Source organism: Crocuta crocuta, unplaced genomic scaffold, assembly GCF_008692635.1.
Source record: "Crocuta crocuta isolate KB4526 unplaced genomic scaffold, BGI_CrCroc_1.0 scaffold64, whole genome shotgun sequence".
NCBI classification, from domain to species: Eukaryota; Metazoa; Chordata; class Mammalia; order Carnivora; family Hyaenidae; genus Crocuta; species Crocuta crocuta.
This window is the reverse complement of record NW_027530640.1, coordinates 5597709-5829446: the sequence shown is the minus strand read 5'-3', so window position 1 is coordinate 5829446 and position 231738 is coordinate 5597709. Positions and strand designations below refer to the sequence as shown.

The following is a 231738-nucleotide window of genomic DNA, read 5'->3' as shown; positions in this document are numbered from 1 at the left end:
GCCTAAGGGTTTGCGGTGGGGATGGGCAGTAGTAGCGTGTGTGTGGGCAGGGGCGGGAATCAATCTTTCAGTTTTGGAGAATGATGATCTTGAAAAGCCTATAGCATATCCAAGTGCAGTAGTTGGTGTTCAGAGCAGAGTTTCGGACTGGAAAGAAGATAGATCAAGATAGATCATTCGTTCTTTCACAAATAGTTATTGAAAACCTACTCTGTGCCAGATCCTATTTTAAGTCCTATTCTAGGCTCTGGAGACATTTGTGAAAATACCTACAAAGCTACTCCTGTCCTCATCTGTAAGAGAGACAGGTGATAAACAAGTCAGCAATCATGAGTGCGAAGTCTTTAGCTCTCCAGATGGACACAGTGTACAACTGCTTTTTTTTTCTTCTTAGGTTGTTTTTAATATTGGGAATATTGCAAAAGCCAGAAAGGTAGTCGGGGGATTTAGGAGCTCCTCCTCCTCCTTACTGGTAGCAGTCAGGTATCCCCTTCCCTATGCGGGCCAGAATTCTAGCGCAACCAAATGGTAGCATTGCGCAGGCGCAGACTGATTCCGGCGTCCTAGGAGACGGACTCGGAAAGCCTCCGCGCAGGCGTAATTCAGGAGGCCGAGGGAGCTTGAGGCCCGGGGGATGGGGCGGGGCGATCCCACAGTGCGCTTGCGCACAGCCTGTCCTCGCCCGAGGAGCCGCAGTCTCGAGAGCGCCAAGGCGGTATTTCGGTAATCTCTGACAAACCTCTCCCGCGAACCCGGCGCCGTTGGACTGCGCCCAGGGCGGGGACGTCGGCCGGGCACAGGAGGCAGACACGATGCCGGTGAGGAGACTCGCTCNGCTCCGCGGGCCCGAGCGGTTGGGGAGCCAGGCGGTGGGCTCCGGGCCCGAGAGGCTGTTGCCGGTCCTGGGAGGGGCCCCGGGCAGGCCCTGCAGCCTTCGCGTGCGCTGCATCCCGCAGGGCCTGCGCTGCTTGACATAAAGGCACAGCGCCTGAGGATGCGCTCTCGCTCCCATCCCTGCAAAACTGAGTAGGGCGCCTGGGAGCGGCCGCGGGGGGTCGGCTTTGGATGCTCCACACCTGGTGGGCTCTGTACGCCAAGGAGCCCAGCTCCGGAAGGGAGCGAAACGAGAGCTACCTGCTCTTACTCCAGCCCTTGACTCGAGCTGTCAGCCCTTTCGTCGTGCTTTAGCTTACAGTCCAGAATGTAACCGTAGGTGTCTTTGTGTGTGAGGCCGAGGGTGGGTTGTGGTATGTTTGTCTTGGAGGATTTCACAGAAGGTTATCGTACATTAAATAGGGGGCGTCCTAAGTCCAATATAGGGCCGGGGAGAACACATACAGCTTTGGTTGCTTTTCTTCTGGTTTCGAGGCCTCGGACAATTACTTAATATTTCTGGGTTTTAATTCCCACATAATTAAACTTTTCCTCATGGGGTTTTAGCAGGATGAAATGAGGTGATGCACAACGGAATTGAAGGACAGTGCTTGACATTTAGCATTAAATGCTCATTATTTGTTCCGTGGTGTTGCTTTCAAGTTACTTATCAGTTCATCCAGTAAATACTGGGTATCAATCACATGTTAGGCACTGGAGGTAAAATATTGAGCAAAACCAGCCAGGTTCTTGAGCTTGGGAAGATAGAAGCTTGCCTTAATGGGCAGAGGTGAAAATCATGTTGGTAGAGACAAGACGCTTAACAATAATGAAGCGTCTTCATTATTAATGGGTGGCGTATAATAGAAAGTAGCTTCTGGTGAATTGTCCAGTGTTCCCATGTAGAAACGCTGGCCTAAAGATGTCAGATCACCTTTTTTTCTTTAAAAAAATTTTTAAAAACGTTTGTTTATTTTTGAGAAAGAGGGAAAGAGCAGGAGCCGGGGAGAAGCAGAGAGAGAGGGAGACACAGAATCCAAAGCAGGCTCCAGGCTCCGAGCTGTCAGCTCCGAGCAGGTCGCAGGGCTCAAACCCAGGAACCACGATATCATGACCTGAGTCAAAGTCGAAAACTTAACTGACTGAGCCACCCAAATCATCTTTTTTTTTCCCCCCAAGAGAATCTAGAAATTGTTCCTTTTGTGAAATTTCTCCATTTTTGAATTTTAGCAACTAATTAAAAAATATCTTTAAATGCTGAGCCAAACAAAAAGTATTTGTGGGCTGAATTTAGTCCCTTGAGTCCCAGTTTGCAACCTCTGGTGTAGACAAACAGGACAATCAAACATGAAGCAAAGCAAAGTAGAGTTGAAACTGGTTGTAGAAGAGGGAGAGAGTAGGGTGCTCTCAGGGCCTGTACCAGGATTTGACCTAGTTAGGGAAGTCTTTCCAAGTGAAGTGGCTGTTTTGCTGAGATGGGAGACTAAGTGGAGGTGAGAGTGAGGAATGTTCTAGGCAGAAGGAACAGCACATGGAAACGCTTGTGGTAAGAAGGAGCATGGTGACAGAAAAGGCTTAAAAAAAAACCCAGCGTGTGGCTGTGGCTAAGAAAGCCAAGCAGGGTAACTTGTGAAAAGAGTCTAGACCAGTAGACACGGGCCAGAGCCATGGCTTACAGATCTTCCAGGCCACTTTAAGGATTGTAATTTTCATGCTGATGTCGGTGGGAACCATTGCAGAGTTTTCACTAAGGGAGTGACATGATTAACTTTGTGTTGAAGCTGACTGCCCTGTAGGGAACAGACTGTAGGAGAACCTCACTAGATGCAGGTGTACGGTTTTGGAGCCTTATAATGCAGGGTAGGATACTGGTGACCTAGACTAACGAGGTGAAAGTAGAGAAGGGGAGAAGTATATTGCCTTGATACTGTTCAACTAAACGATTGAACTTTACTTTTTCTAATTGAAGAATAAATGACATAGAATAATTTCACCTGTACCACATGATTTCCTATTTGTTTCCTTGTGAAATAATCCCCCCAGTAAGGGTAGTTACCACCCATCGCTGTATAGAGTTACATTTTTTTTTCCTTAGGAGACATATCAAGATACAGTCTTTTAGCAACTTTCAAATGTGTATTTTCAAATATGTATTATTGACTCTTGTCACCATGCCATATATTATTTATGCATGACTCATGTATTTTATAACTGAAAGTTTGTACCTTTTGATCCCTTTTACCATTTTGTCCACCTCAGTCTGTACCCTGCTCCCCTCTGGCAATTACTATTTTCCGTATCTGTGAGTTTTGTTTTGTTTGTTCATTTGTTTTGATTTGTTTTTCTTAGATTCCATGTATAAGTGAAATCATACAATATTTGTCTATGTTAAGGATTATATTTTAACATAGAGTCTTAATCATAAAAGTTCAAAAATTGGAACTTTACAGGTACAGATGTTCATAAGGTTAGAGGCATACTAAAACATTTCTCTGCCATTGGATTTTCTTTTTTGTGTTTTATTTAATGTTTTCTTCTATAGAGAAGATAGACTACATATAGTCACATGATGAAAAAAAATTTTTACTAATGCATTGTAGAAAATAAAAGTGTCAGGGGAACACGGAACCTACTACTATACTCTTGATTAAAGTTGTTAACCAGGTTCACATGTATTTTCCTACAGGCAGGAAACTCAGAGGAAGTCAGGGACTTTTATGCAGAAAGACAGTCCATAACATACTGGTTCATTTTCTGCTTGAATAGCATTTATTTACTATAAATGTTAATTAGATTTTCTCTCCCTTCATTTGTATTGTAAAAAAAGATTTGCCTTTTATATTTTTTAATAAGTTTTTTCTTTATATCTGTAAGGTCTTTAGTTGCATTTAACACATACTTGTGGAGTGCTTGATATGTGGAAGGTACTAAGATGCCAAGTAGCCTTTTTAAAATTTTAAATTTAATTTGCTGAAGGTAAAGGTAAACATTCATTTCATTATTTGTGAATATTTTCTCTACTAGATCAATAAATCAGAGAAGCCTGAAAGCTGTGATAATGTGAAGGTGGTGGTTAGGTGCCGGCCCCTCAACGAGAGAGAGAAATCAATGTGCTATAAACAAGCTGTCAGTGTGGATGAGATGAGGGGAACTATTACTGTACATAAGACTGATTCTTCCAATGAACCTCCAAAGACATTTACTTTTGATACTGTGTTTGGACCAGAGAGTAAACAACTCGATGTTTATAACTTAACTGCAAGACCTATTATTGATTCTGTTCTTGAAGGCTACAATGGTGAGTATAGAGTTTACTTTTTTTTGAACAACTTTATTGACATATTAATACCCTATAAATCCACCCCTTGTAATCCTACAGTTTGATGAGTTACAGTAAATACATACCGTTGTGAAACTATCACCACAATCCAGTTTTATGTCCCCCCCCAAATTTCCTCATGTGCCTTTGCAGTTTCCCCTCCAGGCAGCCATTCACCTGCTTTTGTCTATAGTTCTGTCCTTCCTTGAAATTTCATACAAATCAAATCATACACTATCTCACCTTTATTATCTGTTTTCTTTCACTTGTATAGTGTTGTATATATCGGTACTTTGTTCCTTTTCAGTGCTGAATTGTATTCCATTTTATGAATGTACCTCCTTATATGATCTTTGACGGAAACCTGGATTGTTCCAGTGTTTTGGCTATTATAAATAGTCCTGCTAGGAACGTTGTTTATTAAGTCTTTGTGCAGACAAATTTTAAAATTTCTCTTGGGTGGATACCTTGAAGTGGAATTTCTGGGTCACATGGTTAATGTATATTTGTTTTTGAAGAAATTGCCAAACTGTGTTCCAGAGTAGTGACTATTAATTTTTTTTTCCTCATGAGCATGGTATGAGGGTTCTAGTTTCTTCACAATCTCACCAACATTTAGATTATCAGTCTTTTTAATTATAGCTGTTGTAGAGAATCTGTGGTGGTATCTCATTGTTTTAACTTGTATTTCTCTGTAACTAACAGTGTTGAGCATCTATTCATATACTTATTTTTTAAATGTTTATTTTTGAGGGGGTGGAGCAGAGGGAGAGGGGGAATCCCAAGCAAGCTCCATGCTGTCAGTGCTGGGCTGGATCTCATGAACCGTGGGATCATGACCTGAGTTGAAATCAAGAGTCAGATGCTTAACTGACTGAGTCACCTGGGGAACCCTGTGGGAAGGTTTTTAACGATTCTGTAATAATATATGCATATTCAAATTACCTATTTTCTTGTAGTGAGCTCTGGTAGTTTATCTTTCGTAGAATTTGTTGGCAACAAGTTGTTTATGGCAATCCTCTATTCTTTTTTTAAATGTTTTTTTTTTTTATTTCTGAGAGAGAGAAATAGCATGAGCAGGGGAGGAGCAGAGAGAGAGGGAGACACAGAATCTGAAAGTCTCCAGGCTTTCAGCTAGCTGTCAGCACAGAGCCTGATGTGGGGCTCCAACCCACAAACCGTGAGATCATGACCTGAGCTGATGTCGGACGCTTAACTGACTGAGCCACCCAGGCACCCCACTCTATTATTCTTATGTTAGAATGTGGTGTGATCTTTGTCATAAGTGATATTTGTATATGGTATATGATACATTGTAATTTGTGTCTTCTCTTTTTCCTGTGATTAGCCTGGGGGGAGGTTTAACAATTTTATTGATTTTATCAAAGAACTGGCTTTTGGTTTTATTAATTTTCCTTTATTATTTTTTTCCATTTTCTATCTTGTGAATTTCTACTTTGATCTTTATTTTTTTCTCCTACTTTATTCCTTTTTTCTGCTTCGTTATGGTGGAAGTTAAGATCATTGTTTTGAGACCTGTGTTCGTTTCTAATATAGAGGATTAAATGCTATGAATTACCCCCTAACTACTGCTTTATTAGCTTTGTATCTATTTTGACAAATGTGTTTTCATTTTCATGCAGTGCAAGAACTTTCTTCCTTCCCTTTGATTTCTTCTTTGATCCTTGGGTTATTTAGAAATGTGTTAAGGGGCGCCTGGGTGGCTCAGTCGGTTAAGTGTCTGACTTCGGCTCAGGGCGTGATCTCATGGTTCATGGGTTCGAGCCCCATGTTGGTCTCTGTTCTGCCAACTGGGAGCCTGGAGCCTTTGAATTCTGTGTCTCCCTCTCTCTCTCTGTCCTACCCTGTTTGTGCTCTGTCTCTGTCTCTCAAAAATAAATAAATATTAAAAATACTTAAAAAAGTTAAAAAATGTTAATTTCCAGATATTTTGAGATTTTCCAGAGATCTGTTACTGGTGTCTAGTTTGATTCCATTTTAGTCAGAGAACATACTATGTAAAACTTGAATCTTTTGAAATTAGGGACATGTAGTATAACCCTGAATGAAGTTTATTATTAAATGTTCGTATAGTCTTGAAAAGAATGTGTATTTTGCTGCTGTTGGGTGGAGTATTCTATAAATGTTCATTTCATTACATCTGTTTGTTTGATAGTGTCATTCAGATTTTCTATATACATAATTATTTTCTACTTGGTGTGTCAGTTATTGAGAGAGGGGTATCGAATTCTCTTACTTTGTTTTTGTATTTACCTTTTCCTTTGAGTTCTGTCACTTTTTACTTAATGAATTTTGAAGTATATCTTCTTTCATTCTGCTTTTAACCTATTTGTATTTTTTTATTGAAAGTACATTTCTAGTAGGTAGCTATACTGGAAGTCACTAAGATTACATGTTTGCAGATTGCTAGGAGAAGTCAAGGGACTCAGCATATGGTTGTACTTACAGCTTTGGCTTATTAGAGCAAAACAGACACACATACATGAGAAAGAAGGAAACAAAAGGAAAGGAAAAAAGGAAGAAAGAAAAGAAAGTAAGGAAGAAAGAAAGCAAAAAAACAGCAAAGGGAAAAGGTGTCTGGGTTGATGTATGGAAGAAACTAGGTACAGACTTCCAAGAGTCCTCTCCTAATAGGCACACAAGATGTGCTTAATTGTTCTACCATTGAATGTGACAGTACTTGTGAAGTGTTGCCTGTCAGGGAAGCTCTGTAAGAGACACAGTGCCCAAAGTTTTTATTGGAGCCTACTCATGTGGGCACCCTCAGCCAAACACTTGCCAAGATCCCAGGCTCTCAGGAGAAGGAAAGCAGGTGTTTAGCACAAACCACCTTGTTTATACAAACAGGTTAGGCACAGTGAGCTACTCTTACCAGATGGGGTGATGAGAACCCTTCTTAAATCCAAATTCCCCAATTCCCAAAGGCCAACGTTGAAAGCAGGCCTCTCAAAGGATAGCAGTCCCAGATCTGTTGTTAGTCTTTTCTGCCCAGCACGTATAGTTGGTAGTGTTTGTTTTTTTGTTTGTTTTTTTAAACTCAGTCTTCCTAACTCTCCTTCTTCATTGGGGGTATTGAGACCATTTATATCTTTTTGTTTTCTCTTTGTACTCTTTTCCTTTGTTAATACATTCCTTTGTATTATTTTTATTATTCCATTCTTCTCTATTGACATATAGCAATACGTCTTTGCTTTATTTTAGTGGTTGCATTAAACTTTATAGTATAAATCTTTAATATATCCCACTTTACCTTCACGTGATATTATGCTACTTTATAGTAAGAAATTTTGTAGCACTGTACTTCCAGTTGTCTCCCAAGTATTGTGCTCCTGTTTACTTCTACATGTTATACACTCCAAACCACCTTATTATTTTTGCCTAAACCATCAGTTATTTTTTTAAAGAGATTTAAATAATAGGGAAAAAATGTATATTTATTTATGTAGTTACTATTTTTGGTACTCTTTATTCCTTTAGGTAGTATATTTCCATCTAGTCATTCTTTCTGCATTGAAAAACTTCCTTAAATATTTCTTAGAGTGCAAGTCTACTGGTGATGAATACTTTCAGATTTTGTAGTCTAAAAAGTATTTATTTTGCCTTTGTTTTTGAAAGAAATTTTCACCGAGTATAGGATTCTAGGTTGATAGTTTCTTCTTTTAATGCTTGAAAAATACTCCTCTCCCTGTCCTCTCTTTTGCATTTTTACCTCCTGGAATTCTGCTTTCCTTCTTATCTTGGTTCTTCTTTACGTAACATGTTTCTCTGGGTGCTTTTAAGATCTTCTCTATCATTGATTTTGAGGAATTTGATTATAATGTGCCTTGTTGTATTTTTCTTTATGTTCCTGTGCTTACTACTCATCAAGCTTTTTGGATCTGTGAATTTGTAGTTTTTGTCAAATTTGGAAAAATTTCAGTCATTGTTTCTAAAAATATTTTTCTTGTCCCCACCCTCTTCTTCAGGGTCTGCAGTGACATGTATATAAGGCTGCTTGAAATTGTCCCATAGCTCAATGATGCTGGTTTTCTTTTTTCTGTTTTTTTCCCTCTGTGTTATATTTTTTATGGTTTCTGTTGATAAGTCTTCAGGTTTTATTCTGCAGTGTTGAATCTACTGTTAACCTTATCTCTTGCATTTTGCATCTCACACGTTGTAGTTTTCATTTCTAGAAGTTTGATTTGGGTCTTTGTTGTATCTTTGATCCATGTTCTTTCAAATTTCCATCCAAGATTTCCACCTAACTTTTTAACATATAGGATATAGTGTTGACTGATTGATGGATTTCTTCATTATGGGTTGTATCTTTTTTGCAAGCTTGGCAAATTTTGGTTGGATGCCAGGGTACTGCGAGTTTTACCTTGACTCTTGAATGTTTTTATTTTTATAAATATTGATGAGCTTTGTTCTGAGTTGTAGTTACTTGAAAATGGTTTGATTGTTTCAGATCTTTTAAGATCTTTAGTTAGGCCTGGAACAGCGCTCAGTCTAAGATTATTTGTCTAAGAGTGAGGCAAGACCTTTTTGTACCTAATGTCCTGTGAATCACGAAGCGTTCCTGTCTGGCTGGTGTAAACAGGTACTGTTTCTGGCCTGTGTGAATGCCAGGGACTCTTCCTTCCAAATGATTTCCCATCCCCCACATTTCGATAGTTTCCTCATGCTCAGCTGAGTACTTAAGGAAGACCTGCAGACCCCTGGAATCTGCAGTTTTGTGTGCAGTGTTGTCCTGTCTGCCACTGAGTCCTACAGACTATAGCTGTGTTGGGCTCTCTTGACTCTGGGTCCTTCTGGACTCAGGGAATCCGCTCATCACTTCTTGGGTTCCCCGTCCTGGTCTGTGGCTCTGATTCTCTCACAAGGCAGGAAGCTGGGCAGTCATAGGGCCCACCTTACCTGTTTGTCAGTTTTCAGGGGTCACGGCCTTTTCTTGACCGAGGTCCATTGTCTTGAAAACTGTTGTTTTGTATATTTTGTCTGCTTTTTGTTTCAGTTGGGAGGATGAATCTGGTCCTTCTTACTCTGTCTTTGTTGGAAGCCGAAGTGTCACAAGTTTAATTTTGAAAAAATAGAACTGTGTGTTTTAAAAAAATAAACTTTGTATTTTTTGTAGTCTGTAAATGTCGGGACTTTTCACCAATTTTTCACCTATAATGATGCTGACTGAAAATTGTTGATAGTAACATAGAAAAACATTTGGAAGAAGGACCAAAATCAGGAATGCTGTAACATAGAATGTTACATTATTCAAATGTGGAAAGGTAAATACATAATTTCGACCATTTAAAACTTTAAAAAAATTAATAAACTTTGTTTTTTAAACAATTTTAGTTTAAAGCAAAATTGAAAAAGAGTACAGAGATTTCCCATATATTCTTTGTCCTCAAACGTATACAAAGTCCCCCACTCTCAACATCCTACACTACAGCGGTACATTTGTTACAGTTGATGAACATACACTGACTCGTCATTGTCATTTAAAGTCCATAGTTTATGGGGCGCCTGGGTGGCTTAGTCGGTTAAGCGTCCGACTTTCGCTTAGGTCATGATCTCGTGGTTCGTGGGTTTGAGCCCTGCGTCGGGCTCTGTGCTGACTGCCAGCTCAGATCCTGGAGCCTGTTTCAGAGTCTGTATCTCCCTCTCTCTCTGACCCTCCCCTGCTCGCGCTGTCTTTCTCTCTCTCTCCTAGAAATAAATTAAAAAAATATATTAATAAAAAAAAATAAAGTCCATAGTTTACATTAGGGTTCACTCTTGTTGTACATTGTTTGGGCTTTGACAAAAATATAATGACGTGTGCCTGCTATTATAATATCATAAATCATAGTTTCATTCTGTGCTCTGCTTGTTTATCCTTCCTTCCCCTACTAAGCCTGGCAAACACTAATCTTTTCACTGTCTCCTTTTAGTTTCACCTTTTCTAAAAGGTCATATGGTTAGAGTCATGTAGTATGTAACCTTTCAGTTTGGCTTCTTTCACTTAGTTAATAGGCTCTGAAGTTTTGCCCAGGTCTTTCCATGGCTTGATGGCTTATATCTTTTTTTGTGCTGATAATAGATAATACTCTGTTGTGTGGATGTACCACATTTTATTTATCTCCTCACCTACCTACTGAGGGACATCTTAGTTGCGTCCCAGTTTTTGCCAGTTAGGATTATGCACGGATATAAACATCCATGTGCAGATTTTTTGTAGGCCTTCTATTTTTAAGATGTAGTCAGGAAATAGGGAGATTAGGTAAAATTTCAGGTCATTTTTAGTTTTTAAAAAGTAGGGTTTTAAGAGAAGTTCATATGAAGGAAATGCTAGCATTAGGTTTCTTAAGTTGGGTATAAAAAACTAGGAATTTGCAATCTCTCCTCTGAAAATGAGATGTGACTCTTTTATTCTAAGGCATTTCTGGTCCTCCTTTGTCAGCTCTAAAATTATAGATTAATATCCTTTTTAAATTAGTAATCTTCATATATTTAATGCATTCACAGAAGTTGCATTAGGAATTAATTTTGAATTCAAAACATTTCTGGCCCTTACATACTTCTTAAAAATATGAGTTCTGGAGCCAAATGGACTGTGTTCAGATCTTCTTTCTGCCACTTACTATGACATTGAACAAATAATTCAACCTCTGTAAGCCTTTGATTCCTCGACTAAAGCGTGGGAATAGAAACAGTGCCCAGCTTTTAGGATTGAGGGAAAATTCAGTAAGGATGCATGTAAAGTCCATGCTGAGCTCGTAGCAGATGATCTGTAAATGATAACAGTTGTGTCAGTTATCAAGTGCAGTTTGTAAGTTCATAATATTTTTAGCTCTTTTGAATGCAATAATGCATTCTTTATGGCAGAGTTTGCGATATTCAGTGAGTTAGAAAAAATTAAGACTTTTTCTGATGTGTAAAAGATGGCTTCTGTTGTGATTATTACGATCATTGTCACAGAAAGTCTGGAAATGATGACATAAGAGGTTAACTGCATAAAGTGGTAGTTGAAAAGCCTTTGTCATTTAGGCTGTGACTTCAAGTGCTGTGTTCTCACACTGAGCTGTCTACTGTGGAAATCGCACACATTCCTAGGGCTTCGCTGAGCAAATACATCTCATCCCTCCACTTTCCTGCTTGACATATGCATTTATTTGGGTGTGTCACGGGCACTTAAAGCTCAGTGTGCCCCGAAATGAATTCATGGTCTTTCCATTCAAACTGTCATTTTTTCTAGTGGTGTTTACTATCTCAGTGTACATCATAGCCATACATTCCTTTGTTCAAGCCAGAAATTTGAAAGTCGTCCTGGCTTCCTTGCCTGGTTAGTTACTTCCCAGGTGCTCTCGATTCTGTTACATGTCTCTGAAATCCTTCCACCTTTCTCATTCCCTTCCGTCATCAGCTCCAGCTCTCTGGTTTCTTCACAAATCTCCCTTTGCCTTCTTCCAATTCTGTGTACACGGTGTAGCTGTAGTGATCCTGATTCACTCCTAATTGCAAAATCGTTCTTAGGCTTCGCCTTGGTTTTATGCTCCATTTTAATATCCTTAGTATAGTCTTTGTGGCCCTGTGTGATTAGTCTCCTGCTGATGCCTTTAGCTCTGTCTACATCCGTCTTCATTTTCCATCTCTGTTTCCTTCATTTTAATCTCATTTCATTTCCTCAAAACCTCTCTTTTCTTTCTTGCCTCTTGCTATCCACTGTGTTGCTGTCTCTTACTCCTATTTCACATTGCATCTTCAACCTTAGATTTTCTGGAATGTCTTTCCTGACCCCCCATCTCCCCACATTTCCTCTTGCATCAGTTCTCCTGCCTACGCTGTATCCCTTTACTCTCATCTAGAGTTATGTTTCTCAGTCCTAGCACTCATCCTCCTATAAATATTTGACCAAAATCTCCTTCCCAAGATTATATACACTGTAAGATGAAGGATTGTGTTTGTCACTGTGTCCCTGGTGCCTAGCACAATACCACACTCTGGTGTGTGGTGAGTAGTTGTTGAATGAATGAATTTAGGTGTTTAGAAAGTTTAAATTGTATCTATAATTACCTATAGTAATTGTATTGTCACCTTTTTTTTTTGGCTGCCCTATTCCTTACAGCTTTTACTTAAAAAATACATATTTTTAAAGTAATGAATTTACTTTAGGATTAAGAAGAAAGAAAATACCATTTACTTTTACTCTACCAGACATCATGCTGGTTTCTTGGAGTAGATTGTTTCACTTGGTTCTTACTATTAATGTCAGGGGTAATTATCCTCGTTTTACCAATGAGGAGACAGTCTCTTGGTAGATTGCTGTGTAAGGTCAGATGGCTACCCACTGGCAGATAGGCGAATTCACACTAAGGTCTCTCCATTCTAGAACCTGTATTCTTTTGTTCCTGCAATTGTACTGCCTTCTCCAACTTAATGTTTACATTAAGTAATTAACGTACACATTATAATAAATTTCTTATGCTTAGCCATGATGTAAGATTTCACATGTAGGGTTTGAAATACTTTTTATTAATAATTAGGAATATATCATTGACTTTAGGGCTGTAACAGTGCTTGGCTTCTGTGGCTCAGAGTACATATTGTAATTGTTGATGATAAAAGTGAAATTTGTACTTGAGTAAATTTTAAATCCAAGGAAGAAATTGCATCACAGTGTCAAAGGAATTATTTTTAAGAGCTATTTTTTTGTAGCATTAGACTCTAAAAGTGATTGATTCTCTTCATCATTTTCAGGGACTATTTTTGCATATGGACAAACGGGAACAGGCAAAACTTTTACCATGGAAGGCGTTCGAGCTGTTCCTGAACTTAGAGGAATCATTCCAAATTCATTTGCTCACATATTTGGTCATATTGCAAAAGCAGAGGGTGACACAAGGTAAAAGAGAATTCTTTTATTTTCTAATATTCGGAAGTACAAACACAGGAAAGGCATATAGGCACATATCTTATAAACACATATGAAAACAGTTCTTAGAAATATTTTCCTGTTTTTTATGTTTTTTAAAATGATGTTTTATTTATAGATTTTTGGTTCGAGTGTCTTACTTGGAAATATATAATGAAGAAGTTCGTGACCTTTTGGGCAAGGACCAGACACAGAGGTTAGAGGTAAGGATAACTGGAATTGAAGTGCTTTCTAAAGCAGTAGATTGTTTACTAAATTAAAATTCCTTTTGTACAAAAGATACTTTTAATAGTTTACTTATTTTTTGACCTGGTAATATCACAATTCAAAATTTTAAATGTGAAAATTTACGGATTGAAAATTTGTTGCTACTCCGTTTTCTCCCCACCCTAAGATAACCACTGTCAGTATTTCTTCATTGTTCCTTTATGTAAATACAAACACAGTTTTACTTCTGCTCTGTAAGTAGCTCTACCCATGCATTGATCTGCACTTTTTTTTTTAAAAATAAAAATCCTTATTCAGGTAAGTGTAGAGTCACATGCGTTTTTAAGAAGGAATATGGAAAGATTACCCATTACTTAGAAGTACCTTTCACACCGTTTTCCACAGTGGTCATATCTTACAGAGCTGTAGTACGGTTTCACAGCCATGATATTGACGTTGCTACAATCTACAGATTTTACTCAAGTGCTCCAGTTTTTCTTGTACTCATTTGTACTTTGTATTATTTTATCACATGTTTATGTGATCTATCCACTACCACTGTAAAGGTACTAAGTAGTTGTATCATAAAGATGCCCTCATATTGCCCTTTTATGACCATATCCACTTCTCTCCTGACTACATTCCTCTGTCCCCTTCCCTAACCCCTGACAATCCCTAATCTGCTTTCCAATTCTAAAATTTTATCTTTTCAAAAACGTTATATAAATAGAGCCATGTAATATGTAACTTTTGTGTTTGGCGTTTTTCACTTGGCATAACTCCTCTAAGGTTTATCCAAGTTGTTTCATGTATTGATAGTTTATTACTTTTTATGGCTGAGTAGTAATGTACAATGTATATATGTAAAGTTTAGCCATTCACCTGTTGAAGAACATCTAGGCAGTTTATAGTTTCTGGCTGTTATTAATAAAGCATCGATGAACATTTGTACACAGATTTTTTTAAGTTTATTTATTTTGAGAAAAGAGAATATGTGTGTGAGCATGGGAGAGGCAGAGAGAGAGCGAGAGAGAGAGAATCCTAAACAGGCCCTGCGCCATTAGCCTAGAGCCCAATGTGGAGTTCAGATCCACATACTGTGAGATCATGACCTGAGCCTAAACCAAGAGTTGGATGCTTAACTTCCTAGGCCACCCAGGTGCCCCTTCACACAGATTTTTATGTGAATGTAAGTTTTCATTTTCTGGTATGAATGCTAAGAGTACTTCACAGTTTACTTTAAGTCAGAAATTTTTAAAGTGTCAAAAAAGAAGAAAAAGAAGGAGCACTTGGGTGGCTTAGTTGGTTTGAATGTCCGACTCTTGATTTCAGCTCAGGTCGTGATCTCACAGTTTGTGAGATCGAGCCCTGTGTCTGGATATGTGCTGAGAACATGGAGCCTGTTTGAGAGTCTCTCTCTCTCCCTCTCTTTGCCCCTCCTTTGCTCGCCCTCTCTGTCTCTCTGTTTGTCTCAATATAAATAAATGAACCTAAAAAGGAAAAAAAGGTCAACAGTAATGTGACTTTAAAAAAAAGGAAAAAGGAAAGAATAGAGGGGAAGGGAGGGAAAGAATAAAGTATTAAAAGTGTCAAAAATAAAGATATTAATTATAGATGTAATAAAAAAAAGTACTAGTAGTTTTAAGTGTTTCTTTTACCTAAAGGAAAAAGTAAAATAGCTGATTGAGACCTAGTTTGTACATGTTGGGATAATAGATTGTCATGAAAGACTATGTTCATGATGAATTTCAGAAAAGGGAAGTGTGAAATTACATGCATAAATATTAGAGAATCACAAAATCTGTGAATAGGTACATAATAAGGTTCTTAAGAGTTTAGCTGATTCATATTCATTGTTTTTTTTTTAATGGAGATATAATTCAAAGAGGATAATACTCACCCTTTTAAAGGATACATTTTAGCAGTTCTTAGGATATTCACAAAATTAAACAACACTCATTACCTAATTGTGGAACGTTTTCCTTACCCCCAAAAGAAATGCCGTACCTCTTAGATGTCACTCCCAACCCCCTCCCCAATTCCCTGTCCCAGGCACCCACTAATCTACTTTCTGTCTCTATAGATTTGCTTGTGCAGGATATATAATATAAAAGAATAATACAATATGTGGTCTTTTGTGACTAGCTTCTTTCATTCAGAATCATTTTTCATGGTTCATCCATGTTGTAGCATGTGTCAGTACTTAATTTTTTTGTCTTTGCTGAATAGCACTCCATTGTATGGATATACTGCATTTTGTTGACCTCTTCATCAGTTGATCATTTGGGTTGTTTCTACTTTTGTGTATGATGAATAATGCTGTTATAAACATATCTACACTTGTACAAGTTTTTGTGTGAATATGTGTTTTAGGTTCTCTTGGCTGTGTACCTTTGAGTACAGTTGCTGAGTCCTGTGGTAACTGTATCTTTAACCATCTGAGGAACTGCCAGACTGTTATCCACAGTGGCTGTACTATTTTACATTCTCACCACCAGTGGGTGAAGCTTCTAATCTGTCCATATCCTTGTCAGTGCTTGTCTCTTCATTTAGCCATCTTAGTGGGTATAAAGTGGTATCTCCTGTGGGCATGATTTCTATGTCTGTGGTGGCCAGTGATGTTGAACATCTTTTCCCATGCTTATTAGCCATTTGAGTACCTTCTTTGGAGAAATGTCTGTTCACGTCCTTTGCCTGCTTTTAATTGGGTTATTTGTCCTTTGTTATTCGGTTATAATATTTCTTCATATATTCTAGATAGAAGTCCCTTAACAGTATATGATTTCTACAACTTCCCCCCCATTTATGGGTCATCTTTTCATTTTCTTGATGGTTTCCTTTGAAACGTATAAATTTTTAATTTTGATCATATTTTGATTTATCCATATTTAGTTTTGTTGCTTGTACTTTTGATGTTGTATCTAAGAAGCCATTGTTTTATCCAAGGTCATGAAGATGTATGCCTTTGTTTTCTTCTAAGAGTTGTATAGTTGTAGCTCTTATATTTAGGTCTTTGATCCATTTTCAGTTAATTTTTGTATATGGTGTGAGGAAGAGGGCCAACTTCATTACTGTGCATGTGGACAGCCACTTGTTGCGACACTGTTTATTGAAAAGCCTATTTTTATTCCTCATTGCATTTTGTATTGACTGAACCAATGGATTGTGACAGTCTTTGCATATCAGTATAGGAAAGCCTCCTTATTCTTCTTTTTTCTTTTGTCCTTTTTAAAAGCTGCATACTATTCTTTTTCTTTTTTCTTTTGTCCTTTTTAAAAGCTGCATACTATTCTTTTTCTTTTCTTTTTTCTTTTGTCCCTTTTATTTTTATTTTTTTTAATTAAAATTTTTTTAAATTTATTTCTGAGAGAGAGAGAGAGGCAGTGTGAGCACAGGAGGGTCAGAGAGAGAGGGAGACACAGAATCTGAAACAGGCTCCAGGCTCTGAGCTGGCTGTCATCACAGAGCCCAACATGGGGCTCGAACCCATGAACCGTGAGATCATGACCTCAGCAAAGTCGGACACTTAACCCACTGAGCCATCCAGGCACCCCTCTTTTATCCATTTATCTGTTGATAAATGCCCAGTTATAATATAAATGAGAATAAAAGTACTGAAATAATAAAATAATATTTCATTATATAAATGCTTAGATGTGACCACACTCAATAACATAATGAAATAGAGGCATACGTAAACGTCATGAATGCAATCGCTACAAATGCACACTGTTATAAGCATGTTATATTGGTGACCTAAACACCTTGATGGGAGGGCCTTGGTGGTTCCATCAGTTAAGTGTCCAACTCTTGATCTCAGCTCCGGTCTTGATATCAGGATCATGAGTTCAGGTCCTTTGTCAGGCCCTGTGTCGGACTCCCACTGAGTGTGAAGCCTTCTAAAAACAACAACAACAAACAACAACAAAAATCAACAGGGGTGTCTGGGTGGCTCAGTTGGTTAAGTGTCCTTAGTGTCTGACTCCTGTAAGATCAGATCCTGATCTTACAGTTTGTGGGATTGAGCCCCACATTGGGCTCTGCACTGACTGTGGAACCTGTTTGGGATTCCTTTTCTCTCTGTCTCTGTCTCCCAAAATAAAAAAACTTAAAAAAAATTTTTTTAACTCCCCCTCCAAGTAACAAAAACATGTGTCTCTATGTCACATTTTGGTAATTACTACAATATCTCAGAGCTTTTCATTATTATCATATTTGTTATAACCTTTGATCAGTGATTTTTGAATTTACTATTATAATTCTTTTGGTGTGCCATGAACCATGCCCACATAAAACAGCAAACTGAATAAATGTTGTATGTGTTCTGACTCCTCCACTGGCCATTCCCCATCTCTTTTCTTCTCCTTCTGGGCTCTCTATTCTCTGACACATACCAGTATTGAAATTAGGCTAAGTTACCGTATAGCAGCCTTTTAAGTGTTCAGGTGAAAGGAAGAGTCACACATCTCTTTAAATCAAAAGCTAGAAATGATTAAGCTTAGTGAGGAAAATCTGTCGAAAGCCAAGATGAGGTGGAGAATCAGGCTTCCTGAGCCGAACAGCAAATTTCGTCTGTAAAAGGAAAGTTCTTGAAGGAAGTCAAAGTGCTACTCTGGTGAACACATGAATAAGAAAGCACACAGCCTTATTGCTGAAGTTTTAGTGGTTTGGATACAAGATCATAGTAGCCATATCATTCTCTTAAACCAAAGCCTAATCTGGGGAAAGCCCTAACTTTCTTTAATTCTTTGAAGGCTGAGAGAGGTCAGGAGGCTGTAGAAGAAGTCTGAAGATAGCAGAGAGAGCAGAAGTTGGTTTGTGAGGTTTAAGGAAGGAAGCCATTTCCATAACATGAAAGTGCTAGCTGAAGTAGCATGTACTAATAGAGAAGCTATAGCAGGTTATCCAGGAGACTTTGCTAAGATAATTCATGAAGGTGGCTACCATAAACAACAGATTTCAGTGTAGATGACAACTTCTGTTTGAAGAAGAGGCTATCTAGGACTTTCATAGATAGAGAGGTGAAGTCAGTGCCTGGTATCAAAGCTTCGAAAGACACACTGACTCTCTTGTTAGGGGCTAATGCAACTGATACTCTTAAGTTGAAGCCACTGCTCATTTAAAATTCTGAAGACTCCTAGGGCCCTGAAGAATTATGCTAAATATACTCTATCTTTCCTTTATAAACAGAATGACAAGGCCTGGATGACAGCATGTCTGTTTTATAACATGATTTACTGAATATATCTTTTTTAAATGTTTATTTTGCAAGATGGAGAGTATGAGTGGGGGTGGGAGCAGAGGGGGAGAGAGAGAGAGAGAGAGAAAGAATATATCCCAGGTAGGCTCCATGCTGTCCATGCAGAGCCTGACATGGGGCTTGATCTCACAAACTTTAAGATCATGACGTGAGCTGAAATCTAGAGTCGGATGCTCAACCAACTGAGCCACCTAGTTGCCCCAGTTTACTGAATATTTTAAGTCCACTGTTGAGACATGCTGAGAAACCTCAACATCATGACCTCAGCTGAGAGTTGGACTAACTAATGTTCAACCAACTGAGCCACCCAGGCATCCCATGAAATTTTTCTTAATTAAGGTTTATACACACTTTTTTTAGGCATAATGTTATTGCACACTTAATAAATTATAGTATAAATATAATTTTATATATACTAGGAAACCAAAAAATTCATTTGACCTGGTTTGTTTCAGTATTGGCTTTATTGTGGTCTGCAGCCCAACCCGTAGTAGCTGTGAAGTGTGCCTGTGTTTTGTTCACTTGCGGAGGTCACTTCTAGGGCCTAACAAAGTGAGTTTCAGCTTTCTAACACTGTATTTTAGGTAAACCTGTCCTAAATAGGCCTTCAAATTTGATGAAAGTTCTCATAAGATTACTCATAGAAAGGTAATGTTTTTATATAGATGCTATAGATCTGATTATTTCACTCCATTGTTTGCAATCCTCCAGTGGCTTCAAGTTGCTGTTAAGATAAAGACCAATAATTGTGCTCTGTCTTATCTCCGCCTACTTCTGTAGCCAGGTATCCCGCCTGTTTCTCCCTGGCTTCCTACTCTTTTCAGCCAGTCTGGCTTTTTTGTTTTTCTTACTTATCCTGAGTGCTTACTTTTTTCCCATTTCAGGATCCCATCACATACTGTTTTCTTGCTACCCTAACCTGGATTGGCTGCCTCTTATTTCATCAAGTTTTAACTTAAACATCATCTTGGGGAAACTCTCTGTTTTAGTTTTGCTATAATGCATTCTCATACTATCTTGTACTTTTTTGCTTCATGACATTATACCAATGGTTATACCAAGTGTTATTTTTCATTTGTATGTTTTTTCCATAGGTTGTCACCTGTGCAAGTGTAGATAGAGATTATGATTACCTTGTCCATGACTATATCATCACTGTTTAGCAGAGTGCCCACTGCATTGTAGATGTTTGATAAATAACTGTGGACGATTATGGATATGTGCACAAAATCTTATGGTCATTTCTTTCTTTTGTTTATTTTTTTTAGGTTAAAGAAAGACCTGATGTGGGGGTTTATATCAAAGATTTATCAGCTTATGTGGTAAATAATGCTGACGATATGGATAGAATTATGACTCTAGGCCACAAAAATCGTAAGTGATAGTGTATAATTGTGATTGAACATTTATGTGTTGAGTAGGCTTTTATTTATAAGAATGATTTTTTAAAAATCCTCACAGTGGACTCTGAAGGTTCTAAATTCCTGTTTTATGATTGAGGAAACAGACTTAGTAAGTAATTTGTCTAAGGTTATATACTACTCAGTAAGTGGCAGAGTGAGTATTTGAACCTGACTGTTAATCAGCATTAACCAAGTTCTTTTAAAAAAATTTTTTTTTTATAGTTTATTTATTTTTAAGACAGAGACAGAGTATAATTGGGGGAAGGGCAGAGAGAGAGGGATACGCAGAATCCAAAACAGGCTCCAGGCTCTGAGCTGCCAGAACAGAACCCGATGCGGGGCTCAAGCTCAAAAATCGCAAGATCATGACCTGAGCCGAAGTTGGATGCTTAACCCACTGAGCCCCCCAGGCACCTCTAACCAAGCTCATTACTGCCTCCCTTTTCTTGTCTAAAGAATAAAAAACTTCACTGTTTAAGCACACACTGCCTCAGGCCTAGAACTGGTAGTGCTGCTAGCAGCAATTAGACATCAGAGATTAAAAAAGTAAGAACATAGGAAGTAAACATTTTTTTACAGGTTTTTTTGACTAGACTATAAATCTAGCAAGCTCAAAGAAATTGAAGAAGATTTAAAAAATCAGTTGTGTTCTTATAAACCATGTAATAGAAACAGACCAAATGATAACAGGAAAATGAGCAAAGAATATATATGAATATGTTATTCACAGAAGAACTATACATAGCAACCAGCATATGAAAGTATGTTCACCATGACAAGTAATCAGGAAAATGTGTATTAGATCAGCAGAAGGAGATATTTTACCCGTTCTTTTGGATGAAGGATCTCCAGGTTCATGAAGCTCTGAAGATATGGGCACTGGTGATGGGAGTGTAAAGTGCTCCAGCCTTTCTGAAGGGCAGTGTAACAGTATCTGTTGATATTTTTAGAGTACATTCCTTTTGACCCAGAGTTTCTAACACTTATCTACCTACCTACCTACCTACCTACCTACCTACCTACCTACCACCTACCTGCCTACCTATGTTGATATATAGGTAGAAAAATATTTTTTTTAATATTTAAGTAATTTCTATACTCCGAAGGAAGCTCGAACTCACAGCCCTGAGATTGAGTTGTAGGCTTTTTTAGGCACGTGTAGAGGTCCAGGCACCTCTAGAAAAATACTTTTAGACATAAACAAAATGCTGTATTGCAAATTATTTGTAATAGCACAAGTTTGATGTAGTCCAAATAGCTATCAGTAAAACATTGGCTGTATAAATTATGGTACAGAATGACTATGGACCATAATGAAGTTATAAACAACAACAAAAAAAAGAGTTAAATCTACATGTAGAGACCTGAAAGATTTTCAAGGTATATCATTAAGTGAAAAGAAAGCAAATCACAGAATAGTATGTGCTACAACATCCCATTTATAAATGTAAAAAAGCCAAATTGTTAAACAGCTGTGTATTTGGGCTGTGTGTGTGTGTGTGTGTGTGTGTGTGTTTATGTATGTGTGTATCGACTTGTGTGTGTGTTAAATACAAAACGAAAGAATATTTAATAGTGGTTCCCTTTAGAGGAGAGGAAGTAAGATTGGACAAAAGGGATATACGGAGCCTTTACTTTATGTTTTTAGATGTCTCTATTTTCAAAATTTTTTATACCAGGAATATGATCATGTATTGCTTATTCTGTAAAAAAAATTTTTTGACTTAAGATTCCATTCGCAGTAGTGATCAAAACTACCCACTAAGAATTGAGAATTGGGGTGCCTGGGTGGCTCAGTGATTAAACATCTGACTCCTCATTTTGGATCTGGTCATGATCTTGCAGTTTGTGAGTTCAAACGCCATGCCAGGCTCTGTACTGATGGTGTGGAGCCTGTTTGGGATTCTTTGTCTCCCTCTCCTACTGCCCCTCCCCAGCTCATACTTTCTCCCTGTCTCTCTCAAAAATAAATCATCTTTTAAAAAACAAAAACAGAGGGGCACCTGGGTGGCTTAGTCGCTTAAGCGTCTGACTTCAGCTAAGGTCATGATCTCATGGTTCGTGGGTTCAAGCCCCGCGTCGGTCTCTGTGCTGACGGCTAGCTCAGAGCCTGGAGCCTATTTCAGGTTCTGTGACTCCCTCTCTCTCTGACCCTCCCCTGTTCATGCTGTCTCTCTCTCTCTCTCAGAAATAAATAAAACATAAAAAAAACAAAACAAAACAAAACAAAAACAGAAAACAAAACAAAAAAAAAGAACTGGGAATTAATTTAATTTGGTATGTGAGTTCTAATGGGAGAAATAAAATGAAATGAAGACATTTTAACACCTAAGATAGCAGAGAGGAAAATACTCTTAATTAATAGATTGAATCCAAGAATTAGATATTTAGTATACATATCCAAATAGAAAAGTTGTAACATAAAAATAGTAATTTTATCATACTGAAATAGTGTAAAATAACTATCCAGAGGGCAATAGCAGAGGGAGGAAATGTGACAGTAAAAGCTGTTATTCTAAATAGATGAAAAATTGATAAAAGTATAAAATTAGTTCCCATTTTGTGTAGGAGGTCATAGTCCAGAAATAGTTAATTTTACACGTAAGAAAATAAGTCCTTTCATTTCATGAATGCGTGACCTGCTTCGCAACTAAAATGCACATTTAAGATAGTCTGTTACATTTGCATTGCGGACACTCTTGTGAATTGGCTGATATTTCTGTTGAGCAGTGTTTTTCAGCCATTAAACAATAAACAATAATCATTTTCCTTAAAAATATTTCTTTTTGAATAGTTAATCCATACATATGTTCTAAAATTCAAAAGGCACAAAAGTAAACACGGAAAAACAAGTCTTTCTTGTGCCTTTCTCATACCTAGTTCCCGCCCCTGGTGGCAACCTCCATTACTTTTCCTTTGTACCCTTCCTGATAGTCTCTGAATGTCCATGTGCAGTTTTACAGAAAGTGCTTGTTCTTTTCTGTAAAGTGCTTCTCCTTTTCTCAGGAGTCAAATAATAGTAGTATTTATTCACTTAAGGGTGTTATTTCAGAAATCATTATCACACGGTAGACCTTTTAAAATAAAGTATTTCACTGGATGGATCTACATAATGTATTTACCCAATATTTTATTTATGGATTTTTGTGTTGTTTTTACTCTTGCTGTTATGAGCAAAAGTATAGTAAATATTCTTATATATATGAGTTTATATATACATACAGTCATATTTATAGGAGAAGTTTTCCTTGCCATCTTGAAAAACATAAATATTTAATTTTTTTCTTTTTTTACAAAGTTTATTTATTTTGAGAGAGACCAAGACAGCATGAGGCGCGGGGGGGGGGAGGGGGGCAGGCAGTGCGCAGAGAGAGGGGGAGAGAAAGAGAGAATTCCAAGTATTCCATGTAGGTTCCATATTGCCAGCTGTGAGTGCACATGGGGCTCTAAGTCACAAAACTGAGATCATGATCTGAGCCAAAACCAAGAGTTGGACACTTAACTGACTAAACCAGCTGGGCGCCCCTAATTTTTTCCTTATTCTAAAATAAATATTTTGACAAAAATTAAAGGTATGGAATTTTCTTTGTTTTATTTTCATATGTGATATGTCAGTAGGTTGGAGCATTGAGTCAACTTGACTGCTGCAAGCAGTTTTCTCCTTACGGATTATAACAGTGTAGCTTATCTTTTGCATTGCTTTGTTTTCATAACTGGACATAAAGAAAAGTCACAGTCATAAATAACATGCTGTACTTAGGTTGCAAAAAAAATAGATACCAAAAATTTAATACCAGTTTTTTACATGTTTCCTCTCACCCAAATTGAAAAATACTGGAAAGTGTGCTTTGATAATCGCATAGCTATAAAACTCTTCCAACCCTTTGATCCAGTAGTTCCAGTTTGAAAAATAAATCCCATAGACATAATCCTTAAGAGAAAGAAAGGTATGTGATCAAAGATGCTCATATTGGTGTTCTTTATGAGGACCTAAAATGGGAAACAATCCAAATATCTCTCAGGGAATAGCAAAGTTAAATTTAGTAAAATTGGCAGGTTGTTTTTGCATAGAAATATAGGAGATAATGTTAAGTGGAAAAAACCAGAAGATAAAATAATACTCTGGAAAGATGTATGTATATTACTACTTATCAGATGCTATGAAGTGGTGTCAGATCAGTTTTTGAAAGATTAAAAAAAAGGTTTTAATAGTGGTGTTACTCTTTTTTTAATATTTATTTTATTTATTTTGAGAGAAAGCACGCAAGCGAGCAGGGAATGGGCAGAGAGAGAGGGAATCCCATGCTGTCAATGCAGAGCCCAGAATGGGGCTCAAACTCATGAACTGCAAGATCATGACCAGAGCTGAAATCCAGAGCCGGATGCTTAAAGTGACTGAGCCACCCAGAGTACAGGGTGGATCAAAGGGTCAGAAGAGTTTTATAGCTACGTGATTATCAAGGCACGTTGCAGCAGTATTTACTTTTTAAAAATATTTAATACTCGGGGCGCCTGGGTGGCTTGGTCGGTTAAGCGTCCGACTTTCGCTTAGGTCATGATCTCGTGGTTCGTGGGTTCGAGCCCCGCGTCGGGCTCTGTGCTGACAGCTAGCTCAGAGCCTGGAGCCTGTTTCAGAGTCAGTATCTCCCTCTTTCTCTGACCCTCCCGTGCTCACGCTGTCTCTCTCTCTCCTAGAAATAAATAAAAATATTAAAAAAAAAAATTTAATACTCCCTGGTGCTAAACTTTTTAAGAATTTCCTTCCTTTCTTCAAGGTTCTGTTGGCGCTACTAACATGAATGAACACAGTTCACGTTCCCATGCCATCTTTACAATTACTATAGAATGCAGCGAAAAAGGCGTTGATGGTAACATGCATGTCAGAATGGGGAAGCTCCACCTTGTAGACCTTGCTGTAAGTAACAGGATACTACTTAAGGAGTAACCCTTGTAGTTTTACATTTTATAAGTGAATAAAAATTCAGGAGAAAAATGTGTGATTTACATATAGTTTTTAAGTTGTTTACTTGTGTATGTGTTTAACTTATTATTTATTATGGAATATTTCAAATGTATACAGAAGTAGTTAGAATAGTAGAATGACCTCCCTTGTACCCATGACCCAACTTCAGCTATTACCAGTTCATGGTCAGTTGTGTTTCATTTTTGCCTTTAGCCACGTTTTCCCTTCCTGTATTATTATTATTATTTTTAAATGTTTTATTTATTTCTGAGAGAGAGAGACAGCGTGAACAGGGGAGGGTCAGAGAGAGAGGGAGACACAGAATCCAAAACAGGCTCCAGGCTCTGAGCTGGCAGCACAGGGCCCGACATGGGGCTCGAACCCACAAACCGTGAGATCATGACCTGAGCCGAAGTCGGACACTTAACCGACTGAGCCACCCAGGCGCCCCGCCTTCCTGTATTGTTTTGAAGCAAATTCCAGATATCACATCAGATTTTTTCAGTGTCAAATTTTGTTTTAAATTGTCAGAGGCATATTCTGTATTTTTAATTTTTGCTTTATTTCTATCTTTGTTTGTTGCTAGGGTTCAGAAAGGCAGGCAAAAACTGGAGCTACTGGACAGCGCCTAAAGGAAGCCACAAAAATCAATCTTTCGCTTTCCACCCTTGGTAATGTAATTTCTGCCTTGGTTGATGGAAAAAGCACTCATGTTCCTTATCGCAACTCTAAATTGACTCGTCTTCTTCAAGATTCCTTAGGAGGAAATTCAAAAACCATGATGGTAAGACTTCATTGTGGAATAGTTAACGTCAGCCAAATTTCAGATTCCTATTTATGTATTGGCATGACTTTTTAAAAACTATTGATATTTCACTTTTTTGATTGTGGAAGAACACCTTGTATGCTAACCCATTTAATGGTGTTTGGAAATCGGTGTGGTTGATGCTTTCTTGTTCCAGAAGGCCAGAGAGGAACTATCTATGTTTCAGAAATTCTTTCTGATATATTTGTAATAGTAGTATTAATTTTGACTGCATCAGGGGTAAAGTGTTTTGTATTCCTGATTCAACAGTGTGCAAATATTGGGCCAGCAGACTACAATTATGATGAAACTATTAGTACATTACGGTATGCTAACCGTGCTAAGAATATTAAAAATAAAGCTAGAATCAATGAAGATCCAAAGGATGCTTTGCTTCGTCAGTTTCAGAAAGAAATAGAAGAACTGAAAAAAAAGCTTGAAGAAGGTAACTTTTTCTTAAAATATTAATGTTAATGTTGGCTAAAAATATGTTGTTTAACCACTAAGTGTTCAAATAAAAAAATCACTTATTATGTAATATTTGTGCATGTAATTTTTAAAAATTGATTTAATTTAAACCTCCATCTCAGTCCCCAGGACCTTTTTACAGATTTCATTTGACCACTTACTCCATAATGAATTTTTTTGTCTCCATATAAGAGTGAGTTACTATATATGTATTTAGGTGAAAATGACCCAGAGTTGTTGTGAAAGGTATTGGGCACTATTGTTGAAAGTAAAGAAAGCTATGAGAGAGTCATGGGTAAACCAACTTTAAGTAAAAATTCATTGTTTGGCTTTGAAAATGCTTTCATGCTTAATTTGAACATGAGATTCTATTTGAGGAATCCTTTTCTAACAAGGTGTAAAAAGTTAGAAAGTTTGAAGGCCTTGTTCATGAGAGTGAGAAATTTACCAGCTGTCATCAAGTGCTCAGTGACTCTATACTTCATGCTAAGAACAGATGGTGAAGGGCTGCTTTGCATAGCAGATAAACAGAGGGCTTTAGAATAGCTTTTTTATAGTTTATGGGGAAACTGGATACGTCAGATGTGAATTCCAACATCACAGATGTTTGGAAAGGGTACTGATTCAATAAATTTGAGTAAGATTATTGAGGAAAAGAAGTTAATTGAGTTGCCTCTTAGATAATGAAATTTGGAATTTTAAATATGACCACTAGGTGGTATTTATAGTCAATATGTTTTAAAGATTTAAGTTTCTTAGATTTGTTAATGTTCATTTCATTCTTTATTTTGCCGCCTTTATTTTTTTACATTTTTTCAATGTGGCAAAATTCACATCATGTAATATTTACCATTTTAACTGTTTTTATTATGTTAGCCTTGTTCTGCAACCATTACTACTGTCCTTCCCTAAAACTTTTTTTAAAATGTTTTTGAAATCTATTTCTGAGAGAGAGAGTATGAGCAGGGGAGGGTCAGAGAGAGAGGGAGACACAGAATCTGAAGCAGCCTCCAGGCTCTGAACTAGAAGTCGGACACTTAACCGACTAAGCCACCCAGGCACCTCTTAATCATCCCCAAATGAAACTCTGTACCATTAAACATTTACTGTCCATCCCCCTTCTGCCTCAGCCCCTGGTAACCCCTATTCTCTCTAGGAATTTGACTATTCTAGATAAGTCAAATAAGTAGAATCATATAATATATGTGCTTTTGTGTCTGGCTTATTTTACTTAGCATGAAGTCCTCAAGGTTCAGTGATGTCACAGCATGTGTCAGAATTCCCTTCCTGTTTAAGGCTGAATGATATTCATTCTTTGTATATGCCACATTTTGTTTCTTCGTGCATCTGTTGAACTGCACTTGGGTTGCTTCTGCTCTGTGACCACTGTGAATAATCGTGCTATGAATGTGGGGGTACAGATACATGTTTGAGTTCTTGCATTCACTTCTTTTGGGTATATACCCAGAAGTGGAATTGTTGGATCATGTGATAATGCTGACTTTATTTTATTATTATTATTATTTTTAATGTTTTATTTATTCCTAGGAGAGAGAGAGAGAGACAGCGTGAGCAGGGGAAGGTCAGAGAGAGAGGGAGTCACGACTGAAACAGGTTCCAGGCTCTGAGCTGGAGTCAGCACAGAGCCCGACACGGGCCCGAACCCACGAACCACGAGATCATGACCTAAGCGAAAGTCGGACGCTTAATCGACTAAGCCACCCAGGCGCCCCAATGCTGACTTTATTTTTAAAACGTTTCATTTCATTGATGCTTATGACATTTGTTTTTATAATCCAGTTAAGAGTGTTATGGTTAATACAGTTGGTCATATAGATCATAAAAAGGTAGGGGAAAACATTAAAAGAATGATTTTTTGAAATTTTATAGACTTATGGAAAATTTAGATGTATAGTGAGTTACTATATAGCTATTATACAACTTCCTCTAATGTTAACATACTATATGTTTATAGTACAGTTGTTGGAACCAGGAAACTTACAATGATACAGACTTAGTAACTTATCTGTGGATCTGATTCAGATGTTGAGATTTTCCTCACAAAATGCCGTTTTTCTTCAGTTCATAATGTAGCCTAGGATCACATGTTGCATTTAGTTGTCAGGACTTTTTATTCTCCTCCTGTATCTAGTTCCTCATCTTTCTTTGTCTTTCATGGTCTTCACACTGTAAAGGTCATTACATTTGTAGAATGTTCTGCAGTTTGGGTTGTCTGTAGTTCTCTCATAACTATTCTGCAAGGAATCTTCACTATAAATTTTATCATTTAATTTTTTCCTTTGGTCTTAAGGTATGCCTTGTGGGAACGTACTCTGAAAAATTATGACGAGATTTTGTTTCTCATCATACTTTTCTGCACTAATTTTAATACCCATCAGGGGTTCTTGCTTGTAGCAGGAACTCTGTGGCATTTGCTCAGTGGTGACTTTCTCTTCTCCTCATTCCTTCGAACATTTAATGTTTGGCGTTCTCCTCTGAGGGGGAATAGTCCTTCTCCCCCACTGGTTTATGTATTCAATTATTTATTTATGTCAGTATGACTCAATGGATAGTTTGTCTGTTATAATACAATAATATCATTATTTGTTTTATTGCTCAAATTACTTTAACTTCGGCCATAGCCATCCCTTTAGGGTAGTTACTACATCCTTTCAACGTGCTCCCATCACTTTTTTGGTTTTTGGTTTTGAGCAGTTACTTATTTCTGGCACCACACGTGTTTTTGGCTCATTTTATGTTTTCCCTACCCTGGCCTTAAAACCATCTGTTTGTTCCTGGTTCCTGTCACTGGAGAATGGTATTTAGAAATCGAGATTTGGATGTTAGGTGCCCTCACTGCTACAAGGTTGTCATTGTTACTAGGCCTAAAGAAAATGTTTTTAGTGAATTCTTTCTCCCAGTACACTGACTTCCATTATTTACTGTTGTTCAGGTATTACCATTTGTGATTAGTGTGTATTTTTCTCCCCAAATTACCTTTGTTTTTTTAGACATTTCTTACATGGACAGTGTTATTTTTAAATAACTACTGTGGAGGTAATGTAGTACTGCTCTGACTTAATATTAGTTTATTCCCTTTTAGTTGATTTTTTTGTTTTTCATGTTAAGTCATACTTGGGCTGCCTGGCTGCCTTATTTGGAAGAGGATGGGACTCTTGATTTCAGGGTTGTGAGTTAGAGGCCCACGTGGGGTGTAGAGATTACTTAAAAAATACAACCTTAAAAAAAAGTTATTATACTTTCTGTACAAATACCCCCTTCTTCTTTTGAAATATTTCTTGTGGTATATTCCTAAAAGTGGAATCACTGTGTTAGATGACAGTTTTATGGTTCTTAAAAAAATATGCAGTTGAATGAATTATTTAACACCTTAAACAGAAAACCAATGAGAATATGGTCTCCCAAAGTGATCACTTTTTTAAAAAAACAGAAATAATAACTTTAATGTAAAATTTTTATGTATACTTAGAAAATAGTTTGTAAGCTAATCATTTGACATTTGAAGTAGATCAGAATTTAACTTCTCTTTAGGAACTTTAAAATAAAGCCGCTAGGGGAGCCTGGGTGGCTCAGTCAGTTTTAAGCATCCGACTTGAGCTCAGGTCATGATCTCACGGTTCGTGGGTTCGAGCCCCGCGTTGGGCTCTTTGCTGACAGCTAGCTCAGAGCCTGAAGCCTGTTTCAGATTCCGTGTCTCCCTGTCTCTCTGACCCTCCCCTGCTCACGCTGTCTCTCTCTCTCTCAGAAAAAAATGTTTAAATACTTATAAAATAAAATAAAATAAAATAAAGCCTTTATGTACATTATATCTATTCCTGAGGTTAGCATATGTGATATACTGTTGAGGAATATTAAATTACAATTTTTGTTTAGGGCACCAAAAACTTAAGAAAATGATACAGGTCATAGCCTACCTAGTATAGAATATAAATCATTTTGTAAAATTTCTGTTCAGGGGAAGAAATATCAGGCTCTGATATCAGTGGATCAGAGGAGGAGGATGATGAAGAGGGTGAGGTTGGAGAAGATGGAGAGAAGAGGAAAAAAAGAAGGGGTAAGTTCTTTTTAGTGTTCTAAAAATTAACTGAGATTGCCGCCTACATATGATTTCACATTCCTAATGCAATTGAGTGGATGCCTTTTCTTTTGCCATTTTTAGTTATGGTAGCAATTCAAACAAGAAATATGCCATATACGTGGTTAACTTTGCCTTATTTTTTTTCTCTAGTGCTGATCTATTTACAGCTGAATCAGAATACCATATGTTCTGTCTTTTTACAATCTAGAATTGTAAAAATCTGTGATAGTGGTTATACCATGTTAAGATTTCATTCAGGTTTGATTTTATGTGGGAACTTTGATCTTTGTTAGGAACCTAAATTTTTTTTTTTTTTTAAGGAAGTCAGGATAATGTGGAGTTTTTCTCAAGCATGATTAGGCTTTAAAAAAATCACTGAATTTTTTAAATGATAACTTTGTATGAGGATTTTATGTTTTAATTTAATACTCTGTATAATGTACTTTCATTCTTACGCTTTTTTTGGGGTATTTGTTGCCAAGGGTGAAGTAAGCTTGTGTTTATTGTGATAAAGATAAAGATAACAGGCAAAAGAGAGAGAGGTATTATAATGACAGACTTTTCAAGCCTTTGTGCTCTGAGTGTTTGTTTGAGAACTCTCTTCCATTAATGTGGACCATTAATGTGTGGATCATTGTTTTCAAGCTGGTGCATATTTTGCTTGTCTTATTAAAATGATCTTGCTGAAAATAAACCCAGAAGTCCCAAATTTTAAAACGAAAGGTCCTATAACTTCCAAAGACAGGAAGAACATGATTTAGAGCAAGAGTTGACCAATGATAAGTCTGCTGGCCAAATCTGGCCTGCCACCTGTTTTTGTAAGTAAAATTTTATTAAACAGCCATGCTCATTTGTTTACATATGGTATGGCTGCTTTCACATGATTCTGGATTGCCCACAAAGCCTCAGGCATTTATTGTCTTTCCCTTAAGAAAATGTTTGCCCACCCCTGATTTACATAAATGGTTTTGTGTTCTTACCTATTTTTTCACAGACTTTTCATAGCTAATGCAGATAATAGATCCGTTAATAATAAAATTAAAAAGTAGAAATAGAAAGAAATGCCATTGCTTAATAAGTTAAAATATTTAATGTAAGATAGTTTATTACCTTGTAAGGTAGGCTTCCAGATTTTAAAAATTTCAGTGAGCCTTTCACAGTTTTGCCATGGAACCTTAAACATACATAATTATATCCAATTACTTGATGTTTTAGTGGAGAAAGAGTGCAGTTAGAGACAAAGCTGTCTATAATGAAAGATAATTGATCATTTCTGTAGTTTTAATTGTGCACAACTTTAAATTTAGAGTTTTCAAACTCACTTCTGGTAATTTATCAGCTAAATAGTTTAAAAAGACTTCAGTGTCACCAGCCGACTTACTTTTTATTCATGTCATTCCAACCCATTGAATTGCTGTTTTCAGTGGATAGTGGGATTTGCCCAGAGTAGGTGCTAAAAGAAATAGTTTCTAATTGCCCCGTCTGGCTTTGTAATTAGAGAATATCGGATAATCTACCAAGACTGGTTTTAAGGGAAAGTAAGTTTTGGTCCTTTAATACAAAGCTTGATCGTTCTTTAAAATTCTGTCTCTGGAACTGAATTTTCCTCTGTGTATGTGTTCATTTTCTTGTTTGCTCTTTCTTTGGTTCCCGTTGGGCTCATTTCTTTGTCTTCCAGGCAGTAGCAGCAGCAGTAGTTCAGACTCCACATGTTCTGTCATAGAGAAACCTCTGGATAAGTCCTTGCCTAGTGAGTGGTAGCTCTTAAATTACGTCACAGAGCTTTGGCTTTTCCATAACCCGTGGGCTTCATTTGAGAAATGCTGCACTGCTCCCCGTCATTACTTAAAGAATACGTGTTGGACTTCTCAGTAGAACAAAGCATGTGATGATTTTTCCCCTTCGCCATTGCTTCCAGTTACCCCTAATTGTTAAAACATGTGCTGACGCTTATGTTTGAGACAATGGAAGAGAGATTCATGCTTTTGCTATTGAGATAATGTAAAGAGAGCTAGTAAGCTGTATAAAAGAACAATTCTTAAAAGGTTCCTTTTTAGGCTTCATCATCAATTTCTACTCCTAGTCTGTATCAGGGACATGCAGTAACAAATCTTGAATTTCTTAAAGTACAAATTTTATTTGGCAATATGCCACCGCCCATTATAACATGTCTTATAGGTATAAAGATTTATGCTTTGGTGTCCTATTCTTAAGGGTAGCTTAAGATTGAAAGCTCCCGAACAAAGAAAACTATACTGTTTGAAGCAAGTAAAGATATATTGGGTAGTATTTCAAATGGCCACTTTTCTCTGTTTCTAAACTACCTGATTGATTTTAAGAAATTTTCTAAGGTATGGTTAGAGACTTCAGATCCACAAGAAATTGTTTCTGCAGGATCTGTCTAGACTTCTTTTCAATTCTAAAGGCTTTTTCTTAAACCTTAATTTCTTAAGTTGAAAAGTATTGTCACTTTTATTTATATTTTTAGAAGAAAAGGGAATTGATATTTTCTTGTACTAGATTGCAGCTTACTGCCTTTTAAAGCATTATCTGTATACTCACCTTTCCAGAACTAATAACAAAAACATTTGGTTATTCTTAGGCATTTAGCTTTCTAGAGGAAGAATTCCAAGAATATTAAGAATTGTTTTCTCTCTTGATAACTCTTACATTTTAACAAAACAATTAACTTCATAGGATAATTTATAGAATATAAGAAATTGCTTTAGAAACCATACAGAGGTATTATTTCTTATTATAAACTGTCAGGTCTGAAAAAATATCTGAGTGGAGCAAATTTAATTTTCTGTTTTAAAATTTTTCTTAATCTTTAAAGAGAAGTCACATGAAATTATGTTATGAATGAGTTGTACTTTGTTCAGAGTTCATGCAGTTTTAGTTACTACTTGTGTACCTAGCACGTAACATTAAGTTTTTTGTTGTGATGTGGGTGTGTTGGTGCATTGGAAAAATGATTTTCCCAGCATGCGGTTGCTGTGTGTAACCTGTATGTACCTTTCCTTTTAAAGATATGAATGGCCTTTTTTTTAAGGTGTTCTTTGCTTGAATCATCAATTGATCATTTATTTCAATGGAATCATAATTGCCCTTAACAATCTACTAATGGATTGAATGCAAGTTTGTTATTATACAGGTGTACTTCACTTTATGCAATTAATGTGTTTTTCTTCTGAAAAATTTGCTTATAAATCAAATTGGAAAATCACATCCATTGGGAGAACTTACTGTCCTTAACATTTCTTCGTTAAATCCTTCTGTTAATTGAACTATCACTACAAATTACTATAATCCAATTCATCTCTTAGTTAATTGGGGTTTTTGTGTTGGATTTTCTTAAAGGGGAGACACACCTGTATTGGATCTTTATATTAGAACATTGAATTGGGAAATTTTGGAAACGGACAATGCAAATTTTGCTACTTTCAACTAATTTTTTAAATTGGCATAGTTTTCTCTTTTGTCCTTTTAGATTACTTCCTAGATCTTAGCAGGTTCCCAATTCCATGTGTATCGCTGGTGTAACCACATGGTGCTGAACTCTTATATTTTCAGGAGTGTGGGAGTCATTGTGTGAGCTCTTGAGATTGATTTGTAGTGTAATCTTAGTCTAAATCTTATTTGCTTAAATTATATCTCCGATTGTGTTGAATATACTTTTCTTTTTACATAAAATTGCTCTCTTTAAGTTTTGATAATGATTTATTTCTGTATTTATACCATAAATAAATGCTATTGTGCATTTTTCTTTGTTTTACAAAGGAAATAATGTTTTTCTTTTTTTCCTCTTCATCTCTGTGCATATGCTTCCTGTCTACGATTTGCTTACTACTTCTTACTGAAAGATCAAGCAGGTTGGTGTGATTGATTTGCACTCCACAAATGGTACAATTCTTTAAACTATAAAGAACTTTGTTATTTAACTACATTACATTTTTAAAATTTAATACTTTTTTTCCCAAGGTAAGTATCTGTCTTTTGTATTAAGAAAAATCTTTCAAATTTAGTTTTCAACTTTTAGTTTTTTTGAAAAAACTTAATTTTTCCTAAATTAAAAAAATTATTTCAGTTTTTATTCAGGAAGATATTAGGAACAGTCTTGTTTCTAAATGATCTTTTCAGAGGACTAATTCAGAAGTGTTAGCTAGACAGTCACACACACTGGATGCTCTAGACCTCATCACCACAATAGACAAAAGTCAGTATAACACCAGAACCAGATAACAGAATATTTTTTCCCAAGTTTTTAAAGACCCCTTAAGCCAAACTTCGGTAATGCAAATATAAATGATTTTCATATTCAAGTATTTACTTAAAGTAAGAAATCCCACATCTGGTTACTTACATCCATCGATGCTTATGTAATGAGAATGAAATTAATTCAGCTGACTCTTCCTGAAATTCTTCCCTTTAATTTCATCTTGACAGTTTTGGTTAGAACACATGGCAAAGGGCAATTAAAAATATTATTCCCTGTTTAGCTTAATTATATATTATATGACATCACCAAGTTTTTAAGATGTATTTACCTGAAATTTTGTGCTGGAATCTATCATGCAGTATTAGAAGAAGGGTTTTTGGGTGGTTTAGTTAAGATTTTTTAAAATTCTTTTTAAAAAATCAGCATAAGAGTGACTTTTAGTGATGTCACGATTTTAAAAGTGCTTTGTTAGGAGAGTTGGAACATATTCACTTTTAGCCTAAAATATTATTTGGAGAGAAATACAGTGATTTATCTGAATAATCCTGGCTAGAATATTATTTAACTTAAATGTTAGACTTTTGAAACTGAACTGAATTCTATATGCGTGGTCATCTTTAATGAAGATGTTGTAAGAGCACAGTAAGATTTTTGCTGAGAAAGCATCAGTTTGAGAAATCCTACCTGAATGGTTTTGAATAACCAATACAATTCAGGCCTGGTAGTAATTCATCAATAGGTTGTGTTTTTGCATTTCTACATATATCTTTTTATTTTACTGCCTCTTAATGGGGTTGGAAACTAGATGTTTTTAATTGTTAACCAAACAGAACAACCCTGAAACCTAAAAATCAATGTGCATATGTTTATCAGATTATTTCCATTATGCTGTTAGTATCCATGTCTTCATACAGTTGTTTTTTTTTTTTTTTTTTTGTCTTAACATAGTGGCCATTTTTTCTTTAAATATTTGTAATTCTGAGATGGAAAGTAAGTTATAATTTCTTAATGTGTGCCCTTGTTTTATTTTTTTAAAAGATTTTATTTTTAAATAACCTCTACGCCTGATGTGGGGCTTGAACCGAAAACCCCAAGATAAAGAGTTTTATGCTTTACCCACTGAGCCAACCAGGCACCCTCTGTATGCAGTTACTTTATACCTGAACTTCAGCCTTTCCCCTCACATTTCTAAGAAATAGTACTACCGATTAGAAATCCTGTCTAGGAGTTCATTGAGAGTAGGAATTAGATGGCTTTTTAAAATTATTTTTTTAACAGCATAATTCAGAACATTTAGTACAGCTGGCTGTGCCAAAGAAGCCAACCTACTTAGGTCTACATCCTGACTTTTGGAATGCAATGAATCACACCACACCAAAGCATGAATTTGGATCAGTACTCTTATTTTTACTCTTTTATTTAACTTACTTGTTTTATGGCTTAAGTTTGCTTTAGACTTTTATTTCTGTAGAAATAGAGGGAAATATATTTTAAACCCTTGGGTTTTTAATATAATTTTATCTTAAAGATTTAATGTCTGTGAATGATTTTCTCATCTCATGTTTCCTGAAAATGTGTATTCAGATAAATATCTGCATTATCATTACTTTTCAGTTCTCTTTCCTTGTTAGCAGGAGGGGTTAGCTTTTGGGTGGAGACATTAACAATTTATAAACTCTTCTGGTTTACAATCTTCTGTGGTCCTTTGGTAAGGAAGTTAAGAGTGACAAAAGCTTTCAGGAGAGCCTCTCACCAATTCTACGAAAAGTATGATCGTTTTTCCAAAGGAAAGTATGTTTCAAAGAAATTGTATTACCAGAAATGAATTTGATTCAGTTTCATAACCAGTTTGATAACCTGGTCTTTTATTTGTTCTTTTTGATGTTTCATTTTAATTTCATCATTTTGAAATTCATTCGATAAACTTTCATCGAACACCTATTATATGTATGTGAAATGCTCTAGTTGGGCATTGTAGTCTAAATAATCAACTGGAAGCTGCATTTCCAGCTTTATTATTTGATAGTATTTCTATTTCTATTTGATACTTGACATATTTAAACTGGCTCTGAGAGATTTAGGCTCCTGAGTTTGACATAATAATGAGCTATTTTAATTGTTCATTTAACATGATGATAGATCATGGTAGCTCAACAACTGTAAAATGCCTAGTTAATTATAATGTAACCATTAAATAGTATAGGATTTCTTCCTTTAAGGTGTACTATGAAATGAAATAGTTTCAAGTAATTTTATTAAACATAAATTTTAGAAAAATTTTATGACTATATGTGACTTTTATTTATTCATTGATTTTAATCAATTTTGGGAAGCCACTTTATTTTGTACCTTGTTATCAGAGAAAAGTAACTAAATAACCCTGCTGCTTTTTTAAACATATATCTTATTTGAGGACACATAGATCTTTGAGTTTTTTTTTTTTTTTTGGCTTTCCTGTTAATCTTTCTTTTTTCCTACTTACCTGTTTTTGCTTCTCTTTTGCACACTTTTGTTCTTAGTTATCATCGCACAATTACACAGCAATTTGTTTAGCAGTTAGTTAAAAAGTTATTCCCAGAACATAATAAATAGAAATAAAATATATTAATTATTTGGTTTCCTCAAAATTGTATTTGATTTTGTATTATTGAGGAATGTGTCTTTTGTAATTGAAGAGAATTTATACAAGCCTGAAAAATTGGCCCTACAGTGATTGTTGCAAATAAATGACTCATATAGGTAAAAAGAAAGTGTCCCCAGATAAGATGGTTGAAATGCAAGCAAAAATTGATGAGGAGAGAAAAGCACTTGAAACAAAGCTTGACATGGAAGAAGAAGAAAGAAACAAAGCTAGAGCTGAATTAGAGAAACGGGAAAAAGATCTACTTAAGGCCCAGTGAGTATTACTGAATTGAGAGAGACTCGTGATTTAAATTTCTGGTATTTTTCATAGCATATATAAGCAAGAAAATTGAATAGTAATTAAAAGCTTGATTTTTGTCTTCAGAATAGCTTTTTAAGATAGAAGGTTTTGTTTTATTTCCAAAAATTGCATCTGTTTTTCTTATTTCATCTTTGTGTAGGAGGAAAAATTAGCAGTGAAGTTGGATGTTATAGATTAAATCATAAGTTAATTAATACTACACTGTGATATGATTTGCTAGATGTGTTATATAATTATATCCCTATTTTGAAATTTTGTATCCAACTTCTTGTTAAATTTTGGCAATAGTAGATAATTGATAGATAATTAAGTATTCTCCTTTTTAATCAACAGACAAGAACATCAGTCTTTGCTGGAGAAATTATCTGCACTGGAGAAGAAGGTAATTGTTGGTGGCGTTGATTTGTTGGCAAAAGCTGAAGAACAAGAGAAACTTCTTGAAGAATCTAATATGGAACTGGAAGAACGGAGGAAAAGAGCAGAGCAACTTCGTAGAGAACTTGAGGAAAAAGAGGTGATGTAACTTTTTGTTTTGGTTGACATTTTGCCTTGGTATTTAACTCTTCTAGTGTAAAGCTATATATCCATAATCTGTCAGTAAGTAAGTATAGTGGACACACAATGTTACACTAGTTTCAGATGTACAACATAGTGATTTAGGTTCTCTCTATGTTAATCTGTACTCACCGCAAGTGTCGCTGCCATGTGTCCACATATAATTCTCTTACAGTATCATTGACTGTATTCCCTATGCAGAGTCTTTCATCTCCATGACTCACTCATTCCATAAGTGATGGTCTGTACCTCCCACTCCCTGCTTCATCCATTTTGCCTCTCTCCCCGACCCCAAACCCAACCATCAGTTTGTTCTCTTTTTGTTTATATCTTTGTTCATTTGTTTTGTCTTTTAGATAGCACATAGGAGTGAAATCATGTGGTATTTGTCTTATATCTATAATCCTAATAAAATTTTAAAGCAGATCTGTGAATTGCTTTGAAAGATAATAGTTGCTAAACATTTTTCATTTGTTAAATAATGAAATTTGTGTTTGACGAAGAAAATGATTCTGTCTGAAGTTTATCAGTTTTTGTCGTAGCAAGAACGCTTGGATATTGAAGAAAAATACACCAGCTTGCAAGAGGAAGCCCAGGGAAAAACCAAGAAATTAAAGAAAGTGTGGACTATGCTGATGGCTGCCAAATCAGAGGTTGGTCTCCTAGAAATTACCTACAAATGTAGCTCTGAATTTTAAAAAAAGTTCTTTGAGGAAGTATGATTAAAAATCCTAAAGAGGTTATAATGTATGCTTACAGTTTTAAAGAAATGACATTTTCTCCTTTGTGTGCAGTTTCACATTTTAGCTGTTAAGCTGCATTGTGTATTTCTAACATTAACTATTAATGTGGAAATAGGGGCACCTGGGTGACTCAGTTGGTTAATAAGCATCTTACTTCAGCTGAGGTCATGATCTAGCTGTTCCTTAGTTCAAGCCCCGCATGGGGCTCTATGCTGACAGCTCAGAGCCTGGAGCCTGCTTCAGATTCTGTGTCTCCTTTACTCTCTCTGCCTCTCCCCCATTCACACTCTGTCTTGATCTCTCTCTCTCTCTCTCTCAAAAATAAACAAACGTTAGAAAAGAAAAAAGAATAAGGTAGAAATAGATAGTGAGGGGTAGTGTCATTCTGTGAATTATTTTTGTGAAAGAACTGATTAAGCTTTTACAAGGTTTCTTAGACCAGTGCCTAAATCAGATAAAATTCTTTTTTGGGGGGCGCGGGTCGCCTGGGCGGTTCAGTCAGTTAAGTGTCCGACTTCGGCTCAGGTCATGATCTCATGGTTTGTGGGTTCGAGGCCCACATCGGGCTCTGTGCTGACAGCTCAGAGCCTGGAGCCTGCTTCAGATTCTGTGTCTCCCTCTCTCTCTGACCCTTCCTGCTCACACTCACTTTCCCTCTCTCTCACTAATAAATAAAAACATTAAAAATTTTTTTAAAAACTTTTTTTTAAAACCTTGTTTGCCCTTCATATTTTTATTGATTTTCTGGTAGATGGCTGATCTCCAACAGGAGCATCAGAGGGAAATTGAAGGCCTCCTGGAAAATATTCGACAACTTAGCCGGGAGCTTCGACTTCAGATGCTTATTATTGATAATTTTATACCTCAAGATTATCAGGTAAGAGGGAAGTTCTCTGACTAGATATTATATCACTTGGCTGGGGTGCAGAAATAGGACTATAATTCTAATTTAATTGATGGTAAATATTTCAGTTGTTGACGGTAAAATTTACTTGAACTAATGCCATCACATTTCACTTCAGCTGTTATCTTTTCTTGATACATAAAGTCTCTGAGTATGTTAGTACCTATCTAAGAATGTCTCAGCCCTTTGGAGGAACCCAGACTTATGGAATTGCATTTCTGTTTATTCATTCAATATATTTGATCCTGTAAGTAGAATAAATGGAACTCCTTTGCTAATTTTTCTCCCTGCTTATGGATACTAATTGTGTGCATGTGTGTGCACATGTTGGGGGGGGGAGGCATAATGTGTATATGGTAAAATACACATAACATGAAATTTACCTTTTTAGACTATTTTTAGGAATACAGTTCGGTGACATTAAGTACATTTACAGTGTTTTGCACTCATCACTGCCATCCATTGCCAGGTGTATGCTGATTCTTAATTCTAGTATAATTTTAAAATGTCAGCCTCTCTATACCCAAAATTTCCATTTTTCTGATACATTTTAGTGTACCTTAACATACTGATTTTTCAAAAATCTATTTTGAGTCTTTGTATAGCTTAAATAACTCTTTCTGAAGATAAGCCTTAATATGTTTTTCCTTTGGACCTCAGGTTGACAAAATTTTTGGTTCATGGTACATTCTCCTTATATTGGTCCTTGGTTGACCTGCTTTTATTTAGTTGGTTAGTTTTGTTTGTTTGTTTGTTTTGGCTTTTTTTGATTATTTATTTTGTAGTGAACTTGACATGCATAACAAAAGCTGTTATCAGGACAGTAACCTACTTCTGACCAAATAGTTTCCCTCTCCCCTCTGCCATCCCTTTGGCTCTTCCAACTCAAAGTAGTCATCATCCTGAATCCCATGTTCTTCATTTCCTTGCTTTTTATTTTTATATGGTTTAATTGTATTTACATATATTCCTTCAAAGTATGTATTTTCAAATTTATCAAAAAGTTACGCAGTATATAATGTTTTGAGGCAACTTTTTACTTAATATATTAAGATTTTAGTCTTGTGAGCTTTTTTCCAGTATTTCAAATGTTATTAAATATTAAAAGTAGACCATCTTTGGCTCTTAAAAGGAAATGATTGAAAACTATGTCCATTGGAATGAAGACATCGGAGAATGGCAGCTGGTGAGTATTACCTTCATTCCCTCATGAAGTACTTAAGGGAGTTCATCCTGTGGCTTGGGGACTGCGCTGGCTCTGAGGAGACCACGATGGTCCAGGGAATGAATCAGATGAGAATCCACTAGAGTGGATAATTTTCTCATTAACTGTATTATAACATTCAGACTGTTCAGTGGAAGTGGTGTCATTTGGGGCTTCATAGGACTGTCTGACTTCTAGATTCCTTTCTTTTCCAGTGTTCAAATTACATTTTACAATTGTAACATCAGTATATCTCTTAGTAATTTGCATTATTCCCAATATTAATTGCTAATTAAGATAATTTTCCTCCCTCCTCTTTTTTTTCTTTTTTGAGAAATGTGTTGCCTATACAGGAAATAACATGAGGAAGCAGACTCCAGCTCCTGATAAAAAAGAGAAAGACGTAAGAGTGCTTTTTTGTTGTTGTAACTGCAGTTTCTTTATAGGATCTGGGTCACTCATCTTTGTTATCAATATGATATAAAGAAATCAGCTCTGCTGAAAAATAGGCCTGTCTCTTGGGAAGAGAAGCCCTAGGAGGGGCGATAGAGGACATTTCTGCTCCCCTCAGTCGTGAGGGCAGGCTTTCCCTTTGCACCACCCAAGAGGCATGGCGGCTTCTTCAGAGCCTCTTCCCCACCTCTCCAGGCCATGTGGGGATAGTTGGAGACCAGAGTGCCTCTGTCTCCTTCTCAGAGCTGGTCCTGGACTTAGGCCAACAAGAGGAAGTAGCAGCTGTAGGGAAAACAATAATGATTTTCCTTTCCTCTGAAGATAATTTATAGGGTCCTTATTTACCACCAGTGGGGAATGTGTTTGAGATGAGTGGCATTCAAAGAGGATACCCTTAGACATTTATTTGCTCTTCTGCAGTTTTTTTCTAGGAGTTTATTCAGCATTTTAAATCTTCTCCCCACATATGGTTTAAATCCTTCCTATAAGAGTGTCTTGTGTTTGCTCCCTTTACTTAGCCCTTTGAAGTGGACCTTTCCCACGTGTACCTTGCCTACACTGAGGAGAGCCTCCGGCAGTCCCTGATGAAGTTAGAGAGGCCGCGGACGTCGAAGGGGAAAGCAAGGCCAAAGACGGGGCGAAGGTAAGGACTTCTCTTTCAGTACTGTAAGACAAAAGCACTGAGATATTCTAAGTAGATACGTTTAGAGGAGATTTAGTTAACATAATAAATGTTTTAGCTATATTAAAAAGCTGCATTTTAGATGTACTTATATAAATATTAGAGTCCTTATGTAGTTATGATTTGAGTAAGTTAAAAACTAAAGAATCAAATCAAGTCTTCCAACTTCTTTGGCCCTTCTAAGTACTAGAGTTTATTTTTTAACACACGTTGTTCTATCCAAATGTATTAGAAGTTATCTGCTACCTATTTTAATTCCTTAATTTTTATAATAATTCTTCTAGTGAGATGCTAATTAATTTGCCTGATTCAACTCCAAGGTCTTATATTTGCTGGCTTGCTTTTCTGTTATAAACGTTGCCCCAAGAACCTTGATCTTCTCAGTTGCTAGTTAAAGAAAACTTTTCTGACGATTTTTCCTTCTCCTTTGAGTTTTGGCTTTGACTGTTGAGTAGTCTATATGTATCATAACATAACCCCCCAGGGAGATCAGGGCTGGCACTTCTTTCTTCTCTCTCTTTCCTTCATCAGGTACTATTCAGCTTCTTTAAACTGATTGTAACACTTGGAGTTCCTGAAATGATAGGAAATAATAAGCTTATTTTCCCCCTACTTTGAGTATGTAGACTTTTGAGTTTTAAGTCAGATGAAGTTGTAAGGTTTTAATATTTTTGTGTTATATAACATCATAGACATAACTTAATATCTATAAATTTGGTATATGTGACTCGAGGAGGAATCAAGGAGGAATTTTTACATTTCTTAGCATTCAGGTGCCGGTTGTTAAAAACTTTTCATATATCAACAGAAGCCATGTATGTAATATTCGTAGTGATTGAAGAAAGATCCCATTACATGTTTTCATTTTTCCGTTTTTAATAGAGATATTTTCCTCTTGACTCTGCAGAGAATAAGAAAAATTACAACACAGGTGTGATGATAAATGATTTAATGTATAAAAAATTAATTTGAGCCAACATTAGATGACCCAAACCTATCATTCTCTGTGTATCAGAATTAGCCTTTTGTATTAAGAAAACAATAGATGACCCCAAACATAGACAAATATACACAGTAAATGGTTTGTTGATATTGTATTATATTACCTGATAATGTTCAATGTGATGTTCCTCTAAATTAGAAATGCATAGTTCAGTGTGCTAAGCAAAATTCCAGTGAACACCATACATTACTGTAGTATTTCTGTCAGTCTGTACACATGCTTCTCTAAGGTGTTTCATATGATTTGTGTCTCTTTTTTTCACTGAATGAACCTGTACCTTCAGCATGCCCCAGAACAGGTAATCAAGGGGCTCAGGTCTGGCAAACATACAGCCCACTTGGCCCTGGCCTATCTAGTCCTATTTCAGAAGTTTTCATCGACTCAATTCCTTACATTCTGATTGGTAGGGTGGAGTGCCAGGCTCTTGTACCTACTTCAGGTGATCTTCCTCTGGCCTAAAATGGTGGGCATTAATTGATCTCTTAACATGTCAAACATGTCAAACCTTGGCTTGTTTCTAGACCACTCTGTATTACCTGCTATATAATGTATAATGCTATATAATGTAAAGTGTTTGCATTCAGTCTTTTAGGAAAACATTCATTTTTTCTTTTTCTCTTCTCCAAACAGAAAGCGTTCTGCAAAACCTGAAACTGTAATTGATTCTTTACTTCAGTAAACATTACAGACTTAAAGTCACAATAAAAATTAGTGATATTCTCATGCCTGGACAAAATCTTTAATTAAAACACTGAAGACTGTTGTGTAATTTCAAATAATGGAAACTGTAAATTATGGAGTAAGACTGGAACTAATAACTTGCCTCATAAGTCTTAGTCAATATATATATTAATGTCATATTAAAATTGTACAACTGGTAATTGTTCAGATTCTCATATTACACTCTAGTTTATACTGTGCAGGGAACTCGAGGGAGCAGCTCATACTCTAGAGAGTTGCAGTTTAAATGTATACATAAATCTGTTCGTGATTTAACTACTGTATAATTAGGTGACTGGATAGGCAAGATAGAAAAAAATATATACGTCCTGTTTTGCACACAGAAAGTAGCGTATCTCGTCCTACGTTGTGCTGTCCTATGTGAATGTATGGGCTGCATATCTAAGAAATTATTTGATCCTAACACCCACCTAGCCTAATTAAAAATCTGCTAATTTTTATACTAAAATTCACTGCATTTTAAGTATGAGACAACTTACGTTTTTGATCTTTGGAAAATTTTATAATTCATCAGTCACACTTGAGAAGTATACATGTTTAAAACGCAAACGTTGGAAATACGTTTCTTCTGGACCTCTCTTGACCTTTTTATGCCACTCTGACTTCAATTGAAATACACTTTTTTTGTTCTACTTTCATGTTCTCTTGAAGCATTGAGTTTGTACGTAGATATAAAAGAGTCACAGTTGCCGAAAATTAAGAAGCTAAATACTGATCATTCATCTTTGCCCATATATGTGTATTTTCTAAAATTCACTTTGAAATATAAGTAATGGATGCTTTTCTGCATCTCAGGTCTAAATTGTGGTAGGAATTGCTCTGTATCTCCCAAATGAGAAAGCTCTCCATTTTCCACAAAATGCAATCAAAGCAAGATATATGTATATCTTTTAATTCTTTGACTTTAAAACATTTGTTTTGGTTTTATTCATATTTTATAAAAAGGCAATATTCCTCCCTGAATTTCTTTTATTCACAAATCCCACTTAAACCATGTTCCTCTAAAAATAAAAAGTTTTTACTTTTATAGTAAAATAAGTTATAATAGAATTGTTCTCATGGTGACTGCTTACAAACTTTTAATTTTTTTGTAAGTTATGCTACTCCTAAGCCACTTAACACATCTTTTATGAGTTTTAAAATTATATGACCAGCCCTAAAGTCCATTGGTTGCAAGTTTGAGACTTCATAAATTAGTATTTATTAAGTCAACAGTACTTTAGTAAGTTTGGTTAAATATTGGTTTGTAGTTAAAAAGCTGCCTATAGATTGGGGTGAGTGTATAGGTGGCATGATTGTGAGGTGGTAGTAAAAATGCATCCCTAAATTTAAAGTTCATTCCAAAGGTGGTGTACCAAATGTCCTGTGTATGGTGACTATTTTATAGGTAATAAGAACTGCATTTAACTGGCAGCATTTTGTTTGTAACGTGTAAGATAGTTAGGAGGTTATGACTTTACGCTCTGTGGGGCATCGTCCAGGTACTGTGAAGACTAGAGGTGAATGTATGTCTTGTAAAAGCTCTGTGTGCGCAGAATGTCTTGGCAGTTGTAGATGCACATTTCATGGTTAGTAAATACTCCAGAGAAATCTTAATTTTACCAGTAGGATCAAAAAGATGCATACTTCTTTCTAAAAGTCCACGTTTCTAGCCTTTAACCATCCAGTTAATTTTTTATTGTTTTTATTTGAGTAGCATTGACGCACAGTGTTACCTTAGTTTCACGTGTGCAGCATAGTGATTCCGCCGCTTGGTTATGCTGTGCTCACAGCAAGCATAGCTCCCATCTGTCATCGTAAGACTCTGTGACAGGCTATTACAGTATCGTTCACTATATTCCCTTTGGTGTGGGGAAGGAACAACTTTTGCATTAAGCTTTAAAACATAGAAAATGGAAGCCAGTGTGTTAGATTTATTTTTCTATTCCACTTCTGCTGCAATATCAAAAATCTGTAAAAAGTCAAAACATTGAGGAATTTACAAAACAGGCCATGTTAGCAGTTTGTTTTTTTTTAAACATTAACATCAGAACTGATTATACCAGATGTACCTTATATAATTACTCTATGAAATACCAAAATAAGATATTCAAGTCAGGCTTGAATATCCATATGAAAACATAGGATACTGACTTTAGAGCTATTCATTTAGCTCTGATCATAGCAATTCTGTGGTTTCTTCACATGTACTGTGTCTTTGTCCATAAAATGAAATATTTTGTAACTTCAGTGTTAATTTCGTGAAAGGATATAGATGAAGATACTTCCTCATTATTTGAAACAAATAGCCAATTTTATGAGCGTCACATATAAATAGGTTATTGAAGGGGTATTTTTTCTTTAATTTAAAAAAGTAATATTTATTTATTAAAAGGAGCCTTGATAGAATGTTAATTGCAATATGTTCTTTAATAAACCCTGTTTTAAAACCTTAATTATATATACTCATTATTAGGATATTAAAATATAATAATATCCCCCCATTTTTGTTTAGATTCTTATAAAATATAAGATTAATGAAGATATGGGGGGTGGCCTGCATCTGTGTGTTTTTCTGGAAAGGAGAATCTATTTGACAAGGTATATCATCTTGGAAAAGGGGACCTTTTTTCGCAGCAAGAAATTTAAGATTACTTTGGGGGAGGGGAGTGGTTCTACTTGATCTGTAACATGTTTTTAAATTTATGATTATGGTTTTTGGGTTGTTGTCATTTTTAGTCTTTTAAAAATATCTTCCCCCTTAACTCTTACATAAAGGGAAGTCCCTCTCTTTCCTACAAGGCTGTGAATTAAGGAATGGGTAGAGTTTACATTTAAGCATGCCAGTGCCTGCCCGATTTCTTAATGTATACATTTGTTTCCTTTTTAGTTATTTTTTGTTTTTAAATGCTAGAAGAAAATATAGATCTTCCTAGTGCCTTTGAACTTACACTGTAGTTTGATTAATTTTAAACCATTTAATAACTTCAGTAGCACTACTACAATACCGTATACTCGCCAAAATTGCAAAATCTTCCAGTGAGTTTGTTGCATTAATTTCAAAAGCCACACTTTAATTGTATTTTATGTATAAATTGTATTTGTTGAAGTTGTATATATTGATATTGTATGTATACATGCAGCATGGTTAAGTTAGAAATAAAACTCTTGACCTAATACTCATAGTTGTGGTCTGCTTTTTTCCTCAACTACCTTTGTGGGTCTTTGTGCTTGGCTTCTCAATTTTATACAGTTTACAGAGGCCTGTGTCATTTCACACCCAAATATTTTTTTACTGTTTGTTTATTTATTTAGAGACAGCAAAAGATTTGTGTGAGTAGGGTAGGGGCAGAGAGAGAGAGAATCCCAAGCAGGCTCTATGCTGTCATCAGAGCCCAATGAGGGGCGCTGTTGTGAGATTGTTATGTGAGCTGAAATCACTACTCGGAGGCTAAACTGACTGAGCCACACAAGCCCCCCTCACACCCAAAATGGTTAAAAAAAATTTTTTTTTAATGTTTATTTATTTACTTAAAAATAGAGGTGCCTGGGTGGCTCAGTCGGTTGGGTGTCCGACTTTGGTTCATATCTGATCTCACTGTTGGTGAGTTCAAGCCCCGCATCAGGCTCTGTGCTGACACTCGACTGAGCCACCCAGGTTACCCAAATGTTTATTTTTTTTGAGAGAGAGAAAGAACACAATCAGGGAAGAGCAGAAAGAGAGAGGGGCAGAGAATCTGAAGCAGGCTCCAGGCTCTGAGCTGTCAGCACAGACCTCAGTGTGGGGCTCGAACCCACGAACTGTGAGATCATGACCTGAACCAAAGTCTGATGCTTAACCTACTGAGCCACCCAGGCGCCCCACCAAAGGAATTTTTAGACAATGATGGAAATGCATCACACTCCAAGACCCAGGTGCCCCCTTACATACCGAAAACTTGTAATGTTGTGAGCCTTTAAACAGAAATCCTCATGAAACAGAAACCTGGGGGAGAGGTTTTAAAATGTTTCTTCTAATTGATAAAATTTATTTTCACCAAAAATAGTTTTATCTAAATTTTGTTACCCTTCTCACTAGATATTTGAGAATAGAAACTTAAAAAAGCAAGTATGAAAAATGTATCTCACTAAAAGGTAAAAGACATTTCTTAGTGGTAAGGTATCATGATTTCTTTCAATATCTTTTAATGAGCTTTATATATGTGCAAAACAAAACATTGCTTGGATTATTGTTAATTGTGTGTTCTTTTAACAAACAGTTATTGATTACCGGGCACCGTGCAAAGCTGCCTTGAGAAATTCACAGGCAGCAGGCCTGAGAAGTTTGGATTTGTCAGCCAGTCTCAGAGGACTTGATGTGCTTTTGCATAGGAAAGGAGAGTCCTCTGGCCCTTTGAGGCTTGCTCTCTTCCTTTTCCTAGCTGCTAACTTAGTTCAAACGTGAGAATAAGATTAAAGGCCCATGTTGACCTAAGCAAAGTAATAAATAGTGCCGCCTTCGCATCCTCTGCCCAACCTCCCCAGTTGAGTTTCCGAGCCAAGCAATACCACTCTGACCAAGCAATACCACTACAGTGTGCCCTCACAAACCCTTTTACTGCATATATTGTCAGGATGCTGCTGAGGACATTACCCTCCTGAAGACCCTTGAGAAATCTCTTTTCAAAGCCAAGTACAAAAACAAAACAAAAAAAAATTGAGCCAACGACCAGCCTAGGGGACCATAGTTACCCTGTGCCTGCGGGAACAGTTCACAGAGTTCGGAAGCCACAGCCCAAACCTACAGCAAGCTGGAGGAGCCTCTAAGCATATTGGTTACAACAGGAGCTGAGTGTCTCATTCTTAGGCTCTTTCATTTGCAAAGCAAATCAGGTCTTCAGTCCTCCTTCGGAAGTTGAACAAATGTGTGGGAAAATGATTATGAAGAGGCTACTTCAAAAAGAACCTGTTTCCTCTCAGCATTTATCTTGGGCTTCCTGTGACCCAATCTTCAATGTACTTTTATCAATGTTATCAGAACATCACTTTGTCTTACCCAAACACGTTTATGGGTCTGACTAAAGAATATGACAGATCACACGTTCTTCCACACCTGCTCCCCTCCCCCTCCCCTTTTCAGAGGGCTGGGGAAATTTTAGTTTTTAATCAAAGGCTTTATTTCTCCAGTGGTACAAAGGAATTGAACTGGGACTTTACAACTGAATAAAATACTTCTCGGAGTTGATACGAATCTCAGTGAGAGGATATTGCCCAACCCAACCTAAAAGTACCAGAGTCATTACAGAAATACTATGGTGGCCTTGATTTCTACTCCATCATGAATTGTGCCACTGCGTCACTGGTGTCTTCTGTATTTACTGTGTGCCTACGCTGTACTGAGCAGGTCTTTGTGATGCTCACAGCCTCCCTCCGGAGGGACAGGTGACCATGGAAATGAGAAGGAGCGTGCGGCACGTTGAGTGCTGTAGTTACGGAGCATGACTGGCTAGGTGCCAGGCCCTGTGTTCTTCCCTGGCAACCAGGATGGTACCTGGTACCAAACAGTCAGAAAAGCCGTCTTCCCCGAGAAAGTGCTGTTGGAGATGTTGTAACACATAGGGAAAGGCATCCGGGGCAGCAGGAGTGACACACGGATCTGGATGCCACGTGTGCTGGTAGGGTGTTTGATCAGAAGGCAAAAGGCACAGGGACAGAAGAGCCTGAAAAGGAAAGCGATAGGTCAGGCAGGACTCTATTGTGAAGGAGTTGTCTGTAAGGAATGGGAAGCCACACGGGGATTTTAAGTGGGTCACTCAAATCATTTGTGTCTTAGAGACACAACTTCTGGAAAGATTGTGAAGGATTAGATAAACGGGAGCTGGGAGAGCAGATGGGACGCATGCCCGGGCCCTGAAGGCCGACCTGGTCCTGAGCCGCAGGAGCCGAGCCCTCCGTCTTCTCTGCTGGCTCCCTGGGTCTCTTTATTCACATCGCCTGGCAGGTACCCAGGCGAGCAGCCAGCACACACACGAAATAAGTAAATGATTGTGTTTGGCTTAACACTGGCTAAGAGGAAATGAGGAACAGACAGGTGCACCTAAGACGAAGTTGGCAGGAAGGATGGATCAGAAGAGCTGCACTGTGGAGCGCTGAGTGCTCAGGGCAAACCCAGTTTGGGAAATGCTGGGCCTGACAGCTAACTAGATTTTAGTTCTCCACTTGAGCTTAAAAATTGAACCAAGAAATCAGCTCCAGGACCAGACATAGCCCTTGCTTTCAGTGGAAGCTGGTAGGAACAGAGAGGCTAACCTCACGTGCTGATAGGCCAGCTCTACTCCATGAGAAAGCCACGCACCCCGCTGTGCACTGAAATTCCCCGTTCTCGTTCAAGGTCTCGGATGATTTGGGCACCCTGAGAGCCCCCTCCCCCACGACCTGCGGAGGAGGGGGAGAAAGTCAGGGCAGGCTTACTGGCATGGACAAGCCAATAAGGAACAAGAGAGCTCCTAGTTCATTTCTAACCGTGGTTGGTTCAAGGATGTTTCTTTTCTTTCATTCATTTATTCACTAAGTATTTCTTACCTACTAATGCCAGCTAGAGATATATAATATATACATAGGCAACAAGCGGAGGTGGGTGCTGGCAGGGAGGGAGAGGTGCAGACTTTGTTGTCAGAGTTGCACAGTCCACATAGAGAGGCACGTCCTCTGAAGCCTGGGCTGTGGCAAAGTTTCTAAATGAGTGTGTTTAAATGACAGCCATCTCACCTTTCACTTCATCCTCATTTCTTCACTCATTCTTTTTATGTGTGTCCTCCTCAGTTCATGTTCTCTTGCTCTCCTGGTAAACTCACAGGCTGAGTATTGGGTATTTCCATCCAGAGCCCAGAACCACCCGTAAATAAAAATGTTAGTTACCTCTTAACCATCAAAACTCCGCTTCTGACAGACCTGAGTGGAGCCTGCCTGTCCTTCATTTGGCCCCGTCTAAGTCTTTCTTCCCAACAACCTTTCCTTTCACCGTCCTGGCCTCATACACAAATACAACCCACAACTCATATCCTGTGGCAGACTACAGCTCACATTAGCCATTGAATGCAAATGAGTCTCAATCAAAGAAGAAAGGAAACTAGTTTTCAGCGTGGCCTTAGAAGGCTCCATGACTCTCTTAGTTACTTGTTGCCCTTGGCATGCTGGTATTTTATGTGGGCAGGGTGAAACTGGCTGTGGTCAGGGTGAGACTTCAAGCTTTTGATTTGTTCCCTTATTTTGAAAGGGTTAAAAAGATGTTGCATGTTTGGGTATAATTTTAGTACTAGTATTAATTTTTGTCACATACGTGCAAGCCAGGGTGACACGAGAGCGCTCATTCACTGCTACTTAGATCCATATTCTTGCAGACAGCATGTCTTCAAAAGGCAAGTTTCAACACCTTGCCACTGCTTTTGTTTGTCTTTCCTTTTAATTAAAAAATTAAAAAAAATTTTTTGATGTTTATCTATTTAGGGAGAGAGAGCACCTGAGTACGGAGGGGCAGAGAGAGAGAGAGAGAGAGAGAGAGGGTAAGAGAAAATCCCAAGCAGGCTCCATGCTGTCAGTGCAGAGCCTGATGCAGGGCTTGAACTCGCAGACTGAGATCATGACCTGAGCTGAAAACAGGAGTCATGTTCAATTGACTGAGCCACCCAGGCACCCTTTCCCTTTTAATTTTTTAAAAAGTAACTGCTGTATTAAGATATACTCATATGCTAGAAGTATACTCATATACTATAAAATTCATTTTTTTAAAGTATACCACTTGAGTGGTTTTTAATATTTTCACAGTTTTGCAACTGTCAGCACTCTCTGAGAACATTTTCATCTCCTGTAAGAGAAGCCTGTGTCTGTTAACACTCACTCTCTCTTCTTCCATCCCCCCAGTGCCTGGAAACCAGTCTTCTGCTTTTTGCCTCTGTCGATTTGCCTCTTACTTGACTGAGCTACCCAGGCACCCCTCTGTGGATTTGCCTCTTCTGGATGTTTCATATAAATGGAATTATAACTTACGTTGCTTTTTGTGTCTGGCTTCTTTGACTCAGCCTAGTGTTTGCAAGGTTCTTTCATACTGTAGCATGTATCAGTGCTTCATTTCTGTGTAATGCCAAGTAGTATTTTGTTGCAGAGGTATACCACACTTTGGCTATTCTCTCCTCAGTTAACTGACATTTGGGTTATTTGTGTTTTCTTGCTGTTATGAATAATGCTGTTATGAACATGGATGTAGAGGTTTTTGTGTGGACCTAAGTTTTCACTTCTCTCGGGTAGATAGACAGCTAGGATGAAAATTGCTGGGGCATATAGGAACTGCATGTACTTTTGAGAAACCGTCACACTGTTTTCCAAAGTGGCTGAACCACGTCCCACTCACGCTGGTAATAATGAGGGTTCCAACTCTTCCATGTCTTTGCCAGCATTTGTCTTTGTCTTTTAATTTTAGTTCTTTAATTTTTAAAAAACATTTTATTGGGGTGCCTGAGTGCCTCAGTCGGTTAAGCATCCGACTTTGGCTGTGAGTTTAAACCCCCTCCCTGCTGACAATGCGGAGCCTGCTTGGGATTCTCGGTCTTTGTTTCTCTCCCTGCCCCTTACGTGTGTGTGCGCTCGCTCTCTGTCTCTCTCTCTCTCTCAAATTTAATGAATGAATAAGTTTGGGAAGATCAAAAAATAAAATAAAACCATAAAAACATTGTATCATTTATGCACATGATCATGGCCTTAACACGGAAAGCCAGCAGTCTTGTGTCTTGCGTTCACTGACCTTTATTCCAAGCCCCATTGCCAGCAAACCACCTTCCTTTATTGGTTTTTAGTTTTTATTGTGGCTACTAGCATAATTCCAAAGATTTTCACTCACTGTGGGCTTTTCCCACTTTTTAGTACAAAAACTTACAAACATGCATAAGGGCAGAGTAGCATAGTCACCTCCCCTGTCCCCACCTCCAGCCACACCAGTCATCAGCTAATGACCACTCTTGCCAACTATTTTTTAATTTTCCAACGTTAGATATTCTGTGTTGATTTCCGTATTGAAAAGTAAGGGTTTACCGCATTTACACTGCCTCTTCCAGTTGTTTATAATTTTTAGAAAAATGTATTTATTTTTGAGAGAGAGGGAGCAAGTGAGCAGGGGAGAGGCAGAGAGAGGGAGACACAAATCTGAAGCAGGTCCCAGGCCCCGAGCTGTCAGCACAGAACCTGACACGGGGCTTGAACCCACAAACTGTGAGATCATGACTTGAGCCAAAGTCGGATACTTAACCGACTGAGCCACCCAGGCGCCCCCCTACATTTTTGATAGTAAATAATTTTTAAATCTTATGTTACCTTTGCGGTTTTGAATACTTAAATCTCTTGTTTTTGTTCCATCCTTCTCAGTGCTGTTCAACTCATCCCTTCCACCAGTGAGCTGGGGTTGCTAGTGCCTCATCTCTCTTTCCTTCTGCTTTTACCTCTCAACCATTTTCAGCTGTTCCTTTTACATTGTCAGGTTGATAGCATTCACAGCTTGCTGTAAAATTACAATTAACTCGGCTGTTTTTTGTCTCTTGGTTGGACCTAAGATTTGAAAGCCTTACATTATCAAAGGGGTTTATATTGTCAGGACTTTATATATCGTCCTGCTGCAGATCCGTGTGTTGTGCTAGAGTTCCAGCATAGACTCAGAGGGCCAGCCATGTGCAGGTAGGAGACAAACGTTCTAAACATCCAGTTAACACTTTTTCAATTCAGAATTAGTTGCTAGTTAGTAAGACTCAGGGACCCACTCGGCAAGCTCTCTTACTTGTCCTTTACATCTTCTGGGGCCTTGAATTCTTTAATGCTTTGGTGCATTACATCCCCATCTGGAGAGGGAAACAAATGGTGTTTCCACTTTGATGCCCACACCAATTTTAGACTCTTGGTGAATTGGTTTCCCCAAAAGTTGTCAAGTAAATATAGCCGATGCCATTAAAGTGACACCATGCTGTCGGGTTCTACATATACTTTATTTTATGAATTATAAATATATAAATATTTTTAAAATAAAGCAGTTAAAAAACTCATAAATTACAATATTCGGCCTCAGTGCTTTGAGTATATCTTTTGCACGATCGCTTTTAGCCTTTCCAACAGGTCTTTCAGTGTACACTTCTTGACTTCATTCACAGCACAGGTCTGCAAAAGAAACATTTCATTAGCTTGTAACTTCATTAGCTAAGTAATTGAGTCTCTCTTTCCTGCCTGTCTGCTGAGACAGCCTGCTGTGGCCTGGCCACTCGAACAATCGTTTCTAACCAGGACCTCCCCGCCCCTCAGTCTTGTTTGACGGGGAGTCTCTCTCTGCCACTAGGCCAGCACGGGCTTCTGCGCATGCTGATAAACTAGCAGGGTTGCTGTACTGTCACTCACTGTCTGCCTCTGAGGGGTGCCGCAGGCCCTGCGGAGGTGTGTGTCCCAGCTCCGCGCTGCTTCGGGGCGTAACGTGAGGTCGAGCCTCAGACCTGCCTTCCTGGGCCTGTGCACGGCCACCTGGCCTGCTGAGACAGAGAGCCACTCCGTTCTCTCTCCTGCCCGCAAACAGCCCCCCTCCAGCTGGGCAGCACCGCTGGTGGAGAGGACCCCGGTCCGCTCCCCAGGCCGCCGCTCCAGTTTGGATCTCAGCTCCACTCTACCAATGTATTAATTACGTTGCTTAGGACGAACTACTTCATTTATAAAAGCTTCAGTGTTTTCCCTTATTAAAATGGGGACAATTGTGCCTATTTCATGAGATAATTCAGAGGACCAAGAGAGAGAATGAGTGTAGTGTCAGCTCCCTATTCCTTTACCTTAGCTTAAAACTCAGGGGACAGACCCAGTAAGGGGATGAATGTCCCCAGTTCCTCCATTTGGCCCTAGTTGACGCCTACTCTTGACTCTTCCTCTTTTGCACACCATCAGTTCTCTCCCCCCCTCCCCATCATGCCCCCTGGTGTATTAACATGCTGCATATATGCCCCACCTCAAAAGAATTTGCCTGAATCCATGCCTGCCTTTCAGCTCTTGTTCCACTTCTCTGCAGTCTAATAGCAAAACACCTCAAAAGAGTTTTCTGTCCTCAGTGCCCCTTGCTTTCCACTCCTGCCCACCACCATTCTCCATGGAGCCCGCTCTCGTCAGGCTTTCACTGCTGAATCTCCATTGATATCAGCATCCCCACAGCCCTCCATCAGGCCAGATCCACTGGCCATTCTCCTCTTCGTCTGACTTGGCCTTCTGGTACATTTAACACACTTGATCCCTCCCTTCTCATTAAAAGAGTTTATTCGCTTGCTGTCTGGGACAGCACGCAGTCTTTGATTTCACTCTTAAATCACTGGCCTCTTCTCAGCCCCTTCTGTGGAACCTCTTCCTCCTGATGTCTATATGTGAGAGTGCTTCTGGGCTCAGTCCAACAGTCTCAGCATCTCCGCTTAGTTATCCAGGTGGTGCCTCACACTTAGTATTTAGAAATTGAATTCCTGATCTTGCATTCAGCCCCCAGCCCTGCTGCACTCAGTCTTCAAAATCTGTAAACAACAGCAGCTATCTGCCAAAGGGCTCAGGCCAGGAACTAAGAGGCCAGCTTTTAGTCATTCCTTCATCCCTCACGATGGGTCTCCTTGCTCTGTTTTTAGCTGTATTCCAAAGCTCACAATCTGTATGACTCTCACCCAGTCGAAACCACTGTTCCCTCCAACCTGGATTAGTGGGATGGCCTCCTGGTAGGCCTCCTGCTTCTGTGCTTAGTCCTGTTCAGTTTATTTACCACACAGCAGTCAGAGTGATCATTTAAATCACATAAATTACACTGGAGTCTCTGCTCAAAACCCTGTGAGTACGTCCTGCCATACGTGGGGTAGAACCCAAAGGCCATGTGTGATCTATTGAAATCCCACTTGCTCAGTGTGATCCAGCCACACTGGCTTTCCTGCTGATCTTTGAACATGCGAACCTCATTTCTATCTCAGGAGCTTTGCACAACTATTTCCTCTGCCTGGAATGTTCTATCCCCGGTTAGTCATGTGGCCTGCTCCCTCACTTAATTTAAATATTCAGATGATGTCATCAGCTGTTAAATCAGCCCTCTTTCTCGTGACCCTTCTATTCTTTATGCCTACGTTTTTCTTCATAGCACATATCACTACTGGACATAGTATTACATGTTAGTTTGCTTTTTTGACTCGCCCACTAGAACGTTCTGTGAGAGCAGGCACTGTACATCCCGAGTGCCTAGAACAGCCCCTTGCACTCACAGAGCCTCCAGAAATACTTGCTGAGTGAATCAATGGGTTGATTAATCAAGGTTACTACAACTGTGAGGGAGGAACATTTAGAAGTGAGACTGCCATCCATCAGGAGCTAAGCTGTTGGGCCCCCTGCAGCTCACCCTGTTTGCCATGCTCCAGAGGTTCTTGTCGAGTCCTCTGAGGAATCTGGTCGAGCAGTTGGGGTGTGTATAGGTCTGCCGGAGCACAGTTGTGGCTCTGCAGAAGATTTCCTGATCACTTGTGTTCTAGAAGGATAAATGCCACAGTTAGCCATGTGCTAGCTCTGTTTTGACCATGGGGGATCGAGTTTTCCTTGTGTTTGCTTCTTTCCAGGAGGACAAGTGGAGAAAGTGAGTTATCAGGTACTCAAGAATTCCTACCATGTGACTGAAGTCTGCCAGTCACAGCAAACATCCTCTCCCACTTACCTACAAATGCAGCAACCTTCTCTTTTCCCTCAGATGCTTTTGCCGAGAAGGTCCCTGAGTAAAGTCACCCAGCTAAGTAGATGACAGAGGAGGGATTTGAATGCAGGGTCATCTGTCTACAGCCCACATCTCTTTCTCTCTCCCATGTGTGCTGGTCTGTAGGTGTCTATGTGAGCCTGTAGTCAGATTCTGCTCTGTCTCATTGCTCTAAGGTTTTAAAGTCCAGGCTTCCTTCCCCGGAGATCCTACATGCTTGTTGAATAAATGAGTGCCTGTCCCGTGGCCTGGTGCTTTGGGTAGCACTCTCCACTTGACTCTCCCCACAGGAGATGGCAGTGTGTGCAAAGCTTGGGGTCCATGTGAGGACAGCAGCCATTTGTCCATACAGCTAGAGGGGTGTGCCAGGGTTGGGGTAGGTGTGAGATCAGCGGAAACTTCTGGGAGAGGGTGCCATTGAGCTGGGCTGTGGACACAGCTTCTGTAAGAGGCCTTTGGCCTGGGATGTGCAGTGTGAGAACCTCAGTGGGATGCTGGCAGCCCTAACGTTTGTCTGGTTATATGGCTCCTCCTAGGGATGTTGGGGCCTTAGAAGAGGGAATGTCCAGGTGGGAAAACAGTTCATTTTGGGAACCTGGGAAAGAGATTGTGAGTCAGTCTGAATCAGGCCCCGTGCGTCCTCCCACTTTGCTTTGAAGAACAAAAGCGCAGAGCGTGGAGAGCGGTCTTAGCTTGGGCCTGATCCAGCTCAGATAAAGCTATCTCTAGCCTCTGCGAGGACATGCTCTGTTGGGCCCTTGCCACGCAAAGTGTGGCCCATGAAACAGCGGCATGGGCGTTGCCTCGGAGCTTGTTAGAAATGCAGAATCTCAAGCCCGCCCTGTAGACCCACTGGATCACAAGGTCCATTGACAAAATCTCCAGGGGATTTATATGACAAGTTCTGTCTGGGCAGTTTTTTAATAAGTTCTGCATATTTTTTTCTGATTATTAAGGTAATATGTGTCTACGATAAGGGTAATATATACTCAGCAAAATTAAATTCGCTCATTATCCTACCAGCCAGAGAGAGGTCACTGTTGATGATTTGATAAATATCTTACCGTTTAAAAAATTTTTGTATTAAAAAAATTTTTTAATGTTCGTTTTTGAGGGAGAGAGAGAGAGTGAGTGTGCACACATGCAAGCAGGGGAGGGGCAGAGAGAGGGAGACAGAGGATCCAAAGTGGGCTCTGAGCTGACAGCAGAGAGCCTGATGTAGGATTTGAACCTGCAAACCATGAGATTATGACCTGAGCTGAAGCTGGACTCTTAGCCAACTGAATCACCTAAGTGCCCCTAAATTCTTTTTGAAGTTTATTTATTTGAGAGAGGGGGAGGGAGAGAGGAAGGGAGAGAAAGAGAATGCAAGCAGGGAAAGGGCAGAGAAAGGGAGAGACAGAATCCCAAGGAGGCTCTGCGTGCAGAGTCTGATGTGGGGCTCGATCCCACAAACCATGAGATCATGACCCAAGCCTAAATCAAGAACTGGAGGCTTAACCGATTGAGGTGCCCAGGTGCCCCTTTAAAAATATTTTTTTGAAAAATGGGGACCAAATATTGATACTGTTTTGTAGCCTTTTTACACACTAGATGGTATAAACCTGAAGTCATTCAGTAGTGTGCAAGTCCATGGGGTTGAGAACTAACTGCATGGAGCCCCTGGCATCTTTGTGCCATAATTGGCTAATACCCTGTCATTGCGGCCTTTTGCTTCCATAAAATAAAGTGGCAGTGAGTCATTTGTGTAAATATTTATGTTCATCTCTTATTTCTTTAGGCTAAATTCTAGAAGTGTATTTCATAATTTAGGGTTTTTCTGAGAAGACCCAGACCCGGTCTGAGGCACTAGAATCCCAGGCTACAGAAGCTTCCCCTTTGCCCCGTGGGCCTTCATGGCCTGTAGGCAAGGCCTTTGGAAGGACACGTACTTAATGAACCAGACAGGAGCCCTCCTGGTCTCTGATTCTAGGTGGAAATTTAAGAGCAGTACCAGTGTCTCTGGGCTCTGAGAGTCCAGAAACATCCCCTACACCTCCATGTCTTTGGAGGCTTAGTGGGTGAGCAGACGTGGTGAAGGCACGGGAAAGGCAGACCCCGGCTGTGCTGCTGGAGAGACCAGTGAGGTTCAGGAAGACCAAGAAGACAATAGCCCCTTTGCTTATTCTTTCATCAAAACGGGGTGAAAACTTGTCTGAAACTTTGGCTTGGAGCCTAGAAATTAAGCTCTCTCGGGGTGCCTGGGTGACAGTCAGTTAAGCATCTGACTTTGGTTCAGGCCTATGAGTTGGAGCCCCGCATCAGCCTCTCTGTTGACAGCCCAGAGCCTGGAGCCTGCTTCAGATTCTGTGTCTCCCTCCCTCTCTCTGCCCCTCCCCTATTGTGCTCTCTCCCTCTATCTCCAAAAATAAACATTAAAAAAATTTTAAAAAAAACTTAAAAAAAATTAACCCCCTCAGTTTTGAGTATATGGCCTTATATATAACTCCCTCTACACACATTCTTCAAAGGACTTTCTAAAGGTCACTAGGACAAAATAGGAATTGAGAAGAGTTTGAATCTCATGGAAAAACTTTAAGAGCACTAATTCTAAAGGTTGCAGTTGCACCGGTATCGCAGCTATAGGATGCTCTCCCTGCTTGTCTAGCTTTTGCTGCCTGTGCGTGTCCCGCTGAGTGCAGGGGCCGGACGTGGACAGCCTGGTGGGCTTGCAATTTAGGGCTGCTCAAGGAAAGGAGCCTCGACAGGGGCCTAGGCCTGTGCTGGAAAGAAGTCCGACCCTCATGGATACTCACTGGGAGTATCAGCAAATGGTAGAGCACGTTCCAGACTTTCTCCTGTGGCAGAGACACAGATTTCTCACGTGGTCCTTGGCCCCCTTCATTCAGGGCTATAAAAATCTAGTCTCCTTTGTGTTATAGTGTAATGTGTACTCATCATCTCCACTTCTGTCCAAGTGCTACGTGTGAAAAGTCTTTTACTTAAAAAAAAAAAAAAAATAGAGGGGCTGGGTTTGAGGGTTGGCATAGAGTTCTCTGAGGAATCGTGGACCTGAGTTCTCTTTGGAAAGTAGGAAGTACCTCCAGCTAATGGTCCACCTAAGAAATCCATCATAGACCAGCCAGCTTGGCTTGTCCTCCATTTTGATCTATCTCAGACCAGCTTGATTTCATAGCTACCTGGGTAGGCATTGCCTGTGAAGTCCAGGATTTATAGCAGCACTCTCTCTCCATCCACTGCTGGCAGCAGGATCCCACCCACCTTGGAGATAATAGAATTCTTGAACATCCCCCAAAGAAAGAAAACTAATACACGGGATTTGGGAAAGATGTCCTTCTTTGGCAACACAAAGAAAATAACAGCCTTTCCTTATTCTGTAATGTCTTAATGAAGAAGCAAGCAGTGCTGCATTTTTGAGGAAAAGAAAAGAACGGAACGGTGAAGATTGTTAATGCCAGAGGGGTAGAAGCAGTTTGAAGAAGGCAGGTAGGAGTGAAGGCGGACAGCAGGGCCTTGTTTTAGTAGATGCGCCCCAGTGCGGTGAGGGGAGCATGTGGTAGCTGGTGGAGAGGAAGGCCAAGAACAGCAGGATAGTGGCGTGTCCTGGCCTGCGCCCCAGCTGGGGTGAGGACGGGCATGGTCTTCTAGAGATGGCCTGGAGTGGGCATGCCCATGGGCATGAGGTCAAAGAGGGTTGGATCATTTCCAGCCCCTGGCCCATCCTTAGAATTACTGCTCCTTTATAACCAGTTTTTGCCTTTAACCAAGAGTTACATCATTTTCTAGTAACATGTTCCACTAACTCAAGAATTGGATTCCAGCCAACTGTCAAAATCACTTTCATATCTTCCAGTGTGGAAACTGAGGCACAAAGAGACAGGGAGACTGGCCACAGGCCACACAGCTAGTTAATGGCAAAACTGTGGCTAAAGTGACAGGCTGTGTCACTTGCAGACCCTCAGCACTTTGGGGCCCAGCCCTTGACTTTGAGGGAACCCTCAGCAGCACGCTGCCATCTGGAGAACCCAGAGCAGAGCCCAGTGGACTCTGGGCTCTTTCTATAGATATAATGTTGATAGAGGATATTTATGTATTATAGAATTCTGTGTACGTGTAAACTCGCTAAGTCCTTCCAGCCTCCTTCCTGATGGAGAGTCTGAAATGGGATGAGATTCTAAAGGAAAAATTACATAATATATGTATAATATATTATGTACATATGATTACAGAATATATTATGCATATATGATTACATAATAATACATTATGCACCAATATTATATAATTATATTATAGTATTGTATATTTTTATGTATCAGACTCTTGGACTAATGTTTAATGAAATGAGATAGTCCAGACAAAGTCTGAAGACCAGTATTCCTCACGAAGAAGGACAGGTCTTTCCTCTGCCCCGGGTGCTGGGGTGCAGCTATGCCCCACCTGCACGGCCGCCCTCCTGGCCAACTGATCCCCTCTGGTCCGCGTGGAAAGCAGGCGGTTAGGAGACCACTGGTAACTTGAAGCTTCGGGTTTTTCATTCTCAGTCTTGTGTTTCCATGAAAACAGGAACTGATGTGCACAAAGCTATTGACATGGCTGTAGTCATATGTTTGTCAGAGAAAATGCACTATCAGCTGTCAAATCTGTCTCCTCCCACTAAAGATGAGGGGCGGGGGTGAGACGGCACAAGAGGCGGAAAGGCGAAATGCCCAGGCAGCCATCGCCAGCGATGTGTGGGACCCCGTGCGGCCGGGCGGTTCTGGACTGGGCCCGAAGGGCCTTGGCAGAGGACGGAGCAGCTGAGGGGCTCCGGACAGCCACCCCCGGACCTGGTGGGCTGCTCGGTGACCAGACTGTGGAAAAGGAGGGGCTCTGGCGATAACCTCCTCTGTTGCCATAGGAAGTCTCTTAGACAAAATGAAAGCTCCCTCAACCTGTAATCTCCATATCTCTTTTTGTGAGGGTATTTGGTTTTTCAGAAATGCATGGGCCGGAAAAACTCTCTCCTTCAACAAGCCTTTACTGAGTGCCCCCTATATTCCAGGTACTAGGCTTCAGTGTAAGAGGAAAAGAAAGAACTTGTCCTTGACCAGGATCTGACTTAGGATGACAAAAATCCAAGCTTCCTATTACATATCTTGTAAATCAAGTAAAACCAGAAACACCAAAACATGCTTGAGAGTAAAGAACAGAATTCTCATTCTTTAAAAACATCTTAACAACTTAGAGGAAATTTGGGCCGTTCACTTTCTGTGTAAGAGAAGTTTCTTGTTCAAACCAGAAACGCGCAGCCTTCCTTTCCCAAGTCACTCATCTGCCAAAGCAGACCCTGTGATATCTCTTACCTTTGGGGCAGCCAAGACGTCCATGACGGTCAGCTCCATACACGAGTCCTGGCCCCAACAGGAACGAGAGAGAGCAAGAGACAGAGTCACTTCCGACAGTACAGAGTGATCCTTACTGGGCAGCTCACCCTCCCTCCATCCAAGTAAACTTGCTACCATCCCTCAGGACCACAAAGCTCCTGCAGAGAAATCTCCGCACAACTCCCTGTCTGTCACCAAACACCGACTTCTCTGGAAGTCATGATGTTCTTCTCATAGTCTCAGAAATACCCACGGCATCACCAGAACATCTGGAGAGATGGTGCCAGATAGCTTACTCACGTTTCTCGCTGTGAGGATGTTCAACGTTTTGATGATCTCTCTCAACCTGATATTGAAGTTCTGGCCGTGGACGAAGGTGCTGGTAAATGCTAGTAAGCAGACCAGAGTTGGAATCAGTTGGGAGGTGAGATCCATTAATAGATCTCTATTTGCAGTGACAATCTGAGACAAATTCGTTTACTAAGAGAGAGTAACAATGCAATTCTGACGAAGATATCTCTATATATAGATTTAAAATTGCTGAAACTGAGGGAAAATGAGGGAAATTGGAAATTTTCGTTACCCCAGGTTGTCATTCGTTTGGGGCCAATCAGCACCTCTCTTCCAGGAGAAAAAATACCTCACAGAAACAGGTAAAATGTTCCTGTGAAATCATACCAATAGGAAAATGAAACCTTTTTTTAAAATTAACTACAAAGTATCAGCATAGGAAATTACACCATAATTTGCTCTTTAGATTAATCTTATCAGCTTGGGGTTGCTGCTGGCTTTTTGTTTGCACAGAAGGAAGAGGCCACAGGTGTCCGAATTTGTTTTAGTGCAGTCCTCCTGGGGAAAGATAGAGTAATATCAAGAAAGTTAGACTTGAATAGTATTTCAACCTGGCTTCTTCCAAGTATGGGTGGCATCTTGGAAACTCTCCTCTTGTGGAAAAGCTGATCTGGGGTTCTTTCTCTGGGTACAAGGAAAGTAATGGGCAAAGGCTCTCTCCTGTCTCGGCACTCAGGCATGCCATTCCACCGGGTTTAGGACTTTGGCAAAAGATGAGTGACACTGGGTGGGGCTTAGTCTGGATCACATCCGGTCCAGGTCTTTAGCACTTAGGAACCCCTTCACAAAACAGGTCTTGTCTCGAGTTTCCAGGAATGACCACTTTGTAAATGGAACTTAAATACATCCTCAGCTTATCAGGAAACAGAACGAGTGTTCCTGGGTTACAAGTTGGTTGTCTTTGTCAATACCCTACAACGTCTCCTGCTGCCTTAGTCTAATCACCGTGGCCCTGATGAGGTCCGAGCACCCCCACTGTTCACTCAGGGGGAGCAGGACTCCTGCGCCCTGGTGCGCCACTGCTCCTTCCTCCCGAGGCTTGCCTTGTCCTCCCATCCACTGCCTTTCCCTGCTGTCTGGCCTTCCTCTCCCTACTGATTTCCTCAGGTCCCACAGAAAAGAATACTGCTGAGTTGCCCCTGAGCTTTGGGTCTTTTCACAGGGCCTGGCGCTCTGTGAAGGAGAGGACCCAAACAAGTGTATGAGAAAAGTCCTTCGACCATATTTTGGATCCTTCCACTGGACTGCAGTGGGTTTGCCACACTCCATGCAGTGACTTCTGATACCAACTACACAGAGTTGGGTTACGCTTCCCGAGTTAAGGGCATAGCCTCCACAAGGCTGCTTTCCCATCAGACCCCAGCTGCAAACTTCAAGGGTTGCCAGTCCACCATCACTTATTGCCGTTTGGCTATAAATTCAAAAGTTCCCTCTACCTTTTCAGGTTCTGTAATTTGGTAGAATGACCCACAGAGCTCAGGAAAGCACCACGTAGTAGGCGATAGCTGTGTTACAAAAAAGGGATACAAGTAACACCCAGCCAAACAAACAGACACAGAGGGTAAGTTCTAGGAAGGTTCCAAACGAAGCTTCTTTTGTTTTCTCCCCATCGGGTCCAAACGTGCCACCTCCCCAGCACCTTAGTGTATGACAGCGTGCAGATTACTGCCGACCAGGGCGATTCACCTGAACTTTGCTGTCCAGAATATAATGGCGGTGTTGTTCTGTAAGTGTGATTGATTGGATCATTGGCCCCTCCTCCAGCCCCTCCCTGGAGGCTTGGCCAATACCACTATGGCCTCAAGGTGCTGCTGGTCCCCACCCTGAGTTGCCTAATTAGCATAAATTATTAAGGCCCCTACACTCTTATGCCTTGGGAAGTCCCAGGGATTTAGGGGCTCCTTCTCAAGAGCTGGTTACAAAGACCAACCAAATTCTTTATTTCATGGTTTTAGAAGTTACCTCCCAAGAGCTAGGACAAAGGCCAGATCTCTCTGGGTAAGTTTTTTTGTTGCTGTTGCTTTTGAATTTTTTTTTTTTAAATGTTTTATTTATTTCTAGGAGAAAGAGAGAGAGAGAGAGAGACAGCGTGAGCAGGGGAGGGTCAGAGAGAGAGGGAGTCACAGACTGAAACAGGCTCCAGGCTCTGAGCTGGCAGTCAGCACAGAGCCCGACGCGGGGCTCGAACCCACGAACCGCGAGATCATGACCTAAGCGAAAGTCGGACACTTAACCGACTAAGCCACCCAGGCGCCCCGCTTTTGAATTTTTGAATAGGTTTCCCCCCACCAGTTTTATTGCGATATAATTGACACATAGCACTGTGGTAGGTCTAAGGCGTACAGCATAATGATTTAACTTACATATATATTGTGAAATGATTACCATATTAAGTTTGGTTAACACCCATCATCTCATTTATGTACAACAAAAAAAGAAAAAATGTTTTTTCCATTGTGATGGGAACTCTTAGGATTTACTCTCTTAACAATTTAATGAGATTCCATACAGCAGTGTTAACTACAGTCATCATGTTGTACATTACATCCACTGTACTTACTTATTTTATAACTGGAAGTTTGTTTTGATCACTGTCATCCACTTCACCCTCCCTCTACCCCCTTACCTATGGTGACTACAAATCTGATCTCTCTTACTATGATTAAGAGTGTTTGTTTTTTTTGTTTTGTTTTGTTTTGGTAAGATTCCACATATAAGTAAGATCATACAGTATTGTCTTTCTCTAACATTTTACTTAGCATAATACCTTCATGTACCTTCTTGGTACATTCATGTTGTCACAGATGGTGGGATTTCCTTTTTATGGCCAAGTAATATTCTTGTGTGTGTGTGTGTGTGTGTGTGTGTGTGTGTGTGTGTATACAAACACACCACAAATTATCTATTTATCCATCAGTGGAGACTTAGGATATTTCCATCGTGACATATTATAAATAATGCTGCTGTGAACATAAGGATTCATATATATTCATCAACATAGCATTTTCATTTCCTTTGGATGTATTTCCAGAAGCAGAATGAGTGGATCATATGGTATTTGTATTTTTAATGTTTTGAGGATTTTCCATACTGTCTTCCATAGCGGCTGTACCAGTTTGCATTCCCAGAAACAGTGCAAGAGGGTTCCCTTCTGTCCACATCCTCGCCAACACTTGTTGTTTCTTGCCTTTTTGATAATAATCTTTCTTTTTTTTTTAATGTTTTATTTATTTTTAGGAGAGAGAGAGAGACAGCATGAGCAGGGGAAGGTCAGAGAGAGAGGGAGTCACAGACTCTGAAACAGGCTCCAGGCTCTGGGCTGGCAGTCAGCACAGAGCCCGACGCGGGGCTCGAACCCACGAACCACGAGATCATGACCTAAGCGAAAGTCGGACGCTTAACCGACTAAGCCACCCAGGTGCCCCATGATAATAATCTTTCTAACAGGTGTGAGGTGGCATCTCATTGTGGCTTTGATTTGAATTTCCCTGATGATGAGTGATGATGAGTACCTTCTCATGCATCTGTTGGCCATTCATATATCTTGTTTGGAAAAATGTCCATTTAGGTTCTTTGCTCATTTTTTATTGGGTTATTTGAGTTTTTTGCTAGGGCAAGTTAGGTCTTTACTACAGAGTTGGGGAGAGTGACTAAGAAGGGTAGAGTTCCTTCCATTACAGATGGAGCCTTCAAACCCAGATCCACTATTATTTGGAATAAATGGTGTATACTCCTTTTTTGAGAAAAGGTGCAAATTAAAGCAATAAGTTAAAACTTGGACGTCCTGGAGGAGAGTCCAGGGTACAGAGCACACATCTAAGAGCCTCAGGGCTGTGGGAGAGCTGGAGAGAAGGGGAGGTCCGCAGGGTACAAAAGCTGTCTGTGTATTTGGTGGTGGGGGTGGTGGGTTTTTTGAGTGCATGCCTTTGCTGAGGCCCACACCTCAGGTTTCAGGCTCTGGGGGCAAAGATGTAAATCAAAAGAGATGTATAATATGAGAACTAGTATCTCAGAAGCAGAATAAATCTTTTTTTTTTTTTTTTGGTTTTGTTTTGTTTCAGTCGTTGGATAAATAAATCCAGGGATAGGAGGGTGAACTTTGCAGAACATCAAGAAGTGACCAGAAGGTCCCCTTGAAGAATAGGAGAAAAGGAGCTGTTCTCCCTGCAGTGTGGCACATGGCACTGTGCATGTGGCTGGCTGGACAGAGGCCTGGAACATGGGGCCTGCCCATCAGGGACAAGGACAGCTACCACCCGCCAGGAGCCTCTTCCAGCCTTCAGGAATCACAGACGGTGATTATACAAGGCAGGCAGGCACCTAAGCTCAGAGAGAAGTTGAGGACTCTGCTAGGTTCTGGCTGTGTCAGGCATAGACCCCCCTTCCCTTCACCCTGCGTCAGCACTGAGAACCAGCCCTGGCTTCCATGTGGCCTCAGAACTGTCCTTTCGGGCCCTAGAATGTAACAGTTTTGAACGCTAGGTTTTGGAGTCCAGCAGACAAGCCACTTGTTCACTCTGTGACCATGGACAGGTCACTAATTCTGTCTGGGTCTCAGTTCCCTCACTTGTGGAGTGGGAATAATGTGGCTCCTGCTCATAAGATCCTTGTAAGGCGTGAGAGAGGTTCTAGGCAGAGAGCTCGGCACTTATCACTCTACAATGTGCGGCTGTTTCCGGCAGCCACCTTAGCACGTGGCAGGCCAGGCCGCCATCACGGCTGGCTGCTCTGCTTTCTCAGCCTCCTCCGTAAAGTGGGTGCGATCGTGGTACCTCCTTCATGTGGCTCTTGTGAGGAATAAATAAGTTGTTTTTAAGTAGTCAGAATGGTGCCCAGTACCTAGTAAGTGCTCTGTCAGTGACTGTATTTTTATTATTGTTACTAACCGTATCTTTGATTGATCCCATGACTGTGGTACTTCATCTACCAGGCAAACCCCAGTCTGGACAGGGCCACTGGAAGTTTTGTTGCTGGACGCTACCCCACATGCGTCCCTCCTGGATGTGTCCCCTTTTTAGTCTTTGAGGCCTTATCCTTGTTTGCGGGGGTGGGGGATGGGGGCGGAGGGTCAGCGTTAATTGACACATTGCAGCCCTCATCCTTAGGTGTCTAGAGTTGGCTCAGGAAGTAGGTACCCCTGGGCACCTTAGGCAGAGAGCACTCAGTGCAGGGAAGTAGGTGTTGATGAACATGGGGGTAGTGGGGAGGAGCAGGCTCCTGGTTGGGCCCAGAAACCTAGAGAAAGGACTCACAGGAAGGCATGGAGTTGATGCTCCATTCTGGGGCCCCCAGGGCTGCCGCCTCTGCTCTGTCCCAGCACCGCCAACACTGCTGCAGCAGAGATCCTCACCTCTGCACCACCAGCCCCAGGCACAGGAAGGGGGCATCGGTCACAGCTCCCTGGAGAACAGGGGCAGGTGGGGGTGCGCAGAGCAGCCCAGTTCCCAGGCCCCGGCTGAGGAGTCCTGCCACACCAGCCATCCCCAGGACCCCGTCCTACCCTGAGCCCTGCATGCATCTTCTCCCGTCCTCTTGGGTCAGTTGTGTGACACCACACAGAGAGAAGAGCCCTTTCCAGGACCTCCTCACAGGCTTATTCATGACGAAATGGAAGGCTCCTCCAGCGGAGTGCTAGCTAGCAGACACTGGAATAAGTAGGCCTTAGCGGGGGTTCGGGGACAGTACTCGGAGGGCCAGGTGCTCCCTGGCGCCCTGCAGGAACCCAGTGAGCCAGCAACCTGGAGGGGAGCCTTCGGGAGGACTGCAGTCAGCCGTCACTGTGAGCTCAGAGCCGGTAGCTGCCGTGGATCAAGACGTGTGGCTCACGGCTCACGGCTCACGGATTGCGTGGGGCGGCAGGAGCCGCGGCTCTGGTCCCAGTAGTGCCCAGCCGCGAAGGCCGTGTTTCCTGCAGTCAGCGGGGCCTGGTGCTTCAAGTCCCCGCTCGGCCCCTTGTTCTCCGGGTGACCTCGGGAAAGTTTCCCTGCCCACGCTTCTCTGTAGAACCGAGCTAATAATAGGACTGTGGGAAGATGATATGTGGTAATCAGTACGGTGTTCGGTGTGGTGCGGGGCATGTAGGAAGTCTCTAAACGCCAACTTTCATTATCATCATTGTCATCATCTTAGCACTTGGAATGGGCTGAATATGGGGGTGAGGAAGAGCGAGGAGTCACAGAGAACCCCAGGTTTCTGGGATGGGAGCTGTTTTTGGCAGAGACGGCAATTTCAGAGGGAAGAGGGGACCCTGAGCAGGGGAGAGTCTGGGCTCTCGACACAGAAGGTGAGGAAGCCCAAGGGGAAGAATGGCTCAGGAAGAGACAGAACAAGAAATGACTGTGACATTCCGGTGCTGCTGGAAGAAGGGAAGGAGGGAGAGGAGGCAGGCAGCCCCGGGGGACTGAGAGGGAATCTAGGCATCAGAGCATCTTGGAGAAGCTGGTGGTCAGCGGCATCAGATGTACTCCATGGGTGGGCAAGATAAGGCAGAAGTGTTTCCACTGGATTTAGTGGTCGGAGATAATCAGTGACATCAGTGAGAGAGCTTCTGGAGTGCCGTGGGGGCAGGTGCATGATGGAGAGGAGGCCTCATGAAATGGAAACAGTGGTGTGGATACATTTGAGAGGGCAGGCTCTGCTGGNAGAGGCAGGTGGAGGGGGAGGAGGGGCAGAGAGAGAGAGGGAGAGAGAATCCCAAGCAGGCTCTGTGCTCATAGCACAGAGCCAGACAACCGCTCGGGTTCATCTCACAAACTCTGAGATCATGACCTGAGCCTAAGTCAAGAGTTGGATGCTTAACCGACTGAGCCACCCAGTACTCACAGCTCAGAGCCTGGAGCCTGCTTCGGATTCTGTGTTTCCATATCTCTCTGCCCCTTCCGCACTCATATTCTGTCTCTCTTTCTCTCTCTCAAAAATAAACAAACATGTAAAAATATTTTTTTTATATGGGGACACACTTGAGCACAAGCCTCCCCAGGTCATTACATGACAACTCAGTCCTTCAAGGTGTTCACGTCACAGTAACCTTCTGTGCCCACATTCAGTCTAGCAGCCTCTGCCTTGGAACTATATCAGACTGAAGGGTGTGCTGGTTTGGACACTTGAAATTTCCCATGACAAAGGAGTTTTAAGACTTCTATGGTTAAAAAAATTATATATTTACTATTTATGTATTACCTAATATCCATATATTTATAATCTCAGATGTCATAATGTTTATATAAATGATGTATAAGTGTCTATCATGTAGATGATACACACATCTCTAGAACCTGACCACATCCACTCCTCCACCATCATATCATGTCCCATGTGGTTCTCCACAGGGTGCCTTAACTGGCCACCCTACTCCCGTCCTTGTCCCCACATTGCGTTCTTCACACACAGCCTTCACACGGAGTGCTTCTGTTATGCAGGAGCCAGATTGTGTCGCCTCATCCCACCAGAGCAAAGCCATCCTGCCCTCAGAGCCCTGACTGCCGATCCCCCTTGCTCCTGCCCTTGGCCTCTGCTCCCCACACGCTGATTCTGGGAGGAGCATTCTTGCTCAAGACGTCAGCACCTGCCCTCCCCTCTCCCTGGGCGTTTTCCTCAGTTACGTGAATGGTTTCCTCCCTGCCTCGCTTTGTTCACATCTGCATCCTGACCTCCCTTCACAGCAAGGCAGCTGCCCGCCAGCACACTCACCACCGCCTGCACAGTCTGTGTTCTTTTGTTGAGTGGACTCTGTCCCCCCACTAGAAGTAACCTTATTTTGTTCATCTTGGATCCCCAGCATCTAGAACAGCCAGTAAAGTTCTCAGTAGATGATGAATGAATGAATGGAGCTCCATTTCGCAGAAGTGACAGCTGAGACTGGGCTTGAGTAACAGCAAGGGAAGTTAGGGGCATAGCTGGGTCTTATTTGGGCCCTATAGTCTCTGCCCCAGCTCCTGGGGAGGGCAGGGGAATGGCATTTTGAGCAAAGTTACAAGGAGGACCCGTCACAGGGAGGGAAATAGTGGGAGGAGGGTGCATTCTGGCTTCTCGAATGGAGGTGAAGTAGCTCCATAGGCTCCTGGCTTCTCTTTTGTTTGAGAAGCAGGTGGAAGGGTCTTTTCCTGAGAGAGGAAAGCTGGCTGAGAATTCTGCAGAACCCGGGGCGTCAATGTCACTTCAGCCTCAGAGCGGGACTGGTGACCCACCTTTCCCATCTCATCCCCCACATGTCCCCCTGCACCAGCCTGGTGGCCAGGGCTGGGTGAAGACCCCCAAGAATTGTGTGCCTTCCTCTCTCGCTGGCAACACGGGATCTGACAGGCCCCGTGGGGGGTGTGGTGCGGGACCCCTGCAGGTGCCGGCTCTGTTCCTGAGATGGCCAGCTCCCCCGCTGCCCTTAGAATTGAACCCAGGGCCCCGACGGTCCTGTCTAGGGAGTGCTGCTGGCCCCTTCCCGACCTCTCTTGGACCAGACACCCTTTTCATGTTGTTTTGTTTTAGTTCTTTTTTTTCTTAGTTAAATTTGTCTTTGTCCTTCAGCGGGGAATGAATAAATGCTCATTAAAGAAAACGTGGGGAGACAGATGAGAAGAAAAAGGAGACACTAAATGAGAAATTGCTTTTCTAATGGGGTGTCACTGCGGCTCCTTGTGGCTTAGGGCCATGGGCTCAGCAGGGGGGCGCAGACCCTCTGGTCTGCAGGGGCCTCCACAGCCGACTGTGGCCCTCGCCACATGCTTGCTTGGTTGTCCGAGTAATGCAGAGAGCGGAACTGACGAAGGTTGCTATATTTAATGTTGATGTTTGCGTCACGGTGACCACACAGCAGCGTCCGCCGGTGTGGTGCACGGGCTGGGGGCGTTTCTGAAGGACGCGTTGAGAGAACCACTTTCCACTAGGCATTGTGCAGGGGAACAAAGGAGAGGGCGCAACAGAAAGTGAGGTCGTAGGTAGAAAATCGCTTCTGGGATTTCAAATGGCTTCGTCATGGGGCCCTCCCTTGCTGCTGAGAAATCAGTTGATCTGGGAAAGTTCGTTGCAAACCCTTTACTCTGTTGCTTTTGGGTGGAGCTGAGAAACGAATGAAGATAATGAGGCTTTATGACTTTTATTTCTCAGTGTAGGAGTGGGCAGCATGTGTGTGGGAGGGGTGACCGTGGATATAGACCCCAGTTCCAACACCGGCTTGGGCCTCTGGAAAAGCCAGATGACTGGCCAGTGAGTCCCAGGCCAGACGGCCAGCCTGGAACATGGTCAGCCTGGACTCGGCCAGACCAGCTTAGAAGGGAGTCAGCTCAAGGGAGGAACGAGTTGTGGTTTTGCAAAAAACTGACCAGCTAAATTAAGATAATACGCAACAGGCACTTTCCTGTTGATAATAATGAAAAAGCCACAGGCTGATGGATGTGATAATCCCTAGCCTTCAAGCTGCTAGGTCACAAGGAAACAAGATGAAAGCACTTGTCCTCCTGAGGCCTGAGAAGTTCAGAGGGCCAGCCTCAGAGAAGCCCCAGCAGCGACTTGAAGTGTTTTCTGACACCTCATCTGAGCAGCAAACAGAGGTGTTGGAGCCGAGTTCACCGGAAACTCGAGTGTGTCTCACTTCTCACTTGAGCCCCAGCCCCTCTTCCAGTGAAACCTCCGGGGCCTGGGGTTTGTGGAGTGCAAAGGGGCTCCCCGCCCTGGGCCCCATGACCAGCGTCTCCCTCCCACTCAGCAAGCACTATCTCTTCCGGACCCCCCTTCTCTCTGGGACCTGCTCAGGGTTTGCCTCTCGCGTGGAAGAAGTGAGACCATATGGTTAGAGAAACTCCCAGCAAATACCCCAGGCTTAGTCCCCAGGTAGTGGTGCTCCCAGCCACAATAGCTGACACATACCCTTTTCTCCTCTTTCATCTTTTTCTTTCTCTCTCATTCCTGGCTGGGCCCTCCTCCCTTTTGCCACCTGCACTGGCTTTGTTCTGTGGCTCTGGGAGGCCCATCATTCCTGGAAGGGCCTGAGCCCCTCTGGCTGACTTGCACACATCGGTGAACACAGGTTCCTTGTCTTGGGACAGTCTCAGTGCCTCAGGCAGGGAGCTATGGGTACCTGCAGATGTGGCGCGCTGTGGACCCCTAGTGGTGGGACCCTGGTGGCCTTGCTGGTGTTGTACACCCTCCTGACTACCACTTGGAGTAAATAGATCCTTAGGAAATCCTAAGAGAACTTGCCCCAGACTGGCCTCGCTTCCAGTCTTTATTTATTTTTTTTTTTTAAATGTTTTATTTATTTCTAGGAGAGAGAGAGAGAGAGAGAGACAGCGTGAGCAGGGGAGGGTCAGAGAGAGAGGGAGTCACAGACTGAAACAGGCTCCAGGCTCTGAGCTGGCAGTCAGCACAGAGCCTGACGCGGGGCTCGAACCCACGAACCGTGAGATCATGACCTAAGCGAAAGTCGGACGCCCAACCGGCTAAGCCATCCAGGCGCCCCTCCAGTCTTTATTCTTGAAAGATTCACGTGGAATTTCACCTGAAGACTTTCCATCTTCCTTCGGTCGGACAGGCCAACACTCTGGCTGGGCAGAGGATGTGGGTCAAAGGTGATGCTACCAGAGACTGGATCCCTAATAAGTTTTGTATTAAAATAAAATCAATCTTCCATAAATATCCTCTGGCTCAAAACTCTTGAACCTCTGGATGGAGAGGAATTGTGGAGATCTTACCTTCTACTCCCACCCCCGAGTTGCCTGCCTTCCTGGTAGAGCCTTCCTCTCCAGAACCCTCCATTGCTTAAAGACTTCTTGCTGGTGCTAAACCTTGAGTGCATGTGCTGTCTGGGTCATTGCCAGCCCAGAGGGCCGGAGGAGTGCAGGCCGTGAGCAGTCCTCAGCAAATGTAGCGGGACGCAGCAGATTCCGAGACCTTGTGGGACCATGGAGATGATCCAGTCCCTGCTCCGGACAGCCCGTGGGCCACTCAGCTCCGGTGCCCCCTCCACAGGTCTTCCCTCGGTTCTCAATGGGTGCAAGGGGTCCGCTCTGTTTTTAGTGGTTCCTGGGGCTGCCCCCGTGGTTGTCTGCCCCTGGACAGGTCCCGCCACGGGACCTTCTGTTGCCTGAGTTGTGCACAGCGTCACCTCTCACTGCTCCCAGATGGCTGCCTCCACTGGTTTCTGAGCACTGCTGTGGATGTTCCCACAGGGCGTGGGCCTTCCCAGGGAGGGTCCCTGCCCACCACCCAGTGTTGGAGGTTGGTCTGTGAGGACCCACCACTCACTGCAAAAGCATCCCCTCCTTCTGGGCACCTCTCAGAGATTCACGGTATAAACCGCTCCTGCGGAGCATGAGCGTTAGCTGTGGCTTGCTGAGGGCTCTGCTTCTGGCACATGTAGTGACAGCCTGGTCCAAGGGAGAGGCAGGAAGACCTGGCTGGGGCCACAGTCTGACCAGGCGCCTGGTACCTGGCATCTCCACTCGTCACTCCATAGTTCATGGGCCATAAATCGCTTGTTCACAGATGTGGTGAGTATGCATTAATGAGGACACCTGTCCAGGGATTGACTGTCCTCTCCCCAGAAAGTGAGCTTACCATCAGGGGAGGTGCCCAAATAGGTCATTGCCAGTATCATAAAGATCGTACATTTAGGCCAGATGATGTTTGGACTGAGGAAGGCAAGGTAGTTTAGCGTCTGGGCTTTGGAGTTGGAGTGTGTTCTGGCTTCTAATTCTGGCTTTGCTCCTCAGCAGGTGTGTGACCTTGGGCATGCTACCTTCTCCTCCCTGAGCCTCAGAGAGGTTGTGGGGCAGACACCAGAGGTTGTGTGGGTGGTGTACACACATACTGGCCACTCATCATCACTGGGATTGTAAGATGACTTCTGAGTCAACTGCTCCTCCTCCTCCTCCGATGTCCTCCATGAACCCTGATGTCCTGGCCCAGGCTTCCTCTGCCTCCCTGTGGATGGCAGGTGGGGGGAAGTCCTTCAGGCCAGCCTGCACCCCTGGGGGATCCCTTACTTCCCTTCAGCCCAGATCCTGTCCCCAACCGCCCCCCCCCCCACTCCCACTGACCTGCCTGAGAAGAACATAGGCCATGGTCCCCAAAGGCCAAAGTAAAGGACAAACAACATCAGGTGTCTTGTCACTGTCTTTATTTCTGGCTTCCTTTGACACAGTCAGTGAAACAACACATTCATTGACCCCTCCCCACAGTCCACACACACCAGATGCAGCCTCCTAGGCTGTTCTTCTATATATTATTAACTCTTTGATAACATTTTATTTCTTAACTTTAAATACAGGGAAAAACAATAAATTACTTCTTGGCTGAGGGCCAGCTGCTGGGTGGAAGAGAAGAGAAGTTACTCCAGCCCTCTCTCCTGTCCCCTGGGTGGGCCCCAGGACCCCATTGAGGTAGCAGAAGTTTGCACACAGTGCTTATTCCCAGGGACTCCTAACGCCCAAGTCGCTGGGGCCCCAGCTCCAAGTTCTGGCGGCAACAGCCCCTCCCTGTCCCCAGCACAGACAAACACATTTGTTTAAATAACACACAGTAATAAATAAGGCCAAGAAGAGATGTGCCTGAGCCGCCGTTTGCCTTAGCTGTCCCCGTGTACAGCAGATCCCCCTCCTATGTGTCTGCCAAGGTGGCGCCCTTGGTGTAATGCTGCCGTTGGCTCTAAGGAGGGGGCAGTTGTGAGAGGCAGCGCTCCCACCCCGCCCCCGGATGTTCACAGAACTCAGAGCCCAGGTGGAGGAGGGCCCTGCGCACCAAGGCAAGGGGCAGCTGGGGTCGGCTAGGCGAGGTCAGGCAGCATGGGCTGAGGTCTAAGCTAAGGAAATCGTGCCCCCCTCCCATCCCCCCGTCTCCCCAAGAAATTTGAAACATCTGAAAGAAAAATGAATCTATAACTTAAATGGTCAGGTCCGCCTCTGCAAATAGCAATGCTAGGTTTTCATCTTTCATTCGAAATTTCCGTGGCGAAAGTTTCTCCTTAAATGGTTGAGCAGGTTTTTTACCAACTGGATCACTTCAATTTTGGTGTCTCGGCTGAGCTCACTGGAAATCTGCTGCAGGATGAAGAGGCCAGCGCATTAGTGGGACTCCAGAACAAAGATGCCCAGCATCCGCCAGGGGCTTTCCAGGAACTGGCTTATTTAATCCTCACAAAAGCCCCATGAGGTGGGTACTGTTGGTGCTCACATTTCACCAGTTCGGAAACTGAAGCTCAGGTAGGAGTCGGAAGCCCTCAAGACCGGGTCTTGGAAATCCCAGAGGCCATGTTCCTGTTGCCACCGTGGCCACCTCCCCTTCCCCCCAGGGTGGACGCTTGCCTCAGATGCTCAGCCAGGTTCCCCCAGAAGCTCCTAGGGTGAGCCCAGGGCTGGCAGGAGTGGGTGCAGGGTTGTGGGGTATGGTTAGGGGGCCTTACCCTTGCTGAGGGCTTCTGAGAGCACAAGCCTTTCAGCATCCTCTGGGTCTTCTGGATGGCAGTGCAGTCAGAGACGTTGATGAGAGATTCTAGGGCTGCACAGTACTGCTGGAAGAGGAACACGGGGGTGTCAGGCCCTGCTGGGACGCAACCCCAGCCAAATGGCTCAGGCAGCACCTTCACTGACGTTACATGGAGGTAGGTTCAGGTGGTGGGGGTGGCCCAAACTGTGCTTGCATGGGACCCTTAAGCCTTGCAAGTGAGGCTCAGGAGAGACACACAAAAGACCTGCAGCCTCAGCCACCTCCCTCCCAGCGTCCCTGGGGTCCTTACCACGCCGGCTGTTAGGTTGACGCTCCACACCATGCTGCCATTGCAGAGGGATGCCTGAGGGAGTAAAAAGACAGTGAGCAAAATCACAGGCTAGGTCTCCGCAGCAGTCAGGCCCCGCAGGCGATCTGGCGTAGCACAGTGGCAGCCCTGGGACCCCACAGTGTTCCTGAGCTTACTTTCCTGCTCTGCATACTGAGGGAGACCCATTGTACAGGGTTTGGGGGCTGAGAGAGAAAAATCTGAGTGACACAGCCTTGAGTGAAGCTTCCATAGCCAGGGCAGCCATCCGTGAGGGAGGGGAGGCCAGGTCAGTCAGATGGGAGGCTGTGGGTGTTAGTGTATAAAACTGTACCTGTTGGGGCCTCTGGGTGGCTCAGTCGGTTAAGCATCTGACTTCGGCTCAGGTCATGATCTTGTGGTTTGTGAGTTCGAGCCCCGTGTCAGGCTTTGTGCTGACAGCTCAGAGCCTAGAGCCTGCTTCAGATTCTGTGTGTGTGTGTCTCTCTCTGCCCTCTTCCACTCATGCTCTGTCTCTCTCTCAAAAATAAACATTAATAAAAAGAATTTTTTTTAACCCTGTCTTCTGAATCCGAGGACACTGCAGTTTGGAGTATGGGCACCCGGTGTAAGCCAGGCCTGGTTTGAATCTGACTTTTGTCAACCTTAATGCAGCCTTAGTAAAATAGGGTCATCGCACCTGTCTCTTGAGGTGGTTGGCAGTGATGAAATGAGATGAAAAGCACCTAGCACCAGGCTCAGCACACAGTCACTGCTCAAAGCGTGAGCCATCGCCATTGGGAACAGGAGCTGACTACTAATGAATTCCTCCATAAAAATGGGCCTAAGCAAAGTGCTGTGAATAATGCCCCCATTATTCCATTCCGATCCAGTCGGCAAGTGCTAAATCGCCCTGGGAGCGTGCTGGCCCCTCTCTGCTAACTTCTTTTCATGAATGTCTGAGTAGGAGTTGGTCTTGGCAGGCAGGGCCAAGCACGGGGAAGAGGTGGTCCCAGTTGGGGGCTCTGCCACATCTGTTTATGGGCCATCCATTGTGCTGTTCCCCCAGCCCCCTGCCCAGCTCCTCTCCCTCATGGTTGGGACTGTCCTGGTCCATGGGGCTTCTTCCTGCTCCATAGGCCTCTTGGGACAGCCCAACCTTCATGGCCTAAGCCATGACCAAGTATCCTGCCTGAGAGCTCCCACCCTAGCACCCTCAGAGCCAGACTCACCTGATTCTGGGTGATGTTGACCAGCTCCTCAATGAGCTCCTTGAGCTCCCTCCTTGTGGAGGGAGGTGCGGGGCCCGGGGAGGCGAGGCCACCAAGGCAGGTGAGAGCAATGACCACGGTCAGCCAGAGCGCCATGGAGCCTAGAGCTAACAGGAGGAGCGAGGAGCAGACACGTAGGCTGGCCTAAGCTGAGTGGCTTATGGCCCTGGCCTCTTGCGGTAGCTTTTATAGGCAAGTGTGACGCCTCCCACCCTGGTCTCCGCTTTGTCAGGTACTATCTAGAAACCACATCTTTACTCATCTTGATTTTACTTTGTGGAAAATCCAGCGTCGCATAAAGGAAAGAATTTGATTTCTTGTGGACTTATCATTGAGGGGGTCTGGGGCACCTTTCAAGATATGGGGGGGGGTGCTTACTCCAGTGGTAGGGAAGAGGGCGGCCTGGCGTCAGCCATGCCAGCTGGAGCTCCAGCAGTTTTGCTCGGTGACCACCCCCAGTGCCTGCCCAGCTCCTGTCCTGAGACCCTTCTGTGTCACCAGAAGTGCTAGGCAGACAGTGCTATGACCACAGTCTACCAGATGTGGGAATTTAGGGGTTTTATTTTTCCAACGAAATGGTCTCTTGCATTACCAGAGTAATACTTGCTTTGGATACAAAATTCAAACAGGATAAAAAGAAAAGAGTGGAGTTCACTCCTTTTCATCTGCCCGAATCCTATATGGCCCCACTGTGGAGGATGATAAAAAGTTCAGATTCCCAGGTCTCCACTGAAAGATCCAGAGGTGATAACTTTGAGTATGGGCAGCCTAAAAACTGGGTGCCCAACTCAGGCCTTCGGCATGGGCCCATCCTGATGGGAAACCCTTGACAGGCCAGGCTGGCAGGAGTCAGGACCCAGCCTTAGCCCTGGTTGGGAAGTGTGACTGTTCCTAGTGCCACTTAGACCTGGGTGACCACCTCTGCTCACCAGTTATCTGTGGGACAAAGCCCTCCTCCTTGGGGCACCCAAGTTTCTACAGATTGAAGGCCGTGGAGGGCAGCTTCAGGGCCTGCCCCCACTCCAGGGTCCCCCTGAACATCTCACCCCCTCAGGGACGCTGGTGTATAGCCTGCTTTTCATTCCTTTCTCTAGAAGTCCTCCAGAAGCCCCTGCCACAGAGGCGACATTATCTGCCAGTTCATTACCGATGTCAGGCTGTCTCCTTCACCCACTTCCTCCCCTAAACCAGTGCTTACCCCTCCAGCCCCTTCTCTGTCTGCTCTGGCTTCCTCTGTCCTACCCCCCAGTGAGGCCCAGCCTCCTCACAAGGGTCTCGGAAGGGACAAGGGATGCTGGCTGCCGCTGCTCTTGCTCAGAAGCCGGACCCAAGCTTCGCAGCCCAGTTGTAGGCCCTGAGCCAGCCCCTGCCCCTTGTGGTCCCCTTGTACTCCCCCAGGGCCTGGAGTGCTGCCATTCGGCTGTGTGACAACCCCTTAGTTGTGGGCCTTAGTTTCCTCATCTGTAGAATTGGGGCTCTGTTTTGAGGGAAGGAGCAGGGAACCACTGCGTGACCCCAGAGCTGTGTGCCAACATGAGTCAAGGACCCTCGACCGGGGAACCATGCAAACCGAGGCGGGGGAACTGTGGGCAGGTGCGCCCCCGCGCGTGGGAGAAGGCGCGCTGGCCTGACAGTCTGGGCGATGCGCCGCGGAGATAGGGGCCTTATGTAATGAGAGATGGGGTGATAAACGGGATCTGCGCGGCTCTGCCCTCCTCCGCGGCCTCGGGCNCGGGGCCCCCGGCCACAGCCTGGCCGCGGACCCTGCCCGCCCCGACTCCTGCCTTGCCACCGAGGGTATCCGGGCCGCGCCCCCCGGCCGGGTTCGGGAAACCGGTCCTGGCCTTCTGTCCGGAGACGAGCCCCCGCTGGCTCCGTTAACAAATACTCTGTTGGTATTTGATTTTCAGGGGGTCCATTTACACCCTGGATAATTGCGATCAACACGAACTACGAACGGGCTGCTCCCTGCACTCGACACAGGGCTTGCTACTGTCCTACAGCCTGAGGCGCGGGCGCCAGATCCTGGCCCCGCAGGCTCAGGACGCGCGCCCCCGGCCTGGGGGTGGGTGCGCGGGCGTGCGGGGAGCCTGCCCCGGAGGCGCGGTGAAGACCAGGGAAGGGGCGGGTCGTGGCCTCTCTCCGCGCGCTCGCCCAGGTTGGATCGCTGCGGTCGAGATCGCCCAGCCTCTGGACCAGCCCTTTCTGTGCGAAATTCCGCAAAACATCCGTTCCCAATTTTCTCTCACGCTGTTTCTCCGGTGGAAAAAGAAGATGCCCTGTCAGTGGGAGTAAGGGTTAGGCGAATTGTTTTTAATAACTTGGAATATCTAATTTAGTAGAATTTTAAAAATTAATGTTATACTTGCANACGAACCGCGAGATCATGACCTAAGCGAAAGTCGGACGCTCAACCGACTAAGCCACCCAGGCGCCCCTGCATGTAATTTTTAAAAAACCATTCAGGGAGGTTGATTGTAAAAAAATGTCATTTTTGACTCTGTTCCCCGTGGGTCTGTTGGATTTGTCTATGACTTGTGAGCGAGGCACTCAGTGCCCTTCTTTGCTCCTTAGTGTCTTTTGAAAGACGTTTGTATAACAATCTACGGTGGACACAGCAGCATCTTCCTCACAAACAAAAGGCTGGCAGACTTACTGTCTCTGATTAGAACTTCAATTTCCCTAATCTCAGGCTTATTCTCCTGTCCTGCAACCCACTTTGTGCCCAGGTACCGGCTGGAATCCTTGGCACCACACTGTGAGAACTGAGGTTCAGAGGACAAAATAAAAAATAATACTCTAATACTATTATTGTGCATAACAAACTCTTCTGTATCTCTGATCCAAGGGTCTCTTTTCATCTGCCAGCATCCAGTAACTTGTTAACTTGTTAACTTGCAAGTGAGATAAAATGACAGAGCTTTCGGTTGTTGACAAGCAGCCCAGCCCCCTCCCCCCCACCCCATTAGCCTTTTCATGGAGGAGCCATGATTTTAACTGTTTCTTTTGGTATTTAGGTCCTTTTTCTCACTTTCTTGATTTTCGGGGGTAGGCATTTTCTGTCGTCTATGATGAATATTTAATTTTCTTTTCTCCTTGCCATCCTTCTTGCATTTGCTCCCTTCTCTTTTTCTCATCCTACCTATACAGTGGATCATAGTTCTGGTCAGTCAGATGCTTGTTTTTTTGTTTTGTTTTGTTTTTACAATTTGCATGATAATACCAGTATATTCAAAGCTGGGACATGTAGTGTACTACAATTACTTTTATTTCCCCTCAAAGCTTTTTCTTCTGGAGTTAATAATAGGTTTTTCCACTTGCTTCATTTTCTCTTTTCCTCTGTGATTTGACTTTACATTCTTGGTCGCTAATATAAATATCTCATTAGATTTGAGTACGTGAGTTATTCTCACAATTGCGCTTTCCCCAAAAGTCTGCCCCAGAGCCTTCTGAATCGCTCTGACTGACCTAGACAGCACCCTCTGACAACTTGCATGGCTGGCTGTCATCCCAAGGTCTTCTGTCACCCCTCCCCTGAGACTTCCTTTTGCCTCTCTCCTGAGTGACCCTCCTGATCCTTGCATCTCAGAACTTCTTCCTTCTTGGGGAAACACATCCTAACAACACAGAATTTCAGGCAGGAAATGATTTTCTCTCAGAATTTTTAATGTGTTTGCTATTGTGTCCTGTCTTCCAATATTGCTGTTCAGAAGTCCAAATGCATTTTGAATCCACATCTTTTCTAGATGTCTCTTTGGAAGTTTGTAGGAAATTTTCTGGGCTCCCATGCTCCAAATTTCATGGTGATGTACCTTGGGGTAGTTTTGTTTTCAGCTAGGATGTCAGATGCACACTAGGCCCTTTTAAACTGAAAACCTGTCATTAAGTTTTGGGCAGTTTTCTTTCTTGAGAAAAAAAATTCTATTTATTTTATTTAAAAAGTCTTGTGAGGGCGCCTGAGAGGCTCACTTGGTTAGGTGACTGACTTAGGCTCTGGTCATAATCTCCCGGTTCTCGAGTTTGAGCCCCTCATTGGGCTTTGTGTTGTCTGCTCAGAGCCTGGAGCCTGCTTTTGATTCTGTATCTCCTTCTCTCTCTCTGCCCCTTCCCCACTCACACTCCCCCCCCCAAAAAAAAATTTAAAAATTTTTGAAAAGTCTTATTTAAAGTCATTGCTTTTTTTTTTTTTTTTTTAAATAGATTTTTTTCTTAGAGGCATTTTAGATTCACATTGAAATTGAGCAGGTAAGTCCAGAGTTACCATATAATCCTGGCACCCGCACATACATAGCCTCCTCAATTATCAATATTCCCTGCCAAAGTGGTACTTTTGTTACAATTGATAAGTCTCCATTGACACATCATTATTACCCAGAATTCATAGTTTACTTCAGGGTTCACTCTTGGTGGTGATATTCTGTGAGTTCTAGCGAATGTATAATGGGATTATAACCACTGTTATAATATCATATGGAGTAGTTTCACTGCCCTAAAAATCCTCTGTGCTCCACTCCTTTGTCTTTCTTTCCCTATTAACCCCAGCAACCACTGATCTTTTTTTTTTTTTGTCTCTACAGTCTTGCATTTTCCAGAATGTCATACAGTTGGAATCATACAATGTCTAGCCTTTTCAGATGGACTCCTTCCATTTAATAATTTGTATTTACATTCCTTCATGTCTTTTCATGACTTGGTGTCTCCTTTTTAGTGCTGAATGATATTCTGTTATCTGGATGTCCCAAATTCGTTGACCTATTCACCTACTAAAAGATATCTTGTTTGCTTCCAAGGTTTGACAGTTATGAGCAAGGCTGCTATTAAACATCTGTGTACAGGTTTTGGTGTGGACATAAGTTTTCAATTCATTCACATAAATACCAAGGAAAGTGATAACTGGATCATATGATAAGACTATGTTTAGTTTTGTAATTGCCAAAGTGTCTTCCAAAATGGCTATTTTGCATTCTCATCAGCAACAAATGAGAGTTCCTGTTGTTTCACAACCTCACAAGAATTTGGTGATGTCAGTGGTTTAGATTTTAACCCTCCTAATAGGTATATAATGGTAGCTCACTGTGGTTTTAATTTAATTTCCTGATAATATATCATGTTTTCATGTACTCACTTACCACCTGTGTATCTTCTCTGGTGAGGTGTCCATTAAGATATTTGGGTTCTTTTGGAACACCTGGGTGGCTCAGTTAGTTAAGCATCCAGTTTTGGCTCAGGTCATGATCTTGCAGTTCGTGGGTTCAGGCCCTGTGTCACTCTGTGTGATGACAGCTCAGAGCCTGGAGCTGCTTCTGATTCTTTCTCTCTCTCTCTCTCTGCTCCTCCTCTGCTTATGCTCTCGCTCTCTCTCTCAAAAATGAATAAACATTTAAAAAAAATTTTTTTAATGTGGTTGTTTTCTAATTGTTGAATTTTTGGACAATATTGATACGTCTTTTGCAATATTTTCTCCCAGTTTGTGGCTTGTGGTCATTTTCTTAACAGTATATTTTGCAGGGCAGTGCCATTTTGTATTTATTTTTAAATCTTTAATTTATTTTTTAAATTTACATCCAAGTTAGCCTATAGTGCAACAGTGATTTCAGGAGTAGGTTCCATAATGCCTCTGGCCCGTTTAGCCCATTCCCCCCTCCCACAGCTCTTCCAGCAACGCTCTATTTGTTTCTCCATATTTGAGAGTCTCTTGTGTTTTTGTCCCCCTCCCTGTTTTTATATTCTTTTTGCTTCCCTTCCCTTCTGTTCGTCTGTTTTGTATCTTGAACTCCTCATATGAGTGAAGTCATATGATATTGGTCTTTCTTTGACTGACTAATTTCACTTAGCAAATACCCTCTAGTTCCATCCACATAGTTGCAAATGGCAAGATGTCATTCTTTTTGATTGCTGAGTAACACTCCACTGTATACATATACCACATTGTCTTTACCTATTCATCCATCGATGGACATTTGGGCTCTTTGCATGCTTTGGCTATTGTTGATAGTGGTGCTATAAACATTGGAGTACATGTGCCCCTTCGAAATAGCACACCTGTATCCCTTGGATAAATACCTAGTAGTGCAATTGCTGGGTTGTAGGGTAGTTCTATTTTTAATTTTTTGAGGAACCTCTGCACTGTTTTCCAGAGCGGCTGCACCAGTTTGCATTCTCAGCAGCAGTGCAAAAGAGATCCTCTTTCTCTGCATTCTCACCAACATCTGTTGTTGCCTGAGTTGTTAAAGTTAGTCTAGTGCCACTTATTGAAGATTATCTTTGCTCAAGTGAATTAGCTCTGCTCATCTGTCAAGCGTCAGTTGGCTATATTTATGGGGGTCAGCTTCTGGGCTCTTCATTCTGTTCCTTTGATCTATTTGTCTATCTTTTTCCAATATCACACTGTCCTGATTACTGTAGCTTTATAGTAAGTCTTGATCATGGGTGGTATCAGTTCTTCAACTTCTTTTCTCCTTCAATACGTGTTGTCTTTTCTGAGTCTTTTGCCTCTCCATCTAAACTTCAGAATCACTTTCTTCATATCTACAAAATAATTTGTTGGGATTTTGATTGGGGTTGCATTGAATCTGTAGATTAATTTGGGAAGAATGACAAAAAAAAAAAAGTCCACAGGGTCTGTAGTGATATCCCTCTTTCAATAATGTTATTGGTAATTAATATCCTCTATTTTTTCTTTTGGTTAGCCTGGCTAGAGGATTATTGACTACTGATATTTTCAGAGAACATGGTTTTGGTTTTATTGATTTTATGAATTGATTTCCCATCTTCACTTTCATTGATTTTTTAAAAAATATTTTTATTTATTTCTAGGAGAGAGAGAGAGAGAGAGAGACAGCATGAGCAGGGGAGGGTCAGAGAGAGAGGGAGTCACAGACTGAAACAGGCTCCAGGCTCTGAGCTGGCAGTCAGCACAGAGCCCGACGCGGGGCTCGAGCCCACGAACTGCGAGATCATGACCTAAGCGAAAGTTGGACACTTAACTGACTAAGCCACCTAGGCGCCCCCACTTTCATTGATTTCTATTCTAATTCTCATTATTTCTTTTCTTCAGCTTTCTTTGGATTTAATTTGCTCTTCTTTTTCTATTTCCCAAGGCAGAAGCTTAGATGTTTGATTTTTTTTTATCTCTCTTCTAATATATGTGTTCAGTACTGTAAATGTCCCTGTAAGCACTACTTTCATCACATCCTACAAATTTTGGCAACTTGTGTTTTCATTTTCCTTTAGTTCAACATAGTATTTAATTTCCCTTGAGATTACTTCTTTGATCCATGTATTATTTAGAAATTTTTTGTTTAATCTCCACATATTTTGAGATTTTTCTATCTTTTTTTATTGATTTCTGATTTAATTCCACAAGAGTTAGGCACTGTACGATTTCTACAGATGATGCCCAGCTTAACAGTGGTTTGACTTCTGATTTTTTTTTGACTTTTCGGTGGTATGGAAATGATACACATTCAGTAAAAACCACACTTGACATTTTCAATTTTGACCTTTTCCCAGATTATCGCTGTGTGGCATCCTGCTGTTTTGCAATGCTGAGCAGGGGAGGTGAGCTGCAGCTCCCAGTCAACCCCACGGTCACAAGGGTGATCGACAGATGCACTTAAAACTTACCCATACTCATACCACCATTCTGTTTTTGTATATTCAGGATAGTATGCAATAAATTACATGATACATTCAACAGTGTACTACAAAATAGGCTTTGTGTTAGATGATTTTGCTCACATGTGGGCTAATGTAAGTGTTCTGAGGCAGGCTAGGCTAAACTATCATGTTCAGTTAGTTAGGTGTATTAAATGCATTTTGCACTTATAATAGTTTCAACTTATAATGAGTTTACCAGGCTGTAACCCCATCCTAAGTTGAGGAAGATCTTTATTCTTATAAATTTGTTAAGGTATGTTTTGGCTCAAAATGGTGCTCTGTCTTGATGAACTTTTTGTGTGAGCTTGAAGAGAATGTGTATCCTGTTGCTGGATGAAATTGTCTATGGATGTCCATTAGGTCCAGTTGATTGATGGTGCTCTTGGATTTAACTCTGTCCTTAACTCATCTTCTGCTTACCGGACTTACCCATTTCTGCTCAAGAGGTGTTGAAGTTGTCAGCTATAATACTGGATTCATCCAATACTCTAGTTCTAACAGCTTTTGCCTCATGCCTTTTGAAACTGTGTTGTTAGAAGCATGCATATTAAGGATTGTTATACCTTCTTCGAGAATTGACTCCCTTATTATTATGTAATGCTCTTTTTTTAAATCCCTGATAACTTCCTTTGCTCTGAAGTCTGCTTTGTGTGAATTATTAAATTATTAGTATTAATATAGCTACTCTTGCTTTTTTAAAAATCAGTGTTATCATGGTACATTTTCCTCTATCTACTAACATTTATTCTAGATTTGTCTTTATATTTAAAATAGGTTTATAATTGGGTCTTGTTTGTTGACCTACTCTGACAATCTATAAATAATTGGTGCATTTAGGCCATTGGTGTTCATTTTTTTAAAATGTTTTATTTATTTCTGAGAGAGAGAGAGAGAGACAGCGTGAGCAGGGGAGGGTCAGAGAGAGAGGGAGACACAGAATCCGAAGCAGGCTCCAGGCTCTGAGCTAGCTGTCAGCACAGAGCCTGACGCGGGGCTCGAACCCACAAACTGTGAAATCATGACCTGAGTCGAAGTCGGATGGCCAACTAACTGAGCCACCCAGGCGCCCCAAGGCCATTGGTGTTCAAAGTGATTATTAATGTAGTTATATTAATATCCACCTTAATTGTTATTGACTCTATTTGTCATCCTTGTTCTTATTTTTGTCCACCACTCTTTCTCTGCCTTTTGTGGGGTTTTTGTTTATTTTTTATTTTTGAGAGAGAGAGAGAGAGAGAGAGCATGAGTGGGAGAGGTACAGTAAAGAGCCTGATGTGGGGCTAGAAGTCACAAACTGTGAGATCACGACCTGAGCCAAAGTTTGATGCTCAAACGACTGAGCCACCCAGCTGCCCCCGCCTTTTGTGGTTTTAACTGAGCGCTTTATACTATTCATTTTTCTCCCCNTAATGCCCCTCCCCCGTTTAGCCCATCCCCCCTCCCACAACCCCTCCAGTAACCCTCTGTTTGTTTGTTCTCCATATTTGAGAGTCTCTTATGTTTTTGTCCCCTCCCTGTTTTTATATTCTTTTTGCTTCCCTTCCCTCATGTTCATCTGTTTTGTATCTTAAGGTCCTCACATGAGTGAAGTCATATGATATTTGTCTCTCTTTGACTGACTAATTTCGCTTAGCAAACCCACTCACCAATAAGCACTCTTATTAGGTTTTTGGTGTATCCTTTCCTAGTTTATGTAAACATAAGAAGGTGTGACTATAAGCTTTTTTTTTTCTCATTCCTGCATATGGTGCAGCATACTATATACCTTTTGCAAGTTGCTTTTTTTCCACGTATCTTTATTTATTTACTTATTTATTTGTTTATTTTAGAGATTGAGAGTATGTGAGTGAGAGAGAGGGGCAGAGGGAAGGAGAGAAAGAATCCCAAGCAGACTCCATGCTCAGTGCAGAGCCTGATGTGGGGCTTGATCCCGTGACCTTGAGATAATAACCTGAGCTGAAATCAAACGTTAAGAGCTCAACCGACTGAGCCACCCAGCCGCCTCTGTCACATATCTTTATAAAATGATATTTCTATATTCACACTTAGAGATCTTGGAACATTTTTTAAAATTGTTTTTATGATGCTTTTCTCTCTTCTCTCTTACTGGAACTACCATATTTTGATTAGATGCCTCCTGGAGCAGCACTTTTATTTTTTTTCCATTATTTTCCATTACAAAATTTTGTCCTCTCTGGGATATTTCTGTAAGATTATATTCTGTGCCAAGGGTATTGTATTCTTCTCTGAATATGATTGCGTGTCTAATAGCACCATTTTTTGCTTCATTGATAGGATACCTTAGCAATCTGAGAACTTTTAAGTTTCCCTCTACACACATAGTCTTTATTTCCTTCACATTTTTTCTTTTTAATTTAATTTGATCTTTTTCTTTCATGTCATAGGCTTTCCCTGGATGTCAGGTGATCCTAGATTCCCTGCTCATGCTGAGGAGTGAGGGAGTAATAGCAGATTGGAAACTTTGAGAGAGAGAATGTGTGTGTGTGCATGTGCGTGTGTGTGTGTGTGCATGTGCATGTGTGTGTGTGTGTGTGAGTGTGTGTGAAGGGGGTGGTTCCCTGCAGGGCCGTTGGCTTGTGTTTCACAGTGTGGTGGAGGGGGAGCCTCCCACACCAGCTTCTTTGGTCATGTTTCGGCTGCCAGGGCAGCTTCCCCAGCAGAGACTCTCCCCGTCTCTAGCCTGGCCAACGGCATTTGGGCAGCGAGGGGCAGGCAGAAGGCGGAGCGAGGGCATCTCAGCATCTGTTCACTGTTGACTTAGCGCCCTGATTTCAGCACAATGAGGCCACCTTCAACCATGCCCAGTGTTTCTTGCTCCAGATGGCCTCTTCAGAGAAACAACAGTTCTGTTGCTACTGGAGTGGAGTCCTTTAACTTTGAGGAATGGAAATGGATCTAACTGCTTTAAAAAAAAAAAAAATCTTTGGGAGAGTGCAAGGAGTGGGGGGTGGGGGAGAGAGAGGGGGACAGAGGATGGGACCACCCGGGCGCCCTCTCATTGCTTTTTAAACCAAGTTTCATCCTGTTTTCACCACTCCTCATCTGTAAGTGCTTGGTCCTCTACCACTTCTGGAGCATTGTGGGGAATCTCTCCACCATTTCAGGTCCCAGCTTCTCCGTGGCTGGTTTCAGATTGGGTTAGCCACACGGTGTGCCTGCTGTCAGGCTGCTGTCCACCTTTCAAAATGCTATTGCTCCTTTTTCTCACATTTTGGTATGTTTAAACCTTTTAAAGATTCGGTTCCTGTCATTTTGCCAAATCATCAGGTGGGAGATAATGTCCCAATTCCATTGCATTTACTTGGAATATATTGTTTGAATGTAGAGAATTTGTTGAAGGGACAAACAGTGAGAAGCAAACGTGAATCTTTGCACCTTTGGCACTGACAACACCTTAGTAACTACAGTCCTTTTAAAAGCACATTTATATTTTGTTACAAAAACAGGAAAATACATTCTATAACTTTTATTGCCTTATTGCACTTAAAATATATAAAGAGCATTTTCCACTGTACAAAATTTCCACTTTACAAAATTGCACAAAAATGTTATTGTGTGAAGTGCAGATGTGCAAAGAAAGAACAATCCCCCACAAGCCAGCATCCAGAGAGAATAATCACTGTAACATCTTGGTATCTCTCATTCTTGCAGGTGTATCTGTGTATGATAAGTACTTTATTCCTGAACTGAAAGTGAAATCTTTGCTTTGTAAGTATTCAGCCTAGTATGGAAGATGTATTTTATTTTTTAAATTTTTATTTTATTTTTTTTTAGAGAGATAGAGAGCATGACTGGGGTAGAGAGCCAAAGAGTGACAGAGGGAGAGAGAGAGAGAGAGAGAGAGAGAGAATCTTAAGTAGTCTCCATGCTCAGTGTGAGCCCAGCATGGGGTCCAATCCCACAACCCTGGGATCATGACCTGAGCCAAAATCAAGAGCCAGACACTCAACTGATTGAGCCACGCTAGTGCCCGTTGAAGACATATTTTAAATGAATAGTTACAAATACTTCACACAGCACTTACAAGTTCATTCACTCATTAAGTAAAAGTTTATTGCGTGCTCACTGTGTGCCAGACACACAGTCTTTACCTTAGAGATACATTCTAGTAGGTGGGGACAGATCTGCGTTTCCACATCTACATCTCTCTGTATAGTTGTACTGGGTATAGAATTCTTGGTTGCACAGTCTTTTTCATTCAGCCTTTTAGTTTGTCATACCCACTGACTTCTGACCTCTGTTTTTTCTGAGGAGAAATCAGTTCTTCATTTTATGGAGACTGTTTGGCTACTTTCTCTTGACACTTCCAAGATTCTTTTTTCTTTTCTTTTTTTTTTTTTTTGACACTTTGTGATATACCTAAGTGTAAATCTCTTAGAAGCTTTTATTTTTTATTTTTTTTTAATTTTTGAGGGAGGCACAAGTGAGCAAGGGGCAGAGAGAGAGAGAGGAAGAGAGAATCCCACTAGAGCCAGAGAGAGAGAAAGGGAGAGAAAGTGAAAGAGAGAGAGAAGTGGCATTCACCTGAAGCAGGGCTCAAGCTCACCTGATGTGGTACTTGAACTTAGGAACTGTGAGATCATAACCTGAGTTAAAGTCAGATGCTTAATGAGTGAGCCACCCAAGCACCCCTATTTTTTTAAGTTTTAAAATTTATTTTCAGAGAGAGAGCATGTGTGAGGGGGAAGGGTCTGAGAGAGAAAAGAGAGAATCCCAAGGGGGCTCTACACTGTCAGCATGGAGCCTGATGTAGGGCTTGAACCCATGACCTGTCAGATCATGACTTGAGCCAAAACCAAGAGGCAGACACTTAACCAGTTGAGCCACTGAGGGGGCCCTCTTTTTGTTTTTTAAAAATTGAGATATGACTGACATGTAACATTATATTTAGTTTCAGGTGTATGACCTAATGATTCAGTATTTGTCTATATTGCAAAATGATCAGCACACTTAGTCTAGTTAACATCCATCACCATACATCATTACAAAATCTTTTTTTCTTATGATGAGACCTTCTAAAATCTATTCTCTTAACATCTTTCAGATATGCATGACAGTATACTAACTATAGTTCCATTCTGTACCTTACATCCCCATGACTTAATTAAAAAAAATTTTTTTTAATGTTTATTAATTTTTGAGAGAGAGAGAAACAGAGCACAAGCAGGGGAGGGGCAGAGAGAGACAGAGACATAGAATCTGAAGCAGGCTCCAGGCTGTCAGCACAGAGCCCGATGCTGGGCTTGAACTGAGAAGCCGTGAGATCATGACCTGAGCCAAAGTCTGATGCTTAACCAACTGAGCCACCCACGTGCCCTTTATTTATTTTATAATGAAGTTTCCATCTTTTGATCCCCTTCACCCATTTTACCACTCCTCCAACCCCCACCTCTGGAAACCATCACTGAGCTCAGTCTTGTTTTTGTTTTTATTTTTAGATTCCACCATAAGTGACATCATACAGTCTTTGTCCTTCTCTGACTTATTTCACTTAGCATAATGCCCTCAAATTCTATTCATGGTGTTGTAAATGGCAAGACTTCCTGCTTATTTATGGCTGAATAATATAATAATATTTGTGTGTGTGTGACATTTGTAAAATTCATGCATCTATCAGTGGATGTATAGGTTGCTTCATGTTTTGGCTACTGCAAATAATGCTGCAGTGAACAGTGGGGTGCAAATATCTTTTTGATATTTCGTTTGACTTCCTGCGTTTGTTTCTGTCAGGCAGGTGGAATAGCTACTTGTCCTGTACTTGAAAGAACGGTCCTGTGTACGGTCATCTCCAGTGTCTGTCCTGGGGGGACAGCTGAGGTTGAAGCAGGCGTGGGCCAGGGTGGCCCCGAGGCTATCCACACAGAGGTACCCTGACAGCACAGCTGCAGCTGACGTGGGTGCAAGCCAGGGGGTCTTGGGGTGCTCCGGGCAGGGGGCATCCCGGCGGGGTGGCTGGAATGGAGGTGGGTGTGGGCCGGGTGGTCCTCCACACAGCAGGTGCCGGAGCAGGTGGTCTGTAGCCGAAGCGGCGTGGGCTCGGAGTGCTCCCAGGAACCCTGCAGCCCTGTCACCTTGGCAAGATGGCCGCGAGTGTAGCGAGCGCTGGGCAGCGGTGTCCTGCCGTGCGCCGTGCTGGGGCCCCCTGCGGGGGTACTTCGGGCTGGTGTGGGATAAAGGCCTAGGGCTCACTGAGAAAGCAGGCCGGGTATGGTGCCCAGATCCTGCTGCCATCCACGTCATCGAGGTGCCAGCCGGGCCCTCCGAGCCAGAGAGGGTTCTAGCAGCTCCCCTGCCCTTTGGCGAAGTTCCCGGACTTGATATTTTACATTCTAGTTGCTCTTTTAATTAATTAATCAATTAATCTTTTAATTAATTAATGCTTGTTTTGAGAGAGGGCGAACACAAGCAGGGGAGAGGTGGGGAGAGGCAGAGAGAGAGAGAGGATAGAGAATCCCAAGTAGGTTCTACTCTCAGCGCAGAGCCTGATGCAGGGCTCCGTCTCACAACTGTGGATTCATGATCTGAGCTGAAGTCAAGCATCGGCTTCTTTTTTTTTTTTTTTAATTTATTTCTGAGAGAGAGAGAGAGACAGCGTGAGCAGGGGAGGGTCAGAGAGAGAGATGGACACACAGAATCCGAAGCAGGCTCCAGGCTCTGAGCTGTCAACACAGAGCCCGATGTGGGGCTCGAACCCACAAACCGTGGGATCATGACCTGAGCCGAAGTCGGACGCTTAACCGACTGAGCCACCCAGGTGCCCCAAGCATCGGCTTCTTAACCGGCTGAGCCACCCAGGTGCCCCATCTAATTGCTGTTTTAAATCAAGGGCGTTTTTCTGTAGCTCAGAGCAGCTGAATCTGCGCATGCTCTCTCCCGACTCTCCCCCCAACCCCCCCGCGCTCCGTAGGGTCAGGGGTGAGGTTCCGCTTCTGTTGTGCCGAAGCTGTTCATTCAGCCCGCAGTTGTTTCTCAAGAGGAACCGTCTACAAATAGGTGTGAATTCGGGGAGTCTGCGGAGGGGAGTTCACGGTCTTCCTACATCGCCATCTTGAACCTGCAGCCTCCTTCCCTGCGCTAACTCTGTAAAGCCGGATTCTCTGTCATGTGTGGTCACCGACTTCTCAGCTTGGTGGTAAGTAAATGATTGGACAGTGATTTCATTTACTGCCTTGAACTAAAACGTTTCCAGCCCTTTGTCGAAAGGCTGTGCCCGTCTGTGTGACGGGGAGAATTTGTCGTGTCGTCGGGGCTCCAGCCCGCGCTTGGCAGCTAGGCCGCCGCCTCAACGGGGTGTCTGGGTGGAGTTTCAAGGTCAGAGCTTCGGGTCTTCCCAGGGGCCTTCCCGAGCACCCCCAAGGCCGTGACTCTCACATGAACTTGTGGACTCCCAGGAATGTGTGGCAGCTTGTCCACGGCCCCACAGACATCTCCTCAAATTTCTCAAATTTCGTCTTTAGGTGTCGGGGTCCCCCTGCGGCTGGCCCCCCTTAGTCCCGCTCCCCCAGGCCGGTGCGCGGCCTGCCCGCTACCGCTGCCCGGGATGGCCCGCCGCACGCACTTGGGGCTGTTTGCAGGGCAGCTGGAGTCCCTTCCAGTAAAGATCAGGGAGGTTTTCGGGGACACTGCTCAGCGGGCCTCTGGGGCAAAAGGGGTTGGAGACTGCAGTCCGTTCTGGCCCTTCCAGTCACTGCCGGTGTTTTTCTACTCGTGGGGNGCCACCGGCTTTTCTCACTGAGCTTGTTCTCCTTGATTAAACACTCCTCGGCTTATTGCAGCCATTAGTTACCTTCCGAAGTGCTGAAAAAGTGTAACAGCTTTGTCCGAGGTTCTCATGACCCTTAGGGAGGAGCAGAGCCGCACAGTCCTAACTGTTCCCTTCTTACCCACCTGCTCCTCCACCCCTTGCTCCCCTCCCTTACCCCGCTAAAGGAAGGAGAAGCGCTCCATATACTAAAACTGTAAATTTACACCGATACTTCGGATTCAGCTCGATACTTCAGGGTTCTTCTTCTAGCCTTTCCCCTTTCCTGAGGATACACGAACCTATTTCTCCAACAGTCAGAAACTCAGCTCTTACCATCTACAATATATGTGTGTATTTGTCTGATTTGTGTATGTGAAGTGGCATCAGAGTTGCTGAGTCCATTTACTCTTTCAAAGATGACTGACTGTGTGTTGAGAACAAAGTGCCGGGGGTGGGGGGCGGGCGGACCAGTGAAAGCAGTTAGGGAGCTCCTCAGATGATTCAGGTTAGAGATGAAGGGGGCTGGGGCCAGAGCGGTGGTGGTTTGGAAGGTAAGCCATGGTTGGATTCTGGCTACATTTTGAAAGTTGAGCCCAGAGTACTAAACCGATGGGTTAGATGTGGGATGTGAGATAAAATATGAAAGATGACGCCAAGATTTTTTGCCCGAGCAACGGAAGGACTGGAGCTGCCCTTAGCTGAAAGCCTATGGGGAGGCGGAGGTTCTGGGGAAAGACTGCCTTTGGTCATTTTAAAAGTTCAGATGTCTGTTAGATATTCAAGGGCAGCTAGATGCCCAGTAGGCAGCTGATTCTGAGTCAGGAGTTGAGACAAGATCTGGAGTGGACACACTTTTGAGAAGTCAGCATCTAGAGGGTTGTGGAGAGAGCTGTCAGTGCCCTGCCTCTGTCGTATGAACTTGCCATGTGCTCCAGCCCCCTTCTTTGTGCTGCTGTTATCTGTATCTTGGCAACAGTCTTTTGTTTCCTACATTTTGTTTTTGTTTTTAAACTGTGAAAGGCAGCTTTGTGGAAGGTGCTCACGGCAAGCCAGTAGGAGATGGGGGCGGGGGGGAGAGTTATCGTGTAGAATCACTTTGACTATCATTAACGGAATCACTGCTATCTATTGGCTCAGTAGAATCTTTCTCTTTTCGTGCAACTTTAACAGGGAGCGTATCCAATGACAGTTGATTTTTGCCTCCTTTGGAGGATTTCACGGACATGTGACTTTGCATTGCTGTGAAAGAGATTCATCGCTTGCACTGCTACAGCCTTATCTGGGCGGTGTTTTTCTACAGAATGTTGCACTGTTTCCCACATTGTACACATCTCCCTAATCTCATCTGAAGTGAGGGATTCCTCTCTCCTCCTCTGCAGACGAGGCGCAGATGTAGACTTTTATAAAATCTTGCAATTTCCGCCACTCCAATACCTCGTTTGTATTTCTTGATGATTTCCTTCTTAACTTCCACTGTAAACATCTCCTTATTACCTTTCTTTTCAACCTTTTTCTGCATGGGGGCCATTGTATATGCTCGCATAGCTGTTGACTACAGTATGGTATTAATAAACTTGGCATACACTGTATTTCATGTAGCTGGCAATAAGGCAGCAAAGGGTCTGTATCTGCAGGCAGCCTGACTTAGAACGAAGTAAACCATTCCTAAGCTCACTCTTGTATGCAAAAGCAAAGGACTGTCCATACGTGCTTTGAAATGACAAAAAATATACTAGTGCCAGTTGTGGGTACCTTCCAACGTTCTGAAAAATCACTGATTTCTGCCAAATATCACAGCCTGAGACCAAGTATCTGAGGATGGGAGACCATCACCCACAGTGGCTCAGAGTGAGAGCGAGCAAGAGAGAACTCTTGGCTCAGTGTGATCATGTGATGTTTGGCATCACATGCTACTCGTATTGCAAGACCTCGCTTGTTTATCATGTTAGAATTTATGAGAAATGTTTGCTTCTCTTGGGGAACACTCACAGAACAGGTTCGTCGCAATCCAATTTTACCGTAATTACTTGTGTGCCAGGCAGTTCTAAGCAGTAAGTGGTTCTAGGCATGTAATGCTCTTAACAGCCTCCCAGTAGAGGTGCGAATCAGAGGTAAAAGAATAAATTACTTGCCCAAAGTCCCAGAACTAGTGAGTGGTGGTGCTTGGGACACTGGCTCCTACCCCTCATCTCTGCACTGGGGTGTCTACTCATCCCATGTGTGAAGGAGGGGGCTGTTTAATGGAGAATGGTCAAGGGGCAGCAATGAGAAGTAGGAAGGGCACCTCCACAGATACAAGGGGAAGGGGAAAGTGGCCACTGTCAGAAGGGCTGCCAAGGAATGGGAAGCGGAAATGGGAAATCTTTTAATTCATAAGTAACTGTGTTTCCTTGCCCATATTTATCTTGTATTGTCTTTGTCATTCCATGTTGCAGTGGCTAGAGCTTTCAGAAACATTTTGATAGAAGATAACACTTTTGTTTAGTGGGAAATGCTTCATCTTTTGCTATTAAGAGGACTTTAATTTTACTGACACAAATAGCATTAAGACGACGGTAGTTTTAAGGGTTTTGCTAAAGCTAAGAGATGTTGAATTACAAAAAAAAAAAAAAGGTCCATGCTTGGTGTCTATCAGAATTTTTACCCTCTGGCTTTATCATGGTGGTGATTTATGAACAGATGTTCTCTCTCTTTGTAATATTCTTGCATTCTCGGGATAAAAACATCTCGATTATTGTGTATGTTTAACATATGGCTGGAATTGAAGTGCTTTTATATATTCACAATTTCCTGGATCTTTGCTCTGAGACTGGTCAATTGTTTCCCATGGTACCTTGGTGGCGTTCATGTTAGTGTGGTAAACGGGTAATTTTAGTTTTTCAAAGTGAATTAGGATTACTGAAATGTGTCAGTCAGTGGACAGGAAGCAGATGGCTGGAGTGGTGGCTGTGCTACTCGGGACTTTGGTCCAGGGGTTGGGTGAGGATTCTTGTACATAACAGAACACAAAATGACTTCAGTAACTCTTTTTTCAGTTCTCCCAAAATATAATATGTGACTACAGTTGACTCTTGAACAATGAATGCAGGAATTAGGGGAACCAGCCCCTCAGCACGATCAAAAACCTGTAACTTCTGACTACCCCAAAACTTAGCTACTGATGCTGTAATGCTGACTGGACGCCTTACTGATGAGATAAATAGTTGATAAACACATATTCTGTTTATGTACTGTATACAGTATTCATAAAGTAAGCTCGTGGAAGGAAAACACTAAAAAATCCTAAGAAAAAGGAAATACATTTACAGTACTCTGTTGGCGGCAAAAACCCCCACATATATGTGGACCCATGCATTTCAAACCCATGTTGTTCAAGGGTCAACTGTAAGATCACTTGAGGTACACAGAAATGACTGACAATGGATACTGTAGTGTTGCTGTAGTGAATGAGCCTATACTAAGCAGCTTAAAACAAATCTACTCTATAGTTCTGGAGGTCAGAAACCCCAAATCAGGGCTTGTTAAATCAAGTTGTCAGCTGATTCCTTTTGGGGGCTCTGAAGGGAAAGCATTCCTTTGCTTTTATCAGCCTCTCCCGGCAGCTTGAATTGCTTGGCTCGCCTTCCTCTACTTTCACAGCACAGGACTCTGCATCTGTCCACATGCGCCTTCTCTGCTTTCTTATTTAGGATATTTGTAACTATACTTATGGTCCACCCGGATAATCCTCCCTCCTCAAGATCCTTCCCTTTAATCACATCTGTCAAGTCCCCTTAGCCAAATGAGGTAACATTCACAGGTTCTAGGGATTAGGACTGTGGTATCTTTGGAGGGCTTCATTCGGCCTATTGGCCTTAAGACTTTAGGGCTAAATTGTCCCTACACTATGGCTGAGAAGGGCTATCTGTACCATATACTCATCAGATGTGCAGATGGCACAAAACTGATTCTGCTGCATGACTGACAAGACTCTGAAAGAGCAAACTCCACAAAGTCTAATTCATAAGTGTGTGGCTTGGTAGCATTCTGTGTACTGCTTGGGGAAAAAAAAAAAAAAGCTTTCTTTTCCCAAGGGAAAAGGTGTGATTGGACCTTCACTGGAAATGACATCTGGAATGAGAATGAGGCCTGCTCTTCCAGGTCTGGTTGGACCCCCTGGGAGGAGACGATGACTCCATGAGTGAGCTTTGCTGCCTTCCACACTGGAACGCATACTTGGGGAACCATCAGGATTGATGGTGAGGCAGAGATGGACACTGGATATACGGAAAGCCCCAGACTTCTTCATGATGGCAGATCATGCCTCAAAGGGAGTCCTGCTCTTGATCAGAGCTTTCCAAGGGTGGATGTGCACAGTGGAGAACTTCCTCTGTCTAGAGAGAGCCCTAGGTTTGGATGACTACCTGGCAGGGGTGTGGGGGAGGGAAGGTGGGGAGTTACAATTACATGATACTTTAGGTTCCTTTCAAACCCTGATGTCCCATATGACTACTTCTAATTTTACTTTGATAAACTGAGTCCCAGTGAGGGAGGTTACTGCCTGGATTTATAAAATGGAGCTGAGCCGAATATTAAAACCTCATGATATCTTAATTATTAATATCTTAAGTTTTTAAAAACCATATCCAAGAAATTGAGAAGTAACACTTAACCCCTTTTTTTTTTAACGTTTATTTTAGAGAGAGAGAAGAGCAGGGGAGTGGCAGTGAGGAGAGGGACAGAGGAGTTGAAGCAAGCTCTGTGCTGACAGCAGTTCCTGATGCAGGGTGTGAATTCACGAACCATGAGATGATGACCTGAGCTGAAGTCGGACACTTTAACCAACTAAGCCACCCAGGTGCCCCAATGCTTTTTTTTTTTTGTAATGCCCAAATCATTCATTATCAAGGCAGTGAGAACCAACTTCTCAAAAGTGCTTTGAAAAGTGAAAGGTAAGTAACACAGCTTCAGGTATTACCAGGAATCATTCATTAGTGCTGGGAAGGGAACAGGGTGGCTGGGTCCAGTGGTGCTGCTATTGAGCCCCCAGGCCTGACAGGGTGCCTGGAGGTAGATGAAATAAAAAGCTGCCTGAGGACTTGCTTCCAAGGCAAAATCTTGACTATCAAAATTTTTTTTAAAATGTTTCTACTTTATTTTTGAGAGAGAGAGAGAGAGAATGAGTGGGGGAAGGGCAGAGGGCGTCCGAGGGAGACACTGAATCCTATCAGCACAGAGCCTGACTTGGGGCTCAAACTCACGACAGTGAGATCATGACCTGAGCAGGAGTTGGACATTTAACAGACTGAGCCACCCAGGCGCCCCAAAATCTTGACTGTTTTTAATGAACATAAGAACCCAGAGAGCTAACACTACATTTCACAATCTCTGAGCACTGATCAATGTTCTTCTTAATCCTGTAGAATTTGTCCACATATTCAGAACGCCCTAAGAGCTCCACAAAATCTTCATCGTGAGTGATTACCAGCAGCTGGAAGTTACGCTGCTGCGAGCGACTCTTAATTATCCTGAAACAATATATTTAGAACATTTTATTACTAAAGGGCACAAATAATTCTTTCCTTTATATGAAAAAGACACTGAGAACCTTGTCAGACACAGGATGGCCCTGCTGGAAACTGGAGAGGTGGACCCAGACCTTCAGCCCAGCCAGGTAGGAGTCCTCTGTCCTATACAGACAGTGAAGGTGACAGAGTGACTCTTCGTCTAGGTCTGACTCAGGGACTGATGAGAATACATGATCTGTTTTTTTCCAGAACACAAAGTTGTTCTTACTAAAACAGGCAGAAATGTTTTACTAAATTTTCCTTAATATCTGAACTGCTCAACTTTAGGAGTCTGACTTAATCCTTTGTCTGGGGTTTCCCTGACCTGTTACTAATTATCTCTGGAAGAAAAAAAAAAAAAAGCACAGGCAAGGGAAATTACATATGCAAGCCCAGCTACCTTCTTAGGAGCTGGGTCTACTTAGAATTCTGCCACCACCAGTCACTAGATGCATCATTACTATGACACACAGAAGGCCTGAGTGGGTGTACTGGGAACATTTTTGCTCATTATGTGCTGAGGTAACTGGCTAGAAGACCGAAATCAGACTTTTTAACTAACCATTTGTTTACCCCTTACCCGTGGCTGGATACACTGAGAGCTTTTTAAAAGTATTAGCCCTTATATGTGGGTCATGCACATACTGAGAGGGGGCTGAGAAAGGCGCCCCATTCCTGCTAGTATCTTTGTCAGAAAGAATCCTGAGCCAGAGTACCCACCCAAAATAGCTTCTCTAGTTTGGGAAAAGTGTGCTTCCTCTGCCAGCACAGGAAGGGCTGCCCATCCCTGGAGTCTGTACCCACCACACATGAATGTGGCAAAAGCTTTCTGGCGCATAACCACTGTTACACTTTGTGCATTGGAGCTGTCCTTCCTTACAAAGCCAGGGAGATGGGCCAAAATCCATTATTACCACCTAGAAATGTTTTAGCATTGCATGCTAACTCCTCTACATGCCATGTGGGCACCTGTGGTGGGTTTACAGACTGAGCAAACCAAGCCAGGAAACCCTTCAGCCCACTTGGGGAGACTGTAGGGCGTGTCTGGGGCTGCTGTTCACCACCTAGTTCTTGTTAAGCATCGGAAGACTTACTATCAAAGGCAAAGCCTAAGGTCTGGCACTAACCAGCTTCCCAAAGAAAGACCTATGCAGACAGGGTTTTCACCACGAAGTCTTTGTTACTTTAAAACATGTACCGTATACATTACTATCTTAACCTGCCCCCAAATTTGAGATACTTACTCAACGAGAGCATGTGCGAGAGATTCAATATTTTCTCGGTCAAGATTTGTTGTTGGCTCATCCAAGGCAAGGATGCCACAGTTCAAGCAGAATGTTTCAGCCAGGGCCAGGCGAATGATGAGTGAGGCTAGTACCTGGAAGAAAGCATCAGAGCTGAGGTGGACTGCACAGACCTTTACCTCATCCACCACAGAAAAGCATGCAGACCCAGCCTAAGGGATGTCTTTATAAGGGAAGGGGAGCAATGGCATCAGGTCACTGACTTCAGGTAAATTGTTGCTCTTTTATTTGGGAGAGCCCGGAATGGTGATGAGACTCTTCAACTCTTCCAGAAAGTGAACCATCAACTATGTTCTATCTCAGCTGTCATTTGCATTACTGTTTATCTGTAACTAATTTTAGTAACTGTTTAACAACCTTAAAAAATCAGGGCCTATTTTATTTTCCTGATAATGAGATTGTTTGAAAGATGTCATGTGCCTACTTTTTCTGTGTCTCACCCACTTTTTCTGAATTATCTTTAAATATGTACATTCTCTGGTCCCAGTGGGGTGCCAGGTATTGTGCCAAGACAATATTCCCAGGTCAGCATATCAGGGGTATAAAAGTATGGTTTTATGTAAGCTAAACTATAGGACATCCAAGGCACTGAAACTCCGAGGCACTTCCCCGGTTAATAGAAACCTAACACTCAAACCCTCAGCCCCAGCTGAAGCCCTCTGAGGGCACACAGGACATAGAATTAAGAATGACAGAGTACTCTAGGAAGTATCTACTACTTCTGCGTGAGCTGTCCATTCCCCTTCCCCCTGATTCTATGAATAAAGGAGCATCAAGGAGTGAGGTGTGATTTCAGAGCAGTTGACAGCTTCTCTTTGATGCCCAGGGCTGGCTGGAAGACTGCAGAAGCCAGGTTCATAGCTTGGCCCTTTGAGGAAGACACTCCTTCCTGTATTTGAACCCTAATGCAGGCCCTACCTCCACCCATACATACTCAGAGTCAAAATGAAGTTCCTGGCCAACCTCTACCAAAGTGTTTGTCTTCTCCCCAACACCAAGGAAGCACTTACTGCTCATTTTATAATTTAGACTATCTATAGGAAATCTACTCAGAAAATTTTCGAAGTATTTTCAATACAAAGGGACATATTACAAACTCTATTTTCTTATTCATAATAACCACTGAAAACCACCAAAGTAGGAATATTGGTTATAGATCACAAAGTTGTCATTTTTGCAGACTATGATTAAGATAATAATCTGCATATGCCTTAAATTGGTATCAGCTGTCTGGGCTGACAACAAAATACAGGACTGTCTTCAAGCAAAAACAGAAAACTATTTATGAAAATATATAATGGGAGCATCCATTTCTAGAATTTTAAAATTTTGTTAAGAAAATCAGGGGTCTAGAATTTTATCAAATAAAATCTGCTTCTAATCTGAAATGAGTAAGCTCAAGAATCCGTGTGACATCTTGGTTATAAACCTATGCAAAGTCAAGGGCCCAGCCTTGTTCCCCAAGAATGCGGGCCCAATTCTCCTGATTCCTAAAGTTTGGTTCCTCTGATGTGGTCTGTGCTCCCTATCCAACAACAGAGGCTGTCCTCTCCAAGCCTCCTCTAGGGCTGGCTGGCCTGGCCCAACAGCTGAGTCTAAGCAGAGGGGAAGAGGGGACACAAGGGCAGCTATGAATGTCATGGCCTCTGGTCTAGCAGACCCTTCTCTTAACTTTTTTTTGAAGTATCTCTACATCCAATGTAGGGCTCAAACTCACAACCCCGATATCTAAAGTCATGCTTTTCCCATGGAGCTGGCCAGGCTCCCCTAGCAAAACTCTTCTTTTAGAGGGTCTGCAGGCCCCAAGGCTAGGTGGGGATGGGGACTCAGTTCTGTGGTGGGGTTACTTTTCAGTGAGACTTATTTTAATGCCTCATGTGGCTCAACCTGGGATGTGGTTTGGTGAACGCCTCTCCCCCACTTCTGACTGCTCTGAAATCAGGATGCACTCTTGCAATTACAATTGCATTCTTTCTTTCTTGGTAGCACATAAAATAGAGGTATGTCTTGTAACTTTATTCTCATAAGGAAGATTATGAAGCAACGAATCGTTCTCCTTTAGGCTGATCATGTGACAACATTTCAGCCTCTTCTGAAAGATTATCTAAGGTTGCAGGAAATGCTGGTTGGAACTGGAAGAGGATAACAGGTAGCTGAGTCTATTACCCGGCAGCCCTGAGTGCTTTCACTGCATGGACACTAGTTTCTCCCTGTCAATTCTCTGTGGACACATGGCTCCCTAGGCTCTTGAGATACCTGCCTTTTGTCCAGCACTGCATCGTCCGCGCATATCCAAGGCTGTGTCTCCCTTTAGCATCACCACTCGGTAGTTGTAATTCCGCCTTTTATCAGAGGCTGATACATTTTCATCGGCATCAGACCGAATTTCTATGTATTCAATATCTGACACAAAAAGATGATAATTTCAGAGCAACCTATATTCTAGCCTTTTGTCTTTGCAAGTATCAAGTAAGCCTAAGAAACAATGCGATATTACCATTAAAAGTGGCTGAGAGGGTTCACGAGGCAGAAGCAACCCCGATGTCTCAACCTTTGTCTCTACTCTGTCTTGCTGAGTTCCCCTATTAAGAGTTTCCTCCTGCTGGTTTTTTTCTTATCACATTTCAGCTTCTCCCTATCTACACTTCAACAGAATCTATTAGGTCATCAGTTAAATATAATATGTACCATAGCCAAATATGTAAGTCCTGTCAGGCTTTCTGGAATAGAAAACTTTGCATTTTTTTCCCCTTGTTACAAGATGTTGTCAAGATAAGAATTCTTAGACTATCTCTAAGAGATGTTCACAAAGGGGTCCAGGAGGTAATATTGGCACAATGAGAGATCATATGTGCAAAACGGCAGGGACGGGGGCTTTGGAAAAAGCATCCATGACAAACCATGTAAATTACCTTGTCCACGATAGGTACTTCGCCAAAGGTCACGAATAATTTTGTTGATTTCTTCCATTTTCATACTGTGAAATTTCATGATAGCTCTAAAAAAAGAAGCCACAGACACTTAAAAGGAAAAATAGTATAATGGTAACACTAAGTACATTTAATAGTAGATATTAAAATTATGTGAAATACATAATATAAATAACACAAGTAATATAATGTTTTGAAATAACGGATTACTTCCAATGATAAAAGGAGAATATAGGAAGAGAGAGAAAAAAATAGGACTAAACACTCCTGCTTGGCTACAAACAAATACAGCCCGGCATGCGCCCAGTACTCCGGAGTCCTTACCTTTCTCCATTTTCACTATGACAGGTTACTCTCTCAAATATTTATTCTGTTAAAATTTCACAAATCTTACTGGAAGGACTGTAGCCGCTGTAGCCTACCAGTTACAGGAAGACCTGCTGATTAAATGGATGGCAGGGAGTTAAAGACAGGAGGCCAGTTGTGCAGGGTCCCATAGACTGGGGATGTACATGCGACTCTGGAACTGCTGTCTTTTTGTTTTCTCTTCTGTTACTCTTCAGGTTTGCAGAAAGTGAGCCTAAGTGCTTTGATGCCTCAGATCTGTGAGCATTTTACCAACCAGAAGTTATGGTTCAGAAAGAGCAACTTGGAGGGTTAAACTGAGGTGAACCTCAAAACTTTTATTTTCTCTTCCTAATTGAAGATTAAAAAATTCTAACTCCAAATATGTGCATTCATTTCCATTTGACCTGTCAGCCCACCCATCCCCTCCCCACAACACTTAAAAAAAAAAAAAAACCTAGTACTTTCTAAATACTAAAAAGAGGCAAAGAAATATTTATAAAAAGTACCCTGTTAAAAAACTTTGTTCTTACTATAGTCACCTTTCATAAAAAAGCCCTTAGGTTCTTTGGAAAAGGTTTCATGAATTAATAAATGATGCATCAGTGACAAAAAGGCAAACATCATGGCTATGACCATACAGAGGATGTGAGGCGGACTTACTTCCATTTGCAAGCCTCTTATCTGATATATACAAAAAAAGAAACTGAACGTAATGCTACTGCCTCTGCAGAATCATTTCATGATCTTTGGTTCACCAGCAAGAGAGAAAGAAATGACTCAACATAAATACATTTTAAGTATCAGATGAAGGATTGTGAAGTAATAAAGACTGGAAAAAACCATATTGTGCTTGTTAATGAGAATGCAACATGTCTCCATTTTCTACTTGATACATCTGTCTCGGCCTGACATTTTACACTTCTTTCAAAAGGACTGAGAAAAACCTTCTAAGTATTTGTCAAATAAACAAAACCCCTCAAGAATGTTCTTGGTGCCAATCATGTAATCCATAGCTATTTACACATTACAATCCTGATTTTCATATAACTTTAAAAAAAGGTCATCTTTCCATTTAACGGAAAGATCTTTCATAACCATAGTCAACTTTCCCAAGGTGGACAGCCAGCTCCAGGTGGGGTGGGAGTGTCCGAGCTGCGCACACAGCCCCTGCCACGGACTCCTTGTACAACAGAGGTGGTGCATCCTGGCCCATGGAGGGTCCGCAGAAAGACAGCACTGCAAGAAGCAGCTCAAGTCCTGAGAGAACTCTAGACTCACCAAGGGGCGTGTCACACAGCGTTGAGGCCTACTGCTGTTGGCCAGGCCATCATTAGCTTAGCTTTATATCATCTTTCTCCAGTATGGAGTTTACAGCCCCACTGTGCAACAGCAGGGGAAGATTAAAGTAAACTACATTCAATCCACTTGAGGAATAATAGTGTTATTAGTGGTTACTACTAACAAGCATTTACCTTATGTGAAGCAAAGTTATGTTAAACAGGGGCCTCTGGGTGGCTCAGTTGGTTAAGCTTCTGGCCTCAACTCAGGTCATGATTGCACCATTCCTGAGTTTGAGCCCTGCATCAGGCTCTGTGCTGGCAGCTCAGAGTCTGGAGCCTGCTTCAGATTCTGTGTCTCCCTCTCTCTCTCTGCCTCTCCCCTGCTCTCTCTCAAACACAAACATTAAAAAAAATTATGGTAAACAATCACAGGTCATTTAATCCTTACAAAAATACTGGGAATTAGCTTTGGTTATCCCCATTTTACCATTAAGAAAATTGATAATGTAACAATGAATTTTCTGAAATAGAAATTGATCCCATTTACAACAGCATCAAAACCAATACTTAGGAATAAATCTAAGGAAGTGAAGATCTCTACCATGAAAACTCTGTTTTCACTGATAAAAGAAATAGAAGACACAAATAAATGGAAAAATATTCAATGTTCACTGATTGGAAGAATTAGTATTGTTAAAGTATCTATACTACCCAAAGCCATCTACAGACTTAGCATAATCCCTATCAAGATTTCAATGGCATTTTTTACAGAGGTAGAGAAAACACTCCTAAAATTTATATAGAACCACAAAAGACTCTTGAAGAGCCAAAGAAATCCTGAGAAAGATGAACAAAAAGCAGGAGGCATCACACTTTGATTTCAAGCTTTTTAATGTTTTATTTATTTCTAGGAGAGAGAGAGAGAGAGACAGCGTGAGCAGGGGAGGGTCAGAGAGAGAGGGAGTCATAGACTGAAACAGGCTCCAGGCTCTGAGCTGGCAGTCAGCACAGAGCCCGACGCGAGGCTCGAACCCACGAACCGCGAGATCATGACCTAAGCGAAAGTCGGACGCTTAACTGACTACGCCACCCAGGCGCCCCTCAAGCTATAGTCTTAAAAACATAAGGCACTAGCATAAAAATAGACAAATAGATCAGAAGAACAGAATCTAGAGCCCAGAAACAAACCCAAGCATAAACAGTAACTAAATTTGCCAAGGGAGCCAGAATACTCAATGGAGAAGACAAGCCTCTTCCAACAAATGGTGCTGGGATAACTGGGTATTAACATGTAAAAGAATGGAATTGGATTCCTATGTTACACCACTCAAATTTTAACTCAAGGGGCACCTGGGTGGCTCAGTTGGTTAAGCTTCTGACTTAGGCTCAGGTCATGATCTCATGGTTCATGAGTTTGAGCCCCATGTAGGGCTCTGTGCTGACAACTTAGAGCCTGGAGCCTGCTTCAGATCCTGTGTCTCCCTCTCTCTGCTCCTCCCCCGATTGCTCTCTGTCTCTCTCAAAAATAAACATAAAAAAATTAACTCAAAATGGAGTAAAGACTAAAATTTAAGTATAAGACCTAAAACCATGAAACTCCTAGAAGAAAACAAAGGAAGTTCTTTAATGTGATGTTTTGGAAATCATATAATGGCAAAAGAAATCCTCAATAAAATGAAAAGACAGCCTACAAAAAAGGCAAAATACTGGCAAACTCTGTACCTGGTAAGGGGTTAATATCCAAAATCTATAAACAACCCCTATAATTCAACAGCAAAAAAAAAAAAATGTTGACCCTTGAACAATACAGAGGTTAGGGGTGCCAAACTGCCAAACAGTCAAAATCTATGGGTAACTTTTGACTCCCCTAAGACCCACTACATTGTTGACCAGAAGAGGCCTTACCCATAACACAAACAGCCGATTAAATGCTAGTATGGATTTAGAGAAAAGGAAACCCTTGTGCACTGTTGGTGGGACTATAAATAGGTGTAGCCATTATGGTAAACATTATGAAGGATCCTAAAAAAATTTAAAAATTACCATATGATCTAGCCATTTCCACTTCTGGGAATATATCCCCAGGAGATGAAAACACTATGTCAAAGAGATATCTGCATCCCCATGTTCATAGCAACATTTTAAAAATAATATTTATTTGAGAGACGGAGGAGGTACACATGTGCTCAAGAGCAGGGGAGGAGCAGAGAGAGAAGAGAGAGAATCCCAAGCAGTCTGCACAGTCAGTGAACCTGATGCAGGGGTGGATCTCATGAAATCATGAGCTGAGCTGAAATCAAGAGTTGGACACTTAACCAAATGAGCCACCCAGGTGCCCCAACAGCATTATTTACAATAGCCACGACACAGAAACAACCTATGTGCCTGTGAATGGATGGATGAAAATGTGTAGTATGTGTTTTATATATTAAATGGATTATTAGTCAGCCATTACAAAATGAGGAAATCCTACCATTTGTGACATATGGATGGTCCTTTAAGGTATTATGCTAAATGAAATTAAGTCAGAGAAAGACAACACTGTATGATCTCACTTATATGTGGAATCAAAACAAAAACATCAAATTAACAGAAAAGGGGATCAGATTTGTGGTGACCAGAGGTGGAGAAGAGGAGGGAGAATTGGAAGGAAGAAGGTCAAAAGATACAGATTTCCTTGGGGCACCTGGGTGCCTCAGATGGTTAAGTGTCCGATTCTTGATTTTGGCTCAGGTCATGATCTCATAGTACTGAGATCGAACCCCTCGTCAGGCTCTGTGTTGGGGGTGGAGCTGCTTAAGATTCCCTCTCCCCCTCTGCTTTTCCCCTGCTAGGCATGCAAAAAAAAAAAAAAAAAAAAGGACAAATAAAATATCCAGTTATAGGTAAGTACTAGGTATGTAAGGTACACCATGGTAACTACAACTAACACTGCCATATGATATAGAGGAAAATTGTTAAGGGGAGAGATCCCAACAGTTGTCATCACAAGGAAAATTTTCTTCCCCTTTCTATTGTGTCTGTATGAGACAATGGATGTTAGCTAAACCCACTGTGGTAAACATTTCACAGTATTATGTAAATCAGACCATCAGGCTGTCTATCTTAGACAGTGATGTATGCCAATTATTTCTTGGTAACACTAAAACCCCCGTGAGGTTTGATGAAGTTAGTAATGGCCCCAATTAGAGAAAACTGGTTAGGATGTTAAGAGCCCTTGAATATCATAATTAAAATTAAAAAGGCAGTCAAAATGCCATCTGTAAAGCCACCAGGCTCAGAAGGTTTTATGAGTAAATGTTAGTAACCAAGTATATAAAGTATTACACACCAAGGAAAAACAGAAGAGAAAAAAAAAAGGAAAAAAAGTGCAGGCCTATTTTGCTTATGAATACAGATATACAGTCTACATAAAATCAAATTTAGTGGTACAGAATTAAAAAGACCAAGGAGTATCATGGTATCAGTGATGTCATGACCAACTAGCATTTATTACAAGTAAGTAAGACTAGTACAAGAGGAAAAATAAGATAACTCATCACAGGGCACCTGGGTAGCTCAGTCAGTTAAGTGTCCGACTCTTGATTTCAGCTCAGGTCATGATCTCATGGTTTGCGAGTTCAAGCCCGGAGTTGGGCTCTGCACTGACAGTGTGCCCGCTTGGGATTTTCTCTTCCTTTCTCTCTGCCCCTCCTGTGTTTGTGCTGTCTCTCTTTCTCTCAAAATAAATAAACTTAAAAGAGAAAATCTAAAAAATCAACTGAAAAACCATTAAGACTAACAAGGTGGTCAGAAATGAACATAAAAAATTATTAGTATTATGTAGTTAGCAAAATCCAATAGGAAGCATAATTGAAAAGAGGATCTTATTCATAGTGGTAATAAAACCTATGAAATACCCAGGAATTTAAAAAACTGGTACAGGATGTAGAGGGAAAAGCTATAAAATAGAACAAACTTACAATAAAACAAAAAGAACTGATTAGGAGAATCTTACTATGCAGTGCATAATAGATTTAATATTACGAAGATGTCCATTCTCCTCAAGTAATTCAATGAATCAAATGCAATCCAAATAGAACTCCCAACAAGATTTAAAAAAAAAATTAATGAAATCTGTAAGATGACTCTAAAGTTTGCATCTCAGATATAATGTATAAGAAAATCAACATACTGGGACAGGAATCAAGATGAAATAAATGAAAATATAGAGAGAACTTTAGTTTATAACTGCTATTTCAAATCAGTGGGAAAAGTTTCAATAGTATTGGAAGGAGGGATAATTATATTACTGTCTTTATTAAACCTCAAAATCCAAATGAATCAAAGAGTTAAAAGTTAAATAAAACTATCAGAAGAAAACAATTTTATAATCTAGGACTCTAAAGTCTTCTTTAAAATTTTTTTTAAAGTTTATCTGAGAGACAGAGGCAGGAAGGGACAGAGAGAGAGGCAGAGAGAGAGAGAGAATCCAAGCAGGTTCCACACTGTCAGCGCAGAGCCCGATGTGGGGCTCAAACTCACGAACTATGAGACCATGACCTGAGCTGAAACGAAGAGTTGGCTGCTCTAGCAAATGAGCCACCCAGGTGCCCCGGACTGGAAAGCCTTTCTAAGGGACAAGCTATAAATAAGAGACTAAAGATTTGCCTACATAAAAATTAAAATGTCACAAATAATACCAGAAAGTTAAAGGTAAAATGACAAACTTGGAGTAACTACTTGCAATGTATGTAAAAAGGATTACCACCCAAAATCTATAAAAAAAGTGGTACAAATCACTAAGAAAAAGACAACCTAATAGTAAACTGGCAAAGAGATATCTGAACAGGCAATTCTTGGGAAAGAAATACAAATAGCCAACATATGAAAAAACATTTGACCTCACTAGTAAACAAGGAAATGTAAATTCAAGTGAGAAGATTATTCTACAGTGGATTAGCAAAAAGTAAAAAGGCTGATAATATGAAATGCAGTCATGGAGAAGTGGGCACTTTCACACACTACTAGCAGAAACATAAATTCTGTGTTCATGGAAGGCAATTTGGCACTAACAAGTTAAAAATGTATATATACTCTGTGTCCCAGTAACTCTGGTTCTAAGAAGCTATCTTTCTGGTACATCTGCCCACGTGTGCAAAGACGTACGTTGTAGTATCATCTGTAGTAGCAAACATTTAAAAGTTTCCTTATATGTTCAAATCAAGTAGGTAACATCCGTTTTTATAGAATATTATACAGTCATTAAAAATAACGAGGTACTTCTATATCTGAATATAAAAGATTTCATCACGTTAAGTGACAAAACAGAAAAATACCTACAGTATGATACTATTTACATAAACAAAGATCTATGTCTGTGTACATAACCTGCAAAAAGCCCTGTGACGGAAATGAAAATATGTCATGAATGTAATAATACTTAAGTACTCGAGAAATTGATGTCAGTCATTATCATGGAAATGTGACCTGTAAATGTCAAGTCCAATGTGAAGTTTGTTCTGTGATTTACACAGTAATGGAGAACAGGGAAGCGTTAAGTATCTATAAGGTTAAAATTGGTTAAATGGTACAAGTGATACAAATATCATGGAATATAAAGGAACAAAATAATTACACTGTTTGGGACGCACTTCAACAATGTAACATTCTACGGAGGAGAAACAGCACAGGAAAATGTGTGAAAACGTCTTAAGGGAATAAAACTGTTCAGTTTGGTTAGAGTATAGTGAATAGTAAGAGATGAAATGGGAGGGGCGCCTGGGTGGCTCAGTCGTTAAGCGTCCGACTTTGGCTCAGGTCATGATCTCACGATTTGTGGGTTCAACCCCTGCGCTGGGCTCTGTGCTGACAGCTAGCTCAGAGCCTGGAGCCTGCTTCGGATTCTAGGTCTCTCTCTGACCCTCCTCTGCTCACGCTCTCTTTCTCTCTCAGAAATAAAAAAAAAAACATTAAAAAAAAAAAGGCGATGAAATGGGAAAGACCAGATGTGGAAAGCCTTTTCTAAAATTAGAAGCAAACAGGAACCTCCACCTTTAGGAAAATAAACCTGGTAGAAGTACAACAGGAGTGGGAAGGGATAAAGAGGTGGGAGAAGCTACCACACTAATACAGGTAAGAGATGAGGGTCTGCCTGACTAGGCATGGGCTGTGGAAGAAAAGCACTTCAGAGACTGTGCAAGGTAGGACGCTGTGGGAGAAGACTGACACAAACCTAAAGATTAACCTCACACACTTTATAGCCCCTGGACTTCATAGGTAATGAACATTTAAGAATGATCTTGAAAGTCCATGACCTATAGGAAACTTACTCTGTTTAGGCAAAGATATGTATTTCATGAGCTTGAAACTGTTGTAGGTAAATGGTCATCTGAATAGTTACGTCAGCCCCACATGTACCTGGAATGTGGACATCACTCAGTTACATTTATACTCACTCCTGTGAAGTAGTTATGTTTTGTGAAAACTGACTCCCAGAAGAAAAGTGAAAAGGTCCAAGATTTAAGAAAATAGTGGATTATTTTTTTAAAATATTTATTTTGAGAGAGATCGCAAGCAAATGGGAGAGGGGCAAAGAGAGAGGGATAGAAAGAATACCCAGCAGACTCCAAGTAAAAGTGCACAACTTGCCCTGGGGCTAGGATCACAAACTGTGAGATCTTGACCTGAGCGTAATTAAGAGTCAGACACTTAAATGACTGAGCCACCCAGGTGCTCCAAGAAAAGAGTTGTTTATAAATTATTTAATCTTATATTTAAATATTCCTAAACATGTGAAAGATTTCCTTACAATTTTCAGTAATAATACTGCATTTTAGAAGGACAAATGATGGCTTTAGTGGTATTTATATTCTGATGATTTATGAAACTTAAAATATAAGGGGCACCTGGGTGGCTCAGTTGGTTAAGTGTCCAACTTCAGCTCAGGTCATGATCTCACGGTTCCTGGATTTGAGCCCTGTGTCAGGCTCTGAGCTGACAGCTCAGAGACTGGAGCCTGTTTCCGATTCTGTGTCTCCCTCTCTCTCTGCCCCTTCCCCACTCATGCTCACTCATGCTCTGTTTCTGTCTCAAAAATAAATAAAGCATAAAATTTTTTTTAAAAAATGTGATCCTCACAAATCACAAAGGCTTAACTTATTTCCTACTTGAAAGGGGACACCATGAGGCCAGAAAGACAAAAAGACATGTGTCAGTGAAACTATGCACCATGATACTGTAGTGGCAGGTCTATGTCATTATACATTTATCCAAACTCTAGAAGTACAATACGAAGAGTGAATCGTAATGTAAACTACACATTTTGGGTGATTATGATGTGTCAGTCTAATACCACTCTGGTGAGGGATGGTGACAGTGGGGGAAGCTACAGTTGTGGCGTGAGAATGGTGGGGGGGTAGTGGTTTGTATATGACAAATCTCAGTACTTTTTGCTCAGTTTTGTTGTGGACCTAAAACTGCTCTAAATAGCCTATTTGAAAAGAGAGAGAGAAAGAGATCTGTGCCACCATAGCATGTGGGCTGTTTCCATCCATGTCCCGCTTCCTTCTTCACACAGGTGCATCCTTTAAATGCCAGGCTGACTGTACGGTCCTTTGGCACCTCTCTGCACCATGGCTTCTGCCCCACAAATTAGGTAATCTTCCTTTCTAAGTTGTCCAACTCTCTCCCACACTTGCCTCTCTCTCTTGGAGCTTTAATAAAAAGCTTCTGTAAGCCCCTGAGTTACTATCCTCCTAAGCCTATGTGGATTCCAGTTTGAAGTCACAAGTGAAGCTTATTAGGTTTCCCCAGGACACTGTTTGCTGCTGCTCTGAGGCCACTTTTAAAATCATTTCCAGGACTCAGCTATTAGCATACTTTTGAGAACAGGTATCTAAGGGGTTGGAAAAATATCACTTAAATAGACAAAATCCTCATCTATCAGGAAAAGACCTTTCTTGTTCTTACTTCATTATTTAAACCATAACCAGAGAGCAAGATACCGAGAAAGAACTACCATTCTGCAAAATGTGAAGTGATGCTCAAAATCTGAAATGTGCATAAAATGGCAAAGGGAACTGGATTCCCCCTCCCCACCGTGTCTCAGCTATTTCACTGAATAAAATGTGAACTAAGAGGGCCAAATACATACATGCCTTACTAATAGAAAAAAATTAGCTCAGGAGAATGATAAAAACTACTAAGTTCATGAAAATTAACCAAGTTAGATTAGAAAAAAGCAGTAATATACCAAGTTAGATTAGAAAAAAACAGTAATATACTTACAAAACCCATTTTCCAACATTATCCTCACCCTTGTATTTAAAATTGTACCAGATTTTGAGATATACAAATTGCTAAAATAATTGGCTAGGGCCACTGCTATTTATGATTACACTAGATACTGTTCCCTAAGACCCTAGTACTTATCACTGTGAGAACTTCCTGTCTCCTTAAATTTAGGTCAGTGGAAGTGCTCTCGTAGAAGGGAATGATATCATGAGTGTCACGTTCTACTGAGTGTCATGTTCCGAACTATCAGTGATTTTCACTACTTGGCAAAACTCAGAATCTGTCATTTACCAAAAGGAAGTTGTACACTTAAAAGAAAAATGGCATCTTTTTCTAGATGAAACCCTTAAAGACTATTAAATTTATTTCCTAAAACCCTTAAAACTTCTAAACTAATTTCCTTTAGCCAGACTCCTAAGTATCCGCTTTTAAAATTGAGGCAGTAGTTTAACCACCATTGAAAGATAAACATTTAGTTATAAAAACTTGCACTAAGTGACAAATGCTACCAGCGATCTTTTAGTTTTGTATTCTACCTGCTTGATGCTAGAGACGCTGCTGACGTGAAACTACTGTACCCACAGTGAGGATGAGAATGGCAGCCATGGGCGACCACTAGATCAAGCACTCATGGAAGCAAGCTCTCCTTGAGTACAAGGAGCCAGGCTCTCAACAGAGTCAAAGAGTTGGCCGCCTTGGCTACAAAACTACAAGTTACAGGTTTTCATTGAGTTTCAGAAGAAGTGTGACTTAATATGCAACATTCTACATTTGGGGAAAAATGACAGTTTGGGGCATAGGATAGATTACTGCACTCTGAGTGATACAGTGCAAAAATCATTTAATTGACGTTTTCTTTTAAACGGGTAAGGGGTAATATAAATGATGTAGTTTTCCTCCTCCTCATCTAGTAGAAGTGTCTCTGACCACTGGCAATGCTTATAATCAGTGATGTTTTTAGATGATTACTAATAACAGATGGTAATCAGCTTTTCTTGAAAATGCACTGCTAATTTCCTGTGTTACCTTAAATAGACAGCCGAATGCAACAATACACTGATTGCATGCTTCATTCTAAGAGGTGAAACAATGAGGGAAATTTTGGACCTTTCTAGGTGAGAAGGCAAATTTAAGGCTCACAGTATAAACCTAAACAAGGCTACAATTTGCAAGCACAAGCCCACATAGACTCAATTTTGGGGAAATCTGTACCACTTCTTTTCTTCTTATTTAGAAGAATCCATTTGATTACCAGATAACAGAACTCAGTAAGCAGCCTGGCTTTGTTCCTCTGGCAAGCCTAAATTGCTGGAAAGCACCTCTGCACCTCCCCGCCCCCACAAGCTCCTCATGACTGGCCCCATCAAGCCCCCTCACACACGCTCACTCTGCTCAGTGTCATGACTCTAGCACTGAGGCACTTTTCTCTACTGAAGTGCCTTTTGTTCATTATTCAAGGCCAAGGTCAAACACGGACTGTGGAACACCTACCATGGTCTTCCCTACTGGAGCATTAGCAGTTTGCAGGAATGACAGGATACGTTATTTCTGCCTTCCCCAGAGCTCAACAATAAAATACTAACAGAGATTTTTGAATAAGCATGTGCCTTACTGAGGGAATCCCACTTCTTCCTGCTGCCAATGCCTCTTAGGGTATGCAGGGATAGCTTCAGGGGTCCTAGGTATAGTTTTATATTCAGTTAACACATATGAAACCTTAAGTCCACAGGTCAGTGTAATAAGAGAATTACCTTGTAGTAGAATACATGCAAGTAAAATTTAAAAGAAGACCAGCCTACCTAATTTGGCCCCTCAGTCCCCTCTACCTATCACCCCACTTTTCGGCTCCCCTTCACAGAACCTTTCGTAAGATCTATACTCACTGTTTCCACTTCNACGAACCGCGAGATCATGACCTAAGCGAAAGTCGGACGCTTAACCGACTAAGCCACCCAGGCGCCCCACCACTTCTTAACCCTATTCTCTCCTCATCCAACTCCAAAGCTTCAGTTCGAACCATGTCACTGAGATTGCTCTTCAAAATCATTAAACACCTCCATTTGTCAAAATGAAGGGTCACCTGTGAATGCTCATCTCATTTGACCTCTCAATGATACAAGATTCTTGAAATACTTTCTTTACTTGGTTTTTAAGATACCATACCTTTTATTTTATTTATTATTTTATTTTAGAGAGAGATAATACAAGTGGGGGAGAGGGGCAGAAAGAGAGAGGGAGAGAGAGAATTTTAAGCAGGCTCCACACCCAGTGCAGAGCCCAATGTGGGGCTCGATCTCAGGACCCTGGGATCATGACCTGAGCAGAAATTAAAAATTGGATGCTCAACCGAATGAGCCACCCAGGTGCCCCAGGCACCCCAAGATACCATACCTTTGAAAAATTTTCTACTACTTGGGTTCGAGCCCTACATCGGGCTCTGTGCTGATAGCTAGCTCAGAGCCTGGAGCCTGTTTCAGTCTGTGACTCCCTCTCTCTCTGACCCTCCCCTTCTCACGCTGTCTCTCTCTCTCTCTCCTAGAAATAAATAAAAATATTAAAAAAAATTTTTTTTTCTACTACTTCATTAGATTTATAAACATCAGCAGTCTTGGGACCCTTCCCTTTTCTATCTACAGTTCTCTCATGTAATCTCACTCTGTGGCTTTAAATACTACATATATGCTGATGATTCCCAAATTTATACCTTACTCCTAAAGTCTAGACTCTAGATTACACATCCAACTCCTTGAGGTGCCTGCAGACACCTCATTCTCAGTTAGGTGTCTGACTTTTGATTTCGGCTCAGGTCATGATCTCATAGTTTGTGGGATCAACCCCCCTTCCCCTCCCGCCACCCCCTAGCTCTTTGCTGATAGCATGAAGCCTGTTTGGGATTCTCTCTCTCCTTTCTCTCTGCCCCTCCTCTGCTTGCTCTTTCTTTCAAAATTAATGAATAAACTTGGAAAAAAAAAAAGCCTCTAAAACATCTCTAGATTTTCCCCTTCCAAATCCTGCCTGTTTCAAGGCACGGCAGTTTATTCTACCTGTTGCTAAAGTAAAGTTATGTAGGAGCAACCTCCGATTTTTTTTACTTTCCTTTTCCTCCCTCCTCAATTCAGAAGCAAGCCCAATCAACTCCATTTCCAAAACAAATCTGGAGTCCCTCCACTTCTTCCTCCCTAGTCCGGTCCATGACCATTTCTTGGACTATGAAAGCAGTCTCTTCCACTGGTCTTGTTTCTACCCTGGTCCTCCTACAATACATTCCGCAAACAGCAGCCAGTGCAATTCTTCAAACTATGAATCAGAGTATATTACTTCTCTCCTTCAAACCCACCAGGGAAATAAAATAACTGAAGTCACAACAGCAGAGAGCAAGTAACACTCTCCAAAAAACATCTCATGAACAGTGTAGGAGCCCCCTTTAATATAGCAGTACTCGCTGGTGCAGAGCACATAACAAGCTTTTAAAACTTACAAGGGACAGAAAACTAGCCAAAATGATGAAACAGAAGAATTCTCCTCAAAAGAAAAGAAGTGATAGCTAAAGAATTGATCAAAATAGATATAAGCAACCTAAGTGAACACGAATTTAAAATAATAGTCATAAAATCAATTGCTAGGCTTGAAAAAAGCATAGGAGACAGCAGAGACTCCATTACTGCAGAGATCAAGGATCTTAAAAATAATCATGATGAATTAAAAAACGCTATAAATGAGGTACAAAATAAAATGGAGGCGGCCACAGCGCAGACTGAAGAGGCAAAAGGGAGAATAGGTGAATTACAAGGTACAATTATGGAAAAAGAGGAAGCCAAGAAAAAGATAAATTGATACAGGAGCACGAAAGAAGAATTAGAGAATTAAGTGATGCAGCAACCAAACAGAACAATATCTGTATCACAGACATTTCAGAAGAAGAAGAAGAAGAGAGAGAAAGGGGCGGAAGGGGTACTTGAACAAATCACAGCTGAGAACTTCCCCAATCTGGGGAAGGAAACATACACTGAAATCCAAGAGGCACAGAGAACTCCACTCAGACGCAACTTGAATGAATCTTCTGCACGACATTTCATAGTGCAACTGGCAAAATATAAGGATAAAGAGAATTCTTTAAGCAGCTAAGGATAAACGGGCTTTAATATCCAATGGTAGACACATAAGGATAGTAGTAGACCTAGCTACTGAAACCTGGCAGGCCAGAAAGGAATGACAGGAAATCTTCAATGTGATGAACAGGAAAAATATTCAGCCAAGAATCCTTTATCCAGTAGGCCTGTCATTCAGAATAGAGATAAAGGTTTTCTAAAAACAAACAGAAACTGAAGGAATTCATCACCACTAAACCAGCCCTACAAGAGATCCTAAGGGGAACTCTATGAGAGAAATGTTGCAAGTAACACAAAGTACCAGAGACATCACTAGAAGCATGAAACCTACAGATATCACAATGATTCTAAACCCATATTTTACAATAACAACACTGAATGTAAATGGACTAAATGCTCCAATTAAAAAACATAGAGTATCAGAATGGATTAAAAAAACAAGACCCATCTAGTTGCTGTCTACAAGAGACTCATTTTAGACCTGAGGACACCTTCAGATTGAAAGTGAGGGAATAGAGAACTATCATGCTACTGGAAGTCAAAAGAAAGTTGAAGTAGCCATACTTAAAATGGACAAACTAGTGCTCGCTCCGGCAGCACATATACTAAAACTGGAACGATACAGAGAAGATTAGCATGGCCCTGCACAAGGATGACACGCAAATTCGTGAAGCGTTCCATATTTTCTGATGGATGTGGGGGGAAGGGGGGGATGGGCACTGAGGAGGGCACTTGTGGGGATGAGCAATGGGTGTTATGTGGAAACTAATTTGACAATAAATTATTTGTAAAAAAAAAAAAAAAGGACAAACTAGAGTTGAAAGTAAAGGCTATAACAAGAGATGAAGAAGGGCATTATATAATAATTACAGGGTCTATCCATCAGGAAGAGCTAACAATGATAAATGTCTATGCGCTGAATTTGAAAGCACCAAAATTTAGAAAACAATCACAAACCTAAGTCATCTTTTTGGTAAGAATGTGCTAATTGCAGGGGATTTTAATACTCCACTTACAGCAATGGATAGATCAACCAGACAGAGAATCACTAAATAAACAATGGCCCTGAATGACATATTGGACCAGATGGACCTGACAGATATATTTAGACCTCTACATCCCAAAGCAGTGGAACTCACTTTCTTCTCAAGTGCACATATACATTCTCCAAGACAGATAACATACTGGGTCACAAAACAGCCCTCAATAAATATGTTAAGAACTGAGATTATACTATGCACACTTTCAGATCTTGATGCTATGAAACTTGACACTGACCACAGGAAAAAGTCTGGAAAACCTCCACAGCATGGAGGTTAAAAAACATCTTACTAAAGAACGAATGGGTCAACCAGGCAATTAGAGAAGAAATTAAAAAAATATATGGAAACAAATGAAAATGAAAACACAATCCAAACCCTTGGGGATGCAGCAAAGGCAGTCCTAAGAGGAAAATACATGGCAATCCAGGCCTATATCAAGAAACTAGAAAAATCCCAAATACAAAATCTAACAGCACACCTAAAGGAACTAGAAGCAGAACAGTAAAAGACACCCCAAACCCAGCAGCAGAAGAAAAATGATAAAGATTAGGGAAGAAATAAACAATGTAGAAACCAAAAAAACAGCAGAACAGATCAATGAAACCAAGTGTTTTTTTTGTAAAAAATAAACAAAATTGATAAACCTCTAGGCAGGCTTCTCAAAAAGAAAAGAGAGAGGACCCAAATAGATAAAATCAGGAATGAAAATGGATTTATTGCACAGTCCTCAGAAATATAAGCAGTTATCAGGGAATACTATGAAAAATTATATGCCAACAAACTGGACAACCTGGAAGAAATGGACACATTCCTAAATACCCACACACTTTCAAAATTCAAACGTGAAGAGAGAAAATCTGAACAGACCCGTAATTAGGGAAGAAACTGAATCAGTTATCAATCATATCCCAACAAATAAGAGTCCTGGACCAGATGGCTTCCCTGGGGAATTCTACCAGACATTTAAAACAGAGTTAATATGGGGTGTCTGGGTGCTCAGTTGGTTAAGTGTCCGACTTCGGCTCAGGTCATGATCTCAAAGTTCGTGGGTTCGAGCCCCACGTCAGGCTCTGTGCTGACAGCTAGCTCAGAGCCTGGAGCCTGCTTCAGATTCGGTGTCTCCCTCTCTCTCTGACCCTCTCTTGCTCATGCTGCCTCTTTCTCTCTCTCTCTCAGAAATAAATAAAAAGAAAAAAAATAAAATAAAACAGAGTTAATACTTATCCTTCTCAAGCTGTTCCAAAAAATAGAAATGGAAGGAAAAATTCCGGATTCATTCTATAAAGCCAGTATCACTTTGATTGACAAACCAGAGATTCAGCAGAAAAAGAGAACTACAGGCCAATATCCCTGATGAATATGGATGCAAAAATTCTCAACAAGATACTAGCAAATTGAATTCAACAGCAATATAAAAAGAATTATACATCATGATCAAGTGGGATTCATTCCTGGGCTGCAGGGCTGGTTTAATATTCACAAATCAATCAACGTGATACATCATATTAACAGAAGAAAAGATAAGAACCATATGATCCTGTCAATAGATACAGAAAAAAGATGTGAGAAAATACAGCATCCTTTCTTAATAAAAACACTCGAGAAAGTCAGGATAGAAGTAACATACTTAAACATCATAAAAGCCATTTACAAAAAGCCCACAGCTGATATTCTCAATGGGGGAAAACTGAGAGCTTTCCCCCTGAGATCAGAAACACGACAGGGATGTCCACTCTCACCACTGTTGTTTAACATAGTGCTGGAAGTCCTAGCATCAGCAATCAGACAACAAAATGAAATAAAAGACATCAGAATTCGCAAAGATGAAGTCAAACTTTCACTTTTCACAGATGACGTGATACTCTACCTGGAAAACCCAACAGACTCCACCAAAAGCCTACTAGAACTGATGCATGAATTCAGCAAAGTCGCAGGGTACAAAATCAATGTACAGAAATCGGTTGCATTTTTATACAACAATAATGAAGCAACAGAAAGAGAAATCAAGAAACTGATCCCATTCACAATTGCACCAAATACCACAAAATACGTAGGAATAAACCTAACCAAAGATGTAAAAGATCTGTATGCTGAAGACTATAGAAAATTTATGAAGGAAACTGAAGAAGACACAAAGAACTGAAAAAACATTCCATGCTCCTGGATTGGAAGAATAAATATTGTTAAAATGTCAATACTGCCCAAAGCAATCTACACATTCAATGCAATCCCAATCAAAATTGCACCAGCATTCTTCTCAAAGCTAGAACAAACAATCCCAAAATTTGTAAGGAACCACAAAAGACCCCAAATAGCCAAACTAATATTGAAGAAGAAAACCAAAACAGGAGGCATCACCATCCCAGACATTAGCCTACTACAAAGCTGTAATCACCAAGACAGTATGGTATTGGCACAAAAAGAGATACAGAGACCAGTGGAATAGAGAACCCAGAATTGGACCCACAAATGTATGGCCAACTAATCTTTGACAAAGCAGGAAAGAGTATCCAATGGAACAAAGACAGCCTCTTTAACAAATGGTGCTGGGAGAACTGGACAGCAACATGCAGAAGAATGAAACTAGACCACTTTTTTTTACCATACATAAAAATAAACTAAAAATGGATGAAAGACCTGAATGTGAGACAGGAAACCATCAAAACCCTAGAGGAGAAAGCAGGAAACAACCTCCTTGAACTCAGCCACAGGAATTTCTTATTCGACACATCTCCAAAGGCAAGGGAATCAAAAGCAAAAATGAACTATTGGGACCTCATCAAGATAAAAAGCTTCTGCATGGCAAAGGAAACAATCAACAAAACTAAAAGGCAACTGATGGAATGGGAAAAGATAGCTGCAAATGACATAACGGATAAAGGGCTAGTATTCAAAATCTATAAAGAACTCATGAAACTCCACATCAGAAAAATATATAATCCAGTGAAGAAATGGGCAGAAAACATGAATAGACACTTTTCCAAAGACGACATCCAGATGGCCAACAGACACACATGAAATGATGCTCAATGTCACTCATCATCGGGGAAATTCAAATTGAAACCATACTGAGATACCACCTCACGCCGGTCAGAGTGGCTAAAATGAGCAAATCAGGAGACTACAGATGCTAGCGAGGATGTGGAGAAACAGGCACCCTCTTACACTGTTGGTGGGAATGCAAACTGGTGCAGCTGCTCTGGAAAACAGTGTAGAGGTTCCTCAAAAAATTAAAAATAGAACTCCTCTATGACCCAGCAATAGCAGTGCTAGGAATTTACCCAAGGGATACAGGACTGCTGATGCATAGGGGCACATGTACCCCAATGTTCATAGCAGCACTTTCAACAATGGCCAAATTATGGAAAGGGAGCCTAAATGTCCAACAACTGATGAACAGACCAAGAAGATGTGGTTTATACAATGGACTACTACTTGGCAAGGAGAAAGAATGAAATCTGGCCACTTGGAGCAACATGGACGGATCTGGGAGGATATTAGGCTAAGTGAAATAAGTCAAGCAGAAAAGACAGATACCCTATTTTTTCACTCATATGTGGATCTGGAGAAACTTAACAGAAGACCACAGGGGAGGGAAAGCGGGGGGGGGAGGGGGGAGTTACAGAGGGAGGGAGCCAAACCATAAGAGATCCTTAAATACCGACAACAAACTGAGAATGGATGAGGGGTGGTGAGAGGGAAAAGTGGGTAGTGGGCACTGAGGAAGGCACTTGTTGGGAGGAGCACTGGGTGTTGCATGGAAACCAATTTCACAATAAATTATATTAAAAACAAAAAACCCGCAAGAGTTCCTATTTGGTGCATGCATACATTCCATGAGCCTTTCCAGACTCAGGAAGCTGTGTAATGTTAACGTATTCACTCACAATGAAAGAGACAAAAGATGTGGGCATGGAATAACCCCTTCTCCCCGCCAAGTGTCTTTGGAACGCTTAACTTCATCTAACAAAAGTCTTAGTAGTATTCATTTTAAAACATAAATTAAAAAAAAATGACTAACATAATTAGCTGATTCCCAGTTTTCATAGTAAATGGATCTAACTTGTCTAAAATATTATGAGCTTCCACAAACTTGTACATTCCCAAGTTATGGCTGTGTGATTCTGGGGCCACCTTTATGTCCATCATTAAAATATTCTCATATTGAAAGCAGGGTCCTCCCGACTTCCTGAGTCCTGTGATCTGATGCCAAAGCTGAGGCTGGTCTGCTGACAATGTACTTTCTGACCAGAAAAAAATTTAAAACAGATCCTGTCGGTATACTCTTACCATCTAGGAGGATATTTTCCTTTTCAGAAAACAACAAAATCTGAGGTAACTGGTAATTCTGCCACAAATGCCCAGAAACATAATCAGATGTTTAAATAAAACGTATTTTACATTCACAGTTGAATTCATAAGAAATAAAGGGAAATCTCTATGTGATGGAGACAAAGAGAAAATGAAAACCAGAATGATCATCTGATACTGCAGCTAACCTTTGTTATTATCAACCAGAAGATGAGACACAAGTCCCAAGTGAGGCACAAAGTTAGAAGTAATTCCCAACTTAAAGGCCGAGACCCTCTTTTTCTTTTTGAGAGAGATAGGTAGAGGAAGACGGAGAGAGAATCCCAAGCATACTCCACCTCAGTGCAGAGCCCGATGTGGGGCTCAATCCTACTGCTATGAGTGATAATGTGAGAGAGTACAAAATATGAGTATTTAAAATGAGTAAAGACATACAAGAAGAAATCAAAATTCTAAGGAAAAATATGAAAAAAGAATTTCTGAAAGAACAAAATGGAACTTACAGAAATGAAAAGTTTTAGAGGTGCCTGGGTGGCTCAGTCAGTTAAGCATCTCACTCTTCATTTTGGCCTAGGTCACTATCTCACGATTCGTAAGTTTGAGCCCCACATTGGACTCTGTGATGACAGTGCGGAGCCTGCTTGGGATTCTCTCTCCTTCCCTCTCTCTACTCCTTCCTTACTTGCGTGCACACTCATTCCCTTGTTCTCTCTCTCTCTCTCTCAAAATAAACAAACTTAAAAAAAAGTTTTTAAAAAGGCAACTATTAATAGGCAGCACAAACAGCAACTAAAGAATTTATGCCTGGAAAATATTTATGAGGAAGCTGCCCAGTTTATTACCAGTATATGTAAGGTAAGGATAACAAAGTTTATTTCTGTCTAAAGGGGAGAATAAAGAGAAATGAGGAAGGTATAATATTTGAAGAGATAATACATGAGGACTTTCCAAAAGTAATGAAAGCTATCAATCCTCAGATGAGTAAGTACAGTACTTGAACAGAAGAACTAAAAGAAAAATGCAGAATGATGGAGACAAAGAAAATCCTTAAGAGAACAAGGGCATATTACCTCCAAAGGAATAATTAGAATGATTTCTCAGCAACAACTGCAGAGGCCAGGATAAAATGGAATATTTTCAGAACGGTAGAAGAAAAAAACCAAACAAACCAAAACCTCTCAATCTCTGCCCAACTAATATTTCTGAGAGCAAAGACTTTTCAATGGCTGAAAGAGAATTCACTACCAACAATTCTACACCGAAAATATTGGTAAGGGCTATACTTTGGGGGCAGAGGGGAGGGAAGGGAAATGGAAAAAAAAGGAGAGTAGAATTTTTTTTAAAAATTGGTAAACATGAGGGTTTATCCAAATAAACACTGAGTGGGGCACCTGGGTGGCTCAGTCAGTTAAGTGTCCAACTTCGGCTAAGTTCATGATCTCACCACTCCTGAGTTCGAGCCCTGCATTGGGCTCTGTGCTGACAGCTCAGAGTCTGGAGCCTGCTTCAGATACTATGCCTCTCTCTCTCTCAGCCCTTCGCCTGCTCATGCTTTCTCTTTCTGTCTCATAAATAAAACATAAAAAATTTCAAAGAAGCACTCGGCATGGAACTACCACCACAGTAGTAATTATTACTACTTTGAAAGGATGCAAAACACTATGAAAAGAAAATGCTGGACAACAAAAACACTGCAGAGAAGATTATCTATATTCAGAAAGATGATAAAGCAATTCACATTAAAGCCATGGCATTGTCCCCCCAACATTGCTAATCCAAGAGGTCTGGAGCTCTGGAGATGGAGGCTGAGAATTTGCATTTCTAACAAGTTTCAAGGTGATGATGATAATGCTGCCTCAGGACCTCTTTCAAAATCAATAGCACTTGATTTTAAGTCAAAAACACATATTAAAAATTTTAAGGTACATGCCCAAATAAATAAAAGAGACTGTATCATTTACAACTCAAAGAAGGGAAAAAGGAATAAAAAAAAAAAAAAATTGTCCCATAGAAGGCAGGTAAGTTGGGAAAAAAAAAAGAACTAAATACAACTCTCTAAGTTATCACTCAAAATGAATTAAAACGACAATTTAAACAAAGATGGTGAGACTAAATAAAAAACAAAATTCTGTTACTTGCTGAATATATAGTAAGGCTATAGTAATTAAGTCAGTCTCAGTAATGGCAAAAAGACAAAGTGACCAGTGACACAGAACAGAAAATCCAGGACAGACTCACGCACATAGGGAATTCTGATATATAACCAAGGTGGCACTTCAAATCACTGAGAAAAGGACTAGTCCATAAATAGAGCCACAGTGGCTGGTTATCCAGGGAAAAATGAAACTAGATTCCTACCTCTCATTGTATATAAAATTCAACTTAGAATTAAATACTTACATGTAAAAAGCAAAACTAAACTTTTAGAAGAAAATATAGTAGCAGGGAAAGATTTCTTAAGACCAAAAAGAGCTAAATAGAAAAGATTTCTGGGGCACCTGGGTGGCTCAGTCTGTTGAACATCTGACTTTGGCTCATGTTATGATCTAACAATTTGTAAGTTCAAGCCCCGTGTTGGGCTTTCCAATTTGAGTAAAGAGCCCACTTCCTATCCTCTGTCTCCTTCTCTCTCTGCTCCTTCCCTGTTAGCTCTCTCTCTCTCAAAAATAAATAAGCATTAAAAAAAATAAATAAAATTTAAAAAAAGATTTGTAAATTCAACTAACTCAAAATCAAATGTGTTCATTAAAAGACACTATAAGGTAGAAAGATAAACATAAAAAGCTTGAGGAGATATTTATAATACATATAACTAAAAAAAAATTGAAATGCAGAAGAGATAAAGAACATATGCAGATCACTACCACTACCAAGAAGACATTAAAATTGGGTGAAAGACACAAACATTTCAAATAGGAAAAACAAGATTAAACATGGAAAGATGATACAGAGAATGAACTAAGGGCTGCTGGAGGGGAGGGCGGTGGGTGGGGTTAAATGGATGATGGGCATGAAGGAGGGTACTTTTTGGGATGAGCACTGGGTATCATACGTAAGAAATGCATCACTGGGTTCTACCCCCCAAGCCAAGATACAATGTATATTGTTAATTAACTTCAATTGAAAGGAAGAAAAGGAAGGAAGATCATTAGAGATCAAGGGACTACAAATGAAGACCACTATGATTTACCATTGTAAACCCACCAGATTCACTAAAACTAATAAACTGACAAAATCAGTGTCAGACAATGCATCAGAGAAAAACTTTACATTCTGCGAGCAGTGCAGTTTAGTAAAACTCCTTGGAAGACAAATTTAACATTATTTTGTGAAAATGAGTGCCAAAAATTTTACTGTTACATATGCTCGAGAAAATCTCTTATACTTTTGTGCCAGAAGACATCAAGAATGTTCCTAGCAGCAAAGGTTTTATTAGTAAAGACAGAGAAACAGCACAAATGTCCATCTCTAAGAAAATGGATACAGTGCAGTATATTCCCATGACACAATTCTGTACATCAGTGAAAATGAATGAATAAACTATAGCTATAAGAAACCTGAGTATATAAAAACCAAATAAAATAGAAAAGGCAAATCCTGGAAGTGGATACAGAATATGGTATTTTTTTAAAAGCTCAAAAAACCCCCCCAAAGTACATATGATAAAATTACTATTTTTTTTTTTTGAAGCTGATAAAGCAAAAATATGTGTCAGTGCTTCTGGGGAGTAAAGAGGACAGAAGGTTGAGATGAGGAGGAGCACCTAAGTGGATCCCACTGAGTAGTAATGGAAGAGTTCACGGAATGGGGTGGAGGGTGGTATTAAGGCGTAGTCCTTAAGATTAGTATGCTTTAAAACTTAACTTTGTAACTTAAGAAAGCATACGTGTGTATGTACACATACATACATATTTTTTCCCATTCTTTGGTATGTATTTACTATATATAATAAGTGAAAAAAGGGGGAAATATGGCTAACAACACTCTAGTTGATACTGACTGCAGTGGGAACCCAATTCCCAGTCCAATACTTACTGGTCAAGGGTCTTATAATAAATGTCCAGATCCTTGTTCACAAGCTCTGTTGTTCTCATAACAATCATCATTTCCCTGTACTTTTCCTCTGCATCCCGAAATTGAGGTTCTCGAAGTTCTCTCTTAAAATGAATAATTTCTTCCTCATAACCCTTCTGTCGCCCTATTGCCAAACTGTGATTTCTTTTTATATTGTCTATTTTTTCTTCCAACTTCTGATGCTCACTATAAAAGGTAAAAATAATAGTTAAGGACCATTTTTAGCTATCAGCAGCCTGAAATGGAAAAGCTAGATCTCTTTAGATATATAATAAGTGTCTCCTTATTAAGGCTTTAGTACTAAAGAAAATTTTCCTTTTTCCCAAATCTCTGAAGCATCCAGGTATCTAAACAGCTGTTTTCTGTGTGCAGAATAAGGCACTGAACAAGTTCCTTACTTTTAAAGCATTAACCTAAAAAAAGTACTGCTGGCGATTCAATGACAAATTCACAAAATTCTGACTGTGAACCAAGAATGCAGTTATCAACACTGAGAAGTTACTAAGAGGTATCATCATTTTGTTCACAGTATGTCAGAAGATAAAATACAATTTCATCTCAAACTATTAGTTTCTGTGGTATTAATAAAAGTTTGTACTCTACAAAAATAAAATTTCACTTGCCCAAGTAGAAACATAGTTATAACCCAAAAAAGTAAAATACACAAACTTTTCTGATAAGTTGGGAGGTAATACAGATTTGAACGTGTGCTTTAAAATCTTATTCATTAAAAAAAAAATCTTATTCATTTAACAGTTACTTATTAAGCACATTTTAAGTTAAGCACTGCTCTCCAGTTAATGGACATTCTTAGAGAACTGGCCTGATTATGTTGACATTTCTCTTGCACGCTTAGTTGAAGACAGTTCTGAAAAAGCGCTGATGTACTTAGTAGTCTGAATGAATATAAAAATCACTGTTATGTACCAAGCACAGAAGAAATTATAAAAATACCTGGTTTTGTTCTTCAGTAGCAAAGAATAAACTGTTTCAATTTTAAGTATCTTCTAAAAGCTTTACTCTTTCAACTTCCACATGGAGAGCACTAGCAATGCAATGTTAAAGAGCTGAGGCTTGGGAGCTAGGATATCTGGGTCACTTTCCAGGCTTTCGTCATAATTTCCTGTGGATTTTTTTTCTGAATCTCAATGTCCTAATGCTTTAAAAATGAGACTGAAGATGAAGAACTCTTCCAGTTATGAAGTCTGATTTCTTCAATATATGAAAGAGATTTTTAAACAGCTAACTGGGGAAATCTGGGGACTTTGTATTTTTAATCCTGCCCATCACTACAGAAGGACTATAAATTCTTTATCACTTCTTTAGTACTTCAATTTGTAAAGCCCTGACCTAGAGTTGCATAAAAAACTACATTCACCTTCCCGTAAGTCTCAAGGCATACTTATGCTAAAATTCTTTTAAAAAACTGTATTGAATATTGTTCACATTTCAATAAAAAGATCTTTATTTAAAGACTCCTTTTAAAAACATACTTTTTCATTTGTAAAACCTGCATTTGACCCATTTCCTTCAAATGCTGTTTTCTTTCTTCTTCAACTTCTTTTAGTTCCTCATTTCTTTTTCTTAAAGTAAGGTTATCCTGTAGCCATCTTTCTTGTATCTAAATAATATTAAATTGGTTAACAAAAACAAGTTACTAACATGAGACTCAATATACAGCTGTTGACAGGTGGCACTAATTCTGCTTTACTTAGAATCATGCTAAACTTAACAGAGGGAGAATAAGCCAGTGTGAAGGGATGTTGAGGCCTGGAATATTCTGGCTGGCTCATAAATACACAAAACAGATATTTAAAAGATGAAATAAAAGAATAAAACTAGATGTTTATCTTATACCTATACCTCATTGGATCATCTTGCATAGGGACCCCACAGTAGAGCCTACTGATGTAAAAGATCACCAGAGGGAAATATACTATCAGTCTCTCCTCACTTTTTCCCCTAGTTGTATCTGTCTGCTAATATGTGCCAAGGTTGTAAGATGCTGTTAGGTATGTCAGATAAGATCTTTACTTCTGGCTGACAAATTGTCACAAAACAGTCAAAAATTTCACAAAAATAATATTTATCTACATATTTGAGGACACTTTTCCTGACCACTGAATTGAATTCAAAATTTAAAAAGTCAGCTGTTCTGAGTATTTCTGTCCTTAAAAAAGAGACCCAATCACTTAGCAGCAGCAGCAACACCAACACAATTATTTCAGTAATTTTCCTGATGACTGTGGACAAAGTTGTCAAGAACCAAATAACAGTTTGTAAGCTGACTCTTTGGAATATAGAAAAAAAAATCTCTTGCAGAAACAGGTTTGGCTCATAAAAGCCTGAATATAAGAAACTCATCCCAAGTTTAGAGTCTGGACTTCTCGAAGAGGAAGCTAGGACCCTCCTGCAGTAAAATCCTGAAATAAATCCAGTGGCGTGGGAACTGGGAGGGAGCGGCAGACCTTGGGCGGTATTGGCACAGGAATTACTAAGAAATAAGAATTTGAGAGGTGGACAAGAAGGGACTTCTTCATACGGGGACTTCTGTCACATGCTTAAGCCTGCCCATCTGTGAATCACTAATTTGAGGTAAGTTTTTTCCTCAAACTGTCATTAAGGTCACCTGCCGTTTTCCTGCCAACAGAAATACAAATATAAACACACACACACACACACACACACACACACACACACACACACGATGTGGCTCAGTCGGTTGAACGTCTGACTTCAGCTCAGGTCATGAAGTCAGTTCGTGGGTTCGAGCCCTGTGTTGGGATCTGTGCTGACAGCTCAGAGCCAGAAGCCTGCTTCCGATTCTGTGTGTGTCTCTCTCTGTCCCTCTCCTGCTAATGATCGGTCTCCGTCTCTCAAAAATACATAAATGTTAAAAAAAAAAAAATTCATCCATAAGAGATTATGCTTGTACTTTTTCCTTCTTAGGATCAGNGTCGCCCTTACCTGTCATTTTGGAAGACAGTATATAGCACAGTAGTTAAGGAGCACAAGTTTTGGACTCAGGTATACTTAGGCTCAAATCTCAGCATTACAAAGCTTTCATATTTGATGACTTTAGACAAATTAGTTTACATTCTGAGTCCCATTTTACTTATATCATAGTGATAACAATACCACCTATCATATAGAGCTGATATGAAGATTAAATGAGTGAACATAAGTAACCAGCTCAGTAGCTGATAGGGAAATGCTTTTTGGCTCAAATGTGTCCTTGAGAATTCCAATTATTGTTTACAAAAGAAACCACTGGTGAAAGAGAAAAGAAAGCCAGATGCAGTTATAATACAACAGAATTGTTTTTCTGTTTTAAGAGCAATTTGACAATGTAAGGTCAAGTTCTCTTTCTGTTACTATTTTTGTGATCTGGGGCAAGGCAGGTTACCTCCAGTTCCTTTTGTCTAAAAAAAGGAGGGAGGTATGTTATTAAACTACCAAATTTTTTATTCGGTGGACTAAATTTAGTAGAGCTTAAGCATGTAAATAATTTACAATTAGGCTCAAATCTTAAATATTAACTCCAGTCATCCAGCTCAGATGACAGTTAATACGTGCAGTGAGGTACCTAAAGCAAACCTAAAAATTAGCTGCCTTCTAGGCAACTGTGGTGCAGTAGTACACAGAATAGATGGAGTACAATATCCACCAAGTCTGGCTGGGAAAAAGGCCATATAATTCCAGAGGACAGCCTGGAAGCTCACAATGCTCTGGCTCAGTGACTGAAACAGCAGAACCCCTGGGGAACTGTAACAAAGCACACATGCCTCTGCTCATGCCCCCCAAATTCTTATTTACTGGCCTATAATGGAAACACAGCCGTGTATATTTTTAATAACAGAGGCGTTCTTTAGAAAATTGAGATGTAATTCATGTACCATAAAATTCACCATCTTAAAGTATGTAATTCAGTGGTTTTAGTATATTTACAAGATTATACCACCAACACTACTATCATATTTCAGAACATTTATCACCCCAGAAGGAAATCCACTACACATTAGCAATCATTTGATTCCCTTCTTCCCCTAGCTCCTGGAAACACTAATTTGTTTTCTATCCCTATGGATATTTGCATTTCATATAAATAGAATCAAACAATGTGTGGTCTTTTGTGATTGGATTCCTTTATCACTAAGCATGCTATTTTCAAGGTTTATCCATGTTGTAGCGTATATCATTATTTCATTCTTTTTCAAGGCTGAATAATTTTCCATGGTGTGAGGGTTAATGTTCTATGTCAACCTGACTGGGCCATGGGGTGCTTAGACATTTGTTTGGAAATGTCAGTGGAACACTATTTGGTAGAACATTATTCTGAGTATGTCTTGAAATTAACATTTGAATTGGGAGACTAAAATAGTCACCCCCCCTAATGTGGGTGAGCCTCATCATATCAACTGACAACGCCCTGAAAAGAACAAAAATGCCAAGTAAGAGGTAACTCCTCTGGCCTCAGTCTATAAGCTGGAACAGCAGTCTTTTCCTCTATTTAGATTTGAACTGAAACCTCAGCTCTCCTAGTTCTCAGGCCTTCAAACTGAGGCTGGAACTATACCATCAGCTCCCCTTGGTTTCCATCTTGCCAACTACAGATCTTGGGAGTTCTCAGCCTCCACAATCATGTGAGCCAATTCCTTATAATGAACTCCTTTATATAAATTTGTATATAGGTATATATCCTGTTGGTTCTGTTTCTCTGGAGAACCATAATACATATGGATATACCACATTTATCCATTCATCAGCTGATGACCATTTGGGTTATTTCCCTATTTTGACTATTGTGATTAATGCTGCTAGGAATATTCTTTTACAAGTTTTTATGTGAACATGTTTAAAACTTTCCTATTTGTATACTTAGGAGTAGTAAAACCCAGGTAATTCTAATGGGTGCTCCTAGCTCTCTAAACACTCCAACATTTATCTTACGCTAATCATACCACCTTCCAAAGAACCTCACCAAGGGAAGATAAAAAAAGATGCTGAAACAAATAGGGGAAAAAAAAGTGGGAAGCCTGGATGGCTCAGTCGGTTAAGCGTTCGACTTTGGCTTACATCATGATCTCATGGTTTTGGGAATTCAAGACCAGCATGGACCTCTGTGCCGCCAGCTCAGAGCCTGGAGCCTGCTTCAGATTCTGTGTCTCCCTGCCCTCACAAAAATAAACAAACATTAAAAAAATTTTTTAAGCCCCAAGATGTTTGCTAAAAATGGATTTTTATTAATCTACACAGTGTCCTCCTTGCCATGAATGCTTATGGGAGACATTTTTATCTGGTTTGAGTACAGGGAACTGGCTTCCTTTCAGCTCTGAGACCATGCAAATCTTAACTTAGTGACTTCCCATCTTCATATGACTAGTAAAATCTTTAACAAGCATATCACATTTCATGGGCTACATTTTTTTTTTCAATAGTTTATTGTCAAGTTGGTTTCCATATAACACCCAGTGCTCATTCCCACAAGTGCCCTCCTCCTCATGGGCTACATTTTATATACTTACTACTCTCCTGGTTTTACCTTCTTGTCCTTATTTCCACATAGCCTCATTTTTCCACTAACTCAAAATGTTATTTGGCATTGCTCTATGTATATAACTTATTAAATAATCTCTGGAACAAGGCAGATTACAAAAGTAAATACAGTCAGATCTATGAAGTTTAGACCATCAACTTAATAAGGATCACAGATGAGTAAATCTTAATGATCTCTGCATATGTTTATACACGGAGGAACATTAATGATTTATAAATTGTGATTTTAAATAGATAACCCTATATAAACTAGTGATAACTAAATATTATACACACGATCATATATTTATAGTTATTCAGCATTTATTAGGTGGCAAAGATTTACTTTTTTTAAAAGATTTTATTTAAAAAAAAAAAGACTATTTTTTAAAGTAATCTCTATAACAACATGGGGCTCGAACTCACAACCCTGAGATTAAGAACTGCATACCCCACTGACTGAGCCAGCCAGGCACCCCTAGATGACAGAGATTCACTTTTGACTAATAATCATATATTTGAAATACCTGGCACTATGGCTAGAAGCCCTGCAGACAGCTGATACAGCTAATCTTCAAAAAGATTTTTAACCACCATTTATAACTAGGTGATTAAAGCATTCATATAGCAAATTTTGTTTAAAACAGCAGGAAGAGGGGCAACTGGGTGGCTCAGTCGGTTAAGCATCCGACTTCGGCTCAGGTCATGATCTCACGGTTCGTGGGTTCAAGCCCTGAGTCGGGCTCTGTGCTGACAGCCAGCTCAGAGCCTGGAGCCTGCTTCAGATTCTGTATCTCCTTCTTTCTTTGACCCTCCCCTGCTCACGCTGTCTCTCTCTCTCTCAGAAATAAATAAAACATGAAAAAATAAAAAATAAAAAAAATAAAACAGCAGGAAGAGAGAAATTATATAGCTTTTAAAGACATTAGCTATCATGCTTATATAAGGAATTATCTTTAACAAGATAATTTCTCAATGTGATTTTAATTAAAATGCAAAAATTAATTTCCTTAAAAGGAAAAATGAAATAAGAATCAATTGAAAAATGACTTAATACCATAATATTTGGCTTGTCACTTTTACAATTATACCTCCATCCCTGTTTTGTGTGAATTTATCTTACATTAAGAAAAGAAAGAAAAAATAAAGATATATGTAGGGTATTCATTGCCACCACTTGTAATAAGAAAAAAGTACTTATGGTAAACACACAAAATGGAGTATTTTATAATCGTTAAAAACAATATGGTGAATGTGTGAGTTTACTTGATATGTAAGACCAAACTGCACTAAGTGAAAAAAGGTGTAGAATATGAATGGTATGATCCCATATGTAAAAAGTATATATACACACATACACACAGATTATTGATCTATCTCCCTGTTGATATGAGTAAGAAACTTCTTTAAGAATAAAAAACTGTTACCAGTAATGACATCTAGGAGTGAGACCAGGAATTGGCAGAGGGGAGGAGGAATTTTAATTTATATAACTGATTTAATTTTATGTTTAAACTTTTATATTTAAAATCTTATGTTTACACTTTTACTACATGTGCTTTTTAAAAATAAAATTGAAAAGAAGAAAAGACTATGTTATTAAAACTGCTTTTCTCTGTGTGCATTTCCACTCAATGGGTCTAGTGAAAGTAAAAGTAAAAATGAAAACATAAAGATTGGCACAAGTGATATCATAAGCCACTAGCAAAAAAGACCTACCTTCTGTGTATCAATATCTTGTCTCATAATTCCCATCTCTTTATTTATGTTTTCTTTGTGTTTCTCACATTCACTTAGTTGAGCTATCACTTTATTAAGTTCATTTTCTTTTTGCTACAAAAAAAGGAAATTCTTTAAAAAATTTTTAAAAGAAATAAAATTATAAGTAAATAAATAATTTTAAGCTTTAAATTACCTTCTTATAGTCGTCTTTCCCATCTTGGATATAATTCTCAATGTCTTTCATATAACCATGAATATTTTTAACCTTCTCTTTGATATCATTCATCTGTGGAAAAATATTTATTTTAATATTTATTTAATACTGATGTTTATTTATACCAGGGCATTTAAGAAGATATTTCCAAGGAAATATCTTAAGAAAACAAAAACTTCACAGGTGAGAAGACTGAAACACTGGCTTGGAAGCTGGAGCTTTGTGTTCCAGTTTCTACCACCAGCAAATGTTATAATCGGAGACAATTCTCCTTACTGTCTATGGGCCTGGATTAAATAAATCTCTATTCTCAACTTCCATTTTATATAAAGAAATAAAATAATATTAATCCTTATTCTAACAAGAATTTTTTTGTAATGTTTATTTATTTTGAGAGAGGGGAGAAGAGGAGAAAGAAGCAGAGAGAGAGAAACAGAGAGAATTCCAAGCAAGCTCTGCACTGTCAGCACAGAGCCTGATGCAAGGCTCAAACCCATGAAACATGATATCATGACCTGAGTCAAAACCAAGAGTTAGACACTTAAACAAGGGAGCCACTCAGGTGCCCCAAGAATTTTTGTTTAAAAATTTTTTAAGTTTAGGGGCGCCTGGGTGGCTCAGTCGGTTGAGCGTCCGACTTCAGCTCAGGTCATGATCTCACGGTTCGTGGGTTCGAGCCCCGCGTCGGGCTCTGTGCTGATAGCTAGCTCAGAGCCTGGAGCCTGTTTCGGATTCTGTGTCTCCCTCTCTCTCTGACCCTCCTCTGCTCACACTGTCTCTCTCTCTCAGAAATAAATAAAACATTAAAAAAAATTTTTTTTTAAGTTTATTTATTTAGAGAGACAGAGAGAGAGAGGGAGAGAAAGAGGGAGGGAGGAAGGGAGGGAGGGAGGGAGGGAGGGGCAGGGGCAAATAGAGAAAGAGAATCCCAAATCCCAAGCAGGCTCTGTGCTGTCAGCAAAGAGCCTGACACCAGGCTTGAACTCATGAACCACAAGACCATGGCCCAAGCCTAAACCAAGAGTCGGACACTTAACCAACTGAGCCACCCAGGAACCCCCACCCCCGCCAAGAATTCTTTTTAATGTTTATTTTTGAGAAAGAGAGAGAGAGTGAGCGCAAGCATTGGAGAGGTAAAGAGAGAGGGAGATACGGAATCTGAAGTAGACTCCAGGCTCTGGCTGTCAGCACAGAGTCCTGTGTGGAGCCTGAACCCATAAAGTACAAGATCATGACCTGACCTGAGGTCAGATGCTTAACCGACTGAGCCAACCCAGGCTCCCCTGACAAAATTTTTTAATGTCAGGATTATGTCACAAATCTCAAAATAATATTTATCTTTTCATGTGTTTAATTTCATGTGAGCACCAACATGGTGCTCTGGACATAAGTTTAATATATGTGTTTGATAATAAAAATATAAATGATATCTTACTTTATCCTGTGCTATTTTGTTGCTGGTATTTTTTTTATTGATTAATTCTTCTTTTTCCTGCTGGAACTTCTCCAGTGTTGTTTCCAAAGGGCTTAACTGCTCTTTAGCATCCTACATATACAAAATATAGAGTTTTATATTATATTCCATTATCTTATTTCAGGTGTCAGACTTTTTAGTCCTAATCAAAGCACTTTCTGTGTATGAGGCTTTAAAAATTAACTCATTTGCTCCTTCCAAACACCCAATGAGAAACCCTACCATTAATATATCCCATATTTCAGATCAATAAACAGGCATACAAATAATTTGGGGTCACAACAACCAGTAAATGAAAGATCCAGTATCCAAACTCTTTCTAGTTCCAGACTCTCTTAACCACTATGCTATATACTTCAGCCACTGACTTGATTCCTAATCCAGGCCATGTGCTCCCAGTTTTATGGACCATGTGCCTTCATGTGTAAGTTTTTGTGAGTTTGCAGGGGCACATGTCAACTCTAAGTGGCCAAAGACGAGGAATGCTTTTCAGGTCAGGCCTCTCTTTTACAGATGGGAATATGGTTCTAAAGGACACTTTTGTCCTTAAGCTTACTTTGCTAAGGCTAAGTAGGTATTTTATGGTAATAAAATCATACAGGTATAATGATGTTGGTGTGTCCACCCCTATTTTGGAAGGAAAGTAATAATTTTATTAATCAGGAGTCTCCATTATTCAGCCTTGTAACATCTGTACAGCATAATTACATGACAACCACTGTTCAAAACAACTATCCTCAAGCACTTTAAGATAATTAATGAAATATCTAATGAACCCATAAAAGTAGAAACAATTCTTTAATATTACTTCAGTGTAGGTATAATTTTTCATACTGAGAAGAGGTCTGGTGTAGTGGGAAGTCAAATGTCTTAGACACTGAAGACCTACCTGAAAACCCTGCCTCCCACTAGCTGTGTGAACTTGGCTGAGACATGGGACATCTCTAAGTCTTACTCTCTTTTCTATAAAAAAGGAGACTATGCCACATATCTCAAAAGGATTACTGAGACATTAAATTGTTTAATGTCAAAGGGCTTTATAAACAGTAAAAAAAATTATACAAATATACAGTATTACTATAAGGCTCTGATAATTTATAATAAAAATACTTAAACATGTATGGCATTTAACAAAAGGGTCAATAATTTATTTAGTGCTCAGTAAATGTTTATAATTATGAAGAAAAACTAGGTAAGATTTTTATTTGTAAAACTGTTCAAACATTTAATTGACTGGGTCTGGGATTTGATTAATTTAGATGAGGAATGCCAAATGATTTCCAACTCAATGCCTGCTCTACATTGGGAAGGACTCTGAGAGTGCATCTGGAATCAAACAGAAAAAGTGCTGAGTGGGAGACACAGTCTGCCATGGGTAGAGGAATCTGTAGGTAAGACAAATATCCCATACAAGCATGCACACAGTTAGCCAGCCACCTGCTAACCACCTCCAATAACAGGAAGTTCACTAATTAACTAGGCAACCAATTCTTGTTTATTATGGCCAAAATACTGCCAGATCTCTTTACCTATTAGTACAAGTTCTGTCACCTAGGAGCCAGGCACAGAATTATACTATTTTCATTCGATCCTCACAATATCCACAGTTTTAGCCACTACACTAATAAAGAGCACTTCATGTATTTGACTAATGTAAAAAACAGACATGTATGTATGAATCTTTTTACCTTTATCTCTCTGAATAAGGACTGAACTTCAGTAGATAACTCCACCGTCTGCTCCTCCAGTTGCTGACGACGTTGCAAATTAGTGGATATCTGAAGTTTCTCTGATTTCAGTTCATTTGTTGTACTCTTTAAGTGTTGAATCTGTTCCTGCTGGTCCTGTATAAGCTTACGATTCAATTCAATCTTACTGGCAACTGCACCAAAACACATTCATGCCGTGATTAATCTTAAGGATACAAAAAATTACTACAAACAGCAACCTTCCTTTTTTAGAGCTCTATGGAATTCACACAGGCTGAGTTTCCCTGGGTCCCACCCCCTGCAGTAAAAGTGCTACAGAACCCCTCCCTGACCAGCCATGGGTAAGGATCACAGGGCAAGTATGATAAAGAAAGAGTAGAGCTCCTCTGATACTTATTATTCAAAACATCCCATCATTTAAAATCTGTTGTGCAAAGCAAGGAAACTTTTCTCTTTTGAGAAAAGAGAGTGAATATACTGTGCACTGGAAGAACATAACAGATATAAAGTTTATGATAAAAAGCATAAGCTGGGATCAAGTCTCTATGGATACATGAAGACACAGACTCTATTACCTGTATCTAACTTGTGTTGTTTTTCTTGTTTCTCCTGGTTTACTTGCTGGACAGTTCTACCCAAGTCTAGTCCTTGCAGCTTAGCTGCTTGCTGTGCAATTTTTCTTTCAACATCTTTAAGTTCCATCTTAAGAATAAAACAGTTATTTCCTTTAACAATCTTGCTCCACTATTATTCAAAATCTTTAAAAATTGCTATTATTCTAAAATCTAAATCTGCAACTGATTTCAGATATAATTTTAACAAAGTTTAATGGGACAAAATGAGTTTTAATAACTTAAATGACATAAAGGGAAACTAAAAATGAAAACAAACATGACTACATCTTTAAAAATTTTTTTTTTAATGTTTCTTTATTTTTGAAGGAGAGAGAGACAGGGCATGGATGAGGGAGGGGCAGAGAGGGAGGGAGATAAAGAATCCAAAACGGGCTCCAGGATCTGAGCTATCAGCACAGAGCCCAATGCGGGGCTCGAACTCACAAACCGCAAGATCATGACCTGAGCTGAAGTCAGACGACTGAGCCATTCAGGCGGCCCTCAACAGGACTACTTCTTAACTCTCATGTTTATAAATAAAAACTCCAAACCCAGGAATGTGAACGTTAAGCAGTACTCACTCAGACTGTCTGCAATTCAGGATAGGGAACTCTAAACTTAACTTATACCTGAATACGTACTGTTTTTACCACTCTCACATTTCACATTCAAATCACCATGAAACAAGTTTTAGTCTGCCTTAAACTAAAATAAACTTACCTGGAACCTCTCCATAATTGTAACATCTGTCAGGCACACTTTAGCACTTTCCTCTTCAGGCATTATTGTGCCCAAGAGTGTTTCCTGTTCTTCTATGTCATTCTTTAAACGCTGTATGTCTCTATTGACATTTTGCAGTTTGTTTCTTAATTCTGGTATTTCCTTCTCCTTCAAATCAATTATGCTTTGCCTTAACAGAGAACACACAATTAAAAATAAGCTATCTAATGTTTTCTTACCATTAAACAGAAGTCATGTATTTTTGGCAAGAGTATCATAGAAATGACTATATCCTTCTCAGGGCATCTCGTCAGTGAGGACGTGATGTCATTACATCTTATTACTAGAGACGTTTGTCTTATTCACTTGGGTAACATGGTATCAGCCAGATTTATCCACTATAAAGTTACTATTTTTATCTTAGTAATTAAGAACTTATCTTAGGAGAAATCCATTGGGACTATGTCATTATCTCATTTCTCCTCAAACTTAAAAACAATGTTTTTTAAATGTTTATTTTTGAGAGAGAGATCATGAACAGATAATGGGCAGAGAGGCTGATGCAGGGCTCACTTGAGCTCATGAACCATGAAATCATGACCTCAGCTGAAGTTGGATGCTCAACTGACTGAGCCACCCAGATGTCCTCAAATTTTTGCCCACTCATTTTAATATCTATCCAATGGTAGATCTTGCTCACTTAAAAGTTACAATAGTCCCTCCCCACCCCCCCCCAACTTATCCACAGGAAATATACTCCAGGATCCCTAGTGGATGCCTCAATTCCATTTATTTACAAACCAAACCTTATATAGACAAATATATATTTGTTTTTTCCTATATAGACAAATCTATGATAGCGTTTATAAATTAGGCACAATCTGGGGAACCTAGGTAGCTCAGTCGGTTAAGGGTCCAACCACTTTAACTTAATTGGTTTGGCTCAGGTGATGATCTCACCGTTCGTGAGTTTGGAATCTGTGTCAGGCTCTGTGCTGACAGCTCAGAGTCTGGAACCCACTTTGGATTCTCTGTCCCCCTGCCCCTCCCCTGCTCGCGCTCTCCCTCTCTTTCTCTCAGATAAACACTAAAAACAAAAACAAAAAATTAAAAAATAAATCAGTCACAGAGATTAACAATACTACTAATAAAACAATTATGGGGCACCTGGGTGGCTCAGTCGGTTGAGCGTCCAACTTCAGCTCAGTCATGATCTGACACTCCGTGAGTCTGAGCCCCACATTTGGCCCTGTGCTGACAGCTAAGAGCCTGGAGACTGCATCAGATTCTAGGTCTCCCTCTCTCTCTGCCCCTCCCCTGCTCACACTCTGTCTCTTTCTCTCAAAAAGAAACAGATTAAAAAAAGGAAAAAAATGAAAACAATTATAACAATACACTGTAATAAAAGTTACACGAATGTGGTCTCTCTCAACTTATATTATTGTACTGTACCCTTCCTTCCTCTTGTGGTGGTGTCAGATTATAAAGTGCCTATATGATGAGATGAAGTGAGGAGAGGCCTTGTGACTTCAAGTGAGGCTACTGTTATATGTTATATCACCAGGATCACTGACTTCTGGACCACAGTTGAGCTCAGGTTAACAGAAACAACAGAGTGAAGCTGCAGATAAGGGGGACTACTGTATTACTGAGGACTTTGCCAAAAAGAGATTTTCTATAAATTAACTGACCATACGGATCAAAAGTATCAAGATAGTAAAAACAAAGACTGAAGAGCTGTCGAAGACTGCAGGAGCCTAAGCAAAAAAAATACAACGCAATGTGGGATCCTGGGTTGGATCCTGAAACAGAAAAATATTAATGGGAAGTGCTGAAATTCAAAAATGGTTTGTAGTTAACAGCACCACACAAATGTTAATTTCTTGGTTTGATAACTTCTTCATGGTTACATGAATTGTGAACATTAGGAAAAGCTGGGTGAAGGGTAGAGGTGAATTTTCTGTACTATTTTTTGTAATTTTTCTCTAAGTCTACAATTATTTCAAAATAAAAAGTTTAAAGAAAAAATGGAAAAACGAGACCACTCAGCCAAATGCCACATGGGTTTATGGTACAAAAGCTGTTACTCAATTTACTGCACCTACTGTAGTTAATGGACTACCACTCTTGTGGTAGAAAGACTGGCTCCACATCTAATTTTGTTGACACCTCTGAAACAAACCTTGTATCTTTAAAAAAAAAAAAAAATTAACTTTTTTTCTGAAAAATTCCAAATTCTTAATCGAAAATTAGTTCAATAAATTAAACTGATTCCTAATGGAGTCTTATAGTAAACTAAAGGAAAAACCAGAAACTCAAGTGTTAGTTAGCTCTGGCATACTGCTACGAGTTAACTATTTTTAAAAGTCTACACTATGACCAAGAAATGCCAACCTGAACTGATCTGTGGCAACAAAAGACCTATAGTTTGTTATGCCACCAAGATGAAGAAATTTCCTGAGTAAATATGAAGGTATATAGATTCTGAGTAATTCCATGCTCACATCACTTCATGAATCTTGTGGTCACAGACCAGAAGTTGGTCTTAAATTATGTTCCTAATACCTAAACAGTGGCACAGCTATGATAGCCTAATGACAGTCAAGCATTCACTTGACGGGGGACATCTTTGGGGAACTACAGGTGTCCATTCAACTGTGACCCTATTTTTACATTTTCACATGCATACAAAAAAACCTCTTATTGATGTGGTCCAGGTTTTGGTGCCTTCTTTACTGATGATTACCTAAGATGCTAAAATAAGTATTGGAACAAAGAATAAAAATGTTTCCCAAAAGAATGGGTTTTTGAGATTAGGATTCTGTTCTGTCCTGTAAAATTTTCATAAACTCCGTTCATCTATTTTTGTGACAGCATTCCTTTTCCAAGGGGCTTTTATGAGAAACCTACAGACATGGTTGTGTGAAAACATCTTTCAAAGAAATGGGGAAAAATAACAAGTTTTTATTGAGCTGAGGTGTTATAATAAATAAACCTGACTCAGTACTAAGCAAAATGATAAACATGTATATTTTCATTTGAGATTTCATTCATGATGGTGGTCTTAATATATATTAAGTGCTGGTGAGTTTTGACCTTTAAATAAAAATATTTCCTTCAAAGAGGATAAGCAAGTTCTGGCTTCTCACTACCTCTCTGGGCTCATCTTCAACCATTTTCCCTTTAGCCTTGAGGGATTTTGGATCGCCTAGAATGCTCTTCTCCTGGACAAATGCAAACAGCTCCCTTATTTCTCTCATGTCTACACTTCGATGCCACCTTCAACAGCAATTCCCCTCTCATCACCACTCAGGATTCTGTACTTCCTTACCCTGCTGTATTTTTCTCCAACACACTGATTTACCTCTCAGATTACATATTTGTTTTTCTAGCTTCAGGTTATCTTCTTTTTTTATTTTATTTTATTTTTTTACNTATACCTTTGGGTCCAGCTCTGAGTTCTCAATTCTATTCCATTGGTCTATGTGTCTATAGCTTCAGGTTATCTTACTTTGTGACCAGAGGGCATATAGGTGCCACTCCAGATACTGGGTTGCTATACGGATTAAAGTCAACAACAAATACTTTGACATTCTCCCAATGAGAGGTGGAGTCTGTGTTCTCTGATTGAATCTTGGGAGGCTCTGTGACTACTGTCACCAATAGTCCACAGCAGAAGTAATACTGTGCCAGTTTCTAGGCCCAGGCCTTCAGAAACTAGCAGTTTCTATTGCCTATCTGTTGGACTACTTGCTCTTAGTATTCTTCATTTGATAATCCAGCCACTCTGCTGCTAAAAGCCCAAGACACGTGTATAGGCTATGTGAAAGCATTGTGTTTGATAGCCCCAGCGGAGGTCCCAGACAATAGTCAGTGTCACTTCAAGTCATCTGAGTGAGCCATCTTGAATTCTGAGCCCAGTAGAAGACTTGAGATGACTACAGCCAACATCTGACTGCAACTGCATGAAAAACCCTAAGTGAGGAACTACTCAGCCAAGCCCAGTCATCCCAGAGAAGCATGAAAAATCATAATAAATGGTTGCTGTGAGGCACTAAGTTTTGAGGAGGTTGTTATGGAGCAGTAAATAACTGGAACAGATACTAAAACTCTCATACATTCAGCAAATAGTTACCAGTGTTACAACACAGAAGGAATTAAGGAAGTGAAACAATGAATAAAATATGTACCCTACTCTGAGAAGGGGAGCTCTGATGGCAAGGGTCTTAAAATGTACTACAACGTTGATTTCTCCTATTTATATCAATATGACACAGAACTAAGCTCACATTTCCTCTGAGTGGACTTTCTACCAATTTCCCTTTTTTCTTTTACTTTATCTTTATCCTTTCAAGATACTGCCTTATTCCTTTCTCTTCTTTTCATTCTCAACCTACTGCTTTTGTCTCCTTATCACATTCTCTCTATAGCCTCCAATAATCTAGTTTTCTAGCCTTCACCCTTGAAGGCTATGTTAGTTATCTATTGTGACATAACAAAGCATTTCAAAACTCAGCAGCCTGATACAACAGCACTTATTTTAGGATCAGAGACGGCCATCTGGGTGGGTACTTCTGGTTCAGAGTGTCTCACCGAAGTGGCAGTCAAGCTGCTGGCCAGGGCTGTGGTCATCTCAAGGCTTGAGTGCTGGAGAATCCATTTCCAAATGGTACTCACTCGTGTGGCTGTTTGAAAGCCTCAGGTCCTTGTCAAGTGGGGCCCTCCACAGGGCTGCTCATATGGCAGCTGGCTTCACCCATATCCCAAAGAAAAGGAGAGCAGGGAGCTAGCAGCTATTCAGTATGTAACTGAATCCGGGAAGGGACATGCTACCACTTCTGTCATATTTTATTGGTTACAGAGAACAATCCTAAAACATAGGAGAAGACTGTACAAGAGCATGAATACTGTCAGGTAGGGATCACTGGGGATCATCTTGAAGGCTGGCTACCACAAAGCCTATCTACTCAGACCTTTCTGACTTCTATTGAAATTTCTCTTTGGTTTTCTGGGACAACAAATCCTCCTAGCATTTTTGCTTCCAGAGTTGTTCTCTTTTTTAAAAAATGTTTTTAAAGTTTATTTATTTATTTTGAGAGAGAGTGTGTGTGCAAGTGGGGAAGAGGCAGAGAGAGAGAAAGAGAGACTCCCAAAGAGGATCTGTACCACCAGTGCAAAGCTCGATGCAGGGCTTGAACTCACTAACTGTGAGATCATGACCTGAGTCCAAGTCAGATACTTAACTGACTGAGCCACCCAGGTGCCCCACACTCTTTTTTTTTTTAATGCTTATTTATTTTGAGAGAAAGAGAGAAAACATGTGAGTTAGTGGAGGAGAGGGGCAGAGAGAAGGAGAGAGAGAGAGAATCCTAAGCAGGCTCCATGCTATCAGCACAGACCCTCTGACATACGGCTCGATCCCAAACAACTGCAAGATCATGATCTGAGCGAAAACCAAGAGTCAGAAGCTTAACTGACTGAACTGTTCTCCCAATATCCATTCAATATATTAACATGAGATTCATTTCTTAAAACACATTTTTCATAAACCCCTAAGGATGACTCCCTATGACCTTTCAGAGGGAGTTGTTAACTAGGCCTGAATATTATGTAGCCCTATCTTCCTGATTGATTTTGGCAATCAATCTCCCCAGGATTCTTTCAACTCTAGATCACCTTTCTATTGAAGCACAGGTCATGCTCCCCTTCTCTCTACACACACTGTTCTCATTTCTCTCTTCACTTTTCTTCTGTTAACGGATCTGAATCAACTTCCCTGTGCTTTATATGCTCCTCCTATCTTGTTCTCAAAATCTTATTCTGTAGTCCACTGGCTTCTCTCTTAACTAATGTATTTGTCTGAACCAATTAAGCACTTTATTAAGCCCAGCTTTCTAAATATTCAATTCTAGAGCCTGTCTCCTTATTTAGAGCATCAGCACCTAAGAGATCATGTCATATAGGTCTCTGTTATCAGCTTGGTGCTCTATGTTGTGGGAGACACCAAGACATCATCACATACTTTCTGATCTTAGTTATAAGCAGACCATCATGTGAATCTATTGAATAAGTGAGGGAAAATAAACAATACAAATCACTATGATTCATTCTTTTTCAAAGTGGGAAAGACATAAAAATATAAATTTTATCTGTTGGGGGAGCTTGCAGCACTTTAATTCTTTTGCTATGTTTAGAAAGTGACATACTAGCAAACAGTACAAAATCTGACAAAATTCCTGCTTCCAAGCCAAGTCTCAGGAATCAAACACACACACACACACACACACACACACACACGTAAAGATTATATGTGCCCTGTGACTAGTTTAAGAAGTTTGCTTACCTTTAAACAAAATAATTATTTTTTCTTATCACATAAATAACCTGACATGGGACAAAATGGCTCAGAATCTTGACTTGAATTTTTACTCATTCAACACATTACTCAACACCTACAATGTGGCCAGGGACTGGATGGGTATCTTCTTTTTTTTATGTCTATTTATTTTTGAGAGAGAGAGAGAGAGAGAGAGAGAGAGAGAGAGAGAGAGAGAGAGAGAGAGAATGAATCCCAAGCAGGCTCTGCGCTGTCAACACAGAGCCCGACACAAGGCTCAAACTCATGGAATGTGAAATCATGACCCAAGCTGAAATCAAGGGTCAGATGCTTACTTGACTGAGCCACCCAGGCACCCCTGGATGAGTACCTTCTACATGTACAGTAATGGTAAATCCGCATTCTCACCTCATGGGGACAAGTCCCAGCATTTCATCACGTCGTTTTTCTTTTTTCTTTAGTTCTGATTCTGTTGACTTCAGTTTATCTGGAGCAAGCCGCAGTTTAGACTGTAAATCACTGATGACTTCCTGTAATTCAGCTTCCGTCTGAAAAACCCTCTGACAGACAGGGCAACATGACTGGTTTTCATCTGTTAGCTGAGTAATAAACTGGGAGTAAACTGCTGTGGCTCCAGCCAGCATGGCTATTTTAAGAAAATAAATATTACCAGTGAGAGGAGTATATAAAATACAGTTTTGTCACAGTGGTTATAATCATTTTATATATATATATATAATTACATATATATATTATAACTATGTATATAAATTACATATATATGATTAACTTCCTTTATAAACACATTACAGAAATAAAAATTCTCTAATATTTACATAGTATTTGAAAGGACACAATACATTCAGATTTGTATTAATTACTTATTGGTAATACATAAAAAGTGTAACAAAATTTCAGAGCATATTACATGCCAGAAACTGTTCTAAGAGCTCTATACTTATAATCTCATTTATTCTTCCCTCATACCCTTAATGGTTAGGTAATTATGTCCTCAGATAATAAATCTGAAGTAAAGGAAAGATTTGATAATTTGCCCAAAGTCACACAGCCATTAAGTTGTAGAATCAGGACTAAAGCCATTTGGCTCGAACCAATTTTTTAAATCTTTCACCCTTAATAGTTACCTGTGAGTGAAAATTCAAGTGTCCAACTGCCTCAATAACATAAAGAAGGTAACTTAGGGGACCTGGGTGACTCACTTGGTTGAGTGTCCGACTTCAGCTCAAGTCCTGATCTCACGGTTCCTGAGTTTGACCTTTGCATCGGGCTGACTGCGGTCAGCGCAGAGCCTGCTTTCGATCCTCTATCCTCCCCTCTCTCTGCCCCTCCCCTACTTGCGTTCTCTCAAAAATAAACTATACATAAAAAAATTAAAAAAGAAGGTAACTTACCTCGTTGTTTTGAGGATTTTTCAATTTCTTCCTTAAGCCTGTCTAAATCACTGTCAAAATCTTGGCTACCACAAACATCAAACAGCTTGTCTTCATAACTGGACAACTGCTCTTCTCTCCTTTTTAGTTCATTATTTAAATGATTTTTGTTTTGCTCAGCTGAAGCTAGTTCTTTGCTAAAATAAGAACAAATATGAATTACAATTTTAAAACATCAGAAATTAGTTTTAAAAGTTTGAGTAGGTACATAGAACCCTTTTGCAACATCACTTCTCTTCTCTCCTATAAGAACTTCTCTTTCATCCCTTCTCTGTTGCTGTCATCTACTTAGGTCTTGTCATCCACTATGCTCACTAGTACAATTTTTCTCCATTCCAATTTTTTTTCATCTTCTTTCATTTTTTTAAAAAAATAGTTTATTGTCAAGTTGGTTTCCATATAACACTCAGTGCTCATCCCCACAAGTGCCCTCCTCCATGTCCATCTTCCCCCTCCCCCCCCACCCATTAGTCCTCCGTCTCCATTCCAATTCTTAAATATCAACCCAGCCAACCTCCATACAGACAAAGACGAGGGTTTTTCAATTTGCAGGTTATGATGTACTCGGCAAGTCATGTAATCAATATAATGCATTATATTTAGCCTATCTTAAAAAATGAAACAATAAAATATATTGAAGCAGAATGAGCATAGTTAGGACATATACTATTTTCAGAAATTTGTTTCAGATGGATGTGTAGGAGTGCATGTGTGCTGTATCTTGATATTTTCCATTGAGTCATAGTAAAAATCTGGGGGGAAAAAACTAATATAGGTGATGCTTTGATCATCCTAGCCACTGAGCAGTGCTCATCAACACCACTATCTTACCACCAAACACTGCTGGCCACTTCCTTGAAGGTCTACTTTCTCAAGGCATCAAGAACAAGAACCATTCCTGACTGGCTCTCAACTCATCTCCCTGGATTCTAGTGTCGTTTACTTGCTCCTCTTCCTTTGCTTACCAACAGTAAATGCTGTTGTTTGAGGCATCTGATCATAACCTTTTTTCTTCTCGTTGCATAAACCCCTTTAAAGTGATATTGCCTATCCTAATGACTCCAATTATTACTTACAAAGCAACAACTTCCAATCTGTTGAACTTCAAGCTCCAGTATTCTATTCACTAAGAGATATTTCCACAATCAACACATATTAAACATGGCCAAAGCCAAATCCACTATCTTCCTCAAAAATCTGTATGGTATTTTTGACTCTCTTATCCAACCACCACTCAAAGCGACATTAGGAAAAAGTGATCACTTTTTCTTTACTGTGGTAAAAACCAAATATAATATAAAAATTACCATCTCGACCCTTTAAGTGTACAGGACAGTAGTGTTAACTATATACACGTTACTATTGTGCAATATATCTCTAAAACTTTTACATCTTGTAAAACTGAAACTCTGTAACCAATGAACAATTCCTCTCTCCCTTTTCCTCCATTTCCTGGCAACACCATTCTACTTTCTGTTTTTAAGAGTTTCACTACTTTGGGTACATCTTTTAAGTATTTATTCTTTTGAAATGAGCTTATTTCACTTAAAATAGTATCATCAAGGTTCATCGAAGTTGTAGCATGACAGGATTTCCTTTTTTTTTTTTTTTAATGTAAGCTTTACACTCAATATGGGGCTTGAATTCAGAACTTGGAGATCAAGAGTCACACACTCGACCAACTGAGTCAGTCAGGAACCCAGGATTTCCTTCTTTTTTAAAGCTGAGTTAATATTACTATACACAAACACATACCAAATCTTTATCCGTTCATCTGGCTACTGAGAATAATTCTGTAATAAACTTGGATTTGCAGAAATCTTCTCAAGATAATGCTTTCAATTCTTTTGAATATATACTCAGAAGTGAAATTGCTGGATCATCTGGTAATTCTATTTTGAAGGACCTCCATTTTCTGTATCACCTATACCATTTCATATTTCCACTAACAATGTACCCAAGGTTCCAATTTCTCAACATCCTCACCAACATTTGTTATTTTCTTTCTTTTTTTTTTTTTTGGTAAGGACCATCCTAACTGCTATGAAGTGATTGTGGTTTTGAGCTGCATTTCCCTGATGATTAGTGATACTGGACATTTTTTCATATGCTCACTGGCCATTTGTATATTGTCTTTGGAGAAATGTCTATTCAAGTCCTTTGCCCATTTAAAAAAAATCTTTTTTTAATGTTTATTTTTTGAGAGAGAGAAAGAATGTGAGCAGGGGAGGCACTGAAAAAGAGGGAAACACAGACTCTGAAGCAGGCTCCAGGCTCTGAGATTTCAGCATGGAGCCTGATGTGGGGCTTGAACTAACAAACTGAGAGATCATGACTTGAGCTGAACTTGAACACTTAACCGACTGGGTAACCCGTGCCCATTTTTAAATCTAATGATTTGTTTTTGTTTTTGCTGAATTACAGGAGTTCTTTACATATTCTAGATAATAATCTTTTACTAGATATATGGTTTGTAAATATTTTCTCCCATTCTGTCAGCTGCCTTTTCCCTGTTAATTGTTTCCTTTGTTGTGTCAAAGTTTTTAACTTTGGTGTAGTCCCATTTGACTACTTAAAAAAAATTTTATTTATTGATTCTGACAGAGAGAGTGAGAGAGAGAGGGCAGGCATGAGCTCAGAAGGGGCAGAGAGGGAGAGAAAGAATCCCAAGCAGGCTCCGCACTATTAGCAGGGATCTGATGTGGGGCTCAATCTCATCAGTTGAGAGATCAAGACCTGAGCTGAGATCAGGAAGTGACAATAAATGATAAAACAAAACAATGCAAAATAAAAGCATGACGTAAGAGATCTGTATTACATTTCTAAATGTTGCAAATACTTACTTCAATTTGGCAAGTCTGTCCCTGGTCTGATTAATTTCTTTTGATTTACTATGAAGCCAGTCTTCAAGCTGCTTTTTGTTGGGAAAATACCCTAACAATGAAGTTAATTCGTCACTGTGTCGAGATTTTATTTTTCTGATTTGTTCATCTTTGTCAGCCTATAGAAAAAAAAATTTTTTTAAATGAAGTCCAAGATCTCCACAATACATGAAGAACACCAATTTTAACTCACAACTCTAAGATCAAGAGTCACATGCTCTACCAAGTGAGCCAGCTAGGTGTCCCTAAGAATAAAAATAAATTCTAGACTGATTAAAGTTCTTCTAGGCTTAAAAAAATGCTAAAAATAAAGAATACAAAATTTCTTAAAGTCTTACAGTGGGGATTACCTTCTGTGCCATAAGAGAAAAAAATAACAAGTTTGAAAACATGAAATTAAAACTTCTGTATGAGGGGCGCCTGGGTGGCTTAGTCAGTTAAATGTCTGACCTCAGTTCAGGTCACGATCTCACCGTTCAGAGTTTGCGTGCCACACTGGCCCTGTGCTGAGAGCTTAGAGCCTGGAGCCTGTTTTGGATTCTATGTCTCCCTCTCTCTGCTTCTCCCCCTGTTGTGGTGTCTCTCTCTCTCTCTCTCTCTCATAAATAAACAAACATTAAAACAAAAAAAACTTCTGTATGATATATGATAAAAATTAACAGCCATGTGCATGTGTATATGTACTTCTATATTAATTTTTATAATTACAAAAAAGTTTTTAAGCTCCAAAGTATATTTTATAGAATATTAAGCTCACTTAACTCAAAAAATACAATGCCAGTATGAACTAAATATTCCATAGTTATTTCAAATACCAGAAAGTATAATTTGAGCAAAAAGCAAGGTCATACTTTGTCTCTGGTCAGCATCTCCATCTGGGTACGTGTTGTTGTATGATGGTTTATCTGTTCCATCTCTTGGTCCAATTTACGCAGGGTCCTGTCTAGGTCTGCTTTCTCACCTTGAAGGCTTATTACTTCTGTTTTTAGAGTTTCTACATTGCTGTTTTTCTCAGCTTTGCTTAACTCACGTTCCTTATCAAAAATTCAAACGCACAGATTTATATGTTCATGTTAAAATAATGACAAAATGATTGTTTACTTTTATCCAACAAGAGAAAAAGCTTAAGAAATAAGATTTTTAAGGAAAATCTTACAAAGTTGCCTTACTATGTTATAATGGTAGAGAACTAGTAAATAAACCTGGAAAGATCAAAGAGGAAAACCTGAGAATTTAGTGTAAAACTGAGAGAAATACATCTAAGTATACAGTTCAGTAATTCTTTAATCAGCAATTAAGTATTTATCAAGTACCAGTGCAACTCACTACAAGGACTGGCATTTATAAACTGTAAAACAGTGTGATATAGTTCCTGATCACAAGGCAATACTGTGACAAACTGCTAAAATGACAAAAATGTATGCAAACAGAAATGTTTACATAAATTATCAAGATGGGATCTGAGAGGGAGATTAGCCAAACTTTACAATGCCTACTTTGGTGGCAGAGATGTGAAGGAAGGGAACAGATTAGAAATGAAGATGAAAATTTGGAAATTCATAAAAAAGAAGAGATGAGTTAAGAAAATATCGACCTTATAAAAACTGACAACATGGCAATAATCATATAAAATCTACAGTGTGTAGAACCTAGAGGGAAATTACTTTAGCTTAGCTAAGTGGTTCTTAAACAAAATACTCATAAGAATCACCTGTTGTTTTCTTTTTTGTTTGTTTGCTTGAGTGGCCTTTCCATTCTCCACCCTAGAGATTCTGATTAGGAAAGTCTGAGATAAGGTCTAAGCATATGTGTTTTTAAAAAGATTCCTAGGTGATTCTAATTTTCAGTCCACCCAGTGCCTAAATCATAGAGTTGGTGTGATTATAATATTCATTTTTTTTTCATTTTACATGAGATTCCTAGACAAGGTGGACATTTTTATTGAAATGCTCTTATCTTAGGATTAGTAATAGATAAACTACTTCAGAATGCAAGATTCTAAATGTCCTACACCTTAAAATTATTAGGTTACTCAAATAATATCTTACAGCTTTTGAGAGTTCCTGGTCCAGTTCAAGAATCCTGTCCGAAGATCCTTCCAACTGCTGTAATTCATACTTCACATTTCTCAGCTCAGTCTGCTTCTTACTTAGGATTTCTGATTTTAGCTCAATTATTCTTCCCAGTCCAGTTTTCTTATCCCTTATCTCATCTATCTGTTTTTGTTTCAGAGTCTCTTTTTCTGCAAAGTCATTCTAAATACACATGAGAAAAACGAGCATTAACAATTTTTTCACTGAATAACTTATTAATAAAAAGTTTCTTGAATGCAAAATTAACATATGCACACTAAAGAAAATTTAAAAAGTACAAAAAATCTAACGACCATCATCTTAAGACAATCATTAGCTATTTGCAAACTTTTTCTTTACGAATATCTTTAAAAAGAAATTCTGGAAGATAAATACTGTACGATCTCATTTACAGTTTTGTCTAAAAACAACCCCCCCAAAAAAAAAACCCAAACTCAGAAAAAGAGATCAGATTTGTGGTCACCAGAGGTGGAGGATGGAAAGAGGGAGAATTAGAGCAAGGTGGTCAAAAGGTAAAAATTTCCAGTTTTAAGTAAATACTAGGGATGTGAGGTACACCATGAATACAGCTAATGTTGCCATAGGGTATAAAGGAAAGTTATTAAGGGAGGAGATCCTAACAGTTTTCATCACAAAGAAAATACTCGTTTTCTTTTCTTTTATTCTACCTATATGAGAAAATGGATATTAACTGAGCCTATTGTGGTAACCATTTCACAATATGTGTAAGTCAGTCCATCAGGCCACGTCACTTAAACTTATACAGTGATATATGTTCATTATTTCTCAATAAAAATGGGAAAAAAGAAAAAGAAATCTTACTTAAAATCAAATTTAGGGGCACCTAGGTGGCTCAGTCGATTAAGTGTCCAACTTCAGCTCAGGTCATGATCTCATGGTTCCTGAACTCAAGTCCCACAATGGGCTCTGTGCTCGTGTGGGGTCTGCTTGGGATTCTGTCTTCCTCTCTCTCTCTGCCCCTTCCCTGCTCATGGTCACTCACAAAATAAAAAAATAAACTTTAAAAAATAAATAAATAAAATTTAACTATAAGTCTGTATTTTCTTCATATTTTTATACTTATAAACTTTAGAAAAGTGGTTTCCATAAAGGTTCTTTCTATCTCATATAGATTCTGTCCTAACACTAATTGAAAAATATGACAAACTGAAGTCCATCCAAAAATTAACACCAATTTTTAAAAGTTCTTCTTTTTTTTAAGTTTATTTATTTATTCTGACAGAGACAAAGCATGGAGGCAGTGTAGGGGCAGAAAGAGGGAGAATCCCAAGCAGTCTCTGGTGACAGCATGGAACAAGACAGACATGGGATCGATCCCACGATATTAGGACCTGAGCTGAAACCAAGAGTTGGACACTCAACAGATGAGCCACCTAGGCACTCCTAAAACATTTTAACTAGAGAATCTCATGCAAACAAAAGAATATAACAACATTTACCATCAGTTGGTTGGCAATTTCTGTTTCTCTTTCTTGTCTCTCTTTCACAAGTTTGTGAAAATTTTTAATATGTCTTTCACTGAATGGTCCACGCTCAAAACCATCCAATTCTAGATGTGTTGCCAAGGACTGAATTAATGAATCTCTAGCTCGGATATGTTCTTGATGGCGATCTGCTTGCAGCTGTAGACGACCTTTAAAAAACACAATCATTATAACTCTTTTTTCTACTGATTTTTTAAAAATTAAAATAATTGTATATTCATATTTCAGTTATAAAAAACAGCAAAATGTCCTCTATCCTTTGCTCAGTTCCCCCTATTCATAACTGTGGTATTGTGCATAATAAAAGGCACATATTTGGGGCACCTGGGTAGCTCAGTTGGTTAAGCATCTGATTTGGGCTCAGGTCATGATTTCATCATTTGTGGGTTCCAGCCCTACATTGGGCACTATGCTGACAGCTCAGAGCCTGCTTTAGAGTCTGTGTCTCCCTCTCTATCTCTGTCCTTCCCCAGCTTGTGTGTGCTCTTTCTCTCTCTCAAAAGTAAATAAACATTTTTTAAATGTTTAAAAAACATTTTAAAAAATGTGTATATATATACACACACACACACACACATATATATATATATATACACACACATATGTATATATATGTGTATTTTAGGTGCCTTGTGCCAGGAACCAGGGACAAAGACCAAATATGTACTTCTTTTATATATATATATATACACATATATATATTATGTATATAAATAGAAAAGAAATTTATATAAATATATAAATAGAAAAGAAATTTATATATATAAATAGAAAAGAAATTTATATATATAAGAAATTATAAGAATATATAAGATATTATATATGTATAAATATACATATTTATATATATATATATAAAAGAAATACATATTTGGTCTTTGTCCCTGGTTCCTGGCACAAGGCACCTAAAACTTTTAGAATTTCTAAGTGATACAGGAGAAAGGAGCACCTTTTGTTACTCATTTCAAATCCTATTCAGCCATACCTGAGTTTATTCCAATGAGGTGACTCTTAGAGGATACGAGCTGGTTGTCAAAGGAAACTACTATGTGATTAGTGAGTAGGAACTTTCAGTACTCCTATCCCCAACTCTGGAGAGCTGCTTAAGATTAAGTTCAATCACCACTGACTAAAATGATTTATTCACCCATGCCTATATAATGCAACTTCCATAAAAACCCTAAATGGCAGCATTCAAAGAGCTTTCAGGTTGGCAAACACATTAAGGTGCCTATTCATGTGTGCGTGCTGCACACACAGAGCACGTGGAAGCTAAAGGCCCCTTCTCCATACCCTGCCTTATGCATCTCTTCCATTTGACTATTCCTGAGTGGTATCCTTTATAATGAACTGGTAATACTAAGTGTTTCCCTAAGTTCTATGAACTGTTATAGCAAATTATTGGACCTCAGAAAGGGGTTGTGGGGACCCCTAATTTCCAGCCAACTGATCAAAATTATAGTTGACAGTCAGCTTGGGATTTACAACTGGTATCTGAGTTAGGGAGACAGTCTTTTGGGACTTGTTGGGGAATGCCCTAACTCCAGACAATTAGCATCAGAATGAAATCTTGTCCTTTGAGAATTGGAGAATTGCTTGGTGTGGAAAAATGCACACACTGGTGTCGAATTGTTTTGAGTAGAAAAACAATGTTTTCTTTAGTAATATTTTGCAATACTACAATACTATTTAACAGTCAGGATACTGACACTGACATAATCCATCAGCTTTATTCAGATTTCCCCAGTGTTACTTTTATCTATTTGTGTGTATTAAGTTCTATACAATTAACTGTGTAAATTCATATAGCCACCAAGACAGTGAACGTATCGAACATCTCCAATATCACAATAATCCCTCTTGTACTTCTATAATCAAAATGATACTAACCTTCCTCCGGCCCCTTCTCCTACTCAGTAACCCTGGCAACCATTAATCTGTATTCTACTTCTAAAATTTTGACATTCTGGGGCACCTGGGTGGCTCAGTAGGTTAAGTGACTGACTCCTGACTTCAGGTCACAATCTCATAGTCATGAGATCAAGCTCTGCACGGGGGTCCACAATGAGGGTAGAGCCTGTTTGGGATTCTCTCTCCCTGTCTCTCTGCCCCTACCCTGATCAAACATGCACAGATGCGCTCTCTCTCTCAAAATGAACTTAAAATAATAATAATAATAGGGGTGCTTGGGTGGCTCAGTCAGTTAAGTGTTCATCTCATGATCTCAGCTCAGGTCATGATCTCATGGTTCATGGGATCAAGTTCCACACTGGGCTCTGTGCTGACAGTGTGTAGCCCGCTTGGGATTCTCTCATTCTCTCTCTCTGCCCCTCCCCTACTTGCTTTGTCTCTCAAAATAAATTAAAAAGTTTAAAAAACAAAAAAATAAAATAAAAAACAAAAATCTGACATTTCAAAAATGTTACATAAATGGAAACATACTATATATCTTTTGAGATTGGCTTTTTTCACTTAACATAATTTCCTAGAGATTCATTATTCATGCAAAATGTTTAATACTGTAACAGGAAAAGACCTGTTAACATTTTGTCCTACCCTGTTCAACAAGAAGTTCTGATTTTTCCTGATTGAGAAGTCTTGATTCTTTATTTAACTTTTCCAGTTCGCGCTGACAGTCTATCAGTTTCCTTTCTTTTTCCCTTACTGTTCTCTGGTGATTGTGATATAAATCATTTAGTTGCTCATCAGTCCCTTGAAAAACCTGTGTAGAACCATAATAAAGAGCTTTAATGAATAAATATAAGAAGTTATTACCTTGAGGTACAAAATATGAACTAAAACTTAATCAGTGTCCTTTAAAAATTTTTTTTGGGGCGCCTGGGTGGCTCAGTCGGTTAAGTGTCCAACTTTGGCTCAGGTCATGATCTCACGGTTGGTGGGTTCAAGCCCCGCATTGGGCTCTGTGCTGACAGCTAGCTCAGAGCCTGAAGCCTGCTTCCGATTCTGTGTCTCCCTCTCTCTCTGACCCTCCCCTGCTCACACTGTCTCTCTCCTTCAGAAATAAACATTAAAAAAAAAAAATTAAAAATTTTTTTTTTCATGTTTGTTTATTTTTGAGAGAGAGAGACAGAGTGAGCACACAAGCCGGGGAGCAGCAGAGTGAGAGGGAGACACAGAATCTGAAGCAGGCTCCAGGCTCTGTGCTGTTAAGCACAGTGCCTGACATGGGGCTTGAACCCATGAACTGCAAGATCATGACCTGAGCCAAAGTCAGACGCTCAATGGACTGAGCCACCCAGGAACCCCCTCAATATCCTCCTTTTTAACATATACATGGAAATAACACAAACATCAAAATTTGTATATTTTCCAAAATATGACTGGCATAATGGATTCAACTGAGGTTCATTAAATAATCTCAAAATTTTGGAGAATAAAATTCTACCACCACAAACCTTTTCCATCTTCTGTTCCAGTTCACTATTATCTTTTTCCATCTGCTTTTTTCGGCTCTCCAAGGCTTTAATTTCATTGTCAAGTCTCATTATTTTAGAAAGATTTTGTTCAATTTCTTTTAGACGATTCTGAAAATAAATACATAAATTTTACTAGTTTATAATGCAAATGGATTAAAAGAAATAAGATGTCCTGGGCTAGGTACTTAGTAAAAGTGATCTCTCTCATTTAATGCTAGCAGTGCTATAAATTATAGAAGACACAAAGAAACTGAGGAGCAGAGACATTAAGTAACTTGTCCAACTCCTCAGAGCTAGTTAAAAAAAACTAGTAAAATGCCTTGCCCTCAACACCTCCCCTAAAAGTCATTCATTCATTGGTTATAGTCACATTATGTAAAGTACATTATAAAAACTTTAATAGGCTAACTATTTAGTTTATTTAAAAAATAAACAGAATTAGTGAGTGGGCTAGTAACTCATGGTGAGTCCCCAGTGCATTCAGAGTCTGAAGGCAAAATTTACATGGAAAACTCTGTTTTGATTCAAAGGCTGTTTAAGCACAGAGAACTGTGAACAAGTGAAGTGTGATAAATGAGCTCACTGGCCTGCTTCCAAGGACAGCTGGTTGCCTAATCTCCTAGGAATAGGTGTAACCAGGCTCAGTGTGTTCTCTCCTTCGACTGATGCTGGGAATACTCTTGTAACATTTGTCTGTACAAGTCCAAAGCTGACCAATTCCTCTTGTAAGATATTTTTAGAGCCTAATTTTTTAAACACATAACATTAGAGTGCTAAGATATCAACTTTAAGTTTATACTGTTGCACCTAAAAGCACCCTCAACTTTAATGTCATGTAATAAAATTACAGTAGTATTTTATCTTGTGATTTGTAGATTAATGAGTAGCATGTAAAACAGGAACTTTGTTCACTAATGTATCCCCCCTGCCACGAAATTGATGTTTAGTATGTTAGCTAAATGGAAGAATGAGTAATTTTAATAATAATTCATAGCTAACACTGAATGACTACTATATAGAAGACATTGTACAAGATGCTGTTATCCATTCACTCTAACCCCTGTGACAGTACTTGCTAAGTAGGAGACCTGGAGGACTCTATGTGCATGAAGGCACATACTTAATGATGGGAGGTAAGACTGGAGGCAGCGTGGTGTAATAGTTAACACTGTAGGCTCCGGGTGCTGGGACAAGGTAAATCTCAACCTTACTTTGCACCATATTCAAAAATTAACCCAAAATGGAACATAAATGTAAGACTTCAAACTACCGAACTTCAAGAAGAAAATACAAAAGAAAATCTATGCAATTTGGGGTCAAAGATTTACTAAATAGGAAACAAAAAAACTGTAAGAGAAAAACTGAACTTCATCAAAATTAAAACCTGTTGTCCTTGGGGCACCTGGGTGGCTCAGTCGGTTAAGCATCCAACTTCAGCTCAGGTCATGATCTCATGGTTTGTGGGTTCGAGCCCTGCATCGGGTTCTGTGCTGGCAGCTAGCTCAGAGCCTGGAGCCTGCTTCGGATTCTGTGTCTTCCTCTCTCTCTGACCCTCCCCAGCTCATGCTGCCCCCCTCCATCTCTCTCTCAGAGATAAATAAAACATTAAAAAAAATTTTAAATTGTTGTCCTTGGAAAAACAGTTAATAAAATACAATATTTGCAAAGCATATATATGATAAGGGCTTGCATCCAGAATAAAAAGAACTCTCACAGCCAAGTAATAAGGCAAAAATCCCATTCAAAATAGGCAAAATATCTGAATAGACACTTAGCCAAAGAAGATATTCGTACGGTGAAGAAACACTTAAAGAGATACTTAACATCCATAAACACTAGGAAAATGTAAAATAAAACCACAATAAAAAAAAACAGAGATATATAACCATGCATCTACTATAAAGGCTAAAAGAAAAAAGACTGACAGATGTACATTATACTTCAGTAAATCTGACTTAAAAAAAGTATGGGCTTAGGATTCAGAGAGGTTTGGACTCTAATCCTGGTTCCACACCGTAGTTGCAATGTGAACACCTGTGCTTCAGTTTTCTTGCCTATAAAACCTCACAGAATTACTATGGGGTTCACATAAGGCATTTTAAAGCACTCTGGTCAGTGAATGGCATATAGCAGACCCTCAATGAATGGACCACTCATATGGCCTATGAAAAAAAAATCTGTGTTCAGAAAGTATCTTTTGAGCAGTTTAACAAAAAGAAATGGATTGATTCTTAAAAGCAATGAATATTAACATCTCAGCCATGGTACTCTACTCAGAAACTTCTTGGCTTCTATTACTGCCTCTTGGGGACATTAACTTTTTCTGGGTTTGGATATATTGTGACAACTCTAGCAAGCTTCATTCCTTAAATCCAGCCAGTCCAGCAGATTCTGAATATCCCTTCTTTGAAATCTGTAGTTCTTTTTATTTTTATTATTATTTTTAAATGTTTATTTTTGAGAGAGACAGACAAGTGTAAACACGGAAGAGACAGAGAGAGGGGGACACACAGAATCTGAATAAGGTTCCAGGCTCTGAGCTGTCAGCACAGAGTCCAACATGGGGCTCAAACCGACAAACCGCGAGATCATAACCTGAGCCCAAGTTGGACGCTGGACTGAGCTACCCAGGGATGCCAAGAAGCCTGTGGTTTTTTAAAATTTAATTCCAGGGTAGTTTACGCTGTTATGGTATCTGTGTTTCTGTTTAGTCCCCAGAGCACAAAACCAGGCTCTATCCCCAGAGCACACCACCTAGTAAAAGAAGCTAAGACAAAGATAAAGACGACAAAAAATATAGCAGAGTATTTAAAGTTTAGGTGTTAGTGTGAAATGAGACAAAAGAACAAGGAAGTTGGGTCATCAGGTATATAAGAACCATGTACTTCTGTGCAAAAGAATAAATAAGCAGGCCAGAGGGTGTTTCTGAACTTGAAAACAAATCTGTCAAACAATCTCCACAGAAGGCAAGAAAGGAAAATAGGCCTAGGTGGGCCAAGGTCAGGATAAAATGTGGTGGGATGAGAATAAAATAGTTTATAAGAGAATTCCTAAAGACAGAGGGAATCTATAAAAATGAGAAAGCATGAATGCAGTACTGAAGTGAAGTGGTCTTCTGGATGGCTCCTGGGAAGGTGACATGACCTAAACTTTATACTTAGTTCCATGAAAGGAAGAAACCCTGTATGTCAGAACTAAAACAAACAAACCCCAACTTTGGAAATCAACCACCTAATAATTATTTACTAAATCACCTACTATGTGCCAGGCACTGGACTAGGCTATGAGGATATGGAGAATGAAATTAAACCCATGGAGAACTAGTCAAAATTAAACACAAATAAAGAAAACAATACAAATACCTCACCATTTGCTACAGCCTTAATCATAATCCTGCACCACTCAGTCAAGACCAGGTATTACTTCTTCGCCACCTTGACATTCTTTCCTATACAAATGCTCCATTTCAACTTTATGGATTTCCTGATAGTGTTCAAAAACAGATTGCTTTTTACCGTCCCTACATCTCTAATTACTTACCCATTTACAGCCAATAAATTAAATCAAATTCAGTCCTATGTAATCTTCTCTGGCCATATCAGACAGAAATTCTTTCTTACTCCTCAGAGCTCTTACAGGTTTTTTTTTTCTGCCCTACATGTGCTTGTTACCTTTCTAACCAGGACGCTCTTGAAGAAGATAAAAAGTGTTACAGTATCTTGGGATTTAGGAAGTTGTTGTGAGAATATTTATTATGATGATGTTAGCATATTCCACTAGGAAAGACAGGGCGAAGGGGGCTGCTGCATATTTGACGTTGAGTCCAGACACAAGTTCTGATTCCCCTTCTGTTAGATCGAATGGAGCGCAACTGGTTTCTGCTAATGTCGAGACGAATCATACTATGGCTAGGGGCTATGTAGGAAGGATTAGTCATATGTGTTCTTGGTAGTGATTAGTGTGGCTAGTGTGAAGGACCCATTTATTAGCCATACTGATAGGAGAATAATGGTTAATGTAACCTTGTATGAAATTGTTTGGGCTAGGGCTCATAGGGCTCCAATTAAAGCTTATGTTGAATTTGAGGCTCATCCTGACTATAGGATTGAGTAAACTATACTCAATTTGTGTATACTAGCTACAGCAAAGCTTGACATAGCTAGTATCAATAGTACACCTAGGTTTATGTTGATGATTGGGTATGGTATGGGTAGAGGAATTCATATGGTATAGGCTAATTAGAGGGACTCTTTGCTGAAGAGTTTTACAGCATCTGCAATAGGTTGGAGTAGACCATATGGCCCTACATTGTTTGGTCCTTTGCCAAGTTGTATATATCCTAATAACCTTATGTTCGACTAATATTAGGAAAGCTACAGCAATGAGGATAGGAATAATTAATGAAGAGAATGTTGATTATAAACATATTGTTAGGGAGAGGAGTTGAACCTCTGATTATAAAGGTTTAAATTTTATGTAATTATTGGGCTCTGTCACCGTAACAAACCCGAACCCCCAGGCAATATAGATAGGTAAACTGTTTAGACAGAGATTGTATTATCTATTGGGTTGAAGGAGCTTTGGTAAAGTAGGCCTCATTTCTCTTGTCCTTTTGTACTGGGAGAAACTGTTTAATAGACACTGACATGGATTGATCTGGTCTGAACTCAGATCACATAGGGCTTTAACCTTGAAGAAATGAACCTTTGATAGCTACTGCACCATCAGGATGTCCTGTTCCAAATTCAAGGTCATAAACCCTACTGTTGATATAGACTCTAAAATAGGATTGTGCTATTATTCCTAGAGTAACTTGTTCTGTTGATCAAGTATTTTGGATCAATAAGTGAGGTTATACCTTTGACTGGTTAGTCTAGATCTAAATCACTCGGAGGTTATTTTATTCTTCAAGGCCACCCCAACCCCAAGAGGAAGAGCAAATAAATCCCAAAACCAGCAGAAGGAGGGAAATAATAAAGATCAGAGCAGAAATAAATGACATGGAAACTAAAAAAAACAACAGAACAGATCAATTAAAACCAGGAGCTGGTTCACTGAAAATTTCAACAAAAATGGTAAGGCCTTAGCCAGACTCATTTTAAAAAAAAAAAAAAGGGGGGGGGAACAGAAATAAACAAAATCATTAAGAAAGGAGGAAAAATAACTAACACCACAGAAATACAAACAATTATAAGAGAATATTATGAAAAATTATTTGCCTACAAATTGGAAAACCTAGAAGAAATGGATAAACTACTAGAAAAATATAATCTACTAAAACTGTAACAGAAAGAAACAGAAGATTTTAACAGATTGATTACCAGCAAAGAAGTTAAATCAGTAATCAAAAAACTCCCAAGAAACAGGGGTGCCTGGGTGGCTCAGTTGATAGAACGTCCAACTCTTGATTTTGGCTCAGGTCATGATCCCAGGGTCATGTAAGTCCTGAGTTGGGCTCTGTGCTGAGTATGGAGCTGCTTTACATTCTCTCTCTCTCTCTCTCTCTCTCTCTCTCTCTCTCTCTCTCTCTCTCCCCTCCCTCTCTCTCTTTCTCTCTCTCTGTCCCTCCCCCACTCACTTTCTCTCTAAACATAAAAAACAAACTAAAAAACAAAAGTACCTCCCAACAAACAGAAGTCTAGGACCAGTGGCTTCACAGGTGAATCCTACCAAATATTTAAAAACAAGTTAATACTAATTCTTCTCAAACTAGCCCAAAAAATAGAAAAGGAAAGAAAACTTCCACATTCATTCTATGAGGCCAGCATTCCCCTGATACCAAAACCAGATGAAGATACCATGAAAAATGAGAATTACAAGCCAGTATCTCTGAGGAACACAAATGCAAAAATCCTCAACAAAATACTAACAAAGTGATTTCAACAAACATTAAAAAATCACTTACCACAATTAAGTGGGATTTATTCCTAAATTGCAAGAATGGCTCAATGTAGGCATATCAATCAACATGATATATAGCATCAATTAAGAGAAGGAGAAGAACCGTAGGGTCACTTCAATAGATGAGAAAAAGCATTTGACAAAGTATACAACATCCATTCTTGATAAAAACCCTCAACAAAGCAGGTTTAGAGGCTACAAACCTCAACATAATAATGGGCACATATTTTCAAACAACAGAATCATCCTCAAGAGGGAAAAAGTAAGAGCCTTTCTCCAAAGTCAGGAACAATACAACAATGTCCACTCTCACCACTTTTATTTAACATACTACTGAAGTCCTAGTCACATCAATGTGACAACAAAAAGACATAGAAGGCATCCCAATCAGTAAGGAAGAAGTAAAACTTTCACTATGACATGATACTATACAAATATAGAAAACCCAAAAGACCACCTAAAAACTGCCAGACCTGATAAACAAACTCAGTAAAGTTGAAGGATACAAAATCAATTCTATTTTTTTTCCCCAGAGAGTTAGAAAGCAACCAGGGGGAAGGTCTGAGAGAGGAAGACAGGATTCCAAACAGGATCCGCGCTGTCAGCACAGAGCCCAATGTGGGGCTGGAACCCATTAACCGTGAGATCATGAACTAGGCTGAAATCAATAGTCGGACGCTTGACCAACTGAGCCATCCAAGTGCCCCAAAATCAATTTTATTTCTATACACCAATAATGTAGCAGCAGAAAAAGAAAATAAGAACAAAATCCATTTATAATAGCACCAAAAATAATAAGGCACCTAGGAATAAACCTAACCAAAGAGGTGAAAGACCTGTATTCTGAAAACTATAAAGCACTGATGAAAGACACTCAAGATGACACAAAGAAGTGAAAAGAATTCCATGCTCATGGATTGGAAGAACAAATATTGTTGTAAAGTCCATACTATCCTAAGCAATCTACAGATTTATAGCAATCCTTATCAAAATACCAACAGCATTTTTCATAAAACTAGAATAAACAATCCTAAAATATGTATGGAACCCCCAAAAATTCGAAATAGCCAGAGTGATCTTGAAAAAGAGAAGGAAAGCTGGAGGCATCATAGTTCTAGAACCCAAGTTATATTACAAAGCTGTAGTGATCAAAATAGTACAGTACTGGCACAAAAGTAGACACATAGATCAATACAACAGAATAGAAAATCCAGAAATAAACCCACAATTATATGGTCAATTAATCTTCAAAAAAGCAGGAAAGAATACCCAATGGGAAAAAGACCATCTCTTCAATAAATGGGTACTGGGAAAACTGGCCAGCAATACGCAAAAGAATGAAATGGGACCATTTTCTTATGCCATACAAAAAAATAAACTCAAAATGGACTGAAGACCTAAATGTGAGACCTGAAACCATAAAAATCGTAGAAGAAGAGCACAGACAGTAATTACTCAAGACATCAACCATAGCAACTTTTCTCCAGATAGGTCTTCTGTGGCAAGAGAAACAAAAGCAAAAATAAACTATGGGGATTACATCAAAATAAAAAGCCTCTACACAGTGAAGGAAGCAATCAAAACTAAAAGGCAGTCTATGGAATGGGAGAAGATAACTGCAAATGATATATCTGATAAAGGGTAGTATCCAAAACATATAAAGAACTGATACAACTCACAGCCAAAAAACAAATAATCCAAATGTCTTTTTCCAAAGAAGACATCCAGATGGCTAAAAGACACATGAAAAGATGCTTAATATCACTCATCATCAGAGAAATGCAAGTCAAAACTACAATTAGGATCACCTCATTATCTGTCAGAATGGCTAAAATCACAAGGTACTGGCAAGGGTGTGGAGTAAAAGGATCCCCCACACCCCATACTGCCAATGGGAATGCACAACCACTGTAGGAAACAGTATGGAGATTCCTCAAAAAGTTAAAAATAGAACTATCTTATGATCTAGCAATTGCACTACTGGGTATTTACCTAAAGAATTCAAGAACATGAATTGAGGGGACACATGTAGCAGCATTATTTATAATCCCCAAGATATAGAAGCATCCTAAGTGTCCATCGACTGATAAAGATGTGGTATATATACACAGTGAAATATTATTCAGCCATAATGAACCCTTGCCACTTGCAACGACATGGGTGGAGATAGAAAGTATAACGCTAAGTAGAATAAGTCAGAGAAAGACAAATACCATAGGATTTCACTCATATGTGAAATTTAACATAACAAACAAGCAAAGGGGAAAAAAAGAGAGACAAAAAAACAGACTTTTAACTTTAGAAAACAAACTGACAGTTACCAGAGGGGAGGTGGGTTGGAGGATGGGTGAAACAGATGATGGGGATTAAGGAGTATACTTGTCATGATGAGCAGGAGAGGAAAAATTTAAAAACTTTAAACAAATAACTAATAATTTATATCAGTATTTATAGATGAATTTAGAAGCCCAAATTAGTAACTTTTAAATGGTTAAAAAGAATTCTTCCACTATATGAAATCTAGAAAATAGCCACTTTCAAGAATGCTTTTACTTAGCCTAGAAACACTTTAAGGACAAGGACACCATTGTAGTTCTCCTACTACCTGTAGCCCCAAGCACAGTATATACCATATGCCCTCACACACGGGAAATACACAATAAACATTTATGAAATAAATGAATGAAATTTCCTTAAGGCCTTTCTTATAGACCACAGGAGTTTAGAAAGCTGTACTTATTTGCAAACATATGCATCAATTCCAAATTTTGTACAATGTCAAAAAACATATTGTAAATTATAAAAGTTCCCTGGAAAGATATGTCAATTAAAAAATCTCCTTGGGGCACCTGAGTGGCTCAGTCGGTGAGGCGTCTGACTTCAGCTCAGGTCATGATCTCACCGTTCGTGGGTTTGAGCCCCGCATCGGGCTCTGTGCTGAGAGCCAGCTCAGAGCCTGGAGCCTGTCTTTGGATTCCGTGTCTCCCTCTCTCTCTGACCCTCCCCTGCTCATGCTGTCTCTATTTCCTTCTCAAAAAATAAATAAAACATTAAAAAAGTCTCCTCAAGAATACAGAAGTGTAAGGTTGGGTCATTACACTGGTATTTAGATCTATACTAGTAGATTACTAGGATGGTACAAATTTGTTTACTCTCAAATCCAAGCTTTTTGGGCAACTTTAAGACTAACCATCTAATAGAGACCTAAGATATTAACGTTATATAGTGTCTAATAATTTTTTCAAGAAATATATACACCATTCAAATTTACATAAAAATAAAGTGCTTTAGGGGTGAGTGCTACCATCATAAAAGGTGACCTTCTTATACAAGAAATCAAATTACCTTCAATGGATCAAGTTCGTTCTCATAGGATTTGACAATTTCCTTTGATGATGTTAACTGAGCCTCCTTACTGGTAATCTGGTCACGTATCTCACAAGCTTTTTCCTTGTTTTGCTTCAAATATTTTAGTTCTGTTTGACATTCTTTTACTTTCTGACCTTGTGTCTGACGTACCTGCCGCAGGGTTTCCAAGGCTTTAATGTACCTTTGAAGATAATAAATAAAAATCAAACTTCTTTCCAAGTAAATTACAGTAGGTTCCAACAAGGGACTATAACATTGTCGTTAAGATTACATTTACAAAGAGTTTTTAATAACTTAGAAAAAGCTTATGATATAATGGTAAATGAAAATGTTACATATAAAGTATCAAACAGGTAAATACAAATGCACAGAAAGAAAACAGAATGGAAATATGGTCACTGGTGGCTACTGGATTGATGACGTTTTTACTTTTAAAACTTTTTCTCTTTTAAAAAAAAAAGCGTTCAAATTGCAACCATGGCTCAGTAACTTAATGGATTACAAAGTCTCAGTAAAGGTTACAAACCTTGTTGCTGAAAAGATCTCATCAAATTTTTGCTTCAAAGCCTTTCCTTCACTTAAAGGCCAATTAGAATCTTCTTGGTGACAAAAAATGACATTATTAAGCACAGACTTGGAAACCCCAAGAGAACTTATCATCTCTCGGTCAATTTCTGCACACTTAGAGCTGAGACTGACCTTCTCACCATGCCTATAGAAAACAAAAATCAAGAATTTATGTAAAAAAAAAACCAAAAACCTCCTGTTGTACCTATTCCAATTGCTTAGTCAATCCTTTATNAGAGAGAGGGAGATACAGAATCTGAAACAGGCTCCAGGCTCTGAGCTGGCAGTCAGCACAGAGAGCGATGTGGGGTCAAACCCAAGAACCGCAAGATCATGACCTGAGCGGAAGTCAGACACTTAACCAGACGCTTAACTGACTGAGCCACCCAGGTGCCCCTACCATAGCTTTCTTATGGTAAAAAGTTTAACTCTAAGGATTCAATAGTTCAATAATGAAAAAGTCTGTAAAACAGGAAGGGAGAAGATGCCAAAACTAGTTGTTTTACGTGTTTGGATTTTTAAATACAGTAATTTACAATATTTACAGACAATAAGTAGAGAAAAATAAACTATCTTCCACCCCCAGAACTTAAAAATAAGAAAACTAAGAGACTTTAACAAAAGTAAAATAAAACATGATGATTCACAGCAGACAGGCAATGGTGGCTTAAACAAAATCATCTAAAGACTCCAGTGTTTAGATAGGGATTGTTCAGTAAGACATACCATAAAAGGAGAATAAAGGCAAACTTTAGTGATCCCCATCTAAGCAAATTTAAGAAGGATTCTTAATCAGTAGACCTCAACTTCTAAGATCACACTGACAAAGCAATATACTAGAGCGAAGTGTCTTAGGGTCTTTTAAATGAGTTCCCCATATCATTATTCCTAGGGCCAGGAGCATCTCTACCCTTGGATTTCAAGAGATCTCTCAGTATGCTTCATAAAAAGGATAAATTCAACATTTTCTTTATATCTTCTGTGCAGTATCTGTTGATAGCTAGATTAGGAGGGTAGACACAGTACCTGTCTTTACTGTCATTTATATGTTCCAATACATATTTTGAAAACAGTACACTGAATATACTGAGGATTCTTTTTAAGGGGACAAAATGGACACAGACAGACCAGGAGGTTATCACATTAGACCAGGGAAAAATTATAGTAGCCTGAACTAGAATGGTCATTGTACTGAAGGAAAAGAAATGGACCCAACATTTTGGTTAAAGCCATAGGACCTGGTAATGAACTAAAGAGAGCAAGGAGGTTTCAAGATATAGAGAGGGTATTCTTTTGTGTAACTGGATGGACTGGAGTACCATTCACTGCGATGAGGAGCAATGCAGGGGAGATTTTTTAAGATGGGTCAAGGGGGAAGACTCATGAACTTGGTTTTGAACATGCTGAATCTGAGGGATCTTTGAAAGGGCTGGTAAAAATGAGAGAGACAGTTGGGTATATGGACCTGGAAACCTAAATCTGTCAGTCACCTATGAATTGACAGTAATTTGAGTAATGGGTATGAATGAGACTATCTAAGAAGAGAATATAGAACAAAAATAGGAGGGGATCTAGGACTGAAGCTGTGGAACTCCTACCTTTATTAGCTGGATAGGATGTGGCTGTGTGGGAGACAGGACAGTGTCATGTCATGCAAGTCTAGAAAAAGATCTTCAAGAAGTTATTGATAGCTACCATTTACTGAGTTACAGTACACAGAACAATGGCCCTTCAAAGGTATTTATATTCTAACCCCTGGAATTTGTGAATGTGTCAGGTCACATGGCAAAAGGAAATGGAGATCACAGATGGAGTTAAGGCTGCTTTATCATCTGGACCCTGAGGAGAAGGATGACCCTGGATTATGTGGGTGGGGCCAACACAATCACAAGTGTCCTTAAGTGGGAGAGGGAGGCAGAAGAGGACATCAGAGTGATGTACTATGAGAACTCTGCCCGCTATTGCTGACTTTGAAGATGGAGGGCCAAGAGCCAAGTTTTGTGGGTGGATTGTAAAAGACCCAGAAAGGATGCAGAAACAGATTTTCCGCAGAGCCTTCAGAAAAGAACACAGTCTTGCCACCACCTTGATTTTAAGCCAGGTGAGACCCAATTTGGATTCCTAAATTACAGAACTATAAAAGTCTGTTGTTTTCAGCCACTAAGTTTGTGGTTTGTTATGCAGTCATAGAAAATTAATACATGAGCTCTCATTTTATATGCATTAGCTCAATCCTTCTAAGATATATATAATAATGAATCCCTATTTTGCAAATGAAAAAAACAAAGGATTTCAATGAGATCTATTTAGTAAAGTAATACATTATCCTAATTACCATAGAGGGTATTTCTCACCTCAGTTGTTGAGCTGTTTCAGTAAAGGAATGGGGCTAGAGGAGGAGTGGAGGAAGAACAGAAATGGAGAGAGTGATTACCAACAACTCTTCTGAGAAGACTGACTACAAAAGGGAAAATGGAGATAGCAACTGATACAGAATGAAATCGACCTGAGTGTATTTAAATGCCAAGGAAACCAACCTGCTTGAGAAGCTCATAGCTAATATATTGACTGTAGCACATAATAGGTGCTAAACATTAGTAATTAAAGGAATTACTTAACTAGTTTAACAAATTAATAGACAAGTGAAAGAGAGAAGTAAGGTGATAGTTAAGTAATTTGTTCAACAAGGATAAAGCCTTGAATCCAAGGCAGGCTAATTCTGAAATCCAAACCCATTAAAGATGATAATATGCCTCTAATAAAGGTGACAGTTCAAAGGTAAGTTTGTGTGCTTCTCATCTCACCCATTTCTACACACGATACTAGCATTTTCCATTCATTCAAACTATATTTGAGAGACTGCACATCTTCAACTGAGCAACTGTTCATAAATTACTCAAAGGGATGCAGCATTATCACTAAATCTTTGATGGCATCATTCTGTTTAACTGATAAAGAGATCCAACAATAACTGTTCATAGTGGATGAAGCTATGCACACACAGGGTCAGGGAATGTAGAGGAACTCTATTTTCTACTCAGTTTTGCTGAGAACCTGAAATCGCTCTAAAAAGTAAAGTCTGTTTAAAAAATTAGTATGCTGCTCTAAAATAATGGGGAAAAAACCCACAATCTTATGAACCTAAATGAGAGAAAATGAACAGATATTCAAATATAAAATAAATACCTACTTTGTTCTAGTAATGACTCCTTCCAGGGTTTTAAACTCTGTTTTTTTGCTTTTCTGAGTACACACCATAGATCTCTGCACAGCTAGAAGTTCTCCATTTACGTCACGAAACTGCAGACGAATCTGGGCTCTAACATCTGTTTCTTGAGCAACCTTTAAAGGTAAACAGGGAAAGATTATACCTTACTGAGCATCAGAATGTTAGTTCTGAAAGATAAGACACAAGCAATATTACCAAAAATGAGAAAAAGAAAAACTTACACATCCAAAATTAGTGTCATTTTCATAAGCTATTCAATATACAAGAGGAAAAGAATACTTGTTTTTTTTTTAATTTTTTGAGGGGTGGCAGTTCGAGTGCAGGTGTGCAAGCAGGGGAGGGGTGGGGGGGTAAGAGAGGGAAGGAGGGAGGGAGGGAGGGAGAGCAAGAGAGAAAGAGGGAGAATCCCAAGCACGCTCTGTGTCCAGTACAGAGCTGATGAGGGGCTCAATCCCACAATCATGAGCCGAAATCAAGAGTCAAACACTCAACCAACTAAGCCACCTAGGAACCCCAAGAACACTCTTTAACTGATTTACTAAAACTGTTTATTTTCTACCTCTGTTATTCAGCATTAGAAGACTGGGTGTGTGGGTTTTTCAAATAAACAAATTTTAGCTTCTTAGGTATCCCAAGTGTTTTCCAAAATAATTTTTAAAACACAGACAAGCTTACAGAAAAGCAGAAATACAGTATACCAAGCTTTTCCCCCTGAACCCCATGAGACTAAGTTGTAGATCTGATGTCCCATCAATATTTTCTAGAAAACAGGGAGACACTGATGGCCCTTCTGAGGTCTCAAAAGAAAGTTGGGGAGTTCCATAAGGCCTCCCTACTTTGGCATATCACAATTCAAATGTCACCCAGCAGTGTGTAATCTCTAGAATGTGCATTCAGCTCACAGTCCCACTTGTCTACCCAAGTAGTTATTCTCTGCTAGCCCTCACTGAGTCCTGTCCTGGACATGTGTTTAGTATCTCGCCAAAGATTCAATAATCTCTTACACAGATTTCTGGTGCCCATCTCTGCAGAGTAACCCCTCTCCTGTATCTTATTCCATAATTTACAGTCACATGAGCAGACACACACTTCTACCTTTGTTTCATCTACCTGGCAATACTATTATTCTCTGTTGGGTTCTAATTCTATGTGCCAAAGTTTACAAAATTTCCCTAGGAAGAAAGCTAGAATGAATGTGTAGTCACCTCATATAATTCTCTTTTCTCAAAGATCACAGCCCTGTGCCATCTGTTGTCCAGTGCCTGAAAACAGCTGCTTTAATTTTTTTGTTCCAGTTTTATAGTTGTTTATCTTGGGAGCACAAGTATGATACTTATTACTCAACTGTAGCCAAAACCACAAGTCATGAATCCTGCATTTTTTCAAATCACAGAATAGGTTTTATTGGTCTTTTAATAACTTTTTGGCATAAACCTAACTTTGATATTAATTCATCATTCAAAAAATTAAGCACAAATTTATTAAGCACTTGTAGCTTCCATCTGTTGTTTTGTTTCAAAAAAGAAAGACACTTTTTCCTTTGAAGTATGTTAGGTTAAACAGAAGAGTAGAAAAAGTGGTATTAAACATCATCTTAAGAGAAGTACACGATACTTTGGAAACACAACGTAAGGGCATCTAATCTACCTCCCAGAATTCTGGGAAGGGTTTCTAAAGGAAGTGAATGTTTAAACTGAGAACTGACAGATGGGCCGGAGTTAGCCAGAGGAAAAGATCTGAGTCACTGAATAGCTAAAGTAATTTCAGAAAGTATGGTACAGAACATAGCAAGTGAAGACAGAAAATGGTTCCAGTAATTAAGAGCCTTCTGAAACATGTTAAGGGCTTTGAAATTAAGACAATGGAAAACCACTGAGGGGTTTAATCCAGAGGAAAGGCATGCAGTAGATGTGCATTTTAAATGAATCACTCTGCCTTTAAAATAAACAGACTGAACTGACTGAGGCAAGACAGGAGGCAGAGAGTAATCCAGGACAAACAGGAAAACAGCCTACACAAGAGCTTCAGCACGGGAGGTGGAGGTCAGGAGAGAGAAGTCGTTGGACGGGCTGCTCAGAAGCGGCATGATTCAAAAGTAATATACAGAAATCCACTGCATTTCTATACATTAATAATACAGCAGANTCATGACCTAAGCGAAAGTCGGACGCTTAACCGACTCAGCCACCCAGGCGCCCCAAGAAAACAATTCTATTTACAACTGCACCATAAAGAATACAACACCCAGGAATAAATTTAACCAAGGAAGTGAAATACCTATACACTAAAAACTGTTAAGACAATGATGAAAGAAATTCAAGATGACACAAACGGAAAGATATGCTATGCTCATGGACTGAAAGAATACTGTTAAAATGTTCGTACTACCTAAAGCAATTTAAAGATTCAATGCAATCCCTATTAAAATACCAACAGCATTTTTCAAAGAATTAGAACAAATAATCCTAAAATGTGTATAGAACCACATACAGAAGACCCTGAATAGCCGAAACAATCTTGGAAAGAGTAATAAATCTGGAGGTATCACAATCCCAAATTTCAAGAAATACTGCAAAGCTACAATAACCAAACAGACCCACAGATCAACAGAATAGAGAGCCCAGAAATAAGCCCACACTTATACGGTTAGTTATTCTATAACAAAGGAAGCAAGAATATACAATGGGGGGGAAAGACAGTCTCAACAATAAACGGTGTTGGGAAAACTGGACAGCTACTTGCAAAAGAAATGAAACCACACCACTTTCTTTCACCATACACAAAAATAAACTCAAAATGGATTAAAGCCCTAGATGTGAGACCTAAAACCATGAAACTCCTAAGAGAAAACAGAGTAATCTTGTGGATATCAGCTCTACCAACATATTTATGAATATGTCTCCTCAGGCAAGGGGAAAAAAGCAAAAATAAACGGTATTACACCAAAATAAAAAGCTTTTGTATAGCCAAGTGAACTATCAAAAAAATAATAAGGCAACCTACTGAATGGGAGATATTTCCAAATGATGTATCTGATAAGAGGTTAGTACTCAAAATATAGAAATAACTCATACATCTCAACACCAAAAAACCTCCCAAATAATCAGATTAAAAATAGGCAGAGAACCTGAATACGTTGATATTTGTCCAGAGACCTACAGATGGCCAAAAGACACATGAAAAAAAGTGCTCAGTATCACTAATAATCAGGGAAACACAAATCAAAACCACCATGAGATATGACTTCAGTCTGAACTAGTATCAAAAAAGTAAGAAACAGTTAAGTATTGGTGAGAATGAGCAGAAAGGCAGAACCTCATGCACTGTTAGTAGAAATGTAAATTGGTGCAACTATTGCGGAAAACAGAATGGAGGCTCCTTAAATAGTAAAAATAGAAAGACTCTATGATCCAGTAATTCCACTACTGGGTATTTACCCTCCAAAAATGAAAACATAATTTGAAAAGACATAATGCACAGCTATGTTTATTGCAGCATTATTTACAGTAGCCAAGATATGAAAGCAACCAGTGTCCATCTAGAGAAAAATGGATAAAGATGTGGTATATACATATGATGGAGTATTACTCAGCCATAAAAATGAATGAGATCTTGTCATTTGCAACAACATGGATGGACCTAGAGGGTACTAGGTTACATGAAATAAGTCAGGCACAAAAATACAAATACCATATGATTTCACTTACATGTGGAATCTAAAAAAAAAAAAAACAAAATTAAAAAAACAGAATCAAACTAAAAAATACAGAGAACTGGTGGCTGCCAGAAGGGAGGGAGGTAGGGGAATGAGTAAAATATATGAAGGGCACTAAAAGGTACAAAAATTCCAGTTGTAAGTAAGTCACAGAGATGAAAAGTACAGCACAGAGAATGAGGCCAATTATATTGTAGTAATGTTTTAGTGTGGACAGCTGTTAACTACAATTATAGTGATGAGCACTGTGTAACATACAGAATTGCTGAATCACTAGCCTGTGTATCTGAAACTAACATAACATTGTATATAAACTATACTTAAACAGAGAAACTTAATAAAAGAAGAAAAAAGCTATGAGCCTCTTAGGATTTAAACATCTCAGTGAGGAAATGGCCAGACATTGATAGTTTTGAAAGCCCAGGGACTTGATGCTATCATTTCAGCCCAAGGCAAATAGCTGCTGAGGTCTTAATCCACAGTAAAGTAATTATCCATCTATGTACTAGAAAATGAGATGATTTATTTACAACATTTCCTACCAGTAGGTCAAATACACATATACATCATTCATGGCATTTACCCTTTTAGGACTTAGCTACTAGACAAGTATCAAATTAGTAAGTAGAATTTAAGGAAAGGGTATTTTGTAGCATTTCAATCACAATACTGTTGGTGAGCTTACTGAGGAAGAGGATCTTTAATAAGAATAATCTAGATTTAAGGCAGAGAAAAACCTATTAACTTTAGAACAATTTCTATCCAAAAGAATAAAAGAAAAAATACTGTAAGCCCTTCCCTTTCCAAACAATCTAGTTAAAAAACCATTTTCCAACAATGGGGCAGAAGAACATATGTGTGCATGGCATGGAAACTCAGCCTAGAACACGATAACTACTTAGGCTGAGAAGGGTGTCCACATGGGCAGCTTGCCACAGGGTTTCAAGACTCCAAGGGTGTCAAAGTTCAAACAGGATGAAAAGGGCATCCATGAGTAGGGATGAGCCAGCTTAGGGGAAGGAGGGTATCCACAATGGGGGAAGGCAAAATGTGGGATTTCAGAGCCTGAAAACATTGAGGGAATCCAAAGGAGGAAAAAGTGTGCTGGGGTAATGCAGACTGTAGATTAGAGATGGCATCCCTACAAGAGGCCAGCTGGTAACAATTATCAAAGACTGAGAAGAGTAAGGTGTCCACAGCTGGGGAATGGGGAAGTTGCTTATTCTCTTCACTCTAGTTACCAAGCAATGGATTAATTCCTGCTTTCCAACTTTACCCAATGTTTGATTAAATCCAACTTTCCAACTTGCTCTGTGCTTACCATTGAGCTGCTGAACTAGACAGAAGAAAACACAACTGGTCTCCTTACAAACTTTCACCCACAAACCTCAGGTGACCCAGTGACACTCTCACCTAACTCTAACACCTCTTTAATCAACTTATGCTCTAAGCTTGACACTTTTTCTAGCCTCAATCAACCCCTTCTCCCAGCCTCAGCTAACAATTTCACTTCTGTTTTCCTGAGAATATAGAAACAATCAAAAGACTATTGATTTATTCTCTCACCACTAAAATGAATAATCACATATATACTCTGTCCATCATCCTCTTACACTTGATCAACAGTGCATACTCCTATTAACTCTGTCAGTCGGACAATGGATCCTGTTTCTACTTGGCTACTCAAGGATTTAACTCTGCAATTATACTCTCTCCTGCCTCAATTTTTTCCCTCTATCCAGAGTCATTTCTATCAATCTATAAATGCTCTATCCCACATATATGCTTTATCCCATATTTATCCCACATGGTTTAAATCTTAGAGTGTTTGTGGGGTGCCTGGATGGCTCAGTTGGTTAAGCATCCAACTTCGGCTCAGGCTATGATCTCCAGTTTATGAGTACGAGCCCCACGTTAGGCTCTGTGCTGAGAGCTCAGAGCCTGGAGTCTGCTTTTGATTCTGTGTCTCCCTCTCTTTCTGCTCCTCCCCAACTTACACTCTGTCTCTCTCTCTCAAAAAAAAAAAAAAAATTAAATCCTATAGTGCTTAAAAACCCTAATACGGGAGGTCACTGGGTGGCTCAGTTGGTTAAGCGTCTGCCTCCTGATTTTGGTTCAGGTCATGATTTCACGGTTCCTGAGATCGAGCTCATAGCGCAGATCCTGCTTAGGATTCTCTCCTTCTCCTCCCTCTGGCCCTCCTTTGCTCATGTGCACCCTCATGCGCACACACACTCTCAAATAAATAAATAAACTTAAAAAAACCCTCACACATGGGGCGCCTGGGTGGATCAGTCTGTTAAGCGTCCGACTTTGGGTCAGGTCATGATCTCACAGTCTGTGGGTTCAAGGCCCGGAGCCTGGAGCCTGTTTCAGATTCTGTGTCTCCCTCCCTCTCTGCCCGTCCCCTGCTCACTCTCTGTCTCTCAAAATAAAGACATAAAAAATTAAAAAAAAAAAAAAAAAAAGAAATCTTGCCATTTGAAACGCGTGGATGGAACTGGAGGGTATTATACTAAGCAAGATTATTCGGTCAGAAAAAGACAAATGTCTTCACTCATATGAGGAATTTGAGATATAAAACATGAACAGAAGAGAAGGGAAGCAAAACTAATATAAAGTGAATGGGACAAAAACATAAGAGACTCTTAAATATGGAAAACAGAGGATTACTGGAGGGGTTTTGGGAGGGGGGATGGGCTAAATGGATAAGGGGCATTAAGGAATCTACTTCTGAAATCATTGTTGTACTATATGCTAACTAACCTGGATGCAAATAAAAAGATAAAATAAAATTGAGAAAAAAAAAAGAAAGACTGGCAAAGAGCAGCAGAAAAGGTGTTTAAGATAAGGTAAATATTATTAGGTGTAGGGACAAATTAAAGCAAGGAAAACAAAAGACCAAGAGAAGCTGAATATATAAGAGGAACTGAAATGATGAGATGAGTATAGCAGGATGCGAAAACGGGGGGATGTGGGCAATTCAGGTGAAGGGAATAGCTCCATCCACAAGAGCAGTTGTGAGAGACTCAAGAAGAAAGAGCTGATGAACAAAATAGTGTCGGTGGAGCTCAGATCTGGGAAATGAGAGCAGCTGTAAAGTGAGTATTAACTGAGGAAAGTTGAACCATCAAGGGCAGAAGAACCAGAGGGGGGACATGAGCAGACAACTGAGAAAAATAGCTCTTTTCACTTGGAAAGGGAAATGGGTGATAGACTGAAATTGTCAGAGATGCTAGAGCATTAATCAACATGGAAACATCCAGAAGCACAATAACAAAACAAGAACAATAGCCATAAAACTCTCCTTGATCCTACAAACTTTTTCAGCTACTTCCTCCTTTCCACTCATAGCAAACTCACAGAACAATTCTATGTTTCACTTTCTTACCTTGCTTTCTCACAAAGTTTTGTGAGAAACTGGTTTTGTCAAGATGACCGATAGCCTCCACATAGCCCAACCTTCCTCTTACTTGAGGTATCAACATATTTGGTACAGTTTCCTATCTCCTTTCTTGTTCACACTTCATTCTTTTGTCTTCCAAGACCCCACTCTCCCAGTTTTCCCTACTTTACCATTTGTTCTTTTAGTATCTTCTTGTGCCTCTTCCCCATCCCTATTTCTAGATACCAATGTGCTCTAGGTTAAGATCTTCCACATCTTCCCGACATTCACTCTCTATGTGATCACATCAGGCTTTAAAACTAACTACAGATAATTGTATACATCAATAAATCCTAATTAGTCTTTCTCTAGCTCAAACCTCTCTCTTGGACATACTTCTATTTGCCTACTGGACATTTTGGATATCTAACAGACATTCCAAATCTACATGTTTACACCAGAGCCACCCAAATTTCCTTTTCCAGAGTTTCCTCATTACAATAAATGGTGGCACTATTTTACCTAGTTTTTCAAGTCAAAAAACTTGGAATTTATGTTTGATGCTTCTACTTCTCTCATAAACCATTATCCAGATAATTAACTTATCTGTTGATACTACCTTAAAAATGCATCCCAAATCCAAGCATTCTCCGCATTTCTACCATTAGCAGCTTAATCAAACCACCAATATATCTCAACTGAATTACCAAAAAAATCTCCTTTGCTAGTCTCCGTCCTTCTACTCTTGCCACCTACAATAGTCTTCTCTCAGCTGTCAGACTGATTCCTTTAAAATACACATTATGCCCTTTTCGTGCTCAATATTTTCCAGTAAATTCCTATTTAAATGAGAACAGAAACCAAGGACCTGGAGAACCTAGGCCTTTCTATTTCTGTGACTTAATTTTCTACCAGTCTCCTTGCCATTTTGCTCTTCCCTGTGATTCCCTGAATACATCAAGCATGTTCCTACTTCAGCAACTTTGCACTTAGTATTATCACTGACTGGAATGTTATTCTCTCAGACTGTGAATGACTCATTCCCTCTACAATGAATATTTAAAAGATAACTCTAGTTGCTGTGTGGAAAAGAGAACTTCAAGAATGAAGGCAGGACAACAAGTTTGGAGAATACTAATATAGTTCAAAGGAAAGAGGAAGGTGGCCTGGAACAAGAAAGGAAGAGTGAAGATGGAATAAAGAGACAAATTCTGGACATATTTTTAATACAATGGATAAGCCTGACCCTGGGACAACCACTTTTATGATCGTGGTATGTCCCTTGCCAGGTAAGTATCCATGGACATATTTGAGAGGATTAGGTAAGAACTGCTTATGACTTGGCAACAGGGGAAGATGAAGTAATCAATCAAAGGATGACATACAGGTTTTGGCATGAGTATATGTGTAGATGACAATATCATTTATGAAACTGGAGAGTATGGAGATAGCACCAGGCTTGAGAATGTGAAAAGAACAGGAGAACAGGTAACCATGAGTTCTGTTCTGAACATATTCAGGAAATGACCATTAACCATCCAAACAATGTATCTATCTAAAACTATTGATCTATCTATCTATCTATCTACCTAACTCTAGAGTTTAGGAAAGAAATTTGGGTTAGATATATAAATCAGAAATCATCTGCATGTAACAAATACTTAAAGCCATAAGAACGAATGAGATCACCCAAGAAGAGTCAGGCAAAAAACAGACTCAGCAAAGGAGACTAAGATATGGCCAGTGAAAAAGGAGGTATGAGATTATAGTGCCACAGAAGCCAAGAGAACAGTGGGTTTTAAAAAGGGAATTAAGAAGCTCTATTAAATCTTCTGAAAAGCGACTGAGAATTAGAAAATGACCACTTTATCTGGCAACATGAAGATGACCGGCAGCTTAGAGTAGTAACTTTAGCGAGGAAGGGGGGAAAGAAAATCTGAACAGAACAGGCTAAGGAGAAAATGGGAAGCAATGAACTGAAGACAGTGAGTACATATACCTCTTGTAAATTTAGCTATAAAAGTGAATAGAGGTAGTAGCCAGAAGGTGATTTGGAATAAAAGAAGAGGTTTTTTTGTTAGTAGACTGGAGCTACCATGGCATGCTGATAGGAATGATCCTATAAAGAAGGACAAAAACTGCTAATGCAGAAGATGGGTAACTGAAAAGCAAAATGCTTGCATTGACAAAAGGGACTGATTGGATCCAGCCTCCAAAAAGAGTTGGTGGACATTTAGATAAAACAGTAAACAATTTACCCTTAACACAAAAGAAAAAATTACTACAAGTACAAATAAAGGGCAGTTTGGAAGATTTTAAGATTGGAAAATGAGGTACTTTCTATCTGATCCCTTTTTTCAATAAATTACATTTTTTCAGCAAATTACAGGCCAAGATCATCAACTAAGAAGAGTAAATTGCAGGTTTATGGAGACAGAGTGCGAAATAGTCACTGCAGAGAGGGCTCAATGTACTAAATGATTTTACTATCTCTAAAAGTTTATAAATACTTTCATTATTAGTTACCTTTAGGCATACAAAAGTGGAAAGAATTTAAATAACCACAAATAGGGGGCCAATGAATAAACTATAAACTCAGTGGATGAGTAATTAGTTTTAGTAACTAAAACCAATGAAAGAAAAGTGTATACATACACACACATATATATATACATTAACATATCTAGAGTGTGCCACTAAATATTCGATTTGTAAAACAGCATAATAAAATGATACTGGTGTATTGAAATATTTACGTTTGAGTGTATTTATGTATATATACACACAGATATGTTTGTATAAACACAGAAAAAAGCCTGGAAGAAACCTACAACGAACTATTAAGAGAGGAGCTGGCAGATAACTGAGAGAGGCACATGAAACCACTACACACATAAGAAAAACCTATAGGCCAAAATACACAGTACAGAAATTTCTATGTTCTTTAAACATAGTAATGGTGTAAAGACTGTAATTCAAACAAAGATTCACAAAGATTTAAATTATGGCATATTTAAATTAAAAACTAACAGCAATCTAAATGTAAGAAAATTATGCAACTATTAAAAATGTTCATAATAGGGGCGCCTGGGTGGCTTAGTCGGTTGAGCGTCCGACTTTCGCTTAGGTCATGATCTCGCGGTTCGTGGGTTCGAGCCCTGCGTCGGGCTCTGTGCTGACTNTCCCCTGCTCACGCTGTCTCTCTCTCTCTCTCTTAGAAATAAATAAAACATTAAAAAAAAATGTTCATAATAGGTGACATGATTTAAATAAATATTTCAGACATACACAAAGTATAAAGATTAGAAGAAGCAACCCTATGCCAAACACCTAGATTGAGAATTTAATATTTTTTTTAATGACAGGGGGCCTTGTGATACTAAGTGAAGAAAAAAACATCAGAATACAAAATTCGAGTATGACTTCAGCTAAGTCTGTATGTAAAGGAGAGGAAAATACATGAAAATGTGAACACTGGGTGTCACTGCATGCCAAGACTGTGTGTAGACTTTTCTATCTCTTTATAGTTTTCTATTGCCAGGTTTTCTACAATAAGCCTTATTGCCTTTATATTTATAAAAATTTATTTTAAAGATATGTAAGTTTACTAACATGATTACCTTGGGATCATGAACAAATGTATTTCCTTTGGTTCCAGGAGGAAAATCTCCAGTACAAATATACTTTAGACATTCAATGATGGTCTGAAAAATAGAAAATTGTATTATTTAGTTACAAGAGAACCACAGAAGTTTATCATAAAATGTTAATTCATTATAAAAATATTTACCAGAGAAACTATAAAAGATATGACCAGATAAAATCTGACATTATAAAAAGCTATAATACAGATATGATTATGTGTTAAAGTAACTGCTGTACATTCATGGAAAAGCTAATTAAAAAGGTATATGAAAAGAAAATAAAAAATTATTTTTAAAAAGCCCTCAATTTTCAATTAAACCCTTTAAACTAATTTAGTACCAATGGCTAATGTAAAACATGGTTACCATAGTTGATCATTTGCCAAAATACGCTGAGGGTAGAACTTAAATGTTCCTACAGAAAAAAAAAAGAGCTGACAGATGTGTTAAATAACTAGATAGGAGTGATCTTTTCACAACGTACAGTGTATTAAATTACTCTGACATACCCTTTAAATATCTTACAATTTCATGTATCCATTACACTTCAACAAAACCAAAAAATTTTAAGTTCAAGTTTTAAAAATGGCTAACAGTTTCACAGGCCTTGTATGTGTCAGGTATTGTACACACCACCTTTCTATACATTAACCAGTAATCTTCACATTAATCCTAGGCTGCAGGAAACTCTTTATTTCCATTTCATAAATGAGAAAACTAAAGCACAAACCCTTTGGGCCACTCTTGCCCAGGCACAGAGTCAATTAATGGTGAAGCAAAACAGCTGTAATCAGACTGCTGGTGCTCGTAAACCTTAGTCTCCCTTACGTAAGTAGAGGACTTTATACAATTCTAGGGACACAACAGGCAGTCAAGAAATAGGAATATTTTCACATAAACAAAAGTAGACAAGAGTGTGCCATTCAATGTGCAATTCTAAACCTTATTTCTTTCTGGATGCTTTTTTTTTTTTTTTTAATAGTTTATTGTCAACTTGTTTTGCAAAGAACACCCAGTGCTCATCCCAAGTGCCCTCCTCCATGCCCACCCCCCCCACCCCTTCCCCCCATACCCATCAGTCCTCAGTTCTGGATGCTTTTTGCTTCATTTAGTCATTTCTGCTAGAACGCCCTGGTTTTTCTCAAGCCACCCTTCCAGGCTGCACTTTTCCTGTAAATGCATGCCACGCCAGGGTCCATCTCAAATTTCTAAATATTCTCTGGGCCTTAAAAAGTCAAAGTAAATGCTCCAATTTTTTATTTTGACTAGGTAAGGGCATCCAACAACAAAATACAGTTTCTCAACTACACTGGGCCTCACGGTATCGGTTTCATTTTGTCATTTATTTCCCATTATGCTTATACGTCGGCATACTTACAAAACTCTTCTCAGAAAGCCCTGTTTATCGTATTTTATGGCTTTTTAAGGAATTCCTATAATGGGACAACTGTCAGGAAGTGAATGGTATGTTTTGGGAGCAAGGGGAGGGTTAAAAAAAAAAAAACCAATGCAGACCAAAAGGCTTCGTGTAAGAACGTAAGGTCGCCGAGCGCTTTTTTGGGATCCTCAGGTAAACCCTGTCCACCCAACGAGCCTCGCTACCCTTAAGAGACTCGGTCTGGTCCCCGCTTGAGGTTGCTGGGGCCAGAAGCCCACACCGGGCCACGCCCAGGGGCAGGGGCCCCACCCAGAGACCCAAGCATTTCCTGGGGGACCAAGCGCGGAGCCCCAGAAACCCCTGGCCTCTCGTCCTTATTGTTCTGAGCTCTCCGAACACCTCCAGATTCGCAAGATGTAGCGACCCGTAAACTGAAGGCTGCTACTAAGAACTTACCGTCTTCCCCGCCCCATTGGGTCCAACCAAAATTGTGAGGGGGCTGAAAAAAGTGATAATTTGCTTATCTTTGTCCTCTATTCCAAAACTCCGCACACCCAGAATGCTCATCTTTTCGATCCGGGACATGTTTGCAAATGTTTCTTTTCTCAACACCAGTGGCCTAGTGCGCCGGCCCACCAGGACTTAGCGGTGCCGCGGGAGGGGGAGCGATGGGCCGGGAGGACTCGCGAGTCTCCGGGTCGCTCCGGTAGGAGCGAAGCCTCTGGCTGAACTCTTCCTCCCACTCCGGCTTCCTTCCCGCCTGAAGAACGAGAGCGGGGGTGGCGGCCGGGCTTGGGCTGCGCGCGGCCGACACACCACAAACCGAGAGACCCCGCAGGCGAGCGCACTCACAGATTCCCGCCGCGGTTGACCCGCGGGTCACGTGGGCCTCCACGACCGGCGTGCATTTACGCCGCAGGCCAGGGGCACGCCGGGAAGTGGGAAGCTCGCGGTGCGCGCGCAGCCCTGGCTTCCGGGAGTAGTTCCGGCCTAGTGGGTTGAGTGCTGGGCTTTCTGTCCCGTGGGTGTGTGTTCTGGCCTTTTGCTGGGTGCGCGGCAGCCTTCAGAAGCCCCAACTCTGAGGACTACGAATATTTTCGACAAACGGTGGTTATCAAAGTGTGAGCCCGGAACGCCAGGAATGGAAAGGAGTGCGGTGTCCTTTAATGTCGAAACCGTTTTCTAACAATGTTAAGACGTTATTTGCCTTTTTCATGATCTTTTCGCTCCTTTACTTTAGGTGACCTGTGGTGACGCCATCGCAATGATGGCTAATAGAATGTGAGTGTATAGTCATGTGCTTAAAAAAAAAATCTCAATTTTAATTTCCAATTAGGTATTGATAGTTATAACACTGAAAAGCTCTTTGGGGTCCTCAGTAATTTTTAAGACTGTAAAAGACCAAAAGTTTGAGAACTTGTGGACCAAAAGCCGATTGATGCTGCAAAACTACAAAATGGTATGCAAATATGACGTGAAGGAAACCCACTCCTATAAGTAAGGACATAAGAATAGACACCTTTATAAGAGATTCAGTTATGCAAGATGAATAATGAGAGACCTGCTGTACCACAGTGCCAATAGTTAACACTATATTGTATAGTAATACATTAAAATTTGCTGAGAGGGTAGATCTTGTGATAAGTGTTCTTGTCGCACAAAAAAATGTTTAGGTTAAAAATAAGGAGGGTGGGGGCGCCTGGGTGGCTCAGTCGGCTGAGCATCTGACTTGGGGTCAGGTCATGATCTCACGGTTAGTGGGTTTGAGTCCCGCATCGGGCTATGTGCTGAGTGCCAGCTCAGAGCCTGGAGCCTGCTTCCGATTCTGTGTCTCCCTCTCTCTCTGACCCTCCCCTGCTCACGCTGTCTCTCTCTCTCTCTCTCTCTCTCTCTCTCTCTCTCAGAAAGAAATTAAAAAAACATTAAAAAATAAGGAGGGTAGGAGGAAACTTTTGGAGGTAATGGATACACCAATGACATTGGTTATGGTGATGGTTTCTCTGGTGTATGCTTATCTCCAGAGTCATCAAGTTGTGTAACATATGTACAGCTTTTTGTATGTTAAAAAATTTTTAATTTTTGTATGATAAAGTTTAAAGTAAAGTAAGGGAAAGATATTACCCAAAAAATAACTGAATGTTGCTTTTTGGAACCCAACTTAGTGGAGGGATATCCCATGCAAGGGCCTGTAGGAAAAAATTACAGAAAATACAAAATAGAACAAAACCTTTGGATTATTTTCCTAGAAAAATGTAGGAATTGCCCTCCAATCATCCAATCTCAAGGCAATCATTAAGAACTTAATACATAACTAAAAAATTCACCCCAAAGGATGCAAGTGGGGAAATCCAGTGAGTAGTCTCATGTTGTACTAAAAAACATGAAAGCGTCAGTTATCATAATACATATTTTAAGCTATTAATGGAACACAGAAGATTGAAATGACACAGTTGTCCTTTATGTAACAAACTAATTTTAAAGATGAATAAAGATTAGAACCTTTTTTTTAATGTTTATTTTTGAGAGAGGCAGAGACAGAACACCAGCCAGGGAAGGGCAGAGAGAGAGGGAGACACAGAATCCAAAGCAGGCTCCAAGCTCTGAGCTGTCCGCACAGAACCCACAAACCGTGAGATCATAACCTGAGCCAAAGTCAGAAGCTCAACCAACTGAGCCACTCAGGCACCCCTAGAGCCTATTTTTAAAGTGAGTTTATTTAGGCAAAATTTACATACAGTAAAATTCTTTTTCCAGAGTACAGTTCTATGACTTTTGACAAATGTAAATAATTGTGTAACCACCAAGACCATTTTCTCTCCACTGCCACCTTTTGCATTGCTTGGATATTTGGGCATCAGTGGGAAGAAAAATGGAAATCTGTATCTTATTTTACTTAACACTCTATAAGCTTCAGGTGGATGAAGATCTTTATTTTTCTGGCAGCAATAACAGTAAAGCCCCAACATTTAATTACCCCACTTTTATTTATTTTTTATTTAAAAAAAATTTTTTTTATTTAAAGTAATCTCTACACCAAACAAGAGCCTCAAATTCACAATGCAGAGATCCAGTCACATGTTCTACTGACTGAATCAGCCAGGTGCCTCACTGCCATTTTTAAAAGAAAACTTTATGACTCAAAGTAACATAGGGAATTAGCAATGATTGGCAATGAAATTACCCGACTTTATATGTCTCCTGCTGTGATCTTTTTTTTCTGAAGTATTGCTAACACAGGTACATTAGTTCAGGTGTATAACAGTGACTTAATGAATTTATACTATATACTACACTCACCACAACTGTAGCTACCATCTGTTTACCCTACAACCCTAATACAATATCATTGACTATATTCCATTGTGATCTTAGCACAAAGTACCCAAAATTATCTCACATGGAGTTTGGTTCAAAAAAAGTTAACTTGAGGGGCGTCTGGGTAGCTCAATCTGTTGGGCATCTGACTGTTGATCTCAGCTTATGTCTTGATCTCAGTGACTTGAGTTCAAGCCCCTCATTGGCCTCTGTGCTCGGTGTGAGCCTACTTGAAAAAAAATTTTGTTAATCTAATCTCATCTTTAGATTTAACTTCCAATTCACAGGAATTAAGGATTAAGCTAATAATACCACAAGGATGGAAAAGGGAAATATGGAAGGTGGGATGTGTTAGAAGACATTGGCCCAGGATCTTGGATCAGTGTCATTAAAACAAGGACTGCTGTAGATTCCAAAAGACTTTTAAAAAAATGCAACTCACAGTCCTGGGTTGGATCCTGGTTAGCAATTAGAGATGTCAAAAGAATTTGGGGCATACATAGGGAAATTTGAATAAAGTCCAGAAATTAAATGCTAAAAATTTATTATTGTTCATTTCATTATGTTAGATGCAAAAGTATATTGCTTTGTAAGAAAATGATTCTTTTTTTGAGGTGCATATGGAAGTGATAATGATGGAGTGTAATGCTTCCTGTAATTTATATAAAAATACTTCAGAAAAAAATAGCAAGCTGAATAAATTGATATGACAAAGTAGCCAGATTCTATTACAAAAAAGTTAAACTTTGTAACAGTAGGAAACTATAAAACTAAGAAAACAACCTTAGGAAAGGGGTAGAAAATGTTTTCAATAAAAAAGATTAATCTCTAAAATGAGAAGAACTGAAAAGGCAAAGCAGTCAAGTCCTTATTACTGGAAAATGTCTTATTTTGCTTCTATCATAATTAATGAAATGAAAAATAAAACTATTATGAGACACTATTTTATATTTGTTAGTGAATCTTTTTTCCTTACAGTATTTTTTGACAAATTATTTTTCTGCTATTGACATTTTGATACGTTGACTTTCTTTTGATTAGTGTTTGCCTAGTATATCTCTTTAGCCCTTGATTTTCAGCTTTTTACTGTCATTTTCCATGAAGTATATTTCCTGAAAATAGTTGATAGATGATTTTTAGTATATTTTGTACTCTCTGCCTTTTAATAGGTGAGTTTAAGATTAAACTCATTTCAGTAACTCATTTTCAGTTACTGTGATTCCTGATAAATTTGCATATATTTCTCATACCTCTTTCTGTGCTTTTTCTTTGCTTCTTTTTCTCCTTTCCTGGTTTCTGGATCACTTGAGATTTTTGTATGCCCTTGTTCTTATTCTACTGGCTTGGAAGTTGTATATTCTATTCTTGTTCTTTTAGTGGTTACTCTTTAATTATTCACATGCTTATTTTGAAGTCTAAAGTTAATATCTTTAGGGGCACCTGAGTAGTACAGTTCGTTATATGTCTGACTCTTGATTTCAGTTCACGGTGTGTAAGTTCAAGTCCCACGTCAGGCTGCACATTCACAGTACTGACACTGCTTGGGATTCTCTCTCTCTCTGCCCCTCCATGGCTTTCTCTCTCCCTCTCTCTCTCTCAACAAAAAAACAAACAAACAAATGGCCTTTAATGTTAAGATCTTTAGAAAACTTCTAAACAGCACAAGAACAGTGAAATGCACCGACTCTGATCGCTCCATCTCCCACATTATCATTAAGTATTTTTATTCCCCAGTGTCTTGAAATCCCCTAAATAAGTTATTTTTTAATAAGCATCATTTATTTAGGTTTACCAACATATTTATCAGTCTCTTTGATTATCCCCTCTTCTTGCATCACATCTTTCATGGGAGTTAATTTTGCTCATTACATCAACAAAACTATTAAACCCTATCAAGGAAAGAAATCCATCCCATGCTGCTGATATCAAGATTAAACAAAGTTATTTTTGTCAGTTATAAAACATTAAAAATACAAGGGATTTATTTTTTGTACCTTGGCAATGTTCCCAGGAGTGATCTGGTGAAATGTAACAAGAGCTATAAAAATGGTCACACAAGTTCCTTAGGATAAGGACATATTTTTAAAAATTATACAAAGACCTTTCTAGTAGCACTGTTTTTGCTCATGGAAGACTAGAAACATTCCAATGGTGAAGTAAACTATAGATATCAGTTTCATCTAATAGCAGGTAAACTTGAAGATAATAAGGAGATACAAGAAAGGGAGCTATCAATAAGCAAAAAAGATAAACACAAGTGGTACATATTCATGGATTACAACCCTGTAAAGCTATCTATGTATCAGTAAAGATTGAAAGAGGCCATCAAAAAACTGATAATTGCTATGCTAGGAAGGGAGGGAGGGAGGAAGTTCTGTGTATCTTTTCCTATAATGCTATTTATTCAATCAAAAGAATTATTTTAAAGATATGCTTGGAGATTGAAAATATGGAGGTTAGAATACAGTAAAAAAAAAAAAGAAAGAAAGAAAGAGATGCTATCATTTCAAATTTAGTCACCACAAAAAAATGTGTGGCATCATGCCCAGTTGATTGATTAGAATCAGTTCATAGAAAAGTCATTTGACCTTAAATGACTACAGTTAGGAAAAACCACAGTTATCAGGTTTTTTTTTTTTAAGTTGCCAATTTGGAAGCCACTAATAGAGATAAATGTTTTAGAGCAAAAATTTGGATATTACCCACGAATACAACTTTTCAACACTAATCAAAGTCCTTTTACATAATTACTAATAATTCTTAAAAAATTCCAAGTAGTGGTTGCTAATTTTCTATTCTTGTAAACGTGGGTTTTTAAAAATGCCATAGTCATTCACGTTTACGTGATCTCTACAGCAAAGCCTTAAAGTTTTGCTCTTTTTTCCTAGGAGTCTGCCTAAGTATTTTCTATGATGTCAGGGCACCAGCCTCAGAGAATAGACTCCTTGAATTTCTATTATATTCACGTTAATTTGTCCATCCAATAACACCATGTGCCTGCTTATTCATCAAGGTTTTTTTTTTTTTTTAACAAACATTGAATGCCTACAAAAATAGGCTAATCCTTGAGGACAAAGAGATCAATTAAATAAAATCTTTATCCTCAAGGAGCTCAAAGTCCAGTAAAAAGGTCTCAAGTGCACAACATTTATAGGATGCAAAGTCTTTTTAATAATTGTAAAAGTCATTAACTTTTTTCAATTTGCAATGTTATTTTTTTAATGTTTATTTTTGAGAGAAAGAGAGAGAGAGCAAGCGAGCAGGGAAGGGACAGAGAGAGAGGGAGACACAGAATCCAAAGCAGGCTCCAGGTTCTGAGCTGTCAGCACAGAGCCTGACACGGGGCTCCAACTCACCAACCTCAAGATCATGACCTGAGCCGAAGTCGGATGCTTAACCAATTGAGCCACTCAGGGGCCCCTGCAATATTACTTTCAATAAACTTTTTATTTTAAACAGTTTTAGACTTGCAGAAAAGTTGCAACAATGTTATGTAGAGTTTCTGTGCACTCTGCATCCAGTTTTCTCCATTGTTCAGATTATTATAGTACATTTGTCACAAGTGGGGAACCAACATTGGTACCTTACTCACTCCACTGGTTTTTGGAATTTCCTTAGTTTCACCTACTGCCCTTTTTTCTGCCCCTGGATTTCACCCAGAATATCACATTACATTTAGTCACCATGGTTGGATTCCTTTGGGCTGTGACCGTTTCTCAGACATTGCTACTTTTAGATGAACTTGACAGTTTTAAGGGGTGTTGGTCAGGTATTTTTCCCTTCAATTTGGATATGTATGATGTTTTTCTCACGGTTTCATAGAGGTTATGGGGCTTGGGGAGGAAGAACGGAAATAAAATGTCATTCTCATCACATCACATTAAGGGTAGATTCTACTGATGTCTAATCACTGTTGATGTTGACCCTGGTCACCTGGTTGCAGTTTACCAGGTTTCTCCCTGACAAAGCTACTCTTCTTACCATCTCCTTCCCGTAATGTATTCTTTAAAATGAAGTCACTGTGTGTCCCACACTTCAGGGGGATTATGCTCCACTCCTGTGAGGGTGCAATATCAACGAAAATTACTTGGAATTCTCTTCCCGCGCAGGAGATTGAAATAATAACTTTCGTAAGGAGTTTTACATTAATAAAGGTCTTTGAAATACATTATTTTATAATGTTTGCTATGAGTTTGAAATCAGGTTTGGGAGATCAGTGTCCCTGAAGAAAAATTAATGCTTGTGACAGGATTTTAAGAAATATAAATTTGTACACCATGTTCATGGTAGCATTATTCACAATAATCCAAAGATGGAAGCAACCCACATACCCATAGACCATATATACCAAAATGTGGTAAATTCATACAACGGAATATTGCTCTGCTTTAAAGAGGAAGGAGAGGGGCACCTGGGTGGCTCAGTCGGTTAAGGGGCCGTCTTTGGCTCAGGTCATGATCTCATGGTTCATGGGTTTGAGCCGCGAGTCTGGCTCTGTGCTGACAGCTAGCTCAGAGCCTGGAGCCTGTTTCAGATTCTGTGTCTCCCTCTCTCTCTAACCCTCCTCTGCTTATGCTGTCTCTCTCTCAGAAATAAATGAAACACATACACACACACACACACACACACAAACTTTAAAAATTTCGAAAAATATTAAAAAATAAAAAGGAAGGAGATTCTGTCAAACGCTACAATGTAGATGAATCTTGATATTATGTTAAGTGAAATAAGCCAATCACAAAAAGATAAATACCATATGATTCCACTTATATGAGTTATCTAGAATAGTCAAATTAATAGAGACACAAAGTAGAAGCATGGTTTCCAGGAGCTGGGGAGAGAGGAAATGGCGAGCTGTTTAATAGGGTTAGAGTTTCAGTTTTGCAGGATGAAAGGTGTTTTGGAGATGGACTGCGCGGCATTGTGAAAGTACTTAACACTAATGAGTTGTACATCCAATTAGACCCACAGTTTACTGTACATCAGAGGCTGCACAATGGTACTCTATACAACTTTTTATTTTTAAATGTTTATTTTTGAGAGAGAGTGCGCGCAAGCAGAGGAGAGGCAGAGAGGGAGGGACAGAGGATGGAAAGCAGACTCTGAGCTGACAACAGTGAGTCTAATGTGGGGCTTGAACTCAGGAACCGTTGAGATCATGATCTGACTGGAAGTCAGACGCTCAAGTGACTGAGCCACCCAGGTGCCCCTTAATGTCTATTTATTTATTTATTTTGAGAGAGAAAGAGAGAGAGAGGCAGGGTGAGTGGGGGAGGAGCAAGGAGACAGAGGAAGAGAGAGAATCCCAAGGAGGCTCCACACTCAGTGCACAACCCAACACGGGGCTTGATTTCATGATTGTGGGATCATGACCTGAGCCAAATTTAAGAGTCAGACACTTTACTGACTGAGCCACCCAGGTGCCCCTCAATACAGATTTTTAAAATATGAATTGCTAGCACTTAAAAATCAAGGGGTTATATATAATAATCAGGGTTTCTGATTTCTTTAAAAAATGAGATGATCTAGCAACAGAAGTCCAAGGGTCTCTCATGGCAATGATCATTTGAAGCTGAACAGAACTGCTACCTTTAGAAAGGTCCTGCATGCTGCAGTTTACTGTAGCTTCACCACCTTTGTTGTGTTACACCTTGTGCATTTCACTGATTTGCACAGCCAGCTAGTGATTTGGGTGGGGTGAAGACTACTTCTAGCTACAGGGAGAGCCAATCAGTATATCCCATATCCCCGACCACAGTTCAAACCTGTGATCCTTTGTCACAAGGAAGTTGAATTCTAGGACTTTTGATTGAGCAATCAGAAAAGCACAATTTGCTTTCTCCTGCTGCTCAGGAACAGGATACATACAGATCCAGGAGACTTGACATCATTTTGGGACTGATTTGACACCATCTTACTAGAAGAGCTGCCTGAGAAGGGAGCCAAGGTAAGATCACAGAAGCAAGCTAGATATAAAGAAGCCTCTACCCTGGACAATTTGGTTGTATGATCCAATAAATTCCCTTTTAGGTTCAACCAGTTTGGGTTAGGTTTTTGGCCCCTGGCAACAGAAAGGATCCTAACCGAGACTCCAGTGAAACTGACCTTGCTGAGTGTTGATGGTCTCAGCTCTAATCACCATCTTCCCACCAGCATTTTAAGTTCCTTTTAAGACAGACCAGTCTATCAATGGTGATAGAATTTGGCCATCCTGAAAAAGATTCCCAATATTTATACACTTTGGCATAAAATTTAGTAGTGTACAGTATATTTCTTTTTACACATATCTTTTAAGAGGAAATTCAATCTTCTGGTTTTAAGAAATGCAAATGTGGGGCAATGATGTATCAACCCAAAGGTTTTCTTTGTAATAGAAAATGTTTTTAAAGGGGGAAAACAGGGATTTTTATTATTATTAAAAGATAAAAGTAAAATTATTTTTAAGATACAAGGCATTGGAAACATTTAGTTTCACGATATGCCATTGTTAGACATTCCCTATCTGATTGTTAGAAATTATTCATTTCCTCAAAGAAGAGAATAAATTGGTTGAGGATGCAATCTTGTACTATGCACTTTCTTTGCCCAAGGCAAACACTGAGCATTTGAGAGCCGTGAGAATGCTTCTGCATTTGAGTTTGGTAGCTCTTGGGGCTGCCTATGTTTCTGCTATGGCTGTACAAAGTTCCATGAATAGCCTGGTGGCAGAGACCTTGGCATTGCTCTCTACTCATCGAACTCTGCTGATAGGCGATGGGGTAATTTTCTTTTTGATTCCTACAGTCTTCAAAATGCATGGGTAATCATTTGTGGTGGCTGACTTCTAAAGATCTGTTATTAATAATGAAATTATGAGTGTTGGTAATATATCATTGGTAACCATGTTACTGGCAAGCATTTTATTAAACGTTATGAACCTTATATATGTTAAAAATGAATGTATTGCCTTTCCTTTTCAGAACCTGATGATTCCTACTCCTGAACATAACAATGTAAGTTAAATTATGACTTGATAAAATGATTGCATGACTAAGTTTCCTATTTTAAGCTATAAAGCATTAGTTATCATTGGAATGGTTTAATTTTATCTATTTTGTTTTCATGTGTGTAGATGCCAATGTATGTGCTTATGAGTATTAGGAATGGCGTTAGGAATGGCTCTAGAATATTAAGTAGTATCCGTTAGGCAAGTGGGTCAGGCCTTTTTTCGATGTTGTCAGTTCCCCATCTCAAAGAGCCTCAGGTCAGGTGTTCCTACCAGAAGAATTCCACATTGGGTGAGAGGTGCCTCCTCATCTCCATTCACCTCTGAGTATCTCTGGCTTTCCTCACTTCTGTGTCTTTCTGAAAGTACTAGCCAACTTACGGTTATAGTTTTAGAATTATGGTCAGTAGACGTTAAAATATATACTGACTGTCTTATGTAAAATAGTCATTTCCACATATTTAAATGATTTGGACTCTAATAGAACTGGGTACATTTGGAGTATGTCATGGTCATATTGAAATGTTAAACATGTGATATGATTACTCTAAGCAGAATAAAATTACCGGCTAGAACTATCAAAGGAAATTTTGATGTGATCTCAGTAATGTAGTTGCATTCTACCTCATAAACACTTTATTTTTGGTTAAGTGTTTAATTTATATCATTTGTAAAACTCTTCAGTCATTACAAAAACTTCATTCACTTATGAAAATTATAGCTCTGTATGTGGTGTTTTCCCCCCTGGAAAAGAAACAAGTTAAAAAAAAAAAAAAACCTGTGGGAGAAGAAAACTCATGTAGACCCCACCAAAAAAGTCTAACTTTTTTGAACTGAATTTTTATACTTTGTTTTGATTATTTATACTTTTAAAATTTCCCTCTTTTAGCACCAGCTGTGCATTGAAGAAGTCTTTCAGGGAATAGACACACTAAAGAATCAAACTGCACCGGGAGATGCTGTGGAAAAGCTTTTCCAAAACTTGTCTTTAATAAAAAAACTCATAGATGTCCAAAAAGTAAGCTAAAGACATTTGGTGTAAACTTAAGTATATTTGTCTGGCTATGCCCGTTTTTACAAGAATTGACAGTTTCTTACAATACCCATTGTCTGTTCTTCTCACAGAAAAAGTGTGGAGGAGAAAGATGGAGAGTGAAAAAGTTCCTAGACTACCTGCAAGTGTTTCTTGGTGTAATAAACACTGAGTGGACAATGGAAAGTTGAGACAAAACTGGCTTATTGCAGTGAAAGATCTTGGAGGAGAAGAAGATTGTTATTTTTTGCCCTGAGAATGAGGGCCAACCAAGGGTGGGGCCTTAATGATCAGCGTAATTAAAGTTGAGAGGCAAAGCAATGATTTCGGGCATACTGCTACTTTGTCACCTCACATAGGCAGAAGGGATAAAAATAAGATATTTGAGGTATATTTCAGATGTCAGAATCATCGAAGTCTTTCCTCCAGTGTGCTCCAGGGAAAACAAATATGTACTTTAATCTTATTTAACACAACATTCTGTACAATGTCTGTTAACTTAATATTTATTTATGAAATGATTGAGAATTTCATAAATTGATATTTATTTCAGGTTGTTTTATGTTCCAATAAAATAAAAATAAACAACTCTGATTCAATTTGTTGCTGGCTTCTGTCCTACTGTTGAAGTGAGCACAGTCTATGTGGAAACATGCTGAGTTTGGAGGGACAGCCTGCATCTGTGCTGGTTGAGCCTTCCTGTATCCCTGGTGATGGAAGTTGTAGGCATACCGCAGGTGGAAGAGATGCAGCAGGTGGTGTGGGGATGTGAGCAGCAGGGACATAGGCAGAGGCTAAGCATGGTTTCCTCACCGTGTTACACCAGAACCTAGGATGGTGCAGGTTAAATGGTGGGTGATGAATGTATGAATGGATGAATGACTAGACCTTCAGGGCTGGCCATAAAATTAAAATGACTTTCAAGGATTTCCCTGGGAGGAATATAGTGTAAAAATCTATAACTACGTATTTTCCTAGCTGGTGAGAATTTGGCAGACCAATCCTATTGCCTGTTTAGGGAAAGAGGTAGAACCCCTCTTGGTGGATCCCAGAGCACTGTGGGCCAGAAGAGGTCTTCCTCATCTCACCTGGCATAACAAAAGGGGGCGAGATGCTGGGAGGCATTCTGTTCAGAGGACTGCATTCTAGAAGGGTCTGTCATTCTGGATTCCCAGGGGTAGAGCAACAGCAGTCCAGTCTGCCTGCTTCTGACTATCAGTACCATAACCGAAGGTGCTTCTGTTTGAGGAAATTTCTCAAGGATTCAGAAAGTATGTTCTTTAAAATATATTTTAGGGGTGCCTGGGTGGCTCAGTCGGTTAAGTGACTGACTTCCGCTCAGGTCATGATCTCTTGTTTGTGGGTTCGAGCCCCACTCGGGCTCTGTGCTGACAGCCAGCTCAGAGCCTGGAGCCTGCTTCAGATTCTGTATCTCCTTCTCTTTCTGACCCTCCCCTGCTCACGCTGTCTCTCTCTCTCTCTCTCTCTCTCTCTCTCTCAGAAATAAATAAAAACATTAAAAATATATATATATATATTTTAACACTGAGATAGAATTGGCAGAGAGATCCAATAAGAATATTCAACTATGTTATCAACTCCTTAATTTTACTGATCACAGGATCTACACTGTGTGCTGGTATACAGTTGGTGGCATGTTGCTAGAGCTCCTTACAGATGGGGGCCATTATCTGGGGTGTTATCTGCACAGATTGTATGTGTCACACTCGGCTGTTCGTGTGAAGCAACCTCTCCCTTACTGTTTCTGGGCATGGGAGAGCGGCCCGAACAGTCAGACACAGAGTCCTGGGTGGGCGAATTCAAGTCCTTCTGTGTAAGAAGACATGTTTTCCTTCCAGCACAAACCCAGGCATGGCGGTTAGCACTCTGTGGTGGCTCAGACCCCTGACTTGTGTTTCACCAAGCCCCAAGAGCTGGAGCCAGGCCGATGAGGAGGAAGATGGGTCAGCACAGCACCACACTGACTGCTCTAGAAACTGACAGGAAACAGGAAACTCAGATTGCGAAGAGACTGAATGTCAATTTAATTCAATTCGGCAAATATTTATTGAGCTCCTATCTGGCCCAGGACCATTTTAGGGATGAGGATCCATCAATGAATAAGCAGACAAAATTCCCCATCCGTGTAGAGTTATATTCTCTCTCTCTCTCAAAAAAAAAAAAAAAAAAAAAAAAAAAAAAGGTTATTTTCCTCTTCTCTATCAAGGTCCAATACAGTGAAGGTGTATTTAAGATTAGAATAGGCTCTCTGAAATCCCATGAATGATCAATCTACCAGGGCTCAGAGAAGCCAAAAGCAATCAGCTAAAAGCTACAACCAACCAAATGGGACTTCTTAGATGTACCATTGGTTTTTAAGGCAGAAACTATGATCCTCAAGCTGATTCTACCTTCCCTGCAGGAGCAAGGTCATCCTGATGGCCCTTGGCCAGAAGGCATGGGGTTCCTGTGAGTCATGTCAACTGCCCCCTTACCCAGGCATTGGAGGAGAGGGATTTGGCAGCCTCCAGGTTATAGAAAACTCTCCTGAGCCTTGCTTTTCCTCTCAAAAGCTTATTGTAACAACAGAGCATCCATTTGCACTCTATCTTAGTGATTTCACTGTTACTATCCACTGGGGGCAGCCACTGGGAATTATTAGGCTGGGTTTTAGAGGGACACAGAACAACCTTCCCAGGGAACACCTCAACATAATACATCCAAAAGCAAAGTCACCGTTTGTCAGCCACTCATAGCCCCTGACACCTCCACTGCTTCTCTTCCTTGTCTTTATTTCCCCTCTTCCTTTGGGGTTCCCTATTTTGGCAAATATAACCACAACTACTTTCCCATCACCTTTCTGAATATCTCCCTGACTTTAACCCACTATGTTCCTCCATTCCATTCAGATCCCAAAATGTCCCTCCTATTCCACCTCTCTATCCCCACAGCCTCAGTGGAGGTTCTTGCCTCTCAGCTAGACTCAGCCAGCACCAGCTCCCTACTTTAGGTTCTCCCCATGCCTGTCAAGTCAAGACTGTTGATAAAGTACATTCATGTCTCCATGTCACTACTAGACATAAAACCCTCTGATACACTTGATACATCTCTGTATGTATCACTTATCTCAGGTCTAGAATCCTTCACAGGTTACACCTCTACCCCCTCCAAACTTTGCCGTATAGAAATACAGGCATTTTTCACTTAACATTATTTGCAAGAAAACACTAGCCAGCAGCGTCATTCCCATTATTTTAAATGGAAAAAATCTGAGTGTGTTATGTCTCAATCCAAAGCCAACCAATTTTCCAAAGCACAAAACACAATAAAATGCCTGAAGATAAGGAACGAGCTACCATGTTAGATTGCAAAATATTTGTAAAGTTATTTCATGTATTTAGTTATTTAATAAATTGTGGTAACATATTTAAAACGCGATGTCTTGCCCACTAAACCATTAATAGGGCTGCTTTGTCTGTATAACACATTACATGTTTCCCTGGTCGACCTTCAGAGCCTTTCCAACTGTCTCTGGGAACCTTGATATGCTGCCAATTATATGCAGAGAGAAAGTAAAGACTTTCTCTGTTGAGCTCCCCACCACCACTTTTCTAAAAAAATGTATTGAGTTTGGGGGACATAAATATAATATTTTTCCTACATAAATATGAGTAGAAAATCATTTTATTGAAGGACACATGTTCTATGAAGAAATGTTCCATGTGGAAAACATTCTGTGGGAAGTGCTAGTCTTATTCTTCCCAGAATACCCCTCATGAATTTTCACATCTCTGTGCCTTTGCCTATACTGCCTTAGTACCTGTCTTTCCCCAAGCAGGGAATGTGTAACTTTCCTGCCTTCATTCATCCCTCCCTCTTGTCTCTCACAGTCCAGCTTCAAGAACTTCCTCCTCTTTCTTTCCCTGACTAGCCTGGCAATACTAGCTGCTCCCTTGTTAGTGACCTACATTATTTTGAACATTCCTCTTTCGGAGCTTCTGTTTCTACGTTCCAGCATTTTCAGATTCACTTGATACATCTCTGTATATCTATATCTATATCTATATCTATATCTATCTATCTATCTATCTATCTATCTATCTATCTATCTATCTATCTATATCTGTCAGAATAGTCTAGTTGATGCTGCAGTAATGAATTATCCCTGAATCCCAGGAGCAGCACACAATAAAGCTCACTTGTAAATAATACCATGTCTTCTGTGGGTATGACTCTGGGCAACACTTCAGAGCAACTGTCCTCGGTGTGTTGGCTCAGCCTTCCAGGATACTTCCATCCTATGGTGTCTCCAAATCAACAACTGCTTTTGCAATTCCCTTGGCAGAGAACAAGAGTCATGGAAAAATCACACATCAGGTCTTAAGTATATCTACTCATCTCACATTGCAAGTCATTAGCAAGTCATCTCATTAGCAAGTCACAGTGCCATGAGTAGCTTCAAGAGGCAAGGAAAATACGGTTTTTCCAAGTTCTTATTTTTTTAGGGATGATTTTATTTGTTTATTAAGTTTATTTATTATTTTATTTTATTTTATTTTTTTTTACAAATAGTTTATTGTCAAGTTGGTTTCCATATAACATCTGGTGCTCATCCCCTTTATTTTGAAAGAGAAAGGGGAAGAGGCAGAGAGGGGGGCAGAGGATCTAAAGCAGGCTTTGCCTTGATAGGGTCGAGCCTGATGTGGGACATGATCCCACAACCTGCGAGATTATGATTTGAGCCGAAGTGGGCCACTCAACTGACTAAGCCACTTAGGTGCCCCAGTGTTGTGACTGTTTTACATAGATTAAAATAAATTTATTTTAATTTATTTTTGAAACAGAAAGAGACAGAGTATGAGCAGGGGAGGGGCAGAGAGAGAGGGAGACACAGAATCTGAAGCAGGCTCCAGGCTCTGAACTGCCTGCACAGAACGGACGCGGGCTCGAACCCATAACCATATCATGACTTGAGCCAAAGTTGAATGCTTAATTGACTGCGCCACCCAGGTGCCCCTGTTTTCCCATAAATTAAAAAAACTATTTGACCACCTTTATGGATTGTGTTTAGCTAGTCTGCCACAGCCTGAACTGAAACCATCGTTCTGGTTTTTGTAGAGGACAGAGGGTAAGTTGAATGGGAATATAACTCATGCACATTTCAAGTGTTTCATGGTGTCAGTCATCCAGGAATACAGTATTTGTCTTTGACTTTCTATATTGAATCCAATATGAAGGTTCTCCCAGGTGCTAAGAATATTTACTTTTCATATATGGTAAAGAATCGAAAAATAATCAAAGGTGTAAAAAAAGACTCATGCCAAAGCTCCATTTATCACTTGTCCTAAGTGATTTCCATGCTAACTGGAATATCATGGTGGCATGTAGGTTTTCCAGGTGTCAGTGTCAGCTCAGACCTCATATATAAGAATCTTTGAAAAGTCCGCGCATTTCCTGTACCACTGCGTGGTTATTCTGATGGAGGGCCCTAGGTCTCTTTAGTAAAAGAATGAAAAAAGTTTACTGCATGAAGTGGGATTATAGAGTCCCTCCTGTTTAATGAATGGACACTGGGGTCTGGGAAATGGGTGAAGGGCCTGATTTTCCACTGTGGTGGCTCAACTCATAAGCTCTTGATTGTCTCTAACTACCTACACATTGGATAGTATGCTGATTAGTTATCTCCCTGTTGCCTCCCTTGATATGGCCTGACTGCTCACTGCACTAATTATGACCACTTTGTTTCTGATGGTTAAATGCTTCCAACCTGGCCTCTACCATTCTAGGGATTCCATCTTGCCCACTAACATTAGGGAGCCCGTGTCAATATCAGCATCCCCTATCTTCAATCCAGCCTATGGAGAACCTTCACTACCAAGCTTTGCAGTGATACCTGTTTCTCCTCGCTAATGCATCTCCCACTGTGTTAGTGAAAGGCGTGTTCCCTGTGCCCTCCAGAGAGCAGAGTCAGATAGTGGGTACTCAGACCACACACAATACATCCATCTAGTATCCCTACTACCTGAGCTCTCTTCTTCAACACTATGAAAAGGAAGTTGTGGCATCTCCATTTAAGATTCTGTAGGTTGCCACCAAGTCATGCTTCAAAGTGAGTAGCCCCCTATCAATGAATTCAGCTCTACGCAACTCTATATTTATTAGGACTAATAGGATTCATGGATCTGGCCCTGGATTCTGACAGTATATATCTGTGAGCTCCTGCAGACCTGAGTGTCAGCTGGAAAGCTAATGAGTCTAAGCTTCAAACCCACCTTCTATGCGCTGCCAGAACTGGGACCCTGCAAACAAATTTCTCCTTTTGTCAGCTGATTCTCTGTTAGGATCTGCCAGTAGGGGGTGCTAGACTAGGAGGCTGGAGCAAGAAGGGACTTGCTGCTTTCTGTTTGCTTCCTATTCCTTGTTTTGGCTTCCTATTCCTGCCTTTTCTGTTCCTAATCCTAATCTCACTGTTAGCCCAGTAGCGGTGGTTCATTCCAGTCATAGCGATTGATTACAGTTTTCATTTTTGCTAATATTCACTCAAACAACCTTAGTGTACCTCACTCCCTGACTGCCTCCCTGAGACCCCATCACTGCTCAACCAGCACCTTCTCCCCAGGGATCTGGATCCCATTCCCATAGGCCCCTTTCCTGAGCTCAGAAACACCACCCGCAGCAATGTAGTGCCCCCTCCACAGAGCTCTGACTTTCAGGTCCTTGACCTTCTTCTGTACGGTTAGAAGTTTGAACAATTCTAACCTCTTCCCTTTGATCTCCAGCCATAGGGATAGTAACTGCTTTGCACAAATCGCCACCTTCTTTATAGCTTATTCCCTTTTTGTCTCTCCAGTTATCCAATACCTGCCTGACAACTATTTATATTCAGTTCTCTCCATTAAAATAACTGGTGCAGCTTCTGTCTTCTGATTAGGCCCTTATTGATACAAACTATCCTGAGCTCTAATTCTGATTGCCGGCCTGCAGGCAGTGGGGAGTGTTGAGGGAAGAGGGTGAGAAGGAGAGCAAATGTCATTTGGTGAAGAACTTGTTCCAAGAGAAATAATTATTCTGTCTCCAAGCAAGGAGGAGCTGGTCTACTTTGGCAAGGGGAAAGGGCTGTGTCTCCAGGTAGGGGAACTCAGAAGAATCCGGGGTGTCAACAGTCTCAGGCTTTCTCACCCACATGCTCCTATCCCAGGTCTCACAGTCCCACTCTTGCCCTACAACGACTGCCACTTTGCCACAGAAGAAAGCCGAAGGTGCACAACTATTTTCCTTTGAAGCTCTACAAAGACCTGTGCATAATCAGACCCTAAGCCTAATTCTCAGCTCAGTCTACCCTGTGGCTGCAGGCGATAAGGGTCTCCTATATGTATGTATGTATGTATGTATGTATGTATGTATGTATGTACATATGTATGTTTAAGCAAGAGTGAGTGTGAGCAGGGGACAGGGGGAGAAGAAGAAGAGAGAGAGAGAATCTTAAGCAAGATCCACACTTGGCATGGAGTCCAACTTGGGGCTTGACCCATGACACTGGGATCATGACCCAGAGCCAAAATCAAGAGTCAGGCGCTCAACTGACTGACCCACCTAGAAGCCTATATTTATTTTTTCAAGTTTTATTTATTTAAGTAATCTCTACACTCAACATGGAGCTCGAACTGACACCATAATATCAAGAGTCCCATGATCTTCCAACTGAGCCAGCCAGGCGCTTCAGGGATCTCCTTTATTTTTTATTTATTTTTAAAATTTAAATCCAAGTTAGTTAACATATAGTTAACAATGATTTCAGGAATAGAATTCAGTGATTCATCATTTACATATAGCACCCTATGCTCATCCCAATAAGTGCCCTCCTTAATCCCCATCACACATTCAGCTCATCTCCCACCCAACACCCCAGCAGTAACCCTCAGTTTGTTCTCTGTCTTTAAGTGTCTCTTATGGTTTGTCTCCCTCTCTATTTTATCTTATTTTTGCTTCCCTTCCCCTATGTTCACCTGTTTTGTTTCTCAAATTCTACATATGAGTGAAGTCATATGATATTTGTCTTTCTCTGGCAAATTCCATTAATAGCGCTGCTTTAAACCCTGGGGTACATGTGCTCCAGGGATTTCCTTTAAAGTTGCCATCCAAGTCTGCTAGCATTCAGAGCATGCCTTAAATTGGAATTAGATTGCTCTGAGCCTGTAACTCCTTTGGTAAGGTCTCCAGGGCTCTCAGAAGAGTCAATAGGCTCTGCACTCCTTGTAATTAACAGGCTCCCACACATCCCATCCATTTCATCTTCCATTGCATTGCTCTCCATCTGCCCTTCATCCAAATTATGCAGAGTTAAAAACTTAAAAAACTGCAAAGCCACTGCATGCCAGAAGTTACTGTCATTCTACTTAGCATCAGCAATAGGTTCCTATTATTTTAGAAGGGTGAGCAATTGAACTTCAAAATTTCGTTCCAAGGACTTGTTGCATCTGATACCAATTGTCCATAGCCCAGGTATCCTTAGAAAGCAGAGCTTGAGACAAGCATTTAAGTACTGACACTTAATTGGCGGTTTTTTTCTTTTATTTAAGTTTGTCTATTTATTTGAGAGAGAGAGAGAGAGTGCGCTCATGTGCATGAGTGAGCACGAAGAATGGGAGAGGGGCAGAGAGAGGGATGGAGAGAGAGAATTCCAAAGGCTCTACACTCAGTGCAGAGCCCAACGTGGGGCTCGATCCCACAAACTGTGAAATTGTGACCTGAGCCAAATTCAAGAGTCCCAAGCTCAACTGATGGAGTCACCCAGGCACCACTAATTTGGGAGTTTTAAGCCTGTATTGGTTAGGCTGAGGAAGAAAGGGAGCTTAGGCAAGAAAGATGTGCAGCATTGTGGTGTGATACACTAGTGGACTGGCCGCAACTCACATCAAGGCATGAGTAAGCATAGTAAATCTCTCTATAGGGAGAGATTTGCTTGCTCAGGGAGTTTCTGCAGAAGTGCTGAAAGAAAGTATACCTTAGAACAGCGCAGAGAAAAGGCAAAGGAGAGGGCAATTCATATGCCAGGCTCCCTTTTCTCTGCCATATCCCAATGGTCACGTTTTCCTCTATTGCATTATTGGGTCAGTGGCAGCCACTTGGAGGCCAACCCCATTCCATCTAGTGTAACATTTCATCTGTGCCCAGAAGGGTAGGGGTCACTTAGTGTAAGCGGAGTAGTAACCAAGAAAGAGAAAGGAGGAAGTGGAAACAATCTGAGAAGGCACACAAACATGTGTCCAATACAAAATAAATTCCAAAAACTGATGCAAGAATACAAAGTGTTCTATAATCATTATGGTAATTGAATTAATCGTTTAAAATGTTCCTACAAAGAATACACAAACACTAGTTTTATGGGTGAGTCCTTCCAAACTTTCAAGGCACATGTAATTCCAAACATATATAAACTCTTACATAAAATAAATAGAATATTTCCTAGCTCATTTTGAGAAGCTAACATATATTAGCAAGATCAGAGGGGGATGTTACAAAAAAATAAAATTATGAGCCTATACTCACTCATGAACCTGGATGTAACAACTATAAAGAAAATGTTATCAATCCAAATCCAGCATGTATAAAAAGATATTACACAATAATTAAGTTGAATTTACTCTATGAGTTCAAAATTCGAAAACAGATTACTGTAATTTACCACATTAAACAATTAAAGAGATAAATATATCAATGCACAAAAAGCATTACTGAAATTTAATATCCACTTTTAGAACAACTTTTAGCAAAGTTAAAATAAAAAAGGACTTCTTTTTTAATGTTTTTTATTTTTGAGAGAGAGAGAACATGAGTGGGGAAGGGGCAGAGAGAGAGGGAATACAGGATCTGAAGCAGGCTCCAGGCTCTGAGCTGTCAGCACAGAGCCTGACATGGGGCTCGAACCCATGAACCTCAAGATCATGACCTGAGCCGAAGTCGGTCACTTAACCAACTGAGACACCCAGGCGCCCCAAAAGGGAACTTCTTTAATCTGATAAGTTTACAGCAAATACTGTGCTCAATGGTAGTATGTTAAAAAACATTTCCTGAAAACCAGGAACAATGCAAGAACATATGAAGGACCACTGCATGTGCACAATCCCAGGGAGCACCACTTACCTCATAGACATTGTGGCTTTGAATATGTAAAATGATAGTTTCTTACCAGATAGAAGTAAAGGTTCTTGAGGAAGAGCCTCCTCCTCCAAATTTGCACAAAGGCTTTACATGGGCTAGTGGTGGCCCCTGGATAATATTAAATTCACTTCTTTTAAAAAATGTGACTGCAGGTACAGGTCTTTGTAACAAGATTATAACTAATACTGATAAATACAAGGATTGTAATGAAAGAAACAAAATTCATGTATATAGACAAATACCTGCATATATGAATGTAGATGATGCAAAATGACAAAAATAAAACCCCAAACAATGACAACAATAAAACCAAACATAAAACCGCAAATCTTTATAAGGAATAAGAGTTTAGGGTGCCTGGGCAGCTCAGTCTGTTAAGTGCCCAACTCTTTGATTTGAGCTCAAGTCATGACCTTGTCGTTCATGAGATCGAGCCCTGTGTCAGGGTCTTTGCGACTGAGACAGCTCAGTGCGGGGGTTACCTGGGATCCTCCCTCTCCTAAAGGAGATTAAAGTGGGAGCTCTTGCTCCATGAGATAGCAAGCTTTAATAGTTAGGTCAGTGTGATCTTGACATAGGGTAGAGCAGTGGTTCTCAACAGGGAGCAATTTCTACAACCCACCCCTGCCCCGAGAACATTTGGCAATTTGTGGTTGCTATAGCTGGAGAGAAGAAAGGGGTTACTGCCATGATGTAGTGGTCAGAGGCCAGGGATGCTACTAAATACCCTAAATTGCACAGGATAGCCTCCACAGCAAAGAATTATCCCATATAAGATGTCAGTAGTGCCAAGGGGGAGAAATCACAGAGTAGGGAGATACATTAATAAATAACTAATAATTAAACAGAAAGAGGGGCAAGGCAGATGGGTGGCTCAGTCAGTTAAGTGTCTGACTTGGGTTCAGGTCATAGTCTCACGTTCCTTAAGTTCAAGCCCCATGTCAGGCTCTGTGCCGACAGCTCAGAAAATTTTATGAAAAAAGAAGAGAGGGACACCTGGCTGGTTCAGTCAGTAGAGTGTGTGACTCTTGGTGTCTTGGACTCACAAGTTCAAACCCCACACTGGGTGTGGAGCCTATTTTAAAAAATAATTATTAATTAATTAATTAGTTAAAAATAAAATATGACCTTGGGATGAGTATATCTAGCAGAAAATACCTGGAACTCTCCCCGGAAACTGGGTAACTTGAGGAAAGTTTATTTAGTAATGGGACCATTATAACAGTGGGAAAAGGATGCAGGGAAACCAGAAGGCAAATTGCAGTCCTCTGGGTCCACTAAGAGGAGCTGTAATAGGAGTGGAAATAGTTGGTGAAACTCTGAGATATAGCAGGCTTTGTGGAAAGGGCCACCAGCAGGAAACTGGACCCTCAATCAAGGGATATAGCTAACCTGCAGTAACCTTGCAAGGAGAGAGCTGGGAAGACAAATACCTTGACTTCACTTAAGTCATGCCATTTGATGGCTTGTTGGTGCTTCTCATGGTCAAACTCAATGGAGAGCCCATGAGAAAGAAGCCATTAACATAGTCCAGACAAGTCTGCCGCCAGACACAGAGAAGGTCAAAGAAGAGGATGTGAAGGAATAAACAAGAACTCTCTAGAACAAATGAAAAGATTTAATAAATAAAACTCTCAAAGCACAGACTATTAATGAAAAGATACATACACTTAATATTTATCAAATTTGCTCAGTAAAAAAAAAAGCTAGGCCATATATTTGTATTATGTGTAAATGACAAAGGAATAGTTTTCAGAATGAGTAACAAAGTCCTCTTAATAAGAAAAAGATAAGTCCTCAATAAGAAAAAGATAACCCACCAGAAAAAAAAAAGTAAATGACATGAGTAAGCATATTCTCAGAACAGGAAACACAGAGGACCAATAAACACAGAGAGATGTTCAACCTTGTTAGTAGTCAGGGAAATGCAAAATTAAACCACAATGAGATAGCATCTCACACCCACCAGACTGGCAAAAATTTAACAAGTCAAGATATTACAAGTCTTGCCCAGGATGTGAAGTAAAAGGAATTCTTATACAATATATGTGGGTTAGTAAAAATTGGTACTTTTGAAATGAAGGGCCTAATAACACTGAAGACACATGTACTCTACGACCCAGAATTTCACTCTGGTGTGTATTCTCAAGAAATTCTTGTATATGGACATAGGAGATTTAAGCAAATGTGTTCGTAATGGCATTAGGTTTTATTTGACAAATTTTTTATTTTAAAGTAATTTTAGATTTACAGAAAAATTGTGAAGAGAGTGCAGAGTTCCCATGTATTCCACACTCAATTTCCCCTATTATTAACATTTCACGATTGGGTGGTACATTTGTCACATTAGTGAACCAATTCTGATATGTTACTATTTTATTTTCTTAAAATATTTTTAATGTTTATTCATTTTTGAGAGACAGAGAGAGAGAGTGGGAGACACAGAATCTGAAACAGGTTCCAGTCTCTGAGCTGTCAACACACAGCCTGACGTGGGGCTCCAATTCTCATACTGCAAGATCATGACCTGAGCCAAAATCAGACCCATAACTGATTGAACCACCCAGGCACTCCACTGATACATTATTATTAATTAAAGTCTATGCCTTATTCAGATTTCCTTAATATTTACCTAATGTCCTCCTAGCACCACTGTTTAAAAATTTTTTTTTAATGTTTATTTTTGAGAGAGGGAGAGAGACAGAGTGTGAGCAGGGGAGGGGCCGAGAGGGATGAGGACACAGAATATGAGCTGAGCTGTCAGTACAGAGCCTGATGTGGGGTTTGAACTCATGAGCTGTGAGATCATGACCTGAGCCAAAGCCCAACACCTAACCAACTGAGCCACTCAGGCGCCCCTAAAAGCAAGTCTTAAATACATCCAACATGATTCCCTTCATAAAAAGGTCAAAACCAGACAAAATAAAATAATATATAATTTGAAGGTGTTTACACATGTGATAAAACCATAAAGAATAGCAAAAAAATGATTAACCACAAAAATCAAGATAGTGGCTACCTCTAATTGGGACAGAGTGGGATACTATGGAAGAGTCACCTTCTTGGGGATGGGGTGGTGGGAACATGGATTTTTAAATTTTGTTATGTTTTAAACTGTACGTGTATGTACAGGTTTTTGTGCATAAGAGGTTTCCTAACAGTAATTTTAAAAGCTCGTATCCCCTTGCTCTTCCCCCACCCCCCTTAAAGCGTATTTTTCATACAGTCCTCATCGTCCAGAATTCTGGCTAAAGGGAAAAGGTGATGTGTTAGAGTCAGAGCAAACAGGAACCCCAGCCCTCCATGCCCAAACCAAAGAAATGTGATTATGTCTCTTATCATCCTTTTAAACCCCACCACACATCATGGTGCTTCCTGTTTCTCAGAAGCTGAAAAAGGTGCTGACATAATGTAATGGGTGGAAAAGAAGCTGTTTCCACAGATCCACTCAGAACCCTGGGTCTTACCCTACTGGACAGGCTGGACTCTGGGCAGTGGTCAGGAGCAAAGGCCAAACCCATGCTCTCGTTGGGGAATGATCCTGAGGTTGAAGATTCATGGAGCAAGTGACCCTCACTATAAGAGGGAGCAAGCCTACCACCACCTGCCCCCAAAAGATGGCTTCTACGACAATGACAGGCAACTTCTCAGCAGTTCCCTTTGCCTAAGCTCTGCTGGGTTCTGGGCATTACGCTCAGGCCAGGGCCTGGGAAAACCCACCACCACTGGCAGGCTCATGGTCCTCTATATTCATCCCTCACCTGTCTGTTCACTTAGTGTTGATCCATTCATCCAGCAAACACAGAGCACCTACAATGTGCCAGGCACTGCTGTAAGCATTAGCAAAAATGCAGGGGCAGGGCCTGGCCCTATTCTAGTTGAATGATACCAGTAGAGGGGTCAGATCACAAACAGGCAAAGCCACTATAAATTGTGTTAAGCACTATCCAGGAAGGAACAGATGAAGGTAGAGGTAAAATAATCCAATGTCAAGGCATAAGCACAAAAGTCTGGCTGGCTCAGTTCGAATTCTGCCTATACTTTGGGCAAATTAAAGTAAACTTTCTAGGCCTCGGTTTCCTTTTACAAATTGGAAGTGATAATGAAACCTACTAATTACACTGAATTCTTAGTGTTGATTGGACACTGAATTCTCTCAAAATTTACTGAGCACTTCTATGTGCCAGGCACTGTGCCAGGCACTAAGGATTATCAGTAAAGATGACAGGCAAAGTCTTGCCCTCAAGGTGTTTACATCATAGTGGAGAAGTGGTCACTGGGTAAGCAAAGGCCATTTCACATAGTGGAGCGGGCTAGAAACTCATGTGATAGAGGCAGACTGGGGAGCAACAGCCACCTTACATGTCAGGGAAGGCCTCTCTGAGAAGGTGACATTTGAGAGCTAAAGGATACCAAAGAAGCCAGATATGTGAAAGTCTGGGGCGAAGAGACAGCTAAACAGAAGGGTGAAAGTCCTAAAGTGGGGATCAACCTGGGGTGGTTGAGGAACAGCAGGAAGACACAGGTGGCTACAGCACGTTAGTTGAGGGGCAGCAGATGAAGCTAGGGAGGGAAGGACAGCCCATGCAGGCCAGAGAGAGGACTCTGCATTTCTTTTCTTTTTTTTTTTTTTTAATTTCTAGGGGAGAGAGAGAGAGAGACAACGTGAGCAGGGGAGGGTCAGAGAGAGAGGGAGTCACAGACTCCGAAACAGGCTCCAGGCTCTGAGCTGGCAGTCAGCACAGAGCCCGATGCGGGGCTCGAACCCACGAACCGCGAGATCATGACCTAAGCGAAAGTCGGACGCTCAACCGACTAAGCCACCCAGGCGCCCCTCTGCATTTCTTTGAGTAATGGGAAGTCACTGAAGGTTTAAAGCAGAGGAGGGACATTATCTGACTTAGGTTCTTAAAAGAACACTTGCATCTGTGTGGAAAGAGACAAGGTGTTAATGTCTAATCAGGCAAATAAGTTAGGAGGCTATTGCTCTAAGGTTGGTGGCTTGAACTTGGGTCTGTGTGTGATGTGCAGTGGTGTGGGATGAGCTGGAAGAGACAGGATCCCATCAATCAGGGCTTGTAGTGGACACCCGATCTGCCTTCTCTCACCTCTGCAGCTCCTTCTCTTCCTTCAGGGACCCATACCTGAGTTCCACTTTCTGCAGGAAAAGCCCTCACCATCTTAGAATTCCATTCTCTCTGCAGGTGGTAGGGGCTTCCTGGACCTGGGCTCCCTGCTTCCTTCCCCGACACCTTCTGTGTTATGGTCCTGGAGTCCTGTCATATAGCTTATATGTAAGCTGGGGTCTTCCAGGCTCCTGAGACCTGAATGAGCAGGCTGAAACTCATCTCCGCCCATGTGCCAGCCCAAAGTCTTTACCAAGGTGGCTGCACATCTCCAGGGGCTTGTGTTCCCATGACCACCTCTGGGTCTCTGCTCCTGCTGTGTTGTTCATCCAGACGTTCTCCCAGAGCTGTTCCTGTTCTGCCCACCAACAGAATGCAGTCCTTTCTATTGAGCCCTGGCCACGGAGCAAGGCTGAGCACCTACACAGAGCCCTCTGGGGCAGAAGGAATCTCTAAACACAAGCGTTGCTGTTTTTTGAAGTTCTGTGGCCACATCACTGAGGGGTATTTTCCTCTTCACTCCATTTTGCATTCCTCTTGTCTCCAACCTTGTGCCATCTTGCCCACTCCATCTTGCTCGCACAATTCCAGTCCATTTCTAATACAGAGCAATTTCTGTAGCCCTTTTGTGACTTCAGCGCTCTGTTCGCCTAGGGATCCGCGATCTCGGCTCTCCACCCCCCTCTACTGGCTGTTCCAGGTATTTCCGCAAGGAGTCCTACTTAAAGCGGGATTCGGAAACTGGCTGCAAGGCTGCCTTTGAAACTCTTGTACATACAGTGGCTTTATGGGTTTAAGGTGATTAAAACATATCAGAAAAAAAAACAAATGAAGCCTGGGCTGAAGGAAGCCAAGCTCTGTTTGCTATCCTCCGGCTGAGACACAGAGTTTTCTGGAGCTTTAACATGCCCCAACGCCGCCCTCTGGTGGCTGACAGATGTTGAGACTGGACTGCGGAACCTCAGAGGCAAATCACGAGCCTTCCCAACCTCACCCCCCCCCCCCCCCCCCCCAGAGCCCATCTTCCAGGTGAGGACAGACCCAAGTGTTTGGACTGAGTTCTGTTTTCTGCACAGGGGCCATTAATTTCTGGGTGTCTACCCAGTCTACCCAGCTGACTCTCAGTAATGGCATGAATCCAATCAAGGAGAGACGTCTGGTGACACCAGGAGCTTGGAAGGCCTGGACCTAGAGAGCATCCATTCTTGGTCTCAGGTCCTTCTCTTGGCCACTTGGTGCCTCACAGTTTCTTCCTCCTCACCCTAAACATTGGCTCAATGCACAGCAAGAACAAACTGGGGATGATGGTGACTCTGGCCAATAGTTTGGGACCAAATGCTTGGCAGAATTAGAATTGGGTCAGAATGTCACTTTTTATCTACTCATCCCTTAAATCCTAGCATGTGCTGCCATAAATATCAGATGGAGGACTGAATGAGTGTAACCAATGTGGCCCATTCACTCCCTCCTACCTTCTTACCCTGCTCCTAGACTGCAGCAGGCTATGGCTCTTAAAACAGCTTCTCACTCGACTACCTCCTCTATTCTCCCACTTCTAGCTCCCAGGTGACAATTTATCTGATTCCCTCTGGACTTGGTCGCAAATATCTTCTCTTGCTGTCAAGGCACTGGGCTAGGAGTCAGGAGTCCCAGCTCTGCCATCAGTGAGCTCTCTGAGTCGCTCATGGCCCCCTCTATGAACTGAAATGGGGCTCTCTCTTGACTCTCGGTAGTAAGTGGGCTGGGAAGGTACCGAACCATACTTAGGACTGTGGTATCCTGACCCAGAGTTGCAGTTCTCTCTCTCACTCTTTTCATTATCAAAAGTGTTACATGTATGACGCCACATTCCTACAGGTATAAGACAAAATCCTCCCAGAAGTATCCTCTGTTGGAAATATGTTGTTGTTTTGTAGTCTTGATGTCATCCACTCCGCACACCAACTCTGGTGTTTCAAAGATGTTCAGGAAGAGTGAAGATTCGAGAGGCCAAGGAACTTGCCCAAGGTGACACAGTTTGTGGATGGCAGGTTGGGATATACCATGAGAACCAAAGAACAAGTGCTGGGAGAGCACTTCAAATGCTCAGCCTTAACATGATCTGGGCATTTGTTTTCTGTAACTCAGGATATGCATGCAAAGGTTAAAACAGTGTAACTGTAACCAGCCACAGGAGGGTTTCACAGCTGGGTGTGGGGAGGTCCACCTTTGGATCCCACCGCTTCTGTTCGGGTAACTCTGGGTTATGAACTGTCAGTTTCTTCATCAATGGATTCTGTGCTCTTCCGGGGCAGTCAAGGTATTTTATTCTACAGATTTATTGACATACAGTTAACATAGAAGAAACTGGACTTATGGTGTATAATTTATTAAGTTTGGAATATGTATGTACCTGTGAAGCCATTACCACAATCAAGAGAGTGAACAGATCAATCAGCTCCCAAAGTTTCCTCACACCACTTAATAATCCCCTCCTCAGCTCCTCCTCACCTCCCCACTCCCCAGGCAATCACTGCTCAGCTTTCTGTCACTACAGAAAATTTCTAGAATTTTATAAAAATGGCATCATACTGGGGCGCCTGGGTGGCTTAGTCGGTTAAGTGTCCGACTTTCGCTTAGGTCATGACCTCGCGGTTTGTGGGTTCGAGCCCCGCATCGGGCTCTGTGCTGACTGCCGGCTCAGAACCTGGAGCCTATTTCGGAGTCTGTCATTCCCTCTCTCTCTGACCCTCCCCTGCTCACGCTGTCTCTCTCTCTCTCTCCTAGAAATAAATAAAACATTAAAAAATTTTTAAAAAAATGGCATCATACTCAGCCTGGTTTCTTTGACTCAGTAGAATTATTTTGAGATTTATCCATATTGTTGTCATGTATCAGGTTTATTCCTTGTGTGACCTATTTCATTTTTAAATGAACATACAGTGAAAATAACAGTTCTGTGAATGTTAATGCACATATAGGCTTGCATATTCACCACCACAATCAAGATACAAAATAGGGGCACCTGGGTGGCTCAGCTGGTTAAGTGTCAAACTCTTGAAATCAGCTCAGGTCATGATGTCATGGTTGTGGGACCCAGCCCCGCATTGGGGTCTGTGCTGGGCGTGAAGCTTGTTCAGGATTCTCTTTCTCTCCCTTCTTTCTCTCTCTCTCTCAAAAATAAATAAACACACAAAGGGTACAAAATAAAAATCCTCTGATGCTACATCTCTCCACCCCATGGGAGCTACTGATCTAATCTCCATCAACATAGTTTTGTCTTTCCAAGAATGTCATATTCATGGACTGGCTGCTTTTACTCAGCGTAATGACTTAGAAATTCATCCAAATTGTGTTGTGTTCCTTCCTTCCCTCCTTCCTTCCTTCCTTTCTTTTTTTCTTTCTTTCTTTCTCTCTCTCTCTCTCCTTTTCTTTTTGTTCTTTCTTTTTCCTGAGTGGTTTTCATCGCATGGACATATGAGTTTGTTTATTCATTCACTCAGTGAATCTTTAAATTGCTCCCAGTATTTGTCAATTATCAATAAGCTGCTATAAACATTTGTTATAGGTACTTGTATAAATATACATCTTCATTTCTCTAGGATAAATACCTAGGAGGAGGGTTGCTGCATCATATAGTGTGTGTTTGACTATTAAAATCTATCAGATGGTTTTCCAGAGTGGTGTATTGTATTGTATTTCTATCTGCAGTGTATGAGGATTCCAGTTGCTCCATCTCCCCATAGGTGCTGAGTTCTGCCAATATTTTAAAAATTTTAACCATTCTGTTAGACACGTAGTGGTATCTCATTATAGTTTTAATTCGCATTGACATATTATGGCTTCAGCCTATCATTTTATTTTTTGTTTTCTGTTGATTCTCTCATTTCTCATTTCTTTGTTTCCTTTCTTCTGCCTTCTGAGTTCTTTATATATTTTAGATATGTCCTTTATCCAATATAGGATTTGCAAATACTTTGAAGTCTATGACTTGACTACCCATTCTTTTTTTTAAAGTTTGTTTATTTTTGAGAGCAAGAGAGAGAGATACAAAGCATGAGTGGGGGAGGGGCAGACAGCGAGGGAGACACAGAATCCGAAACAGGCTCCAGGCCCTGAGCTGTCAGCATAGAACCCAATGCGAGGCTCCAACTCATGAACTGTGAGATTATGACCTGAGCCAAAGTCAGATGCTTAACTGACAGAGCCACCCAGGCAGGCCTTGACTATCCATTCTCTTGATTATATCTTTTGAAAAACAGAAGTTTTACATTTTTTGAAGCCCAGTTTGCTAATTTTCATTTATGGATTGTACTTTTGGTGTCCTAACTAAGAAATCTTTGCTTAGTCCAAAATCACACAGATATTCTTCTATGTTCACTTCTAAACATCTTGTAGCTTTAGGTCTTACATTTAGGTCTGTTAACCATTCTGAGTTAATTTTTGTGTATGGTGTGGGACAAGTGTATAACTTCTTCATTTTGCATGGGATATTCAATTGTCCCAGCACCATTTGTAGAAAATACAATCGAATTGCCTTGGCACTTCTATTGAAAATGAATTGACTGTAAATGTAAGAGTTCATTTTGGTCACCTCAGTTCTCATATGTAAGTATATGTGGCATCACCACAGTGTTTTGATTACTGTAGCAGTATACTAAGTTTTAATTTTTTTATTTTATTATTTAAAACTTTTATTGAGTTATATATGAAATATAACATTGTACAAATTAAGGTGTACGTATTAGTTTGAAACATTTATATTGCAATACGGTTGTCATTAACAGCATTAGTTAACACATTTATCTACTAATGTTTGTAATACAGTTGTGTCATGTATAATCACTGTACCATGTATTAAGTCTCCAGGCCTTACTTATGAACTAGCTGCAAATTTGTAACTTAAACACCACCTCTCTCCTTTGCCCACCATTCAATCCCTGGTAACCACCATGTCACTCTATGCTTTTACAATTTCAGTTTTTTGGATTCCACATATAAGAGATATATAGTATTTGTCTTTCTTTCACTTATCTCACTTAGCATTATGTCCTCAAGGGCCATCCAGGTTGTTGCAAATGGAAGAATTTCCTTATTTCTTGTGGGTGAATAGTATTCCATTGTATGAATATACCACATCCTCCTTACCCATTCATCTGTTGATAGACACTTAAGTCTATTTCTATATCTTGGCTATTGTGAATAATGCTGCAATGAACATTGGGTGCAGATATCTTTTTGATATCCTGTTTTTATATTCTTTGGATATATATGCAGAAATGGGATTGCTGGATCACATGGTAGTTCTATTTTTAATTTTTTGAGGAATCTCCATAGTGTTCTTAATAGCAGCTCAACCAATTTAAAATCCCACCAACAATGCACAAGGGTTCCCTTTTCTCCATGTCCTCCACAACACTCTTCCTCCCGTCTTCTTGATTACTGCCATTCTGACAGGTGTGAGGCATTTCCCTGATGATGCTGAACACCTTTTTGTGTACCTGTGGGCCATTTAAATGTCATCTTTGGAAAAATGTCTATTTACTTCCGCTGTCCATTTTTAAATTGGATTTTTTCTTGTTATTGAATGGTATGAGTTCTTTATAAGTTTTGGATATTAAATTGCCTTGTCATTTTGTTGATTGTTTCTTTTGCTGTGCACAAGATTTAGGTTTGATGTAGTCTCACTTTTTTTTTCCTTTTGTTATTTGTGCTTTTAGTATCATATCTAAAGAAATGCTACCAATTGCAATGTTGAGAAGCTTCTTTCTTAGTTTTCTTCTAGGGGTTTTCTGGCTTCAGGCCTTACATTTGAGTTTTTAATCCATGTTGAGTTAATTTTTGTGAGTGGTGTCAGATAGGAATTCAGTTTCATTTTTCTGCATGTAGTTATCCAGTTTTTTCAGTACCATTGGTTGAAGAGACTGTCCTTTCTCTACTGGATGTTCCTGGATCCCTTTTCAAATATTAGTTGACTAGATATGTAGGTGATTAATTCTAGACTTTCTATTATGTTCTGTTGATCAATGTGTCTATTTTTATGCCAGCACCATACTGTTTTCATTACTGTGGCCTTGCAGTATAGCTTGAAATCAGGAAGTGTGATGCCTCCACTTTTGGGAGTTTTATTCTTCTTTCTCATGACTACTTTGGCTACTTGGGGTCCTTTGTGGTTCCATATAAATTTTAGGAGTGTTTTTTCTACTTCAGTGAAAAACGCTATTGGAATTTTGACAGGGACTGCACTGATTCTATAGATGCCTCTGGGTAGCACGGATATCTTAACATTTAAGTCTTCCAATCCATGAACACGGGATGTCCTTCAATTTGTGTCTTCTCTGATTTCTTTCAGCAAAGTCTTGTAGCTTTTATTATACAGCCCTTTCACTCCCTTTGTTTAACTAATTCCTATTTTATTGTTTTTGATGCTATTGTGAATGGGATTTTTTCAAACTTAACAGAGGACCATGGGGTAGAAGAAGGGGGGAAATGGTGGGGGAAAGGGGGAGAGGCAAACCATGAGAGACTCTTGAATACTGACAAAAACTGGGGACTGATGGATATGGGGGGGGGAGATGGGCATGGAGGGGGGCAGTTGTGTGGATGAGCACTGGGTGTTACATGGAAACCAATTTGAAAATAAACTATTTGTAAAAAAAAAATCAAATGTTTCACTATATAGAAAAGCAACAACTTCTGTGTATTGATTTTATATCCTGCAACTTTACTGAATTCATTGATGATATCCAACAGTTTTTCAATTGAGTCTTTTGGATATATAAAATCATATCATCAACAGATAGTCATAATTTTATATCTTTCTTTCTCATATGGATTCCTTTTATTTATTTTTAAAAAATATTTATTTATTATTGAGAAACAGAGAGAGACAAAGCAGGAGCAGGGGAAGGGCAGAGAGAGAGGGAGACACAGAATCTGAAGCAGGCTCCAGGCTCAAGCTGTCAGCACAGAGCCCGACGTGGGGCTCGAACCCACTAACTGTGAGATCATGACCTGAGCTGAAGTCAGACACTTAACCAACTGAACCACCCAAGTGCCCGTTCCTTTTATTTCTTTGTTTTGCATGACTATCTAGCTAGGACTTCCAGTACCATGTTGAACAAGAGCAGTAAAAGTGGGTACTCTTTTTTTTTTTTAAATAAGTTTTATTTTATTTTTGAGAGGGAGAGAGAGACAGAGCATGAGCCATTGAGGGGCGAGGGGGGGAGGGCGGACAGAGGATCAGAAGCGGGCTCTGTGCTGACAGCAGAGAGCTTGATGCGGGGCTTAAACTCACAAACCATGAGATCATAACCTGAGCCGAAGTTGAATGCTTAACCAACTGAGCCACATAGGCTCCCCCCATCTTTTTTTCTTATTTGAGAGAGGGGAGAAAGAGAGAGAGAGAGAGAGAATCAGTTTCAAGCAGGCTTCATGCCCAGGACAAAGCTTGACACAGGGCTCAAGTCTACAACCCTGGGATTATGATCTGAGCTGAAACCAAGAGTCGGATGCTTAACCAACTGAGCCAACCAGCACCCCAAGTAGACACACTTGTCCTACCTATTCTTGATCTTACAGGAAAAAATTGCCATTTTTCCATGTTGAGTATAATGGGCTTGTCATATATGGCCTTTATTTTGTTTAGCTATGTTCCTCCTATATACCCCACTCTGTTGAGAGTTTTTATCATGACAGTGTGTTGCATTTTGTCAAATGCCTTTTCTGCATCCATTGATTTGATCATGTGATTTTTATCTTTCATTCTACTAATGAGGTGCATCACATTTATTGGTTTGCATATGTCAGACCATCCTTTCATCCAGAGAAAAATCTCACTTGGTCAAAGTGTATAATCCTTTTAATGAGTTCTCTTTTTCTTTAATGTTTATTTGAGAGAGAAAGCATGAACAGTGGAGGGGCAGAGAGAGGGGGAAAGAGAGAATCCTAACCAGGCTCCATGTCATTAGCAGCAGAGCCCGATGTGGGGCTCCATCTCATGAACAGAGAGCTCATGCCCTGAAGTGAAATCAAGAGCTGGATGCTTAACTGACTGAGCCACCCAGGGGCTCTGTTTTAATGAATTCTTGAATTCAGTTTGCTAATATTTTGCTGAGAATGTTTACATCTATTTTCACCAGGGATTTTGGTCTACACTTTTCCTATCTTGCAGTGTCCTTATCTGTATTTGGTATCAGGGTAATGCTGGGGTCACAGGATGTGTTTGGGAGTGTTCTTTCCTCTAATTTTTGGAAAATTTGAGGATTGGCATTAATTTTTCCTTGAATGTCTGGTAGAATTTGCCCATGAAGCCATCTGGTCCTGGCATTTTCTCTGTTGGAAGGTTTGTATTTTATTACTGATTCAACCTCCTTACTCACTATTGGTTTGGTCAGTTTTGGTAGGCTGTATGATTTTAGCAAATTATCCATTTCTTCTAGGTTATCTAACTTGTTGGTGTATAATTATTGAAAGTAGTCTCTTATGATGCCTTGTATTTTTGTGGTGTGTTATTATTTCTCCTCTTTAATTTCTGATTTTATGTATTTAAGTCTTTTTTGTTTTTCAGTCTTGCTAGTGACTTGTCAATTTTGTTTATCTTTTCATAGAGCCAGCTCTTTGTCTCACTGATTATTTTTGTTGCTCTGGTCTTCATTTATTTCCACCCTGACCTTTATTATTTCCTTTCTTCTACTAACTTTGGGCTTAATTTGCTTTTCTTTTTCTAGTTCCTTGAGGCATGAAATTAGGTTTTTAAATTTCCTTCTATTTTTTTAATCTTTGTGATCATTCTAATTTTTGAAAATGTTTATTTATTTGGGGGCACCTGGGTGGCTAGGTCAGTTAAACATCCGACTTCGTCTGAGATCATGAACTCATGAGGTCTCAGGGTTCATGGGTTCAAGCCCCATGTCAGGCTCTGTGCTCACAGCACAGAGTCTGGAGCCTACTTCAGATCTGTGTCTCCCTTTCTCTCTGCTTCTCCCCTGCTCATGCTCTGTCTCTCTCTCAAAAATAAATAAACATTAAAAACAGTTTTTCAATGTTTATTTTTTGAGAGAGAGAGCACATGCATGCGTGAGCAAGGGAAGGGAAGGGCAGAGAGGGAGAGAGGGAGAGAGGGAGGGAGAGAGGGAGAGAGGGAGAGAGAGGGAGAGAAAGAATCCCAAGCAGTTTCCACAGTTAGTGGCAAAGCCCAACATGGGCTTGATCTCATGAACCTTGAGATCATGACCTGAGCCAAAATCAAGAGTCAGATGCTTAACTGACTGAGCCACCCAAGCACACCTCTAATTTCTTAATATGTGCATTTATGGCTCTACACTTCCATCTCAGAACTGCTTTTACAGCATACCATAGTTTTTGGTAAGTTGTATGTCTATTTTTATTTGCTTTGAGATATTCTTGGACTTCCCTTTTGATTTCTTCTTTGACTCATTGGTTATTCAAGAACGTGTTAATTTAGTTTTCACATATTTGTGTAGATTTTCCAGCTTTCCTCATATTGCTGATTTCTAGTGTCATACCACCGTGCTCAGAAAAGACACTTGGTATGATTTCAATTTTCTTAAATTTCTAAGACTTGTTTTTTGTCCCATGATATAGTCCATACTTGAGGATGTTCCATGTACTTGAGAAGACAGGTCAAAACAACCACAATTCCTTGAGAATAAGACCCATTCTTCTCCCCCTGGTATGAAGATCCTATACCAGGAATGCAAGTTGTCTTCAGGTCTCTTACCAAATCGGAGAGAGGGGAAGGGTAAATTAAAATGCCACAAATTCTATTATGATTCAACTGTTCTTTTCCCCCCTTTATTAAACATTTCCCTTGTTACTGTAAACTTTTAATTAGTTTCTAGAGTTCCACTTAAGCTGATTCTGACAGGTTTTGTCACCGTATTTGCTACTTTTATGTAGGGATGGGTTTTTGGAATTTCCAACTTTACCATTTTCACTGACACTACACCTAGACTATTTACATTTAATGTAATTCTTGATATGAATGAATTTATGTCTACTGTTTTACTATTTGTTTCTCTGTTGCCCTCCCTCTGTTTCTTCTTTCCTGCATGTTTGGGTTATTTGAACATTTTTTAGTTTTCCATTCAAATGCATCCATTGTGTCTTTAACTATCTTTTTTTAAGTGGTTGCTCCAGAGATTATGGTATGCATATTTACCTGTTCAGGTCTGCTTCAAATAGACATTTTACCATCTTAGGTGGAATGTAAAACCTTATGACCATATAGGTTCCTTTATTCTCCCTTCTTTATGTTGTAGTTTTGTTATTTACATAAACATACACTGAAAACACCATCAGAAAATGTAATTTTTTTCAACCATAAAACATATTAGAAAATTTTTTGAGGGAGAGAGAACTTGCCTGTGAGCAGGGGAGAGGAGGAGGGAGAGAGAATCTTAAGGAGGCTCCACACCCAGCACAGAGCCCAATGTGGGGCTTGAACTAATGACCCTGAGATCAAGACCTGAGCCAAGATCAAGAGCCAGGAACTTCACCAACTGAGCCACCCAGGCACCTCTCAACCATAAAACAAATTTTAAAGAACCCAAGAGCAGTCAAATAATAAATAAGAGAATGTTAAATTAACCCAGAAATTGCCATTTCTGTTGATCTTCCTTAATTCCTGATATTTCAAGTGAACTTCTGGTATCATTTCCCTTCTGTCTGAAGAACTTCTTTTAGCAATTATTTTAGAGCAGGTCTACTGTCAAGAAATTCTATTACTCCTTCTTCATCTGAGAATGTCTTTATTTCACATTGAAATAAAGGATATTTTTATTGGATATAGAACTGTGGGTCTATGGTTTCTTCCTTCCAGCACCTAAAAGGTGTGATTCCATTTCCTTCTGGCCTCCACAATGAGACTTCCTTCTTTCCTTCTGATGAGAAATCTTGAGTATTTTAAATGAATTACCCTACAAATAATAGGTAGGTATTTCTGCAAGACTGATATTATTTATATATTATTTATGATATATTTATATATTATGTACACACACACACACATATAAAATACATTTTCTTAGGGAATTGCCAAAATGTTTTCCAAAGTAGTTGTATCATTTTATATTCCTGCCAGCAGCTTAGAAGCATTCCAGTTGCCCCATGTCATCACTAACACTTGGCATAGTTAGCCTTTTCCATTTAGCCTTCCTAGTTGATGTGTTGTGCTCTTTCTTTTTTTTTTTTTTTAAATTTTCAATGTTTTATTTATTTTTGAGAGAGATAGATAGAGACAGCGTGAGCAGGGTAGGGTCAGAGAGAGAGGGAGACACAGAACCCAAAGCAGGCTCCAGGCTCTGAGTTAGCTGTCAGCACAGAGCCCGACGCGGAGCTGGAACCCACGAACCATGAGATCATGACCTGAGCTGAAGCTGGACGCTTAACCAACTGAGGCACCCAGGTGCCCCTGTGCTGTGGTATTTCATGGTGGTTTACTTTGCATGTGTTTAATAACTAATGATGTTGAGCATCTTTCATGTGCTAATTTTCCATCCGTATTTTCCTTGGTGAAATGTCCATTCAAACCTTCTGGCCATTTAAAAAAATGTGTTGTCTTCTTATTATTGAGGTGTAAGCATTCTTTATATATAGAAGTCCCCTTTTCTGCAGGGGATACATTTCAAGACCCCACGTGGGTGCTTGAAATTGTGGATGGTACCACACCTCATATAAGTTTTTTCTTATAAACACATACCTATGATGAGATTTAATTTATAAATTAGGCACAGAAAGAGATTGACAACAATAGCAAAATAGAACACTAGTAGTATACTGTAATGTGAACATGGTCTCTCTCAAAATATCTTATTGTACTGTACTCACACTCACCATTTTTCTTTTTGTGATGATATGAGATGATAAAAATGCCTACGTGGTAAGATAAAGTGAGGTGAATGATAGAGGTATTGTAACATAACTGCAAACTACCATTGACTTTCTGACGATACATAAGAAGGAGGATTATCTGCTTCTGGACCACACTTGACCACAGGTGACTGAAAACACTGAAAGCAAAACTACAGATAAGTCTTGACTACTCTATTCTATACACAAGTTCATTTTTGGATATATGATTAGCACATGATTTGCAAATATTTTCTCCCATTCTGTAGCTACCACATTTCTTTCCTCTCGGTTGGGCTTCCCCTCCAAACTCTGGCTGGTTCCATTCCCTTTCCACTGATAGCACCACCACCCTGCTTCATCTCTCTCCTGGACCAGCCTCCCACCCTGGCCTGCCCCACGGTCTTCTGGCTTCCGCACTTGCACAAACACTTAGACTAGACTACAGTCCAGTCTGCAAACAGGAGCCAGGGAACATTTAAAAATGCGCACTGGATCTTTTCACCTCCACGTAGCACATTGTTCAAAGGCCCTCCATTTCCTTCACATCAAGCCCAAGCCTCTGACAGGGGGCTCCAAATACCCCACCTCATCGGACCCCTGTTGATCTTCCTGTTCCCATCTTCTAGCATTGTCCTCCTTATCCACCATTCTGCAGCCACAGTGATCTTCTCCCTCAAACCCACTTTGTTCTTGTTCTGAGACCTTTACACTAGTTATTCTCTCTTCCTGGGCCAAATCTAAAATGTGAACGCCAAATCTAAAGTGGCTACCTCCATCCTGTCTGACGCCATGCTTTTTATTGCTCTGCAGAAGAGTTATCACCGTACGATACTCTCCCCATTGTTTATCGCCTGCCACTACTAGAATGGGAGTTTCATGACAGCAGGAACTTCGTCTTGTTCGCTTCTATATCCCTAGTGCCTAGACCCATGCCTGGCACATCCTATAGGTTCAATAAATTCTTGATGACTGTCTGCACCAAAGCATCTACCTCTCTACCCGGCACCTGGCCATACTGTCAATGTTGGCTGTCTGAATTTGTCAAGTAATCCATCCCCGTGGCACCAATGGTCAGAAAGCGTCCCTGGGGTGGAAGAGAGAGAAAAGATAACATGCAGGGAAATGACAAGAGAAAGTTCGCACACAAGCCTAAAAGATCAATTCCTCTCAGAGTGTTTTGGGCGCTTTGAGAAACAGTCGCTGTGTTCCTGGCTCTTGCAAGGGCTCCCGCCCAAGGGCAGCCTTCCCTTGGTTGCTGGGGCTGTTAGGCCCACAAAGAATGCTCACAAGGCAATGGTGCAGCGGCTGGCCCCGCCCAAAGGCCTTCACAAGACCTGCTTCTCAAAGAAATTAGACGCTTTGACTTCCTCTGCTGTTACTCTGCTCCTATACTTCTGGCATCTGCAACTTGATTTTCCCATTCCATAATCCTCAGGCTGGTGGGTCAGCCCTCCCATGAGTGACAGCCCTCTGCTCCCACCTTCTCTCAGGCCATGTGGCACCAGGCCTGTTGGCTGAGCATGGCACCTAGAGTACGTCGGTAGTTTTAACACACAGTGCCACCAGTTTCTTCTCTTCAGGGACTCTCCCACTGGCCTCAGTGCTCCCTGAGGACCTGGTAGATGAGTGTCTGAGGAGTCTCTGTGAAGAGCTTACACTGTTCTGGTGAAGCAAGATGGCAGCCAAGGCCGTTCCTGGAGCATGGTGAGGAGCTGTGTTCTTGAGCACGAGGCCCTCTGTGAATCCTAAGAGAACAGCAGCCATTCACATGGTCTTGGCTTGAGAGGGAAGATTCCCTGGGGTCAAGAACTGTGCCTGGGCTCCCAGGCATCAGGTGAGGCCCCCGCCTTCTATGTAACCAAGAGTAAACAAATTCCAATTAAGCTTCTTATCTGAGGTGGAGACTCCAGATGCCAGGAACACCAGTGGGCAGGGCTCACTGGTGAAAGTTACCCTCTTTTTTTTTTTTTTTTGTGGCAGGAACTTCTGGGAAGTGGCTGCCAGGGTGTGGCCCTGTCTGTGGACTTCGTGGCTCAGGGGCAGCACGAGGCCCTGTCACTCCTCTGTCTACTGGACACCTCACCCAGAACTCCAACTTGGTCCCTACGTCCTGAGACCCTGGCCTGGAGCTCAGGAGGGAGTGAGTCTAGAGGAGAATGAATCAGAGGAGCCATAGAGCCGCTCAAGGGCTCTCTCCGATTTTGTTCTGCTGATGCATCACCACCTCCATTCCAGCCTGGATCAGATAGTTGAGGCAGGAATTCTGTCTCGGGATAACTCTTTCTCTTTCTAGAGTGTCCAGGGCACTGCCTCCTCACAGCCTATCCCTTGGCCCTCAGTTCCAGGCTACATCCTCAGTGGGGCACACACAAGAGGTTTGCTCTGGGGGAATCTGAGAGCCTGCCAGGGCCCACCTGGGTAGATGTGTGCTCAGTATAGGGTATGGGCCTTCCTAGGCTATGATGCCAGTGTATGGCAGGAGGCTGGATAGATGACAGCGTCCTTGTTCTCTGGTCTCTCTCAGCAGTCATCTTAGAAAATGCCATCTTGGGTCCCTGCTCTATGGCACCTGCTCAAAGGCTACTGACCAGGAAGCAGGTGCTTTGTTTACCAGGGGGCACCTGCCTATCTGCCTTATCCAAAGTCCACCCTCAATTCCTGCTCCCGCCCTTTAAACCTGCACTGACTGTGCACCTTTCTTCCTCTCCTAGACCCTTACCCCTCTTTCCCAAAAAGAGGGGTAGGGAGAGTCTCTGTTAGCCAGCAGGGGGCGCTGCTGCCAAAGGGTCAGAGCTTCCAAAGGCTGGAGCTGGGGTAGGCCAACCACTAAACCCTGGGAACAGAAATGGGCCTCAGGCTGGACTCTGGCCCTGCTGGACAGCAGGAGAATGATGGTGTGATAGACACACCCCATCCAGCAGTGGAGGCACCCTTATCCAGCCTTCCCTGCCTGTTATGCCCACACACCCAGTGTCCAAAGGGCAGGGCCCAGGAGTCTTGGTGTATTGTTTCAGGTTCTAGGTATGGTCACCGGTGACCTGGACAACCTGACCTTGACACGCTATGACCTATTTAACCCCCTGCCCTACTCTCTTTTAGCTCAATTCCCTCAGCTCCCCAGACTCATAACCTAGATGAAGCCAAGGTCTAGAGTCTGGCGTTGGCCCCAGGTGCAGGCATACAAACTGTGTTAACAGAGTCAGGGGCCTCTTTACACTTTTCCCAGAATGGGAAGGGTCCTGCTTCAACCCATTCCACATCCTGGCCATCTCCAAATCCTGTCCTCTGACCCTGATCTCAAGGAGATCCACTTCTCTCAGTCCCTGTGGCCATAGCCCTACTCTGCCTAGATCAAAGGAGCTGCCTCTTGTCCACTGCCCTGCCTCCAGTATACACTGCAGGGTCCCAAGCCAGGATGAAGCAAGTTGGTGCCTGGAGTGCCAAACTAAAGGAGGCACTTCCTCTAAAGGTCATGGAAGTATAGGGGTGACCCCTGAGAATGACCGCCTCCTTATGATCTGTGGCCTAGGACACTATTTTAAAAAAATCTTTTTCTTAATGTTTTATTTATTTCTAGGAGAGAGAGAGAGAGAAAGAAAGACAGCGTGAGCAGGAGAGGGTCAGAGAGAGAAGGAGTCACAGACTCCGAAACAGGCTCCAGGCTCTGAGCTGGCAGTCAGCACAGAGCCCGACGCGGGGCTCAAACCCACGAACCGCGAGATCATGACCTAAGCGAAAGTCGGACGCTTAACCGACTAAGCCACCCAGGAGCCCCGGCCTAGGACACTACTTGCCTCATCTTAGTCCCACCCTGGTATGCCCCATGCTTCATCCTTCATGGCAGTCATGGGGAGTTTTCTAAAGCATAGGTCACTCTAAGCTACCCTCACAGGGCCTGCCCTAGAATTTACTTTAACAAACATCTGATGACAGATCCTGGTTCTCTAGAAGGAGAGGAGCCTAAGGTCCTTCCCTGAGGAGCCCCTGTCTGCCAGGATAAAGCCCAGACTACTGAGTACAACATTTGAGCTTCTTTGCGGTATGGCCCCCACTGGCTGGTCCAGCCTCAGCTCCTGAGGCAGCCACAGAAAGCCATACCGCAAGCAGAATTTGTCCTGCACCTGTGAGCCTCCAAGCTTTTCCTTGGGCTGTTCCCTTATCCGCAAATGCCCTCTCCCATGGCTGGCATATTAAACTGTGACTCATCCTTCAAGGCCCTAATGAATTCCACCTCTTCAGAGTAGCCATCTGTGGACCCTGCTGAGATCAATAGCTCCTGTCTCAATACCGCAGCATCTCTGCTCCTTGTCTAATGCTCCAGGTATCACACACATCTGTCATTCTGCAATCGGCAGTGTACGTACTAAGTGCCTACTGTTTGTGAAGAGTGGGCTGGGTGCCAGGGAGGTGGCTCTGAGTATAACACTTGTATCCTCTGCCCTAGGAGAACGTTCAGGGTAGTGGTGGGGACCACAGCTGCTCACTTCTAAATCCCCTAGAAGGATTTAGAAGGCCCGCACAGGCACAGGGCTGTGCAACATTCCAGCCCTCAAGTCTTCAGCCTTCTGGAGGTACTGATCCACCAAAAGCAAAGTTATACGTGTGCCCTTGAGCCCCTGTGGAAAGCCACCTCCAATATTCCTAAGGATGCTCCAGGAAGGGAGAATGGCTTTTGTTTCCCGGGATATAGAAAGCTCCTTTTCCCAGCACATGTTCGTCCATTTTGCCTGAGTATGGATGCAGCAACATTTCATGTTGGCTATCTGACACAGTGACACACTCGCTGTGGTTTGTCATGGGCCAAACTGGAGGGCAGACAGTCATGCTTTCTCCTGGTCCATGCAGGTAGGTGGGTCTCTGCTGACTCCTCATTCCTCCTGCCAGTCAGCTGGTCAGTCAGTCAACACATGCCTTCCTGAGGACATATTCAGAGAAAGCACTGGAACTATCACACCTGGTTGAGGTCCTATCTAAGTTGAGGTCCTTTGTGGACCTACATTCTAAGAGAGCAAAGGGCTCCTTCCCCTTGTTCTGTGGCGGGTTGGCCCTTGTCACTGGACTCCCAATCTCTCTGCAAGACTTAGAGGGCACAGGTCAACAAGGCGATGGGGAGCAGAGGTCTCCTTGGAAGGACAGAATCAGACAGAAATGACCACAGTGCTGCTCAGGGAAGCCACATCCCTCCCTCCTTCCTCCCTTTGGGGCATCTAAGACTTTCTGCGGAAACTGTCTCATTGCCAAGACCATCTCAGGCAAAGTTTGCACACTGCTGAGACAATCCGAATACATCATCCATGCATGCACCCATTGCCCATCCATCTCCATCCACGCCACAATGGTTCACAGGGCACCTGCTGTGCTCGGCCAAGGCTGGATCCTGGGGCTACTGGGAGGAACAGGACAGAGCACCCACTGGGCCACCCTGTTCTCTTGCCTCACGCCCTGCTTTCCTTACCTCAGCACGTGCTGAGTCCAAACTACAGAGACATATTCCTGTTATCTTAGAGCTTGCACTACACCTGCTGTTTCTGAAACGTGACCTCAAATGGAGTCCAACACAGACACCCTGAAAACCAGGTCCTCTTATGTCAAATTTATTAGCGAGGATGAGGGTTTGGCTCCATGCCTTAAGGACACTATTTGGACTAGGCAGAAGACTAGCACCTGGTCCGGCCTTGGGCAACAGAAAGAGAGGACAATAACCTATTGGTATGGGGCTTCACTAAACTGCTGCCATGGTTGCCAGGTCCCTTAGGGGCACCCCCTCTCCGTCCTGAGCTTTATTCCCAGGGCAGCCCCTGGAGTTGGGATTCCCAGGATGAGTCATGATGGTCACCAGGGGCCGTGCTCAGAGCACAGGCTTCACTGTTGCAGCATTTGGAGTTTCCCTGGCTCTCTCCCAGGCCAGCCACCTGATCCTTAGCCTGGGCCAGAAGAAGTTAGCGCTGGCCTGGGCAAGGAATGCTAGAGGGTCTATCTGCCTGTCCCTCTACTGGCTAGCTCACTGCTTCCAAGTGGCCCTGTGTTACCTGCCCCACCCCCAGCTCTTCTGGACTGAGAGAGGAGTTCCACTTTTTGTCTTTCTAGGAGTCATGGTCTCCAGGCTACAGGGAAGGAGACCCCATCACAGACTCGAGGTCTCAAAAGCAAGAATTTAGGTGACACTACCCACCTGGACTCCAGGCATTGCTTTGGTCTGAAGAGGCCAGGGAAGGTCCTGGACTCTGTCTTACCATCCTTCCTGGCTCAGATCCAGGCCCAACCCACAATCATCCCTAGCATCCCTGCAAGCCCTGCAGAGGGAAGGAAGTGGCCGACCCTCACAGACAGCATTCCTCTGTGATGACTACAGTCTGCTCACTGCCCAGCCACCCCATCTGGAGGGCAGTTCTCAGGCAGCTACAGGGGACTCGCACCCACAGAGGGGCTTAGGCCTCTCCTACAGAATGAGATCTCCTTTACCTGAGGACATCAGCAGGACCTGACAGGGGTAGGGAGCCATGAGAGGTGGGCCCTGAGGTCCCCTGGGAGCAGGTCAGACCGCTACAGGCCCGCCCTAGGTGCCTCTCACTCCATCTCTTCACTCACCCAATACGCACGGAGAAGCTCCTTGTGCTTAACCTTGTTCTAGACCTTGGAGACCTAGCAAGTTGCATTATGCAGGCAGGGCTGCACCCTCTAAGGGCTCCAAGTCATGTAGGAAAAGTCCTCCAATAAATAAATGAACTCCACAAAGGGCATAATATCAGCAATGATAAGAGCTATGATGACAATAAAACGAGACGTGATAATACAATAAGTGATACACTTGGGGAGCTCAGCCGTATTTGAGGGGGCCTCAGACTCCACCTGCCTGTGTACAAGCCCCTCACACCCACCCGCCCCACCCCTTCTGTGGGAACACCACCCGGGTGGGGGCTGGGGCAGGTGCATTCAGGTAGGGCTTTTCCGGGGTCGGTTTTCCCCAGCTCCTCTTGGAACTTCCAGAGGGCAACTGGCCCGCGACACTGGAAGGCCGCCCGTCCCCCGCCCCCCGCCGCCGCGCGAACCTCAGCGTTCCCGGCGCGGTTCCCGGAAACTCCTCGGTTTCCCTCTGGCCACCGCGCTTGCAAGAAACCGAAACCCAGGCCCCGCCCCCTCTGGCGCAGTCCCGCAGAACCCTGCGTGGGGGCTGGGGCCCGCGCGGGTGGGCCGATCCCAATTGGGCGGTCAGGCCGGCCCCTCCCCCACCCGCAAAGCCCAGCAGGCAGCTTCTGCCGCGCTGCGAAGCACACCTACGCCTCCCACTGGAAAACTTCGAGTCCCAACTGGGGTCGCTGGGGCTGCAGCGGACCGCGGGGTGCACCAGCATGGGTGCGCAACGCGGCCTTCTCCTGCAGCAGCATTGAGGTGGGCGCCATTTCTGTGCGCCTACTGTGTACTCGCCCACGGGTTGGGGGCGGCGAGACGGAAGGGCAGAGGCATTTACAAAGAGCTCTGCACCCCGAGTGTTGCTAGCTTCATCTCCTGGCAGGAGAGGGAGTGATAATGGACACAGAGCAGTTCAGCAGCTTGCCCGAGCTCACACAGCCTGGAGCTGCGGAGCTGGCTGAAAACCCTTAGCCCGCAGCTGGAGGCTGGCAAGGGAGGAGAAGGAAGTGCCCTGGGCTGCGGCAGGTGAGCCGCCTGGCAAGGGCAGGGCAGCCAGCTGGGGAGGGGGTGGGGCGGTCCCAGGCAGCCACTAGGGCGGCACGGCTGGGAGGCTTTGCTTTTCTCCGCCCTCCCTCCCTTTCCAGGAAGCCGGTCAGCCTGGAGCCAGCCGCTTACCCCGACTCACCCCCAGCCGGGCGGAGCAGGAATGTGGAAGTTGTACCCTCTCTCCTACACACGCACACACACGCGCGCGCGCAGGTCACCTAGAGTCCAGGGGCTCCAGATCAGGACTCGGATTCCCCAGGGCGAAATGGGGATTCTGATGCCCCCAGAAAAGCCTACAATCCCTCCAGGGGCAATCTAGGCGAACGGCAGTGGGCGCACGCGGTACTGTGGGACGGTTCGTGTGGGGGGCGGGGAGGTTGCTGTTCCCATGCAGAGTCACTGTGGGACGTGGCCTCCAGGCCTGGCCTTACAGCACCCTCCCCACCCCCGGCCCTGTCCCGGGCCCCACGGGGGCGGATGGGGAGCTGAGGCCTCTTTCCTCCCAACCCAGTGTTTATAAGAAATGAAACTGCACAGGGCATCAGCGGCAGCCCACACTGACACCCGCTCCTCCTCCGAGGTTCCGGAACAGTCCACAGCGCTGGAGCGATTCCTGGCCCACTCTTCCATCGCAGGACCCCCTAGCTGCAGCCAGCTGCAGCCTCCCACTCAGTACTTAGGATTTTTTAAGAGCACAACGCTTATTCTGCTGTGTCATGCAGCCTTTTTGCCAGATCCGTGAGAGGGGAGGGGCTAGTCTTGAGCCAAATCCGGAGTTGACCAAGAGCAGTAGTGCAAATTCATATTTGTTGAATGAATTAAGAAATGACTTTCTTTTTTCCAACTAGGCTTCTTTCGGGCAGGGTGACGATGGCTGGATTCTACAAGCTTTTGGATGCTTTCTCACGATTTTATGCCTGATTTTGTGCCCTGTACTTCACAGTTTAGGACTGCCTGCCTCCCAGGTTTGCTGTGGAAATAGAGGTGATGGCTGAAAGAGATTCTAAGCCTCTCGGAGAGGCCTCCCTTTGGATCTGGAAGGTTAGAATAGAAGGCATGCTTGAGGCTCATCTGCTTTGGGGACTGTGGCTTTCTCTGGGTAGTGTGCCCCACTGGAGCCCAGGACTCCCCTACTCTCAAAAACCTGGTTAAAGCCTGGCTGGGTCCTATGCTTCAGAACTAACTGGAACAACCCCCTTCCCCCTGCCCCAAGGGGTGAACATTGTGTTTCTGAGAGCCTAAGGGAGGGGGCTAGGGACAGTACTGGTCATGGGGAAGAGGCTCTTACAGGGGTAATCTTGCCGCCTCCATTGCTGTTGCAGAGATCACATCAAAGGAGGCCCCTGCCAGCCTAAAAACTCCAGGGCCTAACAGAAACAAGTTTACCCTTATTAAGTCATGGTATAGACGGAGGCATTCTGTGAGTGAGACCAGAGTTAACCCCCAGCTTACCACCACCTGCCCATGTGCAGAACCTGCTCAAGTCCCTTGCAGAAAAATGCAGACTTTATTTCCTCAAGGTGGTAAGTGCAGAAAAGGCAATATAAAAGTTAAGGGGCAGGGGATTCTGAGGAGGGGAAGGACTTTGGTTTGCCAGATTCAGTGGTACTTCATAGAGGACCATATATTTGCTCTGAGCCTTGAAATGGAGACTGACACCGAAGTGTGTTGGGTAGGGAGGGGAAGGGGGGGAGCTGAGATGGAGGAGGGAGGAGAGAGTGTTGTCAATTATCAGAGGAAGACAGAGATGAAGAGCAAATGGAAGGAGGAGAGACATGAGGGGAAAACTACAGAATAAAAATGCAGTGAAAAGTTCATGCATTATTGTTAATACGTGTCATTTGATTAATCTTTTACAAATTAGAAAGTTTCATAGTGTATCTGATTTCATCTTCATAATAATTAGAGGTAGACAGAGTGTCTCTTTTTTGTTTTTTAAGTTTACAGGTTTATTTTTGAGAGAGAGTGTCCTTGAGTATGGGAGGGGCAGAGAGCGAGGGAGAGAATCCTAAGCAGGCTCTGTGCTGTCAGTAAGGAGCCCGATGAGGGGTTCTATCCCACGAACCATACGATCATGACCTAAGCTGAAATCGATAGTCAGTCCCTTAACGGACTGAGCTACCCAGGTGCCTCAGAGTACCTCTTTTTTACAGACGAGAAAACTGAGCCCCAGAGAGGGATGGTACCTTGCCTAGGGTCACACAAGTGGCAAAAGCAAAGGAACCTAGGCTTTCAGACCCAAATCCTATATTTTTTCCACTGCCCTCTTGTTACTGCCATGGGTAGGAGAACTCTTGGAGGTAAGGCTGGATAGGACCCCTGGGAGCAGAGTGAGCAGCGACTCGAATGTTGGGCTGAAGAGTCTGGGCAAACTCAGAAGCTCCTGTGGACGTGAATGTTGGGAGATCAACAGAATTAGGTAGATCATGGTAGTGCAGAGGCGAATAGAGGGGCAGCCTGACAGGGAGGGAGGACGAAGGGGAAGCTGTGGTAACAGTGGTATGGTCCTGGCTTGTGAAAACATGAACATGCAGGGAAGGAAGACCCAGAGGACCAGGTGAGGCAAAGAGGGGAGGAAGATAGGAAAGAGTTCACCTGGGAAGGAGCTGGAATCAAGAAGAGAGAAAGCTGCTGGGGGCAGTGTAGAAACGGGAGACCCAAGAATTCTGCTTGTGTATGTGTTCATCTTTGGTGGACTGGGTTGCAGTGGAGTGTCCAGAAGGTTGTGTTTGGAGGTTACCTGCCTAGAGCGGATGGCTGGAATGACAGAAGATGCATATTTTGAGTCAGAGAGGAAAAAAGAGCTGGCTCTGAATTACTAAGAAAAACCTAGGGAAGGCTCTGTTTGGCTTAGCATCATAGGGAATGTGTGGTACATTTTAGAATGGGTCTCAAAGAGCAGTTACAACAAAAATTTGGGGTGCTTAACTGGTCTAGGTTTACTTAACTCATTTGTAGTATAGCACCCCCCAATCATGATAAGCAGATTCTTACAGGCTTCAAGATAATATAAGAGGGGTGCCTGGGTGGCTCAATCGGTTCAGTGTCTGACTTCGGCTCAGGTCATGGCTTGTGAGTTCGAGTGCTGCCTTGGGCTCTGTGCTGACAGCTCAGAGCCTGGAGCCTGCTTCACATTCTGTGTTTCCCTCTCTCTGCCCCTTCCCCAGCTCACACTCTATCTCAAAAATAAATAAACATTAAAAATTTTTTAAAAATAAGATAAAATAAGAATCCCTAGACTTAAAAGTAAAAAAAAAAAAAGTCAAAGGCCCCTTCAAAGATGTAAATTACAGTTTCATCAGTAAAATTTAACATTGGGGAATTTCTTCTAAGCAAAAATTATTGATATGAGCAGAGTTTTAGCTACACAGTGTTGTATTAGGAAAATAGTGAGGGGCATCTGTGTGACTCGGTTGAGTATCTAACTCTTGATTTTGGCTTAGGTCATGATTTCATGGTTCGTGAGTTTGAGCCCCATATTAGGCTTCACGCTGAACATACTTGGGGTTCTCTCTCTCTCTCTCTCTCTCCCTCAAAATAAATAAATTTTAAAAAGTTAAAAGGAAAATACAGAAATAACCTAAATGTCCTCTATTAGGAGATTAATGGATAGGTTTTTATTTATCCTTATTAGGAAATAATATATACACACTACAAATTATATTGCAGAAGTACATTTCATGACATGGAAAGATACAGATCCACATACAGATGATTATCTGTGAATTAAAAGAAAATTCTTGTTTTAAAGCACCTTTTACAGTCTCCCAATGCCTTCAAAAGGGTCATTTTGGTCAATTTCGGAGATGACATGAGATGTAAACCTCCTTTCCCTGATCTCATTTTGAATTTTCCAGTGATCATATCAGGTTCTTAGGGACAAGACAAGCATCCATAGGGGCGCCTGGGTGGCTTAGTCGGTTAAGCGTCCGACTTTCGCTTAGGTCAGGATCTCGCGGTTCGTGGGTTCGAGCCCCGCGTCGGGCTCTGTGCTGACTGCCAGCTCAGAGCCTGGAGCCTGTTTCATAGTCTGTCACTCCCTCTCTCTCTAACCCTCCCCTGCTCATGCTGTCTCTCTCTCTCTTTCCTAGAAATAAATAAAACATTAAAAAAAAATTAAAAAAAGACAAGCATCCATTTACTGCACAGGGAACAGACTTCACAACTCAGGAGCCACTTGCTTTCTGCTCTTCTTGCTAAGGTCTCTGTAGTGGGTTCCCACTCCACCTGTCACTTAGAGCATCCCAACCTTTCTCCCCCCCCCTTCATCAGCTTCAGCACCTTCCATTTTTCCACTTTGCTTAATACCCAACTAGGCTCATTCTTCAGAGTTCCTCCTGTCTCTTTGCTTCTCCCAGCTGCTGCACCCACCACTATCTGGGAGATGGTTCTGACCCATTCTTATTGGTCTCTTGAGAACTACACTTGATGTTGGTCCCAATATGAGATTCTGGTGCTCCAGAATTGGATTAACCCATCCATCCTCTGTAGGAGGGAGGCAATAGAGTGATAGATGGGTGCAATGCTCCAACAATGTCTCTATTTATAGCTTGCACCACTGCAACTGGGTGCTGCTGTAGAGGGAGAGCTGGGTGAGAGTGACACAACCAGCCCCTGCTGGGAGAAGCAATTTACTTCTGAGTCAGCAGCTTTGGGGAGGTGAAGGAAGGAACCTGCGGGGCCAGAGTTCTGGATGGAACACTCAGCTCAGCCTCTAAGAGTACAAGTGGGGCAAGGTCTACTTGAAAGCACACGAGTTAAAAAATCTGCCCTTCCCAAGGGAGTGGGACCTGGGCTCCCCAACTCTTTGGCCAAATACATGGCCTTGGCCATCCCTAAGCACTGTCCCCTCCACCCCCGCCCCCCCCCC

The 231738-nt window shown here is 40.7% G+C and overlaps 5 protein-coding genes and 1 non-coding gene across 8 annotated transcripts; 3 read left to right on the top strand and 3 right to left on the bottom strand.

Annotated features, from left to right (window-relative positions):
- The first annotated feature begins 631 nt into the window (after nucleotides 1–631).
- Nucleotides 632–43738, top strand: KIF3A (kinesin family member 3A). Of its 3 annotated transcripts, XM_077768606.1 has the most exons (19): nucleotides 632–818; nucleotides 3898–4171; nucleotides 12929–13073; nucleotides 13222–13306; nucleotides 19839–19944; nucleotides 24749–24888; nucleotides 25523–25720; nucleotides 26012–26186; nucleotides 30186–30284; nucleotides 31987–32058; nucleotides 34172–34180; nucleotides 37267–37423; nucleotides 37805–37985; nucleotides 38569–38679; nucleotides 39521–39646; nucleotides 40806–40859; nucleotides 41212–41280; nucleotides 41849–41973; nucleotides 43646–43738. In XM_077768606.1, the coding sequence occupies exons 1-19, from the start codon at nucleotides 813–815 to the stop codon at nucleotides 43692–43694; spliced, it is 2181 nt and encodes a 726-aa protein (XP_077624732.1). In that variant the 5' UTR covers nucleotides 632–812; the 3' UTR covers nucleotides 43695–43738. The 3 variants fall into 3 exon arrangements, with proteins under 3 accessions (XP_077624732.1, XP_077624730.1, XP_077624731.1); XM_077768604.1 differs by lacking the exons at nucleotides 31987–32058; nucleotides 34172–34180 and having other exon boundaries at nucleotides 633–818; XM_077768605.1 differs by lacking the exons at nucleotides 632–818; nucleotides 31987–32058; nucleotides 34172–34180 and adding an exon at nucleotides 894–1209.
- Nucleotides 43739–53815: 10077 nt separating this feature from the next.
- On the bottom strand, nucleotides 53816–62302 carry IL4 (interleukin 4). The gene is made up of 4 exons (XM_077768919.1): nucleotides 62153–62302; nucleotides 61832–61879; nucleotides 56142–56267; nucleotides 53816–53908 (listed from the first exon to the last, which is right to left on the bottom strand). The coding sequence occupies exons 1-4, from the start codon at nucleotides 62285–62287 to the stop codon at nucleotides 53816–53818; spliced, it is 402 nt and encodes a 133-aa protein (XP_077625045.1). The 5' UTR covers nucleotides 62288–62302.
- A 12786-nt stretch (nucleotides 62303–75088) lies between these two features.
- Nucleotides 75089–77446, bottom strand: IL13 (interleukin 13). The gene is given in 6 exon segments (XM_077768959.1): nucleotides 75089–75231; nucleotides 75594–75701; nucleotides 75927–75980; nucleotides 77156–77306; nucleotides 77308–77389; nucleotides 77392–77446. Coding segments are annotated over 6 exon segments (558 nt in total). The 3' UTR covers nucleotides 75089–75123.
- Nucleotides 77447–97270: 19824 nt separating this feature from the next.
- Nucleotides 97271–181576, bottom strand: RAD50 (RAD50 double strand break repair protein). Its single transcript, XM_077768603.1, has 25 exons — nucleotides 181175–181576; nucleotides 179317–179400; nucleotides 168558–168709; nucleotides 165327–165512; nucleotides 164777–164981; nucleotides 155510–155638; nucleotides 154650–154815; nucleotides 152049–152242; nucleotides 150544–150750; nucleotides 149347–149529; nucleotides 148457–148614; nucleotides 145575–145750; nucleotides 144571–144808; nucleotides 137826–138015; nucleotides 137067–137193; nucleotides 136471–136664; nucleotides 134744–134854; nucleotides 133288–133380; nucleotides 133092–133205; nucleotides 127331–127458; nucleotides 125799–126023; nucleotides 102381–102466; nucleotides 101729–101871; nucleotides 99409–99542; nucleotides 97271–98125 (listed from the first exon to the last, which is right to left on the bottom strand). Exons 1-25 carry the CDS (start codon nucleotides 181301–181303, stop codon nucleotides 97939–97941), a joined length of 3939 nt encoding a protein of 1312 aa, XP_077624729.1. The 5' UTR covers nucleotides 181304–181576; the 3' UTR covers nucleotides 97271–97938.
- On the top strand, nucleotides 116991–117096 carry LOC144235419 (U6 spliceosomal RNA). The gene has a single exon (XR_013336200.1). It is a non-coding gene; the product is annotated as a U6 spliceosomal RNA (small nuclear RNA).
- A 6141-nt stretch (nucleotides 181577–187717) lies between the features above and the next one.
- IL5 (interleukin 5) lies at nucleotides 187718–192528 on the top strand. The gene is made up of 5 exons (XM_077768876.1): nucleotides 187718–187802; nucleotides 190547–190791; nucleotides 190993–191025; nucleotides 191908–192036; nucleotides 192144–192528. The coding sequence occupies exons 1-5, from the start codon at nucleotides 187718–187720 to the stop codon at nucleotides 192240–192242; spliced, it is 591 nt and encodes a 196-aa protein (XP_077625002.1). The 3' UTR covers nucleotides 192243–192528.
- Nucleotides 192529–231738: the final 39210 nt, after the last annotated feature.

Bases quoted from the DNA above. Each gene is read 5' to 3' on its own strand.
- KIF3A (XM_077768606.1), top strand. The intron at 25,721-26,011 runs GTAAGACTTCAT...CTGATTCAACAG, and splicing joins GAAATTCAAAAACCATGATG to TGTGCAAATATTGGGCCAGC. The intron at 26,187-30,185 runs GTAACTTTTTCT...ATTTCTGTTCAG, and splicing joins GAAAAAAAAGCTTGAAGAAG to GGGAAGAAATATCAGGCTCT.
- RAD50 (XM_077768603.1), bottom strand. From the start codon at position 181,303: ATGTCCCGGATCGAAAAGATGAGCATTCTGGGTGTGCGGAGTTTTGGA. The intron at 179,401-181,174 runs GTAAGTTCTTAG...TCTATTTTTCAG, and splicing joins CCAATGGGGCGGGGAAGACG to ACCATCATTGAATGTCTAAA. The intron at 133,381-134,743 runs GTAAGATATCAT...ATTTTTCCACAG, and splicing joins ACAAAATAGCACAGGATAAA to ATGAATGATATCAAAGAGAA.
- IL4 (XM_077768919.1), bottom strand. From the start codon at position 62,287: ATGGATCTCACCTCCCAACTGATTCCAACTCTGGTCTGCTTACTAGCA. The intron at 61,880-62,152 runs GTGAGTAAGCTA...TGTTGGGGCCAG, and splicing joins ACATCCTCACAGCGAGAAAC to GACTCGTGTATGGAGCTGAC. The intron at 56,268-61,831 runs GTAAGAGATATC...TTATCCTTCTAG, and splicing joins ACGTCTTGGCTGCCCCAAAG to AACACAAGTGATCAGGAAAT.
- IL5 (XM_077768876.1), top strand. From the start codon at position 187,718: ATGGTTGGATTCCTTTGGGCTGTGACCGTTTCTCAGACATTGCTACTT. The intron at 187,803-190,546 runs GTATTTTTCCCT...TCTGATTGTTAG, and splicing joins TTTTAAGGGGTGTTGGTCAG to AAATTATTCATTTCCTCAAA. The intron at 190,792-190,992 runs GTAATTTTCTTT...TTTCCTTTTCAG, and splicing joins CTCTGCTGATAGGCGATGGG to AACCTGATGATTCCTACTCC.